The 273,869-nt window shown below is 44.5% G+C and overlaps 48 protein-coding genes and 2 long non-coding RNA genes across 54 annotated transcripts in view; 22 read left to right on the top strand and 28 right to left on the bottom strand.

Annotated features, from left to right (window-relative positions):
• Positions 1 to 399, top strand: part of HEBP1 (heme binding protein 1) — a 5,926-nt gene extending 5,527 nt beyond the window's left edge. The window contains exon 4 of the mRNA XM_065829176.2: positions 1 to 399. This exon is cut by the window's left edge and continues 1,966 nt beyond it. The gene's annotated coding sequence lies outside the window, so the exon portion shown is untranslated.
• Positions 400 to 17,612: 17,213 nt separating this feature from the next.
• Positions 17,613 to 24,463, bottom strand: LOC136107233 (retinoic acid-induced protein 3-like). 2 transcript variants are annotated; one of them, XM_065848135.2, is made up of 4 exons: positions 24,339 to 24,463; positions 20,795 to 21,804; positions 19,757 to 19,809; positions 17,613 to 19,008 (listed from the first exon to the last, which is right to left on the bottom strand). In XM_065848135.2, exons 2-4 carry the CDS (start codon positions 21,756 to 21,758, stop codon positions 18,916 to 18,918), a joined length of 1,110 nt encoding a protein of 369 aa, XP_065704207.1. In that variant the 5' UTR covers positions 21,759 to 21,804; positions 24,339 to 24,463; the 3' UTR covers positions 17,613 to 18,915. The 2 variants fall into 2 exon arrangements, with proteins under 2 accessions (XP_065704207.1, XP_065704216.1); XM_065848144.2 differs by having other exon boundaries at positions 20,795 to 21,783.
• An 18,748-nt stretch (positions 24,464 to 43,211) lies between these two features.
• On the bottom strand, positions 43,212 to 51,490 carry DDX47 (DEAD-box helicase 47). Its single transcript, XM_065862513.2, has 12 exons — positions 51,377 to 51,490; positions 50,552 to 50,645; positions 48,977 to 49,165; positions 48,705 to 48,776; positions 48,073 to 48,191; positions 47,496 to 47,567; positions 47,276 to 47,392; positions 46,988 to 47,134; positions 46,547 to 46,684; positions 45,097 to 45,167; positions 44,430 to 44,559; positions 43,212 to 44,335 (listed from the first exon to the last, which is right to left on the bottom strand). The coding sequence occupies exons 1-12, from the start codon at positions 51,452 to 51,454 to the stop codon at positions 44,216 to 44,218; spliced, it is 1,347 nt and encodes a 448-aa protein (XP_065718585.1). The 5' UTR covers positions 51,455 to 51,490; the 3' UTR covers positions 43,212 to 44,215.
• Positions 51,491 to 55,830: 4,340 nt separating this feature from the next.
• APOLD1 (apolipoprotein L domain containing 1) lies at positions 55,831 to 60,824 on the bottom strand. The gene is made up of 2 exons (XM_065844016.2): positions 60,633 to 60,824; positions 55,831 to 58,428 (listed from the first exon to the last, which is right to left on the bottom strand). The coding sequence occupies exon 2, from the start codon at positions 58,421 to 58,423 to the stop codon at positions 57,683 to 57,685; it is 741 nt and encodes a 246-aa protein (XP_065700088.1). The 5' UTR covers positions 58,424 to 58,428; positions 60,633 to 60,824; the 3' UTR covers positions 55,831 to 57,682.
• Positions 60,825 to 79,005: 18,181 nt separating this feature from the next.
• Positions 79,006 to 79,982, top strand: LOC136106915 (histone H1.11L-like). The gene has a single exon (XM_065847623.2). The coding sequence runs from the start codon at positions 79,012 to 79,014 to the stop codon at positions 79,654 to 79,656; it is 645 nt and encodes a 214-aa protein (XP_065703695.1). The 5' UTR covers positions 79,006 to 79,011; the 3' UTR covers positions 79,657 to 79,982.
• A 234-nt stretch (positions 79,983 to 80,216) lies between these two features.
• On the bottom strand, positions 80,217 to 80,660 carry LOC136112854 (histone H2A-like). The gene has a single exon (XM_065857762.2). It carries the CDS (start codon positions 80,619 to 80,621, stop codon positions 80,232 to 80,234), a length of 390 nt encoding a protein of 129 aa, XP_065713834.1. The 5' UTR covers positions 80,622 to 80,660; the 3' UTR covers positions 80,217 to 80,231.
• On the top strand, positions 80,584 to 81,474 carry LOC136103849 (histone H2B 1/2/3/4/6). The gene has a single exon (XM_065842326.2). It carries the CDS (start codon positions 80,950 to 80,952, stop codon positions 81,328 to 81,330), a length of 381 nt encoding a protein of 126 aa, XP_065698398.1. The 5' UTR covers positions 80,584 to 80,949; the 3' UTR covers positions 81,331 to 81,474.
• A 1,271-nt stretch (positions 81,475 to 82,745) lies between these two features.
• On the top strand, positions 82,746 to 83,460 carry LOC136100775 (histone H3). Its single transcript, XM_065836127.2, has one exon. It carries the CDS (start codon positions 82,780 to 82,782, stop codon positions 83,188 to 83,190), a length of 411 nt encoding a protein of 136 aa, XP_065692199.1. The 5' UTR covers positions 82,746 to 82,779; the 3' UTR covers positions 83,191 to 83,460.
• A 176-nt stretch (positions 83,461 to 83,636) lies between these two features.
• Positions 83,637 to 84,338, bottom strand: LOC136100784 (histone H3). The gene has a single exon (XM_065836138.2). It carries the CDS (start codon positions 84,156 to 84,158, stop codon positions 83,748 to 83,750), a length of 411 nt encoding a protein of 136 aa, XP_065692210.1. The 5' UTR covers positions 84,159 to 84,338; the 3' UTR covers positions 83,637 to 83,747.
• A 945-nt stretch (positions 84,339 to 85,283) lies between these two features.
• On the bottom strand, positions 85,284 to 86,689 carry LOC136100857 (histone H2B 5). The gene has a single exon (XM_065836311.2). It carries the CDS (start codon positions 86,048 to 86,050, stop codon positions 85,670 to 85,672), a length of 381 nt encoding a protein of 126 aa, XP_065692383.1. The 5' UTR covers positions 86,051 to 86,689; the 3' UTR covers positions 85,284 to 85,669.
• LOC136100813 (histone H2A-IV) lies at positions 86,249 to 87,237 on the top strand. The gene has a single exon (XM_065836207.2). It carries the CDS (start codon positions 86,408 to 86,410, stop codon positions 86,795 to 86,797), a length of 390 nt encoding a protein of 129 aa, XP_065692279.1. The 5' UTR covers positions 86,249 to 86,407; the 3' UTR covers positions 86,798 to 87,237.
• An 11-nt stretch (positions 87,238 to 87,248) lies between these two features.
• On the bottom strand, positions 87,249 to 88,258 carry LOC136100742 (histone H1.10). The gene has a single exon (XM_065836063.2). The coding sequence runs from the start codon at positions 88,217 to 88,219 to the stop codon at positions 87,539 to 87,541; it is 681 nt and encodes a 226-aa protein (XP_065692135.1). The 5' UTR covers positions 88,220 to 88,258; the 3' UTR covers positions 87,249 to 87,538.
• Positions 88,259 to 93,841: 5,583 nt separating this feature from the next.
• LOC136100843 (histone H2B 1/2/3/4/6) lies at positions 93,842 to 100,121 on the bottom strand. 2 transcript variants are annotated; one of them, XM_071800901.1, is made up of 2 exons: positions 99,689 to 100,121; positions 93,842 to 97,108 (listed from the first exon to the last, which is right to left on the bottom strand). In XM_071800901.1, exons 1-2 carry the CDS (start codon positions 100,063 to 100,065, stop codon positions 97,072 to 97,074), a joined length of 414 nt encoding a protein of 137 aa, XP_071657002.1. In that variant the 5' UTR covers positions 100,066 to 100,121; the 3' UTR covers positions 93,842 to 97,071. The 2 variants fall into 2 exon arrangements, with proteins under 2 accessions (XP_071657002.1, XP_065692345.1); XM_065836273.2 differs by lacking the exon at positions 93,842 to 97,108 and having other exon boundaries at positions 99,566 to 100,120.
• LOC136100797 (histone H2A-IV) lies at positions 99,640 to 101,127 on the top strand. Its single transcript, XM_065836164.2, has one exon. The coding sequence runs from the start codon at positions 100,415 to 100,417 to the stop codon at positions 100,802 to 100,804; it is 390 nt and encodes a 129-aa protein (XP_065692236.1). The 5' UTR covers positions 99,640 to 100,414; the 3' UTR covers positions 100,805 to 101,127.
• Positions 101,128 to 106,823: 5,696 nt separating this feature from the next.
• Positions 106,824 to 108,096, bottom strand: LOC136100833 (histone H2B 1/2/3/4/6). The gene has a single exon (XM_065836261.2). The coding sequence runs from the start codon at positions 107,754 to 107,756 to the stop codon at positions 107,376 to 107,378; it is 381 nt and encodes a 126-aa protein (XP_065692333.1). The 5' UTR covers positions 107,757 to 108,096; the 3' UTR covers positions 106,824 to 107,375.
• Positions 108,097 to 108,108: 12 nt separating this feature from the next.
• Positions 108,109 to 108,652, top strand: LOC136100801 (histone H2A-like). The gene has a single exon (XM_065836179.2). The coding sequence runs from the start codon at positions 108,109 to 108,111 to the stop codon at positions 108,496 to 108,498; it is 390 nt and encodes a 129-aa protein (XP_065692251.1). The 3' UTR covers positions 108,499 to 108,652.
• A 544-nt stretch (positions 108,653 to 109,196) lies between these two features.
• Positions 109,197 to 110,226, bottom strand: LOC136100756 (histone H1.03). Its single transcript, XM_065836089.2, has one exon. It carries the CDS (start codon positions 110,193 to 110,195, stop codon positions 109,536 to 109,538), a length of 660 nt encoding a protein of 219 aa, XP_065692161.1. The 5' UTR covers positions 110,196 to 110,226; the 3' UTR covers positions 109,197 to 109,535.
• Positions 110,227 to 118,469: 8,243 nt separating this feature from the next.
• On the top strand, positions 118,470 to 119,271 carry LOC136100876 (histone H4). The gene has a single exon (XM_065836368.2). It carries the CDS (start codon positions 118,510 to 118,512, stop codon positions 118,819 to 118,821), a length of 312 nt encoding a protein of 103 aa, XP_065692440.1. The 5' UTR covers positions 118,470 to 118,509; the 3' UTR covers positions 118,822 to 119,271.
• Positions 119,272 to 119,831: 560 nt separating this feature from the next.
• Positions 119,832 to 120,320, bottom strand: LOC136100824 (histone H2A). The gene has a single exon (XM_065836235.2). The coding sequence runs from the start codon at positions 120,282 to 120,284 to the stop codon at positions 119,895 to 119,897; it is 390 nt and encodes a 129-aa protein (XP_065692307.1). The 5' UTR covers positions 120,285 to 120,320; the 3' UTR covers positions 119,832 to 119,894.
• A 404-nt stretch (positions 120,321 to 120,724) lies between these two features.
• On the bottom strand, positions 120,725 to 121,551 carry LOC136100888 (histone H3). Its single transcript, XM_065836396.2, has one exon. The coding sequence runs from the start codon at positions 121,521 to 121,523 to the stop codon at positions 121,113 to 121,115; it is 411 nt and encodes a 136-aa protein (XP_065692468.1). The 5' UTR covers positions 121,524 to 121,551; the 3' UTR covers positions 120,725 to 121,112.
• A 1,181-nt stretch (positions 121,552 to 122,732) lies between these two features.
• LOC136100828 (histone H2A) lies at positions 122,733 to 123,221 on the top strand. The gene has a single exon (XM_065836250.2). It carries the CDS (start codon positions 122,769 to 122,771, stop codon positions 123,156 to 123,158), a length of 390 nt encoding a protein of 129 aa, XP_065692322.1. The 5' UTR covers positions 122,733 to 122,768; the 3' UTR covers positions 123,159 to 123,221.
• Positions 123,222 to 123,781: 560 nt separating this feature from the next.
• Positions 123,782 to 124,603, bottom strand: LOC139825459 (histone H4). The gene has a single exon (XM_071803671.1). The coding sequence runs from the start codon at positions 124,541 to 124,543 to the stop codon at positions 124,232 to 124,234; it is 312 nt and encodes a 103-aa protein (XP_071659772.1). The 5' UTR covers positions 124,544 to 124,603; the 3' UTR covers positions 123,782 to 124,231.
• Positions 124,604 to 131,048: 6,445 nt separating this feature from the next.
• On the top strand, positions 131,049 to 131,838 carry LOC136100736 (histone H1.03-like). The gene has a single exon (XM_065836051.2). It carries the CDS (start codon positions 131,056 to 131,058, stop codon positions 131,755 to 131,757), a length of 702 nt encoding a protein of 233 aa, XP_065692123.1. The 5' UTR covers positions 131,049 to 131,055; the 3' UTR covers positions 131,758 to 131,838.
• A 515-nt stretch (positions 131,839 to 132,353) lies between these two features.
• On the top strand, positions 132,354 to 136,951 carry LOC136100892 (uncharacterized). Of its 2 annotated transcripts, none has more exons than XR_011736140.1 (3): positions 132,354 to 132,607; positions 133,567 to 133,773; positions 134,949 to 136,951. It is a non-coding gene; the product is annotated as an uncharacterized lncRNA (long non-coding RNA). The 2 variants fall into 2 exon arrangements; XR_010651274.2 differs by having other exon boundaries at positions 134,308 to 136,951.
• A 4,951-nt stretch (positions 136,952 to 141,902) lies between these two features.
• Positions 141,903 to 142,720, top strand: LOC136100867 (histone H4). The gene has a single exon (XM_065836341.2). It carries the CDS (start codon positions 141,945 to 141,947, stop codon positions 142,254 to 142,256), a length of 312 nt encoding a protein of 103 aa, XP_065692413.1. The 5' UTR covers positions 141,903 to 141,944; the 3' UTR covers positions 142,257 to 142,720.
• A 1,115-nt stretch (positions 142,721 to 143,835) lies between these two features.
• Positions 143,836 to 145,179, top strand: LOC136100884 (histone H3). Its single transcript, XM_071803670.1, has one exon. The coding sequence runs from the start codon at positions 143,856 to 143,858 to the stop codon at positions 144,264 to 144,266; it is 411 nt and encodes a 136-aa protein (XP_071659771.1). The 5' UTR covers positions 143,836 to 143,855; the 3' UTR covers positions 144,267 to 145,179.
• A 1,964-nt stretch (positions 145,180 to 147,143) lies between these two features.
• Positions 147,144 to 149,177, bottom strand: LOC139827078 (histone H3). Its single transcript, XM_071803668.1, has one exon. It carries the CDS (start codon positions 147,886 to 147,888, stop codon positions 147,478 to 147,480), a length of 411 nt encoding a protein of 136 aa, XP_071659769.1. The 5' UTR covers positions 147,889 to 149,177; the 3' UTR covers positions 147,144 to 147,477.
• A 76-nt stretch (positions 149,178 to 149,253) lies between these two features.
• LOC136100720 (histone H4) lies at positions 149,254 to 149,687 on the bottom strand. Its single transcript, XM_071803669.1, has one exon. The coding sequence runs from the start codon at positions 149,673 to 149,675 to the stop codon at positions 149,364 to 149,366; it is 312 nt and encodes a 103-aa protein (XP_071659770.1). The 5' UTR covers positions 149,676 to 149,687; the 3' UTR covers positions 149,254 to 149,363.
• Positions 149,688 to 162,517: 12,830 nt separating this feature from the next.
• On the top strand, positions 162,518 to 163,458 carry LOC136100748 (histone H1.01). The gene has a single exon (XM_065836076.2). The coding sequence runs from the start codon at positions 162,566 to 162,568 to the stop codon at positions 163,229 to 163,231; it is 666 nt and encodes a 221-aa protein (XP_065692148.1). The 5' UTR covers positions 162,518 to 162,565; the 3' UTR covers positions 163,232 to 163,458.
• Positions 163,459 to 164,549: 1,091 nt separating this feature from the next.
• On the bottom strand, positions 164,550 to 165,133 carry LOC136100848 (histone H2B 1/2/3/4/6). The gene has a single exon (XM_065836286.2). The coding sequence runs from the start codon at positions 165,078 to 165,080 to the stop codon at positions 164,700 to 164,702; it is 381 nt and encodes a 126-aa protein (XP_065692358.1). The 5' UTR covers positions 165,081 to 165,133; the 3' UTR covers positions 164,550 to 164,699.
• LOC136100790 (histone H2A.J) lies at positions 164,783 to 166,130 on the top strand. The gene has a single exon (XM_065836151.2). The coding sequence runs from the start codon at positions 165,412 to 165,414 to the stop codon at positions 165,799 to 165,801; it is 390 nt and encodes a 129-aa protein (XP_065692223.1). The 5' UTR covers positions 164,783 to 165,411; the 3' UTR covers positions 165,802 to 166,130.
• Positions 166,131 to 170,658: 4,528 nt separating this feature from the next.
• Positions 170,659 to 171,184, top strand: LOC136100870 (histone H4). The gene has a single exon (XM_065836356.2). It carries the CDS (start codon positions 170,683 to 170,685, stop codon positions 170,992 to 170,994), a length of 312 nt encoding a protein of 103 aa, XP_065692428.1. The 5' UTR covers positions 170,659 to 170,682; the 3' UTR covers positions 170,995 to 171,184.
• Positions 171,185 to 171,283: 99 nt separating this feature from the next.
• LOC136100863 (histone H2B 7-like) lies at positions 171,284 to 171,948 on the top strand. Its single transcript, XM_065836326.2, has one exon. The coding sequence runs from the start codon at positions 171,509 to 171,511 to the stop codon at positions 171,887 to 171,889; it is 381 nt and encodes a 126-aa protein (XP_065692398.1). The 5' UTR covers positions 171,284 to 171,508; the 3' UTR covers positions 171,890 to 171,948.
• A 110-nt stretch (positions 171,949 to 172,058) lies between these two features.
• LOC136100891 (histone H4) lies at positions 172,059 to 172,911 on the bottom strand. Its single transcript, XM_071800832.1, has one exon. It carries the CDS (start codon positions 172,602 to 172,604, stop codon positions 172,293 to 172,295), a length of 312 nt encoding a protein of 103 aa, XP_071656933.1. The 5' UTR covers positions 172,605 to 172,911; the 3' UTR covers positions 172,059 to 172,292.
• A 9,747-nt stretch (positions 172,912 to 182,658) lies between these two features.
• On the bottom strand, positions 182,659 to 184,206 carry LOC139826025 (histone H3). Its single transcript, XM_071800808.1, has one exon. The coding sequence runs from the start codon at positions 183,127 to 183,129 to the stop codon at positions 182,719 to 182,721; it is 411 nt and encodes a 136-aa protein (XP_071656909.1). The 5' UTR covers positions 183,130 to 184,206; the 3' UTR covers positions 182,659 to 182,718.
• A 111-nt stretch (positions 184,207 to 184,317) lies between these two features.
• On the bottom strand, positions 184,318 to 184,804 carry LOC136100854 (histone H2B 8). The gene has a single exon (XM_065836300.2). The coding sequence runs from the start codon at positions 184,777 to 184,779 to the stop codon at positions 184,399 to 184,401; it is 381 nt and encodes a 126-aa protein (XP_065692372.1). The 5' UTR covers positions 184,780 to 184,804; the 3' UTR covers positions 184,318 to 184,398.
• Positions 184,805 to 185,048: 244 nt separating this feature from the next.
• Positions 185,049 to 185,916, top strand: LOC136100818 (histone H2A-IV). The gene has a single exon (XM_065836221.2). The coding sequence runs from the start codon at positions 185,152 to 185,154 to the stop codon at positions 185,539 to 185,541; it is 390 nt and encodes a 129-aa protein (XP_065692293.1). The 5' UTR covers positions 185,049 to 185,151; the 3' UTR covers positions 185,542 to 185,916.
• Positions 185,917 to 195,747: 9,831 nt separating this feature from the next.
• Positions 195,748 to 196,558, top strand: LOC139826020 (histone H4). Its single transcript, XM_071800786.1, has one exon. The coding sequence runs from the start codon at positions 195,791 to 195,793 to the stop codon at positions 196,100 to 196,102; it is 312 nt and encodes a 103-aa protein (XP_071656887.1). The 5' UTR covers positions 195,748 to 195,790; the 3' UTR covers positions 196,103 to 196,558.
• A 494-nt stretch (positions 196,559 to 197,052) lies between these two features.
• On the bottom strand, positions 197,053 to 197,532 carry LOC136100767 (histone H3). Its single transcript, XM_065836114.2, has one exon. The coding sequence runs from the start codon at positions 197,511 to 197,513 to the stop codon at positions 197,103 to 197,105; it is 411 nt and encodes a 136-aa protein (XP_065692186.1). The 5' UTR covers positions 197,514 to 197,532; the 3' UTR covers positions 197,053 to 197,102.
• A 777-nt stretch (positions 197,533 to 198,309) lies between these two features.
• On the top strand, positions 198,310 to 198,800 carry LOC136099863 (histone H3). Its single transcript, XM_065834529.2, has one exon. It carries the CDS (start codon positions 198,340 to 198,342, stop codon positions 198,748 to 198,750), a length of 411 nt encoding a protein of 136 aa, XP_065690601.2. The 5' UTR covers positions 198,310 to 198,339; the 3' UTR covers positions 198,751 to 198,800.
• An 890-nt stretch (positions 198,801 to 199,690) lies between these two features.
• On the bottom strand, positions 199,691 to 200,105 carry LOC136115825 (histone H4). The gene has a single exon (XM_065862053.2). It carries the CDS (start codon positions 200,060 to 200,062, stop codon positions 199,751 to 199,753), a length of 312 nt encoding a protein of 103 aa, XP_065718125.1. The 5' UTR covers positions 200,063 to 200,105; the 3' UTR covers positions 199,691 to 199,750.
• Positions 200,106 to 203,515: 3,410 nt separating this feature from the next.
• On the top strand, positions 203,516 to 204,008 carry LOC136103842 (histone H2B 1/2/3/4/6). Its single transcript, XM_065842313.2, has one exon. The coding sequence runs from the start codon at positions 203,576 to 203,578 to the stop codon at positions 203,954 to 203,956; it is 381 nt and encodes a 126-aa protein (XP_065698385.1). The 5' UTR covers positions 203,516 to 203,575; the 3' UTR covers positions 203,957 to 204,008.
• Positions 204,009 to 204,861: 853 nt separating this feature from the next.
• On the top strand, positions 204,862 to 212,574 carry LOC139826023 (uncharacterized). The gene is made up of 3 exons (XR_011736132.1): positions 204,862 to 205,048; positions 210,014 to 210,202; positions 212,365 to 212,574. It is a non-coding gene; the product is annotated as an uncharacterized lncRNA (long non-coding RNA).
• On the bottom strand, positions 205,144 to 205,889 carry LOC136100762 (histone H1). The gene has a single exon (XM_065836101.2). The coding sequence runs from the start codon at positions 205,860 to 205,862 to the stop codon at positions 205,206 to 205,208; it is 657 nt and encodes a 218-aa protein (XP_065692173.1). The 5' UTR covers positions 205,863 to 205,889; the 3' UTR covers positions 205,144 to 205,205.
• On the bottom strand, positions 207,345 to 208,312 carry LOC136100805 (histone H2A). Its single transcript, XM_065836193.2, has one exon. It carries the CDS (start codon positions 208,273 to 208,275, stop codon positions 207,886 to 207,888), a length of 390 nt encoding a protein of 129 aa, XP_065692265.1. The 5' UTR covers positions 208,276 to 208,312; the 3' UTR covers positions 207,345 to 207,885.
• Positions 212,575 to 212,922: 348 nt separating the features above from the next.
• WBP11 (WW domain binding protein 11) lies at positions 212,923 to 225,184 on the bottom strand. Its single transcript, XM_065851697.2, has 12 exons — positions 225,057 to 225,184; positions 223,311 to 223,425; positions 222,454 to 222,485; positions 221,660 to 221,753; positions 221,077 to 221,273; positions 220,093 to 220,226; positions 219,230 to 219,423; positions 218,162 to 218,344; positions 217,459 to 217,563; positions 216,231 to 216,551; positions 214,663 to 214,845; positions 212,923 to 214,019 (listed from the first exon to the last, which is right to left on the bottom strand). Exons 2-12 carry the CDS (start codon positions 223,372 to 223,374, stop codon positions 213,586 to 213,588), a joined length of 1,941 nt encoding a protein of 646 aa, XP_065707769.1. The 5' UTR covers positions 223,375 to 223,425; positions 225,057 to 225,184; the 3' UTR covers positions 212,923 to 213,585.
• A 3,511-nt stretch (positions 225,185 to 228,695) lies between these two features.
• SMCO3 (single-pass membrane protein with coiled-coil domains 3) lies at positions 228,696 to 235,756 on the bottom strand. 2 transcript variants are annotated; one of them, XM_065861669.2, is made up of 2 exons: positions 232,704 to 235,756; positions 228,696 to 230,394 (listed from the first exon to the last, which is right to left on the bottom strand). In XM_065861669.2, exon 2 carries the CDS (start codon positions 230,375 to 230,377, stop codon positions 229,700 to 229,702), a length of 678 nt encoding a protein of 225 aa, XP_065717741.1. In that variant the 5' UTR covers positions 230,378 to 230,394; positions 232,704 to 235,756; the 3' UTR covers positions 228,696 to 229,699. The 2 variants fall into 2 exon arrangements, with proteins under 2 accessions (XP_065717741.1, XP_065717750.1); XM_065861678.2 differs by lacking the exon at positions 232,704 to 235,756 and adding an exon at positions 231,578 to 231,642.
• Positions 235,757 to 236,025: 269 nt separating this feature from the next.
• ART4 (ADP-ribosyltransferase 4 (inactive) (Dombrock blood group)) lies at positions 236,026 to 240,852 on the bottom strand. Its single transcript, XM_065857460.2, has 4 exons — positions 240,337 to 240,852; positions 238,317 to 239,043; positions 237,313 to 237,591; positions 236,026 to 237,080 (listed from the first exon to the last, which is right to left on the bottom strand). The coding sequence occupies exons 1-3, from the start codon at positions 240,427 to 240,429 to the stop codon at positions 237,497 to 237,499; spliced, it is 915 nt and encodes a 304-aa protein (XP_065713532.1). The 5' UTR covers positions 240,430 to 240,852; the 3' UTR covers positions 236,026 to 237,080; positions 237,313 to 237,496.
• Positions 240,853 to 243,032: 2,180 nt separating this feature from the next.
• On the bottom strand, positions 243,033 to 249,930 carry LOC136109226 (osteocalcin-like). Its single transcript, XM_065851724.2, has 4 exons — positions 249,792 to 249,930; positions 247,970 to 248,005; positions 245,918 to 245,987; positions 243,033 to 244,381 (listed from the first exon to the last, which is right to left on the bottom strand). The coding sequence occupies exons 1-4, from the start codon at positions 249,856 to 249,858 to the stop codon at positions 244,252 to 244,254; spliced, it is 303 nt and encodes a 100-aa protein (XP_065707796.1). The 5' UTR covers positions 249,859 to 249,930; the 3' UTR covers positions 243,033 to 244,251.
• A 2,769-nt stretch (positions 249,931 to 252,699) lies between these two features.
• MGP (matrix Gla protein) lies at positions 252,700 to 258,764 on the bottom strand. The gene is made up of 5 exons (XM_065848273.2): positions 258,628 to 258,764; positions 256,005 to 256,159; positions 255,172 to 255,207; positions 253,913 to 253,988; positions 252,700 to 253,075 (listed from the first exon to the last, which is right to left on the bottom strand). Exons 2-5 carry the CDS (start codon positions 256,063 to 256,065, stop codon positions 252,937 to 252,939), a joined length of 312 nt encoding a protein of 103 aa, XP_065704345.1. The 5' UTR covers positions 256,066 to 256,159; positions 258,628 to 258,764; the 3' UTR covers positions 252,700 to 252,936.
• Positions 258,765 to 273,869: the final 15,105 nt, after the last annotated feature.

Raw genomic sequence — 273,869 nt, 5'->3', positions numbered from 1 at the left:
TCTGGCTACCAGTGACGAATGTCCTGCAATAATCAAAATCCTGAAATTTCTCAAAATTTCTCTTGTGAAATCTCAGACGTTAGGAATACCAATAATAAACCTGATGTGAACGGAGCTGTACATTTTAGCAGTGTGGTGTTTTTTTTTTTTTTTGGTAACATGCATACACTCTGAACAGAGCACAAGAGGTTCTGAGAATAATCACATCTATAGGCTCTGCCTGTGCAGCCCTGCCATAGGCCTTTTGCATGTTGTAGGCAGGGTACAGTTTCATAAACAGTGTTAACTGATATCAAAATCTTATGCAAACAGTTGCCGTTTCTGTATAAGCAAAGATGCCTGTGTTCTGTCTGCATTTTCTAGAGTTTTTAAATAAAATAAGAAGACTGTGATTTATAATTTTTGTGCTGCTTGTTGACTTTATAAGCTCAGTGGGAATCGCTGATTTGAAAGAATTTAGATTGACAGTGTATGTTTCAGTTTGAGTTACTAATCATGTCGCAGCATCTATCAACAGTCATAATGCTTTTTCCAATAAATTGCCACTTTAGGTATCCTGATGTGGCCCTGCATTATCTGTGTGAGATGGGAGCTGATGGAGTAATCTTCTTCTCCATTGGTTCCAGACACTGAGAGGCTCTGACTGATGCATTTGTGTTAATGTAGAAACTAGGGGGCCTGCTCACCTGAGGAAAATTCTGTGTTCGCTTGTGTCTTCCTATGGCTGGGGTTTATGGATGGTGTTCAGGCAAATATTCATGACTGATTTTCAACATGACCTGCTATCTGGAAATGTTACACATATTGCCACATTGAGGTCCATCTATCTCAGTGCCCTGCTGCCCATGATGGATGGTAGTGGACACCTGAGACAGATTACAGGATCAGTGCCACTGTGGGCTGGTATCTTCTCTAAGTATTCTCTCATCTTTAGCACAGTGTGGCTCAGGGATATTTGTTATTGTGCTTGGTAAACCCTGATAGACTTTATCCCATGCATTTGTCCAGTTGCTTTTTGGACTAAGTAAGCTTATTACCCATGGCATCCTTCTGTCCCAAGGAGTCGCTTGCATGTGGAAGGGCAGAAATACTTTCCAGCAGGTTGTCTCTCTGCTCTGTAGGCAGCTGGGTCAGCCAGCTTTTTGAAAACACCTCTGTCACTGCAAGTGTGTGTTTGGTTGGACAGCCAGAGTCATGAGTGACATTAGAGGGTTTCCAGCAACCTCTTTGTGTTGGGGACTGAAGGATCAGAGGTACGCTCTGGATTTAGACACGAGGCCAGCATGGTCACAGCCGCTTTGTTACACACAATTGACTCCTGAACTAATGTTAAAAAAAAAAAAGCTTCTTCTCTGCCCTCTCCAGTATTTCTTCTCCGAGTAATACTAGTGCAACAGGTGGCCTAGAGACCTCCTTGCTTCTCTTCTGAGCCTGTACAGAGCCTTTGTCTGTCTGAAGCAAATGCTGAAATTGAGACATTTTGGTGCTTTTCTGGTGTTTGACAGGGAGTCATGACATGAACTGTTGTGCATGGATTTAGGAAGACCATGCGGGGGAAACTGGAAGGGGGATGTTTCTTCTTGCTTAGGCACCTTGGTGTTGTCGGCAACTGCCTTGCTGGGTTGTTGGGGTGCAGTGGGTGTGCACAGCAAAGGCTGCATCACTGCCTGGGGCCCCTCTCCCATCACCCCACCCTGGTTTGGGCAGGGAGCCCCTCCACGGCTGCCTGCACTGCCTGCGCTGCCTGCTGGGCTGAGTAGGCTTGGTGGGGTAACAGCCCTGGGAATTATCTCTGCCTTCCAGAGACAGGAGTGGCCTTGCTGCTAATTAGCAGCTGGGCAGGTCCCTCCTGACAAGATGTGAAGCAGCTGTGTGACGGTGAAAGGGCCCACCACAGGAAGGGCCACATGATCTTTAAGGTCCTTTCCAACCCAGGCCATTCTATGATTTAAATGGAGACAAATTCAAAAGCACAATCTTGATGGGAATTATATGCATACCCTGTAGATTTAGGTGTACTGGATATATTGTCTTCCTAAGCTGCCCCACTTGTTAATAACATAATCTGTGAGAGTTTTCCTGCCAGCTTCAACGGCGGCAAACCATAAATATTTATATGTTTTTATATATGCACATGTGTACCTTCATAAACATGGGTATATGTACATATACGGGTATATGTACATGTATGTGTATATGCACATGTATATATATGTATATATGTAGCATATGTGTAGGGGCCTCCAGACCTTCAGCTTTGATCTGTTGGTTGGCTTCTGCTCTCAGTGAATAACTTGCTAATGCGAACACAGCCACAGGGTGAATATTCACAGACTGAGATTTTAAGTCTTCTAGAATAAGCTTTGTTAGCCTCAAAAAGAAATACTTTCTTTTGTAGACACACGTCTAAATATATCTAGCACTGCATTAAGAAGATGACAGCCTTTATAAAAGACCTAATTGGTTAAGTTGTCTTTATAAATCTGGCCAGACTTATAATACTGTAGTCACTTTGAGGGGATGAGTGATTTATGGTGAAAGGGGAACTAACATTGTTATTTCCCCATTTTCATCCATCACTATGGCAAAGGGTGCATGAGCAGATATTGTGCTTGTGGTAGCAAATTTTCAGCTTTGCAAGACTGCCTGAAGGTGATGGGACAGGGGAAGAAGATGGTGGCTTCTAGCTCACGTTGTCCCTCCTGCTGTAATTAGAGTAATACTTCTTTTACAATAGCACTCTGAGTAGTGACTCTCTTTCTTCTATGACAGCATTTCAGACACACTGAGCTAAAAAAGAAATGCATCTCTTTTAACGGGACCATAAGTAGCTTTGGATATATAACACCTCTGTAAAACTGCTTGGCAACATGATTTATTGGGGCAGGATCAGTGGTAAAAGTGACTTCTTTGATGGTGATGGATGAAACACTACCATTGTAGCTACCCTCCGTCTGCTTGGTGCCTATGCCAACAGCAGGCTGGTTTTGTCAGCTCATTCATAATCTCTGTTTCACTCCCAGCAGAATCTGTTGCACAAGATAGGCTTCAGCCATGGCGGATGCTTTTTTTCCTAGTCCTCTGTGGGAGCTGCTGCAGAAGATGGGTCAGTGCAAACGCTGCCTGATTCCTGAAGTGCTGTTTGTGCAATTCCACATCCAGAGCCCATGCCTAGGTGAGAGCTGGGTGCATGCTCATCCCATACCCCTCACTGCTGCCTACCCCTTAGTTTCCATAGGGAGAAACTTGAGTGAATGGGATGGAAGGAGCCGTGCTCTTCTTAGATTGAGTGTGAGGGCTGGCTAATCAGCAACCCAAGGTCCTGGCACAGCCTCAGATGTATGTTCTGTGCAGTCCCAGTGAGAAGACTGTGTTGATGACCCTGAATTTTAGGTGCAGATTTTTCAAAAGTACAAATGGAAGCAAAAAATCCCAGAAACCACATCCTGAAAGATACCACTGGGATTCAAGTGTTTCAATGTCTTGAGGATCTGGATTCTCATGCATACAGATCAACTCGCTGCCGTGTACCAAGCACAGGATCAGGCTGCTGCCTCGTGTTTTATATCCCCTGCAGCCTGGCCTGGAGTGTGGTCTTGCAAGTGCCATGGCCCTTCTCCCTCTCTGTGATCCCATGAGCTGATGCAGCTGAACATAGTGAGCTGTGAGCTTCTCACCAGCCCCGCTTGCTTTGTGGGACCAAGAAGCAGCAGAGATGCGCTGGAGCTACAAGGCCATCAAGAGGCAGCTGGTAAGGAAAAGCAGCTCCTCAGCCATGTGCTGCAGTGCCCTGACTTGTGACTCAGGTGACAGCGTGGTGTTATGTGCAGTGTGACACTGGCAGTGTGACCTGATGCTAGGGCTCCCTGTGGTGGGACAGCAGAGCCCACGTCTGTGGTGGCAGCTGCACTACCCACCCTGCCCATGCCTGGACTTGGAGGCTAAGTGGGTTTGGGTCTAAGTGAAGTGTGTGTTGGAGAAAACAGAGAAGCATTTCCATGGCAACTATTCTCCCTTGAGTATTTTTCCAGAGTTTTCCAGTCTGGGTTTTTTTTTCTTTTTTTTTTTTTTTGTATCCCTAGTATTTAAGGCCTTTCCTAATTGGAGTCCAAAGAAGCAATTGAAGCATCTTCTGCCATTAGACAAAAAGTTCAGTCACCTTCCCACATGACTGATAAAGTACAAGATCAACAGAATTGAATGTTGCTGTGAGTAAGAGAGGAGAGGATCTGAAATTTGGAATGCATCAAACTCAGACAAATAGAAGAAACGAAACTGTTTACCTAAAGCAAAGCATTGGGTAATAAATAAATAAATAATGAATTTAAGATAGTGTGCAGCATGACAATTTTGGGCACACTTTCCTGTTGTCAGATCTTTCTAGTTGTTTAATCATTGATTGCAGAGTTTCTCAATCCTCTGTATGACTCAGCTTTGCAAGGGAACGTCTTTCCAAATCAACATGTGCTGGCTCGTCAAAATCTGTTTCATGAGCTGTAGTATTATTTAGCCACAGTACTTTGAAGGTGTTGGTTAGTGCAGTGGTGTTTATTTTGGGTAATTAAACTCATGTAAAACCATGCCTCTCATTCTCCAATTTCTTGCTTCCACCTGCACACCGGTACCCCTGTGTGGGAAACCCAAGCTGAAGGGGGAAGAAAAGTCCTGTGGAGATGCAGGGGGGTGAAGACTGATGTCCTGGTTGTGCTGTCTAAGGGGAGGGTGGTGTGAGGGTGGGTCAGTTTGCCTTGGGTGCCCCATAACTCATGTGCTGGCCCTTTGCCTTGGCAGATGTTGTTGGGAAAGGGGGGAGAGTTGAACCACTTCTGATAAGGATTTATGCTGTGGTGAGTGCAGTACAGTTAAACATAGAAGAAGAAACAGAGATGCCTCCCAGCTTCTTCAGGCCTGCCTTGAGCCAGATCCCTTCTCCTACCTACACCAGTGTCCAGGGAACAAAGATCTACCTGGAAATCCCAAGCACAACTCTGCTCCTGCTGTGTTGCCATCTGCTTTCTGCAGGACTTTGGTATACATCTTCACAGACAGCAATGCTCTGTCTCTGAGGGCATTCTCAGCACCGCTTCCCAGAAGGGGAAAAATCCTGAGCCATGAGAACAGCTGAGACTGCTCTGAGCACCCCAGGGAAAACAGAAACACTGACTTTACAGGATACTCTGTCTTGGAAACCTGGCCTAAAACACCCTCAGGTTGGAAACCTGCCCAACTGATTTCAAAACAATGAAGGCAGTACTGCGGATTTTGGACTGTTTGCTTGGAATTGATTGGAATGAGGAAACAGGGTCTGGAGCAACTAGAGCTGGAAACAAACAGGTACAGTTCCAGGCACACAAGGTGCCCAGGGGTGGTTTTGTTCCTGACGAGTGTATTTGTTGGTCTGACAATCTGTTGATCCCAGTGTAGCTTCACACCTCCCTTCTTGCACCTCCCTCTGGGTCCTGCAGTGCCTTTTCCTTGCTTTGGTCCTCAGATGCACACTCCAGGCATGATTGCTATCAGCGCAGGAGATCTCTCTGGATCCAGGAATGAAGGCCAGATCTTGAACCGGGGGAGCTGTTTGGCTGGAGACAACTCTCCACAGAGCTGTTTTTTTTAACAGACAGTAGGAGTTAGTCTATTTTACATTGCAATGGTTCTATTTCTGAACAAGAGAGAAAAATCTAAGATTTTATTTTCTGTAGCATATGATTTAGGTTTTGGCTTTTAAAAATTTGTTTATTTTGAATGGAAGCCTAGAATGCACAGAATGTAGCAAAAATGGCATAGATACAGAAAGGGATTTTTGTTTCACCTTTCAAGTTACTTCCCCTCCTGATGCTAAGGCAGTAGCATTTAAAAAGGCTCTGGATGTTTTCCATTTTCCTGGAAATAAATATATGAAAATAACAATCCTGAAGAAACACTGGAGGCAGCTGCTTCCAGATAACTTTACTGAAAACAACAATATATTACCAGGCACATCAGGGAGATGAGGAGACTGTCCTGGGAAGTGCCACCCAACAAGAGAGTTTGCCAGTGACTGCAGCTGCCTGTCCTGGGAGATGCAACAAGGGGATGAATGGGAGCTCCCCAGACAGTCCTGAAGTGAAGATAAACACAATTGTTTTCCAAAATGTTTGATCCCATAATCCATGAATCCATTTCTCATAAACAGCCATTTCACAGCCCACTGTTATGACAAACTCTTCTGGAATGAATCCAGTTCCAGAATTATGACAAGCTAAAAATGATGTCTATTCCCATGGCTATAGACAGCTGCTACTCAGCAACAAATGTACCACCAAATGCCATAAAAATAGCCCCTTTGGAATTATTCAGTGTTTGAGACTTGTCATTTCAGTGGTAAAAATGGATCTGTTTTGTCACAAAATATGCATGATATGTATTCACAGCTTTATAAATAGCATTTATAAAATTATGTGTATAATTTTATCTCAAACTGATGCTGAGCAAACAGACAAAACAATCAACAAGAACTTAGCACACAAGTTTTGTTCTGAGGAAAAATCTTGGTGGCTGATAACAACTTAAATAACTGTTAGACTTTTGCCTTAGAAATGCAGATGTCAAAAGAGACCTTCTTCCCCCATTCCTTTCTTTAAGACATCTTCAGGGAAAAAAGTTGAAATTACTGCTATTATGGCATAATGTGATGACTGTAAGCCAAAGAGCAGCTTGGGCCAGAGTTCTCACCCCACACAAATTAATTCCACAGTTTTAGCTATTCTGTAGGAGAGAGGTTTCCAAATGCAGGATAGTATATTACTTGGGGTCTCAGCTCTTGCAAGTGGAGTCACAAGTGTGATGGAAATTCAGTTGTTGAAATGGGGCTCCGAGCCAGAACTGGGGTCAGTAGCTGGGACGTTACTTGAATTGGCTCTTAGAGGAGCATTTGGTGACAGTGCTCTTTGGCTTCCTCTCACTATTCTGCTTCCTTTCATCTCACTTGCCCTTTCAGCACTGGTGTGGGGACAAATAATTTGTGCTGGTGGGTGAGGAAGACGAAGTCTCATTGGAGGTTCCTGCTGTCTTTCCTTTCCCACTTACTGGCTCTGTCAAAAGGGAACAGATACAAATATGAGGCTTTACTGCTGCCCTGCCCCAGCCCTTACTGTCTGCCCTCTCCCCTCTGGAGCCTGGCTGCAGGCTGAGGGTCCTTCTCATCTCTAAATGTGCTCAGTCCTATCCCTTAGTGGCCAAAGCCCTAGGGAAGAGTAGGAGCTAGAGGTAGGGAAGGAGGTATCCACAGGAAAAATATTGCAACACGGGATTGATAGTGCAGCAGAACACAGTGTGAGGCCTTATAGGAGAGAATGAAGATTTTGTTTGAAAACAGAGCTGGTTTCATTCAGTCACACATACCTGTACTTGTCAGCAGCTGGATGCCAACATCCAAGTGGTAGTTTAATCTGTGTCGGATTGGCACAGCCATCACTGATAGTCATGGGTGAGGACATCTCTCCAGAAGAGTGACCTGTGGCCTGCCAGGAGGTGCGGGGTGAAGAACTACATGTGTGTGCTGGAGGATGCCATCCCCATACAACATCATGCCTCAAAGCTGTGTTTATATGTGTGGAGTCTTCTAATATAGTGCATAAACAGACATGGTTGTCCTGTCCTGACCAGAGGGTGTAAGGCAGTTTAAAAGTGAGATTCAACAACAGAAAGGAGAATAAAATGGGCTTCCTAGAAAAGTGCAACAGCACAAGAAAGCAACCTCACCAAAATTCTGAGGTCATTTAAATTTTAATGCATTTCCTTAAAAATCAGCATTAAAAAAAAATCCTTTTAACAAAATATGACATTTTTTCTTTTTAAAAAGTCTTAGAATAGTACATTTTTAAAGAAGGTTTTCAATTTTTTTATATGATTACTTAAAAGTCAATAAATATTTTCTGGGGAAAATTACATCCCTCTTACCATTTTACTGAAATTATGAAATGGTTTCCAGGAGAACTTTCCAATAGCACTAGGCTTCACATTTCTACTTCTTGAGGGGTCAGGGAGGTCTTGGTCAGAGAAATCAAGGGATAGACAAAAATGTCAGAACTGTGCTTTGATGTTTTCCTACCTCTTGCTAAAGCAAGAAATATTGCCTGTTAATGTGATAAAAAAGAGTGAGGCTAGCAGGGGATTTATGCCCTCCTGGAGACACGGTGTGCTAGCTCTCCTCCAAGTTCTCTCATGCTATTTCCATGGCAACTCCATATAATGGTAACCCCCACTGATTTTCTTCTTTTATCTGTTATTTTGGTCCCAGATAGTGATGGAGCTGAGGCATACATTTCTTTCACGTCATTTGATGCCCATTGACAGCCAAAAGTAAATAATGTCCTCATTCTTCAGACCTTTAGGAAGAACAGTTAGTTCACAGCACTTTTGGGAGTTCTCCTGCAGAGCTGGACAGAGCTGAGATTGGAAGATCAGTGCCACAGAAGCTCAGAAGAAGCCACAAAGGAAGAACGATTACTGTCAGCACAAGGTGACAGGATTACATCCCACTCCTGCCTTTCTCTTCCTCTTGGCTGGGATACTAGCTGGAGTCTAAGTAGGAGGCCACAGTGCAATGGGAGGATGGATTATTTGGGTGAAGGAAACTGCATCTCAGCTGTCCTGCCCATGGAGATGAGAGGTTGCTCTGCCTGACTGAGAGATACTCCCATCCCCTCTGCTGTCTGTTCATGATTGCAGATCTAGTCCAGCTCACGAGACAAGGGACAGTAGCTTCTTCCAGGCAGAGCTGCAGCCATAGAAACCCTTGACCACGTGCCTGTAGCCCATGACTTCCTCCCTCTTACAAAATCTCTGCAGCAAGCTGCTTCTGGCCAATTTTGCATATGAGAAGTGGCAGTCATGCAGCTTGTTCTGGGAAACCTGTGCTTGGTTCATCTAGCTAACAGGACAGGACAAATTGTCAGGGCTGGGTGGGAGTGTCCACAGAGAGCCTTGAGCCCAGCTGCCAGCGTGCGCTGCACCCAGCTTCTGTGCTTGAGCTGCGTTTCAGTCAGTCCCAGGGACGACAGGACAGTCTGAACAGGGAGGCCTGTCCCAATCATACCCTTACTTCATCTGGTGAGAGCATCCAGGTGTTTTGGCTTTCCTCATGTCTTCCTACAAAGATTCCCTTTTAAGCAAATGAACAATGCCAGCTGAAAGGGTATTCTTCTTCAGGAAGGGACCTTGAACCCCATTGGCTTACACTTGATAGTAGTGCCACTTCTGAGTAAGGCTGCTGATCAGAAGAGCTGTTTTGCTCTCTTTAGTCATAGAACTGTAGAATGTCCTGAGTTGGAAGGAACCCACAAGGATCATCGAATCAAACTCCTGTCCCTGCATAGGACAACCCCAAAATTCACACCATGTGTCTGAGGACATTGTCCAAATGCTTCTTGAATATTGTCAGGCTTGGTGCCATGACTACCTGTAAGCCTGCTGTTGGTGAGAGTTTTTCTGGGGCTCAGGCTGTTTTAACAGATGGAGAGGCTAATTATGCTAGAAATTATCCAGTTCTTTGAATGCAGAGAGTTTTACAAGGGTGGGAGTATGTCAAAGATCAGTGCTTCTCTGCTGTGGTAGTGGTCAGAGCAACTGTGTGGAGTGGTGGGGAAGATGGCAGTGCACCTGCAGGGACCATGACCCCAAGTTTGAAGTCACTTGGGATTTGTATTGCCCACTACCCTGGAGGGGTGAGACAAGGGGAGACACATAATCTCCCTGCCTGGCTGGCCACCAATCTGCTGGGTCCCTCTTCCTTCCACCCTTACAAAGAGATCAGGATATTTTCAGGTCTGAGATAATTTGCTGCTTAGCTTCACGTCATTGATGCCCAATGACAGGAGTTAATCCTAAGGAAAATGGAAAAGGAGCCAGAAAATCAGTGCTGTACCTAACCCTTCCTCCGCAGTTAGGCAATGTACTTGCTAGTTGGGACTGGTGTTCGTCACTGCCCAGGTAATGGCTCAGCTGTGAGCCCAACCTGTGTATATGTGAGAGAGTGTTTATTTGCAGGAACTGGTGTTGCTCAGCCTCTAACTGCCCTGCAGTCACCTCTGAGTCAAGCCAGGGGGCTGCAGGCACATGCAATTATCCAGACACTGTCTCCATTAAGGGGGAAAGAAGGAGGACTCAGAAGCGTGAGTCTTTGCCCGGAAGCAGCCCAGGTTTGGACCGCTTCTCTGAGTGACACAGAGCAACTCACCTGGGCGTGAGGGCAAGCAGCCACCTAGACATGGTGGAAATCTGCTCTTGACCTCGTGCTCTGAATGTAGGGAACAGCATTTCCTTGTCATTCTGGCAAGATGGAAGAATAAGCACATGAAAGATTTCCTGTAGAACTCTTTAGGAATTCCACAGACACATCAAAAACACAATAGGAGCGTTATGAAAATGCTGTATCTGAGGTCACCAACACAAATTCAAGCCCAGCACCTTGTCCACATGTGTTATGATGATTCCATCAATCACAAACAATTCCCCATTCCCCAAGGCCAGTACTGGGGTTGAGGCAGTGGTATTAAACACAGCAACAAATCTCTGCTAAGAAGGAGGACACAAAAACTTGTTTCTAAACTTCTGTATAAAATGTAACCAAAGTTAATGTTTTTTGTTTGTTTTTTTGTTTGTTTGTTTGTTTGTTTTTTATTTTTTTAAAATTTCTTAGGATGTTGCTAAGACACATATATACCCATAAAAATATTCTTTACAGACTTAGAGATAAAGATGCCTCTAAAGTGAGAACTAAAGCCAAAGAAACTTTTGTCATTGATCTTACCAGCAAGTATTTAACTTTTTTGTCCCAGATTCTCACTTCAAATGTATCATCATGGTTCTATTAATTTCAATCTGAGCATTGTATGCACAGTTGGAGGCAGAGCATGCTCCAAAAGCTGATTACATTTGAAGAGTGCACTGTGAAAGAGAAATCAGGCAAGACACTATCAAGGGTTTCATCTCTTGTGATCCTGTAAAGAAGCATACAGCTTCTTTCAGCATTTCCCCATTCATCCACTATAGAAATAGTTGCTTCCACTTTTAGAGATTACCACCAGACAATAAAGACAGATGATATTCAAAAAAAGACAACATGCATAATGAAATTTGCAGAGAAAGGACCTTCCCCTCCTCTTATCCCTGTTGTCTCCAGGATTTGGAGAGAATCACTCGCAGCTAGAGTCAGGGCTGTACATATTTGTAAATATGGCTTTAGGACTTCTGCTGGATGAAAAACCTGATGACCACCAAGACACGAAACAACAATCCTGTGTGAACTCACTTGAACACTTCAAGTAGCTTAAAAATGGTTCATGATCTATCTTCGTGCACCCTACTTAACTCAGCAGAAACGTCCACGGTGGATGCAGGTCCCGCAGTGCCCCCACCTGGTTACTGAAGATTATGGAACAAGGGCTCGATGTTAGGGGAAAAACAGTTCAGTATTTCAGGTCCTCACACAGCGCAGGTTTTAGCTCGTCTTTCAGGGAATACGCTAAAGCACAGTGGGTGGCAGAGCAGGTCTCCTAGGAGAAGAGTAGGGCAGCAGCGAGGGTGACACTGAGATGCTGTCAGAGCTGCGGGGGCAGCTCCCAGGTCTTCGGAAGCAGCTGCCCCACAGTCCTTCCAGCAGCTGAGCAGCAGCCCGCGCTGTGGAGAACTAAGCATACCCTGGTCAACCAGACTCCTGTCTCACAACCCAATAGCTTGTCATGCCGACAGAAACTCACAGTTGGGTCTGTTGTGCTGAAAAAAATCTTGTCCATAGACTACCCAGCAGAGCCAGGTAGATAAATCTGTACATTTCCGCTTTGAAATGATGCACACATCCTTGCATCAATGACTACATCTGCTTGTGAGGTGACTTGCACTTAAGAGCTGTGCATTTAATCCTGGCCCTGCGAAGGTCTCATCTCACACAAATCATTTGCCATTTTAAACACAAAAGTCTAGATGTAAAAAGTGGAAAAACAACACAGCTTTGATGTATAGTGATGATGGAGGTAAGGAGAGGAAGAGACACAGAGAGGGCAGATAGATAACATTGTACCTCCTTGCAATGTTATCTACCTGCTACTTCTCTGTGTAACAAAATTGTCCTGCCCACATCATTGCCAGACATCTCTGGCTCTGCCACCAGGCATCTCCTATCCTACTGACTGGCACAGTCCCAACCTAGACAGGCCCAGGAGCTTGGTGGCCTCTATTTGGGAGGCTGGACAGGATGGGATGTAGAGCTGGTGAGCTGTAATCAGGCTGGACAGCCAGGCTGCCAGAAGCATGCCTGCTTACCCTTTTGCTGCCTTACCCAGTGACTGTCCATCTCTTGGAGCCTTGTGGAGCGACAGAAGTCTGTGGCCCAGGCTCTGAGGACTGACTTATGCTCCTTACCCTTGGATGCCTCACCGGAGTTGGTCAGGACACACTCCAGGCAGCCATTTCTCTCCAGCAGCTGAAGTGCAACTGGTCAGGAAGAGGTTAGTTGAAATCAACTCAAACTGTGCCTAAAATAAGCTGAGTTCAGAGACAAGCTTTTTGTGTTGCTGTGTAAAAGAAACTGAATGTCACCATGGAAAAAACATCCTTTTTAGGATGTAAAGTTTTTAGTTTTTGTTTGTTTGTTTTTTCATTGAAACATTTTCATGGGAGCAAAATCGAAAATTTTACCGAAGTTCGATGAAAGACCATGCAATAACTTTTTAAAAAATATTTTTAATGATTTCATTATTAAAGCTTTAATGAGATGGAGGAATGTTTGTTCAGATTTTTTTTAATTACGAGGAGTCCACCGCGTTTTGCTTTCACTCCGGATCCGCGGAGAGGCCTCAGTCAGCGGCAGGAGCGGCTCCCCTGTGCCTCCCCGCGGCTCGGCGGGGACAGGCGCGGAGGCGGCACTGGGCTCCGCGGGGCGACGGCGCCACCCGGCGGCCTCGGGCGGAACGCCAGGAGGACCAGCCCCAGCGGGTTTAAATTCCCCTCCCAGGCAGCGCTGCCGGCTCTTTACCTCGCACCAACTTTCTTGGCGTTGCTTCCACTTCCTTTGCGGAATCAGAAACCTAAAACCAGTCTTCTCCCTGGTTTTGAAGGGGTTGCTTTCAATTCTGTCAAAATTATACAGATTCACAGAATGGTTGGGGTTGGAAGAGATCTCTGGAGATCATCTAGTCCACCTCCCAGATCGCACAGAAATGCATCAAGGTAGGTTTTGAATGTCTCCAGAGGAAGAGATTCCACAATCTCTCTGGGCAGCCTGTTCCAGTGCTCTGGAACCCTCAGAGAAAATAAGTTTTTCCTCATATTTGGGTGGAATCTCCTATGTTTCAGTCTGTGCCTGCTGCCCCTTATCCTATAATTGGGCACCACTGAAAAGAATATGATCCCATCCTCTCGACACTCACCCTTGAGATATTTATAAGCATAAATAAGGTCCCCTCTCAGCCTTCTCTTCTCCAGGCTGAACAGACCCAGCTCTCTCAGCCTTTCCTCATACTAAAGATGCTTCAAATCCCTCATCATCTTTGTAGCCTGCTGCTGGACTCCCTCCAGTAATTCCTTGTCCTTCTTAAACTGGGAAGCCCAGAACTGGACACAGTGGGATGTGGCTTACTGGTCTAGAGAGCACCATGGGTACCAGATGGGTGCTGAAAGCATTGTGGACCCTGTATGTCTCATTGCTTCTTTGGCACTAGTCTCAGGCAGATGGGTTAGGGGCTGCAGGTCACGTCTGGCTCCTTCCAAGCAAACAGGCAGTGAGAGCAGTTCAGCACTGCTAAAGCCAGAGTGCCTGCAGGAACAGCCTGCCTCTTTGATCAGAGGGGTCCTGGGATGATTAAGTGACACTGAGCAACACCGAGGTGCCTAATTTCTGAGATTCAAACAGGTTTGTTCAATCTGGCACAACCAGTAAAGATTTGCAGTAAAATGCCAAGGATGCTGTCCAGGTCCCTTTCCACCCAGGACTATAGATCTCACCCAAAATTTTCAGCATTTCATCAAACTCCTGCTCCACCATTTGAGCCTCACTGCAGACACTTTTTAGGGGGAAATAGGGGACCGTGCTGTATGTTGGAGATATGGTATTCTACTTCAGCTCTTGACTAACTTATTACAGAACAAGATGACTATTTTGTAAGCCACAGCCTTTCCTTTCTCCTCAAATGTACATTGATGGCAGAAACTCCTCAGCCAGGCAGAACTCTGGTTGACTCCAGAGATCGATCCAGATAAGGTCAGCCTGGCCAACCAGGAGAGCAGCTCCTGTTCCACACCTGACACTTCAGAAAGCCTTTTGTAGAAAATGGCACTCATATCTAGCAGAAGGCAAAGCAAACACCTGTTTCCCTAGAAACTGTGGGTGGCAGGGCATGTTGGCGAAGGAGGGAGAGGATCCCATATAGGACAGCTCTGGGTGCAGAAGGATGGGTGTGCTGCAGGTAGGGAGAGGGAACAAGACGAGCCTCAGGCACACAGGGACCAGGGTGATCGGAGCGAGGCAGGAACCCCCAGAGAACACTCCCATGGCCACTGTCCTGCGTTGCTCAGTGCAGCAGGAAAGGCTGCCTTGGGACAGAGTGGGACAAGACCCTGTGCTTGAGTAATCTGGTAAGGACACAGATTAATCGACTGCAGCTGATCACCAACAGGTCACCAACCCCAACCTGTGTGGAGTGATGCAGACCAGCTAGTACCCAAGGGCTAGGCTTGCTGCTGCCAAGGCACACCTCCACTTTAACTTCAGAGCTCCCCAGAAAGCAGGTACATGTTGGCCGGGGCCCTTGGACTTCTTTTCTGAGGGCTCCCTGCTGAGAGAGGCAGCTGCTGCTGTGGTCCTCAGCTTAAAAGCAGCCTTGGGGGCTGTTTCTGGATCCTACCAGAAATGACCCGCCTTAGAGACAGAAACTCAGGATTGTTCAGTCCCTTCTATTTATAGCCACACAAGCTCCTCTGAGGCAAAGGGAGAAACTAGTGCTGGGGAAAGTGAACCTGAAGAAAGCATTGCCCAGAGATGCATGCTCATGGCAATGTACATCAACTACACACCAGGCTGCGTGAGTAAGGTTGAAGTCAGCATAGTGTGGAAAGTGGTTATTCCCCTTTATTTATCACTTGTGGGGCCATATCCGGAATACTGTGTCCAGTTTGAGCCTATCTCATTGCAACAGAGTTTGATCAAGTGGAACTAGTCTGGCAGGGGAGCCACTGAAACATTTGGGGGCTGGTTGGAGCATGTGACCAGGAAGAGAGACTGATCCTTGCTTGGGGAGGGTGGAGCTGGCACTGGCTGGCAAAAGAGGAGCATTTTTATCAATCTGGGGAGCATCCAGAACATGAACCCAGCAAAGTCCTTCCCCATGCCAGGTCCTGGCACTGCTGGCCTGTGGCTGTGCCCCAAGGATTTACCGCACCCTTCATGCCCAGGCCTGGTTGGACACATGGAACCCTACAGACCTGGCAAGCCTGCAGAATGGTGACCCTGAAAGCCCTTAGATCCGAGTTGTGACTCTGCCCTTCCTTGCCCTTTACCCATGATATTCCTGACCTGAAGTTCATCTGAGTTCATCCTGCCTCCTGGTAATCCTGGCTGCTTTCATAATCCAGGTGTGTTCCCTGCCAATCCTTCTCCAGTGTGTGCATTTCTGGTGCTCTGATCTCCTTGATTAGAGAAAGATGAGAAACTGGAGAGTCCTGCAGGCAGTGGATCATGAGCTCCCACCAACAAGGGAGCCCTTTGCAGAGGAAAGGGTGGGCACAAACCTTACAGGGTTTACTAGACTTCTAGTAGGCAGATTTTAGGTAAAACAACAACAAAAACAGAACAAAAATCAAGCAACATTGTGCCTACTCCACTCACCTGTTCCTTTTGATTCTGGTCGGTCTGGCTCCATCAGTTTAGGATTTCCCCAGGACTTGTATACATGTGACAAACAGACAGATACATATACAAAGTGTCTGTCTGGTTTGGTTTAAGTTCAGCTGTGAAAGAGGAAACTGCTGCTTTCCCAAAAGCATCTCCAGATGTGTGAGAAACCTGCGGAGTGGCACCACCCCTTTCCTGCCAGTGCCAAGTTCCAGAGAAATTTGTATTTAATTTGGCATTTAAATCAGCCCTCACCCAAATATTGAGTAAGTGCAAAATAACTCTGGGCAGATTAGTATTTGTGTCATTACAGAGTTTTAAAAAAGTACTCTAAAAGGTGGTGTAAATCCATGGAAGGAGATTTTCACTTCCTGCTGAGCAGCATGCACCATAACAACCAAGTAATCAAGAAAATTGCCATGCCCTGCATTGATGGGAGGGCATACAGTGTCCCTCAGCCCTCCTAGTTCTGCTGCCTCTGGGGACAAGGTGCATTTGGGAGACACTTTCTGGTCTGTGGCCATCAATGAAGGAGTTGGTAAGTGTCTGGGATGTGGAAAACACACATGGTAAGAGCACGCTTTGCTCTTATTTCTCTGTTAGCCTTTCCCTTTGCTCTACCAGACCCCAATAAAGCAGTCGAGTTGGCTTTGTTTTATTTGACATATTTTTGGCTCCTCCTGTGACATTAGCTACTTTTAAGCCATCAGTGGTACCACACTAGCACATAAACCTAATTTCTTGAAATTCTGGTATTGTTTCAAGCACATCCCTCCTACCTTCAGTTTGCAAGTCAACAACTTGCATCATGGCTTCACATAGCCCCTTCCCAATCTGCTCTCAATGTCACATTAGTACCTCTGAGTTTTCTCTCCCATTCTCTGTGTTACACATATGGAAGTGTGTAGGCAGAGGAGAGAGGAAGGTAAGCAGAGTTTCCAGCTTGAATTTACTAGAAAAAGACAGGATGTCCTATGGCACATTTCAAATCAATGCCTAGGAGGGCTCTTTCTCATGCCAAAGGATTCAGAAGACTCAGATATCTCTGTGTTGCCTTTCAGCACTGGCAGGCAGAGTGGAGAAAGCCCAGCCTGGCATATTCTAGTCAATACCGTGCCTGAGGAAGGGGGTTGGCTTGCCAGGAGCACCCATAGATGGTAGCATAACATGTCATGTAAAAACTCAAGAGAGAGGAAACCTCTAAAATTGGAGACCACAGTCTCATTAAAATATATGGTTCTAAAAAAAATCATCATAATTGTTTTCCTTTGATATTTTTTCTGCTTTCAAGTAAAAATTACATTTGTTCAGAATGTCAGAAGGAGATATTTTTACAAGCTGAATTAAATACCTACAAGCTCCTTTGCTGTTCTTGGTTATGCAAGTACCCAGCAAGACACAAGCAAATAAATACCGGAATATAGATGCAGCACACACAGGCAGATGCAGTGATGGAAAGATCACATCCTTCTTCCTGTATTTGCTTGCTGTGGCTTGGGCTTGTATTTCTTCATTTCTTAAGCACTTCTAACATGGAATCATCTTTCTTTATTCAAGAACAGTAGCATGGAGAAGCAACTAACCCTCTTCTGCACCCTTAGGCAGCCGATCTCTGGTCCACAGTGACAGCTTCAAAGAAGCCAGCTCTTTGTCATTTCTCCCCCAGCTGCAGTCTCCAGGTGGCCCACTCTGTTGCTGTCACCCCACCATCACATTCCAAAGGAAGAATATGTGTCTCTCCTAGTCAGACTGTTTGGGTTTTTATTAATTAAATATTCCACACACAAAGTACTAAATAAATACATAGCTGCATCAGACACTGGTGTACCATACACACCCACTTGGAGAGCTCTATGTATTTATATATGAAATATCATGGAAAGCTATTTACTAAATGCAAAGCAGGCTACAGAACGATTCAGCTTTGCAGATTTGTTGCTCATCACCAGGGTGCAGTCCACACCATGCACACACACACTCATGCACACACATGCACTTGCTCACATTTGCTCGCTCCTGGGAACAAGGGTGCCCACCCTCCGTAACCTGGCTGCTTGGGAAATGTTCATATTAATATCACATATACACTTGGGAGGAGGCAGATCTCCAACGTGCATAGGGTTAAATTCTACCAGGCTATTGCAAACAGCTGCATCGAAAAGGTTTTGTCTGCAGGGACCCACAGCCTGGTGTGGCAGGGGTAGGGAGGGAGGTATTTTGGGGTTGAGCTCCCCAGGGAGCTCAGCTGCGGCACATGGTCAAGAGCTGGAGCTCAGAGGGAGGCTGATGCTAGAGTGCAAATCAGAAAATGTGTCAAGGTAAACAGGTGTAGATATTTTTGTGTCTTTAAATTTTTTTTTCCTGCTCTCCACTGTGGTCTCTAGGCAATGAGGAAGGGGTTGGAAGTTAACATGAAGAAGAAAAAAGGAATAATCTTGCTTTCTCTATCTTTCTCTGTCTCATCTCCACTGATCTCTGAGAGAGAGCCAGGCAGGGCTGGGAGTGGGCACAACAGTAACAGTGGATAGATAAGGGCATCCTTGGTCATACCTGAGATGTGTTCACAGGCAGGCAGGAGTGGGGATGTGTAGGGCTGATGCTCTGGCTCCTGCCTTTTCTCCTGTCAGATGTGGGGTGCAGGCAGCCCCACAAGCTGATCAAAGCAAGTCCTGGCTGGGGTAGAGCCAGTCACAGGTCCAGCTGATGATCTTATTGCTGCTCTAGCCCTACAGCATTCCTGCTGAAAATAGGTCAGGACAGGCTCTTCCTAGCACGTTCCTCTGTCAGAAGAGATGAGCTCCATCCCATGGAGTATTGGGTTAGCAGGAACAGGGTGGCCAGGGCAGTGTTTGAAAACTGTGTTGGACAAATGAGAGTGGGTTACAAAGATGCCTGTGCAGGGAAAAGAGGACTCCTCTCCTTATCATCAGCATTGCCATTGTGGGTTTGATTCTGTCTCTTCTGTAGCATCAAGTCACTTGTCACCACATGGCCCATTCCTCACGCCTCTGCTGACAGGGGCTTAATCTCTGCTCCCAGTAGAGCTGCTACATGGGGCCTTTCCCACCAGTGTAGTCATGGTATGGGCTTGTCCGGGCCTTGGGCCGAGGGATGGATAAGTTATTTTCGGGTTCGATGCTCTGAAAAGGAAGCAAGAAAGTTTTTACCTTTCAAAACTGGACAGAAGGAATAGAATATATCTTAAAATTTAAAAAAAAAAAAAAAAAAGAAAAAAAAAGAGAGAGAAAAAAAGAGAGAGAAAAAAAAGAAAAAAAAAAAAAGGAGGAGAGAGAGAAACAGAGCTGAAGGTTTCCTGTGAATGATGTGATCAATGGGCTGTGGAAAAGGATCCTGGCAGAACAAACCAGTCATGGAGACATGTCACCAGTGGACATGTGGGGACATGATGTGAGCTACTAGATCTGGCTAGACTCTGGCATAAAGTAAGACTGGTGAATGGACATAGGGGCACTCAGACTGCCCACCCTGGATCTGCACTGCAACTTTCAGTGGTTGCTGGTGGGAATACATTCAGGGCACGGGCTGGGAAAAGGAGTATGATCTCCTGAAGGAGGGCATAGTCTCTTACAGGAACTGTGCCTAAAGAGACGACTTCTTACATTATATCAAACCCAGAATATTGAAAACCACAACCTCAGACTTTGCTTTGGGTCCCTCTTGCCTCCCCGTGTCCCTGGACATGTCACAGCTCCTCCCAGCCACAGGTACCTCCATGAACATGTGTCATGGTATCACCAAGCTCCATGAGAAGAACCTGTCTGCCTCCACAGAGCCTGCTCTAGGTCCATCTTTGCCCCTTGTCCTTCCCTTCACCATCTGAAAAACAGGCTACATGTGGTGAAATGGGTGATGGGGGGGTGAACTTACCTTCATCTGAAAGTGAGAAGTGTATGGGTTGTAGCTGAGATCTCCTGTGTCTCCTGGGTCACAAGACAAGAGAGGGGAAAAGTTAATAAATTAGTGCTATATTCTAGCTTGGAAATACCATGACAATGAAGACTCAAAGGGCCCGTGGCTACATTAGCATCTGCTTTTAGTCTGATCAAACTCTATGCAATATACAGGCATGAATGGGTTAAAATCCATAGATGGGGACTTATTAAGTATTTCCTTATGAAAGCAGGAATTAATAGTATTGTAAATAACAAGACGTGAGTGGCCTTGGAGTTTGGACACCTCCTTTTGCCTCACGAATACTGTCATCATCACTGGCCAAATCCCCCCCACTTGCATGCACAAGACCCCTCTGGCTTATTCCCTGGGAAAGCACAGCCTTTCTCAGCTATTCTTTTACAAACCTGGAGGTTTGACTCCAGGGGACAAATGTGATCTCAGCAGCAGATCCATGGGGAGTGTGGCCACATCTCCTACCCATAGCTTTGGGAAGCCTTAACTCATTTTTTTTTACTTTGTCCAAGTAGACATGAAACTCATACTGAAACGTAAGACCTCCTTGCCTCCTTTTTGGATGATGAATTTATTTTTCAATGAATAATGAGATCCATATCAGAAATAAAAGAAATGGTCTCCAAGGTATAACCTAGAGAGGTCTGAAGAGCTGAAGCATTGCTAAGAGACAAACAAAAAACTCCTGAATTTCTATACGGACCTTCTAGCCATAACAGAATCATAACAAGTTATGTCTTAACCCTGACACCCAATAGGTCTCCTACTCAGCTGCTCCTCCTACACATCTTTGGCTTTTGCATTGGTTCTAACTCTTTTCCCTCCTGTCTGAAGATTCATTTTAACTTGCATTTCTTCATCAGTCTGAAACTTTTTACTACTTCTAAATTATCCAGTATCTTCAAATCTTTTCTTGTAGCCCTTCTAACCCTTATAGCTCATGAGTGGTGCATGAGCGTCTAGGGCTGGGGGACAGTGGCGTTGTTCACTTCATCATACCTTGCACAATTTCATCTTGGGTGTAGGCACGATTGTCCACTCCAGCTGTCTGCTTTAAGAACTTGGGTTGGCAAAAGTCATTTTCTGGAGGGTAGTCCTCCAGCTTTGGAGGGGCAGTGAGGAAACAAATTTCAGGGATGATATACATTATCAGGAAGATCCATCCATTGGACACCAGAGCAATGGCCACGACTGGATCGTCCCAGCTAGGATTATTTAAAACTGTGTTGCCTTTTGTAAGCATGGTGATCCACACTACCCAAATGGCAATGGAGAACAGGATAGTGACAAAGATGTGTGCCCCATGTCTCTTCCACCTTTTGTATGAGCCACAGAATGTGAACATGGAAACCAAGAAGGTCAGAGCCATCAAGAAGAGCACATAGATCAAAAGCATGACAAAGTCTTTGTTGGTCTCCTCTGGAGTCATATTCAGAAAATCATCTCTCTGGTTTACTAGCATGGTGACTAAGTACTCAATGCTGATCACAACTTGTACCAGGGCAAAAGAAACCATGAGGAGCAGCAATACTAGCCAGGAGAAGGGCTTTTTTCCTCTCACTAGTTTGTTGAGGTTGAAGGCATGGGTGAGGAGGCATGAGAAGCAGAGAGCAAAGATGACTCCAAACAGGAAGAAGCGAGTTGGACGAGTCCTGGAATTGAGTTTAATGATGAAGGCAAAAGTGAGACCAAAAACGCCAAGTGTGCCTAAGAGAAAGAAGAAATAGATGGAGATCATGTGCCGCTTGTTGTTGTCTTGAACTTTACAGATGAGAAAGAAGAGCGAGCAGATGAGGAAAATGGTGACGAGGACACCAGCTGCAGCCAGTGACTCCAGGACAATCCCCCAGGCCTTCTCCACATCACAGAGCAGGTAATAGTCAGCATCGATGTTGCCGCAACCTCGGGGAGGCGACGTAGTTGTCATCGTCGTCATCATCGTCGTCATCATCGTCGTCGTCATCCTCTTGCCTTCTTGAACAACCTCCCTGTGAAATGTTCAACCAAAACTGTAGAAGAAGAAAAGACACAGGCTGTCATATCAACCACTTGGGTGCTGCCAGCAGGGGGGAAAGAAAAGTGGGATAGATGTCCCTCTCCACCTCACTGGGCAAGGACACTACAGTACTGAGGACATGGGGAGGTGGGAGGTGGGAGCAGAGCCATCCTCTTATGTGGCATTGTCTCTCAGTCAAGGGCAAGCCAAGCCCCTCAGCAGGAGGCCATCCACCTTATATGTCCTCTACACCATGCCTGGGGTTGTGCAATGTCGTAGGAGAATGGGGAGCAGGAAGAAGGTGAGGCGCTTTCACAAGCCTTAGCTTGATGCCCTGCAGCACAGAGACCGAGCTGCCTTGTCACTTTTTTGATACAAAAGCAGCTGTTAGTCATAACACAGCTTACACTCTTTTGACAAGTTCAAACAACATCAGTACCTCCTACCAGTGAGCTTCAGAGATGAGCAATACAGAACAGGAAACTCATTACTTTGTTTCTTTTCCCTCTATTACTTTCTCTGAAACACTCTTGGCTTTGGTTTATGGGTATGAATGAAGGGGAACTTCAACTGCCTTTTACTCTGCAGATAACTAAGCTGGACACTTCCAGCATATTTCTTCTCATGCCAAAATAATAGCAAATATAGGCCACCAAACATGACTCCCAAATTCATATTCCTTCTTCTTCATGGCAGCTGGGCAATAAGAACTATCTCAAAGATCATGGTCCCCTTGCCAAGATATTGCCTTGTTCTGGCTGGAGGCCTGACATGTCAGAGCTCATGCTGTTCATTGCACGACAAGTAACCACCAAGTTACTGCTTGAGGATTCCACAAGTCAAGGATGGACAAGGTCTTCAGTGTACCCAGCACATTCCTGCTGTCTTGTCACAAGTTCAGTGCTGTCTAAGCCTGGTTTAAGCCTGTCTCGCCAGGGGATAAAAGGACTGTTTAGGTGAGCTCTGCCTGTCGCCAAGGGGTATAAAGTTGCCTACTTCCTTGAGAGCCTGAAGCATGTGCAGAAACCACTACATGAGCATGTTGAGCACTTTGTGACCCATTATTCAGGCATTGAGAGAGTTTAGATCCCAGGGGTCAGGTACTGCTTTCTAGGCACCAAATTGCTCAGCTAGTCTCAGGTCTCTGAAATCTACCAAACAGGAGTTTAAATACAATATTGACATGAAACATGAGGGAATCTGGCCTTAATGGTAACCCCCACACTGGAAAACCAAATGCTTTTTCTGAGATACAAAGACAAAAGTTCTCTTGCAAAAATCAGTGTTGAGTGCTCATTATGCCATTTGCCTTCACTTTCCCCCTCCAGAACAACACACTGCTGTTATGAGGTTGGTTCTAAAACCCTTCCAATAGATTTTAGGGAGGGGAGATTGAGTCTTCAATAAATGGCAGTTGATCTAATCAAAGGATGAATGAAGGGAGAAAATATCACTGACTCACTCTCAGCCCCACATTTGCCTCAATGTGACCTGCTTATAAATGTTGGAGTATTTTTCCAGCTTGCAACCTCACTGTGTAAAAGGAGATGTGCAGCTCTTCAAAAAGTTGTTTACAATAAAACATGAATTATGCAAATATGCAGGCATTTTGGACTCTCATGGAAAGAATGGAATTGGTGAACAACATGTGGGAGATTTTGCAAATCATCGTTCACAACATTTTAGAGATTTATGATCTCTTGTACAAATAGCTGACAGTTATCTGGACAATTGTGAGTGATAAATAACAAACCTTTCTGAAAATCTGGAGAGAAAATGCTACAATTTCAATCACAGAAATTTACTGTTGATCAGATAAGCTTATCTATTCACAGGTCTGGGAGATACAACCTGCTGTTGAGGCAGGTGAGAAGCCAGCCTGAGACCTCAGGGCAGCACAGAGCACACCCATAGTTTTGGGTGCTTACTGCAAGTGGTACTTGCCACCCAGTCAGCTGCCACGGCCCTTGGAACAAAAAGGGTGGAAAGAACATTGCCACCTTGGAAAACCGCACCACATGTACTGATTTTTAGCCCCTTCACTTTTTTTTTCCGGGGTAGATGGTCTGTGAGGCATGAACAGTCTCTACCTTGTCTCCTGGGTGAGTGTTGCCCCCCAGAAGCTGAGTTTGCTTATTCGACACCCACACAAGGGTCTGGGATTTCCAAGGGGCTCTGCAGTCTGTGCAAGGGAACCTGTGCCACAGTCACTTCACTACTGCTGGGTCCACATCACAGCTCACACTCAAATCATGGTTCTCACTGTAGTGATAAGTCTTCTGTGCCTCCTCTCTCATTAATACCTTGTGCATAAAATATACCCATCCAGGCACAAATTTCAAATTCCCAAAGAAAGTCTGCCGTAACTCCCCCAACTCCAGCTGGGAATTCTATGTTAGGGTCAAGGGTGGGAGGCTGTCTCTGTTTGCTGTGGCACCCCATGCCCCTGCTCTCCCACCCCCCAGAGCCATGGTCCTGAACACCATACCACCCCAGCTGTAGAACACAGGTCCACCCTGGATCATGTAGGACATTGCCTTGAATTACCTTTCTGGGTCTTGCCCGGAGAAGGCAGCAGGGAGGCTCCAGCTAGAAGAGGCAACTTCCCAGTGTGCCAGTAACACAGTCACCTCCGCTCCTGTTAACCTCAGCCAAGCATCAGACCTGCGCTTGGCCTCCTTGCGAGCTTTAACAGCTGGAGGAGAGAGGAGGTGTGGCTGAGCACGCCTATTCCAGTTCCACCGCCTCTCCTCTCCAACAGGACACGGTTATGAAAATACGGACCCTGCGCCAGGAAATGAAGTAAGACCTCCTGACGTCAGCGGGGCACTCACCCCTGCATCGGGGTGGAGATGGAGCCACTGCCTGTCTCAGCTCTGGGATGGGACGGACTGAACGCTGCTCAGCCAAGCACCTGATAAGATGCTCCCCTTGCACTCCTGGCACCTGTGGGTGGGGACGGTGGCTATGAATAGCAGTGTGTCCCCTCCCTGCTCCAAGCCTTTTGTCTCCTTGCATGCTTTCTTGCCAGATGACTGCTTGCTAAGTGGAAGGTTGTGGCATGCAAATGGTTCCACAACACCTGGAGGGAGAGCAGCTGCAAGCCTGGCTCCAGAGACAGTTGCCTCAGGGGTCTTGATGGGTGCTGGGGCTCCTTTCCTGAAAAGGGCAGTTTGTCTTTCCTGGTGTCTCACTCAGCCCAGCCCTGCTCTGTTCTGGCGCAGTTCTGTCTGCTTGTGAGCAATGAGTCACTTTGTCCAAATTGCTGGCCCAAATGGTTAATGAATGAAGGCCATTCCCCCTTGCTCTTTATTGTGCCTCTGGCCTGACACACCTATTGGTGCAATCCCATCCAAAGTCCCTGTACCTCCAATGTGTTCATAACTTCATCTGGTATTTTAAATATTACTCACTGGGGGTATTTTATTATTCTGATGAAGGATTTAACATCAGGGCCTATTCACACAAAGCACTCTGTCCCTACACACAGCCCCTAAGCCTGGGAATCCCTCCCATTCTGTGGAGGTTGTGCTCCTTCCCAAAACTGGGGGAGCAGCTGCACATGCCTGTGCTGAGGTCTGACTACCCATGGTTGTCTTTTCTGCATGCTAATTTTTTTTGTTTACTCGCTTCTTGTTCTGTTTTGGTTTGGTTTTAGGGCTCCTGTAATATTTCTGGGTGCTGATCCCTTTTGAATGTCATATATGCAGACTGCCACAAAACACATGCAAGAAAGTCCTCTCTTGCACAGTCCCTAGAAACACATGAAGGCCTGTTGGGATGAGTGGCTCATTGCAAGGAAACGCTTGGTGCAGTCACTGCAGGGTGGGCCAGGCTGAGCTCTACGACAGTTCCTCATGTCCTTCCTACTTACATTTCAGCATAAAATCCTGAGGCATCTTAGGAAGAGACATGCCAGGTTTCTTTACATTAAATTAATTTTAAATATAAAGTAGGTTCCAGGCTTAATAAGCCAGCCAAGAAAGAGGCAGCTGTGAAAAATGAGAGGAGGAAAGACGGGGTGATGGAGAGGAGTTCAGGACCAGCTCAGTGGGATGCAACTTGTCTAGGAAGACATTCAAAGAAGCTTTCAAAGGTCACTGGTCATTGACAGCCGTTTTGCATCTTATCAGAGCACATTATGGACTGCCAGCTACTTCTCTGCATTTACAGAGACACACAAAACCCCATGGAAGGCAGTGTGTCAAATTATATCAGGTTTGGGGGAGGGGAAAAGAAGAAAAGATAAGAAGAGTAACACTGACACTTTCCAGAATGCCTGAGAAATCCTTGAGAATCAGTCATCAAACACACCCTGTACTTTCAAAAGACTAATACATGGGGTTACATTAAAAAAAAAAAAAAAAATCCTAAGTGACTTAGGAGCTCAGGTGCTGATGACTCATAGTAGGTAGGCTGAGAAATGGCAACCGTGGCCCTCATGCTATGCCAAAGGGTGGAGGAAAACTGCTAGTCTACATGGGTGAGTACAAACAGCATGAAGATCACACCAAAAAGGGGACACAACTGCCATCTCACTTTAGGTATGAGATGAAATTTGCAGATAGAGTCACCTAAATTTAGATGTCTGAATGTGAGATGGTATCTCAGCTCCCAAACAGCCAAAAAGCCAGAAGGACTGTCGCAACCGATTTGATGCAGGTGCCTATTTCTGTGTGCACTGAAGTGCTCCCGGGTGTGGTTGTCTGGATTGCCAGGATCCTCACCTCAGTTGCTTGCACATTGGCATATAGTGATGCCACAGGGTATGCTGCTCAGCTTCCAGGGACCACTCCAGGAGCACATGGGTCTCTCACACCTCCTGTATCAGATCTGGCAGTCCTGTGCAGATGTTTTGGATACCCTTAGGCATCTCAAATCACCCTTGTAAGAGTAAATGGACTGAGTGCTGAATCTCCACCGGATATTTCAGAGCTGAGATGCCCATCTTATATGTAAGTACCTAGATGTAGGTGTCCACCATACAGATTTCATTCTCACAGAATCACAGAATGTTAGGGATTGGAAGGGACTTCAAAAGATCATCTAGTCCAATACCCCTGCAGGAGCAGGAACACCCAGATGAGGTTACACAGGAAGGCAACCAGGCAAGTTTTGAATGTCTCCAGAGTAGGAGACTCCACAACCTCCCTGGGCAGCCTGTTCCAGTGTTCTGTCACCCTTACTGAGAAGTTTCTTCTCAAATTTAAGTGGAACCTCTTGTGTTCCAGTTTATATCCATTGCCCCTTGTCTTATCATTGGTTGTCACCAAGAAGAGCCTGGCTCCATCCTCGTGATACTCACCCTTTATATATTTGTAAACATCACTGAGGTCACCCCTCAGTTTCCTCTTCTCCAAGCTAAAGAGCCCCAGCTCCCTCAGCCTTTCCTCATAAGGGAGATGCTCCACTCCCTTAATCATCTTTGTTGCCCTGCTGCATCAGCATAGACAAATAGTCCATTGAAGGTACTTTAGCTCAGTCATCAGCACACAGATGGTATATAAGATACAAGAACCGTGGGAAACTACCCTTCTGGGACATCAGCTCACACTGAATAACCCAGAGGATCTCAAATGGTCCTAGACACCAGTGTGTGGGCAATTGAATTGACTCCTAGATATTTACCCTGTTTCCCTGAAAATAAGACAGGGTCTTATTTTTGCTCCAAAAGGTGCCTAATTTTTTACATATATAGCTGCTTGGACACTATTTAAATTGACTTTTCTAATGAACTGTAACTAAGACTTATTTTTGGAGAAGAGCTTATATTTCGAGCAACCTCAAAAATCCTGAAAAATCATGCTAGGGCTTATTTTTGGGGAAACAGGGTACAGAGCAGAATTCCTCCATTGGAGGCAGTCATCTGGATTGCCACTATAGCTGGTGGAAAGAGGCACTTCCAGTGGAGTTGCAGTTGACTTGCTTTATGACAAATCAAATCACCCCTGAGAAGTACCTGTTTTTCTCCAACAGAGGTGAAGAGAAACAAGATAATGAATTCAGATACAGACCTTCACACTTGTCAGCCGAATTGCACAGCAAGTTTCCAAAGTAAATTCAACACAGTCCAGTAGCAAAATGCTAATAACATTGGGCGGGAGGCTGTTGGTAGCAAAAGCAGCTTGCTTTGGCCATACCACAGCCCCAGAGAGGCAAGCTGACTGCTGGTGAATGGGAAGGAGCAGTGGCTATGGCTGACAAGGAGAGGCAGGGATGGCAGCAGGGACTAATGTCTTCAGGCAGCGGTTACCCACACTTCCCCTTCCAGTTTTCAGGCAGCAGGATGAGGTGGAGGAGGAGGGCTGGATTCTCCGTTTGTGTCAGCTCTGCTCCTTTTCTTTTCTTGTTACTGGCATTGCCTGGCCCTACTCCCTCCTGTGGGATGCCAATGCCCAGTGCTGCCCACGGTGTCACTGGCCAGCCCTGCAACACTGGAGGCAGTGTTGTAGGGCTGAGCCTCCAGCAAAGGGCAGAGCACTGCAGCCCCTCTCAGCTCAGATGGATCTGCGGGAGAGAGCACATCTGTGAGGTTCAGGGGCTTAGTATTTTTTATTAAGCCAAGTAATAAAGCAAGCAGATGCCTGGGGAGAGACAGTGCTTGGTGCTCTGGGATGTGTCTAAATACCATTTTTATTTTGGTCACTGATATTGGCTATGTCGTGAATATCCTTGTGTCATTCCTTCTGCTTAGCTACCTGTGCAGTACATCGGTAACATGAGAATAGCCTCACTTCCTGAGAAATGCCCCCTGCCAGCACTTATCACAGTCATACTGAGCTAACATTACAGCAGCAGCCTCCACCCTGTCCTGCCCCATCAATTTCCTTCATATGTTAGAGGTATAAACATTATGACACCCTTGGAAACAACATGGCACAGAGGTGACAGGTCCTCAGTCCAGGCAGCCGGCTTGGAGCATCTCTGCCTTAGAGAGGAGCAAACACAAGGGCAGGGGGGGGTCATTTCTGTAAAGGGACAAGTGGCACCTCTGCATAGCACTGGGCTTTTTCCTGGCGGCCCTGTCCCTGAATCCCCTGTGTTGTGGTTCTGAAAGCATGTATCCAAAGATTAGCAAAAACCTCATCTAAGGCTCAAATCCTTTTCCATTGGAAATGAAAGGTGTGGAAACAAAAAGTAAATGTTTTCTAAAAAAAACTGCAAAAAACCCTCTCACACTGGTGTCCTTCAGAGCTGTTAGTTCTCTCTGTGGCCATTAACTCTTCTAACTGCATGCTGTGCTCCCTGCCATTTTCATTTTCAGATACTAAATAAACATTTCCAGTATGTAACAGTGATGCGCTTCTTTGCCAGGGACTGCTGATTGCTGCCTCTGAAGAAAGCTTCCTGCTTCGAATGAGTAGGTTTTGGCCAACCCCTTTCTCTTCCTGGTTCCTAAATGCCCTTCTTTCTGTTACAGAGTGATTATTTACCAGGAGGTGGAGAGATTTGGGCAATAAAAGGGCAAGGAGACTTGTTAAAATATTGAAATCTGTGTTTCCGAGTATGTCCTATAAACAGAGACCTTAAAATCTGTGAATTGTCTGCTGGAGCATCTCTAACTGGTGAGAAGACCCTGCTTCTGGAAATGTAATAGAAATAGGCTCGCTGGTCCTCCACTAGGAGCACAATGTTCTGCTGTGCTGCAAATGGGATCATTTCTGTATACGATCTTAGGTACAGCGAGCCTAGTACCTGGAAAACTAGAGACAGGGTGTGGCTCCTGGAGCACCTGCCAAAACTGTCCTGAGTTCATGCCTAAGACTTGCTCCTATCACACAGGGACAGGTGTCACACTGTCTTTCATACTGCTCAAGTGTGGAAGGTGGAGCAAGAACAGGTAGAAATAAGTGGAGACCAGCTAAGAGCACCTGTGGCCATTGAACACTTTGCCTAAGAAGAGCTTTTCTCATGTAACAAAACTGGAGCTCTTGAAGGCTATGAGCAAGTTAGAAAGAAATAGATTTATCACCTCCTTTAGGGCTTTCAACAGCATGCTGATATGACAACTGAGCAATTCCTCTAGATGTAGTTTCCTGGAGGTATCCTGTGCCTATCCACTTACCAGATCAGCTAAGAAGGTTCCAGTCTTCCTTTATGGCATTAACCTCACCTGCTTTCAGGCTGATGTGTTCCTAAAACAGCAAGTTGCACTGACAGATGAGTGTGCATTGTATGTATACAGACGTTTATGGATAAGTGTATAACTCTCAGGAAACAATGGATCTGAAAACATACCAACTGGTGGAGGTGTTGCTTGATAGCCCCAGAAAGGAAGACATGCCAAGGGAGATCCAGGAGTACCTGTATTTTCTCTCTCCCAGCAAGGCTGGCCCCAAAGCTGCGGAAATGATTTAGGAGAGAGGGGATGTCTGGTGGCATCTTTAGCTGGTGAAACCTGATAGAGAGACTTACAGCAAAACACTCCAGGAGGAGCCAACTTTTGCTTTCCCTGTGTGCCAGTCCTTGCTTTGGTACCCTTGCCCAGCATCTAACTGTGTTCCTTTCGGTATTGCTCGCCCACTGTGCCTGGAGCGGTTTTCCTTTCTCTCTTCTTCCACTCCACACCACAGGGTTGAGAAGAATGGCTGAGATTCTTGTTGAGAGAGGATTAGGCACTCTCTTGCACGGGTGGCTGCTGGCAATAGATGTTCTGAGGCAGCCATCCTGCCCTGGAGTCTGAGGCTGATTTCTCCTGCCAGCAGCGCCTTGGGTAAGAAGTTCTGCAGAGAACTGCTGCTGTGCAAGGAACATTCCTGGGAATCAGGTTGCACACAAAAACTCCCCGCTCAATGATACAGAAAATTCTGCTGTACTTCTCCTGGATCAAACACCACTGCAATGACACAAAGCAAAGCTGAGATCCAACGTAAATCACTCCTCCCTTTCAGACTTCACCAGAAAAAAAAAAAAAAAAAAATGTGTCCATAAATTTTGTTTTTCTTTTTATCAACAAGTTTCATGTTGGTACAGATCTGTGTTACCACACAGCATAAAAGTTGGCATAAACTTGATATTGTCTGTCCTGGCTAAATTATCAAAAATACAATTGTATTTACATATTTAATCTTAATCAGACACACCCTATTGAACAATATGGTTGTACCCAACTCTGCTACTGACTACAGAACTACGGCTTAGCATCAGCCAGCAGTTTTGGTCAATATGTGTTATCCAATGAAGGCTAATCATTAATCAATGCTGTGAGTTTTCTTGAAGGAAATGGGTGGCGGGGGAGAAAAATATAAGGAATAATTGTAAGGTAAGGTCAAGTAATTGAGTTCACAGCCTATTACTCCTGAATATTTTCTTGCTGTTTAGAAGAAGACCCCAAGGCAGGCAGCTCTCAATCTCTGGGTGCCACAAATCCCGGTGTCACCTCTTGGAGTTGGAGAACTGCTGAGGAGCCATGTAGGTCCCTGGTAAACCCAGTCAGGCTTCAAGGAAATGTAACTGAGGAACATGATAACACACATGGCTTTGGTGCTAGCCCTGATAAAAGAATGTCTTACTACATCCCTGAGAGAAGGAACTTTTCTTCCACAGAGTTTCACCTTCTGTGGTGTCAGGTACTTGGTGGCAAAGCTCATGCAGACAGAGGTGGGGGCTTCTAGCCACAGACACAGCCTTTTCCCAGCAGCCACAGGCATTACAGTCTGTGCGTCCCTGTGATTTCAGGAGAGATCATCTGTATTCCTCTGGGCTTGAGTTGGAGACTGCTGGAAGTGCCATGCCAGTGCTGACCTGGCAGAAATGCCAGTGAGTAATAGTTGCCAGGTTATAACTATAAATAGTTTATAAGGCCAACGCCTCAGTTCTGCTTGCTAGTTCACCCTAGATAAAGTTTGTTGCTTGACCATGTTTATATATAACCATAAAAACTCCTCAGATGACTTTCAGGGCAGCCCAAGCCCTCATGTCAGCAACTGTGAGGGGTGTTCCATCTCAGCCCATGCTACCTTCCCCAGCTCAGTGTACATGTGCAAAAAAGGCTGATGCAGCCTTGCAAACATTCAAAGATGCAATGGGAATAAATCAGAATATGCAATTCATCAGGGTAGGGCTAGGGCCATGCTTTCAGTATGCACAAATATCACTCAAATCCTCAAGTCTCTTCTCCCCTTGGCAATCCAGGAGCCATGGGAATTGCTCTGCAAACAGCAGCAGCCTAGAAGCACTTGGTTTCTGGCACAGGTAGATGGTGTGCCCTGGGAGCCTGGAGGTCAGGTGCTCCTCAGATGTGCACAGATGGTAGTGGGTCACACCATGGCAGGGGGAATGCAGGTGGTAGCCTAGGACCCTCAAGCTAGGTGGAGGTTATGGCACTAGCTGGGCAATGTAACTTGATGCCCTTCACGTAAGAGGCCAGCACATTACTGTGTACCTTTCTTTGTCTTAGCACAAGAAAACACATACAGGCCTCCTTCTACCACTTCTTCCATCATGTACATTAAGGTGAATGAGTTGCTCTTTTAATTTCAAGGACAACATGGGCACATAAGTATCCTGATGCTGCCTCACTAGAGGTCCAGGACTGCAGTTAAACTCTTCACTCCTCCCACCAAAATCTTTTCTTAAGTGATTCTCCCAGTGCAATATTTGCCAGCAGCGATCAGTTGTTGCATCAACACGAAGGCCTTTCCAGTTTCTTCCTGTCATACCTGCTCATCACAACTGATGCTTGATGACATCTCAAACTTCCTAATATCACCAGTGACATTAAGCTCCTTAAGGGACATAACAATGTCCATCTGGTGTACGTCTGCTGCACCTGGTAGTTAAGCAGCATAAAAATCTATGACATAACGATACACATTCAAATACCTGTACTTAGGGAAAATGAGGGGGAAAACAGTCCCTTACTCTATCTGCTTGACTAAGGCAGAAATTTAAATGGGCGTGTTTAAGAAGTCTGATAGCATTCCTGCTCCCCCTGCTTGCTTCTGTAAATTCATGCCTCTCTTTGTAGTTTCTGCCTGATCTGGGTGGGCACATAACCACACACAAACACACATACTTGTGTGCAAGCACGCACACACAGCAGCCCGGCCACACCCAGCCATGCACTGCCTGCCATGCTTTTGCTTCTGTTGCAATATCTATTAAAACTAGTTAAAAATGCGGGACTTGCAAGTTCTGAATTGGTGAAAGTGGTAGCCAGCAGGCTGAGGTAGAGAGAGGGTAGTTGCAAGCCAGGAGAACTACTGAAAACGGTTTTCCACAGAAAATTAACTGCAGGATGTTTAGCATGTGCTGCACTGTGACAGGACACCTCTGCTTTCTTTGTGAAACCAGATTTGAAAGATTTGCACTCCTTAAATGCTGTCTAGTTGACTGGGTGCACTTTCTAAAGATGGAGCACTTGAGGCCATAGATTTGAATCCTAGCCAGGGAGATTAAGTGCTTGAGAACTGAAGCTGAGGCCCTAATGTAATCCATTTAATTATTTTATCTTTAATTCTATCACAATAAAGAGTGGAAATCTCAAAGGGAGAGTTGACTGGAAAATGCAGCCTGTGCATAACATTCCTACTGTTATTGTTTTAAGTTTTCTGATTAATGCAAAGAAAAAATAACTCTTCAAATATGCAGTCATAAACACAGTCACATATATACAGATGAACACACTTTTCCTCACTCCTGTAGCCAAAAATTCATTATTCCATTGAAAGTTCAAATGGAAATTTCCACTAATGATTCAGACCAGCTGGTAAGACTCAAAGCGTCTCTTAATCTGCTGCTGGGATAATTTCTCTGTTTCACCTCATGTCTTCGTGTAACTTCCCTCGTGATTTCAAATAGGGACATCTGCGATCTCATTTGATGGCCACTAAAGAGATTGTAAACTTGCCATGTTTGCACAGATCTAAACAAGCAGTGATGCTGGGTTAGAAAAGAGCACTACACTGTCAAATGTGAAGCAGGAACTTCTGTACTCCAGAAACTTCCAGCCTGGATGTTGTGCTGGGAGGAGGTAAGGTCTGAACTATACAGAAAATAAAGCTGATTGCCAGGTCTCTGACATCAATTCTTCCAACCTTCCTGACAAGCTAGGGGGAAGAATGTCAATGTGCAGCCATTGTTAGTAGCCAAATGAAGATGACTTGGTTGGAAGGAAGGAGGTTTACAAAGCTTCTGTCTTGCACTATGGAGAGAAAAAGAGCATGTGTTTCAATTTGGACCAGTAACCTCAACCTAACCCTTTCTGTCCCTGCTGTGTTCCTCTCCTCCCACTTAGCTGGTCCCTGGGTGCGAAGGACTAGCAAGCTCTCCCATGGGAAGGCCCTGCACTCCCTGCTGCTCTCTAGACCCAGCATCCCTGGCTGTTTTGTTTGGTAAACAAAAGTGACACCCTCTAAGTGACAGCCACGCCCCAGGGAAGGGTTTAATTACCAATTAACCTCTTCAGAAATGCAAATGCAGCTTCAGCTAATCATATGAGCAATCCAGGAAAGCTTCAGAGATGAGAGATGACTCTTGGTGTGTGCACGACATGGCAAAGGAAAGCTTCAGCCTCCCCACAGCAGGTTCTTCTCCTCTTGCTGGGTTGTTGCATTGCCTGATAATACCTTCTTTGTTCATTATTAACAAACTGCCATAACAGACTTTCATTTGCAGTAACGAAATACCAACTGGCACATAAGCAGCTCTCCCTAAAAGGCTATAAAATGTTTTTTCCAGGAATTCCTGGCTGCAGATGGAATCTCACCCCAGGGTAAAATGTAGGAACTGCTGGGCACCAGAGAGTGCCGCTACGTTTCAGCAAGCACACAATACCCCATCTCCAGGACCTGCAGGGAGACAGAAAATTCATTGCCTTTGTGCGTACATTTTAAAAGGTAAAAGGAACCACTGCAAATTTGGGTTCTGACTTACTGCTTGGCACACAGCACATCCCATCATGTGTGGGATAAACTAAGGTATATTCTTGAAAAAAAAAAGCGCCCATGCTGTATGTGAATGAAGGGATCTCACATGTGCTATGGATTTGAGCAATGTTATTGTTACCTCCAAGGACTTTATCAAGTTACAGGGCTGTGATATACATAGGGGTTGAAGTTACCATAAGATCTTACATTACATGGGGTTAGCTTTTCCTCAACCAGAACTGAACTGACACAGTAGATCTGAAGCTGTGCTGAAGTGGAACTGAACTAAGGCAACTTCAGTTCTTAACTGACAACTCAAACAAGAACTAAATCCAACCTATAATGATTCACCTGTCTGATCAGCACTGTGGTTTTACTAGTGGTAAAGACAAAGGAAAGTGAAAATTCACGTGCATGATTCTGCCAAATGAAACAGACATTCTAGATGGATTATATGACTGTCTGGCTTCTTGAGCAAACAGAGCATCTGTTGCAGTCCTGTTCCAATTAAAACAATGTCTGCTATTACGTAACAGTTGATAATCCCCAATCTCCGGAGTGGTTAATCTAGATTTACACATGGTTAAAACCTCCACTGGCCAATTGAAATATGACTTTCCTAACTACTCATTTACAACCATCAAGCAGAGAAACGACATTGTTTAGTCTGTTACTGGTTACAATGTATCGTAACCTTCCAGGACAGCACAACATTTTGACAGGCTTGCCCTAGATCTAATAATCCTTCTCTATACTCATCAAAAGGATTTAAGACAAATACAATTGAGTTTAAATAAGTTCTTGAATATAAATGAACTGTCTCTTCCTAACAGGCAATCCTACAATATTAAGCAACGAGAGACTTGCCCATATTGCCTAGCAGAATCTCCATTGCTTTCTATCATTTACCTCATTGCTTTGTAGGACTAGTTACATTTATACAGTCCTAAAATTACTTTTGGCCCTTTGAAGGCAACTGCGAGGCTGATGTGGCCCCCAGAGAAAATGAGTTTGACACCCCTGTTCTAGAACATCTGTGAACGCAGATCCCAGTCAAGTCCCCATGCCTGCAGATGTGCAATGGAGGGATCTCCACCTACACAGGGGCTGTAGTAGCCTCTTCTGGCAAGAGGTTTCAAAGCACAGAGGTGTCTCCTAAGATGCAATCAAGTCTAGGAGAGCCATGGGTGAACTGCTGAGGCAGCTCATACCTCCCCTGCACCCTGAAAAACACAAGGAAGACAGCACTGGAAGCAAGCAGCTTGTGCAGACACCTGTCCATCAGCCAGGAGAAGAGCCTGCAGAACCATATTGCAATGCAGCATGAACAGCAAAGCAAGGAACCAGCCTTTAGCCTGTTTAGGGATCTGGTTGCAGGCTGCTTGATGGGGCAAGGATGGGGAAAGGTGAGCATGGCAGACTGCAGAAGGTGCTTAGAAAAGGGGATGCATGTACGAGACCTACTTGGTGAAGGCTGGGAATCAGACACATAGGAATGGCTAAAGGTTTGGGGAGAAGATGAGGCAACCCAAAACAAGCACTGAATAATGGAAGCTTAATAATGCAACACATCCTGGGGCATGCTAAGCACAAGGAAATCTTGCCTGGGGAGGATCTCAGCAGAAGTCAGCAGGCCTGTGCCAGCTGCAGGAGTTGAGCACAGTGTTGCCAGTTAAGTATATGAAGGGAGGCCTTGGCTGATGCTTTCAAAGGAATAAGTCAGTCCATGCAGAGGCCTAAAGGCAGGGAGGTAAGCTGCAGCCAGGCACTCGTGGGTGGGAGTCCCCTGCACCAGGCCATGCAGGGAGATTCCCTCTCCCTCAGCCACAGGAGAGGTGGCTCCCAGCTACGTGCGCCTGCAGACATCACTGCCACAAGATTTCCGTCACTGAATGCTTCCAAAGGTTAGTGGAGTCCCTCAGTCACCTTTATCTGATCAAATTATGGGAGTGGACTGGGGAATTATGCAATTCTGCAGACAATGCAGAAGAGCAAGAAAGATGCAAACTCTGTCTACCTGGGCAGCAAGATATTGCTGACGCGCTGAGCAGACAGGTTAACCTGCTCTGCTGTACCAGTACAGCCATGTATGTCAGTCAGTCCTGGCTCCTGCTGCGCAGCTCAGCCCATTGCCCAGTTCAGTCACAGAGAAAAGCCTGCCGGCTCATGCAGGACCCGGGCCAGTGCACAAGCTCACAAGCTGTTTCCTTCTACCCAGGACTCATTTTAACTGCACCAGAAGCTGTGCTGAGCCTTAATCTCACTTTAGGCAAAGCAGGCAGAAATTGACATATTTGTCCCACCACTGTGAAGGCCAAGGAGATGATAGTCCAGATCACAGAAGGGACTTTAAGGCAAGGTCACCCAACCATTTTTACTTTAGATCTCTACTTGTCAAAGGTCTTTCCCCACCACATCTTCCTGCAACTCCTCATTCATATGTAGAGAGACTTCCCCCCCATCAGTCCTCCTCTTTATCCCTATATCTTCAGTTGCCAATAACTACTGCAAAGACATCAGCTTATTTTTGGATGTTGAGCCACAAACTCTTTGAGGCAGAAAAGCATCTACCCCTTGTGCATTTTCTGTGCTACCCATGTCAATTGGTAATACACGGTTTTGTAGTTCTCAGGTGATCAGAGAAGCAAAGGGCTGACACGGCTTTCACCAGGAGGCTGTCCTGGCCCCAGCAGGAGTGGCTAAAGAACATGGCAAAGGAGGAGAGCTCTCAAAGTTTTTATCTGTTTGTCTGGCTTGGCACAGGGCAAGTGAACACTGCTGGTTCAGAGGCTCTGCCTTCCTCTCCAAGAAAGAACAGAGCAATTAGTTTTGTTGTCTTTAAAGAAAAACAACAAAACAAACACACACAAAAGACAAAACACACACACACAAAAAACCCCAGAAAAAAATAAGACCTTATTTACTGTGTAAGATACAGAAATAAATATACTTAACAAAGATTTCATTTATACTATGCCCTCCAGCAAGCTGCCTTCCCATTGCACAACAGGTTTATCAAGAGAAGGAGGCTAACAGGGCCCTGCACTAGTCACATCTTCCTCTACATCTCCCGCTTCTACTGAATTCAAGAAACTCGCAACTGTCTGCTATAGGATTTTCAAAGGAACGCAGCAGGCACACACTCACAAACAGTCCATGCAAATACAAGACCAAGACCAGCAACAGCAATTCTCTTTCCACCAGCTTAACACAACCCTGATGGAGAGGAAGATTCCTCACTAATCACAAAGAGCTGTTCATCAGCCAGACTGGGTGACAGCATCTGACCTGTAAAAGCAGTACTGGCATTTTCAAAGATGAGAGGTAGCCTGGCATTTAGAGGATGTATCTTCAAAAAGTCATCCTTTGAACTAGATAGAGGCAGAGTAGCTGGAGTAAAAGAAGTCATATCTGAGTGGGAGTGTTAGAAGAACTAAAGAGACACAAACCACTAGCATGCTTCAGAAGAAATGGCTCTCTAACACACTCAGCTGAGATGAGCCAGCCTGGCTGCAGCCAGCGAGCTGAGCACAAGCAGGGCTATCTTAGAGAGAGAGTAGACAAGCTAATCTGTTTCTGACATTTCTTCCACAGATCTTTTATTAAAAATTGTCATTATGTTACCTATTTTAGAGAGCGTAACCAATACTTTTTCTGCAATTTATCTAAACTTTTCTTGAAAATTGGAAAGGCAATTCCAACATTCCTAGTTAATACTAAAACAATTTTAACAACAGGTGGAGAGAGCCTAAACTATGATACACATACATGACTTCAGTGTATTCAAAGAAAAATAGCCCATAGCTCTACAAAACCTTTAAGAGGCATCTCAAGATCCACAATTGCAGGAATAGAAAGCAGATTCTGCTCAAACTCTGTCAAATGAGTCTGCTAGGCTGTCTGCTTCATATTGTTGACAGTGTTTGGAGACTAGTCCTTAAAAACCAAAGAGAGCCTCTGGCAGGCACCAAGCTAAAGGCTTAAGACACCTGTAAGCATGCACATGGGCAGCAGTAATAGGAAATCACTCACTAATGGCAAATTTATCATTCTGATTACATATTGAAAGAAAAGAAGTATTACTTTCTTCCTGATAATGCATCAAGCACAGAAGCTGGCAAGGACAGATCATGTTGGGTATCTCCTGTTATAAATTCCCTTCAACTAATCTACAATAAAGACAGCAGAAGACTAAGTATATCCAATTACGTGCTTGACTGGGGTACCTTTATTTCTGTTGCTTTAAATAAAATTGAATGAGCCTCCACACATTCTCTCTCAGGCTTGCTCCACAAATCCTGGGCCCCCTTACATTTCTACTGAAGGAAAGAAGGTACTTTTGTGACTCCAACTCTCTTTGTGCAAAAGACTTTTACCTACACCAAAGCCAAGAAATTTCCTTTTTTTAAGTCCTGTTCATGGCGTGGAACAGATGTACATGAAGAACCACACAAAGGAATAATTTTCTTCTGGAAAGCCAGCACAACCCAAGCAATTCAACCTTATAAGGCAACCCTCCTCTACCTCAGACAGACAACTTGCAGAGCAACTTTTGCTATTTGCCCTTCTTTACACAGAGATGTGTTTTGTGGGTGAAAGGCCTGAGGAGGATTAAAGGGGACTTAAATCAGTCCAAATAGGAAACGTGCCAAAAAAAATGCTGCCTTTGATAATATCAAATAGGGAGATGGAAATGATGGACAGATGGAAGAGTCTCTGCGAGAGGCCTCTCAACAGGGTTCTTTTTCTGCCTTTGCTAGGACTTGAATGGAAGACAAAACACTTTCCAGTTTTTGCACAGAAAGCCCACATTGCCTTCCCTTTACTCCAAAACCCTTAGCAACCACCAAGTCCAAGGGAAGGCAGAAACTTTTGACAGATTCCTACCCCCAGACTTTGTTTGAGGGCAAGGCAACACAGTAGCATTTACATCTCTGCAACAGTGAGGATTCTCCAGCAGAGAAGGCAAAGATAAAAATAGTCCTCTTCCCTTTGGGCATGCAAAATTACCCTGTGTTAACCTCTAGTAAACACAGCTTCAGGCTTCTAGATGCTTCCCTGAAAAATCTCTGAACAAGCTCCAAGGGCATCCGCCTTTCCCTGAGGACCTACAATGTCAATAGCTGAAGACTGCAGAGTGCCACTGTCTCCTATTGCACAACTGGGCACGACCTTGGCTCAGTCCAACACACATCCTAACATGAAACTTGACATATACTTACTTGATCATCATGTTCAGGAAGGCATGTCCCTGTGTCCTGGGTAGGCATTGGAAGCTGAGACAAAGTGCTATTATCATCATAAGTTCCCATTCCTGAAGGGTCCTCAGGAAGAGACAGAGCACTGGAGGCATGGCTGTATTTATCCCTGGGCCAGAGAGCAAGCAACCATTCTTATTTCTTAAGTGTGAGAGGAATGAAACTTCCTTAGTTCTCCCTTTTAAATATTGTTATTCAGAAGGAGTTTTCATAGTCAGACCAGGAAATAAAAAAGCCATTTGAAAACTAAGAAAGAGTCTTTTAACCTTTTTTTTTTTTTAAGAGCTCAGGAGTTAACCTGTCAGAAAGTCATATTCTGATTCATGTTTACACAGTGACAGTACTTTTCCTTAAAAACTCTACTGCTAAGTGCATAAGCAAGAGCAGTAAAAATTCAGAATGACTACATGGACTACTTCTGGCACCAAAGTTGGATTTTCACAGTATTTGCTTTGCAAAATTTACAGGAATTAATTGCTCACTTGAATATTTACAGAAGCTCCTCACATGCCATTGCAGGCAAACCACAACTTCACATTTATACAACATCAAAATACTTGGTAAATGCCTGTGTCTTTTTTCACAGGTCATGCTATCAATTCCATTCCTTCTTAAGTATTTCCAAGGGCTTTTAAGTATGTTGGATATTTTCCTATTTCTATGCTTGGCTAAACTAGGAATGTTTACTAATTTCAGTCCTGTTTTGTAAACTAAAGCCCTCCAGATTCCAAATCACTTCTTACTCTGCGAGTTCCCTCTTAAACTGGGCCTCTTCTCAGCGCAAGTTAATGTGTTTCTATAAAGTCATCATACTAAGCTCTCCCTCTTGGCAATCTCTACTTTTTTGGGGCAGAGGGAAGGTGGGCTGCCAACTCCTTAGGACAGGCTGTGTTACTCATGATTATTTTAAGCAGACTTATGTTCAGGCTGCTACCACACACACACAAAAAAAAAAAAACACACCACCAAAAACAGAAACAAAAACAACCCCAAAAAACCTGGATTCACCACCGTGGTTCCCAGTTGTGCTTTCCTGCTCATGTCTTCCCTTGCAGCGCCTGGGTAGCAGGTGCATGGCACTGGGGAACTGAAATGACCAAATCCATTTCAGATAGGGCAACTAAGCCCAGCTTCTGCTCTGGAGCACTGTGTGTTTGCAAAGACTGCTATCCACACTTGAAGTCAATTATTGACACTGACATCAATGTTTAATTTTACTCCTCCAAAGGATTGTCGCACTTCTCCTAGTTCTAGATAATTTAAATGAAAGACACTATATCCCCATTCTTTACTGCCTGAGGTAGTTGCCTATGCAGTATTAAAAAAAAAATCAAGACTACAAAACATTATTTAAAATACATATTACGAGTATATAAACAATCACCTCTCATCATGGACTTGGGAAGTGCAGAATAGTTTCAAAACACAAACATCCCCACTGAACATCTTTCAAAAACACAGCTTTTGTCAAAACTTCACTTGAGTTTCACCCGCAAAAATATGAGAGGTTGTGTTAGCCCAACCTCACCTTACGTCACACTGAAGTTAATCCTCCACTTCAGCTCCCTGCTGTGCAGAGAGGCGTGCTTCAGAACCGTCCCTCAAGAGTCCTCCTGATTGAACAAACACGCTGCCATCAGTTGTTGTACAAAAGTATGCAGCCACACACATACCAGTGCTGGTATTTTCTGAACTTTTATGCACAGAAAGACAGGTCTCACTCCATTCTTTTCCCCTCATGTTTCGTTAGATCAGCTACAGATTTTGCTTTAGCCTGGCTACAAATTCTGTTTCGACCAAATGTATCTTCAGACACTCCCTATTCTACTTCGGTTATACAAACACCCTCTGACCAAGCCCTCATGGCATAGTCACTCTAAGAATCTCTTTCCTGCCCCTCCAATCCATTAAAGTATTTTTAGTTGAAATTGAACACGCATACCTGTGGCAGGTGAGGCACCAGTGAGAATATGTGGGTGTGGTGAAACCTTTGCTTTTCTAGTGCCAAGTGTTTCTACAGTTTGTAATTCCAAATCAAGGGAGGTGGCCAGCTGTCTAGGAGTCGCTCACCTCCAAGGACATTCTGCACCCTTTTACAAGGAGCAACTCTATTTTTCTGTTACTCTCGGAACTGCAGAGAAAGGATAGAGAATCTTTGATCCTGTCAAAGGGCAAGACAGACACCCTTTGCTGTTGCAGCCTTCCACACATGAAAGACTGCAGAAAGATGCCAGTGGCTCTATTAGTCTATTAAAGAAAGCCCCATACTACTTCTGAAAGGAATGATGCTGCCCTACACCTCCAACAATAAAATTGCCCTTCATATCACTTGACAAGACTGGTTCAGGGCTGACTCTGCATGCCACCTGTTACATAGCTGGGAAGAACACTGAGAGGTTTTCCTGAGCCTCAGTAGCTTCAGAGGGTTTTAACCTTCATTTGCTGATGGTGCAACCAACCCTGTCTTGCTTGTAAAGTGTAAGAAATGTTGCTCAAGCATCCAGCAGAACAGATCAGTCAGGAGAGTTCCCATGCTCCACAGGGAACAACCATTTGCATCTCCACCCATACACCCACTCATTTTCTTCCTCTCCTGGTGCATTCTAAGGCTATTTCCTCTTACTTGTGGGAATTCCTGCCAAAGGGCCCCATAGAATTAACACGTTCTCATTATGGGGCTTCCAACCCTGCCTCTCAGCACTAGGACCCAAGGAAGACACACACTCTTCCTGCTTCATAAGAATGCTTTTAGCAGTCAACACACCTAACATCTGTACCCTTACCTATCTACATCTGTTTTAGACTGTTTTAGAGCTATCAGACCTGAAGATGAGTATTTGGGAAACTTAAGTAAATTGCTGAAAAAAAAAAAAAGAAAAAGGACAAAGGAAGTACACTGTCACTCTTCTCACACCAGAGGATGTTTGTTCCTTAAGACAGAGCTGTTTTAAATAAAAACAAACAAAAAAAAAAACCAACACACAAAACCAAAACATGTTTCCCTGTTAAAGATACTGTGTTTTTTGTAATTTTGCAAAATGTGCTTCCCCAAAAGTATAAAAAGAGCATTCTGACCAACATACACACATATATTAGATTTATGCTGACACTATGAAGTAACCATCATGCTCACCTTGACTACTGCAGTAGTCTCTGCTTTCCATTTAGAAAAAGAATTTCCATCTAGAAAAAATATTTTGAGCATTGTTTTTCATGTAGCTGAAAATCTAGTGTATGAGTGGTTCTAAGAGACATTAAAGGTTCTCAGCCTTCTCTGCCCACCAGAAGAAATGTCCAATGTGAAAATTTTTATTGCCAATGGGAACTAGCACTAACCTTCTGGTTTGATATAAAGATAAATACATTTATCTCATTCTTGCAAGAGTCTACTTATATGGCACTGAACTCTGCCTGAGACAGAGAAATAAATAGGGAAGCACAGAAAGAGGCTGTATGAGACCTGCTTTTCTTCACCACACAGCTCATGAGCTGCTTTGCTATGTAAATACCACCCTCTTGTGTTGGTTTGTAAGTAATACAAGAATCAGCCACAACAAAAAATTCCCATAACACAGACCTCTCCTTGATCTTGCCAATCATTACAGATTCTGTATCAAAGTCCAGGTTGTGAACAGCCTATTCCTGCCAAAACAGGTTCTCTCTGTGCTGGGCCACTGTTCAGATGACACATCTAAGGTACTGATGTCACACCTGAATCACTAAGATTGACCTAAGCAGAAAACTTTCTGGCAGAGCCAATATTCAAAATGAGCAGAACAGGTCAGTGGTAAGACAAGGAAAGCCAGGCAGCTTTAAAATCAAGCAAAATATATTTGGAGTTCTTCATATCACATCTCTTCACTAAGGCAGGGGCATCATCCATCTGCTGTGGAAATTCAGTCGGTTCTATTAACTTTTTCCTCTTTCTTCTGACAGACCTAGCTGACGCCAGATGCACTCGTTGAGTTTGGGCAATGAGACAGGCTGCAGCAGTGGGAAAGCTGCACTCGCACTGCACCTCTCTGTGAATGAGCAGGGCCAGACCACAATGGCTTTCAGGTCAATAGGTGATGGTCTGGTATCTCTGAAAGGATGACCAGTCCCTGGTTACCAGAATGGGCCAAGTTTGGTCTGTATCAGTGAAGCAGAAGAGAAGTTGTTTTCCAGGTGGACTGCCAAATTTCTTAAGTAGTTCTCAAAAAAAACCCAAAAAAACATTGAAGATGGCTTGGTAGACTGTTTTTGCCAAGCTCATGTAGCCATAGAGAAAATTTTAAAAGTCTGTCCTAATAATGCACTAGAAGGCTTTCCTCTTCTTCTTTTTCCCACCAGCCACTTTATTCCTGACACCAATAGCTTCTTCTGTGTCATCATCATCATTCCGAGATCGCTTCTTCTCTCCTTGCTCCCGCAGCTCCTGCAATGCAATCAAGAGGTTGACCAAGAGGTTCTAGCACCTGAGGAAATTCAAACTACAACAGCAAGTAAAGGGACAAAAAGCCAGTGCCCACCATTCGAGCAAGTCTCTGGGCCTCGGCCACACGCTCTGTCAGCATCATAACTTCTTCCTCTTGCATGGGGAATGCTGGCAGCTTCTTGCCAATCAGGTGTTCAATGCGCTGGAACAGCTCTACATCGTACCTGAAAAAAAGACATGACACCAGTTTCAGTCAGCCCTCCTGAGAATATTTCGGCTGCCACCACCCACAGACATCACCCCTTATCTCCAGCCCACAGATATTCTTAGCTAATGCTGATGGTCTCACAAGCAAGTTTTAATTTCATCCAAATGATGCCATTGTTCGGGATGGTTTTACTAATTTATTCAGCTCATCTCGGTTCAGAAGTTATTCAGCAAAGACTTTTTTTAGACAAATATTTCAGTATTTATCAAAACCACATATTTAAACTGCATTACATATTATAAAAATGTATGTATATTTTACAATAAAGTTATAAACACCTAGTTCTGCTCATTACGTGCATACTTCTAGAATTTATCCTAGATCTTTCTCCCTCCCCACCCTGGGCCTTGAATTCTCTCCCCTTTAACTAAGCAAATCTAGCTGGCACCTCAAAACAGAAAGTAGTATTTTCTTCTCACCCAGGGTGAGGTCAGATGTTTTCTGCACTCAAATAGAGCTGGAAAGAGTAAGTCTTCCACATTTTAACACTTACTGTGTGACAAAGGTGATAGATTTGCCAGATCTCCCAGCTCGAGCTGTTCTCCCAACACGATGAATGTAATCCTGAAAACAATTTTCTTGATAATCAATAAGATATGTACACCAAACAAAGTTACAGGAAATCAGTCCATATAATTTTTCTTTAGGAAAGAACAAGAAAATGGCGAGAAAATAAAGCCACAATTAAGTACTCAGGACCATGTGCAGCCTTAGGATTTCAGAAGATGCTGGCTTGTGGAGGCACTTCTTTGGTTTTAACATTTGAAGTCTTCTCTTTCTAAAGGAGAAGACCATCTCCACTTATTTAATACTGCAGGACAAAAGTGGTGATACAAGACTTTGCTAATGAGTTATCACTTCCTTGGAAAGCTAATATTTAAAGTGAGCCAATGCCTGCATTTTCAGTTTTGGTATCTAGTGCTCTTACATAGTCTGTCTTCCAGACAAACTCTCCGGCAGGTAGATTTAAATTTGGCAAGCAGACTGAAAGGGAGGATGAATGAGAACAATTTGGAAGCATCTGAACTATTGAGCGTCTTCTGTTTATATGGTTCTAGGCTGCTTTCCAGCTTTTATACTGCATTATGGAAATTACAATATTCAGTTCTCCATGCAGGATCTGTGAAGAAAGGAAGCATCATGAAAAAGGATGCATTTGGTGACACAAACGAGAGGGGCACAAAAACTGTAACATCATTCAAGTTGCTGCTGCCACCATTATTTTTTTTAATTTACATCCTTTAACAATGTCAAAAACAGCATCTTCAAAAGAACCACCATACTTCCCTCTGTTTGCAATGTGCAGTATCTTTGATCATTATAAGGAACAACAGCAGTTCCTGAAATGCACATTAACGGTACGCTTTCTGAAACTAGGCTGGGAAACAAAGTCCCACACCCAAGACAATACTATACTTTTTACAAGGTAGAGAGTTAGTAACTAACTTTTTTTTCAGTTCACTGTACTTTTGTGATAGGAAGATGAAATGTATCAAAGACATCTTTCTTGATGAGCATAATGGATTAATTTTAACTTTTAAAAAAACACAGTTTAAAATGTGAAGGCAGGCCTGGATCACAGGAATAGAGATGACTATGTGAAACTCGTAGTATGTCACAACTGTTTTCAAAGTCTAGAAGCCTTTTAATGTAATATGGTAAAATACATACTCTGAGTAGAAACGTAGGCACAGAACATGCCCTGTTTCCCCTCTTTACTTATGGGATCAGTTCTACAGTTCAGATGAGGTCACCCAACCAAACTAAGATAGCAACTCTCAGTTTCAGAGGCTGAACTATGTCTTTTAATCTACAGAAGTGTAAACTAGGCTTCCAGTCAGCAGAACAGAGAAAAGTTGTCTTTGTCCCTTTGTCCCTTTGTCTAGCTTCACTATGCCTCCTGGTGACCAGAAATTCTCAGCCAGCACACAGACTGAGCTCACCTTAGAATGCGTAGGAATATCAAAGTTTATCACCACATCCACATGCGGGATGTCCAGACCTCTGCTTGCAACATCAGTAGCCAGTAGAATAGAACGTGCCTTTGCCTTGAATTTGTTTAGAGCGCCCAAGCGTTTATTCTGGAAAAGAGGAGGACAAAAAGGGAATGAGAAAATAATGCTCATTCTGATTAATATGCTCTTGTTGAAATGTTGGTACAGAAAAACTGGGGGAGAAACTCAAAAAATCTCACTTCTCTAATTTATTTTTGAACTATTACGTAACCAGTGGCAGCAGCCACAATAGTTATATTTCCAGAAATCAGTCCAGTCCACTAGCTGTGAAATACTCTTTCTTCAAGGTAGCTGTCACTCAGTATGATGCAGCTCACTCCCCAAGCAACACATCTTCTGTCTGCTCCACTCTGTGGAGCATGCCCATACCTGACTCATCTGCCCATGGAGAGGAATGGCAGTGAACCCCAGGTTGCGGAGCAGTAGAGCAGTCCTCTGGGTATTGTTACATGTACTACAGAATATCATGAAAGAGTTTCCAGCTAATTCATTCAAGATATGAACCAGGTAGCTGTCCTGGAAAGAAACAGAGAAGAAAAAAAAAAAAAAAAAATCACATATGCCATACTGAAAGAGTAAGTATAAGCCAGAGAAGATTACAAGATACCTGGTACATGTTGGAACAGCAAGACAAGACACGATCAGAAGTGGCATTACCTTGAATTTGGAGGGGATGAAAATGTAGTACTGCTGTAGTTTTTCAACTGTCTGATATTTCGAAGAAACAGCACATTTAACAGGATTCTTCAGAGCAGCACGCTGGAGTTTTTGAACCTGGGAAGATCAATGTAAGCGATCTTGTCAGAAACTCATCTCATACAGCCTAAACAGTATAGGCTGATGGAAGGACAAATAAAACCGAGTACTCTGCTCTCACCTTCTTGGTCATGGTAGCAGAAAACAGGAATGTCTTCCTGTCTCGAGGAATCACTTTTAATATCTTATCCACCTGTAAAAACAGAAAGAAAACAGAAATGCTGAATACAACAGTAATCACAAGCCACCTCCAAATACAATGATCATCCAAATGAAGAGTAATGCACTTGTGTGACTTAGACTCAGAGCAGGAACAAATTTCCCCTCTTCTAAAGAGAAATCATAGGCTGATAGCTTGTTGACAGTTGGGCAGTGTGAACTCCAGAAGTCTAATAGCAGTGCAATTTTCCTGCAGGAATGTGTGTGTGATCATGTTCCTACAATAACTATGTCAACGTCAGGCACTTCAGAGAAACCAGGAGACTTCAGAGACAAAATGCATCCTACTGTCTTGCTAGTGCTCTGCAGAACTCTGCTAAGTTCTGCTCCTACCATAGACTTCCGTGCAGTTATTAAATTTCAGTTACAGTTTGCTATTCATGTCTACAGAACAGCTCAGTGTTTACTATGTGACTGTAGGAAGCAATTTTAAAGGGACTCATCTGATGTTACAAACTCTTCTTTTAGCAGTTTCCTACCTCTGTCTCAAAATCCATGTTAAGGATCCGGTCAGCCTCATCCATCACTAGGTACTTCAGAGCTCGTAAGTTGAATCCCTTTGTGTTCTCCAGATGATCAACAAGACGTCCAGGGGTTGCTACCAACAAAATCCCGAGAGCAAATTTAGAATGTAAGCAAAGGAAACAATCCAAAGAGGCAAGAGAGTCATCCGTCACAGAAACAGGATTCTTTGCCCAAGAGAAGTATAGGCAGATTGCTTTGTGGGAAGGACTCTTTCACGGAATATTTTCAGAGTATTTTGAAATAAGACTAATGGAGTCAGACTCTCTGAAGAATGCCCTCCTTCCCTCCCTAAAAAAGCCTGACTCTACATGAGCTGTACTGAGAAGGATAAGACCAGCATTTTGAATACTTGAGAAGAATGAAAAGCAAGCCAAAGGCAGTCTAGTAGGAATGTTTTTGAATGAGCTTGTAGCAACAAGGCTACTGGTATATATTTAACAAGCCAGTACTTGGATCTCAGGACAAAAACAAATGAAGGATGTATTCACACTTCTACTTCAAATGCACCAAACCTTTTGGCACTCTTTCTTTGAACAACTGCAGCTTGATAATATTCATACCCCGTACCCCCAGCACATTAACTTACCAATTATAACATGTGGTTTCTTGGCTAAGGCCAGAGATTGAGACATCGCGTCAATTCCACCCACAATAACCGCTGCAGGACAAACAGAACATAGTGAATCTCCGTGTAGCACCAGCCAGACCCTGGCACTGTAGTGCCTCCTCGTACTCTCTGCCACCCACAACAGCTCTGTACAAATGAAAGGCTACTTATCTTTATGAGAATTTGCTTTATTTTAGCACACCTGTCCTTCCCAGGCCTCTTCAGCCATACAATCTCACAAAGCTACTTACTAGTGTGGACACCAATGGAGGATCCAAGAGCTTCAAACTGCTCTGAGATTTGGAAGGCCAGCTCCCTTGTTGGTGTGAGGACAAGAGCAAATAATCGCTGAGGGGTTTCCAGCAGTGCTTGAAGAATTGGCAAAGCAAAGGCTCCTGTTTTTCCAGAGCCAGTTTCTGCCAGTCCAATGATATCTCTGCCTACAAGGAGCAGCAAGGAGTACAAAAACTTATAAATCCAGACCACAGAAAGAAATCTTTAAAGCATTGTGCAATAAAGCACAAGAATTTCCAAAGGAAAGGAAAAACAAAGGAAACACAAAGGGTAAAGAAGCACAAAGGGCCAAAACAAATTATTTCAGAACATCTCTGCAGCACTTCATTTGTTCGATACAGTCTCAATCCTCTCCATTCTCTAGTCAAACTTCTGTCAATATACAGGTTTTCATACAAACTTCAGGTTCAAAAGCAGCTTTATTATTTCTCAGATTTGTCAATTTACAGCCTATTGCTTTTATCTGGGTAAGTATCCTAAACCAACTGTTGTCTGTGTTTGAGACTTAAGTCATACTAACTACAAGACAACAGCACTACCAAACTCACATTACAGAAGCCAGGATCAACTTTGTGCCATTAGGAGTCATCTAAACTGGTTTGTAGCAGGAAGGATTAGGACAGCAAGTTCTTTGCCCAAAACCAGTGCAGGCAACAGTGTAGAATTCATCAGCAGAATCCATTCTGGCCTCCTAAACTTCTATAGCAGAGAAGAACAATCTGACAACAGGACTTAAACTGAAGACAACTTCTCAGGAATACAATCTTTTTTTTTTTTTCTCTCCAATAGAATCTTATATGTGGAGTAAAAGAGTCTAACAACAGTGAAGTACCAGGACAGAGTGACACTGAAAGTTTATTCCCATTCTGTCACATTGTTCTGTTCCTTTTTCAGTGGGTTTGTTTGTTTAAAACAAAATAAACCACCAAATATTCTAGAAGCAGAAATGTTTGTTGAATTCAGTAATTTATTTTCCTGTAATTCCATGATGTTTACAAAAAGGCACTGTGGTTCATTTATTACTCACTCCAGAAATCTAACTTCAAAGAATTGCCGGCTTAGAGCAAGGCAGATTATACAGGGCATGTAATCAGTCATGGCAATCTCCAATCGCAGACACACATTGAAGGTCTCTACCAGAAGAGGCATAGTCCTAAATCTAGCAGAAGTTTTCTGTGCATCCTTGAGCATTTCAGAAGTAAAATGGTCGGTGCAGACTAGCAGCTCAAATGATTGACAACAGCTCTAGTTAATGTGAAGTGTCAGAACTACACAACAGCAGTGAATACTCAAGAACTCACGTATGCACTCAATGGAAAGTTTGCTGTTACGGGCAGTATTACAGGAGAAACTAGCATTCCAAGCTCCCCCTGGGAAGGACACAAGAATGAACATAGAAACTAGTTCTAGACAAAGACCTTCGATGATGAAGCAGCAAAACCTCTCATCCTTGCCACTTCTCACTCAGCAAAATTAATTCAAACAGAGCTTCTGAGGCATTCTCAGATTTGGGATCAGAGCACACTGCTCACCTTGGAGAGCCACTGGAATAGCTTCAACTTGGATCTTTGTTGGGACCTTCCATCCTAACTGGTCACAAGCTTCACACAGGACATCTGTCACTCCCTGAATATTAGTGAAAAGAGAAAAGTGAAACACACATCACCAAGGAGACCTAAATTAAATTATAGGCTTAAGTTAAATACATGCTGCAACAGAGCCATGCTTGTCTCTAGCAGAGACAAACCCCATCAGGCCCTCAGTGCAACTATATGAAAGGGCAGGGTGCTCACAGTGATCCCCACCTCCATCAGTAACTCTACAGATTCATGCAGAACTGTTAGAGGTGACTGTGACCACTAAGAAACTAGTCACCTTTTCCTTAGTTTGCACAAGCAACTTCCCACACACACGCCCAGCTGTCTGTCTTCCTCTCCCGGGGCATCCCATTAGCACGAAAAAGGGAAAACACCTGGGCAAACTCACGCAAGTGAAAACACAGGTAGCCGGCTGAGGAGTATGGACGGGAGCGGAAACGCCACCCGCACCGAAGCAGAGGCCTCAACTCCCCGGACCTCCCGCCCAAACACATCCCCAGGCCCGCGGGCCGGAGCAGCGACCTGCCTGCCTGCCTGCCTGCCTGCCTGCTCCCCGAGCACCGGCGGCTCCGACGGGCCCGGGGTCGCAGCCGAAGGCCGCGCCACGAGGGGACAAGCACGGCGAGGCGGCGCGGAGCACGGCCCGGCACACGGCGCTGTGCGAGGAGCGCCCCGCCTGGTATGAGGATGAGCAGGAGAGTGCTCCTCGGGACGGGGAAGGGATCAGCGAGTGTAGAACCAGCTCCAGCCCGGCCTCACCAGGTCCTTGAAGCTCTGAGGCTCTTCCCCCGCTGGCTCCGGCTCCACCGCCTGCCCGTTCTCTTCTCCAGCCGCCATTCTGGACCGTCCGCCTCTGCGGCAGCGCAGCGCACTCTGGGAGTTGTGGTTCCCCGTTCGGAGGAAAGACCCAATGGGAGCGGGCGCGGCTCCAGGGTTGCCCGTTGGGGCTCTTTCTTCCGTGGCTCCTGTCGGCGGCTGGGAGCGGGCGGCGGTGCCGTCAGGTACCGACTGCCTCATTTTCTTGAGGTCAGAAAGTGTCTTCTGCATCCGGAGTTCTTCAGAGCTCAGACCTCTGGGCAGGGTGTAATGCTTGGGGTGCCAAACGCTGACATTTTTTAATCTCCTGGTGTAGGGGAGCCGATGGCAGTGGAGCTGCCGATGTCAGTGGAGTTGCCGTGTCTGGGGAAGCATCCTGACTCAGCACAAGGGCATTGTTTTTGTAAACGTGTTCAAGGCTTGTTTTCTTTAAACTCATTTGGCTTGTGCTTCTGCACGGCAGAGCATTTTATGTGTTAAAGTAAAAACTCTGGGTAGGTTTTTCACTGAACTCTGGAGAATCACAGAGTCACAGGATGTTAGGGATTGGAAGGGACCTTGAAAGATCATCTAGTCCAATCCCCCTGCCGGAGCAGGAACACCCAGATGAGGTTACACAGGAAGGCATCCAGGCAGGTTTTGAATGTCTCTAGAGAAGGAGACTCCACAACCTCCCTGGGCAGCCTGTTCCAGTGCTCTGGCACCCTCACCGTGAAGAAGTTTCTTCTTATATTTAAGTGGAACCTCCTGTGTTCCAGTTTAGACCCATTGCCCCTTGTGTTATCATTGGTTGTCACTGAGAAGAGCTTGGCTTAATCCTTGTGACACTCACCCTTTATATATTTATAAACATTAATGAGGTCATTTATTTCTCCAGGGAAGCGGGAGTTACGGAACTACAGCCACCTGTACAGGGCTAAGAGCACGCGGCTGTCTGAAAAACCTGCCTGCTTGGTAGTAACTGCAAATGGCTAAACCTCTGGGCTGCCGCTCAGCAGTTATGTTGCTCGGGCAGTGTGCGGGATGTATAATTCTTTCGTACTCATAAATTCTGTTTGTGAAAGAACAAGGGAAAATGGGCTATCTGATCACAAAAATACAAGCATATAAAGAACAAATTAGCTTTTTCAGAAATGCTGGTGTGAAACATTTTGATGTATCAGTGTAGGGGAAAAAAAAAGGTCAAGAAGTGTCCACCTTGTTCTCCGGTCTATGGTAATAGCCACTGCGTAACACTGAAGTGTCAGAAACACATAAAATAAACTGAACTGTGGCAATTCACAGCATGAAATCAGAAAACAGGAGATGGGGTGGATGCAAACACCCCTTACCTGTCTTTGCTGCTGTTGTGACCTGGGCAGGCAGTCTGCAAGTGCACAATAAGAGGTGAAAATGGTGATGGATTTAATGCCATTGAAGTGACAACAGTGTCAAAATATTATGTCATGATGCTAGTTTCTGAGCTCATTGTTTTCCATCTGGTCTTGGTGTGGCCTCTTTAATCTGCAGTCGCAATACTGATTGCAGCAGGGTAACCTGGCAGCTGGGTGAACACCCTCTGTTTTAGTGGAAAGGATGCTAATTCATTGAAGAGCTTGGGCATCAAAAAGACAGCAGAGTTGACTGCAAAATGGAACTTGGGACTGCATTTCTGAGCAGACCTCCCTCTTGCTGGTTGGGGAGCCTGGCTGGGTGTGCTTACAGTGGAAATGCTGACGTACCTGAGCATCTGTCACTGGATTCCAAGCGTGCCATTTCCTCTGCTTCCAGAACAATGAGGAAAGTGAGAAAAAATCCGAGCAAGCTCTCTGCGTGACAGGGAAAGGAGAGGAAACCTGAAACAATTCACTGGGCAGCAGTGGAAATGAAACCACTGCCTCCCACTGTGTCCAGCAGAAATTATTTAAAATAATAAATAAATAGATAAATAAAAACGAGAAACGCCCCATGTAGATGCTAGTTATGACCATATGTCTCAAAAATTACAGCAGTCTGAGCCATGAGCTTGCTATATATTGTTAGGGCTGAAGGTTAAGCCTGGCCAGTACTTAGACATGAACCCTTGTAAGGGCCACTGGGATGCCTCAGGAAATGGAGTCAGGGATGTGACAGGAAGTCACTGCTAGTGATTCTTTGTTGAACTCATTGTCCATATAATATAGTATGTTCTGTATTCACGGGGAGCAGGCTGGAACAATTTATACTGGTGAAAATCCAGTTTGGGTAATTCCCTTTTGTCAGTAGATGTATTTGAACAAAAGTTCCCTCCTGTCCTAAACTGCTGTTGGAAAGCACTCACTTCTAAATGGTGATTCCCTTTTTGTGCTTTTCAGCACAGGACACTGCAGATATACTGGGTTTAGAAAACTTAACTCCCAGGTTTTTAGACTTTGCTTTTGACCAGTTATGTTCCTAACCCTACTGCATGATACAAGCTCAGTCTTCCTTAGAGGGGACAGGGTGGGACCAACCAGCAGACAAATTTTACTGCAGCTAATACCAACTGTTTCATAAAGGATACATAATAAGACAAGATGGACAGTGTGTATAATAGGTCACAGTTAATGAGAAATGGTCCTGTCTACTCACTGGGATGCCCAGAAAGAGGTTACTGGGATATCCTGACTCCCTGACTGTATTCAGATTCCTTTGCCATAAGCATCTTTTATTATGCTTTCAAAACATGCTGGGGGACTTTGTGTTAAAATTATGTTTGTATTCCTGCTTCACCATTGAAACACTCCTCTCTTCAACTGTTTCAATAAAAGGGGAGTAAAAATGGCCTCAGGAGGCCAGGCTTCATATCTGCCAGTCCAGGCTAAACATCAAATCACACATGGACCTTTGCCCCCACTTCGCTGAGCAACCAAAGGAAGGGTTCCACCAACACATTTAATTTGAAGGGAAAATAACATAACTGCTAGGAAAGAAAAAAAAAAAAAAGAAAGAAGAAAGAAAAATAATAAAAAATAAAAAAATATGCTTATCAAAGCACTTCTGCCAAATGTTGCTTGTAATTCTAAGGGAGTCACAATATTGGAACTAAGGCAATACTGGAGTAGGTCCACCCCTGTCCCAGCTTTGTGCAGAAGGACATGACACAGTTGCTTCTGGTGCTTTCTTGGTACTAACCCTGGTGCTTATCTGACCCATCAGTGAGCTGTTTCAGGGAGAAAAAAACAGTAGAAATTGAATCTTCCACCCAAATATGGTAGATCTCTGCCAACACAACTCCCAAACTGTTTCTCCAGGGTGTCCCATGAGACCAGTGCTGGCTGCATGGGTGAAACAGAACAGAATGCCTGGAACTGGAAAGAAGGATCCAACCAGCTCCTACCCTGCCTATTAGGTCCTAGATTAACGAAGTTGAAGTATGAGGGCGCAGACTTGGATTCATAGGACCACCTGCCTTAGAAGATGTCCAAGAGCTTGCAGCTAACTCACACAGCTCCTGTGTCTTGTATAGGGTTACAGATCTTCCAGCCTGCGGGTCCCACTCTCTGCCTGGGCCTCCAGTTGCATTCCTAGCAAACAAACCTGGAGAGGAGAGTAGCTGAGACCTGTCCAGAAAATCGTGGTATATTGGGCTCAGTACACTTGCACAGCAGCACTGCACAACGACCCAAATCCTGACCTTCAGTGAAGAGTTAATCTAGGGAAAAACAGGACTGAAGCAGGAGGTTTTTTGCCTGTGTGGCTGAGAACAGAAGGAAAAGTTTCTGATTTGTTCCAGCTGCTGAAACAGTGACTGTGATTGCAGTGCAGGGCTGTGCTGTGCTGAGCAGAGCAAACAAGCCCTCATGGAGCTCCGGACTACTGAAGTCAGATCCTTCTGCCAGTCAGATCAGTCCATTCAGATCTGTTGCTTTCCCTATGTTGTTCCCTGTGTTTGGGCATGTGGACAAAGCTGCGTTACTAGAAAACTGAAGAGGTGGTAGGAGAACTACGTAAGTTGTATAGCTTTCTCTGTGATGGTAAAACCAGCCATCTCAGAAGTATGATGAAGTCATAACTCATCTGGTAGGGTTAGCTGGGCTATACTGGATTACTAAGATAAATTTAGCATCGTGTCTGCCTTTGCATAGTGTGCAGTTCACATTCCAAAACCACACTTCTGTGCTCACACACGTGCACCTCCATGTTTGCACACTGTACATGGGCTAATGTGCATACCAGGGTATGCACTCACAGAGACATAAACATATACACTCATACCCAAATGCCACCTGTGTGGTACAGAACTAATGACCTCACTTCTCACCCTCCCATTTTGAACACATCCATTTTCTACCATCGAATCCTTGGCTCCAGTGCCTGGAGCATGAAATCAACCAGGGTCAGCCAGAGGGAACAAATGTGATCGTATGCAAATATACAGAGAGACACTGACACAGAAGTGCTTCATATTCATTTAATCGAATCAGCAGTGTACTTGCTCATTTCTGGCAAACAGGCATGGGCATTACAATCATCTGAGTCACATTCTAAGGGACCAAAGCTTTTGTTCTTATGTGCAAAAACAAATGTTGATGTCATGAGGAGAGAAAAAGGACAAGGATTCAAGCTTTGTGAGACAGAGCGTTGCCCTTCCTAAAAGTCGGCTCAGTGTTACAGAATTAGAGTGGGTTTTCTGATCATTTTGATTCATGCATCTGCAGGGAAGTTTCCCTTACCACTGAAGCATACTTGTGGAGGTGGAATTAGCCCGGCATTAACCCCTCTAGTTGTCTCAAGACAGTTTCCGGGGTCTCTTCCTTGTACCACTTTGAGGTACTGACAAGATCCCCATCATCACAGTACTTGAGCATTTGCAATATTTGTTCCAGAAACATCCTTGTGAGGTAGGGAAGTGCTACTATCCCTGTTTTTAGACAGAGGAGAGACACCGAGGGATCAAAAATCACAAAGGACATATTTAGCAGAACAGTCACTTGAAACAGGGTCCCAGTCCTTCCTGTTTTGTAAGTGCTCTGTCACTGAATCATCCTACTCCTCTGCACCCCTCCAGAGTACTAGTACCAGTATATGTTTTGCTAACACAAAGCCTTATCTGGGAAGCATTGCTAGGAGTATGTGTAGGTCTCCATGTATGCTGCCTCCACCCTCACAGACAAAACTCTGTGGGTCTCACAGGCTGCTTAACTGCATGGAGAGCAACATATCCACCAGGTGTGCTCCCGTCACAGCTGGGCTCTAGCTCAGACCAGTAACACCAACATTCGCTTCCATCCCTGCTACCAGAGGTACAACTGCTTTCTTCCACCAGTCACCAAAGGCAGGCTATGGTACTAGAGTCACTGATGTGTCCTTCTCCCTGTTTTGGTTCCTAAGATCTGTCACTGGTTGACCATGTTTAATCTATTTTATATCTACCAGCATTCAGGTCATATTTTCCTTCTCCTACAGGGACTTGCCCTCCCTCACAGCCAAAGAACAGGCAACTTGCTCTCACATGCCACAGACTTGCTTTGCCTCTAAGAATAGCTGCATTCCTCTGGAGTCCTCCTTTTTAAAAGAAAAAAAATATACATCTTTAAATACAATATTAAAAAACGTAAAATAATCCTATGTAAATAAATAGAAAACAAACATCACAGTTCTCAGCCTGGAGAGTTTTCTTCAGAAGGGTTAACAATTTCTGGCCCCACTGTTTCGCCCTGGGATGATGAGCCCTCCATACAGTCTGTCATATCTGGAGCTGCTTTGTTCAACAGCCTTTCCAGATGTACCTTTGTAATGGGGCTGTACTCTACTGGAATTGGCAGCTATTGGCTTTTTGAGAGTACCCCAGTGCTTCTAATATTCATAAGTTGGTAAGTTATTTACAGTCCAAGGTCAGCACCAGGACTGCAGGGATTCAATCAGCCTCCTGACCCACTTCTTTCTGCTGCCTTCGGGAAGCAGAGATGGGGAGATGGCTGGGGAAACATGGGTCTAAGGAACATCCGCATAACCCTGCCTGCAGGTTCTGGGATCTGCTGCTGTGTAGTCAAAAGTCCATGTCTCCATCGTAACCTCCAGCTTGAATCAAGTGGCAGCTGTGAGGTGATGGGGGGTATGTACATGCGTAAGCTTTAGCTTCCTATCGTGAAGGAGTTTGTGTTCAGATATAAATAAGGCATGCGAGAGATGTGCACACCTGTGTGGGTGAGCACCAGTATTACAACAGGAACAGGTAACAGTACTAACAGTGACAATTAATACTGTAAAGTCTCCAAGCCCAGTTTTAATTAAGTGGCAAACACTGTTTCAGCTGGATGCTCTTGGGGTCTCAGCAGCGGTTTTAGCACCCAAGTTGAGCCTCCTTGTCTGTGGGGAAAACTCTGTCCTAGATTCAAGAAGTTCACAGACTTCATCCATTGCCCTGGTGCAGGTCTCAAGGTTGGCAGCCAGCTTCTGGATTTTGGCCTTCAGCACAGCCTGGCTCACTTTTGTGACCTCCTTTGTGTATTCTGGCACAAGGAAGCTGTGGGAGCCGCAGAAGACCATGAAACAGACGGAGTTGTACAAGGAGATGGAGGCTCTCTTCTCTGACTGGCGCAGCGTGGGGTCCCCCGGGCCCTGCCCCCGTCGGAGGAACTCCAGACAGCCGAGGATTTCCCTCATCTGTTTCCGACAAGTCATTGCAATTTCCTGCACCTTCCTCACCTCTCGGGAATTGCAGAGCACTAAGGACAGATCGGAGCTGACGCTGATGGCCCCCCCAGCAGTGGCCAGACCCAGACCCACAGCCGACGCCAGGAGAGAGGCCCCCAGCGTCGCCGGGCTGAGGGACAGCCCCACGATGGCTGTGACTGCTCCTGCAGCAGTCAGGGTGCTCCCACTGATGTTGGCAACCAGAGACCTTTTGCGGAGCTTGTTGAGTTTACGAGCTACTTTGTGAAGGTGAGCAATTTGGCCACGCAGCTTCCGTCTCTGATCCAGTAGCTCTATGTGGAAGTGGTGCGTGGGGTCTAGTGTTTGGGGAAAGGCAGCACCATTTCTCTCCATGGCTTCTGTCCAGAAACAGAATAAAATAGGTTGGAATTTATGTTAAAAAAACCAACAAACATGAAACATACTAGATCTGGACCACCCTTCCAGGGATGGCATCCAGCCAATTTTTTTTTCCTTCACCCAGCTACATGAAAGGTTTGCTCTCTGCACACATGTACACACTCACGTACACACACACACACGTGCACATACACATATGGACATTTAATTACCATTTTCCACTGTAACTTTCAAACAGAGTGACTTTTAAATGTTTTTCTTGTTCCCTGAGAAAACTAAAATATCTTAAGGGCTGGGGTCAGAGGTACTGTTGTTATTACCTCTGTGAAGACACAAAACGTCTCTTCCAACCTTGTGGACAGAAATTCCTTTGAGATTAAATGACTTAGTGCCCAGAGTAGAAATGCTGCCGGAACTAATGTGTTGTCCTCATGATGGCATTCAGAGGATCTGCAATATTCAAGGGCATCTTTCACAAGAAAGACCAGGCTCTGAGGAGGTGAAAGCTACTCAGCCCAAGTTGCTATTTAGGGGTCATTTCCCATTAAAGGAGGACAGAGGGAAGCTGCCGAGGGGAGTCAAGGTCTGGCTATTCCATCTAGGAGGTGAGAAGCTCATTGATGCCTCAGACGGGTATTGTGAACATCCTTCCTTTCTTTATGCCTAAGCAACTCAAGGACCTGCCACATTTTTTTCCTATTGTAACCTGGCGTCAGGATCTGGACAAAGACGGGAATCATTGTTCTGTGGCTCTTAGTCTAACCTCTGGTGATGGATCCCCAGTGACAGGGAGACCTATGGACCTTGTTTAAAAGGTTCATGAAGGGCACACCAGAAAAGTAAGCCCACCTTCAGCGCCTACTCCCTTGAGCATGAGAGAACAGAGGAAATACAGGGGGTGCTGTGAATAGAAAAGGCTTGAAAACTGTTGGCTATGGCAACCTCTCATGGCAAGACAGCAGAAAATGTCTTTCCTTCTAGAGGGTGAATCTACAGGCTTTTGGTGCTAGGTGATCTCTCTTTGCTTTCTCTGCTTTTTGTCACAAGGGTAGAAAGAAATGTTCCAATTTGAAGGTTACTCTAGAGCTGCAAAGTGCATTACAAAGGAAGGCAGCATCCTTAATCCTGCTTACATATAGGGCAACTGAGGCGAAAGAGGCAACAGGAGTGATGTAGCATCACCAGTTGTCTAGTGGGAGCAGAGCTTTTGTGCTCCACAATACTGCACTGTGCACAAGGCTGTGCTGCCTCTGCACCTAACAAGGTCTAGACACAGAGCTAAACAGCTGTTTGCAGTCCATAATGCCCTCATGGCCAACAGAAGGCTCTGTAGCAGACAGACCCTGTCCCAGAGCCAACTAAGCAAAACTATACATTGCTGCAGCCACTTTTTCTAAGTCTTCAGTACTGTGTGAACTGGAGGTGCCCAGTCCCTCTCACAGGCATACTATATAGTTAGGATCCTTGGGGCTTTCATTCTGCAGAATCCCTATGTTTCAGGAGGAAACCTCCTACCAATAAGGGTCTTTCCATTCTAAAGTGTGTATGAAAATAATTCTCACTGTAATTTTTCTCCCTTCTATTTGTCTTAATCCATTTCATGCAGAATCCCTTAGGACGTTCCTCTGTGCCCTTCAGAAAAACAACCCCAGTCTTTCTTGGTATCATCGCACCATTTGTGCCACTTAGTACATTGAGCTTTTAGTAGCTGGAGGCAGTGTCCTCTGATTTTTTAAATTATAGTCAGAGATGAAACTGAAAGCACAAGGACTAACACTAAACTAAATGCATACTGGCATTTAAATGAACAATGAGCATTTCATGAATAACTCAACGACAGATCAATATGATGATCATTAAATATATCGATTCCTGTAGCCTCTTAACAATTTGTTCTGAAGATTTGCTTGCTGAGAACAGTCTCAGCTAATAACAGTGGCCATCTCCCTGCAGTTAGTAGAATATATAGCATAAACCAATATATAGCATAAATCATAAAGTGATGCATGTCTCTTGTATACATTGATTTATGTCACCATAAACAAAAAACAAAACAAAAATAAACAAAAAAACAAACCCCAACAACTCTTGCTCTTAGAGAAAAAATATCCCCGACAATAAAGGTATACATTAGTCCAAAACTTGCAGATGCTTTCCTAATACAGTACTCAGAGAGACTCCAAAAATACCGGTTCAAACTTACCTTTAGTTTCCAGCAGACCTCCCCAAAGACAAGTTTTGATCTGTTTCTGGAGGAGACCAATTTATAGCTCCTGTGGACCAATTGCTGCGATGGGAATGCTTTGCCTCATACTGGGAGTTTGCCATTTCCTGCTCTCCCTTGTGCAGAAGGATGTGACACACTGGAAAATGACCTGCAGGACAGCGAGCACACATCATGTTCAGGAAACGACCCCTGCGAATGAACATTGTGTGTTCGCTTTTCCTGAAGTGTAGGGGGAAAAAAATTGTAAAAAAAAATCTCAGCCTATTCCTGGCACTGAGCTAGTGCAGTCATTCCCCCAAGGGAACCATTGCCTTTCCTTTCCCTGAAATAGCAACTGACTGTACTCTCTGCTGAAGCCGCCAATTGCTTGACGACTGAAGTTTCCCCCCATCACACGTCTCGAGCCAGTGGAGCATCAGCCAGCCAGCTACTTCATTCATGGCTGGTGTACTTTTAAAATCCCAGCTCTTTGGGACAATCGAGTATGTGACTGGCTGGAGCACAGCAGTGCTGTGTGAAAGCTGGAGCTGTGCTCCGCGCCATAAAAGGGAAGCAGCAAGACGATTGCTCTGAATTCCCATCCCTTCTCCTTCTGAGTAGATAAAACTATACAGCGTCCTGCAAAAGGAGTGGTTTTGCTCTGTTTCTTAACCATATGCACCATGATAGTTGAGAAACAATCATGTTGTTTTCCTAAGGTGCCTGCCCAGCAATCAATGATTAGAAAGAAAGAGTCATTGAGATTCTTTTTTGCTGCCTGCTGTTGCCTGGCAGTTGTGTCCACGTACAGATGTGGACAGAGGGAGGAAGTGATGAAGATGTTGGGGAAGAACAGCCTAAGTGACATTCCTGGCTCTGCCTTTCACACTGAGTGAGGGACAGCTTCAATCAAAGATAGATTCTTTGGATGGCTCCAAGAAAAAAAATGATTATTTGGTGACACTGACTGGTGCCGCTCACCTCAGACCAAAGCAGCATGTGTCCTTACTGACTCCAACCTGTGCTGTGAGGGGCATCTGTTCAGAGTAGCTGTGCTTGAAGATGGGTCATCTACTTTCTTGTTCGGTGGATTCTTATTCTCTGGGTCTGTTTGTCGACAGGGAACCTCCGATTGTGCCCTGGTGTACCCCTGGTCTGGCTAGTCTGAAAACTACCTAGCTGTCACTGAGTTCTGAGTCCTCACTATTGAATGTGTGAGATGTATATTCACGCAATTGCTGGAGCTGATCCTAGGAAGGAACAGAGAATACAGGGAGAGGAGAAGGCTGGGATTGTTCATTTCAATGACGGCTCAGGTTTAGATCATCTTAAAATGACTGTGAAACAGTATGTCAACTGTATTGTCAGGGTGGACCTCCATGAGATGGGACATGAACAAATAAATAAATAGCATTAAAGAGGTACTTCAACCTGCCACAGAACTGAAAAGATAGAATATTGTTTTGAAGACGCTTAAATAAGCAATTTTGGTCTGTTACACTTTGTACATATTGCACGTTAACAGGAAGGTGAGTTTTGACACTGAAGGAAATTGCACTTTAGCCCTTCCCTTTGTTTTAGCAAACATGTGCTTGAATTGGAGCCCAACTGCCTTGGCGAAGGTTTGCAGTTGATAGACATAAGAGTTCTTTCACACATCCCCAAATAGAATAGACTTTTTTTATGTAACTGCATCTACATTAGGACTTGTTCCAGCAGAGATGTCCTTGTTAGAACAGTGAGTTTTGGTAAAAATGAAATAACAAAGAAAAGAAAATTAAAAAATGTCTAGAATGAGCCTGAGAAGATTACAGTGTTTTGCTTGTTGTTCTTCCTTTCCCAGTGGTCTTCTTTCAACACATTCAGCTGCAAAAAGTTATCAGAAACCCCTGTGAGGCTCAGTGTGTGGGTGAGGACATGATTTCAGTGCAGAAGAGACAATTCACTTATTTTATAGTATCCCCTCGTGGAGTTTCTTGCCCATTGAGAGACCTGCATTTCACACAAGACATGATATCGGATTTGGGCTAAGGTGATTTTTCACAGAGATCATTCCTGGGCTCCTTCACCATCCAAAGAGAAGGTTTCCCCATAATCTACTCCATTAATGAGATGCATACTGAGAAAATAAGGACATCCCATGAGGAACTACAGATATCAATTTTATTTTTTAAAATAAATGTGTATGAGAACCAGAAACATTATTCCCTAGGAAGCTGCCCTACAGCAGTATGTTGTGATTCATTTTAGCCCCTGTTGACACTCTCAGAAGCATCCTTACGGTGAGAGTTTTGGTATTCTCTTCCACTGATAATTACAACAACCCCCTCCAGCAAAAGTGAGCAGGTGGGAATGGAATCAGGACGGGAGAGTAGCATCTTCTCTGAGCACCTCCCAGGGACTAAAAGCCTTTCAGTGCCTCTAGCACACCCACCCAGATGTGAGTGCATCTGCCAAGTCACCAAGTAGGTCCCAGGGGCCTGTTTAGAGCAAGTCTTAGCTACCAGGGATCTCAGGACTTGTGGGGTAGGTCTGACGTTCACTGGACAGTGTTGCAAACCGGTGGGGACCTCACCATCCTGGCTGCTGCATCTTTTCACCCAATCCCTCTACTGCTGCCATGTCTTCATTCTTGTGGAAGGGGCACAACAGGTGTTTTGCAACTACCCTGGCCAAAAATGGTCCCTCTGCTCCACCCTTTCCTATCTAGCCACATCCTCTTGAAATGGGCAGAAGCCAGACCTATGCAAAATCTGCCCTGAAGGCATTTTGTGGGAGCAGATGACCAGCAAGGGGAAGGAAGGATGTTTCATTGCCTCAGCTCTCTTCCTTCCAGTGGATTTTGGCAGAAAGGATCGGTCTTTCTGTTCCTGTTCTCTCCAGCAGAAGGGGTATATAGCAGAAGTGCTTATTCTGAAGCTGTTTGGAGATACTGCAATGTTACATTTGAATATAAATGTGTAACTTCTGAAGCTGGAGTTTCAAAGACACGCTTCCCTTATTAACATTGTTTTGATAAAACAATTGAGTAAATTTAAGTAAATTTACGTTCAAGTATCTTCTATTTAACAGAGGATTTATGTCATGTTTGGTACTTTCAACCTTAACTGCTGGATCCTGGGGCTAAAAGGTGTCTTTTTTTTTACTACTTCTCTTGTTTTTCCTGTGGCTGATTGAATGGATGACAGATCTTAACTCTTCACAGCAAGCTGGGAGGAGTGGCTGACACACCAGAAGGCTGTGCTGCCATCCAGTGAGACCTGGACAGGCTGGAGAGTTGAGCGGGGAAAAATTTAATGAAATATAACAAGGGAAAGTGTAGAGTCTTGCATCTGGGTAGGAACAACCCCAGTTTTCAGTATAAGTTGGGGAATGACGTATTAGAGAGCAGCACAGGGGAAAGGGACCTGGGGGTCCTGGTGGACAGCAGGATGACCATGAGCCAGCACTGTGCCTGTGTGGCCAGGAAGGCCAATGGCATCTTGGGGTGTATTAGAAGGGGGGTGGTTAGTAGGTTGAGAGAGGTTCTCCTTCCCCTCTACTCTGCTCTGGCGAGACCACATCTGGAATATTGTGTCCGGTTCTGGGCCTCTCAGTTCAAGAAGGACAGGGAACTGCTGGAGAGAGCCCAGCACAGGGCAACAAAGATGATTAAGGGAGTGGAGCATCTCCCTTATGAGGAAAGGCTGAGGGAGCTGGGTCTCTTTAGCTTGAACAATGTGAGACTTAGGGGTGGCCTTATTAATGTTTATAGATATGTAAAGGGTGAATGTCATGAGGATGGAGTCAGGCTCTTCTTGGTGACAACCAGTGATAGGACAAGGGGTAATGGGTTCAAACTGGAATGCAAGAGGTTCCGCTTAAATTTGAGAAGAAACTTCTTCTCAGTAAGGGTATCAGAACACTGGAACAGGCTGCCCAGGGGGCTTGTGGAGTCTCCTTCTCTGGACACATTCAAAACCCACCTGGACACATTCCTGTGTAACCTCATCTAGGTGTTCCTGCTCTGGCAGGGGGATTGGACTACATGATCTTTTGAAGTCCCTTCCAATCCCTAACATCCTGTGACTCTGTGATTCTGTGATTCTGTGGGAACCTGAATAGACCAAAAAGAAAAGAAATAAAGCAAATTAGAACAAAAAGGGCTGCATCAGCTTTTAGTAATCTTACCAGTAGATCCAAATTAATTTTCTGAAAGCATTCCAGAATGAGAGAGACTGCTCTGGGCTCTGGTCACTGGTGTGTGTGTGTGCCTTCAGCTGGGTTTGGAGAAAGCTAAAAAGAGCAGGGCAGAGTGGAACAGGACAGCCTGTGAGATGGAAACATATCTTCTTAGTTCCAGTTAAGTAAGATATTAGCCAAGTGCATTGACAGTGCCTGTTCGTGCCTTGTGAACAAGCATTCATGTAACAAAAATACCATCCTAAATTGCCTTGTTGAAACACTACCAGCAGTGCTTGCAGAGATCAAGTATCTATTTGGAGTGAATTTCTGCAATGGACTTAAACAGCCCAGCTTTATACTGCCATTTGCCATCTTTAGGTGTATGTTTCAGTGCAGGCTGTATGGCATAGGGCTCTCTGACACACAAAAAAACCGCCCAGTTCTCCACTGAGCCCATATGCCTCCAGCCTTGCCTGTGGCACAGCTGACATGACTGTGGCCACATACAGGTTTTGCTGAGACTGCTGCTGCTGGAGGACTTTTCTTTGTTCAGTGTCTCAGCAGTGGCAGCAGAAGACCCACAATGAACACGCCTGGCTACCTGTACCCTCAGGCACTGTAGAGAATAGAGAATCATTACCATATTTCCAGAACTGCAAAGAAACCTAGTAGCTGGGTGAAAAGCAGAAATTCGGTAGCCTGGTTTCTTGTGGCTCTTTTCCTTTGGCCTTCTTGATAACTGAGATCATGTTGCAACATTTCTCTCAGAGGAAACAAGAGTCTGAATTCTTCTCACCTGCAAAATTACTTATTTTCATTAAACTTGCAAGAAGTCAGTGTCTTTGAAACCTTGACTGCTTCATCAAATTCTGGCTGAGATTACCCAGGAAGCTCAAAAGCTACTGGTCAAAAAAATGTCCCAACTGCCCTGTTCCATAACCCTCATCTCTATAGGGAGCCAGGCTAAAACAAATCTCTGTGTCCTGCAACTGAAACACAAGGCACAGATGTTCATGGTTTCTTATTCCCCTTTGCCAGTGTGAATCTTGCAGTGTTTAGCCAATCTTTGGTTTCCTGTACTGCTTTGTGGTCTTCTCCCTGCTAGACTAATGTCCATGTCTTCCAGTGCAGGAGGAGGAGCTGCTGGTGCAGGAGCCTTTGGTGGCATTTCTGTACTGCATGCTGGTGGGTCTGGGCAGCGTCTCCAGTATCACAGCTTGGACTGGAAGGAAAAGCAGCTCAGCTGGGAAGTGTGGAACCAACAACACGTCCTTACCAGGAAAACTAATAGGCTGAAAAGACTCAGGTGTAAATCCCCAAAACTCATCTTGGGAGCCTTGGGATAACAGATTCCTGCATAGACATAGTCTTTATTAGCTAGGAACTGAGTGTCTGTGTTTCCATCAGTCGGCACAGGACAGAGATTTTACCTGGCTCCCCTGTTTGCTTCCTGCCAGTGGCAAACTGCTGTCAGGGTTAATGATCTCTAACAGAGACACTCTCACTACCTCTTGCTTCTCAAGTCTTGCTCTCAATTGCTCTGCTATGGTTGCTGGTGAGGTAACAAGTCTCAGCTTTGAAGGTTCTTAGGAAAACTAAACTCATAGGCTTGGGGACACCAAGCAACAATTCAGTAATTGGTCATGGTGGAGGGAAGGGTTAGGAAAATGTATCTTGGTCGGGAAAATTGGTTTTGGTCTCATCCTGTATTTGTACAATTAAAAGTACTTGATCATTTTTCTGTACTTGCCTCTGGCCAATGCCGGAAGGCTGCAGTGATGGGGTTTGCCCTGTATCCCTGTGTGCTTCCCTACCAGCTACCTGGGCAGTGCGATTTCAAATGTGCTAAAAAAGGCATCTGCTCTGATATCAAACCGAGAATGCAAAAAAATAAAACCAAAAAATCATAAGATGATATGGAGTCTCAGTGCATTGACATTGTCTGACTTAAATTTTTTAAAGAAAATTTAACTTTTTTTTTTTTTTAACAATTTTTATCAACTCTGGTATTTCTTCCTAAATATATGAAAGAAAAAGAGTAAGTTTTTAGAATTTGTTCTTTTTACTTAACCTTAATTCTTCTCTTGCTTCTTCAAATTAACCAACTTTTCTAGTATACATCATTTGCAGTAAGTGAAGAGAGATATTTAATATTCATAATAATATACGAGCATTTAATTGAAAAATAAGCAAATTGTAAGCAAATTTAGGTATTGGAGATAGAGTGATCTGGATAGATGAAGGCTGCATTGCAGGTCTTCTTGCTAATCCCACACAAATTTTATCAATGCTGCTGACTTTTGATAATGTGTGTAGGGAATATTCAGCTCAAAGCCTCTACATTTCATGAACGGGAATTTTACTTGTCCTGGGATGGTCACAGTCATGTGTCACTGTTGCATTCCTTCATATCAAATAAGAAAGTTTATCCACAGTCCATATAGAAACTGGTGCTATATTTGAAGAAGATGATGAACCAAAAATTGAGTGGGTTTGACTGTGGTGGAAGATTAAATCCTGGACTTGTCTAAATTTTTCAGGTCTCCTCTCATTTTTTTAAAACACTGGCAAGACCGTTGTTGTTGTTGTTGTTTTAAAATATATTTATTTTATTTTATTTTATTTTATTTTATTTTATTCTATTCTATTCTATATTTTATTTTATTTTATTCTATTCTATTCTATATTTTATTTTATTTTAGTAATTTCATGCTGTTAAGCTTTTACTACCAGGATAAAGATTCAGCAGGAAACATTCCATATAAAAAATGCACTGTCATGGAAACAAAATCATGAAATTCATTACATTTATTAGCTCTCCCATCTGGCACTGTAGAAACATGACAGAAACACAAGGGCTTAAAAAGTCCAGGAGAAGTTAAAAACTTTTACCTTGAGCTTCAGGTAGGAATGCATCTCACCTAATTTCAGTCCCCTGCAGAGGTAGTCACCCAGCCCGTTTATTCACTCCCTGAAGCTCCCTCTAGAGACAGGAGAAGAAACAGCCATCCCCAAAGGCTGGTTCAGTCGTCTCTTTCAAGGACGCGCTCTATAATACATGACTTACTCTAGACACCGATTCTTTATCCCTCTCCCTTCCCGTTCAATGTCCCCCAGGTTTGTTAGGCTTGTATTCCAATTTCAAATGTCCTGTCCCACAAAGACTTCTTTGGGACAGAGATGGTCCCTGTAACTCAGCGCTCAGTGTCCCACGGTGCCAGTGGGAGATACTGTTTCGGAAGAGTACAGGAACCTGCCTGCTCTCTGCAGTGCCCTGTGTAGCCCACCAGCACCCACAGGCCTGGGCCAGGGGTGGCAGTCGTGCACACCTGCCATCAGCAGCTCTCTCTCGCCCAATTCCTTTTCACATTGCTGACACCAGCTGTTTCGACTGCCTCCTGGGTCAGCAAAGTCCAAAAGTTCCCACTTACTCATGGTATAAATAAGTATTTTCTTTTGCCTGTTTTCAGTTAATGTATTACTTCCAGAGAGTGACCCTTATTCTAGTTCTGTGGGACTTGGGAAATAAAAATTCTGCATTTCCGCTCTCTATGGGTTTGGTGATCTTGCACGGCATGGTGTGAGGCACATGGTCCCCCCTCATGCTTGTGAGTGACAACTTATCAGTCACATTCTTAGGATTAGCAGGGCACATATACAAGCCAGACACATACAGAAGAACACAAGGCTTTGCAGAACTGCACTTCGGAGTGTGGAGAAAGCACATGATTGATAACATCACTGCATCACAGTCCTAATGGTTTGTTCTAGGTCCAAGGGGACTACGATTCAGTTTTAAATAGCCAAATCAAAATGAAAACAAACAAACAAAAAACCCCAAACAAACAAACAACAAAAAAATATCACACCAAAAAAACCCCAAAACAAACAACAACCAAACAAAAAACCACACACAACCCTCCTGCCCATCAGGGTTGGGAACAATAATCAAAACCATTTTGTCCTATTGCCAGTGTGCTTAGAGTGAGGGAGAATGGGAAATGGTTCCTCACTAAAGGCCAGACAGATCTTTTTGTACCCTCGTTAGCATTAAGATTAAAGCATAACCTGGTGCAATGGACTGAGAAATTACTTGTTACACATCCCCCAGACCTGATCAGAAAGAATATCTGTCAGTAGTATAAACCTCTTTGAAGGGAAATTTATGAAGAGGAGGTGGTAGTTTGCTGAAGGACCTGAGGGCATCTTTCAAGAACAGGACCAAATCTGTTAATGGGAGATGTGGCAGGAGCAAGTAATCACTCCCGTGATGACCGCATTTCTGGGAGAGCGGAGGCCGCCCAGCTGCAGGGCCAGGACATGATGGGGATGAGTACTTGGCATTTCTCCCAGGCTCCTGGTTCAGATGCATGCAGTGCCTGAGTGCTCAGCTGCCCAGTGTCCCTGAAGCAATTCCATGAGAGTACAGGGATGGTCACTAGATGCTTTTGGTCTGAGTGGATTCAGTCTGCTTCCTGCACCTTTCTGAACAAATGATCAGGACGTGTGAGGGAGAAAAGGAAACCTGGGAGAGAATGCTCTTCCCTGCATCTGCAGATACGCCCTGCATGATTAGCAGCAGCTGTAACAGCAGGGCACAGCTGAGAGACCCCTTGGTTTGCAAACACATGCAGTTTTAAAAAATACTTTCTAAAATGGCACCATTTTGGGAGGTACAAAGGCTTGGAGGGGTGATAAACCTCTCTGATAGCATCTGGTCAAATGCAGCTCTTGAAAAGATCAGGTATGCTCTTTTTTTTCCTAATACCAGTCCAGTAATATAAAGAAACCCAGCTCACCTCTAAACCAAAGTAACCAAACAAACAAAAATATAATAATAATAATAATAATAATAATAATAATAATAATAATAATAATAATAATAATAATAATAATAATAATAATAATAATAATAATTCCTTAGCTATTCTTTGATTTTGTCTGACCCACCCCAGACACAAACAGTAAAGAGATACTTGGTTTCTGAGCCTAGCTGAGCTGGGCCTAGGACGAGACTTTTAGAGGACAGTAAAGCTGTTTGTGTCATCACAGATTGGATGGAGAGAAAATAAACCCTGCTGTCACTGAGGGCAACCCTGAAGAGGTTCTCACACTTCGCTTCTCACTGTCAGAAGGTGCTCTGCTGGCAGCTGGAAATTGCTGTGGTGAGATGAGATTCTCCTCTGACCCAAAAAAAACCCCACAAAAAAATGAAGGAATATTCTGTAAAAACACATCTTAACAAGAGTATTTCCTTTGTGCTTGATGACATTTGCTGCTCTGGGGAAAGAGAAACCCTAAGCTGCACCAGGGAAGAATTAGATTGCCCAGGACGACTTCTCTTACTCCTGCTTACATCTGGATCATGGTCCATACAACTACTATGCAGAAGAGATGCTTGTATGGAAGGCAAACTCCTCTCTGTTTTCTCACTGGCTACAGCTGGCTACATGTTTAATTTAGCTGTTAAGACAGCTTTTCCCAGGTTATTCATTCGGTAGCCTATATCCTCACCATATGAGCTCTCCCATTCACTCTCCCTATTCTCTTGCTGATTAGAGGACACATCCACATGGCTTGGGAGGACTGGTCTAAAGGACAACCCCAGAGCAAGCTGCCAGACTGAAGTATGCCATTCCCACGTGCACATTGTGTTTTGTGACTCACACTTGCTCCACACCACATATACAGAATCCTCTTCTGCAGCACATGTTCCTTGCAGTATCCCCAACAGGGCTCTTTTAGCACTTGACCCATCCCTGCCTTGTGTACACATTCTAGATCCAGCATCCAGCTTTCCAGTCTAACTCCCTGTTTCGAGACACAGATGAGGAAGAACTAAGACTGGAGGGCTAGAGGAGTTTCTCACTGCTCTGGGGAAGGACTTCAAGATGACAAACTTCACAGGGTACATGGGTGGGTCCTAGTATAAGCCAAAGAGGGGATGCATTGTCATGGTCTACTTGAGTACCTGTGTCATATGGAAAGTAAAGAGAAAAGCTTTGGATGCAATGTGTAAGCTCCTGGGGAAGAAGATGGAAAACAGAATGTTGATGCTCACCTCCTGCTGAAAAGCTCCCAGTATGCTGCTTGGGACCAGAGAGGGATGTGGATGGCAGTTTCACAACCTGGTTGAGAATAGGGTTTCAGCAGGAGCTGGGAAGATTTCTGTACTACAGAGCACTTGCACAGGAGGGGTGAACCTCATCTGGATCAAAAGAGAAATGGGCTTCTGGCTACCAGCATGCAGGAGGTTGTCAGAGACCTTTTAAACTGAGGGGTGGGGGAAAGCCATCCAGTGGTGAGGTTTTTTCAGGACAGAGTTCCCAAGGACAAGACATACCAAATTCTGTATCCTCTATGGAAGGTTACATCAGGACATAGAATAAAGCAAGAGGATTGTCATTCAAAGAGAAGGCCAAGGAACCAAATCAGTGCTGTGATTTTCTCAATGTCAGAGCCTGAAGCCTGGGAAACGAGACAAGAGCATTGGCACATTTTATTGATATGGGAAGCACTTTGCAAACCTTGTTAAAAAGAAACTCGTTAAAAAGAAACTCAAAGGAACACCTGGAAGGATTAAGTCCTCACAGGTGAGTGGGGAAAGCTGAAATGACCATGCTGGGGACACAGTGATAGGGCTACCACCCACCCAGAAAGGCCTGAAAAAAGGAAAGATGCTGGTGCTGATAACAGAAGAAAGGATTGAGAGTAAGAAAGGATCATTCAAAAAGCTGTAGGTGTGTTTGAGTAAAAAGCACAGAAAAAACTCAGAAATTCTGGCACATTAAGCATAAAAATGTACCTGAGCTGTTCAAAAAGGAGTTAGAAGATCAGCTAGTTCAAAAATCAAAACTAGTACTAAATCATCCATCTGTCCCAGCAGCAGCCAAAATTTTGCTCAAGAGCCTGTCAGACCATAGGATTCTTGTTCTGTAAAAAAACTCCTGTCTGTGTCAGACACACTGTTGGCCCAGAAGAGCCTCTTGGATAAACAGAGATTTTTCAATAAAGTCAGCATAGCTTTACCATGTAAAGGAAGCTACTGCCTTACAAACATCTTGTATTTTTTTAACTAGATCAACTAGTATGTGGGAAAGAGTGACCTGGTTGATGTGATCTGACTGAGTTTCCAAAGGCTTTTGACAAAGACTCTCTGAAAAAAAATTAAAGAAAAGTCAACAGAACTATACATGACAGTATCTCTCAGAGTATCCTAGAGCTCCCCTCTAGGCTGGCCATTATTTTATATTTGAAACCTATCAGAGATTGAGTGATTGTACAGATCAGATTTTTTTACTGACTAGTAGAGTGCTAGAAAAAATGTTTTCACACTTTAAGCAGCTCTGTAGACTTGGAGAAATGGAATTGGGCAGAGAGGGTGGATATGGGCTCTTCTCGTCAGTCCTTGCTCGAACACAGTGCAATCGGGGAGCTGGATCAGACAACAAATATGTTGCTCCATTTCGGGCCTCTTCAGAGACTTGTCTGAAGATGAGCTCCCTTTTTCTTTCAGCTCTAGTACAGACCAAACAGTGCACCTGAAACACTTTTTCTTTTTTAGCCATTCTATTGGGAGGTATTCACACAGTGGGTGGTCATGAAGGAGCCTAGCTAAAAGCAATCTCTTTCCCTAAAATCTCCTCCTCAGCAGGAGTTTTTTCCTCCTTAGCACAGTAGTAAGCATTGATAATCAAGCCACCTACTTCTCACCACCTTTTACATTTCAGAAAGCATATGGTAGCTGACTCATTTCCTGATGTACACTCAAAAATCACATCAGTTTGGATACAGGACCTCTGGTTACCAACACGAAGCTACAGACAATTCACACTCGTTTTATTACAGCAATCTCAGTGAACTTTGGAGGTGCTTGCTATCACCTGATGTGCAGGGAAACACAGGCAGGGAGGAAGCTCGTGGTTTGTTCAGTGGGCAGAACCAAATAGTGAATGTAGGTGACCTGCATTTCAGGTGAGTGTTTGCTCCCTGAGGCTGCTCTGTGATGTAGCACAGCTTTTGTAGTACTGATCAGGCCAGGATTTTAAATTCCCTTCCTCTGGGCCTCTTCAAGGCTGGGGAGTGACTTTCCCGTTTTTAAGTATATATCGTACTTCTCATTCTAGAAACCTTGATGTGACAAATACTAATTCAGCCTTCAAGGCCATAGCATTCTTTTATTTATATTTCTTGGAAAAGGCATCAGTAGGCCAACAGGAATATTTCCCTTTTAAGGTCTCCAGGACAATTTTTTTTTCCTTTTTTTTCCTTTTTTTTTTTTTTTTCTTTTTTTTTTTTTTTTTTTCTGAATGTGGAGGGGGTGGGACAGCTATCATAGGAATTTCTCATTTGAATACATGCCAGCAATAAGGAAAAAATATTGCTCCATGCAGGTAATTTTAAAAAACCTCTTAGAAGCTGTTTGTAAGTTCAAAACTACCAGAGGAGTCTAGTGGAAAAGCCACAAGAGACATGGATATATTTGAGGCCCTAAAACTAAGCACTTTACATAATATACCTTACATATGTTCAAAAATAAGGTGGCAAAACAACCCACCAGAAGTGTCCCTCTTCCTCCAGCTCTTCTCTGCTTGCCCAGCTCCACGCAGCTTCTCTGTTTTTACAGGTGCAGTGATGCCAGCAGCTATTTTTGCACTTAGCTCAGGGCAGCGCTCCAGCTGCTGGACATCTGTGCCAAACTGTTCCTTTCCTTTGCAAATTCTGCATCCCAGCGGCCTCTAGGAAAAGTGCAGGAAACATCATCTTCAGTCTCTGCCCTCCAGCAACAGAGGGAGAGAGGCCAAACCCTTCTGTCTCGAAGAGGTGGATGATTGTCCATCAGTGCTGAGCCACTGTGAGCTTGTTTTTGTGAAGTGGCAGCTCATCTCCCTGGCTTCTTGGCAGAAAGTGGGTTGCAGGTTGTATCTGGGCACTGTGGGTCACTAATGGCGGAAGAAGGGAAGTGGGAAGAGTCAAAACTACCGGTTAGTAAAGAAGGAACAAAGCTAGTAATGCAGTATCTTTACATGGAGGCTGCAGAGCTGCCTAAATGCAGTGAATGCTGTTCTGCAAACAGTTTTTTTTTCCAAACTGTAGATCACAGCACTCAAGAGAGATTAAATGTGTCCAAAAGACAGCTCTGAAGTGTCTAGATTAATCAGAAGACAGCTAGTAAACTTAGCTGCTTACAGCAAGTAAAGGCAGTTATCCTCTCCTTGGCTCGCGTGGGCACCAGTGGGGTGCAGGTGAGCCCCAATGGCTAAATGCAAGGCAGAAGTTTGAGACCAGCTGCCTTAGAGGAAGTAAGACTGGCTGAGGCACTCCTGTGACATGAGTGTCATGGTTCAGAGCAGGATGATAAAGGATGAAAGTTCCCACCCGAAGTTAGTAGGAAGATATGTACATTGTCACCCAGACCAAAGCTGTGGGTCAGCATTTTCTCCAGATGGCAGCTAAAAGGTGGAACAAGTGGCTCCTTCTACTAGTCCCTTTCAGTGACAAGAGTGACTGTGCTGGAGGGGATGGAAATGCTGTTATCTAGGACAGTTCTGCAACTGAAGCTGGCTGCTGCTAGTTCAAAACCTCTTGAGATGTTTCCCTATGAGGTTTAATGAAATGAAGGTGGAAGGGTGGTACAGATCCAGCTGACTGTTGTGGGCCCTACACAAGGCCAGCCAAACCATTCTCATATTTTGATGTGTTTGCTAACAAAAGAGTTAGGAATAACTAAACTAAAGTGCAAGAACTGTTGTTCTCAGCTGTCTTGATCTTAAAGCCGGTGACTACATCCAATGTCAGTGACAAGTGTAGGTGGCAGAAGAGTGTTGTTGTAACTGAAGTCCACTTCTCTGTGTACTAGGACTGCAATCAAACATTTGCATGCAACTTGACCAAAATTGCTCTTTATTCTCTGGATCTAGAGGTATGTTGAAACAATAGCTTTCAGAGTCTCTTACAGTCCCTGCTACACCAAGGAGAGGTCCTGTCAGGGCACCACTAGCCCTGATTATCCCTGCCCAGCATTTCCTTGGGCTGTCCCCACCCTACCCAGGTCCAAGGGCCCCATTTCTGCCCCCTCAGGACTGTCAGTCCCTATCACAGCAACGCTGCAAGGATGCTGGTCTCCAGCACCCCCCAGCCCTGCCTGACCAAGGCCCCACCGCACCAGAGGGTGCCCGATGCCCAGGGCTCGCCTGTGTCTCACCCCAGAGCCCCTCACCAGGCCTGATCCTGACCTCACTTGCAGATGGATGCTCTGGCCTGTGTGTGTAAGGGAAAGAGCTGAGGTTTGTGACAAATTGGAAGTTAAAAAAAGCAAACAAATTCATCACATTTTGAGCAGGTTTCGGTTTTACGCCTGTGAAATTAGATGAATCATCTCTGAACTGTTTTTCTCCTGGCAGGAAATGGGGAGAATTAACACACATAGCTGTGCCTCAGCAGGAGGAGGCTGCAAAACCTGAACCAGACAAAAATCAGAGGATCCAAGTAACTGCATTTTTGAGAAATGCAGATTAAGTGACTCTCAGTTCTTGCATCTCCAAAATGGGGATGAGCTTTATGCGTTTGGGAAAGGTGTGGCAATGTGACATGAATAAACTCAGTGCAGTTACATTATCATGTGGAAAAGTCATAAGGAAGGGAGGAAAAGGAACGAACAGTTCAGGAAGAATTATCCTCCGTATGTGTACAAAGAGCTGAACACTGAACCTCTCTAAGGTGCTCTTCCTAGGACTTGTAATGTCATCTGTGGTGGCCACTATGTTTTGTCACGTAGTGTCAAGTTAAGTATCACAAAAGTGACTGCAAGAAATGGAAAATTACCTTAATCTTGTTAAAATTGCTTGTTGTCTTGCAGGCGTTAAGTTTGGTTTGGATTACTGTATATTTTTCAAATTAGTAGGCAAATGTTACTGGTTATAACAATCTGTGTTTTTCATGATGACTGGGAAGAGCTCTAAAGAGGCTTTCAGATCTAGCCCTGCAGTCTCAGCTGGCTCACAGTGACAGCACTGGCAAAAAACTTTGTGCAGGATTTGATGGCAGATCTTTGTTACTCTACCAGATATCTCTGTCCATGCTGACTGAGCTTCTAGAGACCAACAGCATAGAATGCCACTGAGATCCTGTTGTTCTTCATGGTCACCTCTTCTAAGGCAAGGCAGGAAAACTTGCTCTAATTGTGATGGCAAATGCATAAGAAGGAGGGAGAATCTTTCACAGCAAGTGTCCTCCCTACCTGATCCTTTTTTGTGTCTGCATTGAAGGGAAACATAGTACTTCCATATATCCTTATTAAGTTTGATCATGGCTAGACTAATGACCTCTGCTATGTAACGTCAGGCTTTTTGTGCTACCAGTCAAACAAAGAATCGCAGTATTTGGGGAAGGAGGACAAACCATAGTCCTTGTGTATTCATTACAGAATGAGGTGACACTGTATTCAACTCATCTTGTATGCCTTGATTTTTCTCTAGTACTTCTCCATCTCTTCACTAATACACATGGGTTGACTGCTTGTTTGTGAGATGGTGATGAGAATGTATTTTCTTCTCAACAACAAAGGAAGAGAATAATGGAGTACACACATAAGTGGAAAATCAGATAAGGAGAAGCACTCTAAGTAATTACAAAATATAGTCTCGAGTTGCACAATGACCATTTAACATTCAATGGAAATCTATAGCCTCAAAAGTGGAGCAAGACAAGAACTACAATAATGTACTGCATTGTTTCTCTGGCACACATTGAGAGGCTTTTTCTCTGAAGATGGTGTTGTTGTTCTCACTGCTATACAGGATGTAGCTATCTGGCTGTATTCCATCTGATTGTGTGTGTGTAAGGAAAACAGTTTTGAGAATATAGTATTACATATTTCTCCTGGAGAAAAGGAGGCTGAAGGGAGACCTTATCACACTCTACCACCACCTGAAAGGAGGTTGTAGTGAGATGGGTGTTGCTCTCTTCTTCTGATTAGCAAGTGATAGGACAAGAGAAAATGGCCTCAAGTTGTGCCAGGGAAGGTTCAGGTTGGATATTAGGAAAAACTTCTTCCTGGAAAGGCTTGTGAAACACTGGAACAAGCTGCCCAGGTAAGTGGTTGAGTCATCATCCCTGCAGGTGTTTAAAAGATGCATAGATGAGGCTCTTAGGGACATGGTTTAGTGCTAGATTTAGATTATGATTGGAGAACTCGATGATCCTAAGGGTCTCTGCCAAAAGAAATTATTCTATGACTCTATGCTATTGTGCTGCATTGTTTCTCTTGCAAAATAAGAGTTGCAGAGAAGGGAGAAATTATTTTATTGTGAGGTAGAAAGGCTTCTGTTCCAACCCCAGTATTGGCATAGGCAATGTGAGAAGAGTTGCTGAGTATAAAAAGATTCTGCTTACAAGCACTGTAACAAGTTTAGTTTTCAAAGGACACTGGGGCTTTTACCACACCTAAATGGGACAGAGCAAACATACAGTCATGCACCTGACTTCAGGAAACTTTAGTAGATGTTAGTAATTACACTATTCAATCTTGTATGCCCCCTGCTACTACATGAAGTAAATCTTCCTCACAGGTGAGTTCTTTTGTCTTTGTAAAAGTCCTCATGAGTATTGCTCTATAAGGCATCCTGCTTCTAAAACAGCTTGGGTAGCCCAGATCCAGATTCACGGAATTTGCCATTTTATTTGCGCTTCCTGTCTCAGGGATAACTTCTCAGCTATGAGACCTCAATCATGACGAAGAGCTAGAAAGAAAAAGTAAGTGGGAGAGAGGAATGTATTTATTGTATTTTCCTGAAGTTCTTTTTACTGTAAGGATACAAGAAAAGGACAAACTGCCTACTCAAAGTTTTAAAGAATGGGACTTCATTAATTAATTGAAAATGAAGGGCCACTCAAAAGCTTCGAGAGGTTCATTTGTTTTCCCTGTAGTGGAATGATGGAGAGGAGTGAGGTGATATTTTTCCACTCGTAGATTCTGTATTTTGTTGAAATAGTGAAGTTGATCATCTGGTCAGCACCATATGTAAATTGTGCAAGTGAAGTTTGTATACATCAGGTTGAAATCCAGCAATACCATGGTGTTAAACTATGTGACAGCTACTAAAGTTCAAGAGAGACAGAAATACATACAAAGTTTTAGCTGATAAGGAGATGTGCATTTGAATAGTCACTACATTGTGGTCAGACAGCTTTGCATCACTTTGTGATAAAAAAGTTTTATGTAGAAAAGCTGCTGTGACTTAATCTGTAACCTGGCAAAAGTGCAGTAAGCAAAAATGGTGATTTCTGTTCCTAGCTTGGCAGGAAAACATGAATAAAATAGTGCTTTCGGATATCTTGAAGACTTGATCTCTGGCAATTTTTTTTTCCATGTTACTGAATCATACTCACAGATTTTACAGAAATGACACTATGTGCTTTATATAGAGTACAGTCTGTTTCTGTATGCCAAAGACTTCCATGAAGCTCAGTCATTTGACATCAACTTTGGTCTTCATGTCCCAATTTATCCCATTAACATTAGAGAGCTTTTTTCTATGTTAACAACAGCAAATAGTTGCAGAGAAAGTATCCCATTATAAGATTAATAAAGTATATGTTGTCTCTTATTTCACATGTAGCCTCCAGAAACTTTAGCTTTGGAAGTCTAAAAAAAAAAAAATAAAAAAACCCTAATTGAGTGTTTTGCAGTAGCCCGAGGTGTAAACGTCAGTAAGAGCAGAGGCACATCTTGTGGGAGTTTGTGCTACTTCACTCTCTTTGAAACCATTTTATTTTGAAGTATGAGATTCTAACTGCTCACTTTCTTCTCTGATGTGAAAAGACCCTCTGAAGATTAACACTGAGTTTCCTATCTCACGTTAACTTCAAAGCAGAATTCCTAATTACAAAGAAAAACAAAACTTTGGCTCTCTCAAGGTCTGTTCGGTTCCAGGACTCGGGATTTATTGTCCTCTTTCTACCCAAACTCCGCTCTTTTTGCGACAAGACACCCATAGGCGAAAATAGGCACTTCCACGGACTCCCAGAAGCAGAAAAGCGGCAATTTCGTGACAGATAAATTAGGAAAAAACCTTTTAATTGCCCCTAAAGAAACACAAGCCGAGCCGCGGAGCGCCGGGGCGGGGCGGGCGGGCGGCACCAATCAGCGCCCGCCGCGCTGCTATAAAGGGGGCACAACCGCCCTTGCCTCCCACCGCGCTCCGCCGCAGCTATGTCCGAGATAGCTCCTGCTGCAGCACCGGCCGCCGCGCCGGTACCGGCTGCTAAAGTTGCCGCCAAGAAGCCGAAGAAAGCGGCGAGCGGCTCTAAAGCCCGCAAGGCCGCGGGCCCCAGCGTCACCGAGCTGATCACCAACGCCGTGTCCGCCTCCAAGGAGCGCAAGGGGCTCTCGCTCGCCGCGCTCAAGAAGGCGCTGGCCGCCGGCGGCTACGATGTGGAGAAGAATAATAGCCGTGTCAAGGTAGGGTTAAAGAACCTTGTCAGCAAGGGTACTTTGGTGCAGACCAAGGGCATTGGTGCGTCTGGGTCCTTTCGGCTCAGCAAGAAGCCTGGAGAAGTGAAAGAAAAAACCTCCAAGAAACGGGCAGCCGCGGCCAAGCCTAAGAAGGCTGCGGCGAGGAAGCCTGCCAGCGCAGCCAAGAAGGCAGCAACGGTAAAGAAGAGCCCCAAAAAAGTCAAGAAGACGGTGGCCGCTGCAGGCAAGAAAGTGGCTAAAAGTCCTAAGAAAGTGGTGGTTAAGGCTGCCAAGCCCAAAAAGGTGGCAGCAGTGAAGAGCCCGGCCAAGGCAAAGGCAGTGAAGCCTAAGGCAGCCAAGCCCAAAGCGGCTAAGGCGAAGAAGGCAGCGCCCAAGAAGTAAGCCCCTGTGAAAGAAAATGCTTACTCTGCGCTTAAACCAAACGGCTCTTTTAAGAGCCACCCACATGGTCTTAAAGGGGCTCAAACACTGGCTATGACCACTACCGGGGACGCAGGCGATGGGGGTGGTTTCAGGCAGCTTCTGATCTGCTGCTGGCAATGTTTTGCTTCGGTGGGGGAACAGGCGGTTGGAGCGACGTCAGAGGAGATGTAAAATATCCTCTGACTCTGCTCACCGAGGAGAGCAGAACAGCACAGTGGCATATTTAGAAAGTCAGCACAGCGCAGGGATTGGCTGCGGCTTTGTAAGGGTCGGTCTACCGGAGGGACCCTTGTCAGCACGGCCGCAGCTCCGCCCCCACAACCAGGGCAGCACAACAACGCGGGGTGGGGGGGTCGCGAGTATGAGGCCGCTAGTGTTAACTGTTACTGTCAGCCGAGCATTTTAAAACACGGCGCGTTTGCATTACTTGTTATTCAATGAAATCCAAGCCCTTTTTCTAGAATTGTTGGTGGCTCTGAAAAGAGCCTTTGGGTCTTTCTGGGAAAAACTTCCCGGGTGGTGCTCTTCGGTGTTCACTTGGTTTTAGCCTTGTGACTGTCGGTCTTCTTGGGCAGCAGCACGGCCTGGATGTTGGGCAGCACCCCGCCCTGCGCGATGGTCACCTTGCCCAGCAGCTTGTTGAGCTCCTCGTCGTTGCGGATGGCCAGCTGCAGGTGGCGGGGGATGATGCGCGTCTTCTTGTTGTCGCGGGCCGCGTTGCCCGCCAGCTCCAGGATCTCGGCCGTCAGGTACTCCAGCACGGCCGCCAGGTACACCGGGGCGCCGGCGCCCACCCGCTCCGCGTAGTTGCCCTTGCGCAGCAGCCGGTGCACGCGGCCCACGGGGAACTGCAGCCCGGCCCGCGACGAGCGCGACTTGGCCTTGGCCCGCGCCTTCCCGCCCTGCTTCCCGCGGCCGGACATTGCAGTAAATCAGTAGACGGGACAAAGTACTCTACGGAAATAAAAGCAACTTCTGAACTCGCCCTTATATTCCCTTTCAGCGAAAGGCGCGAATTTCGATAGGCTAAGAAGGTGATATGGCGAAAACAGCCAATGAGAACGCGGATTGAATTCTAACCAATGGCGATGAACTACAAAACAAATGACTGCACAAAACTTTCTCAGCCAATAAAAATTAAGTTTAGAGGAACGGTAATTTGCATACGTTCCCTATAAAAAGAGAGCACTCTCAGTCATTCAGTGCGCATCCGTGACCTTCTCGTGGTGTGCGCGTGAGTAATTGATAATAATGCCTGAACCGGCCAAGTCTGCTCCTGCGCCCAAGAAGGGCTCCAAGAAGGCAGTCACCAAGACACAGAAAAAGGGCGACAAGAAGCGCAAGAAGAGCCGCAAAGAGAGCTATTCCATCTACGTGTACAAGGTGCTGAAGCAGGTGCACCCCGACACTGGCATCTCGTCCAAGGCCATGGGCATCATGAACTCGTTCGTCAACGACATCTTCGAGCGCATCGCCGGCGAGGCCTCGCGCCTGGCGCACTACAACAAGCGCTCCACCATCACGTCGCGGGAGATCCAGACGGCCGTGCGGCTCCTGCTGCCCGGCGAGCTGGCCAAGCACGCCGTCTCCGAGGGCACCAAGGCTGTCACCAAGTACACCAGCTCCAAGTAAATCGTGTTTGAAAATCTTTTTAACCCAAAGGCTCTTTTAAGAGCCACCTACTTTTTCAAGAAAAGAGCTGATGCAGTGGCATTATGTTATTAGTTGTTACGGGCTTTTCTCGGAAGAGTAATAAATGTGAAAATATTGCTGGTTGTAAGGAGTCCGACATGTATGTGTTTAACGAGAAACAATGCGTTCTCCCTTTTCCTCAGAGGGGAGAATACTCACAGTACCGTAAAAATACCTCAGGAGGAGTCACTTGCATTTTCGTGGGTGGCTTGAGGTGAGGTTTAACAATGAACGATGTAGGTGTGTAGATGTTCTTAAATACCCGATAAAAAGTGTGTTCTGGAGATCCGGTCGTGTTTGGTTGATTCTTTTTTTTTTTTTTAAACAAAAGCTCCAGGCTGGAGCCCCGCACCGTTAGCATTCTCGCGGGCTACCAGGGGAAGAAAACCGGAGCTCTTACGGCACTCTCATCCTTGAACCGCGCCTCCCCGCCTGTGGGGCTGAGCACAGCCTACCCTCCCAACGCTCTTTCCGACTCTCGCCCACTTCTCGTTTCACCGCCCTGTTCCCCCACGCCCCGTAAATCCCTCAGCCGAGCAGCCGACGGGAGGAGGGAGCGGGCGGCCACGGAAACACGCTGCTACCGGGCTCAGTCCGACTTGAGTGAGAACGGCACGGCGCTCCCCAGCTGCCGGGCCCTATACGGTCGTGATTGTTTGGGGAGGCTTTCGCAGTTCCCACGAGCCACTTCCCCCGAGCGCGCTCCTCCGAAGAGACGGACCTTCCACCGTGGCGGGACAGCAGCAGCCTGGAAACGACCTTACGCGAAAGGTCGACTGCCACACGTTTCTACCTCCCTGCTGGGGACCTGAACCGAGCGCGGTTACCGAACGGGAACATATAGCGAGCTCTCTCGATAAACTGAGGCTGCCAAGCAAAGGGGCTCTAGTCAGCAGTCCCGGTGCCAGGGATGGGGTGGCAGTGAGTGGGACCGGGTGGAGTAGAGATCGAGCCCCAGGCGTGGGCCCCAGGACCTGCTACACCAGTCACCTACGGCGGCTCCCAACACTCCCCCTGCCTCCTAAACGGCTGTTGGTAGGGAAGTCCGCGCAGTCATTTTTATATAGCGAGGGAGCCAGCGCGAAAGCGTTTAGAAGGCTGGAAAAGAGCAAGAGCAGGGTCTGAGCAGACTGCGGCGGGAGTGGCGGGGGGGAGAGTGGGCCGCTTCAGCGGCTCTGGAGCCAAAGTGGGCGGAGCGAGGCGGGGAAAGGGCGGGATCTCCGCCCGCGAGACGCGGGCTTTTCGACTTGCTCGCGTCGCCCAATGGCAGCGGGACTCGTGCGGAGGGCCAATCGCCAGGGCGCTTCGGCTATAAATACCGCCGCCTCGGAGGAGTTGCTGCGGCTTAGTCATTATTGGCGCTTGGTAGTCTAGCGGGAAAGCGAAGCGATGGCGCGTACCAAGCAGACGGCGCGTAAATCGACGGGTGGGAAGGCGCCCCGCAAGCAGCTGGCGACCAAGGCTGCCCGCAAGAGCGCGCCGGCCACCGGCGGCGTGAAGAAGCCGCACCGCTACCGGCCCGGCACGGTGGCGCTGCGCGAGATCCGGCGCTACCAGAAGTCGACGGAGCTGCTGATCCGCAAGCTGCCCTTCCAGCGCCTGGTGCGCGAGATCGCGCAGGACTTCAAGACCGACCTGCGCTTCCAGAGCTCGGCCGTCATGGCGCTGCAGGAGGCCAGCGAGGCCTACCTGGTGGGGCTGTTCGAGGACACCAACCTGTGCGCCATCCACGCCAAGCGTGTCACCATCATGCCCAAGGACATCCAGCTGGCCCGCCGCATCCGCGGTGAGCGTGCTTGAGGATTCTGTCACAGCCCCTCCCCGGTTCTGGCAGACTCCGGGACAAGCCCACACAGACCCAAAGGCTCTTTTAAGAGCCACTACCTGCACAACAAAAAGGGTTGTAATCACTGTTCTTCGAACATTTATGATTCAGAAATAATGACTTTTTAAATGTTTAAGTCTACTTTTTTCCTGTATTTTCCGTTATTGTATTTAACCATTGGTTTTTTAAAACCCAAAAAGAGCTGTCATCCATTGTGTTTCATATGCAGGAATATTTCGTACAGGAAATACTCTTCACTTTATCCAATAAAAATGCAGTGATTAATAATATATAACAGCTGTGAGTAATGCCTGAGGTATGCGTAGGTTTGCTTACTTAGAAAAATGCAATATTGCAATATTTTTTTAACTATTATAACACACCTAACATAGCAAAACATGGGTTCAAGAAACTTCTGAAATCAGATGACAGCTCTTTTATTGTGCAAGTAGTGGCTCTTAAAAGAGCCTTTGGGTCTGTGTGGGCTTATCCCGGAGTCTGCCAGAACCGGGGAGGAGCTGTGACAGAATCCTCAAGCACGCTCACCGCGGATGCGGCGGGCCAGCTGGATGTCCTTGGGCATGATGGTGACACGCTTGGCGTGGATGGCGCACAGGTTGGTGTCCTCGAACAGCCCCACCAGGTAGGCCTCGCTGGCCTCCTGCAGCGCCATGACGGCCGAGCTCTGGAAGCGCAGGTCGGTCTTGAAGTCCTGCGCGATCTCGCGCACCAGGCGCTGGAAGGGCAGCTTGCGGATCAGCAGCTCCGTCGACTTCTGGTAGCGCCGGATCTCGCGCAGCGCCACCGTGCCGGGCCGGTAGCGGTGCGGCTTCTTCACGCCGCCGGTGGCCGGCGCGCTCTTGCGGGCAGCCTTGGTCGCCAGCTGCTTGCGGGGCGCCTTCCCACCCGTCGATTTACGCGCCGTCTGCTTGGTACGCGCCATCGCTCCGCTTTCCCGCTAGACTCCCAAACCCCAACAATGACTAAGCCGCAGCAGCTGCTCCGAGGCGGCGGTATTTATAGCCGAAGCGCCCTGGCGATTGGCCCTCCGCACGAGTCCCGCTGCCATTGGGCGACGCGAGCAAGTCGAAAAGCCCGCGTCTCGCGGGCAGAGATCCCGCCCTTTCCCCGCCTCGCTCCGCCCACTTTGGCTCCAGAGCCGCTGAACCGGCCCACTCTCCCCCCCACCACAGTCTGACCCGCCCGTGTTCTTTCACCTTTCCAGACTTCTAGAATGATTTAGCCTCGGTTCCCTCGCTCTCTAAGGATGACTGCCCAGTCTGTCTTCACGAACAGCGGTTTGGGAGGACGGAGGGAGTGAACCATCGTGAGTGACCGCTGTAGCCGTGCCGATGTAGCCCTGTCGCCCACGCCTGGGGCTCGGTCTCTACTCAAACCCGGTCCCACTCACTGCCTCCCCCCGCCTGGCATCGGGACTGCTGACTAAAGCTCCTTCGCTTGGCAGCCTCCGTCTCTCGAGAGAGCTCGCTGTTTGCTCCCGTTCGGTAACCGTGCTCGGTTCAGGTCTGCGGCAGGGACGTTCTAGGCGTGGATGACAGACGACGTTTCGCGTAAGGAGAACGTTTCCAGGCTACTCTCCCCACCCGGTGTAAGGTCCCACTCTCTTCGGCGTAGCGCGCCCGGGTGAGACGGCGGTACGCTCCGAACCACGAAAGCTTCCGCGACCAATCACTGCGCGCTCGGGAGCTGAGCCGTGTAGGGCCCGGCAGCTGGGGAGCGACGTGCAGTTCTCAGTCAGGTCGGACTGAGTCCGGCAGCTGCGCGTTTCTGGGTCCGCCCGCTCCCTGCTCCCGCCGGCTACGGGATTTACGGGACGTGGGGGAACAGGGCGGTGAAACGAGAAGTGGGCGAGAACCGGGGAAAGCGCTGGGAGAGTAGGCTGTGCTCGGCACCACAGGCGGGGAGGCGCGGTTCAGGGATGAGAGTGCCGTAAGAGCTCCCGTTTTCTTCCCCCGGTAGCCCGCGAGAATGCTAACGGTGCGGGGATCGAGCCTGGAGCTTTTTACTTAAAAGAGCACACAGTCATCTTGAACTGTTTGTGTGTTTGATGTATCACCATTTCGCTAAAACGCCACACGGGAGAGGAAAAAAAAAACCAGCACTGTCTCTCCAGAACACACTTACACCGGGCATTTAAGAACACCTACATCGCTTGTTTATTGTTAAACCTCACCCGAAGCCGGTCGCGAAAGTGGAAGACTTCTGAGGTACTTTCAGAGTACCACGAGCATTCTCCGCTCTAGTGAGGAAAAGGGAGAACTCATTGTTTCTCGTTAAACACATACATCTCGGACTCCTTACAACCAGCAATATTTTCACATTACTCTTCCGAGAAAAGCCCGGAAAAACTAATGTCACTGCATCAGCTCTTTTCTTGAAAAAGTAGGTGGCTCTTAAAAGAGCCTTTGGGTTAGAAAGATTTTCAAACATGATTTACTTGGAGCTGGTGTACTTGGTGACAGCCTTGGTGCCCTCGGAGACGGCGTGCTTGGCCAGCTCGCCGGGCAGCAGGAGCCGCACGGCCGTCTGGATCTCCCGCGACGTGATGGTGGAGCGCTTGTTGTAGTGCGCCAGGCGCGAGGCCTCGCCGGCGATGCGCTCGAAGATGTCGTTGACGAACGAGTTCATGATGCCCATGGCCTTGGACGAGATGCCCGTGTCGGGGTGCACCTGCTTCAGCACCTTGTACACGTAGATGGAGTAGCTCTCCTTGCGGCTCTTGCGCCTTTTCTTGTCGCCCTTTTTCTGTGTTTTGGTGACCGCCTTCTTGGAGCCCTTCTTGGGCGCAGGAGCAGACTTAGCCGGCTCAGGCATCACAGCAGACACACCACTGCCACTAACCGGTCAACCGCACAAAGGAACGCAATAAACAACCTTTCGTCAGCGCGAGTCCTCTTTATAGCAGCGGTGAGCAAGCAACGACTCGACAGCTTCTCATCACCATTGGTTAGGAATTCTATCTCTCATCGTCACGCTGGACAAAGCTTCGCTATTGGACATCTCTCGATTCTCATTTCCATTGGCTGACGGTATAACGCCTCCTTCTCAGCCTATCAGCGAAGGCGCTTCCGCTCCACCCGAGCCGTATATAAGCCAGCGGGCCGGCACGCTGTAGAGTAGCTGTTCTTTCTTGTGGAGCTGTTGCTGCTTTTTGTCTGCTGAGCCGCCACGATGTCCGGCCGCGGGAAGCAGGGCGGGAAGGCGCGGGCCAAGGCCAAGTCACGCTCGTCGCGGGCCGGGCTGCAGTTCCCCGTGGGCCGTGTCCACCGGCTGCTGCGCAAGGGCAACTACGCGGAGCGGGTGGGCGCCGGCGCCCCGGTGTACCTGGCAGCCGTGCTGGAGTACCTGACGGCCGAGATCCTGGAGCTGGCGGGCAACGCGGCCCGCGACAACAAGAAGACGCGCATCATCCCCCGCCACCTGCAGCTGGCCATCCGCAACGACGAGGAGCTCAACAAGCTGCTGGGCAAGGTGACCATCGCGCAGGGCGGGGTGCTGCCCAACATCCAGGCCGTGCTGCTGCCCAAGAAGACTGATAGTCACAAGGCTAAAGCTAAGTGAACACCGAAGGGCAACACCCGGGAGTTTTTTACCAGAAAGACACAAAGGCTCTTTTCAGAGCCACCCACAATATCACTAAAGAGCTAAATTGCTTTAACTTGGTTTGAAAATTCCTATAGAAAAAGCTATTGTGGTGCCTCTTATGACAAAAGAAAATGAAATTAATGAATTCTAGTTTTTGAATGCTATGATTCTTAAATATATGTTTTGTATGTGCAGGTAAGATCAGTTTTTAGAACCTAAGGTGTTTAATGTGGTGAATTGCAGGAAAAATATCTTTCCAATCCTGTCTTACACCTCAAGACAAAAATACAGATGCTAAAACCATCCTCGCCCCTCCCTTCTGCTTCCCTTTCACGTAGTCGCACAGGTTAAATGTGGAGAAGAAAGTGTTAAGTACCAGATAGAAGACTGCTTAAAACCAAAGAAACTACATTTAAGTCTTTAGCTCGAGGCAATTTTCATCCTAAAAGGCACAAACGATCGCCCCAGCGTTGCATCAAAGTACTGATTACAGCAGCATCTAGGCGCTGTTCCTGAGATGATAAAGTTCCTCACAGGCACAGGCCTCACTTTATGAGATTCGATAGGGAGTACAGGCGAAAGATATAAACCCATTTCCATTATCTACCCAAAATATTTTAAAAAATCGTAACTTCAGCTTTTTTTTTGAGAAAATGTGGGTGGCTCTTAAAAGAGCCGTTGGGTTTAAGCGCGGAGCAAGTTTTCTTCCACAGGGGCTTACTTTTTCTTGGCCGCTGCTTTTTTGGCCTTGGCTGTTTTGGGCTTGGCCGCCTTAGGCTTAGCTGCTTTGGGTTTTGCCATCTGTGCTTTGGCCGGGCTCTTCGCTGTCACCGCTTTCTTGGGCTTGGCAGCCTTAGTCACCTTCTTTGGACTTTTGGCCGCTTTCTTGGTTGCAGCAGCCGCGGGCTTCTTGGCTTTTTTAGGGCTCTTCTTCGCTGTCACCACCTTTTTGGGCTTCTTAGCAGTGCTGGCGGGTTTTTTCGCCGCAGGTTTCTTTGGCTTGGCCGCGGCTGCCCGCTTCTTGAGAGGTTTTTCCTTCACTTCTCCAGGCTTCTTGCTAAGGCGGAAAGAGCCAGAAGCGCCGGTGCCCTTGGTCTGCACCAGAGTGCCCTTGCTGACGAGGCTCTTGAGCCCCAGCTTGATGCGACTGTTGTTCTTCTCTACATCGTAGCCACCAGCCGCCAGCGCCTTCTTGAGCGCGGCGAGCGAAAGCCCCTTGCGCTCCTTGGAGGCGGACACGGCCTTAGTGATCAGCTCGGTGACGCTGGGGCCCGCGGGTTTGCGGGCTTTGGAGCCGCTCGCCGCTTTCTTCGGCTTCTTGGCGGCAGCTTTAGCAGTGGGGGCCGGAGCAGCGGCAGGCGCTGCCTCAGCAGCGGGGGCCGGAGCAGTCTCGGACATGTCGCTGCGCGAACACAATCGCAGACACTGCAGCGTTGCTCGCGGTGTCCCCCTTTATATCAGCGTTGAGGGTGCTGATTGGTGGGTTCCTGAGCCCGCCCCGCCCCGTCCGTCGGCGCTCTCCCGTTTGGTTTGTGTTTCTTCCTCCTCAAAAAAGTGCGTTTTTTATTAAAAATCCGTGACCACGACACCCCATTTCTTAGCAGTGTTGCTAGAGACAGAAGATATTATTGACTTTCGGCATTTCTTTTGGCTGAGATTTAAAATTAATCTCACACAAGCCAATAATCCCCGAGTTTAGGGATTGGACACAGCGCTGGATGGTGAGATTTTTATTTTTCCTTTTGAATTAAAATTTTCTTTCTGACAGCTCTGTCACAGTGGCAGCGGGTTGGTGTTCCTGAGAGGGATTTTCATCACAGTAGTTGAAAACGGAGGTAAACTCGATACATTTTCTTGGTGCAAATTAGCTTTGAAAAGACACAAGTAACACAAAGTAACTGCTCAGCTCTGTATCTGGGTTACAAGTTGTTTCACATAATACGGCTTACATCTCTTAAAAATAATGAAACCTTTCGACATAGTACCCTGTTTAGCTCTACTCAGAGCTAATTAAAAGTAAAAGAAAGACTGTTTTCACCGGAAAAGTTAATGTGAAAAACATCTCTCTTAAATCAGCAGGTACTTTCCATGCCTCATGACAACGTATAGAAGTTATTTCAGTGTTTCCTGCAGTTTTCTGCAGCTTTGTATGAATACTTCAGTGAACTATATCCCAATTTCTTCTCCGAAGTACTTCTTTTGATTAAGCACAATAGGTAAACACATTCATTTGTATGTTCTTATTTTAAGAAAGTTGTGGGGTTTTTTGTTGTTTTTTTGGTTGTGTGGGTTTTTTTGTGTGTGTGTGTGTGCTTGCTTTTACACTGTACTTTAGGCATTTTGTCAATCAGAATCAGCAGTTGTGCGGGAAAAAAAAGGTTCATGTTTTCTTTATGGAAAGGCTCCAGGTATTTCTTTAATAAAGTGATATAAATCAAGATAGTTAATCAAACACTTTTGTCCTCAGTAGTGCCAAGATAAACCAGGGCATGGCTTTTTGCAACCAATGAGTTTTGTGATGTGGAATAAATGAACATACATATGATTATTTTTTTCTTGAGATGAGTTAGATAGAATAGTGTCATGTGCAAAAATATGTAGTACAACGTGGCAAAGAATAAGAGACCCCGAGGATTACTTGATGTGATTGACAATGCAGTTCTTCAACTTCTTTCACTTTTAATTTTGACAACGTAATTTCACACACACTGTCTTGTGGAGTTTTGGCAATGGAGGTCCAGTTTTAACAGCTTCTTAGTGGTGTTCATTTACCATGACTAGGGTGCACCTACAGTGCAAGAAACTCCGAAGAGATGTGGTAGCATTTCAGAGGGGGTTTTGTTTAGGGAAGACAAACAGCAGAATAACATCACATATGAGAGTATAAAAACAGAAGATTGTGTGGATTTGGAGCCAATGCCTGTACTGATGCTAAATTTCATGGTGGTTTCACCTGCTGACCCCACTGTGGATTGTGGTTTGTGAACTACATTGTCATAAAATGAATCTGTTGAGAATGACACATACATACCATTGAGGAGAAATTTACGTGGGTTAGTTCTGTAGCATACATATTTCCTCCAAATGCTGTATCTTACGCTCTTCTATTCATTCCTGTCAGAGTCAGACCCCCGGTAGCTTTACCTCTAAAGTATTTTGATCCTCTGCAAATGCATTTTCCTAGGTTTAGGCTAGGCCTCTAACTTTCTTCCAAACACCTGATGTAGCAGCAGAGTCCTAGAACAGTTTATATGCTCTTCTAAAAGCTCTTTTTTCTGGTGCTTCAATATTTTGACCACATATCTGGACTTCTAAATTTTGTTTTTTACAATCATAGATATTTTTAGACTCAGTGAAGAAGAAAATGCGAAGAAATCTTGCAAAAGTTCTCAGATGGAGGAGAGAAAGGAAGAAATATTTTGTCAAGTGTCCTTTAGTTCCTTTAATTTAATGGGAAAGCTTATTAAAAATAAAATCTTATTTCAAACATTACCTTAACCTTTTTTTTTTTTTTTTCTGATATAAAGCTTTGTAAAATGATGTATTCAATAAAAGACAAAATTACTTCCGCTGCCTGTATGTTCCTGGAAAGAATAGCCAAGCAAACAGAACATTTATTAAAATAGTGATTTTTGAAAAGGTAGAAAGTAGTGCTCACAGTCAACGGCAATATTTGGATGTGAAAGAAATTTTTCAGAACTTTAGGCAGAAATACAAGGACCCATTTTTATCCTATACTGGTGTTGGATAAATCTTTCATTAAGGTCCTTTTTTTGAGCCTGAATGATTGTAGAATCATAGAGTGGTTTGGGTTGGAAAAGATATAGTCGAGCCTCCCTGGTTATCTTCCACTAGATCAGGTTGCTGAAAGCCCCATCCAACCTGATCTTGTACACTTCCAGTGATGGTGCATCCACTACTTCTCTGGGCAACTTGGTCCAGTTTTCCATCACCATCATAATAAAAAAAAAAATTCTTCCATATGTCCAAATTAAATCTTTCAGTTTAAACTGTTGCTTCTTATACTGCCACTACAGGCTCTGGTAAAAAATCTCCATCTTTCTCATAAGCCTCCTTTATATGTTGAAAGACCACAATAATTTCTCCCCACACCCTTCTCTTCTCCTGGCTGAACAATCCCAAATCTCTTTGTCTTTCTTCACAGGAGAGGTGTTCCAGTCCTCTGAAGATTTTTGTGGCATCCTCTGGACTCACTCTAATAGGCTCATGTCTTCATTGTGTTTGGGGACCCCAGATATGGCTTCAATACTCCAGGTAGGTCTCATGAGAGCAGAGGGGGAGAATCACGTCCCTCGACCTGCTAACAATACTTCTTTTTCTGCATCCCAGGACAAGACAGGCTTTGTGGGCTGCAAGTGCACATTGCCAGGTCTTATCCAACTTTTCATTCACCAGTATCCCCAAGTCCTTCTCTGCAGGGCTGCTTTAAATTAATCTAGCCTCCAGACTGTACTGCTATTGGGGATAGCCCCAACCCAGGTGTAGGACCTTTCACTTTCTCATGTTGAACTTCATGAGATTCACATGGGCCCATTTCTCAAGCTAGTCAAGGTCCCTCTGGATGGCATCCCTTCCATCCAGTGTATCAACGGCACCACTCAGTTTGGTGTCATCTGCAAACTTGCTGAGGGTGCACTCAATATCACTATCTATGTTATTGGTTAAAATATTAAACAGCATTGATGTCAGAACAGATCCTTGAGGGACACTACTCATTACTGGTTTCCATTTGGACTTCGAGCTGTTTACTGTATGTCTTTGGATGTAGCCATACAGCCAAGTATTTATCCGTCTAACAGTCCATCTGTCAATCCATACCTGCCCTCAGTTACCTCCATGTCTTTCATATGTTTTGCAGCTTCAAGGAGGATCTGTTCCAGGATATTACCAGGCACCAAGGTAAGGCTGACTGGTCAGTGGTTCCCAGGACCTCCCTTTTTATCCTAAAAAAAAAAAAAAATTCCCCTTCAGTCACTGAGGGTTTCACCTGACTGCCATGACTTTTCAAATATGATGGAGAGTGGCTTAGCAACTCTACCAGTTCCCGTGGGACTCCAGGATGCATCTTACTGAGTCCCATGGACTTGTGTGTCTTCAGGTCCCTCAGGTGGTCTCAGATCTGATCTTCTCCAAGGATGCAAGGGACTTTGTTCCCCCAGTGTCTAGCTTGAGGTTCAAGGACTTGAGAGATGTGGGAAAAGAGATTTCCAGTGGAAAGTGAAGCAAAAAAACTGTTGAGTACCTCAACCTTCTTCATGTCAGTTGTCACTAGTTCTCCAGTCTTATTTACTGGAGAGTATATTTACTTTAGTCTTCCTTTTCTCATCAACATACCATCAGAAGCTCTTTTTATTCTTCATATCCCCTGTCAAATTCAGCTCCAGAGGGACCTTAGCTTTCCTGATCCCATGCCTACACACCTGGACAGCATCCCTCTATTCTTCCCAAGATGTTTGTCCCTGCCACCTGTGCTTATGCATTTTCTTCTTGCACTTCATTGCAGCCAGAATGTCCTTGCTCAGCTATGCTCATCTCCTGCCTTCCTTGCCTGATTTCTTACATATAGGAATTGAGAGCACTTGCTCTCTAAGAAAAATGTCCTTAAATAGCTGCCAGCTCTGTTCTATTCCTTGATTCCTGAGGGCAGTTTCCCAGGAGGTCACATCCACTATTTTCTTGATCATCTGAAGGTTTGCTCTGCTAAAAAGGTTTTGCCTTTACTTTTTGCATGGCCCATATCCCTTGGGCACAGGCTGCAGTCCAGACTGCTACCAATCTTGGCCTCTCTAATTAGTTTATGTTGGTGAGCAAAGTACAGTAGCGTTTCTCCTCTGGTTGGACTGTCTTTCACCTGGATTAAAAAAAATATATCCTCAACACACTCCAGGAGTTTCCTGGACTGCTTACAGCTTGCTGCACCACTTTTCCAGCAGATGTCAGGTTGATTGAAATCCCCCAGTGGGATCAGAGCCTAAAAGTGTGATACTGTAGCTGAATCAAAAAGCTTTGTTAACATCCTTCACTTGATGGGGTAGCCTGTAGTACATACCAACCATGGGGTTTCTTTCGTTGGCCTGGCCTCTAATTTTTTACCCGTAATCTCTCAACTGTTTTTCTAGGACAGCTCTGTAAAATAAAACAATTTTTTTTTACATAGAGAGCAACTACCCCCTTGCCTCTCCTTCCTTGCTGGTCCCTTCTGAACTATTTATAGTTATCCATTGCAGCAGTCCAGACTTGTGATTCATCCCACCAAGTGAAATATGACTGTGCTGGAGTTTGTGTTTGCTCAGGAAGATAGATGGAGGCATCCATCTCACAGATGCAGCTGAGGTGGCAGGACTGTGGCACATGTATGCATGTTTTTAACAAAATGATCAAGATCATACATCAAGCCTATAGGTGCAAAGCACCATTAATATGTTTTTCACCTTGAGCTGCCTAAGGCTGCACGGTGTCTTCAATATTTTCTTAAGCAACCAGGCCTTCCTGATACCAGTGCTGCTGAGCATTCATACGTAATATATGTGATCCAGCTAAATTAGTACTGACTTATGGGTGCTCTAGGTACAGGAACAAATAAAAAAAGTCACAGAGTCACTCAAGACAATGCAAATCTGATATAATGGCAGACTTCGCATGATTTGGGGGATACTTTTTGTCCATGATGGATTTCATTTAAAAACTGATTTATCATGATTTTCTAAACCATGACATGTTGTTACATGAGTAAGAAAACCTAATGTCTCAATAGGAACAGGGTTACAAAGGCATACTCTTCAGTCTCCAGCAAAAGACTCTTCCCCATGGTAAAAAATTTTTTGTATTCAGATAGATTTAAAATCCCCAGATAGATCAGTCATCTCTTAAAATTAGAAATCCATGATCAGAGGCATGGTAGGCATTAGGAAGAAAATTTAGTTGTTACAAGTGTATCCATAGATACAGCTTTCTTCATTTTTCTTAACATTATCTCATTGCAAAAAATATTCCGATTATTTTAAAGCTTTATTTTGGTTCAAAGCAAGAGCGAAATAACTCCTGGATCATTCCAGACCACACAGTTTTCAATAACTTCCACACTCAGTTAAGGGATAATTCCAAGAATCCATTCAGATAATCAATCAAGCAGCCATATTATAAAGTTTCTTGTGTAGTATTTAATGCTTCAATGTGATATAAATATAATATATATGAAAATGTTACTGTACCGTATGAATGTATGTGTATATATTAATGGTTTAGTAAAAAGCCTAATTTTGCCAGTAGGGAATGTGAATTCAAGTAGCAAAAAAGTATCCAGTCACCAATCTTCCTTTCTGCCTAAGTCATTCCTTTAGCAAGCTGGGAGGGTCACATGGTACACAAAATATGTTATGTCTGGAAAACATGCACACAAGGTGGAGATCAGAAGTATGTGTTTAATAGTAAGTCTGGGTATCACTAATTTCAATATTTCTAACTGTTCAAGCAAATGTGTGAGATCTTTTGGGGGAAACAGCAATACTTTATTGTGAAATAATGCATTTCAGTGCTACATGGATGTGACATTTCTTTGCTGCTGCGCACTTTGTGCCTGCCATCTGGGGTCTCGCAGTGCCAGCAGGTCTGGACTAATGTTGCCTGCTCTATGTACTGGGGAACAGCAGCTGCTTCCCACCATGGGTTGCTCTGGGGAAGAAGGTGGCAATCTCTTTCCTAGGCCATCCATACCACAAACAGCCTCAGCAAGAATGTTGCATCACATGGCCAAGTTTTCATTTGCATTTCAAGATAGTGAGAACAAAATTTTAGTTTTGACTCCTGCCAGGCCCCTGCAGCAGTGTGAGTCTGGGTTTTGGTGGTTGTGGGTTTTTTTTATGTGTTGTTGTTGGTTTGTTTGCTTGTTTTTTGCCAGGGTGAAATAAGAAGTGACAAACATGTAACAGTAGACCTTGTTGTGGAACTGAACTGTCCTGTACAGTCTCCTACAAGCTGCAGACAGTGCACATGGAAACTGGTTGGTTAGCTGAGCCTCTTCCTAGCTGCCTGGTGTCTTGGCTTAGAAGACCTGTGACTGATGGTAGAAAGAAATTCTACAAAGATGGGAAGAGTGCAATCAGCTAGCTGTAGTACCTCAGGATGTGAAAGACATCTAAGCTACCTTCCTCCTTGTAGGCTGTGATAGATGACCAGTAGATCATTGCAGATGAGTGCTGAGAAGAAATCTGAGATTCCAGAAAGTTGATTTCCATCGGTCCTTCACAGACATTTTGAGGAGCTTGCACTCCTCTCCTGCCAGGTGAAACCCAGGAAGCCATGGTCGTCTTTTTGCTCCTAAGAGCTACTTTGGTTGTTTGCTACTACCAGTAAGTGCTGTTTCCTCTGGACTTCAGCCACCCACCCTGCTTCCAAAAATAATTCCAAAAAAAGTGTTACAGGCCTTGCAGATTATTCCGGAAGCTGCTCTGACAAGACTGCTCTGCATGCAGCCCAGTGTTCATGGAATAACTGAATTTCATTCACAGAATGAGATCAGCAAAATCAGTGGGATGTACCTATGACACCTCTGATTTTTGATGATTCCTTCTCTTCACCTGGCTCATAAGTACCTTGGCTGCCTCACCTGTCAGTAGGAACACTGTAGAGGAAAATGTGGGGCCCCAACCAGAATGCACTTCCCTACAGGATGCTGCCAACTATTCCTAGGACATACAGGCACTTGAGGCAGGTGGTCAATGCAACTCACCTTTGATTCACAGTTTCTCTGGGATGTCTTTCTCTCCTCAGGATATCACGCATTTGTATCACTGTGTCACCTCTGCCACTAGCTCTCTTTTTTATGTCCATGTCTTTAGTGCCTTACTGCACACAAACAGCTGAAACAGGATAGTGAGGGTGGTAATTGTTCTCTGTTCAATTGGATGAAGTCTGTCCCCTTTAGTACTTAAGAACACCCACCACAAGCTTCTGCTGTCCATCTAGGCCAACCATAGCAATGTTCAGCACACTCCTTGTTTGAGTTGCTACAGCTCAAATCCACAATCCAACATCACAAATCCAGAATCAAGACAGGGAAGAGGCAGATGCTACATATTCAATAATGAGAGGCATTGTTTGCATACTGTAAGGAAGAAATGGTTCTTCCCTAGGAGGAAGAGTGGGGATGGGAGAGTTCTCATATGTAGCAACTTACTAGGAACAAGGGTAATGATGGACAGGAGGGAAATTCAGGTGGGTGAGGTGGATAGGAAAAAGGACAGGAGAAGGAAGGAGGAAGAAAAGACAGAACAGGCCGATGGTCACTATTACTGACACCTATGATACTTTTCAGTCAATATTCATAGAAGCAGACGTAATATTGAACTGCCATTCCAAGTCAGCAATAGATCGTCTTTATGCAAACCAAGGGGAGCCTAATATTATCCCAGCACCAGGTATCTGAGAAGGTGATGGCATATTGAGCTATAAAAAGTGATTAGTGCAGCATCAACAGTGAAGGCTGATATCTCAGGAACTGCTTGGAAGTGGTTGAATTTTTACTTCAAACCTTGTATTTGTGCTACTATCACTAACCCATGATATGTATAAATGATGGCTATTGGAAAGGGTGGGAGGTTCTATATTACCTAATTTAACTTCAGTAAATACATTCCTAAATGAACAAACAGGTTCAACAAAGTTAGTGGGAGAGCAGCAGGAAGGGGTGCCCCACAAGGGCAGGTGAGCTGGGAGATGAGTGGGACAGCAGGGCAGCTCTCACCAACAAGAACACAGCCCCGCAGCATCTGCACATGGCGAGAGGGTGAGGGATGGTAGCAGTGACTGGGGACAGCCATAGCCCTGGATCACTGACAAGTCTGTGTGGACAAGACTGGGACAAGGTCGAGCCAGGAAAGTGCAGCCAGTGGAGTCCGAGGTGTACAGGCACAGCATGTAAGGTAAAGCCCAAGCCCAAATATAACCCCAAAGCCAAGAAGTTAAAACCAACGGGTGGAGGGTGAGATCTTCAGAAGTCCTCAAACAAGTCACCTTCAAGTGAAAGGAAGAAAGTAGGTCCCAGCAACAAGGAGGTTGTTTTCGTTGTGGGAACAGAGTCTGATTGGATGCAGAAGTAGAAGCAGAACTGCAATGAAATCTGTCTGTACACAGTTAATATGATGAATAACACATTTTTTGCTCTACATCACCAGCCCAGGGTCCGATTTTATATCACATGGAACCGGTGTCCGGAACTTCCCTTCCACATGTCAGGCTGTGTTGAGGCTATCAGTTCTTCCACGAAATCTGAAAGCACACAAAAAGTTAGGAGAGGTAAACGCTGGCCTAGTATGTCTGTGGGCAGTTCCTGCGGGAAAGACAGTACTTTGCAAGAACAAAAGGGTGCTAAACCCCCCGTTTTCACATGTGCAAATTTTTTCTTTGTCTTACCTATGTTCCTTTTTAACATCGGGTTGACATATCCACTCTGAGCAATGAGTTCAGCTTACTCATTTTCAGCTCTCCATACAATTTAGCTCCTGTCTAGAAAGACACCAGACTAACTTTTGTGGCTCGTTTGTTTTTATATTCTTATGCTTGCGGCTTCCAGGCGAAGTTTGATAAGCAACTCCCAAAGGAAATCTGATTTGTACTGTTTAGGTGGTAATTCTTTTGTTTGTTTTTTAACAAACATGCTAATTCCAGCTGATTTTCACTATCTTTTTCCATAGCACTTAGCTTTCTTTCCCAAACAATCCACAATACACGTCAGTGTCTATTGGGAGGGGAGATTTTAGCAGGCGATAAACGACATGGAGGTGACACGTCTGCAAAAATCCAATGGGCTTTAATTTAGATGCTCCTTATCTCAAAAAATCCTATAAAAATCCTGGAACCATGCGACTTTCTAAAGGGCACAGATCGTATGCAAGCAAAAGTGTGGTTTGGTAAAACATTTGTTTATCTCCGTGATGGCTGCTATTATTTTGAGGAGAGAAGGAACCTCATCCCTCTACTGCAAAGGGGAACTTTATCCCCACCTCATGCCAGGATGCTCTCAGCGTGGTTGTTCCATTCTCAGGGAAACAAACAACAAAAATACCAGACAGCTAAAGGATAGCAGAGGGACAAAAAAAACCAAACCAACCAACCAACCAACCAAACCAAACCAACAAACAAACAAACAAACAACAAACAAAACAAACAAAACCCCAGTGCCTACTGAAGTCTAGCTTTTTACTAGGCGAGGGGTGATTTCCATGGCAAATCTGTGCACATGAGTATGTGCTACTGAAGGAAGGGGACGTAGGGGGTCTGTTCTTCCCGGATAATCTGCCCCTTGTGTAGGGTGGGAGGAGAGTTTGGATTGCTTAAGGGCGTAGTGCCGGGCTGTCGTCGTTGTCTCCCCCCACACACACTTCCCGAAACATATTGCTGTGCCGGGGGACACACATATCGCTCAGCCCCTATGTACGACACAGCCGTCTCTCTGCGTCCCACAAACCACATTACCCTTAAGGCCCGACACAGACAGTGCCCTGCAAGTGCCTAAACACAGGGCATTCCGTGCCTGGCGGCAACAAATCGCGCCGCTACACGCATCGCTCGTCGCTGAAGGAAACACACATCCCTTCGTTCGCTGAAGAGACTCCCATTGCTCTGTATCGATGGATCACACTTGGCTCAGCGTCAAGCAATACTAGCAGCGCGAAACCACCTCCTTTTCCTCCCAGGATACACAGAGGGCCGGGGATATGGCTCTGCGGTGTTGAGAATCGCTTCGCTTATCTTCTCAAAATAGTACAGGTCGCTCCAGAACCCCACAACACTTACCATCGTACCATCGTATTCCTGATAGAAGCGCACACCATCCGGGGCGGACAGCTTATCCGCCTCCGTTTCTTTGACCTGAATCAGCAGCACCTTCGGAGGTGGCGCTTCCTGCAGCGCACTTGTCAGTGTCGCTATAAAAGGGACCCGCGCTGGCTTTGTCACCGGAGTTTTCGGGCAGCTATTTAGCTTGAAATCTAGCTTGCATGATTTCCTTCGGGACCACTTGTTCATCGGTTGTTGCAGTTTTTCCTATGTCTCCGGTTCTGTGCTCTTACTCTGCTGCTGGAAAGCGTGAAGTGACAGAAACTTCAGAAACGCCCACCAGGAGACAGCAGGAGTAAAGAAATCGCAGCAGTTAACGCTCGATTACACCTTATTTATCTGAATGTTAGCCCGTTCTGAAACTATTAACAGTCTTGTGTTAGAAACTTTAGGGGAAAGAAAAAATAGGAAAAAAAGCTTAAATAATCTGCAAGGCATACCTTTCAAATAGATTATTTTTTCCTAAATAGGGAAGACCAATGAAAGAAAGTGCTAAAAAAGTCTCCTTAGTAATTAAATGCTCAAAGACACTTCAAATGTGTTAGCATATGTCTACGACTGAAAATGTAGAAATTCATGGTGCAAAAACATGGGTAAAAAAATTACCGGGGCTGAAATAGGGCTAAATTGTGGAGATCAAACACCATAACTAATTATTCTTCAATTTCAGGTGCCAGAGACTTTGGCCGACCCACAGTACTCAAAAAACAGACAGCACAGAGAAGATGCCCAACGAGCAGCGTGAAGATTCACTAGTAAAGGCTCGGTTCAGCAGACTGGAGAAAGCCATAAAGAAGTATACCGACTACAAGGAGGGAGCAAAAACAGGGCTTGCATTTTTATACTAAAAGAACCCAGGCCTTTTAGATCACTGGGGTAGAACGACCCCAAGATAACTAAAGAATGTGCTATCAGTATAACCAAAATACAGAAATTAAAGCTCTTTTAATGAACAAATAGGTGGCTCTTAAAAGAGCCTTTGGGTTAAAAAGATTTTCAAACACGATTTACTTGGAGCTGGTGTACTTGGTAACAGCCTTGGTGCCCTCGGAGACGGCGTGCTTGGCCAGCTCGCCGGGCAGCAGGAGCCGCACGGCCGTCTGGATCTCCCGCGACGTGATGGTGGAGCGCTTGTTGTAGTGCGCCAGGCGCGAGGCCTCGCCGGCGATGCGCTCGAAGATATCGTTGACAAACGAGTTCATGATGCCCATGGCCTTGGACGAGATGCCCGTGTCGGGGTGCACCTGCTTCAGCACCTTGTACACGTAGATGGAGTAGCTCTCCTTACGACTCTTCTTGCGCTTCTTGTCGCCCTTTTTCTGTGTCTTGGTGACTGCCTTCTTGGAGCCCTTCTTGGGCGCAGGAGCAGATTTAGCCGGCTCAGGCATTGCAGCGAAGTCGCGTTCCACGCTCAACCCGTCACAACGACCCACAGATACCACCGCTCTGCCCCAAGGTCTCTTTTATAGCGGAGCGAGGAAGCAACGCCTGGACAGCGTCGCATCACCATTGGTTGAGTGTTGCAGGTCAAGTCGTCACGCCGCACTAAGCTTTGCTATTGGACATCTCTCGATTCTCATTCCCATTGGCTACCTACACATCCTCTCCGTCTCAGCCTATCAGAGAAGGCGCTTCCGCTCCACCCGAGCCGTATATAAGCCAGCGGGCCGGCACGCTGTAGAGTAGCTGTTCTTTCTTGTGGAGCTGTTGCTGCTTTTTGTCTGCTGAGCCGCCACGATGTCCGGCCGCGGGAAGCAGGGCGGGAAGGCGCGGGCCAAGGCCAAGTCGCGCTCGTCGCGGGCTGGGCTGCAGTTCCCCGTGGGCCGCGTGCACCGGCTGCTGCGCAAGGGCAACTACGCGGAGCGGGTGGGCGCCGGCGCCCCGGTGTACCTGGCAGCCGTGCTGGAGTACCTGACGGCCGAGATCCTGGAGCTGGCGGGCAACGCGGCCCGCGACAACAAGAAGACGCGCATCATCCCCCGCCACCTGCAGCTGGCCATCCGCAACGACGAGGAGCTCAACAAGCTGCTGGGCAAGGTGACCATCGCGCAGGGCGGGGTGCTGCCCAACATCCAGGCTGTGCTGCTGCCTAAGAAGACTGACAGCCACAAGGCTAAAGCTAAGTGAAGTCGTCAAAGACTAATCAAGAGAGAAAACAGACTAAAAAGGCTCTTTTCAGAGCCACCCACATTGGTCATAAAGAGTTGAGTCACTGGTTTTATTTTACTGGGTGCAGGCAGATAATGTGTAAGCCAATTTTGTTCAAGTGTTTGCTTTAGCTGTGCTCTTGTTCGTTCTTGCCTGCCTGAGCTTTTTGGTAAGAGGTTATATTACAAGTATTCGAATCTTCCATGTTAAATTGAGTTTTATCTACGGATGGTTTCCATTTTTATATGTTTATATAGTTTTTTATTTTATTATCAATAAAATATTCTTATGTTTTTTTTAAAGTCTGGACATTTTTAATGTTGTAAGTATGTTTTGTAACATTGGAGTAAACATTTTCCCTCTTAGTAAGCAGACCCTGGCTCCATGCCGTATTTGTTAACGCTATAAACTTCATATCATTCCAACAGATCGTTGTTACACCTCTGTGAAAACAGCTTTCGAGTTTTCTGAGAAAGGGCAGGGAGGGCCGGGACTGATTACTTCAGGGCTTTTTTTTTTTTTCGCTGAAGTAATCATGCCGTGCCAGCAGTGACCCTGTACCAATTATTTCTCAAGGAGGGATGTTCCTACCCTCAGGCCCCTTCATGATCTATATTTTTTGCTTCATTTTCATACTATCATATGATAGTCCCTGGTTTTCTGTATCTGAGTTAACTCTGTAGAACACTAGGGAAAGATTTTAGGCAGGGCAGGGTTACCAGTGTTGTTGGTGAAATGACTGATGTGACAGCCACTGTGTTACACTGGAAAGAGCATTATCAGTTTTAATGTTGGGGTTTTTTTTTGTGCTACTGGATGGATCGCCTCCTCTTCTCCATGAGGTACACGGAGTTTTCTCATCACGTTCCAGGAAATTGCGAGTGGTTCTTGGAAGAGCTGCATCTGTTCAAGGAGGGCATTGTGTTACCACGAAGTCTTTTTTCTTTGTTGGTGTTGCCCTTACTTCCAATTTTCTGTCTTACTTTAGAGAGCCTTCTTTGCTGCTTTTTGAGCCTCATAGTTTCGTGCTGGCTCTTGACCACAGAGACCATCAGCTGCTTGACTTTCCTGGGGCTATTTTTCTGCAGTCTGTGGACGTGGTCTTGGTGATCAGCTCGGTGACACGGAGCAGCAGTAGTGGTTTTCAACATGATCACAGTTTTGCCATCTCTGTTCTCCAGTATAGGGAAAAGAGAGATGTGGACTAACATATTTGTGAACCTGGTATTCACTGAGTTAACCTTTCCTAAGATTGAGTTGGTACTAAGTTCACTCAATGCAGGAAAGGGAAGTATTTACTCTTCTCTGTATCTGTTTTCTTCCATATAATGAAACTGTCATCTTCATATTGGAACCTGGGGATTGTAGCAAAAATTAGAAGGGTCCTGTGAAACCCCTTAGGTACATGTACATCACTTCAACATTTTGTAAGAGGTTTTATAATAAACTCTTGTTTCTTAACTGTAGAAATTTCCAAGAGGACCACCTTTTGGATTTCTTTCTCTTACAAATGAATGCTTTGGTATCAACAGTATAAATGCAGGTGTACTGAAGATACAGTATCTGTTGCTAGCCTTGTAGAGATTCCTCTTATTTCCCTGTTGTAGAATGCGTTTGTGCATTATGTAGTTCTAGTTTCAAATCATAGATCCAGGAAACAAAGCCTTAAAAAAGACAGGGTTATGTGAGGTCTAAACTGAGAAGGGCCACAAGGCCTCAAATGTACATTGTACAGCCAGATACTTTCGTGGAGATTAATAATATATGTGGTTTGTCAAAACTGGGGTAAGTGGGCAGGTTAGTTTGGAATATATTTCTTATCAAGGTGAGTGTGAACACCAGCTCTCTTCTATAAGCTGCACAGACCGATTCCCAGTTATTTCTTTATCATTAACTTGGTTTTGCAACAGCAGAATGGGAGAGGAAGGTGAAAACGCCTGCGATCAAGAGACAAAAAGAAATCTGCCTCCTTGAGCCGGTGTGAACGGCACCACTTCGCAACTCTGAGGAAATGGCACCACGGCGGCCTGGAAAAAAGCAACACATCCCCCGTCCCCACGGTGGGTCCCATTTCCGGACCTCTCCCACACAGGTCGGCTGCTGATGGGGCAGCCGCCCCTACAAATATTTTTTGTTGTTGGTGGTTTCGTTTGTTTATTATTCTTTTAATTCCTTGAGCAAGAGAAGCAGAAAAATAACCAAAACACTCAAATGGCTTTTAATATCTTCCGAGTCCTATTGGCTCTACTCTGTGATTCAGTCTCACGAGTTTATCTTGTGAAGGTTAACGGAGGAGAGTTCACGCGAAAGCCGATTTACCTGCATAAGTGCAGCGGATGATGGATAGCGGAGCTTACAGTCCCCACCAAGACCCCTTGTTTCTCCAGCGACGACGAAATTCTCCGGGTTTGTCGGTCCAACCGTGGCAGGCAGAGATTTTCCTGCTCCCTGCGTCAATGCCAGAGACGGGGATTTAAGGACCGGTGCCTCCGAGGTCGGGGGGAGGGGGCGAAGTCGGGGTCCATTACGGACGAGTCAAGAGGGGGAGTGAGGTTTAATACGCGATGATTCGAGAAGAGAAACAGGGAGGGAGGCCGGGCTGAGCCGAGAAGGACAACGCAGTGGGGATGGGGGCGTGCCGGGGTTTGGAGGTTGAGTGGGCTACCCTCCTCTGCGGTATCCTCCAACCCTCCTGCGCTGCAAGAGGAGCCTGGTAACAGCGGGGAGATGGCAAAGTGTCAGCTCTCACCAGGAAGAACAGAGCAGGGCCCCCACTATGTGAAATCCAGAAGCAAGCCATTTGTTTTTCATCAACGAAAGCATTTTTAACTCGTTCATTGCCAGGAAATGAACCGGTAGGGTAAGCGGGGGAAACCACACTATTCAGTTCAGATAAATGCTATGAATAAACCTTGGTTCTTTTGAAGCTTCCTGATGTCCACTGTTTTTTATAGCCTGTGATATTACCTGTGGAGAAACATAGGATTTCATGCAAATGTTCTCATGTGGAAAATATGGCAAAAATGAAAAAAAGTGTGAAAGACTTGTCTGCCTTTAAGGTGTTTTGAAAAGGGTTAATAGCTCTGATTGTTTTTATCAATGTTTTAGAAACCCTCATTGTATGTTTTTTTTGTCCTGTCAATAAATGCAATATTAGAAGCTATCACTATAAGTCTGAAGTACAATACCCACACCCCATGAGTTTTTGCATCACATATAAATAGCAGGGCTAAAACTCCAGGAGCTAACCATGCCTTTCACCCATGTAACCATTTCAATTCTCCCATGGAATTTTTACCAGCGATTTCAAAAGACAGAGTTTAAAAGCCCCTGCATGTAGTGGGTAGAACTCATTCAGATAAATTATCTGGGCTTCCTGAGTCAGCTCAGCTGAGCACAAGCACCTGGATTTGCCTGTGATGCAATCAGTCCAGTCTACTGGTGGTTGAAGCACAGGAGAAGGAGGTATTCTTATCTAAAGACGTATTTCAGTGTGTAGAAAGACTGGGGATATGTCATTCCTATGGTAATTCTTGTTCCATTTACTAAGTGGGATGACTGAATATGCTAATCTTGCTGTGTCCTAAGAGCACAAGGCAAAAAACTTTACCATGTGGAGTGTTCAGATTGTTTTACATTGCAGTGGCTGCTACTTGTTACAAAAAGAAAAGGAGATGCATACAAGAAATGTATGCATTTCTTCATAGCTCAGATTCTGTGGAAAGGTAGTGTAAGATCCCTTACTCTATCTGAAGTTCAAATTTAGCCATAATTCTTCATGTGTGCCCTCTTCTTATATTAGGAATTATTTATTTCATTTTCCAATATCTCTTTCAATAACAAAATCTACATGTAAGGCAAGTAGGTATACAAGTACCTAAAGGTTGTGGATTCTACTGGGGATGAAAATTCCAAGCTGTCCTAGAAACTCCTTTCAGACACAAACTACTTATTTTCTAGTTATAAAATGCAACTATGTCCAGAATTGCTTTCTGGGGTTTTGTGAGATAAAAAATGAATGGGAGAACCTTTGTATAATTTCCGAGAAGGAATGCTTTTGGAACAAACTCTCCACCAGGACAGACAGTCAAATCAAGTAAGTTAATTATTTTCAGCCACCAAAGAATGCAAAAGTAAAGAAAAAAGAAAAAAGGAAAAAAGAAAACATACACAAAAAACAAACAAAAAACCCTAAAAATAAACAAACAAAACCCCACAAAAAATAAAAACAAACAAAAAGACCACACACCAAACAAAACAAATACCTCACCAAAATTAAAACACTCCCTCCCCCCCAAAAAAACCCCACCACCACCAAAAAAAACCCAAAACAAAACAAAACAAAATAAACTCAAAAAAAGCACAAAACCCACAAAACTTCCCCCCCAAAAAAACCAAACCAAAACATTTTAACCTACATAGGCCTCTATTTCTGTGACCCCAGTCCTTGAGGAAAGAGCTGGCCCTGATCACTGTAATACATCTTCTTTCCTTGTAGGTGAGTTGGGAAGGGAGAAGGGGTTACTTCCAACCCTTTTCTCCAGAGACATTTGAGTCTTTTCTTAAGCTGTGCTGTGCTCTGATACACCACAACCCCAAGACCAGGTTTCTGGAACCCAATGACTCAATTTTTTTCCATTACAATCTGAAACGGGCACATTTTCATTACTGGCCAAAAGCATTAATCAAAGTGTGCATGAGACCAAATATTTTTCCGTAATTGCAGTTAGCTCTTCCTCCCTCTGTGCTAATTGCTCTGAAATATACTATTTTCTATTAAAACTGGAGAAGCTGCAAAATGTTTTATTGAGCTAACAGTGATTTGACAGGTTCAACAAGTTTGATGGCAAGGTTCACCTTATTAATTACTGCATAGACAAAATATACAAGGGAAAATTAGGTTAGCCTTGAGTTAGAATGATTCATGCAGAGACTGAAGATGCAAAGGGTAAGGAATACAAGGGTTATAGTAATTAATATTGAGTGGCTACCTGAACTAGCAATGCTTCATTAGAATCAATTCAGCCTGCAATTGAAATTACCAGGGCAAAATCAAATTTACCATACTATGAGTTGTTAGGAACCTACTGTATCTCAGGAAACATTGCTGACCTGTGCTAGCTGTAGTTTGAACTAGGATTTTCTGTTTTAGGATAATATAACTTTTATATGACAAATTATGAAACCCGCTGACAAATTCTTCTGATGATCATCATCACTATCTAAATATGAACACTTTTAGTATGCAATATTTTCTAGAGTCTTTTTCTGGCAGCCCACACATCCCACTACACAAAATCCTAGAGACTGGAGTACGCCATAGTTTACTCATCTTTTTAGGTACTGGACATACAGAGAGGCCCAGAATATGCAAACTATGCCTCAGGTTGTACTAAGATACTTTAAGAGTAGTTCTCCAAACTATGCTTGAAGCTACTGGAGAGTGGAGTATGAAGGACACCTGTAACCCGTCGGTAACAGAAATAAAATCTGTGAGGTACTTATCAGCCTTTATGCTGACATTGACCGATAAATATGTTGCCAGTTTAAGAGAGAACCAGTGCCTGCTTCCGTACCCCTACTACCAAGCAATTCACAGTCATTAGAGCGGGTGACTTCTGTGATTTTGTGATCCCTGAATAGATTGTGTTAACAAGCCCAAAGAATATGCTTGGAATTCAGTATTATTCATATCTGTTTTGAGAGAAGATGGTAACAGCTTTGATGTGCATCTAATTACATAAGAATGTGATAGAGTGATTCAGGAAGCCTCCAGCTAAAAGAATTTAGGACTGGTTAGTAGCTATGTGATAAACTCTGATAGTTTATTATGTCAACCTACAGCAGTGGGGTTTTTTTTAGTTTTTAATGGTTTAGTACAATTAATGATACAGAGAAAGGTCTCAACTTAACCTAAAGCAGTCACAGAAACTATGCAAGATACCATAGTAGTAATCACATGCACACTATAACTATTAAGCAAATCACTGAAGAAAAATAAGTTTTAAAAAAGTATTTATGTTTTATTAATCACTGGTCTATTAGTAGCAGCTTGTTACAATAAATTTCCCTAGTTACCAGTAACTATAAATATTTTTTTTCCAGTACAGTGCATTGTAAACACCTCTCACTTTTACAAAAAAATAATTAAAAAAAAAAAAAGGATGGAGCACCATCAAGTGGTAGATGTCCGTACAGCATTTACAACAATACATAAAGATGTTTCTATTAGTGAAAATATTCTTTCCAGACTAGAAAACCATAAAGTAATGTAACACAAAAAAACCTGTTGAAACTGTAAGTATAAATTACCTCACCCAGAAAAAGAAAAGTTATGTTGCACAGATAAAATAGATGTTTCCTAGCATATAAAATACGAACTGTTATGTTTTTTTTGTCAAAACCAATTGTAAACGGGAATTAGCAATAAGTATAATTGAAAGAAGAAATTCACAAGTTTTCTTCTCTGTCAGACTGTACAGCCCTTTTAACGAGAAAGTAGGTGGCTCTTAAAAGAGCCTTTGGGTTAAAAAGGTTTTCAAACACGGATTCACTTGGAGCTGGTGTACTTGGTGACAGCCTTGGTGCCCTCGGAGACGGCGTGCTTGGCCAGCTCGCCGGGCAGCAGGAGCCGCACGGCCGTCTGGATCTCCCGCGACGTGATGGTGGAGCGCTTGTTGTAGTGCGCCAGGCGCGAGGCCTCGCCGGCGATGCGCTCGAAGATGTCGTTGACAAACGAGTTCATGATGCCCATGGCCTTGGACGAGATGCCCGTGTCGGGGTGCACCTGCTTCAGCACCTTGTACACGTAGATGGAGTAGCTCTCCTTACGACTCTTCTTGCGCTTCTTGTCGCCCTTTTTCTGTGTTTTGGTGACCGCCTTCTTGGAGCCCTTCTTGGGCGCAGGAGCGGACTTCGCTGGCTCAGGCATCGCAGCAAAAGCGTGTCTCACCAACCCTTGACACAACAAAACCACACAATAAAGCAGCGAACTGAGAGCAATCAGCCGTGTGCCACCAATTTATAGCTACCTTATGCAAATGAAAGAATTACTTTTGCTTACTCTCATTGGTCAACATACAACTTAACAGTCCAACTCCCACATTAGACGTTTTTTATTGGTTAGAATTCAATTCACCTCCTCATTGGCTGTTCTCAGGAGACCTACTTCTCAGCCTATCAGCAAAGGGGCGAGGTTGGAAAGCGAGGCTATAGCTGAGGCGCGGCGGCTGGCTTCTCTGTTGTGATACCGGTTGCTCTTAGAAGCCAGCGAACAAGTAAGGATGTCCGGCCGCGGGAAGCAGGGCGGGAAGGCGCGGGCCAAGGCCAAGTCGCGCTCGTCGCGGGCCGGGCTGCAGTTCCCCGTGGGCCGCGTGCACCGGCTGCTGCGCAAGGGCAACTACGCGGAGCGGGTGGGTGCCGGCGCCCCGGTGTACCTGGCGGCCGTGCTGGAGTACCTGACGGCCGAGATCCTGGAGCTGGCGGGCAACGCGGCCCGCGACAACAAGAAGACCCGCATCATCCCCCGCCACCTGCAGCTGGCCATCCGCAACGACGAGGAGCTCAACAAGCTGCTGGGCAAGGTGACCATCGCGCAGGGCGGGGTGCTGCCCAACATCCAGGCCGTGCTGCTGCCCAAGAAGACCGACAGCCACAAGGCTAAAACCAAGTGAACAAGGGAAAAGTGGCACTTTGTCTCGTCCGAAAAACAATCCAAAGGCTCTTTTCAGAGCCACCCACGATATCATAGGAAGAGCTCAGTCATCCGGACTACAGTTACATAGCTTTATATGAATTACTCAACCCATGCTTTGTCTTTTTTTTTTCTCCATTTTTATTAACAGCATTTTGGTTTGGTAGTGATAGCGACACTTTCTATGTTTTCGTTAAAACAAAGTCGTGCCAAAACGTACTCCCAAGGCAAGTTCTTCCTGGTGTGGGATATCTTCTGTTTAGCTTTTTACGCCAGAGAACATGGGAACAGTAACAGTGTATTTCGGTGATAGCTCACGCCCCTCCCCCTTCTTCCTCGTTTTTCTTCTCTGAGTGGCTGGAACAGTACCAGAGATTCAAGGCGTAATCCTCTTCGGGAAAGGGGGGGTGGGGGGAAGGAGGGGTAGCGGGCCGAGCTCTCTGCTGGCCAATCCTTAGTCAGGGCGGTCTTTTTCAATATTTTAAGATCCTTTTCTTTCCCATGGAGAACAAAAGGAATGGAAGCTCAGGGCTATTTTCGGATCAGTAAAGAAACTCCTCCTCCCCCAAACAGATAAAAGCATTAAATGAGACACGAGAAATAATACAAGAGATTAGACATGGCTCAGTCGTAGCGTGCCTGGTAATTGCATTACTTTTGTAACAAAATATTTTCTTAAAAAAAAAAAAAAAAAAAGCACATCCGTTTTTTTTAACAAATCGTTATTATAAAACATTGCTTCCCGGTAATCAAGCCAATTACTCGGCAGAAGATGTAAGTCTAACACTTCCCCAAAGCCACCGCATTATACTGTGCTCGTTATTTTTTTTTTTTTTCGTTAATCGTAGGGGACAAAAGACACAATTGACCTCTGACGACTTACGAATTACTGGATCCTTGCTGAAAGGTTACTGCCGACCTCGGTGCCTCAGCTCCTTTAGGGAAAGTGTGGGTGGCTCTTAAAAGAGCCGTTGAATAGCAAAATTGGTAGAGAAGGCCTCTTCTTTCTGGTACGAATTACTTCTTCTTGGGCGCCGCCTTCTTCGCCTTGGCTGCTTTGGGCTTGGCCGCCTTGGGCTTGGCTGCTTTGGGCTTCACCGCCTTTGCCTTGGCCGGGCTCTTCGTTGCCTTTTTGGGGCGCCCAGCTTTAGCTGCTTTCTTAGGAGTCTTAGCCGCTTTCTTCGCTGCGGTGGCCGCCGGCTTCTTGGCTTTTTTAGGGCTCTTCTTCACCGCCGCCGCTTTCTTGGGCTTCTTGGCAGCACTGGCAGGCTTCTTAGCTGCAGGCTTCTTCGGTTTGGCAGCAGCTGCCCGCTTCTTGGGTGCTTTTTCCTTCACTTCTCCAGGTTTCTTGTTGAGGCGAAAAGAACCAGAAGCACCGGTGCCCTTGGTCTGAACCAGAGTGCCCTTGCTGACGAGGCTCTTAAGTCCCAGTTTGATGCGACTGTTGTTCTTCTCCACATCGTAGCCGCCGGCGGCCAGCGCCTTCTTGAGCGCGGCAAGCGAGAGCCCCTTGCGCTCCTTTGAGGCGGACACGGCCTTGGTAATCAGCTCGGTGACGCTGGGGCCCGCAGGTTTGCGGGCTTTGGAGCCGCTCGCTGCCTTCTTCGGCTTCTTGGCGGCAGCCTTGGCAGCGGGTGCGGGCGCATCGGGGGCGGCGGCGGGAGCGGTCTCCGACATCGCAGCAACGTCCTCTGCGGAGCAGACGAAGACAATTGGGCTGGCGCGGGTCAGATGCTCGTATTTTTAGAGAGGAGCCGCGCGGTGATTGGTGCGTTGCAGAGCCCGCCCCGCTGCACGGCCGGGGAGCCCTTCGGTGTGCTCGATTTGTGTTTCTTTGGACTAACAAAAGTGTATTTTCCCCGGAATTTCTACCACCAAATCGCCCCATTTCCCCGGTGAGGGAGAAGAAGAGCAGGTACTTGCGTTCGGGAGAGTTTCCAGCCGCAAACACGCGAGCTGAGTTAAAGGAGAAGCGATAAATCCCGTGTGCTGCTGCTTGAGAGACCTCTGAAGAGAGAAACTTTTGTTTTTCCTTGCAAATTAAAAATTTCCTTTTGACATAAATGTTACAGCAACGCCTCACTCTGATTCTTTAGAGGGTTTTCTCGGGGTCGAAGTCGAAATCTGCCGTTTTAAAGCTATTTTGACAGTTTAAATTGATTTTGTAGAGGAGGAAGTAACACAAACTCCTCTTTCAGCTCTGAATATGGATTAAGAACCGGTTCCTTTGACCATGTGTTTTACCTCCTAAAACGCTAAAGTCTAGTGAAATAGTGTCTCGTACAACCTGCTATTGCACCTATTATATAGCCATAAGCAATTTCTTGATATCTGGAGATTTATGAACATACAGTTTTTTTATTTAGTCTTCCTGGAATTTTAGTAGAAGGGAGGCAAACTTCCCCTACTACCATGTGTTTGGTGTTTTCTTTCTTTTGTTTGTTTTCCATATGAATATCTGTACCAATTATTAAGTAAATCAAGCTATTTGCTTTTCATGTTGCATTTCAATTTTAACTAAACATTTATTAGACATCTAACGTTACAATACTGTAGCTTCATTAAAGAAAGGAACATCCTAAACTTCTGTTGGTATTTACTGAAATTATCTTTGTCTCTTTAGTAATGTAAGATGTGTAAGGGCTTGCTAGCAGCTTAATAGTTATACTTTTACTACCCAGAGTGTATTATTTCGTTATGTATTTTCTCTATGGTAGTAGAACTTAAAATCATATTATTGTTTGGTTTTGGTGGGTTTTTTTGTTTGTTTGTTTCATGTCACACAGTATATCTACTCAAAGGTTTATTATCTAAATCAAATTCTGAATCCTCTTCCCACTCTAAATATAACCCACCTAATTCTTCCTTATGCATTTTGCAGCTATTACTGAAATGAGGAAATGCTTTCAGGACAGAAATGAGAGGGCTTTGTGAGAACCTGAGTTTTAACAAGGGGAGGTAGGCCATAAGCCATTCCTGAAGAACCAGGAAGCATTCAATCAATATTGATATCTTCTGGAAGGTGATGTAATATGCTAAACAGAACAGAGCTCTGAAATAAATATCTCATTAATCTGTACCTGCATATAAAGGTATTTTATAATGGTGTTTTATCCATAATCATTTGAAGTTAGTTAAGAATCACAAAGACTACACTTTAGCCCTGCCCTCTGATTTCCTTTGATATAGCCAGATATAACATTTAATATAAACACAGTATTTAAGAAGGTATTAGCAAACAAAATTTCAGATCATATGAATAGGTAGTTTTAGGTAAGTGTAATTCTATTTTCACCTCTTTGCTGTTTTGTAAATACTAAATGTGTATAGAACTTGAAAACATTTTAGTTTGCTGTAAAATTGGGGTTTAGTGAATATGAAACTGTGAATAAATGCAATGGAGGGAAAAAAATTAACCTCCACCCTAGAAAAAAAAAAATCACAAAAAAGATTGCAGAAAAAGTGCACCTGAGCTCTGTAACTCCTCAACAGGAAGACAGCTGAGAGAAGGACTAATCAAATTGGGACTTTCAGGGTCTTATTTGTAGAAGTTATATAACATAAAAGAAGGATAGAGGAATGAAATATATTTTAGTGGAAGTGGGTATTGAAGATACACTTTCACAAGTTACCAAAACTGAGGTAAAATAAATACATATATTTTTTAAGCCTATATCCTATATGTGTTTGTAGATTAATGAATGAGACCTTCCATTGACTTGACTACATAGTAGCAGCATTGAGAGGAGGCGGCATTTCGCAGCTACCGAGACACTTCGTAGCACATAGAGGAAAAGCATAGACCATTAGTGCCATGTCAGCAAAATGAAAATTCATGTTGCCTACTCTTATTGTTTTGAACTCATATATGTTTACTTCAGTAACCTTCACTGGGGGAGATTTAAATACTCCAGCCCTCAGTTGCGGCTTCACAGCATGCTGATTCCTATTTATTTGTGGCTCAAATTGAGGTGGCTAAAATGGTCACCATTCCAGTTGTTTGCCTGGCTTTTCTCCCAGTAGTTGCACCTCTCCCCATTCACAAGAGGGACAGCTAATAATGTGTATAGCAGCTTCTGATCTCCAACAGTTACTATATTAAAATAAACTGAAGCAACTTCAGAAATTTCATGACACAGAAGCTCTGATCTTTCTTTTTTAATGACTTTGCAGCAAAGATGTAACTTTAGTAATGTAGAATTGCTGCTTGGAACACGTGCCTTTTTCTACATGAAAGGAATACATGCAGGAACAAAATCTTGGAAAGTTAAGGTACACTTGGCAATTTTGAGTCAGAGCAGATAGGCTAGGAGGGATGGACAGATGTACTCAGACTAAAAAAATGTAGTGAAAGATTATATAAAGGTCAGGAATAGCAGTTTCATCTTCAGCTGAGCAAATGAGAAAATTAAATAATCCTGTAGACTCTGACATACAGTTTGACTTTCTCAATGAGACTGGAGGGAGGTAGACTTCATCATTCACTAAAAGAGGAGGAGAGTGACACTAGGATCTCCAGAGATACTTTTGGGGAGACCGTCACTGTTATGTCTACTACATCTGAATGACTTCAGTCCTTCTTACCTCATGGGCACCCCAGCAGGCCACACTACATTACAAACTTGCGCAGGATTACAATCTGAACTGTACAAGTCATTTCCCTTCAGTACCCAGGTGTGTCCAACTTTTGAAGTTATCTATTATATTAAGACCTCTTGACACATGCAAGGAGACACATGAACCACGGCCAACAGCTGACACTACATCTGAGAGCTGTCAAACATTTCCATCTCTGGTTTAGTGCTTGCCAGTACTTGTTCCTAAGAAAATGAGCTCTGGGTTATATTTGGGTATGTTTTCAATAATGAGAGGTAGCACAGTAGCTCTCCTTCTCAGGCAATTTTGTTAGAAAGTATTAGCATGAAAACTAGACACACAAATGTGGCTAATAGGCTGCTCTACCTGCTGTAGGTGAGTCCTATATTCAGCCATTGTTAGACAGCTGGAGGAAGTACAGCTGACATGCCTCTGCACCACAGCCCCTCTCCTTCCTTCAAGTGACAATTTCCAGAGAGATTTAGGTGAGGGCCTTTATGTTATGTGCTGCACTGCTGCATACATGTTCTGCAGGTAAGAGGTGTAAATAGTCCCCACAACCATGATTACACCGCTGTTACAGTGTTACACCCATACCTTACTTGCCCTCAGTGACTTCATCCAAGTTATGAACATAATAACTCATGTGATCAAACCAGCCAGCACAGTTTAACAGCTTTTATATCTCAGCCAAGCAATTTTAAAGTGGTACCTACCAAACTACGAACTGGTTGCAGCTCAGCAAACAAGTCTCTGCCTACATGGTACTAATGATGCTGCTGCTGTTGTTAAGACTCCGAAGTGCAACGAGGACACACAAGACTTTTTAAATCCAGTGTACGGCTAAGCATCTATGGTGGACAGGACAAATAGGGTAGGGCAACAGAAGACTGTCCCTGTAGACTCAGCTTTCTGGAATGTTGCACACTCCTCCCTGTACTCTTGGTTAAGGCCTGGGGCACCTGTAGTGGCTTTCCTTCATCATTGCCATGGTATGTGGTATGTCATTTGGGAATTGAAAACCTATAGTCCAAAACCTGAATTCATCCATATCTAGGAGACACTGGGAAAGGTAGCCTTCGTGGGAAAGAAAACAAACAAACAAACAAAACAAAACAAACAAAAAAATCCCATCCAACCAGACAAACAAAAAAATCCCAAACCAAAACCAAAACAAACGAACAAAATAACAAATAAATAAAAAAACCCAACAACCATCAAAACCCAAAACCACAGCCCCCAGCCCCGTGGATTCGGGGGGGAAAGGCAAAAATGCAGGGGACCAAAACCTTTCCCAGAACAACTAATGAGGGGAAAAATTATGCACTTTGTTCTGTACTGTATGGGAGTTTACAAGGTTAACATATTCTCACTTTTCTCATGCACAGGCAAAGAAAATGTGTTCGCTGTCAGTCAGATATCAAATAACAGAATTATCTATGTTGTAAAGTACTTTGGTTTTCTAAAACTAACCTAAGGCACTTCACGAACTGTGTACTGGACCACCCTGGCATGCTTTGAATGCAGTCATCAACCAGCAGTTGAGGACCTCAGGCCCTGAGACAAACTGTCCATGAAAGGTAGACAACATTAACGAAAGGTCTATCAGCCATGGCTCCCCAAAGAAATAATCTTCTACTGAATCAACACTGCCTCTCTTTCACCTGTGTTTAATAGAGAATTCCACTAAGGAGGGGTGCCACCATATTGTCCTTTCAAAGCAACCTCTCTGTCAGCACTGAAGCTTGGCTGCTCAAACCAGTGAGCAACTCACACAGAGCAATGCTGAGCAACTCATTCTTCCTCCTCACAACCCACTGGCACTTCTGCATGCTTTCTGCCCTCCACCCTTCCTATTTGTGTGCCGGCACTCACTGTCAATGCTGGTAAGAGGGAGCAAGCAATGTGACCAATCTATGTGTCTCCTCCCTGTCCAGCCAGAATCGCGTTTGGTACCTATGGAGGGACAAAGTGTTATTTGACACGTAGTACATGCACAGCTGGTCTGCAATCCACCATCTCCCTGGCTGGTGACACCCCAGATGCTGATGTGACAGGATTTCAGGTACATTTGGGTTGACAGGCAACCCATTTTTTTACCACATAGGTAGTTGTCATTCTTTAACCCAAGCTACCAACAAAACCATGATAGCTGCTTGCTCATATCCCCCTCCCGCTCAGGCCCAAGTAGGGGAGAGAATCATAAAAAGAGAAACTTCTGGACTGAGAGAAGAACAGTTTAATTAAAAAAAACCAAACAAACATAAATAATAATAAAAAATACAAATACTACTAATATATAGAAAATGTAAATAGAACATAAAATAAAATACACTTATTGCAATTCCTCATGAAATCCGTCCACACCAAGCAGGCAGTCTGGAAGCAGCACCCTGGTCCTGAACAGCTGATTCCAGAGAGAGAAGGGAGAAAAAGGCAGAAAGGCCCACAGGCTTCTGCAAATGGCAAGATGGCAAAAGGTAAAATTAAAGAAACTCCTGAACAGAACTCTATCAAAACAAAGCAGAAGGAGAACCAGAACAGGTCTCTGTTCTGGTCCATCCCAGCTCCCTCCTGACTCCCACCTAGCCAGGAGATCCTAACTCTCCTTAAATATGAAGCATGACACTAGTGGCATGGAATATTCTTATTGATCAGTCTGGATGTCAGTCAAGGTCAACCCCATCTATGTCACCATTCCTAGCTGCCTCATACCTGTGGGCAGAGAGTTCAGAAAGTCCTTGGCTCCCAGACAGCAACAATTTAAAACTTTGTTTCTGTCACAGTGTTGTCTTCTTGTTCTCAAACTAAATACAAACATTGACCATGACAGTTATGCCAATTAAAGGTTTCTAGCTGCATGAAGGAAAATTAGCTAGTTTTCAGTCAAACCAGCACAACAGTGATGGTGGCACCCAGACACTGTGTTGGCTGGACTTCTGCCATTGCTGAGAGCCAAAGCACTGTGTCACACACCGTGTGAAGGTGCTCTCACTAGGTGATGCTACCTTGCTGGTTATCCTCAGAGGTGTGGGGGTAAAGCAGGTACTGGCCCCAGAAAAGACTGTTTGTGCCATCTTTCTAGAGCAGGAGTATGTCAAGATACCACTTGGGTCCCAGCAATATAAGATGGCTGTCTTCTCATAAAAGGGAGAAAAAAGCTTTTCAAGAGTTTTTTGATGTGTATGAGTGCTGTGCTGTAGCTTATGTTTTTTACAGTACATGCTTTGCAGCTCTGCAGTCCATGGACTGGTGCCAGAGCAGCACTGTCCCAGGTTAGGATGTCATCCAGGCTGCCAGGGGCACTGGAAGGGCTGTCTGGTGCCTGGATTTCCCCACAATATACAGATGAGGCCAGTCACTCAGCACTCCTGCTATCACACAGCTAGGAAGTCAGGAATCTGGCTTCACAGGCTCATGAGATTATGTATATACAGTGTGGGCACATTCAAGAATACGTTTCACCTATTTTACCTGCAACTTGCCTTTTATGATCTGGTCCCAGAAAGGAGGACTGACTTCCATAGTAAGCATAGTAAGTGTATTAAGTCTAAATCTTAGTCCTCGTGACATACTTTTTTTTTTTTTTTCCTGTTTTGGACACAGAATATGGAACCAAATTTTGGCTCATTCATGCGTGGAATAAGGAGTAGAATAACAAGTTCAACTTTTGTGTACTGTTTGAGATAAGTAGTTTGTAATACCCTATGTTTAATTGTATGGTTAACAAAACTAGCCCACATACCAGCACTGAATGGCTAGGAGCTGTGTCCAGCTGTACAGGGATGGTAGGTAGAGAAAACTGATGCAGATTTGGGTTTACCCAAACTCCAATAGGAGATCCATACAAGAAAAGAAACCTTATAGCCCAAATTACCCAAAGCTGTTGAGAAAAGGGCCTGCTGATCAATAACGTAAACATTTGTGTAATACTGGTATTAACTTTGGAGATCTAATCCATGCTTATTTATATAAAAATCCTTCATGGACAAAAAAAAAAAAAAAAAGGAAAAAAGAAAAAAAAAAAAAAAAAAGAAGAACCAAAACCTAAGCGGATGAAAAGGTGCTTATTATCCTAAGAGAGTGAATAGTCTTAGAGATGGGTTGTTTTTTCTTGTTGTTTTTGTTGTTTTGTTCGTGGGGGTTTTTCTGGTTTAGGTTGGTTTGGTTTTTTTGTTGTTTTGGTTTTGTTTGTTTGTTTGTTTTTTAATTATTATTGTTCTTATTTTTTTTACATTCTGTTCTGGTTTTCTTTTTGTCACCTTTTCCCTAGGGCAGCAGGTTCACCTGGTTATGGTCTTTTCGCTGTTGAAAGAGACACCAGTTTTATTGAGACAGAATCAGGGACACAAAACCATAAATCTGGAAGGACAGAGGAAGAATACAGAATGTAGTATCAGAACTTGTTTCTGCCGTTAGGAATATCAGCATGGATCCAGAGTGGGGAGAAATATATGGGCAATATCAGTAGGACAGCCCCGAGATTGTGCTGCTCTTTGAATTGTATTCCAGACAGAGACTTATGACCATAATACTGAAAGAACCAAGTAACTCACAGGAAACTTCCACCTGGGCCAATATCCCATCTGTAAGAGAAACCAGCAAAAAAGAGCGTAAGAACAGTAACTGACGTCTCATCAAAATGATCCCTTAGGTCCCAGTGATTTGTAGGCCAGGGACCCATTGAGTCAGAGGGGATATATTTGAATTGGAAAGCCTTGAATGGCTTTTTCTCCTGCCTCTTTATTGATTGTTTTCCCTGGACATAACATCTATAATTTTTCGTGCTTTAGGGTGGGGCTTTAGCATGACAAATTATAAGAGGTTCGGGCATAGACCTGATTTTCCTGATGCTTCACAGCACAGGCCGAATATGAGCGTGAGGACAAGCAGGTGACCTGTCAGTCCTTTCATTGAGCAGACAGTTCTCAATACGAGCACGGAGTCCTTGCGATGTGAGCTCAGAACTAACAAGACATGGTCAGCACGATCTTCACAGGGGTCCGCAGAGGCCTCAAGGCCGCCGGCTCCCTGCACCGGAGCGAGCTCGGCCCCTCAGAGAAGGAAGGTCTGTGCGCCGCCGCTCCGCCCGGAGGCGAAGATGCCGGGAAACGGCGCTTCAGGGGCACCGGGGCTGGGGGAAGGCGAGCGAGGCGGAGGCCGAGGCGGAGGAGTAGTCTGGCGCGGCGAAACCGGTCGAGGAGTCAGGGAGGAACCCGGGAGCATCGACAAGCGAAGGCCCCGCCTGGCCGCGCCCGCGGAGGGGGCTGGAGGCGCAGGCTCCGCCCTCGCCAGCGGTGCCCGCCCCTGCTTTCAATCAGGTCGGACCTCTCGCCATAAAGATCGCGGCGCGGCGGGCACCGACACACAGTTCTGACCGACAAAAAGCGTAAGCATGTCTGGCAGAGGCAAGGGCGGGAAAGGGCTCGGTAAAGGGGGCGCCAAGCGCCACCGCAAGGTGCTGCGCGATAACATCCAGGGCATCACCAAGCCGGCCATCCGCCGCCTGGCCCGGCGCGGAGGCGTCAAGCGCATCTCGGGGCTCATCTACGAGGAGACTCGCGGAGTGCTGAAGGTGTTCTTGGAGAACGTGATTCGTGATGCTGTCACTTACACCGAGCACGCCAAGAGGAAGACAGTGACAGCCATGGACGTGGTTTATGCCCTCAAGCGCCAGGGCCGCACCCTCTACGGTTTCGGCGGCTAAAGCTTTTTGTCTCTACCACCTAAATCAAAGGCTCTTTTAAGAGCCACCCACTTTTTTCTTTAAAAGAGCTGGGTCATTTTAGTGGATTTGTAGTCTCTGTCCAGATAGTTTTTCCTATAATCTTGTATCTTTTCCCCTTTCCCTTACCACACCCGTTTTTCTTGCTTAGGTGCAGTTGGACTGCCTGGCCTTGCAGTTCAGTTCTGTATGCTTCAGTGCTCTGCTGCCATCTTTTTCTGAGAGCTGGTTTTGGAAGAGCTTGCTGCGGCCTTCTGCCCTGGAAGGCAAGCAGCGTGCCACTCTGACTTCCTGGGGCGCTAAGCGATGCCAAGTAGCAAAGGTGCTGGGACCTGAAGTGTAAACCTAGTTAGCTCTCTTTATCGGCTGTAGGAAAACAAAACAAAAGTCTCTCTGTCCCAATAGAATAAAAAGACGGAAAAATGCCAAAGCCACCTCTGTCTCGCTGAGTTTTCTACCGCAGCGCGGCGGATCCTCCTACCCGCTCATGACTGCAGGAGGAAAGTGCCGCGACCGCGCGGGGGTCGCTTCAGCCGGTGTGGCGTGGAAGGGGCCTGCTCGCCGTTGCGCGGGGAAGGGCTGGCGGCCTCTGCAGGCAGGGCGATCCCCTGTCGGCAAGCGGGTTAAGGCGCCCTCGCTCTTTCAAAAGGGCCGCGATGGTGACGATTGGCTCCGGGCCAGCCCGCGCTCGGCGGAGCCCGCGCTCCGCTCCGCTTGGTGCTCGCACCAGTAACCCCCACCCCACCGCTCGACGGGGAGAGCAGCCCAGTGCTCCGCCCGCCGATGACCGAGGCGGAAGCGTGGGCCGCACAGGGAAAACGCGCATTTCACGGTGTGCACCTGAACTCTCCAGCATAACGGGGCCGGGACAGCCACAGAGAGGAGGGCCCCGCCCTCCAAGGAGCCAACCCTCCCCCTCCCCGGAGAAACGGACACACACTCCTCCCTTGCCACCCGCTCCGTAGCATTTCAAACTCCTTCTCGAGACTGTGGGTGGCTCTGAAAAGAGCCTTTGGGTTTTGATTCTGTGCTCCGGGTGCTTCTCCGGGCCCGTTTTACTTGCTCTTGGCTTTGTGGCTGTCGGTCTTCTTGGGCAGCAGCACGGCCTGGATGTTGGGCAGCACCCCGCCCTGCGCGATGGTCACCTTGCCCAGCAGCTTGTTGAGCTCCTCGTCGTTGCGGATGGCCAGCTGCAGGTGGCGGGGGATGATGCGCGTCTTCTTGTTGTCGCGGGCCGCGTTGCCCGCCAGCTCCAGGATCTCGGCCGTCAGGTATTCCAGCACGGCCGCCAGGTACACCGGGGCGCCGGCGCCCACCCGCTCCGCGTAGTTGCCCTTGCGCAGCAGCCGGTGCACGCGGCCCACGGGGAACTGCAGCCCGGCCCGCGACGAGCGCGACTTGGCCTTGGCCCGCGCCTTCCCGCCCTGCTTCCCGCGGCCGGACATCCTCACTCAGTCGCTCGCTACCGAACTCCCACTGCTACGCTAAAAACAACAGGCGGATTACCCGCGCCCTGAGGCCCCGCTTTTATATCCCTTCCCTTGGCGCGGCCGGCGCCTCCTGATAGGTCGAGGCGCCTGTCGGGGAACGCGAACCCAATGGCGGAGCGAATCTCGTTCTGACCAATAGCGAGGGGGGAAGCTTTGAAAGGCCTCCGCGCGCGCTCTCGAGTCCGCCAATGACGATGTGGGACGGGCGGGTTTCAGCAGCCGCCTCCGCCCGAACGGAACGATCGCTCCCGCCGCCGCACCCCGGACCTGAGGTGGCCGCGCCGCCGCACATTTGTTCCTGTCTTAGTTTTTTATTTCAAGCACCCGGGTCAGCAACGCGCGTCTTGGGAGCGCGAAGCTGAGGAGGTAGAGAGGCGGAGAAGAAAAGAGAGGCAGCGTGCGTGTGTCAGTGAGCGGGAGTAAAAGGGGGGCCGGGGGGGTACCGGCAGACGGGGAAAGGTGATACAGGTCTTCCCATCCTGCTTTCTTAACTTCCAGAATTGTACACCCTTCCTTGCACTGTAAAACCACCAGAGCAAGCACCCGCCTACGCCACTACAAAATCTTCAACCCCTCAATTTAGAGGGGAATGCTATTTGAAAATTGCCTGGATACTCACGGCCTCATTATATCAAAATGATTTTTTAGACTTTATGAATTATTTTAAAAAGTCATTTCTTAATATAGAGTAACAGCCCTTTTTCTTGTTTATGGAGTGGCTCTTAAAAGAGCCTTTTTTGTTAAAATGTTTTCTCAGATTAGATGGCAGTATTTTAAACTGGTTTATGCACGCTCACCGCGTATGCGGCGAGCCAGCTGGATGTCCTTGGGCATGATGGTGACACGCTTGGCGTGGATGGCGCACAGGTTGGTGTCCTCGAACAGCCCCACCAGGTAGGCCTCGCTGGCCTCCTGCAGCGCCATGACGGCCGAGCTCTGGAAGCGCAGGTCGGTCTTAAAGTCCTGCGCGATCTCGCGCACCAGGCGCTGGAAGGGCAGCTTGCGGATCAGCAGCTCCGTCGACTTCTGGTAGCGCCGGATCTCGCGCAGCGCCACCGTGCCGGGCCGGTAGCGGTGCGGCTTCTTCACGCCGCCGGTGGCCGGCGCGCTCTTGCGGGCAGCCTTGGTGGCCAGCTGCTTGCGGGGCGCCTTCCCGCCCGTCGACTTACGCGCCGTCTGCTTGGTACGCGCCATCTCTTAGGATAACAGCTCCTGCAGCAACAGGTACGGAAAAAACTGGCATCCTGCTTATGGTTGAGGAGTATATATAGTACTGGTCGCTTCTCTGATAGGCGGATGAGTAGAAGCTTATTCTCATTGGTGGAATCAAATAATCAAAGTCCCGCCACTGGCTGGCACCACCCATATTTCTCCGCTTTTGTTCTTTCTTTAGTCTGAGTGCAGAGTTAAAAAAAAAGCCATTTATAAGGGTGTTTTTCAGGTTTCCATCAACTGTTTATATACTAGAGATTTTAAAATATTCTAGACTTTTCAGTGAGATAGTCATCAGAGCTTTCTTTCACTGCGGCTTTTTTTTTCTTCATGGATATTTACATACAGAGCTAAAATGTGTCTGGAATACATAGGAATTATTACTACAATATGTTGAAATACACCTGAAACACACCTGATAGTACATAAAATCAGCATGGAAGGGAAAGAAGACGACAGTTGGGAAAAAAATACTGCTTTAGAATCCTTACTGAAAGCTGCAATATATAAATAAGTGAATCCTTATAGCCCGTATTAATAAAATATAAATACAGAAACTGTACTAACGTAGCGAGGTTAGGATTATCAGAATAGGAATCAAAGTCTGTAGCCGAAATTTTGAATGTAATGAGGCCGTGAGTGCAGACTTCCTGTTCAATTAGTGTCCCCGAATATGCATTGGGATAGGGGTGTGTGTGTGAGTGTGACTAAAGAGAGCGGTTTTACAGTATTGAAAGGCCCCCCCCCTCGGCCCCCCTTTTACTCCCGCTCACTGACGCACGCACGCTGCCACTCTTTTCCTCTCCGCCTCTCTACCTCCTCAGCTTCGCGCTCCCAAGACGCGCGTTGCTGACCCGGGTGCTTGAAATAAAAAACTAAGACAGGAACAAATGTGCGGCGGCGCGGCCACCTCAGGTCCGGGGTGCGGCGGCGGGAGCGATCGTTCCGTTCGGGCGGAGGCGGCTGCTGAAACCCGCCCGTCCCACATCGTCATTGGCGGACTCGAGAGCGCGCGCGGAGGCCTTTCAAAGCTTCCCCCCTCGCTATTGGTCAGAACGAGATTCGCTCCGCCATTGGGTTCGCGTTCCCCGACAGGCGCCTCGACCTATCAGGAGGCGCCGGCCGCGCCAAGGGAAGGGATATAAAAGCGGGGCCTCAGGGCGCGGGTAATCCGCCTGTTGTTTTTAGCGTAGCAGTGGGAGTTCGGTAGCGAGCGACTGAGTGAGGATGTCCGGCCGCGGGAAGCAGGGCGGGAAGGCGCGGGCCAAGGCCAAGTCGCGCTCGTCGCGGGCCGGGCTGCAGTTCCCCGTGGGCCGCGTGCACCGGCTGCTGCGCAAGGGCAACTACGCGGAGCGGGTGGGCGCCGGCGCCCCGGTGTACCTGGCGGCCGTGCTGGAATACCTGACGGCCGAGATCCTGGAGCTGGCGGGCAACGCGGCCCGCGACAACAAGAAGACGCGCATCATCCCCCGCCACCTGCAGCTGGCCATCCGCAACGACGAGGAGCTCAACAAGCTGCTGGGCAAGGTGACCATCGCGCAGGGCGGGGTGCTGCCCAACATCCAGGCCGTGCTGCTGCCCAAGAAGACCGACAGCCACAAAGCCAAGAGCAAGTAAAACGGGCCCGGAGAAGCACCCGGAGCACAGAATCAAAACCCAAAGGCTCTTTTCAGAGCCACCCACAGTCTCGAGAAGGAGTTTGAAATGCTACGGAGCGGGTGGCAAGGGAGGAGTGTGTGTCCGTTTCTCCGGGGAGGGGGAGGGTTGGCTCCTTGGAGGGCGGGGCCCTCCTCTCTGTGGCTGTCCCGGCCCCGTTATGCTGGAGAGTTCAGGTGCACACCGTGAAATGCGCGTTTTCCCTGTGCGGCCCACGCTTCCGCCTCGGTCATCGGCGGGCGGAGCACTGGGCTGCTCTCCCCGTCGAGCGGTGGGGTGGGGGTTACTGGTGCGAGCACCAAGCGGAGCGGAGCGCGGGCTCCGCCGAGCGCGGGCTGGCCCGGAGCCAATCGTCACCATCGCGGCCCTTTTGAAAGAGCGAGGGCGCCTTAACCCGCTTGCCGACAGGGGATCGCCCTGCCTGCAGAGGCCGCCAGCCCTTCCCCGCGCAACGGCGAGCAGGCCCCTTCCACGCCACACCGGCTGAAGCGACCCCCGCGCGGTCGCGGCACTTTCCTCCTGCAGTCATGAGCGGGTAGGAGGATCCGCCGCGCTGCGGTAGAAAACTCAGCGAGACAGAGGTGGCTTTGGCATTTTTCCGTCTTTTTATTCTATTGGGACAGAGAGACTTTTGTTTTGTTTTCCTACAGCCGATAAAGAGAGCTAACTAGGTTTACACTTCAGGTCCCAGCACCTTTGCTACTTGGCATCGCTTAGCGCCCCAGGAAGTCAGAGTGGCACGCTGCTTGCCTTCCAGGGCAGAAGGCCGCAGCAAGCTCTTCCAAAACCAGCTCTCAGAAAAAGATGGCAGCAGAGCACTGAAGCATACAGAACTGAACTGCAAGGCCAGGCAGTCCAACTGCACCTAAGCAAGAAAAACGGGTGTGGTAAGGGAAAGGGGAAAAGATACAAGATTATAGGAAAAACTATCTGGACAGAGACTACAAATCCACTAAAATGACCCAGCTCTTTTAAAGAAAAAAGTGGGTGGCTCTTAAAAGAGCCTTTGATTTAGGTGGTAGAGACAAAAAGCTTTAGCCGCCGAAACCGTAGAGGGTGCGGCCCTGGCGCTTGAGGGCATAAACCACGTCCATGGCTGTCACTGTCTTCCTCTTGGCGTGCTCGGTGTAAGTGACAGCATCACGAATCACGTTCTCCAAGAACACCTTCAGCACTCCGCGAGTCTCCTCGTAGATGAGCCCCGAGATGCGCTTGACGCCTCCGCGCCGGGCCAGGCGGCGGATGGCCGGCTTGGTGATGCCCTGGATGTTATCGCGCAGCACCTTGCGGTGGCGCTTGGCGCCCCCTTTACCGAGCCCTTTCCCGCCCTTGCCTCTGCCAGACATGCTTACGCTTTTTGTCGGTCAGAACTGTGTGTCGGTGCCCGCCGCGCCGCGATCTTTATGGCGAGAGGTCCGACCTGATTGAAAGCAGGGGCGGGCACCGCTGGCGAGGGCGGAGCCTGCGCCTCCAGCCCCCTCCGCGGGCGCGGCCAGGCGGGGCCTTCGCTTGTCGATGCTCCCGGGCTCCTCCCTGACTCCTCGACCGGTTTCGCCGCGCCAGACTACTCCTCCGCCTCGGCCTCCGCCTCGCTCGCCTTCCCCCAGCCCCGGTGCCCCTGAAGCGCCGTTTCCCGGCATCTTCGCCTCCGGGCGGAGCGGCGGCGCACAGACCTTCCTTCTCTGAGGGGCCGAGCTCGCTCCGGTGCAGGGAGCCGGCGGCCTTGAGGCCTCTGCGGACCCCTGTGAAGATCGTGCTGACCATGTCTTGTTAGTTCTGAGCTCACATCGCAAGGACTCCGTGCTCGTATTGAGAACTGTCTGCTCAATGAAAGGACTGACAGGTCACCTGCTTGTCCTCACGCTCATATTCGGCCTGTGCTGTGAAGCATCAGGAAAATCAGGTCTATGCCTTTCCCTCATACCAGAAAGAAGTGTGTGTGTTTTCTGGAAGCTGGCTATGCCTGAGTCTCACATTATAGCATCACTGGCGAGTCTGCAGAGACCTTTTTCTGTATAGAAGTGCAGAAGAGCCTTATTTTCTAGCCTGTGTCTGAAGTGGTGCTTCATATTAAGTCCCAGTTGGCATATTCAGAAATAATCATTCTTCCACTTACATAATGTCTTCTAGCAGGATGAAATTTCGTCCTGCATGTCCAAAGCTCAACAAAAATGGCTATGTCAGCTATGTACATGTGTACCTCCATGTCTTCAAATGCCTGATATCATTCTGAGTGGACAGTTACTCTTTTTTTTTTTTTTTCTTTCCTTGTAGTATTGTTTCCTTTCACCAATGTACTATGCCAGTGACAACATTTCTCTCTGTTATTTTTGTACGACTTTGTGACTCTGATAATCAGTCACCACGGCTCTTAAATCTATACCTTGTTTCTGCTGGCTGTCCTTGCAGTTCTGTTTTTTCTAGCTCAGGGCCCACTGGAGCTATGGGATTAGTATAATTCCAGTATGGAGAATTTACCTAATATATAAAATATAATGGTGAGGTAATTCTTTCCCAGCATCTTTCGTGTTGGATATTTTATGTCTCTGTCTGGCCCTCATCCAGGACGACAGTGCTGAGAAGTGCTGGGAACCGCATTCCTTGACTTCACTGGTCTTATTCTCTCCTGCTCTCTGCTGCGCATCATTTCATTCTGTCCATATATTTTCTCATTATTTTCTTGACAAGATGACATGAGTGTTGAGAGCATCTTCTGGCCTTTCAATTGTTGTTACTCTTCACACAGTTATCATTAATATTCTGAATATTACTGTATCACAATACATGCAGCACAACATACTTATCTTTCACATATCAACATAGGTGTATAGATTGTCCTACTACTTGTGAACATTGATTATTTCTAAGGATGGACACAGATCTTATGTTTTGTTTTCTTTTCATCTGTGCATAGCAATAAATCCTTGATCCCAATCTCTATTTCTTTTGATGCTGGCTATTGCATACAAGGAATGAAAATGACAGAACATTATAAAATACCTGAAACAGGTCAAGTTTACAGTGAATACGATCATCAGAAACAGTATGTTTATTTACCTTTCTCCCACTTGTCATCTTTAGATATTGGTTTGGGGGCTACATAGACCTTGGAACTCTCTTATATAACATTCCGTGTGAAATGAAATACATATTACATTGAAGATAATGAATAATTGTTAATATTTTATAAAGCAATAGGACAACTATAGCTAACATGATATTAAGTACCTGTGAAAATTTTGATAGCACTTTTTTTCCCCCCCTTAATTCTTCTCCCTATTCTTTTAGGTTGTCTCTATCTAAATTGTTCTTACCTTCATAAATCATCAGCCTAGAGATCACAGTTTGGGGTTTGGTGTTTTTTGTTTTGGTGGAATTTTGGTGGTGTTGTTGTTTGGGGTTTTGTTTGTGTTTGTTTGGTTTTGTTTTTCAGAAATTGAGCATAAAAATATTTTTATATGTGAATGAAATTCTGTATGTTATCGAAATGAAGTTGACCTCTTTATATTTCATCAGTGAAGATCGGCATTGAAGATGTGAAATGCAAGCATTTCTGCTGTAAATTGAATTTCAAAATAACTCCTAACTGTAGCAAGCCTTGGAAATCACTTTGAAGTGGCTGTCCTGGCCTTTGTTGCTACGTATGTCCCTAAATGCTTTCAAATATTCTTATGTTACTTTTTTTTAATGTTAAAAGTACGGCATTCATTTAATTGGCTTTGAAGCAGACAGACACACATTCCTTTCAATGCAGAAATACCTAGACATTGGAATTAAGCTAACTGGTATCAGTGGAGTTTGAGAGCTCTAGGTACTGGTTTTGCCACACAAAGGAAAAGAAAAAAAAAAGTTGAAGTGCATTAGGAGTTTTGCAAACATCCTTGATGTGTGAACATCCTCACTACTGCACCAACACTTGATCTACTTGTGCCATATCTGGAGTTTCCAAACGACACTGTCGGTTGCTTGTAGGGAGAAAGGCCCCATTCACATCTTAACCCTTGAGTTCTGGAAGGAGCTCTAATATGGTGTTTAGAAAACTACTGTAGGTCACCTCAATCTCCAATCAGCTTTGAGAATCCCTAACCCAGTAAACAATTCTTTCTAGCCCATGCTTATTATTAGATTTATACTGTTGACTGAGCAAAAATTGCTCCTTCTTATCATTCTCATCCTTGTGCCACTGAGTCAGTTCCAGCAGCAGCAACTAGAGCTAATGCTGTATCAGAAACTGCTCTTGCTTCACATGAGAGAAAAAGAAAAAATAAAAGTTCCAGTCCATTGGAGATTCTGCATGCTGAGCAGCATGCAGAATCCATCCTCTCAAGAATGCTAGTGGAGATGGGCTGGAAGATAAAGAAGTAGCATTTGAATGATGTTTCTGTGGTTTAAAAGAAGGTGGTTCAATTTCCTGACAATAAGACATGTTCTGCTGCATGAAAAAACAAAACAAAACAATACATACATATACACAGATACATATATAGAGCGAGCGATGTCTTTCAAATGTGGAATATAAACTCTTCTGAACATTTTGTAGTGCCTGTCTCACCATGAGATGTGGCCTATATGCAAACTTGTCAAAAGAATAAAATGCCTTACAATCAAACCAAGACCCTCACCATAGTGGAAGCCACAATTCACAGTGAAGAAATTTGCTGCTGTGCATTTGTGCATGGTGGTAATGAAAGTCCTGAATCAACTTTTATTATAGAACATTTTTAATTTCCTAGTTATTCAGGAAAATAGACGTTGGTAGACACAGAGGAAAACAATCAAAGCCTATGACTCTTTTAAGCAGAAGGAAGCAGGAATTCTTGATTTACTGAACACCTGTGCTTGGCAATAGCTTTAAAAGAGGGCATTAAAACACAAGGCAACAGTCATCTGATACTACCTACTCTGTTGTTCTTTGTAATGGTAGCAAAGATAGGTGTCCAGCTTCAGTAAGCATTCTGTGTAAAGTTTAATTGATCTAAAACAGGTGTGGGGTTTTGATGCAGAACCTGAACCCATCACACTCTCCTGTTGATGGCTTATTTTTTTTCCTAGGAACATCTTAAAGAAATTCTGGGTAGAAGCTCTCTGTAGACCTGTGCTAATTTATTGGAGTTTATTTCCTAGAAGGAAAGTAACAACATTTTAGAAAAATATTTCAGTATTTTTTTTGACACTTGTCAATTCTAAAAATGAAGGGGAAGTGAATGGAGTGGTGTATGAAGAAATAATGGAATATCAAAGCCTGGAGAAGCCTTCCTGCTGTACCTATGTGACTGCATCAAGTCGCTGTGTTGAGGTCATGCTCTTTGTTTTGACTCATATTGTACAGTGGCTATTAAAAAAAAAAAAAAAGCTTTATCCTATAGTGGCTGGGAAATTAAAATCCACTTACTGGATTATAATCTAAGTGCTTGGTTAGTTAGTTAGTTCTATGCTGTTATGATATTTACACCCCAAAGTAAATTGTAACTGAATAAAAGAACCAGAGGGAGACAAATGCTCATCTTTGATTTGACCTACATTGTAGGGGAGCAGTGTTTTGTTGTTGTTTTTTGGGGGGATTTGGTTTGGTTTGGTTTTTTCTCCTGTAGGAACCCACAGCCTAATACTACCAATTTGTCTTTTATTGGTCACAAATATCTCACATAGTAGATGGGGGTAATTTACGATGTACAGAAATACATCTTATATAGAGCAATGATGGGTTGGACAGATCAGAATCAAACCTCTGAACACTTTCCAGTTTTCAAATAAGTCAAGACACAATCATGACCAAAAATGCAAGAAATGTATGTTCTAGTTCTATTTCCAGGAATCTCAGAGTCTGTTTCCACCTCAAAGAATCTGGGAGAAATAAAAAGATAACTAGGAATATTTCAAAGACTGGTAAGGATGACAACATTCCTTGTTGTATGGGTCCAGAAAATTGATATAAAGCTGTCTTTAAATGTGACTAGCTTGACACAAACAAACCATTATATACAGACTTCAATGGAGTAGAGAGTTGCAAAATGTTATCTGCACTGCCTCTGGGAGGAATTTAAATCTCAATTATTTCTTACCATGGGGTCACTACTACTGGTTTAGAAAAAATCTTTTCCTCAGGGCGTCAGCAGTTCCAATACAGTGTTCAGTTGTGTCATTAAAGACCTTAGTTGTTCCCCATTACAGGAAGTAGCCATCAGATAGAATGGGCATTAAAATTAGTTTCCAGTTTTTTGTGTTTAATCAATACAGAAAGCACAGTTCTGCAGTATCACACTTTGCAATTCAGTCGTGCTCGTTATTGCAGCCAGATCACTCAAAACACTCATTTACCTTTCTTACCGCATTTCACTTCCAAGCAGAGGAAAAAAAACAGCATGTTAAATTCCTAGAGTAGCTCTAGTCCTTGTTTTGATTGTAGTCCTTTAGAATTTTCATTAAACACACACAATTACAAAATAATGTTACATTTCTCGAATGTCATATGGAGACTGAATTCAGCATATTTGTATATTTTCACGGTCTCAGGCAGAGGGAACCCCACATTGTATCATCTTTTATTAACCCCGTTACAACTTATTTTAGCCCTCAATAGATCTGCTCACCCGTTTTAAGCAGCTGTTTGGTATCTAGTAAATGAAACACAGCATTATTGCAGGCAGACTGATAACTGTTTTGTATTAAAAAGAAAGCAACATGCCACTGAAAACGAAGGAAGAAAGTGAGAATTCATCCATTGTTTGGAATATGGAGCTGCCACTGACCCTGAGAGGGAAGCCTCTTAAAAAGGTATAAATTCTTGTCTTACTTTTGGAAGAAGCAAAAGCGGTGAATCAGCAGAAGTCATCAAATAAAAACAGTTAAAGTATTAACCTTCATTCATTAAAACAGAAACATCAGCTTTGCACAATAGTGTCACGATTGAACATACCCTCAAGGAACCGAATTTTCAGGTTTAACCCCCCTGTCCAGTGCAAATTTCGTTTCACCCCAAAAGTCTGTTTCCCAATCACTTTTAACGAACGACAATGCAAAAACAAGTAATTTCACACGTTTTAAGACTAAAACCCCATATATTGCAGTTGCAGCTATTCTGACTCCTGAGCTTAACAAACGAAAGCGACTTTGTTAACATTACGTTTCAAGTGCAATGACAGTAACATCAGCTTTCAGAGCGCAGCTTTTGTTCCACTGAAGCACCTAAGCAGACGGAAAGTAACACCTGCTTTCACATACGCTGCTAAAGCATCATAAATGTGTCTCCAGAAGGCGTTAGCAAAGATACCGTGGCCACTGAAGTAGCATTGAATGGGTTTCTGTGATTTCGGAGGGAATCGGCTTTGTCGTGGGAGCCAGCTGTGCATACGCGTCTGGGACCACGGCGCGCAGCTGTGTTACTTCCTTGGCTTTAATATGAATTTACCCTGAGACCAATGGTTAAAGCCACTCTGATTTTTGCCCTAGTCTGGAGAGGACCTTCTAAAGCACAAGGTTTCATGCCGGCTGTGCCCATTTAGCTGCTGGTATAATTTTAATTTAAAAGATAAAACGAAAGTTTCTCTCTGCCGAGGTCCCTGCGGCTCCACGCCGGGGAGTTTCTGGGGTCGCTTTTCCTTCGTTTCTGCTCATTCCAACGGGAAACTTCGTTAGCTGGTAGGAGAGACGTCCCACTCCCCGCTCGGGAAGAAATGGGGTGCATCGGCAGTAAATTTCACGTGGAAAAAGCCCTTTTTGTATCGGAAAGAAACACAACGGGCGCGGCGGCGAGAGGTGGGGCGGGGCGGGCTGCACCAATCAGTGCGCCCGGCGCTACTATAAAAGGGGACGCGGAATCCGCGTTGCTATTGTTTGCATTGACTCTGCAAAAGTTGATATGGCAGAGACGGCTCCTGTTGCTTCGCCCGATGTGGCTACCGCCGATCCGGCCCCGGCCAAGGCTGGGGCAGCTAAAAAGCCGAAGAAAGCGGCGGGCGCCTCCAAAGCCCGAAAGCCTGCGGGTCCCAGCGTCACCGAGCTGATTACCCAGGCTGTCTCTGCTTCTAAGGAGCGCAAGGGGCTTTCCCTTGCTGCGCTCAAGAAGGTACTGGCCGCCGGCGGCTACGATGTTGAAAAAAGCAATAGCCGTATCAAGCTGGGGCTCAAGAACCTTGTCAGTAAGGGCACTCTGGTGCAGACCAAAGGTACTGGCGCCTCCGGCTCCTTCCGACTCAGCAAGAAACCTGGAGAAGTGAAGGAAAAAGCCCCCAAAAAACGGGCAGCTGCAGCCAAGCCCAAGAAGCCCGCGGCAAAGAAGCCCGCTGGCGCCGCTAAGAAGCCTAAGAAAGCTGTGGCAGTGAAGAAGAGCCCTAAGAAAGCCACGAAGCCGGCAGCTACGGCGGCCAAGAAAGCGGCTAAGAGCCCCAAGAAAGCGGCTAAGAGCCCCAAGCAAGCAGCTAAGGCTTCTAAGTCTAAAAAGGTAGCGTCAGCAGTGAAAAGCCCAGCCAAGGCAAAGGCGGTGAAGCCTAAAGCAGCCAAGCCTAAGGCAGCCAAGCCCAAAGCAGCCAAGGCAAAGAAAGCTGCACCCCAAAAGAAATAATCCTGAAAAATTATTTTGCTTTGTACATATATCCAACGGCTCTTTTAAGAGCCACCCCAAGCTTTCCCGAAGAAGAGCTGAAACGCTTTTTGTGTTGTGTCTCTGTATAATTTTGACTTTTCTATTCTTGCCTAATTGGGTCGATGCGGTAACAGCAGAAATTTCAGCGCAGATGGTGCGTGTCACCGCAGGAGTGTTAACCGCGGTGCAGCTCATTTCAGCACATCCCATTTGTGTAGGGGCAAATAGTTTCCTGTTAGCTGCAAGAAACCGGTGGGAGCCCAAAGTCCCTGTGGAAGTTGGGCAGCGCTCACGGCACGTCAGCTCTAGGGAAGCGGGGCAGGAGTGGGTACGTGGGTGCTGTGGATCCCCCTAGTTTCCCTGCCGGGAGACAAAGAACCGCGCTCAGAAGCGTTCCCGCCTTCTCCCCGGAGCTCTACCGCTTTCGAAAAGCCCGCGCTGCTCATACATTGGTCGCGACTCTCGGCCTTTTCTGGTGCACAGCAGTTTTCGGGTTAAACAGACCCTCCCTCCCCCCTCCTTGTTTTTTTTGTCAGTCAGCGGAAGAGGCTTTTGAACTTCCTGGGTACGTGCCCGCCTTCCGTCCTATGGGCTTTTTCATTTCCAGTCCAGTTCTGGCTCTTGCAAACATGTCAGTTCCCTGGAAATCGTCGGGCGAGTGGGATCCGACAGGCATGGGTGTTTCGAGCTGTATTTTGAGCATCCTTGGTGCTGCCCACTGGTCCTCAGCTTCGATGCTCAACTTCTTGCGCTCTGAAGCTCCCGGGGCTCTGTTCTTAACCGGGTGCCGGGGGTTCATTTCTGCAACTCGAAGGCAGCGTCGGGCGCGGTAGGAACTCGCGGAGCTCGGAGCCTTCCTCTCGTCTTCCCCCGCCCGCCTCCTCCTCGCCCCTAACCCTGCAGCCGCTTTGTTTTCCCTGTGACTCAGCCTTAGCCTCCTTCTCTTGCCTCTACTTTCACTCCAGCGATGCCCTTGGCCCCGCTTATCTCTACCTGGGCGCCAGAGGGGAGAAGCAGCCGAGAAGCGTCGGGGAGAGGCTGTTTCCTCGCTTTAGTCACATTCCTGGTGCGACAGCTTTCCCAGCGGGCAGGAGGACGGGGAATTTCATGGGACTGCCTGCTCAGCTCTCAACAAACGTCTAATTCCATAGCTGTTAACCTCGTATATCTGAAGGGACTACCCGGAAACGGGGTCCCTGAGGTGATATTGGATTTCGCCGGTATTCGTGTTTTTGCAAAGACTGTTCACGTCCTAAATCCCTGAACTAAAAGGGAAAGAAATACAAAACATAGCCTCTCTTTTTAAGCCCTATTCCTGAAACGCCGTTCTTTTCTTCTTGTTCTTACTTTTTCTCTGCATTGGCTTTTAGGGTACATCCGATTTTTCACTCCTTGCTCAGGTTTATGACTTCTTTCTCTATATATAAAATATACACCTGCATACACGTCCTACTTTTTTTTTTTTTTCCCCTTCTGAAATTATCGGGATATATCCCTTCATCCCAACAGCTTAAATTTCTGCCCTCACATGCCTGTGCTTCTGTTTGGGATGGAGATGTGCCTACCAGACTCATAGTTGCCGTAAGTGAAGGGTACTGGGAGTTACACCTGCCAATTCTCAAAAGGTTTCACCCAAGTAGGTGCACTCACCCGAGGAGTGTGTCAGCTATGATTTTTCCAGCCTGTTGCAACTGGTTGAAGTGGAGTAGATTTTGGCTGGATACAGCTGAGCAGCAGGTATGCTACTATAGCAAACATGGCATTCATACTTAATTTATTTCTTTACAGCTGAGCCCAAAATGGCAAAACCCAGTTACAGTAGTATGGACAAAACGCTATCTCACACATCCTCGCTAACTGAATTGAGCTCTACAAGATGGTCCTGAAATAAATGTTTGAGCCTGTAATGACAGCAGCTGACTCTTGTCCTGTTGCAGCTTACCTGCCCTGCTCACCCTGGGGAGGTATCAGGCTTCTTCTTCATCTTTTTTAGAGGTAAGAGGTAAAACTCAAATTATTATACCTGTTTTTTTAAGAAAATTCAGTTGGAGCAGTTACCCACCCCAGATATTGCAGTAATTGAGTTTTAGAAGATCAGAACATCACTGAACACAAGTGGTGATGGAGAACACCAACCAAAGTACAATGCCACCGGTCAAAAATACCTTTACAAGCAAAGAATGTTAAAGAAAAGTTCTTGACCCTAGGTTTCTCATAGCATAGTCTCAGACATTTGTGCTTAAAATACTAACTTAATCAAAAGATAAGATTTAAAAAAAAAAAAAAAGTGAAAGGCACAGCAAAGAAACAGCCTGGATTAGATGCCTCTCAAGAGGAGGGACCCTGTGACAAAGAAGCTTGGGCTTTTAAACCCTCACAATCTATGTGGTGTGGTCTTTATGTATCCTTCCTGCACTGTCCATGCACCTTTTGGTCCAATGGTAATTCTAGGTCTGGGGGCTTCTTTGTGTCTTGTTGCATTCTCTTTCTCCGTCCTTCAGACAGTTTTTATTTGCTGTTCTTATCTAGATGGTTTGCAGTGTCTGCTGACAGTGTTTCCTCTGTGTGTCCTGGTACTGGTCTTCAAGGCCCCCTGTAACGAAGCAACCAGGTCAAGACAGGCTCATGATATGTGAGCCTGGCCACTCATGCCAAGTTTGGCTGCTCATGCTAAAATAGGTTATTCAAACAAAAGAATACAACTAAAAGAATAAACCACAATTTTAAAAGTGAGTTTGATTTAACTTATTCTGCAATGAAGAGTATTATAGCTGCACATTCAGCTGAATAGACTTTATAGGCCTTATTTGGTGGTAGCTGCCAAATAATGTAAAAGAATGTTCCACACTACAGAAAGGAAGTGTATGTATATGCAGGAATTCTGAATGGGCTAGCTATGTAGGCTGCCCTGGGTATACTGTCAAGTACAGGGACAAAATTAACATCACAACAAAAGCATCTGTTCAATTTGTAAAGCTGAAATGGGCAGGGTACCATAGATACCTAGTGGAAATTTTTTCCCGTCTGGAAAAGAGGAGTGCAGTGGCAAGAGCAAGAGTGACCTGGGGAAAACAAGCTTGCAGGGACAAGGGCGACATCATGCCAGTTGCACCACTGGCACATTATTCAGTGCACCTTAATTAATAATTTCTCCTCCTGCTTCCTCTCAGCCTGTGCATTGCCAGCACCGTGGATTCCCGCTCATCTCAGTTACAGGGGTGGATGTGCACAACTCCAGACCAATTCTGCCTCAGAAATAGCTTATGTTAAATCACTGAGTCAGTGCTACAGTGTCTGATCACCATGTGTCTCTGCCAGGCCCCCATATCATCTTCAACAGGTCACTCTTTGGCTACTTAAGCAATTTTGTATTCTGGTTATAAGAAAAGTAGATATCCTAAGAAAAAAATTGGGATTATATTCTGCTGTCATAGTTGAACTTTCTAATTAACCTGCTAAGCTGAGGTTCGAGTGTGTGATTTATGATTGCAGTGGAGAGGAATCACATCTCACTTTGTTGTATGACATCTTTATGGCATATCTGGGCATGATTTTTTTTTTCTGTTATGAAAGTGGTCAAAGAAAGAAAAGAGATGAGCTCTGCTCAGTATCTGCCAAGATGTGCCGTGATGAAACTTTCAGGGCAGCTTGAGAAGACTTGGATGTGTGCACATAATGAAAAGTCAAACTTAATGAAAAGTCAAACCTCGAAACAACTAACAGAGCCTAACGTCATGTTGTTTTGTTTTGTCTTCTTGAAATACTGATGATCAGTTCATGGACCTGGGGTACATTCCTTGCCCATCATGCCCTTATCTCTGTCTCTCTTATAGTTGAGTGTCCTCTTCTAAGAACCAATGAGTAGAAGCTTCCCCAAGTAGTTCTTGTCATATTCAGGGGTTGTATTAATAGCCCCAAATAAGATTCCAACAAGATTTTTATATCACAGAATGTTTCTGTGGCCATGCAGCATCTATTTATTGAACTTTTTGTATACTCTATGTCATGGCCCTAGCCTGCTCCACATTTTCTAAGTGCTCAGACTGACACATGTTCTGACATGAATTTATTAAATTTCTACAATGCCCACACTGGATGGACACATCCCCACGCTATGTACTCTAAGGAATGTGAATACCACTGCCTGGAACACAAGTAGTACAGCAAGCAGAGCTTCAGGATCTCAGGCACCAAACACACTCTTCTGTGAATAGTTCTGACCTGGGAACAGCGTTAGAATCAGAATGATCAGTGATTCTGTGCAACTATTTGACATGGAGAACTGAACTGCTGGTGGCCAAAGAGGAGGTGGCTTAACAGGAGGCAAAAAAGGTTGGTGTTTATTGAGTGGCCATACCGAAGCTGAAAACACAAACATCCACTTTTTTTTTTTTCTTTCCTTAATTTTAATTTTAAATGCTGAGTAAGCTACTCAAAAATAGGAGGAAGGTCAAAAAAAGAGCTTCAGGATTTCAAATTATTACAAGGAAGATTTGCTTTCATTTGTTCTTGCTTCCAGATTTACTCACCAAGTAAATAGTGATATTGCAAGCTTGTGATGTTTCAGCCCTGAAGGTAGAAATGGAGAAAGAAAATAATTGCAAAACAATCTGTGAATTAGATAAAGTTCTCCATATAGCAGCAGAAACCCTCAGCCACCTGGCAAGAATTCTGTTGAAGTTACTACCTCACAGAAAAATGAATCTCTTTGTACTGGTGGACACTTTTGTATTATGGGGTTACAGAATCTTTCATTGGCATTAATCACAACAAAACCAGATAGTCTGTGAGCTTACGACAAAATCAGGTAATTTCTGTACACATTTCTTTATCTCTCTGTTCTCTGTCAGTGTTACAGTATTACTCCCGTGCTTTTTGTGTATCTCTGTGTCTTTTTTTTGTAGTTGTCATGTGAGAGTAAGATTTTGTTCTCCATGGCCTCAGTGTGTCTTTGAAAAGCAATAAAAAGTCTCTCTTAGAGGCTCACTTCTGAAAAAATATCAAAGCTGGAGTTTTATCTCAAGTGAAACTATTCCAATAATAACATAAAATAGTTTCTGCATTTGTTAGAGAAAATTGGAGACTAGTCTTCAATAAAAGGCTGAATGATGTTAGTTCATGCACAAAGGTTTTTAAAATAGGAATATGCTGTTGTCGCACATCCTCAGTAGTAGGGAACACCATAAGCTGGATAAAGCCCTTCATGGTATCCTGGGCTGAACAAATGAAAAGATGTAAATATGTGCATTTCACAGGTTCTCAAAAGTGGGGAGACAGCTTTAGTCTATGGGCAGGAAGGTGGGGACAGCCAGTGTGAAGTCCCAAAAAGTCGGAGTGTGATTGAACATCATTAATACTAGAACTGTTCTCTTCTGCGTACATAGCAGTACAGATTTGAGGCAGCCTAAGTTCAGGTACAGAACCGCTTTTCACCTAGACACCTTTGATTTCTCAAGGTTGCACAACAGAGGCTTTCTGTCACAAGTTTCATTTAAATTCCCTAGACTACAATGCACACAGGCCAGCGCTAGGCACTGGGGGATGCCAACCCTGTTTTTCTGTGAGGATTTGAGATCCCTCTTCTTCAGAAAGTGTTGACAAAGTGAAAAACGTGACTTCCCCTGGAACCCCGATTCATTTTCCATACTCAGTTTTGGACAACTCTTTCTAGATTTGGAGTTCATCTTTCTGGTGGGACATCACTGAAACAACATACTTGGTTTTCCCAAGGACTGCAGGGTTTGCTTTTCAATTATTTCAGGACTGGGCTACCAGGAGCTGTGGAAAAAATTAAACTTAGTAAAATAATAATAGTATTACTGTTCTCATCAGACAGTAAAAACAATAAAAATAAACATAGCATAGGTCAGGACCTGCACTAGCCATAAAGAAAGAAGTTCCTGTTGTTCTTTCAGCAACCAGCATATGCTGGCAGTAGTGAACCAAGACTGTATATATTTGATCTGCATACTGCATATTCAAGCTCAGTTGTATATAACTGCCCTGGTGAAAGTGCCCACTGCCAGCTGTGGTTGCTTGATTCTGACCACTTGCTTCTTAACTCCTTAAATATTTTTCTCCTTCTGTCAGAACACTTTACTAGCACCAGCATCTCTCTCCTGTGAGGACCAGATATGATGAGTTTGTGCACTCCTGGGGCACGAGACTTCTTTCATTAGAAGTGGGTGTGTTTCAGGCATATTTTCTCTTCTCTAGCGTCAAAGAAAAGCTGACTAAATATTCCGTTTGTCAGCTATCCCAAAAATCCTAAGTGAAAAGCAAGCTACAGAAGGAGAGTAAATAATTATTTTTTTTTTATTTTTCTTCTCAGAAAAAAGATGTGTGCCCCCCCACCCCAATAAATAAGATAGGAGAAGTAGTGACAACTGACATGGAAAAGACTTTTTTTGCTTCAGTTTTCACTGGTAATCACTATTCCCACATCTCTCAAGTCCCTGAACCTCAGTGCAGGGCCTGGAGGAACAAATTCCTTCCCATCATAGAAGATCACATCTGAGAACATTTCAAGAGCATGAACATCCACAAGCCTATGGGGCCCAATGAGATGCATCCCAGGGTCCTGAGGGAATTGGCAGATGTAGTTTCTTAGCCACTCTTCATCATATTTGGAAAAGTCATTGCAGTCAGATAAAGTTCCCAGAGACTGGAGAAAAGGGAATTTTACAACTGTTTTTAGAAAAGATAATAAAGAGGACCCTGGGACCTTCAGACCAATCAGCCTCACATAAGTGCCTGGTAAGGTCATGAAACAGATACTCCTGGAAACTAAGTCAAAATATATGGAAGATAGGGAGGTCATCAGAGACAGCAATCATGGCTTCACCAAGGCCTGACTAATCTAGTGGCCTTGTACAGTAGAGTAACTGCACCAGTGGATAAGGGAAGAGCAACTGATGTCATCTACCTGGACTCCCTAAGGCTTTTTAAATGGTCCCACACAGTATTCTTACCTATAAATTGGAGAAGAATGGATTTGATAGCGGGATTATTAAAGGAATAAGGAACTGGCTGGATGGCTGTATCCAAAGAGTGACAGCCACCAGGCCAATGTCTAAACAGAAACCAGTAATGAGTGGTGTCCCTCAGGGGTCCATACTGATACCAATACTGTTTAATATTTTCATCAGTGACATATAACAGAATGGAGTACACCTTCAGCAAGTCTGTGGGTGACACCAAGCCTTGTAGTACAGCTGATTCACTAGAGGGCAGGGATGCCACCCAGAACAACCTTGACAGATTTGAGGAATGTGTCCATGTGAACGCCATGAAGGGTCAGAAAAACAATCAGAGGACTGAAACACCTCTCCCATTAAGACAGGCTAAGAGAGCTGGGTTTTTTCAGACTGGAGAAGAGTAGGCTGCAATGAGACAGTACTGTGGTATAATGAAGGTGGTGAGACACTGGACTACGATGGCCAGAGAAGTTGAGGATGTTTCATCGCTGAAAGTGTCCAAAGTCAGGTTGTGCGAGGGTGAAAACTCATGGACTCCACACAATTCAATATGAATTCAAGCGAAGCCATTTATTACAGAGACAAGCCTCCTTATATATGCAGTTATTTGTTGATCACATGTCCACGTTCCAAACACGCATTGGCTGATCGGATATTGTCTATGTTCAGGTCTTGCTATTATAGGATTACCTCACTCTCATAACAGGTATTGTTTTTCAGCCTTCGTGCCGGCCTTGGAGTTACTTTGTCTAGTTCAGAAATAAATCTCTATCTAACAGAAACCCATCCACACAACAACATTAAGAAAATCCCTCAAATCTCCCACAAGGCTGGATGGGGCTTTCACTTGATCTAGTGAAGGATGTCCCTAGTCATAGCACAGGAATCAGTCTAGATGATCTTTGAACATCCCTTTCAATGAAAATGATTCTATGAATCTCAGCAGCTTTCCAGAAGATTTTACATTTCTATCTCAATTTAAAATTACAGTTTAATTTTAGTAAACAGAAATAGTAGACTAGATGAAATTTTGACGTATAATTTGGAACCACCTGGGAGGTAACAAGAGAGGTAACTCAGCTCCAACCTTGCTTCATTTTATTAGGTGAATTTCTGTCATGAGTTAAAAAAAAAAAAAAAGTGCTAAGAATAAGTATGTAACTACTTATTAAAAAAAATTCCAAATGTGTTCCAACTTTTCACCAAGGAGAGCATGGAGACAAGGAGACAGACAGCAAGAAACAGGAGGCAAATATTAAATATAGTCACAGATTCCTGTGCAGAATCAGCTGATCATGGAGCAGGGTTATAGTATGAAGATTTAACTTAATTTTATCCCATGAAAAAAAGTAGAAACAAAAACTCAGCTTTCCAGAGCTGGACAATTCATTAGGTCTGCATGGAGAGGTGATTTGGGGAAGTCCAGGATTGTTCAGTAATGCCTGCAAACAGTAAAAACTCCCGGGGGGACCATGTGATACAGTCAGACCCTCAAGGACTCAGCAAACTGAAGAAGTGGATTTTCATGACAGAGTGGGTTCAGGGAGCTCTGCAGTGACTAGTGCTGAATTACCCTGCTAGTAACATCTTGGCGTCTTGCCTGTGTACTTGAGACCGATAAAGCATACAGCAAATGTTACATCAAGTGTCTTTCCTTACCAGTGCAGGATACAGCTACATTAATCAAAATCTCCCGGGAATGAAGAGGACCTGACTACAGAGTGCCCAGTTCCTCTCAGTGGCCTGCTGTCCCACAAGAGTCCAGTCATGGTCTCTGAACTTCCGTCCCTGGAAGGAGCAAACTAACCTTAGGAAAAAGTACATCTTCACTGTACTCCTGAATTATCTCCACAGCCCAATCTGCCATACTGCCAAGTTCCTCATGGAACAGGACATTTGTTGAGTCTTTAGGATGTCTTCTTCAGAGTCTTGGTGTTTGTCTTGTCCCATTTGGGTTTCTTTTGGGCCTATGCTGAAAAGTCTGTGCAAAAACAAGATAGAAGACTACATTATTTGAGGGGCTTCTCAAACAGTGATTTATCTGCTAGCAAATGCAACATCTGTTATCTGTGGCCTATGGGCGAATAGAGACGGATAATTGATTAATCTTATGATGTGTCTTTATGAAAGGATACATTATATAACTGCTTGGCTTCTAAGGAAAAAACAAAACACACACACAAGCAAACATTGTCCATGAGAGGGCAGCAACAGCTCAATACCAGAAACGTTTGTCAGCTGTCCTGATAAATTTCAAGTTGAAAGCCAGTTACTCAATGATTTCTGTTAAAAAGATTGTTTCTTATTTTCAACAGTAAAACCTCCGAATATTTTTATTCCCAAAAGAAAGTAAAACCAGATTTCAATACCTTCCTCTGAAGAACAAAACCACCCTTTAAAAAATTTATTTTATTTTTAATATTTCTAAAAAATAACCATACTATTGTCTATGCCATCACAACAATGGAAAATACTGTAAAATATTCATCCAAAATAACTCTTTTACGTTAAAAAAAAAAAAATGGAGCACATAAATGTTGAACTCTCTGTTACTGTATCTTTGCTGCCAAAGTCTCCTAAAAAAAACCGTTCAGAAAGGGCAGAAAAAATTGATAAGAGAAATTCAAGGCGGGGTAGAATTTCTCAGAAACGCGATTGGACAGATTTTGCTGCAAGATGCTGTATTTTAAAAAACATAAAGAGCAGCTTAAAACACTGAAGCCACATGTAAGAATCAATGAAACCAGGTGAAACTGCACTACGTAACAGATATCCATATATTAAAATAACAATTGCAGTGTAAAAAAAAAAAAAAATTTAAGTGATTCAGTAACTAGGATACCTTTCTAAGATCGAGGGTTTTTTTCTAAATGATCGCAAAGTACCAAAGATTTTTAAAAATATGTCAGCTTATACACAGAGACCCAATGTTTTTGCTTTGTGAATAAAAGCGAACGTCCTCAACAAGGGCAGAAACACTGAACCGCGGGAACGGTCACTTGCATGAAACCGTCCTTTTTTATACTAGCGGGGAGCACGATATGGAAAGCGGAGAGATGCTGCGGAGCGAGACCTAAGCCCCGCCCCTCCTCGCTGCAGTCCTCAACCAGGTCGGACTCCAACACATAAAGTGCGCCGACATCGCGCCACTTCCATTACATCGGTTCTGGGAGCTCAAGCAGCAGCAGCATGTCAGGCAGAGGCAAGGGCGGGAAGGGGCTCGGCAAGGGGGGCGCCAAGCGCCACCGCAAGGTGCTGCGCGACAACATCCAGGGCATCACCAAGCCGGCCATCCGCCGCCTGGCCCGGCGCGGCGGCGTCAAGCGCATCTCGGGGCTCATCTACGAGGAGACTCGCGGAGTGCTGAAGGTGTTCCTGGAGAACGTGATCCGCGACGCTGTCACCTACACCGAGCACGCCAAGAGGAAGACGGTGACAGCCATGGACGTGGTTTATGCCCTTAAGCGCCAGGGACGCACCCTCTACGGCTTCGGCGGCTAAAGCTCTTTGCTCCCAAACCATCTCGAGAACCAAAGGCTCTTTTAAGAGCCACCCACTTTCTCCTAAAAAGAGCTGTGACATTGTTTCTTGTTAAGGCGCCTGAAGTAATGATACAATTGCTGGAGCTCATAAAAAATCGTTACTGAGTTCTTCCAGAAAGCTTTGTGTTTAGATATGTGTGATGTAATGTTCTCATTCTGATAAGTTGATTTTTCCTTAGCAAAATCGTTTTTAGCGAACTCCTGAGTTTCCCTTGCAAATGTTACACCTCACTTAATGTTTTTCAAACGCTCTTTGTAATCAAAACTGAATGTGCTCTCTTGTTAAAAATCTCTGATTTGCGTTAATTTCTGGAATAATGTTCAATGTATCGTGCTATAAAATTTTTGTCTAAGAAAAAAATTCTCAATTTGCTTTGAGATCAATGTTTTCTTAATGTTTCAAAATAAATATCGTAATCACTATGACCTGCCCTCAGTTCTTTTTTTTTTTTTTTTTCCTTCTCTTTGAAGAGCTATTTCAGAAGTAAATCTAATGTCTTCTATAGTATGTTGGGGGGCAGGGACCATGAACGAAAATTATGTCCCTGGAAACACATTTCAGGAAAATGCATCAAAATGAGTCTTGTGTGGAAGTTTTTCTCATTCTAGCATACAGAGAACGCTTTTGTCCAGAGAATGCTTCTAAAGTATTGTTGTTCTGTTTTCTTCAACACCGGAGGAAAAAACTGCAACAACAGTTTTCAAGGTTTATACAAAACTGTTAGTAGTCATTTACCAAACACAAACAAGAGCAATCAATAAATATTCGCCGTCACTTCTGGTTTTCTCACAGCCTTAATGAGCAATTAGGTAGTAATTGCATATTCGTCTTCGGATCTTAGTTTCACAAATAAATTAGTTGTGAGTGTTCTCAAAGTCACGAATTTACTTGACCATATGTAAGATCTCTCATGTTGAATTTTCTAGAGAAAATAATAGAAAACAACATGAGAAAAATCGCTTAAAGATACATCTGTATTGTTAAAGCTTGTTTCATCCGTGTTACAGCTACAAACCTGCACTACAGAATTTCTTAAGCATCTTGTCTTTAGTGTTCTGAGCTATTCCGCTATTTTTCCTTTGCGGCTTTGGGGATAACGTGCCTATTGCTGTAAAAGGGATCTCTGAACTTTGTTCTTATTTTGCAATTAGCCCATCAAAAACAAACAAACAAAAAAACCTCACACAATAGCTTGCGTTTTTAAGCACAGCTCCCGAATTTGACCCTACACTCGGCTTTCGATCTGTCAGGAGCCTGGCAGAGAGGGAAAGCCGAAGAAACAGAAGCGATGCGAGTGCTGCGTCCACAATACCCGCTCTCCGAGGCCTTGGGCTGTCACCGAGGGAGCCGCAACCCGCAGAGGAGAGGGGGAGAGTGGGGGAGCGGGCAGCACGAATGCGGCTTTCTTGAGCCCAGGCTGGGATTTTCACATCAACCAATGAGATCGCGTTTCTCCTTATCCAATCAGGGTCAGGGTGGCTCTATAAATACCGACACCGTGCCGCTGGTGGTGCTTACTCCTGATTCTTTCTCAGGAAGTGTGGCTGTAGGGTGCGGATGGCGCGTACCAAGCAGACGGCGCGTAAGTCGACGGGCGGGAAGGCGCCCCGCAAGCAGCTGGCCACCAAGGCTGCCCGCAAGAGCGCGCCGGCCACCGGCGGCGTGAAGAAGCCGCACCGCTACCGGCCCGGCACGGTGGCGCTGCGCGAGATCCGGCGCTACCAGAAGTCGACGGAGCTGCTGATCCGCAAGCTGCCCTTCCAGCGCCTGGTGCGCGAGATCGCGCAGGACTTCAAGACCGACCTGCGCTTCCAGAGCTCGGCCGTCATGGCGCTGCAGGAGGCCAGCGAGGCCTACCTGGTGGGGCTGTTCGAGGACACCAACCTGTGCGCCATCCACGCCAAGCGTGTCACCATCATGCCCAAGGACATCCAGCTGGCCCGCCGCATCCGTGGCGAGCGTGCTTGAGGACTCTGTCACAGCCCCTCCCCGGTTCTGGCAGACTCCGGGACAAGCCCACACAGACCCAAAGGCTCTTTTAAGAGCCACTACCTGCACAACAAAAAGAGTTGTATCACTGTTCTTCAAATATTTATACTTAAGAAATAATGATTTCTTTTATGTTTTGTAAGTGTACTGCGTTGTTTGTTTTTGTTTTTGTTTTTTTTTATTGTATATAACCATTACTACTTTTAAACCCTGCAAGGCTCTAGTTTCCTTGTTCCGCAGTTTAGCAGAGTCCTTTGCAAATGCTGAAGATAACATGCATTTCAAACACTGGGCAGGGAAGAAGAGGTAAAATTGCAGGGAGATGTGTGAGACCAATACATAATTTTAAGGATAGTGAGCAGAGCACCTATCCAAATGGAGTTTTTTATATTGCTATGACTCTACCAGTCTCGAAACAACCTTTGAGAGAGAAAGGCTGGTGGGGGAGATAGCCCTGTCCAGGAAGGGCCTGGACTCAGGAATTCTGCACCTTAAACTGTCTGGGTCTAGGCAAGAGAAGAAACTGCCTGCTGCTGACTGGGATCTTGTTACTGTTGAACCTGGGTAAGACAGTCTGTTTTAAAGGGAGCTGCTGCCTTTTTCCAACTTTTGTTAAGACCAGGAGCAAGAATATGTGTCTCAAAATACTGATTTTGAGGCCAGTCTCAAAATGGTGTTTCTTGGTTTTTATCTCCATAAAGTCCCTCAAAGTCTGTTGATCTTTATGGGCTTGTTTTGAAACCAGGTTGCAATGGAAGTAAAGAGCTGAAATATTACTAGAGTGAGGAGTGGAATGGCTGTGAAGTCCATGGTGGACAGAGGAGCTAGTCTGTTGGGGTTTGGTGGGTTTCTTTGTTGTTGTTTTTACAGGTTGTTGTTGTTTTATTTTAAATGTGTGGGTTTTTTTTTTTAATGCCTTTAAACAGGACTTATAAGTATTTTTAAAGATATCTTTCACCTCTACTTATTTGTATGTGAATTAAAAAAAAAAAAATCTGTATTGTTAGTGAATTAGAAGAAACTCATATGACACAGGGGAAAAAAAAAGGCAGGTTTTGTAACTGAAGTTTTATACTATGGCACAATGAAGATTTTTCTTTGTCTTGAATGGCAGCACGATGTTAGAAGAGACTTGGCACTTACAGCCTTTGGAGTGAAGGAAACCTTCCAACAGGCCATAAATGTTCTGTGTTCTCTTAAATGTCACATGATAAAATATCACCTCAGTCCTTCTTTCTACTGGTTTAGTTGTCCTAGAGCACGTGTAATGTTAATGAGAGGGGCAAAAAAGAAAAACAAACTACACACACACACAAGCCCCAAAACGCCCTCTGTCTTATTTCTAGCAAGTACCACTCTAAGATCCTACCCGGTCTCTTTTTGCAATTTCACTAAAAAGCATTGATAAGAGACCTGGGAAGACAGACAAAATATTAACTACTTATTAGTCACAATGAATAGTTTCATAATTCACTTTTGAGAGCATATTCCACAGCCTGGTATCAGCAAGGGCTCCTTACAGAGCCTGGGTGTGCACTGCAAGCAGGCACTAGTACATTGTTTCAATAAGTTTATTTTTGTTCACACCCTGACCTCACTATTTACAATTGTAACAAGTGTGACCTTTTAGCCCTTGCAACATTTGCTATCCTCGCAGGATTATTCGGTTTGGAAAGGGCTTTAGAGGTCATCTAATTCCAACCCCACCGGCCGCGGGCAGGGACACCTTTCACCAGATCGTGTTGCTCAAAGCCCCATCCAGCCTGACCCTGAGCACCTCAACACCTTGAAGTGGTGCTCAGCTACAAACTTAACTCATCTTAGTTAGTAATACATTGCCAACAGGGAACAACAAATGGAACCTACTGAAGACTTAGAGTGTAGTCAGACATAGAGCAATCTTTAACATTATAATAATATCGTTCCTTTCAAACTACACTTACAGGTGCAGTCACTGTGCTTTTCCAGCAGAAGCACTCCCACTTTTTACTTTATAAAATGGTCACTCCTTACTCTGCAAGTGGCAATGTACAAAGAGATTAATACAACAGAATATTTCTGTTGGAAGTGACCTACAATGATCATCTAGTCCAAATGTGAAGTAGCTTCTTCCATTTTATTTAGCTTAACATATTGTTGGAACCATGAAAAATGAAAACAGATGGATAAAGCTGAGTGGTGCTGGGGTAGAGGGAAGTGGGAAGGAGACAGAGGCAGATGGAAATTGCAAAGAATTAAAATTTTTGAGTCAATGTAAGTGTGTATATATGTATAGAATACGTACATTTGTGTGCCTATATGCATTCATACCTACATGATTATGATATCAGTTGTATCTAGCAGGTTTTCCATCCTGTGTAGTGTTTCTAAAACACACCCTATGACACTTCTTGCAGGGTTCTCCAGATTCCATACTCTAATATCTGAATTTTAGTTTCAGAACAATTCGGCTGGTAACATTTACAGAAGTGTATTGGACAGGTCAGACTCCATTCAAGGGCAAAAGAAAAGATGGTGTGACAACAAAGCAGCAAAGCTTACAGGAAACTGAATGTTTCATTCATGAATTCATAGAAAAGGTGACTTCTCTGAAATTCTAAAATACCTGGAGTTTGCAAATCTTGACACAATCAGCCAAGAAATTGAAACCTGCAGTTCTCCATAAAGTCATTGAAAAATTAAATATTTTACAGTTAGAAGAATTACAGTCTCCCTGTTATTTTTTATTATAGCTTTGGCCACAATTAAAAGCAATTTTCATTACCTTACCTGACACTCCTTAATGTTTTGTGCAGTTATATGTTTATTTCTATGCCTTTTATTATAACAGCATGTAAGCCTGGAAAAAAAAAAAAAAAAAAAAAAAAATCAAGCAGTTTAAGGTCATTTCTTAGGAACTCATACGTTCACTCGAATTCCTGTATCTAATTGCAAAAAACCTCTTGAACACAATGTCCAGACAAATCAGCTGAACACAGAGCTAGGAAAGAGGGGAGTCAAATAAGTTACTGAAAGTACTGGTATTTATAAGAAAGACCTAAAAACTTGCACTCTATGAAGAGGTTAAAGTCTAGTATTAAAGCATAAAAAAAACTGTGTCACAGCTCTTTTGTGCTATGTGGTGGCTCTTAAAAGAGCCTTTAGGGTGCAGGGATAAAGGATCAGAGGCAGAGCCTTGTAGCAGGAGTCCTCAAGCACGCTCGCCACGGATGCGGCGGGCCAGCTGGATGTCCTTGGGCATGATGGTGACGCGCTTGGCGTGGATGGCGCACAGGTTGGTGTCCTCGAACAGCCCCACCAGGTAGGCCTCGCTGGCCTCCTGCAGCGCCATGACGGCCGAGCTCTGGAAGCGCAGGTCGGTCTTGAAGTCCTGCGCGATCTCGCGCACCAGGCGCTGGAAGGGCAGCTTGCGGATCAGCAACTCCGTCGACTTCTGGTAGCGCCGGATCTCGCGCAGCGCCACCGTGCCGGGCCGGTAGCGGTGCGGCTTCTTCACGCCGCCGGTGGCCGGCGCGCTCTTGCGGGCAGCCTTAGTGGCCAGCTGCTTGCGGGGCGCCTTCCCGCCCGTCGACTTACGCGCCGTCTGCTTCGTACGGGCCATTAGTCCGAGACAACTGAGCTACCTCTTTGCAACTAGTGCTATAGAATGATAGTACTGCTCTTCCGTGGCGGCTTTTATAGAATGTTCCCCTCTCTGATTGGCTGGCACCAATGAACCATTATTATTGGATGCTTTCAAATTCGAAAAGCCCGCCTGGAACGCGCGCCTTTTTTTCAACGGCCTGGCCGTGCTCACCCGTTTTTATCTATTTCTAATAGCATTTTTTATGGTGCATCTCGAAAATGAAAACCGTTAGCAATTAATTGTTTAAAAGGGAAATGAGTGATTGTAAGTTACACAGTCCTGAATGCATAGAAGAGTCATTTGTTGCTTTTTAAACTTTTTTTTTTCCTTCTAATTCATTAGACTTCAGCTTTGAAAAGTAAGTGTTGTAGATGCTTTCCTCAATAGGAAACCTTATAAAGGTTTTTTGGGTCTTGGATTGATAGATTTATTGATTTATTTTGGCAGGCGGGTGATGGCTTTGGATTTTCTGTTTTTGTTTCCTTTAACGTAGAATAACTTTACTCTGAAAATAATAGAAAGACAGACTTCAATGGGGATGAATTTCATGTGAAAACACTATAGTTCAGGGGATAGTGTTTTCAACTTCTTTGAATTTCCACATAATGCTGTTACTTGTTTAAATACAAAATTGTAGTCCGTGAGTTTTCATATTTTTTTTTCCCTCTGTATGATTCTGCTGTGTTTTTTCAGCCAGGAGATTTGTCCTCAGAGCCTGAGTGGAGAAGAGTGAGGGGAGGACTGGAATTGACCCTGGATACTGAGAACTGCTCCAGCTTTAGAAGCTCTAATTTGAAAGTCTTCCTAAACTTTAACATACTGGACACATGAAGAATAACGCATAACTCCCTAAAAACTAGTTTCAGAGGACAGACTTGGGATCATTCCAGTATTTAAAGCTTTATGAGAAAGGGCACGGGGGGGAACAGCTGTGACATCTCCCATCCCGCGCCCCTCATTTCCACGTGCCAATCCCCAGTACGGAGCTTAACACAATTTAAATACAAATATGTATGCGCTTCTACTCCTGTTTACTCGGTTAGTGAAAAAACCTAGACCACAGTAACAGCTGTCCACAGGAGATGCGTTTGTACCTGAGTGGGGCCAGCTCACCAGCTCGAGACGGGAGTACTGAGTGTTTAATTTAGATCGATATTTCGCAAAAGCAAAACTCCTTACATTTCAAATAACTCCATTCCCGAGTATCCTGACCTGTTTAACTAGCAGAGTCCTTAACATATTAGCAACACATATAAGTTATTTATCTAGTGCTTAAGAACCATAAAAGATACCTATGTAGTAACTTACAGAAAACACTCATTAACGAAAAAAAAAAAAAGCTTGTTAAAACATTTTTTACCAGATTTGAAGTAACACAGCTCTTTTCCAGCTTAAGTGGGTGGCTCTTAGAAGAGCCTTTGGTTCTCGAGATGGTTTGGGAGCAAAGAGCTTTAGCCGCCGAAGCCGTAGAGGGTGCGTCCCTGGCGTTTAAGGGCATAAACCACGTCCATGGCTGTCACAGTCTTTCTCTTGGCGTGCTCGGTGTAGGTGACAGCGTCGCGGATCACGTTCTCCAGGAACACCTTCAGCACTCCGCGAGTCTCCTCGTAGATGAGCCCCGAGATGCGCTTGACGCCGCCGCGCCGGGCCAGGCGGCGGATGGCCGGCTTGGTGATGCCCTGGATGTTGTCGCGCAGCACCTTGCGGTGGCGCTTGGCGCCCCCCTTGCCGAGCCCCTTCCCGCCCTTGCCTCTGCCAGACATCCTGCTGCTGATATACAAAAAAGCTTCGAGACAAAACAGAGCCGGTGCGGCGGGCTTTATGTGTTGGAGTCCGACCTGGTTGAGGACTGCAGCGAGGAGGGGCGGGGTTCCCGCCATTTTTTTTTCTGGCACCGTCACAGCTCCAGAGGGACGGAATATTGCTTGCTGTTAGCTGTAAAACAGTGCTGTAAAGTCCACAAAAAGTCCATCTCCCCCCAGAAAAATTCTCAACAACGTACATCTTCGTAACAATTGGAAAACTTTTTGCTGCTTCCTTGGATTTGTATTAACCCATTTGCAATACATATGTCTGTATTTTGTTTTATTGCTATGACTGAAGTTTTTTTTAATTACTTTAAATTCTCGTTTTATCTTTGGGTTTTTGTGTTTGGGTTTTGTTTTGTTTTGTTTTTTTGTTGTTGTTGGTGGTGGTGGTGGTGGGGTTTTTTTTGGTACTTAAAGTTCTATGAACATTGCCTCCAAAGTTTTAATGATTTGAAATAACTTACTCGCTTTAGGGAAATTTCCACAGTATCCATACTGTCAGGTTTTCTAATATATTTGGTTTGCGTTTCGCTTTCCACCTCTAATTCCATAAACTGGAAGTTTGATACTCTTTTCTGATTTTGACACAAGTACTTTTGAGTCTGCAAATGTATATTAAGCAGAAGGTGGAATACAATCCTTTTTTAAAAGTATATGGCTACCTTTATGTTAGATTGTGATTTTTACTGATTTTGCTCATTTGGAACTCCTGCCGTGAGGATTTTTTCCTTATTTTTCTCAAAATATCCTTTCATATAACTATAGATTTACATTTCTGCTATTTTATATAAGAAAGAAAAGCATGTTTTTGTTGTTGCATATCAAGGTTTTCAAACGTTAGTTGTTGTTTTATGGCTATAAATCTATAGTGGAATTATGTGAGATTCTGAATTAGTATTTATAAAAGTAAGGAGCAATCCTCTTCTAACAATGTTATAAATGTCACAGTATAGGAACACCTAAAGGTGAAATACCCACTGGAGTAACACATTATACTTTGATTTACTTCTGTCCATTTCTGTAGGAAACACAAGTAGAATTTCTATGTACTATTTGAAACTGTGTCATATTAGAACACATAAGCAGTTTAATAACATGGAATCAAGACAAATTTAATTATGTGAAACAGGGGCAAATTAATAAGCCTCTAGTGTACTGAGAACACTTGCTGTCTCCCCATAACATTTAGGCTCAGTTTCTGGTTTCCATTTCTAAGTTTTCGGCTGCCTTGCTTATAATCTGGTTTTGCTACTAAACTGGGAAGGAGTACCTTATTTCAGTTTGTTTACCACTGGTAGAATTACATTCCATCATAAAACTAAAGGAGTGTTTTGTTCTCTATGCTCATATTAAAAGCTTGAAAGAGGAGCTCATGATCCTGATGTTTCAAATATTGTTTCTAATACTGTCCCTAGATATTTTCACCATCAGTGTCAAATCTATGACTTCTGGGTTGTTGCGTTCTGGGTTTGGTTTTTTGTTTTGTTTTTTTTTGCTTCTCTCTGGTTGTTTGGGGTTTTTTTGATTGGTTTGGTTTTAAGACGATAACAAATATGATTTAGGTGAAAATTTTCTTCTCCCTAGCTAATCTGCATCACTTCAGAAAAGGAGTATATTAAAAATCATAGGAATGATCTTTGCTTTCCCCCTCTATCAGTATGAAGCAACCCTTCCTGAACTCTTCTAATCAGTTACTATTGTTCACCTAATCGAGGCATTCACAGCATTCACTCGTGCTGCAGAGGTGCAGAGGAATGCATAGGTATAATGGAGTGTCTCTATAGACTGGGATACTCCTAGGTACACCTACTTTATCTTCCTGGGAGGAATGAAGAAGTGAGCTGAGTATGATGAGCTTAAAAAATATATTATGCTTGCTACAGTTCTTGTTTATACAGAACTGGCAGATCACAAAACAAACTCAAGCCTTTCCTGCTGTAATTAACCTAAAGAAGGATTCCAGAATACACGGATTCCAGAATAATTTTGAGTTTGGGTTTTGTTTTGGGGTGGTTTTTTTTTTTTAATTGATATTTTTGCGTGTGCGTGTGTATTTTTGGTGATTGGTTGTTTGATTTGTGTTTTTTCTTGGATTTTTGCTGTTTGTTGTTTGGTTTTGGTTGGTTGTTTTTTGGGTGGGTACTTTCCGACTTTCTTTTTTCTTCATTATCACTTTATTTTCTTCACTTGGTAGTTTCTCACTAGCAGCAGAGCACTAGAGCACTTAATTTCAATACCCCTCCCTTTCTGTTCTCCAACTTCTGTCTACACTTAGTAGCAAAAGCCCTTTTTTTTTTTTTTTTCATTTAGCACATGTGTAAACTAAGGACAGATAAAAAACAAGATGGAATCAAGACAGATAAAATTCTGTGAGACACAGGCAAGTTACCAAGCCTCTAGTATACTAAGAACACTTGCTTTTGCATCCTGTAGATAATGAATGTGATGCTTTTTCATTAGTGTTCAAAGTCTAGCATCGTAAGGTAGGCTTCCTGTAGGATATTGTGTTTGTTTCTGTAAGCTCAGGGTGAGTAATTAGAACATACAGGTATCAATTTAATCCCCACTTTAAAAACTTAATTCATGAAATGTTAATAGAACTTCAGGCTTCAAGTTTTAGATCAATATTAGGCAAAACATTTACTGTCAGACATTATATTGTAAGAATATATATGAATAAACTTAGTATCTTTTGAACTAGTAATTCTGAATTTTGTATTAGTATTGGACAAGCTTTTATATTCCTTGCGCTTTCCACTTATTGACAGTTGGTGCTTCATTCCCTATTCAAAATGTTCTCTGTCACTTTTAAAGGAAAAATCAAATTGCAATTCGTCCTTTATAAGTATAATAAGATGGGTTGTACAGACCCCTGCTTTGCACTGTTATCATGTCTTGTGATCTCTCATGCTGAAAACATAGTAGATCTTACATGGGCTATCTGGGGGAGAGAAAGAAATTGTTCCCTTGTACTGAAAACTGGGCACTTTTGACAGACCAGCACACCCCCACAGCAGAGGAGAGCTCCGAAAGGGGAAAAAAAGACAATGAGCTGGAGGAATGATGTGCTGTAAAGAAAGCTGTGCTTATCTCAACACCAGGGAGACTGGAGGGTTGCCATGGTTTTAGATAAGACAGCTGCACCAGTGAATCATCAGGTTCCCTCAGACAACTAACAAAGAAGAATGACTTACCGAGCAAGACAGGTCAGCACAGGGTTGGGGGTGGGGGGTCGCCGGGAAGAGATGCATATGTGGCTCAGGCCAACATAAAGTATAAAAAGTGGACAAAAAAAACAAAACAAACTTTGAAGAGATCGGTGGGCTTGAGATGGTTTCAACCAGCATATTCCTCCCCAGCAAATGGACCCAGCATTCTGATAATGAGAATACAAAGACCAGTAACGAGAATCAGGTTTGCATTGTAATTCAACTGTATGTTGAAAACGCTGTATTATGCTTGTGATGCAATCATGGTACATTACTGCATCACTTTGTTAAGTTAAAATCCCATGTCATACCAAATATGCTCAATAATGAAATTTAAAATTAAACATTAAACTATCTTCATGCATAATATCTAAAAGAGACTGGCTAGAGAGCATTTAACTTTGACGGCGTGGAGATGTGGTCAACTGGGATCTGTCTCTACATGTGGATAAGACTCTAAACTGTTCAAGATCTGACTTCTTTGGCACACTCTGGGTTTCTAAATCTACCACAGTGGTCCTAGTTTTCTGTATCCCCATGCCCACATACCCCTTCTTCAGTTCAGCATTTAAACCGTGCTACAAAGCTATGTTTCCTGAGAAGAGCAGACCACATGATTTTGGTAAGAAATATTTTAAGCACAGATAACTTTTATGTTTAAACTGACCTCCAAGTCAATATTTGCATTGTGTGGAATTGCCATTTGGAAGGAATCTCCTGGCAGTATAATAGTTGCAGAAGTGCTTCCTGTTACTTAAGTAAAACTAGCAAACCATGTCATCTAATATTTAAATGTTACAGCTATTGGCTTCTCAGTGTGTTGATCATATCTATTTGATAGGTATGACAAGAGATGTGGGAAACTGTGTTCACGAATTTAGTCTAATGACTGGTACTTCGGTAACTAATTTCATCTCTCCCCTCCCTCTTTCCCACTTGCTGAGACAGTCAGAGGTGGAGAGCCCCATTCTCATATTTTTATTTAAAGGCTCCTCTCAGCCAGAGATTCAAGCAGTTGGGCTGTTTACACCCTGGTTTGAGCTGTTTACACCCTGTGTTTTGCTGCCAAGTCCAGAAACTACATAGTGATTGATAAATTGAGAACAGACCTCTGTTGTGTCCCAGCAGCCTGGGCTGACCTTTGAGGATGCAGTTTGCAATGCACAGAGAGTGACTGCTTACAGATAAGATGATGATCCATTCAGCAGCAAAATCTTCCAGAAATCATCTCTCTTTCCCTGTGCTATGCCAGCTGTAGGCAAGGGCAAATGAACGTTGTCTGAGTCACTGCTGCGTCGATCTGCAAACCAGCAGGAGCCGGATGCCATTTCCTCATGGAAAACGACACCACAGGACTAGTCTCCACAAGAGTGCATCACACGAAGGGACACTGCACACTCGCTTCTGAAGGAATGTTGTGCCTGGCAGGGACTGACGCGCAAGCACTTGCGTGGGCCTCTCACCACTCACACCTACTCATCACCAGGACATGTGTTTCAGGATTTAATTGAAAAAAAATGCTGTTTGTGCTAGAGTTTAAAAAATACACTTTCTGAGGTGTTTCTTTCACACAACAATGTACCAGCTGTTAGGACAGCTGTTTGTGGCCAGCCTAGCATGACTCCAGAGTCACGAGTGTGATGTATCACAGTATCACAGTATGTTTGGGATTGGAAGGGACCTCAAAAGATCATCTAGTCCAATCCCCCTGCTGGAGCAGGAACGTCTCACTTTACCTTGGAAGGAGATTTGCATGGGCTTAATTTCCACACCAGTTGCAGCCTTCTTAAGATGCATAGGTCTCTCTTCCCCCTCCCTCATCAAAGCATTAGGAAGCATCCACTCACGACTTCTGACTGCAGACTGGCAGTTCCCTCCATCTACTGCCCCTGTCTACTCCCTCAGCATGGGCAAGGTGCTGTCAGGCTCACTGAATAGGTGGTGTAACTGAATAGGTCTTTGAAGAAAGGCTGAAGGAACTCCTACCAGGTTTTAGGTTTCAGGAAGACATTAATGTGCCCAGTTCTTCATGTGAAGATATTTTAGGACATAGAAGAGAAGGGACAGGGCCAATAACCTGTAACTGGGGGCAGGGGTGCCCTCTCTGCCCACATTGTTTTCCTTCCCAGCCTCCAGGATTCTCCAAGGAAGACCACTAAGGATCGAGCTCAGTCATACCTCTCTACCAGGCACTCCAGCTGGTTTCCCAAAACAGAGTGACCCATGGAGCTCAGAGCTCTGTAGCACACCATACAAATCTGCTCTTGCATTCAGGTAAGCGACAGCAAACTCAGCAACTACAGCTGACACCTGACTGTTTCTCTTTAATGCTCACTCTGCTTTCTAAACTGGCATTTGAAGCAGCATAGGTGTCCTAATACATTGTCTATTGATTAAGCTAGAAAGATGTATCATGAAACCAATGTAAACTCTGCACTTCCTGCTAGCTGAGACTGATCAGCTGTTCTCCTTGTCTGGAGTCCTGTAGAGCTGCACTGTGCAGTAAGTTTTGCTGTTCAACTCTGACAGCTCTATAGAGTTGAAAGTACTCAACAACAGCCGCTGAAGTACTGCCCTGTCCAAACAATCTCTCTGGAGCATAGTTTTCTAATAAATGAATCTACTGTGGGCATCTCTGTGAGGACGTATTGAATTTTGTCTTGGGCTCTGTTTTTCTGGAAGAAGCCAAGTCTGGAAAACGGTGACGTGCATTGTGTCAGTGTCTCCAGACACTGCTGCTGTGTTTTGTTGCAGTAATTATTGGCTGGAAAACCAAATATTTTAGTTGGAAATCCCTGCTGCTTACAGGGTTTAATTTACACTTAGACTCCGGACACAGCAGCAGACTTCAAGAATCCAGCAGTTGAGAAAGTCACCACAACCTCCAGGTTCTGTCCATGTCAGACTAGTCATTTCCCAGTCCATGCTGATGCAAGTAGCCATTCTACTTCATGTGCAGAACTTTGCACTTTGCTTTGACAAACTGCAAAAGATTTCTTTTGCCCCATATCTCAAGTTTATTAAAGTCTCTTTTAACGCAATGTCTTGCTTTTAGCACTGTCTACCCTCCCTAATTTGGTATCTATCCACACATACTAAGGATGCAATCCCTCTTATCATTCAGGTCATTACTGAAAACACCAATTAATATCAAGTATTAATTCAGCCCTGGGACATTCTTTTCTTTACTGAGTACCTGCAGTCACTAAGTTGTTAACTACAGCCATTTGGCCCTGTTTTACAGACAAATTTTAAACATCAGCTTGCTGATGCTACCCATATTCCCTCAGTTGCCAAATGAGAATATTGTGTGAGATGGTTCTAAAAACCTTGCTAAATTCCAAGTGTGTTGCATCCTGCACCCCTTCTCTATCTGCAGAGATTACCTTTAACCTATACTTTTGTGATAATTACCAGTATCTAGACATCAGCAATTTTTGTTGCTTTACACCCATCATCAGCAGTCAACTGAACACATTTGATTTCTGATGGCTGTTCCATTTTGCTAATTTTTTGAGATCTCAATATCTTCCCAAGTAACATTCTCCAGTGTGTCACTCTATTCCGTATCAGAAATTATTTCCTTACTGCTAACTTGCTGCAGCAAAGAAATTCAGTTATTTTTTCTTACAATGTACAGAGGAAAAATGACTTATTTCCTCTTTATGCTTTAGATGAGAAGAGACTTCAGGTTTTCAGCCTTCTATTTGAGTCAGAGAACTCCAACACTATGTGCATTTCCATTAGGGAATAGTTCTTTGACCTCTCTGATAATTGCTGTTGTTCTTTTCTACATAGTCTCTTATTGCTTACGTCCCACTACCTGAAGTTCAGTACTTAAAAACTAGGCCTAAAACTCCAAGTAAGACGATACCATCCCTGACTACAGATGAAGATCTTCATCTGTCTTGTAGATGTTGTCATCGTGTTACTTTCCTAATTCCTGGTAACATACTGTTGTCGATTCATTGTTAATTTGTAAGTATAACCTGAAGATCCAGATCTAGTCAAGGACTAGTCAACTACTATTGTCCAATATTTAGAAAATTGACATATTTATTTCTAGGTGATGAATCTTATTCATTTTGAACACGGTGTCTCCAGTTTATCAAGCATCTTTCAAAATATAAACTGTCCTCCATAATCCCAGTATTTATTTGCTTCTTGATATCTACAGCATTTCTATCTATGCCCTGTAGACTATACCTAAAAATTAATTAGTCTGCATAAAAAAGTAGAACACAAGCCTGCTCATAACTGGGACTCCTATGTGTAGTAATACTACTACTACTAACAATAATTCTCACTCCCAGGGATGGGTGGAGAGAAGTAAAATTTGTTTACAAGAGGACATCTGATCCAAAGTATTTCAGGAGCTGGAAGGAATATTTTGTTGCTTTAAGCTGTCATTTTTCGGACAGACAAGGAGATTTTGAGGCTGATTCATTAAAATGCACAACTGTTCTTTTTTTATGGTAACCAAATATTTAGCAGTTATGGGAGGCAGGACAGTCACCTCTCCTCACTTTTTCATCACCCCAGATCATAGGGAATTTTTTCAAATGACAGTTTTGCCGAGACTATGACTAGTCTTAACAAGTCCTACAGTCATGGACATACATGATCACTGAGCCAAATCAGAGCAGCTCAAACTGGGCTTGACATGCCTTGGAACTAAGGCCTGTGTGAGAAGTAACAATGTTTTTTGAAGCTATTTTTGTGTAACTACTAAAATTTTAAAAGTGGCAGGGATGCCCCTCAGGGATCATCTGTACATAGGATTCACAAGTCAATTTGGAGAGAGGTTATTTTCAAAATAGTACTGGCAGAAATTATTGTTTCTATCCAGTCAGTACTGGTGAGACCCATCCAGAGTGCTGTGTCCAGTTCTGGGCTCTCGAGTGCAACAGAGATATGGACATAACTGGAGTGAGACTAGCGAAGGTCCATGAAGATGATCAAGGCACTGGAGCATCTTCTATATGAGGAGGGGCTGGGAGAGCTGGAACTGTTGAACTGTTCATTTGGAAGAGAAAGCTCAGAAGAGTCTTGTCCATGTGTGTTCAGATACTTGGTGGAAAAGAATAAAGGAGACAGAATCAGAGTCTTCACAATACTGACCAGGACAGTAGCCAATGGGCATGAACTGAAACAGAAAATTCTACTTAAACATAAGATTTTGGTTTTGTTTTTTTGTTTATTTTGTTTGTTTGTTTGCTTGTTTTAACTAGATGCCCAGAGAGGCTGTAGTGTCTCCCTGCTCTAGCTGACCCTTCTATGAGCATGGGGGTAGAATTTATTGCATTAAGTGTTAGATTAGAAGGCAAGATATGTTTTTTTTAAGGGGATGTGATTGCCCTAACACTGAAATATCTGTCAGTATAATTTTGTTAGGTTAGTTGAAGTACAGGCTGCTTCAAACAGGTGAAGCAAATTTGAAATCACTACGGTTTTGAAATTGGATCCATCTTTTTGAAACACCCTGTGTATATCTAAAAGGATACAGGCTTCTTTACTACTGACAGCCCTTTGACATCTTGACTCTCCCCTACTATATAAACTTTTGAATTGCTGAATAAGTATTGCCAATATTATAGCAGCACCCCAGAGACTTGACTAATGTTTTTTGATCTTCATGTGGTGCTTTTATTATTAATATTGAGAGTGACTACCTGAGTGACTAAAAAATCATTCTGTCTGAGAAGATGGCATACTTCAATTAGAAGTTCATAATTTGTCTAGGTCTTCACCATGCTAACAATAGTAATTGTAATTAAATCAGTGTAGGCTTTCAGCTAAATTGGGTTAATCAGCTTATCCAGATTGTTCTCCTCCTGCAGTTTGAATGTCTAATCTGCTTCTATATGTCTAATCTGTTTCTAATCCATGTGGAACGTCTGTCTTGATACAAAGAAAAAAAAAAAAGTTATACACTTTTAGGAATAACTTCTGTTATAAGTGAACTATTTTTTTAAAGATCCTTGCATTGCAAAATGTGCTGGCATTTTGTAGGATCTTCTGTAGTCTGCACTAGCACTTATACTGCTAGGCAAGGAAAGCCAAGGTGTGTTGTGTGATGACATCCAGAAATAAGGTTCTGTTTTGGAGAAGTAAGAGTATGCTTTTCAAGGAGGCATAAGAAATTGGCTTGAGGTTGTGAGGGTGAAATAAACAGAGCCTGTGTTTAGACAGGATGCTTTGAAAAGAAAAGCAGCATAGCTTTCAGTCTTTGCTGTTTTATTGAAATTTAGTATAGAAGGAGTCATATTTAAATATTTGTCTATTCATATGGAAGCTGCAAACAATTTTTATTACAAGCTCACTCTCAAAACTTTTTTGTCACGTAATGTTGCCTGGCAATAAAAATATGAAAAACTGTTCCACACTCTACCACTGATTGGCTAAGTTATGCGGTGCAATGCTTGCTTTGCTTTGTCTTTTTCTCTTATCTGTAAAACACCCAAGGAAGTATCAATGCTATTTCTACAGTAAATTATGATTGGCCTCTCTAAAAACTTAGAATTTTTATGTTGGTCCAGTGTTGTTTATAACAGTTATTTTCAGCAGTTGACAAGTTTATTTTATCCAAATAAGAAGAAAATGTCATTGCCTGGACTGGGTGGGATATAATCCAAGAAAACTTCCACTTTTCACACCTCTTCATATATTCCTCATAGCTCTAAAGCCTCTTTCTTTTAAAAAATATCAGGTTTTTTGGAAGTGGCTGATAAGACCAGGAAAATTATGGTCTCTCAGAAGCAGAATGGGAATGCAGAATAAGGCCAGTTTGATGGTTGAGGAATAGGTACAATAAAGGATGCTGATACATAATGCCAGAGTGTCTCAGACTATTAGGGGAAAAGTAAAGAACTTAGAAGTGCAACTCAAAATAGTTGGCACCTGCAGGAAGGAACCGTTTAAAAGACATGCAGATTTACATGGAAGCAACCAGGTCTAAAACTGGAAATACTAAATGCTGCTTCTTGAAATCCTCACATCATGACCTCCTTCATCTGCTTTCTTTTAAAAAAATTGAGATCATCTCATGCCTTTAAAACTTGTCACAGAGTAGGGACAGCAATCCTTATATGCTGTGGATGGAGTCCAAGTAACTGCTGCTACTTAAGGAGCAAGATCTGAGAGCTCTTCTCCCATCTTTCTACCTCCTATCTTTATCTGTAATGTGCAGCCTGTTAATATGGGAGGGGAAAGAAATCTCTCCTCTCCTGATGGACAGAGATCAGGGTTACAAAGAGCAAGCCTGAAAGGAGACTTGTCCAAATAAATGGATGTAAGGGATGGAGCTAGTGAAGAGCACCCACTCCTGGGCCTACAACTGCATTCTTGCACCAGTGATTACTGTCCACTCCTAGTTACCCCCAGCATCCTGACCAGTTTCAGGTGTAATAAACTAGATTTGTAGAGATATATCATGAAGTCATCAAAGTTGCAGAGGTTAAGGCACATTAAGCTTCTTTCAGTCCTTATTCCAAGAAAAATGTGCATTAGATTAAGCAGACCTGGAGAGATGAAAACCCTTCCCGGCTCTGCCTTTGTATCACTTACAGTCTGATTCTGCTTTATGTCCAGTTCCATCCACTTAACCTGGAAAATAAGTATAACAACTTCATCTCACCACAAGCAACTCCCTTTTTACCTCTCAGGAAAATATTCCTGCTGCTCATTTGAGTTACCAGTCTGAGCTTTCAAACTCTATGGCTACTGTGGATTTGGTCGTGTTCCTTATGTGGACAAGATGTCACGTTCACGAGAGAAGCACGGCAAATTTCACAGCCCACTTCATTATGCCTTACAGTCTGATTTTTACTCTGGAGTACTGAAAAGCCTCATTTTTCCCTTTCTATGCTTTTCCCTTCCTGTCCTCTCCTTCAAAGTATTTATTAACTGGCCTGCATGCAGAAATAACACAATAAAAATAGAACTAGAAGATAATACGAAAAAGTGACATTTCATTTTATTCACTTTTGTTACACTAATGTATCTCAATTACCCTTGTCATTTTACAATCTATCTCATTTCAACTAAAAGTACTTACTTTTAAATATAATTTAACGGTGTCTTCCACATTTGAAGTATAAAAATCAATGCCAGGGCCTTTTGCACTATACTACTTTTCCGCTAGAATCTCAAATTCATCTATGCTAGAAGAGATGTTCCTTTGCTGAAGTAGTCAATTGTTTCTTTGCATGGTAAGTTTTTACAAAGTACAATGGGGTAAAAAATTGTATTTGTTCTTTTCAAACAAGAAAAAAAAATCCAAGCTGGTTTTTTTTTTTTTTTTGGTTGTTCTTTTATTACAAGCCAAGCAAGGCTTTTGTCTTCTGATTTAATTTAAAAAAAAAAATCCCAAACAATTCATAGCGGTCCTTAAAAATGTAATTAATATCTGTTGTCACATTATGAGACTTAATAAAGAAGTGGAATCATAACAATTAAAGCTGCTTCTGATTTATGAGCATAGTCTGAAAATTATTTCAATATTCTGAGGATCTGGATGAAAACCTAAATTGGTGGATTCATTGTCCTTTAAATAAGGAAATGGCACGTTTTACAAAAGCCTATTAAAAAGAAAAAAAATCTATGCCCAAATATTTTTAGGTAATATTGAGACTGAAGTATTCTGATCACACAAGACAAATTTCCACATTATTTCATTTCTTTGACAAGAACCAAGGCTTCAGCTTGTTCCATTAATGTTTAAGCACTATGAGATACATTCTAGTGTACCTGTTTGATGCTTTTCCCCGAAAAGTCTGCTTCTGACATCTGTAAGTCTTAAGGAATAATAGTATACTTTACTGTCACTGATAAAGAGTTAAACTAACAGCTTATTCGGAATTCATATGCGTTAATTAGGCATTGAGTGATTAATTTGATAAACAGAAACTATTAAAATAAAATAAAATCTTGCTCTTCACTTACAGAACAGTACAAAAATGCAGAGCCCTGGCAAGTTCCAAACACTTTTCAAGAGTGTATATATTCCTCTGAAGGTCTCATATTTTCCCGAAACACCAAATTCTGTGGAAATACTGTATCCTTAATAGTTAAAGATATGGTTAAGGTAGTCAAATCTTTATCCATATTCAAAGCTCAGCCACGAAATTGTGTTACTTCCTTCTCTTTGAAATCAATTATAGACAAAAATACCGAAGCTGCCCCCTCGTTTTCTATCCTAAAATGGAGAAAAGTCTCTAAAGAATAAGCCTGCATTACGGGAAAGACTTTTTATCTACGGGTTTTGTTTTAATTTAGAAGGAAAAACAAAAGTTTGCCGTTCCCGGGGTCTCTCTGGCATCACAGCGCGGGGTTAAACACATATTTTCTCTCCCATCTGCGGTCCCAACAGCAAGAAACTCCCCCGAATGAAAGTCCACCCTCTTCTCTTCGCTCTCGGAAGAACCTGGGTTCATTTCGTGGCACGAATTTTACAAAAAATATGAATTTATAACTCCGAAGAAACACAGACTCGGAGGACGAAAAGCTCTTCCTGGCTAACAGTTAGGCGGGCTCTGCAAAGCACCAATCACAGATCACCGCTTCGCTATAAATTCAGGCATCGGGGTTACTGTAGCCCAATTACTTTCTTTTGATTAGGAAGAAGTCTCTGCAGCGATGTCGGAGACCGCTCCCGCCGCCGCTCCCGCTGTCGCGGCCCCCGCCGCTAAAGCCGCCGCCAAGAAGCCGAAGAAAGCTGCGAGCGGCTCCAAAGCCCGCAAGCCCGCGGGCCCCAGCGTCACCGAGCTGATCACCAAGGCCGTGTCCGCCTCCAAGGAGCGCAAGGGGCTCTCGCTTGCCGCGCTCAAGAAGGCGCTGGCCGCCGGCGGCTACGATGTGGAGAAGAACAACAGCCGTATCAAACTGGGGCTCAAAAGCCTTGTCAGCAAGGGCACTCTGGTGCAGACCAAGGGCACAGGCGCCTCTGGCTCCTTCCGACTCAGCAAGAAGCCTGGAGAAGTGAAGGAAAAAGCCCCCAAAAAGCGGGCAGCCGCAGCCAAGGCCAAGAAACCAGCGGCAAAGAAGCCTGCCAGCGCAGCCAAGAAGCCCAAGAAGGCAGCGGCAGTGAAGAAGAGCCCCAAGAAAGCCAAGAAGCCGGCGGCTGCGGCAGCCAAGAAAGCAGCTAAGAGCCCCAAGAAGGCGACTAAGGCTGCCAAGCCCAAAAAGGCGGCGGCAACAGCGAAGAGCCCGGCCAAGGCAAAGTCAGTGAAGCCTAAAGCAGCCAAGCCCAAGGCGGCCAAGCCCAAAGCAGCCAAGGCGAAGAAGGCGGCGGCCAAGAAGTGAAGTGTTAAAGTGGAAATACTTAAACCCAACGGCTCTTTTAAGAGCCACCCACTATTGTCCAAGAAAGGGCTGGTAACACTCCGTTTCCGAGCTCCGTGCCTGCAGCAGGGCTAACAACACGCCACTATGCGTGTGGGGTGTTCGACTGTTGAGTGGATGGGACGCCAAACTTCCGGCCGTGGTTACGCTAGAACTTGGGAAAATAAAGTTTACATTCCCTGTGAAAACACTTTCTAAACGCTGACTTTTTTTTGAGTATCGCAAGAGGGTGTATGTGTTAAAGGGGCTGCTGAGGGCGGGGATCGCTCGGAAGTGTGGAGGTTTCTTTTGGTGCTCTTAACTATTGCTATTCCTAACAGCCTGGGCGGGGCTGCCACAGTTCTTAGTGACTGTAGCCGGGAACTGTCAGCACGGCTCCTCCGCTTCCTTGGCAATGACCTTTCCTTTTGCAAATGCTGTCGTGGGGCTGATCTTAATTTCTGCGTGACTTCACCGACGTGCTTTTTGAGGAGGTTGCCGGCACAGGAGGCGGGTAAGAGCTACCAGCGGTCCTCTTCCGCACCCTACCGGCCTGGTGGCGGTGCATCCCCAGCAGCAGGAGCTCTCCGGGCAGCTGTCCTGAGCCGCCGCGGGCAGGTCGCTTTGTTCCCTGTGACTTCTGCGCCTGGTAGGAGCGTCCAGAGTGGCGCGCAGCTCCGAACAGCACCGGGGGCTCCGCGAGCTCTGCCCGCAGCAAGTTGTGATTGGCTGATGGTAGAAACCGCAGCCGCCTATTGGCCGATTAGAAAATTTCGAAAAGCCCGCGCTGCTGCCGCGCCACGGAGCGATGCCCGCGCCGGCTCCGCGCTGGCCGGTGATCCCGCGTCCGCGCGTCGCAGGACAGCGCGTCCTCCCAGATCATCCGCCCGATCTTACGTGTTCTCACTTCTCCTGGGCTTCTTGTCCTTGTCTTCTGGTCGACAAGGTGGATTCTTGCCTTCTCGTACAGGAAAGCACTTTTTAAAGCTCAGACTACACCGGGACAACAATACATAAAAGGCGAACTGATTTTTTATTTATTTTTCCCTCACCCTCATGTTTTTGGGCTTCTTAATGTACTTATTAGAAGCTATGGTAATTTATTCATACTAGGATTTGTATAATGTATCACTCTCCAACTCTCTGTTGAAAAAACCTTAACAATGCTGCTTACATTTATTAAGTATTTTAACGTTAACTCTTATAAAGCAAGAGTTAACAAACACTTGGATTTCCTTGAAGTTGTAAAACATTCATTAAGGATTTCAGCTACAGATCTTTAATCATTGAGAGCTGGTAAATAATGTAAGAGATTTATTTCAAACACCGTTTTACAAGTACAATTTCACACCTAAAAACATTAAGACACTACCGTGTTTAAGCTCTTTCAAGGACAATGTGGGTGGCTCTTAAAAGAGCCTTTGGGTTAAAACTGACAATCCGGGACGCTCTATTTGGAGCTGGTGTACTTGGTGACAGCCTTGGTGCCCTCGGAGACGGCGTGCTTGGCCAGCTCGCCGGGCAGCAGGAGCCGCACGGCCGTCTGGATCTCCCGCGACGTGATGGTGGAGCGCTTGTTGTAGTGCGCCAGGCGCGAGGCCTCGCCAGCGATGCGCTCGAAGATGTCGTTGACGAACGAGTTCATGATGCCCATGGCCTTGGACGAGATGCCCGTGTCGGGGTGCACCTGCTTCAGCACCTTGTACACGTAGATGGAATAGCTCTCCTTACGACTCTTCTTGCGCTTCTTGTCGCCCTTCTTCTGCGTCTTAGTGACAGCCTTCTTGGAGCCCTTCTTAGGCGCGGGGGCAGACTTGGCCGGTTCGGGCATTTTAACAGTGCTTTCTCAGTTGCTCGAAACAAAAAGGAACAGCTAAAATGGCCGCAACTCCCTCTATTTATAGAGCTGTTATGCAAATACTAAACCACTAACTCTTGCAATTCGATTGGAACTTCATTCAAGAAGGGTGTGTCCTTATCCCTGATTGGTTACAACGTGATCCGTCTTCTCATTGGTCCTACAAGCAATGACTGCTTCCAGCCAATCACCAATCGCTAATCCCGCCCAGGGAAGGCATAAAATGGGAAGAACCGTTGCGTCAGTACGATTTTCTCGGTCTTGTTCTGCGAGGTGTGGTTGTAGTTTTTTAAGCTACTGAAGTATGTCAGGCCGCGGGAAGCAGGGAGGTAAAGTCCGAGCCAAGGCCAAGTCGCGCTCGTCGCGGGCCGGGCTGCAGTTCCCCGTGGGTCGTGTCCACCGGCTGCTGCGCAAGGGCAACTATGCAGAGCGGGTTGGGGCTGGAGCACCTGTGTACATGGCGGCCGTGCTGGAGTACCTGACGGCCGAGATCCTGGAGCTGGCGGGCAACGCGGCCCGCGACAACAAGAAGACGCGCATCATCCCCCGCCACCTGCAGCTGGCCATCCGCAACGACGAGGAGCTCAACAAGCTGCTGGGCAAGGTGACCATCGCGCAGGGTGGGGTGCTGCCCAACATCCAGGCCGTGCTGCTGCCCAAGAAGACTGAGAGTCATAAGGCAAAAAGCAAATAAGCTCACTGAGTGAAGCTGCTCAGGTTTTTCACAATGTAACAAAACCCAAAGGCTCTTTTCAGAGCCACCCACACAGTCTGAAAAGAGTTGTGTTGCTTTTTTTGCAAAAGTGTTTCAGTGTGGAATGTTTCTTGCATGTAGCTTCTGTTTGGTAGCTGAAACCATGTTCTGCGGTGATGTCCTAAATCTTTCGGTTTCTATTTTAGTGGAGTGATACATTTTCTTTCTAACTCATACTTTTTAATGAAAGAACACTTTTTTCTTTGTAATTTATTGATTTTGAGTGTTTTTTTGTAACAAGATCAGTAAACTACTTGTTTTTAATCTTGGATTTACTCAACTTCTGTGACTTTACAGGCTACCTATGGTGTGAAATACAGCTTGCGTAGCTGAAAGACTGGGGAGGAGTGGGGAAATGCTTTGTATTATGAAAATAAATAGGAAACCACCCCAAACTCACCTAACTACATCTAAGAATGAAGAAAGGTTTCCATTGTAGGCCTTTGATCTTTGAAAGATGTACAGCTTCCCTGTGACTTAACTTTATTTGGAAATAAAATTAGAAATGCTTTAGGGTAAATGGCTCATCTTGGTCTAGATCTGTAACTAGTCAGACCTGCAACAGCAGCATATTTCCATTCAGAACAAACTCCTTGCAGTAGTGGTATGTTCCCATTTTAAGTGGGATTTTCAAATTGTTAAATTCCCTCATTGCATAGCTGTTCCTCTTGTTACATCAGTCAACAGAGAGCAAACGTTATCTGAATTAGTTTTCTACATTCTTGGCACAAATATCACCCTAGGGTGCAATGTTAAAGCTCTCTAGAGTAGGTCTTACAAATTAACAGAAAGCCTGTTTTATGGATTTCTCTTTCTAGGATATTCCCAGTTCCACCTGATGATCTAGAGCACGCTGCATTGAGGTCATAGTTCCCACTGTTGCAGCACCTCTGTCCTCCCCATCTGCTGGGGCAAAGGAAGGATGCTCTCTAGGCCTGGAGGAAAGGAAATACCACCTGCAGTAATATATTACTGCACTTTGCACCTCTTCTTCCTGCGCAAACCCCAAGCTGTGGCACAGATGCTTTTCGGATAGGACTGTATTATGGTCAAAGTGGGATATCAGGGATCATTTGTAGAGACAAACATAAAGGAAGAGAGTTGTCTGGAGTACCTGGTTATTCTGATACAGTGACAGTATCTGTGTCTAGGGGGCTGATTTTCTACTGGATACATTTAGACCTGTGATGTTTTTCATTATGCTGTTTTATTGATCCTCATTACCTGCAGCTACATGTCTCCTGACACTTAACACTTCTTTAAGAACTGCAATGGTATAAGAGCTGTGTTTTAACACATTTTCCAGAACAAATGCCTATGTGTGTGTGCGTCAGAAGATCACAACATAGAACCATATGAGTTGGAGGGGACTGGTAAAGATCATCTAGTTGCGATCCCCCTGCCATGGACAGGAACACCTTCCACTAGACCAGGTTGCTCAAAGCCCCCCCCAACCTGACTTTGAACACTTCCAGGGATGGGGCATTCACAACTTCTCTGGAGAACATGCTGCTTTTTATGCAGTTCATGATAGGATGGGCTTTCTGGGCCACAAGCATCTATCTATAGATCAAAGCACCATAATTCCAAAGAAAGCCCATGGAAGTGGAGGTATCGGTATCTAGGAGTGGGGGCATCTGTGTCCAGCAAAGTGATTTCTCTGTGAACCAGCTCATTTATGTGGAAATTTGAGTTGGTACCACGAGAGAGAGACCTGCCCTTCTTTAAATGTGGAGGTAAGTCCAGCACGGCTCTTCAAATCCTTCTTGTAATATGACCAGAAATTCATTATTTTCTTCAACATTTCATTCCAAATACCTCTTATTTCACTCACTACTGTACTCACCTTGGTAACTGGAGATTCACCCCCTGTGATATTTAAGTTGACTTCTAGTATTCCTTATTTTTGCTCTTAGTCACTAGTGATTGTACCAGTTGTGAAACTTGTGCTGCCATCACACTGATGAGCCCTCAAATATAAATGTCTTTTTAGTCAAATGGATTATACGATAAGAATCCTGGCAAAGCTACTGGTATTAAAGACTAGTAACTTTCTACTGTATGAAGCAAAGCAAAGCTTTCTCTCATTTCCGTATACAACAAAGGAGGAAATCCACACCATATGGAGTTTTGACTTTATCACTGCATTCTAATACACCTTCACAATCTAAAGAACTTGTGATGCAAAACACCCCAGAACTCCAACCAAGCTCCTGCAAATGTTACGTTTAGGAATAACTCAATAATACGAGCCTACATATAAAAAGTCATAGAATTGCATAGATAAAAGCAGATTAAAGGCTTTTCTATGCCTTTTCACCTTTATTTTGTTTTCAATGTAAGAAACAATGTACTATATTAAAAAGATCTTACACTACTTTAGTTTCCATTATTATTTTTACAGTTGTAGCTGATACTGATATGTATTTAAATTGCAATATAAGCTCTCAAGAAAATTAAAAGCAACTTTCCAGTTGGATGTAATACACTGATATGAGTATTTTGTTACTAATTATATCTTGTGTACTCATGGTGCGATGTTGCCTTACTGCAACAAACAAATGCAATTTCCTCATTACAGTTTAATGAGGAAATAGAGAGTCAGTCCTAATTAAAGCACGCTTGAAAAACTACAGGGATTTTTTGATGGAGCAGAGTTTTGCAAAGGTTTTCTTTCTCATTTTACTCCTGATGCTATGTGTCCATACTCATGAGCAAAACGTGGTTTCTAGAACCTGGGGACTGGATCCTAAACTTTGATCCAATTAATAATCATTGTATCCAATCCACAGTAAAAGCAACTTCATTAGGGATTATACTCAGCAGCAAAATTTTCTTTTCACTTTAATTATTTCTTCTAAGAACACCTTCTGATCCATGAGACAACTGACCATGTCACTAAGAGAAACACTTTAGGTTTCTTTTAATATTCAGAAGGTTGTTTATAGCTGCCTCAGGAAATATATCTAGAAACAGATCTTCAGGTATAAAGTACAAAGTAGACTTTGTGGAGCCAAATGGTAATGTTAGGCACCAGCCTGGGATGTCCTCTAGTTAGTCTATAAACAGTTTTACTTCATTCTGTTCAGTCAAAAAGCGAAGATAATCTAAATTAAAGCTGATTTTACCTGTTCATGTCATATATATTTGAGTGGTAATCGTTTCATTTTAATGCGTTTAAAATAACACTTCAGATGCAAGTGGAATTCACAGTGATAATTATAGTAATACAGAAGATGTGTACTTTTTTAGACACCTACAACTTAATACACAAATATCTCAATCATGTCTTTGCCTGAATTTAGGCAATTAATTCTGCCAAGAAATATTCTGGAGATGTTTCCTAAATTCTGTGGTTTATGTTCAGACATGAAATTACAACAACAACTGTACAGATATAAAAGGATATAAATTATTTTTTAAAGGTAGAAATGTCTGAAGTACATAAAATACTAATAATATCGGCAAGTATCAGAGCCATGCCACTCCTGAGTGTGTAAGTAAAGTTTAAAAAACTTAACACAGTTAACTTAAAAATATAGCCTCATAACTCTTTCACTATTTATTCATTCACTTTACAAATACAGTCCAACATACTGTCAGCAGAATTTATATGAGGTTTGTTAGCAAAGACTGAAATACACAGCAAAGTTTCTGAATTGCTTATTTAAACAAAACAACAAAAATAAAGTTACTGTTCATTTTTGCGACATAATACAGACATTTGTCTGTAATGTGTTTAATATTTTCTCTTGTTTGTTGCATCCAGCTGCACATCATCGAGCAATTCCCTGTTTCAGAGGCCGACTACTCCTGGGAGCGAACCCGGCGCCATGCGGCCAGTGCTGCCCGTGGGAAAGCGCTGGGGGCTGGGGGTGGCTGAAAAGGAGGGTGGACGATCCCTCCTGCGCTCCCAAGCAGCCGCTCCAAGTGGCCTTCCCCGGAGCATCAGATTTATGTATTTACCCCGGAGCCCATCACTGACCATTTTCCATGCCGCTTAGGGCCTCGCTCACTGCTCCCTCTCCCACCGACCTGCAGGTCGCTCGGTGCGAACACAAAAGCGCTGAATGGTCGTGGATCGGCCCCCAGGGCTCCAAGGGCCAACTGTCGGGACTGCAGCATCCGGGTAAACAAAGAAAACACGTAGCAGCTATAGCCGAAGCGAACAAAGACAGCGCTGCCCAGGAAACATTCCTCCGGGGGCTCCCCACGAACGGAAGCGGAGACGAGTAGCGGGGCTGGGCGGTGGCGCCGAGAGTGCCTCCGGATTGGTCGGATTTTGCCGCAGACCCTCAGGCAGTGTAGAGACACGGGCCCGGCCCTGCTCCTGGGGCATCGCTACCCGAAACAGTGGCCAGGGCTCTCCAGCCCCGCTCCTGCCACCGGCGGACACCAAAGCTGCCTCAGAACAATCACCCGCGCAAGGAGGCGGGGGAATGTGGGGGAGGAGGGCAGGAGTAAGGACGGGGCGGACGAGACAGGAAGGAAGCAAAACGACGCGCAGGTTAACAGCGGGCAGGGGCAACGCGCGGGGCGGCAGCTCAGCTCCGCTGGCCAGAGGCAGGAACCGGCGGACGCGTCCCGTGAGCCCGTAGCGGGGAAAGCGCCTCGACCGCTGTCTCGCCGGAAACCCGGGCGGAGCCGCACGGGGGCCGCCCGGGGACCGTGGGCAGGGGAAAGGGCGGAGACCGCGTCCCAGGCCCCGCCTTCCACCGCCCACCTCCTGCCGCAGTCCTCAACCAGGTCGGCTGCCGCGACATATACCGCGGCTCCGCGGCACTAGCAGCGTGTGGTGTGGGGTTACGGAGAAGTGGAGTCATGTCTGGCAGAGGCAAAGGCGGAAAGGGGCTCGGCAAGGGGGGCGCCAAGCGCCACCGCAAGGTGCTGCGTGACAACATCCAGGGCATCACCAAGCCGGCCATCCGCCGCCTGGCTCGGCGCGGCGGCGTCAAGCGCATCTCGGGGCTCATCTACGAGGAGACTCGCGGAGTGCTGAAGGTGTTCCTGGAGAACGTGATCCGCGACGCTGTCACCTACACCGAGCACGCCAAGAGAAAGACTGTGACAGCCATGGACGTGGTTTATGCCCTTAAACGCCAGGGACGCACTCTCTACGGCTTCGGCGGTTAAGCTCAAATCTCAAACATTCTATTGTCCAAACACAAAGGCTCTTTTCAGAGCCACCCACAAAATTCACAACGAGAGCTGTGCATTACTGAATTCTTAAAATCCAAGTATTCATTACCGCATAATATAGCAGTTTCATAGAGTTAATAATTTAAAGGTGCTACATGAAAAAAAGTTGCTGAACGTCCTTAAAGTACTACAAGATGAAATATCAGATGTTTCGTCTGCTTTCATTAGTGAGCATAAGCTGAGTGCAGTTTTAATTATGTATGTTGGCAGCTCTTTCACACTGGTGACAGAACCGGCATCACCGTATCTGCGAAGCACAATTGTGTAGATGCAGCGACGTTTACGGTTACAGGAAGTGCCTCTAATTACGTTATTATCTTTTACTCCAATAGGAACGAAGCGATTACGATCCTCTAATTTGCATAACGCCCTTATAAATTCACAGGAGGAAGGCGTTATCTTCGATGTCGTTGAGGTACCGTTATATATTGGATAGAAACTTTTGAAGATGCCTGAACTGTCAAAGTCTGCTCCAGCCCCCAAAAAGGGCTCCAAGAAGGCAGTCACCAAGACGCAGAAGAAGGGTGACAAGAAGCGCAAGAGAGCGCGGAAGGAGAGCTACTCCATCTACGTGTACAAGGTGCTGAAGCAGGTGCACCCCGACACGGGCATCTCGTCCAAGGCCATGGGCATCATGAACTCGTTCGTCAACGACATCTTCGAGCGCATCGCCGGCGAGGCCTCGCGCCTGGCGCACTACAACAAGCGCTCCACCATCACGTCGCGGGAGATCCAGACGGCCGTGCGGCTCCTGCTGCCCGGCGAACTGGCCAAGCACGCCGTCTCCGAGGGCACCAAGGCTGTCACCAAGTACACCAGCTCCAAGTAAAACGGCTTTTAAGTCTATGCCAAACGGCTCTTTTCAGAGCCACCACCCTTTCCTAGAAAGACCTGCAATTACAAAAAAAAAAAAAAAAAAACCAAACCAGTCCTTACAGATTTATTAATTGAACCTAGCATAGTAAATGTATAAATTGCCAGAAGTACAAAACATTATTTTAAAGTACGAACTTTCAAGTTGTATTTTGTAGTACCTTTTACTAAGGTAATTCTAATATTGTATTATGCTTGAAGTTTTAAATTCTGGACCTGTAACTTGAAAATGCTGTATTATGCAGTAATGAATACTTGGATTTTAAGAATTCAGTAATGCACAGCTCTCGTTGTGAATTTTGTGGGTGGCTCTGAAAAGAGCCTTTGTGTTTGGACAATAGAATGTTTGAGATTTGAGCTTAACCGCCGAAGCCGTAGAGAGTGCGTCCCTGGCGTTTAAGGGCATAAACCACGTCCATGGCTGTCACAGTCTTTCTCTTGGCGTGCTCGGTGTAGGTGACAGCGTCGCGGATCACGTTCTCCAGGAACACCTTCAGCACTCCGCGAGTCTCCTCGTAGATGAGCCCCGAGATGCGCTTGACGCCGCCGCGCCGAGCCAGGCGGCGGATGGCCGGCTTGGTGATGCCCTGGATGTTGTCACGCAGCACCTTGCGGTGGCGCTTGGCGCCCCCCTTGCCGAGCCCCTTTCCGCCTTTGCCTCTGCCAGACATGACTCCACTTCTCCGTAACCCCACACCACACGCTGCTAGTGCCGCGGAGCCGCGGTATATGTCGCGGCAGCCGACCTGGTTGAGGACTGCGGCAGGAGGTGGGCGGCGGAAGGCGGGGCCTGGGACGCGGTCTCCGCCCTTTCCCCTGCCCACGATCCCCGGGCGGTCCCCGCGCGGCTCCGCCCGGGTTTCCGGCGAGACAGCGGTCGAGGCGCTTTCCCCGCTACGGGCTCACGGGACGCGTCCGCCGGTTCCTGCCTCTGGCCAGCGGAGCTGAGCTGCCGCCCCGCGCGTTGCCCCTGCCCGCTGTCAGCCTGCGCGTCGTTTTGCTTCCTTCCTGTCTCGTCCGCCCCGTCCTTACTACTGCCCTCCCCCCCCCACATTCCCCCGCCTCCTTGCGCGGGTGATTGTTCTGAGGCAGCTTTGGTGTCCGCCGGTGGCAGGAGCGGGGCTGGAGAGCCCTGGCCACTGTTTCGGGTAGCGATGCCCCAGGAGCAGGGCCGGGCCCGTGTCTCTACACTGCCTGAGGGTCTGCGGCAAAATCCGACCAATCCGGAGGCACTCTCGGCGCCACCGCCTAGCCCCGCTACTCGTCTCCGCCTCCTGCCCGCCCAGCCCGGCTCCGGTTAGGCCTTGGACGATTCCTATGCTGCTTTTTAATTTTTTATTTATCATTTTTTGCCTGCAGAGAGGCCTTCCTCACCTATATTTAAATAATCCATCCCAGTCTTGTCCTCTTCGACCTATAGCTTCTTTCTGTTACTAAATCCTTCTATGTATTGCTTCAAAGGCTAGGGTGAAGAAATTCTCAAGCTCCATGATAGCAAGAGGGGAAGAGGTTGTCTGTTTTTGTGTTTGGTTGTTTGTTTCTTTTTTTCCTTTTTTAAAATCTGACGTAATTTTTCCTTCGTGTGTATGAAAATTTGTTCTTTTTCGATTTTTTTTCTTTTTTTCTTGTGGTGGCCCATACTCACACACATGCAAACACATTCATATATCTCTCACATCTTCCCTTATCAAGCATGTTTTTAACCATTGCGGGAAAAGTTGAGAGTCTGAAGAATTCTTCTCAGAGAACAGATCATAAGGAAGCAGCACAAGTCGCAAGGTCATGTTCAGGGAATGCTTCCTGCTGGGGAAGCAAAGACCAGTTCTTGCTCAGTACCTTAAGGGAAATGAAAGAATATTCCAATAGTCTCACACTAATCTTGAGTTAACTCTTTGCTAAACATGTGCTAATTCGAATATAAATGTTACATGTATTTTTAAGAGTTCACAACAAAACATAGATGTAGCTACTATTATTACTAACTTTCCTGGCTTAAGGCAGAGTTGCTCTAAGTAATAAACCTTACTCCCTGAAACATATTAATAAACTAATTTATAGTGAGATTAAACATTATTTATTTTAAAAAATAAAAAAAGTGTTTTGGGGTACGTGGTGTTTTCTGGTTTGTTTGGTTTGTTTCTTTTAACAGCATTGATTTTTCACAAATTTCTGAGGTTTATGGCAGTAATAAACGTATTTTTATATTTAATAAAGAAATATTGACATAAACAAAATTAGGTCTTAAACAATTGTGAAAATTAGAATTTACTGTAGTTTTCAGGGACTTTGTTTTGGTATTGCTTCTGGTTTAATTTGCATTTAGTCTTCATATTCCAAGAACTAATGTCATTATAAAATCTCTTCACTCACATAATTTTATTTAATTTCTTTGAAAAATGCGGGGAAAAAAACCAAACAAAACAAAACAAACATAGAAGCTAAAAACAACAAAAAATCCCCACTGTTTCAGTAGCAAACTCTCCACCCCTATGCATCTTTCTTAATTATTAATCATAATGGCTCACACATTTTTAGGGAAAGAAATTTACCTAGCTCTTTCCCTTTACCACCCCTTCCTCGTCCTCTAGAAATTGTACTAAATACATGTGCAAATAGAAAAGAAAAAAAAATGCTGTGTTTTTAGAAGACATATATACACATATGTATGTCTTTATATGTATATATAACTTTTTCCAAACACAAATGGCAGCAAGTTTTTTGTCTTTAAATCTGTGGGGTTTAATCTCTTAGCTCTTTTTCCATTTCCCTCCTCACCAGACACAACATTGTTCAAAATTCTTCAGCATTTTTTCATGAAATTGTGTAAATCCATTGATAGAATCTATTTTATTATTCAGGCAACTGCCTGGTTTGGAATTGTTACTGTAGCATTTAATGAAGTGTCATAGCCTATATGACTATTTTTTTTTCCTTGATATGTTGCCCTCTTGGCTTTTCTGTTTAGTCACCTTCTTATGAACACCACCAGCCAGCTTTTTATTTGATTCCTGCATTTAAACTAGCAAAGTCTCCTACAAGTAAGTGACAGACCCATTAGCATGTGTGTGTCAGTCTGCAGTCAGATAAGCCTCTGGTATTTACAAAGCAAAATACATTAGCAACTCCAAAACCCAAATCAGAATTATAAGTAAAGACATCCATAGGACTGACGGATAAATGAAATAGTTATGGAAAGGTATCTAAAGGAGGGGAAAGAATACAATATCATCCCGTTTGCAATAGCAAACAGTAGAGGAGTCTCATGGAAGGCCTCAGGAAAGCCCTGCTTTGCATTTCTGGGGCACATGAGTGACTGCAGCTGTGCTATATACTATGAGAGTGGAGTTTTGCATCTATACTGGAACACTGTGGTGAATTAGTGGGAACTTTAAACTGTATTTTTAGTTAAACAGTTAATAAATAGTAACTCTTGAATATTATTACTTATGTGTTAAAAAAAAAAAAAAAGACACTCTTGAGGATACTAAGTATCAGTATTTGGAAGGGGTTTAAAAATACAATGTATACAAGTGTTCTTAAAATACAATGTATGTATTTTGAAATGCCTCTAATGTGGTCATAGCACCACTCTATCCAGGACCATCGAAGTGGATACACTTTATAGGGATAAGTGAAGAACTTCCTATTTCGGCCAAGTCTAAGGACTGCAGAAGTTACAAGTATCTGAAAATATATGACTGCATATACGCATGCACACACACATAATAATTGTTATTCAGCCCTCATATCACGTAATCGGTAGTTACTGCTTCACATTCAACTTTCTGTTCATTTTCCTTCTGTGTAGATTACACTTCTGCTGCTGCAAGGTGAACTCAAACTCTGCACACACCTGCTTAAACCAGTGAAGCAACAAGAAGCAGTCTGGCAATGCTGCTGACTCTCTTACAGTTTTCAGGTGCTGGATGCAGAGCCAGGATGACACATTTGATCTGTTGAAACTTCTGTTTTATATTGGCCTAGTCTGAGATTACCAAAGTAGCCTGAGAGTGCCAAATACTGGCATCCTCCGTGTTTTCTTTGTTCTCTTTTATTTCGCTTTATAACTGACTTGAATTGTAGCTAGCATGGTTGTTTGTTTAGAAGTCCTTTAATCTTAATGTGATAGCAATTTTGATAATGAACTGGTTGGCTGCAGCACAGCATATCGAAATTCTCAAGCAGTACTTACCATTGCATTAGTACCGTAGGGATCTTACCTGCTTTTCATGGACTATCTATTGATAATCTGAATTAATTCTGAAGACATGCAGAGATCATATTTTTTTTTCTTTTTTTTTTTTTTTTAATTGGCTTCTGAAACAGAGAAAAAGCTTTGTGCTTGATTTTTGGTGCTCCCAAAAGGCTGTGTACAGAAACCATCTTTCTTCCCTTTTCTATCATGCTTCTTACACCATGCATTAGACTCTGCATCCGCCTGTACATTACAGCATTGCCATACTGTGGTAAAATTCACAGAAACATACTGAACATTTATTGAAAATTGTCTTCTGTGCCCTCTGGGACAGCTTTTTCCTTCTTAATGGCCTCAAAGAGTGAAGCTCTTACAGGCAGCGTTTTTTATACATTTACTAGTCCATCCTGATGGTTCAGAGTGGTGTACTTGAGATAACATACAAAAATGCAAGTGCAGTTGTCCCTAAAACAGGTGTCTTTACTTGGTGTGCATGCAAATTAGCCAAATTCTACAGACAGAGATGAGATACTGAGTTTATTACATAGTTGTATAAGTCTGGATGTTAGACTAAGTTAGCTTACCAGCAATATAAAAGTTTCAATCATTTATACAACATCCTATCAGTATATACATGCCCTCAGGGCAGTCTTGTAGGACTGATTTGTTATGACGTTTGAATACAAATTATATAACTCTATTCTTACTACACATGCTCAGTGAGTAGGGGATCTGCTCCTGGAGGTTGGTACCCTTCAACAAGAAGGTGTGTTTTTGTATTAAAATGCTATTTTAACGAGCAAAGTTTACTTTAGGTTAAGCACATCCACAAAATTTGGCAATAATCACTAGACAATCAACCAACTGTCCATGGCTGATTTTTCAATTCTGGGATAGGTTTTGTTCTACAATTGAAAGTTAATTACTGCTAGACATCTCATCTATTACTAGTCTAATATTAACTTTCTAGCAGGCCTCATGGTCAGGTCTTTTGGCCTATCTAGCAACAGAGAGAGAAGAGGGATGCTTATAACTATCTTAATATTCACCACATGGTATAGGAATGCAGGTAGATATTGGAGGGTCTTCAAAAATGTATAGGGATGGGTCAGGATACAGAAAGCAGCAATAAGGATACACAGGTGATTTCAGTGGCTTTTTGAATATCTTGATTATGTAGACAAGATCCACATGTACATCAGACCAGATGACATAGCACAGCATAGTGAAGTCTTTGCTGATATATAAAGATGGGATGATCAAACCCAGTAATATATTTTCTTCCCCGTCCTGTGCTAGCAACTTGTCACAGTGCTTGGAGGTAAAACAGCATATGAGACAGGGAATCATTTATGGAACTGAAGCCATATACTACCACTGCCAGAACCTTGATAACAATTATTATTTCTCTATGATAAACTATTAACTGATGTTAAGAAAAAAACAAACAAACAAACAGACAAACAAACACAACATCTGCAGCAAAGCTCAATGGAAGAACTTACAAAGAAGGGAAGTCATTTTTATTTTAAAGCAGCAGTCGTTTCACTCACACATTCTATCACACACAACACACCAAGTTTGCAAGTGGGCAGACCACTGCTGCTTGCAGGGACAGGCAGGGCAGGAAATGCTTGCTGTGAGCCCTTAGCATGTCTCCAGGGGGGGGGAGGTGCTGACTACAATGTGCTCGTCCTTGAATGTGCCTCTTGTGCAGTTTAGAAGCCAACAGCAACTCCATTCTTCTGTCTCTCCAGTCTCTAACACTTCTATGACCATCAGAATTTCCTCACCAATTATTGTCTCCAGAGTTGAAGGCCTTATTGATTCAGAACTGATAATCTTTCTCCTATCTTCTCTCCATTGCTTTAGTTTATGCTGTCCCTTGCTTTATGTTGAGCTTTGTTTTCACGATCTGGGTGTTCCAGACAAACTGCAGAGAGATACTCAGGGATCTTTATCACCTACTGTCTAGGTACAATTGACACTTTTCATACTTGCAGTTGTTCTTCTGCTCTTCCTTCTGGTGCTTACATATATTACTAATTTCCAGATTTCTGGTAATATGTGGGTGTTTTTTCACATTTCTGGAAAAGTGTGATTTTTTTTCATATTTCATTATTTCATTTATTAATGTTGTATGAGCATTCACAAGAGTGGCAAAGGCCATCATCACTCTTTTCTGAAAGAGTTTAAGGTTTCAGAGTTCAGCAGTTACAGAATGCTGAAGTGTTCACCAAAAGGCAGGAGGGCTGTCCTTCGTAATGCTGCTGCACACCACAGCTCTGTACTCTTTCCTAGGGCATTGCTACAGCAAGAGGTGAGAGTTTTCACACAGACTGAAACCTGAGTGCTTAGGGACTTTGCCACAGCACTCTCCTGTAAGCCATAGCTGTTCCTGGATAAAGAAGAATAAAGAGTATAAAAATGTCTCATCTCTAGGACTTTCACATTACAAAGTTTATGTACTGGCAAGCAATACCTGCTACAGTTCTTCATGATCTATATTGTGTTACAATTTCCTAATTTTTTTTAAAACAGGGGGAAATGCTTGTTGGACCCAATTTTGGCACTTCCAGGGGAATGCATCTTTTACAATATATGGAACACTGTAACAACACTGTTTTGTAGTGAGAAGAGTTTGCCTCTCAAAGTCAAGGTATCAAATTGAAGTTACAGTTTTCAACTACGAACTGGTCTTAATCAAATTTGGATTGATTTGGTTTATAAGTAAGTTTGCTTTTATTATCAGTCATTTTTATTTCAGTAACAATTTTGCTGAGAAGAGTTTCCCAATTTGAGCATAGCTTCATAGTAGCTGACAATCAGTACTTCCTCAAGTTCACCTATATATGCTACAAAAACTTAGGAAATGTTCATATTGTTGTTACAGTGTGGTTTGTACATCCATAGTCTGAACGATGGTTATACCCAGTTGAAGATATAACATAACTTGGAAGTAGGAGACAAGAGATAAGTAAGTAAGGTAGTACTGCTCGGGCTGGCAGGAGAGCTGAGGCTGGCTGAGCTCAGACTGCACTGTCTGAGATTACCAAAGACTGTAACCAACACATGACTGACTTGTGAGGTAGCCCTAAAGAGGGATTTGCAAATGGAAATAATGTGATAGGATGCTTAGGATTCATCTTCACATACTGGCTTGCACAAGAGCCAACACATCAATTTTAAAAAGTTTTACATTACAACAGATAATTGAAATGAAGACTTCACCTCTTTTTCATATTAATATGTCTGTTTAGAGCTTTTGTCAGAAACTGATAAATGTCAAGTAGAGTTGATTCAAATACCTTTGTTCTAGAAAAATGTTTTCAGACCTTTTACATATTCCTGATGAAAGGAAGTATTTCACGAGAATCTCGGCGATTATGCTGTATCTTACCCCTTAGACTGATAGGAAGTATATCCATCCAAACAGCGATTTGAGCCAGCTCATACCAATACAGTACCAGATCATTCATGGAGGATGGTAAACCAGCCAGAAAGGGTCTTAATCAAATATCTCACTGAGCATCTAAAACCACCTGCAAAAGCACCTTATGAGATTATCAACTGATCTTGCACACAGCTAGGTTCTACCTCATAGTGTTCATGAGCTCAGACTCTCCTGCAAAAAACACAGGAACACTGTTGGACCTTGCTGATATTAGAGGAGCCTGTGCTTCCACTCTTTCTTTGGGTTAGGAAATCTTGTACTAAGTAACCTCTGTGTGTCTTAGACATTTTACACCAAGTAAACTATCTAAATAAATTACCTGTGGCAAATAGTTTTATTTCTCATTCATGTTGTGACTGGGGTTTTTTTGTTTTGTTTTGATAAACACCTTCCAGGATATATTCTGTATCAGAAACAACTGATATTCAGGTTCTCTGAATTTTATAGCAAGTACAAATGTCTATCTATTTCTTAAGTAATTTATCTTTGCTCAAAAAGAAACATTATCAAATATTCTTCATATCAAGCCTTATGAAAGGAATTTTTTCCACCAACCAACATCTGTTTTGGGATTTTTGTTGTTGCTCTTCTATAGTTGAGCAACTCAACACCATATGCAAACTGATAGGGTTCAAGGCAGGATTTATCATTTACATGAGGAAGAGCAAAGCCCACTGTATAAGCTACAGTCATTCCACCACTGTTCTGCGTATCACTGCTACAACAATCTCAACTATCTGCAGCTGTTACAGACTTTGAAATTCACACAGTAAGTTCTTCCTAATTGCTAGCCTGGTCCACTAAGAGAAGCTATGATAGGTTATTTGTACTGTCCTTCTATAATGTATTACACCTGAAAATTACTTTATTTGTAACCAGCATTGTAATTTAGGGTTCATATGCATTCACCCTTCCTGAAAAAAACAAAACAAAACAAAAAAAAACCACACCACCACACCACTCTTGTACTGCTATTTCCCTCTTAGCTAATTTAATGTTAGTGCTTTTATAATTCAAGCATGCAGCTCCCAGAATGAGTCCAAGCAATACTGTATTTATTAAATCAGTCCAAGCTCTTAAAAAGACTATGAGACAATTACAGAGATTAAGAGCAATAAAAACTTTCTCTTTCTTGCTCCTCAAAAGTCATTTATTTATTGAAAATGAAAAACAGCATCATTTTTTACTCAAACTTCTGCTGAAACATGAGTGTTCTGATCCTTGGGTAACAAAAGCTATTAAATACTATGTTGTATATTAAAAGCAGTTATTTTGCATTATTTAATTGATAATAATTTTATCATTAACATATGTAAACAGGTTTAGATAAAGAAATAGATCTCTTGATATCACAGACAGCAACAGGAAATGACTTTGCTTTCACTAAGACTCATTTCTTCGATCACACTAGTAATAATCTACTAAAAATTAAAGAAAAAAAAATCTGTTTGGAAAAACACAAATCCTGTGCCAAGGAACAGAAGCGGGGGGGGGGGAGGGTGACGACACACAGGGAATAAATCACATAGAGTATCTTAATTTCCAAAGTAGTGTTCGCGATACCTTGCCCCGCCCCCCCGCTCCGCTTCACCCCGCTGTGGTTAAGTAACAGAAAATGGCCGAGAGTGAGAAAAACAAGGAAAAGAAAATGGTGTGTCGAGGCACTTGATTGGTCAGATTTTGCTGCAGAGTCCAAGTCCCTGACACAGAGAAAGGAAGATTTCCTGAGAGAAATCATATCAGCAAATTAAACGAAAAACAAGAGCCTTACCGTTTTAGGCTTTACAAAACAAGTATTCCCTCTAAACTATTATCTGTGACTCCTTGCTTCCAAGTTTGAATGAAACCTTTATTCAACTCAATCCAAGCACTTCTTAAAGAAGCAGCTACTCATTTGTAGTACTGAAAAACTAATACTTCGATGGAACAGCAAGCTCCCCAAGTTACATAAAACAACACATACAGTATTAAAAAAAGTCAGAAAGCCGAAGATAATTTTTGAAATCTTGATTTTTCAGACGCTAACTACCTTTCTATTGAGTAAGAGGGCAAAATATTGTACAGCTGTAGTTATAGTCAGTGGGAAATCCTGTTATCGGGATAGGTTCACAAAAAATCACTAAATATGACAGAGAGGAAAGAGTCTTCATTCAGCAATAATTCTGGACTCCGTGTTTTCAGTCACTAATACCCCTCAGGAAACACCTTCTCTGTGCTCAGTTCAGCAAATATTTTTGGGAGGCTAAATACAGATGGAGACAGGATACAGTATCCAGAAGCATCAAGGATACTACAAGTCTATCGTAGGGAGAAAAAAAAAAAAAAAACACAAAAAAAACCCTCTTTTGAAAAGGCGAGTCACAGAAATTACTTTTGCCACAGCCGTATCCCTAGGTTTGTCTGGAAATATATTTATCTCGTGAATAAATTAGAAGTGCTTGAGAAGGACTGAAGATGCCCAGGGGGTGTTCTCCTGACAGAGGCAAACAGACCACGGGCAGAGAAAACTACTGACTGAGTGCCTTTCCTGGAAGGGCAGGAAAAGATTTCTTGTGCCTTCAGGAGAGAGAAGGAAAAAAAAGCCTCGTGTTCCCCACCTCTTCCTTTTGGGAGGGATAATATTTCTGTCGGGACAATAAATCGCAATATTGTTATCGTAACAACAGAAAGTAAATGTAGAATAGCAAGAATACATCTTCTTTGATAATCAAGAAGCAGAGATCTGTAGACATCTTTACAAATACAAGTTTATATGAATGCTTTTAATACACAACCAATCAGAAAAAAAAAACCAAAACCAAAACCAAAAAAAAAAAAAAAAACCACCTTAAAATTGAGAAAAGGGAAGCCTGCAATTGAATGGACATCTGACCTACCACAATCACTTGACAGGAATTCAAACTAGTCTGCACTGTTTTACAATGGTAGGGATCGTTTTTAGCTTCTTTAAAACGTGTAGTATATTTTGTTTGGTACTTACCCAAAATACAAGATATTGATCCCTGTAAAGGCACAGGGAAACACTCCAATCTTCTATGCAAGACTTAAGAGTTTACAGCTCTCTTCAGTGCACATGTGGTGGCTCTTAAAAGAGCCTTTGGGTTTTGATACTCTGAAAGAACCGATCGCTAGAAGCTTAAGCACGTTCACCGCGGATGCGGCGGGCCAGCTGGATGTCCTTGGGCATGATGGTGACACGCTTGGCGTGGATGGCGCACAGGTTGGTGTCCTCGAACAGCCCCACCAGGTAGGCCTCGCTGGCCTCCTGCAGCGCCATGACGGCCGAGCTCTGGAAGCGCAGGTCGGTCTTGAAGTCCTGCGCGATCTCGCGCACCAGGCGCTGGAAGGGCAGCTTGCGGATCAGCAGCTCCGTCGACTTCTGGTAGCGCCGGATCTCGCGCAGCGCCACCGTGCCGGGCCGGTAGCGGTGCGGCTTCTTCACGCCGCCGGTGGCCGGCGCGCTCTTGCGGGCAGCCTTGGTGGCCAGCTGCTTGCGGGGCGCCTTCCCGCCCGTCGACTTACGCGCCGTCTGCTTCGTACGCGCCATCTCCGCAAGAGCAGCCGCCCGCAACTGAAGAACAAATCTCTGTCCAAAAGGCCGCCGCGGGGCCCGCTATTTATAGCCATCACCGCTCTGTGATTGGCTAGGCATAAGACACAAATTCTATTGGACAAAGAGAAGGATTTGAAAAGCCCGCCGGCTGCCGCGGGGGTCGAAGGGGGAGAGCAGCCGGTTCCCGCTCCGCAGTCCCCTCCCCCGCTGAATGCGACGGCGCTTTCTCTTATCCCTCAGCTCTGCCCCGCCGAGAGCTCTGCCACAGTGGCGACCTGCCAGCGGACACGGAGTTTTTACTCCAGCCCCACAGCAGACGGTTTTATTGTAGCTTCTGTCCCGGGCAGCCAGGATTTCACCCCCTTTGCAAAAGGCTTTTTCAAAAAACAGCCCACGCACAGTTCTATAAAGCAGTCTCGTTCAGGTTTGTTTTTTTAATGTCTATTTTTTTAATTTGTATTTTCCTGTTACGTTATCACTTAGGACTGATGAGGAACCTCTATTTTGCCATGCTAATTTTCCATCAGAGACGACCAAAAGAAAAAAAAAAAAAACACTAACAAAAAAACCCTACAGCACTGCTGTATGAAATCTATGGGTCTAAAAAAATTTCACTTTACATAATTTCAGTTCCACTGTGCATGGCGTGACGAATTTAATGAAACATGGTCTTCCAAATGTCATACATAGACAATTCCCTAGGGAGCTCTCTGAGTAAACAAGCCACTCTGGCTTACGGGCAAGTCGTTATAGAGTAAAAGCTAGCGTTTAAAGGGAACTGTGACATTTTAGTACACACGGTATAAGCTACATTGGAATAAGGCGGGTTTTCTAAAAAGAGAGATATTGCTTTATTTCATAACAGAACAGCAGGGGAAAAAAAATAACAAACAAACAAAAAGACCACACACACTACCGTGCATGTTTCTCTGTACTTACTTAAAAACTAGAACAGAGAAAATTACTTTAAAATGAGAAGAAACCCTAACAGCTTTCAGCCTAATTAAGTGCTTAATAGTCTTTTTATAGACCTGCCCGAGTAACGGTTAGGGTAGGGCATATATAAGGCGTCCAAAATCATCCCCGGTACTTTAACGTGACATAATTTCCCTGCTAGGGAATAGTATTCCCTAGTTTGGCAAGCAAACAGCGCTAAATACAAATACCACTCACCGAACCGAATCAGTGTGAACGACTCTTTTAGTGAATACGTGGGTGGCTCTTAAAAGAGCCTTTAGGTTAAAACTGACGATCCGGGACGCTCTACTTGGAGCTGGTGTACTTAGTGACAGCCTTGGTGCCCTCGGAGACGGCGTGCTTGGCCAGCTCCCCGGGCAGCAGGAGCCGCACGGCCGTCTGGATCTCCCGCGACGTGATGGTGGAGCGCTTGTTGTAGTGCGCCAGGCGCGAGGCCTCGCCGGCGATGCGCTCGAAGATGTCGTTGACGAACGAGTTCATGATGCCCATGGCCTTGGACGAGATGCCCGTGTCGGGGTGCACCTGCTTCAGCACTTTGTACACGTAGATGGAGTAGCTCTCCTTCCTAGTCTTTCTACGTTTCTTGTCACCCTTCTTCTGCGTCTTGGTGACGGCTTTCTTGGAGCCCTTCTTCGGAGCAGGAGCAGATTTAGCTGGTTCCGGCATTTTACAAGACTGTCACTACCTGTCTGCTGCAGGAACGACGTAAATACAATAGCGGCGACGCCTCTATTTATAGGGACGGTATGCAAATGAGATGACTCAAGGTTTTTCCTGTCTATTGGACAATAAAGGTTCATGATGTCAAACGATCTAGCACCTCCGATTGGTCACTATTTATTCTGTCTTCCCATTGGTTAATTTTAGAATCCCAGACTCCACCAATCAGAAGTCCCACCGAACCCCAGAAGGAAGGGATAAAAAGGCAGGGTGTCAGATCTTGGCGCACTTTTTCTGATATTTCAGGTTTTTGCGTTTTAACGTAGCTTTTTGTTTTACTTAGTTTTTTTGTTTTTATTTCCGAGGTAGTTTAGAGACATGTCTGGCCGCGGGAAGCAGGGCGGGAAGGCGCGGGCCAAGGCCAAGTCGCGCTCGTCGCGGGCCGGGCTGCAGTTCCCCGTGGGCCGTGTCCACCGGCTGCTGCGCAAGGGCAACTACGCGGAGCGGGTGGGCGCCGGCGCCCCGGTGTACCTGGCGGCCGTGCTGGAGTACCTGACGGCCGAGATCCTGGAGCTGGCGGGCAACGCGGCCCGCGACAACAAGAAGACGCGCATCATCCCCCGCCACCTGCAGCTGGCCATCCGCAACGACGAGGAGCTCAACAAGCTGCTGGGCAAGGTGACCATCGCGCAGGGCGGGGTGCTGCCCAACATCCAGGCCGTGCTGCTGCCCAAGAAGACCGACAGCCACAAGGCTAAAGCCAAGTAAAGCTCCTTCAACAAACAACCCAAAGGCTCTTTTCAGAGCCACCCCCATTTTCCTAGAAAGGGCGGGAACACTTGAGACTCCAGATATTAGGTTATTTATAAACCTTTTTATTTTAATATCTGGGATCATTAGATTTCAAAGAATGTTTCTGGATCATAAATTTTCACCGGGGTTTTTTTGCTCTTTGGTGTAGGTCACTGCATTCTTAAGAAGTCAACATGCTTATGTAAACTTTCTCAGTCTCACTTTTTTGCAAAACTATCAGAAGACAACCGTTACAGCTGACGAGATCAGTCACAGCAGGATGGCCTAAGAAGAGAACGCGGCAAGGGTGGGCTTGCTATCTGGCCCCTCATGTTTTCAGTGGGGTGAAGCACCCCTAATCCCGGCGGAGGTGGGCTGGGGGGGGAGGGGGCAGGGTGTCTGTGCTCACCCGCCTGGAGGGGCAGGGCCGGCGCCAGCCAATCGGGCTGGAGCGCGCGGTTTTCAAATCCGGGGTGGGATGGGGTGCCTTTTCCTCCCGGCGCAGCTGCTGCTTCCCATATTTCGGAATAGAAAAGGAGTCCAAGTGCTTTTTGCATAGTGGCTGCTTTCTTTTTCTGCCTCCTGAGATCTAATTTTTTGCATATTTGTACTTTATCTTCCAGGCAATAATGAGAGAATTAAATATTTCACTGGGATGCTCTCCTATAACTGAGCCAGGACTGTTTCCAAAGGACAGGGTCAGTAAATAATGGGGGTAGGTGGTGGTGGAAATCATAATGGAAGATCACATGGTGAAACATGATAAGCTAAAGAGTGCTTTTCCATAGCATCTGAGTTCCTGGAGAATCACTATGAACCGTCACATATGTGAGGCAGAGGATCATTGTGCGTCAGTCTAGACTTAAATTGATGTTTCTGTCCTTTTTCATTTTAATTACATGAATGGCTTTTAAAAGTGCTGCTTGGTTTATGTACAGAAGTTTAATTTTACAGTAACGACTCCTGGGCTCTGACTTCTTTGACTCAGCAGCACCTTTTGGTGCTGCCTTTTAGGTCCTTTTGGCCATGGCAGCTGCAGGCTTATGGCTTGGCGTTCTCGAGCTTGGGAGCCCCTTGTGCTGCGTGGAGGTGGTCATGGCCTCTGATCACCGCGGGGAGATTGGGACTCTCAGGCTTCGGAGCTGCCTTCTTGGAGGTGGGGGCTGGAGTGGCAGACTGTCTCGGGCATGGTCAGAGACAGCTTTCAAAAAGGCAGGGGGGAAGCGTCAGAGAATCAGAGAGAAACCAGAGGAGCCTCGATGATCCAGCCTGCTGAAAGGTAGTGAAGGCTTCTCTCCCCCTCTGCGTTTGATTTTCTTCCACTGTAAGGGACACTTCATTCCTTCTGTTGTTTGGTACGTATAGGTAAAATAGGATTTTATTTCTTTTTCTGTAGTGTTTTATGCGGAAGAAAACAAAACTGGCCGAAGGAGACCCAGGAATGCACTACCAGGAGCCTCCGAATGCTCCGGCCCGCGGGCCTGGGGAGTGTTTTCTTTGTTCTTTAAAAGTGCCCCTTGAGAAATAAGTCGAGGAAACTGTACTGCTTTTTAGAGTTTCCTCCCCCAGGAAGCAGAGGAGTGAGTCACTGTGGTAATGTGTTAATTGAAAATGTTTTTCAAGCAGAGGGAGTGCCTGGCTGAAGTGTTGCTTGGAAACAAGATGAGAATCGTGGGAATAGTTTTAAACAATATTTGCTTCTTACACAGTTTTCAAGTTCGATTCTTTTTTTGTTTGTTTGTGTATTTGTTTGTTTGGGGGTGTGTGTGTGGTTTTGTTAGAAGACTACTTTTTCTCCCTTTTATCAGCCCTGTTTTGTTGAAAGAAATTGTGTTAGGTATTAATCATCTACCATTCAGAAGCAAATATTTGAAACTGTTAGTGGCAGGACTTTATCAGCAGCTATTCCGAAATTTGAGGTTAGAACTATGTTTAAAATGCTTGAAGATCACTCTATTGTTTAATAATCTCAGTTTCTTGTATTCAGTATATTAAGCAAAATAACCTTCTGTTTGGTGGGTATTTAGAATGGGTAAACAAGACTGCATGGATCTCAAACACTGTACTGATTTGTAGAAGGTTCTGATTGGGCTATTTGAAAATCCCATGTTTTGAAACATAGGCCTCCCGGGTTTCGTTTTTGCCCTCAAAAACAACCTGTGAGGAGGGAATATTTCTCCGTTTTCAAGATAAATGGTCACACTGAAGTGCCTGAGAAGGAAGTATGTCTGGATTAGAGGAGGAGGGGTTTTCCTCACTGATGTATGAAAAGTCACTTGAAAACACAACTATTCTAACATTTTTATTTTCAAACGACAGATTGAAATCTAGTCTAAGGTTTTTTTAATTATCTTTCTCACTAGAATCTAGTTACACTCAGTAATAGTAAACCACAAAGCTCACCATTTCTGTGCCACCAATGGTAATTTCACTTTTTTTTTTACATGTTTTTATTAGTACAAGCAAACTGGTGAGTTCTGTATACAAAATCCTCTTTTTCTTCAGCTATAATATGACTGCAATATTTTACTACAGTTAGTGCATATCCTTGTTTCTTCTGACCATTCTTCACATGTAATGTAGAATGGCAATATGTTCTTCCTTATGTAACTATGCTTGTTATAAACTAACACATCTTCTGTCTGCACACCACAGTTAAAGAAAAGTTCTGTATATATTAAAACAGAAGAGAAAAGTGAATTGTAATACCTATTGACTTATGAGGCAGATTAGACATTAAAATTTTCTTTAAAACCACAAGTATTTTATTCATTTGAGATGCAGAATTTCTAACTAATCTGGACCATTTTCCAAATTTCTTTCCAACTATTCAAACAACCTAAGCTCCCAAACAGATTTCTACATAAAGGAGGAAGGCTTTAGATTTAAGAACAATACATCAAAGATGCTGGTGGTCATGAAAAGACATTTAGTGTCATAGATGACCTAAACTACTCTTGATCTTTAAATCCAAACTTAGGCTCTAAAGTACAAGCTATGACATAGGTAGTACAATCTCTCAGATATCCTGGCATCAAATAATGTTCTTCAACCTGTAGTTACTCCATAGTTTTGCTTTTTCATAAAGCACTAGAAGATAAAATGTGAGGTAATATAAACAAACAAAAACCCAAACAAACAAAAATCCAACAAACCTCATACTTAGCTGCAGAAACATTCCCAAGTATGCAGACAAATAAGTGAAATAGAGTGAAGGATAAAATAATATTGACACTTTGGTTAACTTAATCATTGTGAACAATGGTGTATGGGAAGTGCCCTTAAATGTTCTTTTGTTTCAAAAATACTTGCTCATATTTTTGTTGAAAAGGCTATGCTCTTTCATTCTGTAACAACCTGATAGTGAACAGTGAACAGTCATTGTCCAAAATCCCTTGATATGAAGCAGCCTAACACAGTCTTAGAGGAAGTCTACGTAACTCCTTCCCGCTTTCTGGGGAAAAGTTGCTTTAAGCTACTGTATCTGCCAAAAATGTAGGCAAGTTAGAGCATATGCCCACAAAGGTGAATGGAATTATTTGTCTGCTACTGAGGGTAGATCCACGAAACTGTGGGCTGTTCTTTGTAAAACTTATTTGAACATTTACATGATATAGTCTACACAAAGGTTAAATATTTACAGGTCTATTAATAAACTATGCTAATACCTCTTCATTCAAATATCTATTTCATTTAGTACCTTTCTACAATCCTACATAACAAACTAAAATATTGTCAAGTAGGAATATCTTACAAATGTGGTGTAATATATAGAATTGTTCTGAATAGTACCATCAGCAATTAACTTTTCATACTCCTGTGAAACAGGCCTGCTTAAACAACAAATCAGTTTTTAAAAAAAAGTTTTTTATTGTAAGCAGCCATTGAAGGAGGAATGTTACAACTGTTCTGGCACCAGACCCCAGTGGAGGGAAGGACTGAAAGACATCTGGCTATGAATTTTTAATGCAAAACAAAGTCTTTTCGAACTAATTCTGGAATGTAAACTGATTACTGTATTTGAAAAGTTAAGCTACGGGACAGGGTAGCCGGAGACCCAGGAATCCACACTTATAATCAATAAGGGGGGCGGGTGTTAGAATTAGATTAATGAAATAGGTAAACTGAGGCAGGGATCAGGTAGTCTGTAAACCCTGTAGTACTCGAACTAATGGGTAACAGGGGAGAGGATTTGCGGCTGGGATTAGGGTGATATAAGCAGGAGCTTTTTGCCCTATTCCATGTGCCTACTATTAGGTAGGACACCCAGTTTTGCAAAATCATTAATAAAATATGCTCGGGAGAGATCCTGCCTGAGCTTGTTATACTGGCAAGGCGATCATCTCCTACATTTACGTTGTTTATTTTTTCTCAGGTATACAGTATGGAATCAATTTAGATACTGGTGAACATGAAAGAAACTCACATGTCTCCATTCACACGGTTTCAGAGGCACTGACGTTTTGAAAATCTGAATGACAGGAGTGAAGCTTGAAAGTCGGTTGCATTATATAGCTATAGAAACGCAGCGAAAATCTGCATTTGCAGTTTGCAGGTAACAATAAATGCTCTGAGTGTACATAACATTAACATTTTGCGGACTGCCATAAATCGATGCTAATTCCTTGGACGTCTTTCTCTTTGTATCTTCCGATCGATTGGTTTGGGAGATTTTCCACCCCCCCGCACCGTGAAACAGCTACCGGAGCGCGGCGGGGAGAGGCGGCCACAGGCATCGCCCGCCCAGCGCCGCCGCGTCCCCGCTGCAGCAATTTTTGACCAATCCTGCCCGGGAAGCAACTTCCCTCCCTCCTCCTCCTCTTCCTCGCCCTGCTTCCCTCTCATCTCCCTCCGGTTACCTTCTCCGCCGTCCCTCTCCAAGTCATTCCCATTACGCTAATCCGCAGGCAGGGAAGATGAAGCTACTGAATGGCACCGCGGTGCGGTGATAAGCGCCCCGCCCGCCCGGACTGCCGTTAATACCAGCTCGCGTTTTCAGTACCTCTTGCATCGACTGTTGATTTTAACTGCGTTTTATATTTACAACAACAACGACAACAAAATAGCAGTTGAGAGACCGAGAGACTATCTCTCTTCATAAAGTACTTATATAAGGAGGCCATGATCGTTAGAGCATTTCCCACCTTATTCATTCTGTCCTAGAAAACCTGATGCATGACTGCATGGTACAGAAACAATGCTCCCATACTAACTAGGCTGATCCCCTCCGGATGGCATCTCTATGTGTCACTTCTTTAAGAATTCAGTTGTTTCAGGTCTCTGCACTCTGCATACAAATGATATTGGTCTTGACATATGGGGACGTATTTCAAACAGAAACCAAGCCCTTCCATCTTCCTACAGACACTGCAGCTTTCTTCTGTCATGGAACTTCCACTTTTGTCTCCTCAAGTAGTTCGTGAAAGAACCATGGAAATACCTGCACAAACCAGGATGCTAGTAACTTGGAAGCCTTGAAAAAAAAATCGTTAAACAAATGAATAGGAATTTTTCTTTGGGGAAGTAGTTTTTGTTTGGGGGGTCGGTTGTTTGTTTGGGGTTGCGTATTTTTTTACCCTATGGTAAAACCAAAACTGATCTTCAGGAAGTGTGTGTTGTTAAATGGAAGATGATACCACCAGGGATCAGTTTTGAAGTCTTTTAAGAGATGGGAGCTGTTTGCCACCAGTGTTAGGAAGTGCTTATTAGTTATGCAGCATCTGTGTTCTCCAGAACTGATTTCTAGAGAGGAGAGAAATGGCTCGATCCTCACATTTTCATTCATCGTTTTCAGGTCCTCATTTAGAAAAAGCCTATAGAGATAAGGAGTCAATTTACTTAAAGAAACCACCTTTGATATTTAGGCAGTCTTTCTGGCCTCAATAACATTTTGCCTGGTAAGTAACTTTATAATTAGATCAGTCCTCAGTAAATCTGACAGCTCTAGCCTCTGACCTTACAGTAAATATAAGCAAGACCATCTTCACCCAGCAGTTGTTTCTGTTCTGAAAGTGTCCTAGTATCATTTGTAGAGAAGCTGGTTTAGACCTTAAATCATCTTTATGGCTTTTCTAATAACTTTCTTTTCTAGTTGCACTACATTTTTTTTAAGAGACCAGAAATGTGCACAGTACTCAAGGTGCAACTATTTCACACATTGTTACAATGGTACAAGCATAAAATATCCTGTTTCGCTCCCTATTCATCTTCTGATGATTCTTGACATTCAAATTATTTTAATTGTAGTGTTCCTGAGCACAGAACAAACTTTTGTTTAGTTATTTTTTTATTTTTTTCAGATGCATTAGAGGGTGCAGTGAAGGTGGAAGATGGTGGTGAGATAGTTCTTGAAGACTGAATCAGGGATCAGGGGCAGGAGGTGAATGAAACTGAAAAACAGGGCTAAGCTAATCAGAACTCAGATATTCCAGCAGTAATTTAAGGGCATATTGAGCTGTCAGGTGCAAAATGTGGGATTATATTTTATATTGAAGGGGTAACCACCAGTCCTGTCTTCAGTCTCCTGGCAGTGTAGAGGTGTAAGGTTGATGGCCTAGGCAGAGGCTGACAGCTTGGAGTCTCCATATGAATAGGACGCACGAAGCACGTGCTGTAATTAAAAAAAAAGAAAATGTGATGCGACTTACAACAATAATTTATTTTTTTCTTTTTTACATGTAATTAGACAACTTCTGTAATATTTTCATCCTCTCGATTGTCACTCTAAGACTCTGAGGACAATTACATTTCCCTAGGAATGCAGGGGTTTTTTATGCCTTTCCCTCACAAATGTCTCAACTAAGTAAAGTAGCAAATTTATGAAAAGCTTCTGCTTTAGAAGGTGAAGCAAATCTGTATCTCCAAACTGCAACATTTCTATCCCGTACCTTCAGCTGGTTTGAAAAAAAAAAAAAAAAACCACACCACATTGTAGAGATTTTCTAAATTGATATCAATTCTCCTGATTAACTGAAAATACATATGCTGGCAGATCTGCTGAGAGATCAGCAGCTTCTTCCGATAGCAGCTAAACACTTTTCCTCAAAACCCAAAAGATCATTAAAAACAATTTTTGAAATTCGGAGTTTGCAACAGCCTCCTGAAGGAGGTGGTTGTCATTTGGGACGGTCAGGAGCATTGGATGGAATGGCAGGGTGGGAGATTGAAAGCTGGTGCAAAAGGGGAGTGGTACAATCTTTCGTGACATAACTAGAGTGCGAAGAGGAGCAGAGTCATTTTTCTATCTCCTTCCTGCCCTCAACGAACCTGCTCCTTCACTCCAGTGTGCCCTGACTGCCTTCACACATCATGTGAGAGGCACCTCAAGGCTCTTCCAATTAATGCTGCCTTGTTGGGAAGAGGAAAACAGAGTTTTTCACCCTTCTCATACTGTCTTGATTAATGGGAAAAGCTGAAATGTAAAAAAAAAAAAAAAAATATGTTAATGAGTAGTTCATATAGTGACTTTTTGATTCTGAGTAATAAAATCCATGAAAATGAACCACTCGGACTGAATGATGAACCCTGGCCATAAAATATGAGACCAAGATGTCATATTAGGAAATGTTACTCCAGATTCCAATCAATACAGATTGCTCAGAGTTCCTTCCATCTTTTTGAGAACATTCAAAGATCTGAGCTCCTGTAAACAGGATGTATGCCCTTCCTTTTGGTTTAATTTTGTCTATTTTCTGGACTGTCCCAACATTTAAATGTTATATTAACTGTTATTTTATACCTACTGCTGCCAGTGAAAAGTTAGAAAGATGCCATACACATATATATTATACTTTAAAAAAACCCCAAGAAAATTAAACTGTCTGTTGTTTGGTGGTGAAAATACAGAATTGGGTAAGTATAACTTGGCTTTAGCAATCACAAAATATAGAATATTTCTTCAAATAACCCAAGCACACTGTAATGCAATAATCGGTTCTATCTGCCTGTACTTTGTTATCATATCTACAAAGATTCTGTGTAAAATTGCTCACAATAAAAATTCACACTTTAGACCATCAGTGATTTTCATCCCTTTTGAAGCTAAGCTATTGCTTAGGTCAAGAACAAACCACAGTATTTGTTGTTTCGGTTCCTCAGCTGGGTTGTCACTCTTGAAAAGTAATGGCCCTTAGATGAGGATGAGAAGTTGGTTGTTATTTAAGGAAGTTTAATACTGAGACAATTAAGAAAGTATGATGTAAAACTAAGCAAAGGTTAAATTTCATGGAAGAAAAAACGCCCACAATATAAGTGCCACAAAAAGAGATCTATTGAAATAAAAAGCAATGAGAAATGGATGCTAAAAGGGAGTGCAACTTTTTGACAAAATACCAATTAAAACCAGGCATGGGAGATGAACAGAGCAGTTTGTAATACCTGTTTTCACTGAATCACATAAAGAGAATTGTTTAAGTGGACAATGTACAAGAATATTAACACATACACGGTTTGAAGTCATCAGGTACAATGAAAAAAGATATAGAACAGATGTGCAAAAAGTTATATGATTAAAAACACACATCAGATGAGAAGAGAAAAAATTATTCTCTCACCAGCCCTTAAGAGAACAAGAGGTCATTTGAATCTAGACAAATAGAGAGAAAACACTCAGTAATCACTGCCAAGGAAAATGTGTATAATATCGTATACTGAGATAAGTAATAGGCAAGTGCATCACTGAGCTCTCTGTTGTGTTCTGTTCATGCTATAACCTTTAAAAGGGAAAAAGAGAGGATGCATACTGATTAACTTTTTTCTCAAATAGTGAGTTAATTGAAAACAATGTGCAAAGACACAGTGATTCTAATATAAACTGAAGAGCTTAATCTGTGCCAACAGCATCACGAAGATTGATATGCAAAGATACATGCATTTATACTATTTCTGTAGAAAAAAAAATCAGGTGATATTTATAAAGGCTGATATAAACATTACCAAGCTGGCTGTCTACAAATGAAAATAGACTTATCAACATGGTGCCCAAACAGTCTGAATTAAATAACATGCATAAGTAGAAGGCTAAAGAGAGAGGAAAAAAAAATCCCCAAACCCCCAAAGAAAGAAAAAAGTCTTTCAAGGGATGAAAGAGCATCCAAAAAAAAAAAAAAAAACAAACAAAAAAGGACAGCTTGAAGGAAAACAGGTGCAAAACTAAACAAGTAAAACCTTCCCACAATCCGGATGCATTGTATTAATGGAGATCCGTTAGGAAAAAGGCAAAAAATGGGGAGAATCAAACAAAACCACCTGAGCAACCAAACACAAAAACCTAAACCTATGTATTGCACGCAGATATAATTAACCAAGCAAAAACTCCTGACAAGATGGTAAAGAAAATGTGTGGAAAAGCATTTATTTGATTGACCTCCAAGAACAAAGTAAAAATATCTTCAAATACACATTCGCAGTAAATTTAAGAACTACGACAGAAAACGCAAAAGAGAGTGTGTGCGCACGAAAAGATTGACAGCTTCTGACAGCGGTTCTGCCTCTGGAAGTCGCCGAAGCAGCTCCCACACCATGACCTGGTGGAGCCAACAGGCCCTTCTACAAAAACCAGCATCTTCTCACGAAACGATAAAGCTGCTAACAGAATACACTGGAACCGCTCAATGCTCAACAGATATTCCTAAAACAAAGAGCTATGCCAAGGTGAACGTTATGCACAGGGACCTTCCCCAAGTCGGAAACACTGACTAACCAGAACACCACCACGGCCCCTCCGGGTCCCCCCGCACTGGGCCCTTTGTTGGAGCGCAGCGAAATGGCGGCGGCGGAGCGCGGGCGGGGCGGAGGAGCGCGGGTGGGAAGCGGCGCTCCCGGCCCCGCCGCCCCCATTGGCTGGATTTTGCTGCAGACCCGCGACCGGCGGGGCCCGGCTGCGACACTGGCACCGAGCGACGCAACGACGGGACCGGGAAGCCGGGCCGAGCGCGACGGGAAGGAGGCCCTCCGCCCAGGGCTTTGCTCCCGCGATGCCCAGGGCGAGCCGGCGGGGGAAGACGGGGTGTCCCGGCGCAGTGGTGAGCACGGTGCCGCCCACCGCCGCTGCCTGTCGGAGGCGATGGCGCGAACGTCCCCGGCCGCAGGGGGAAGGGCGCGGAGATGAGCCCGCCCGTGCCCTACCCCGCCGCAGTCCTCAACCAGGTCGGACCACTGGCAATATAGAGAGGTGCTGGCGCATATTTGCGGCAGACGCGGCTTAGGGTCGATTGAGTGTGTAACGATGTCTGGTAGAGGCAAAGGCGGAAAGGGGCTCGGCAAGGGGGGCGCCAAGCGCCACCGCAAGGTGCTGCGCGATAACATCCAGGGCATCACCAAGCCGGCCATCCGCCGCCTGGCCCGGCGCGGCGGCGTCAAGCGCATCTCGGGGCTCATCTACGAGGAGACTCGCGGAGTGCTGAAGGTGTTCCTGGAGAACGTGATCCGCGACGCTGTCACCTACACCGAGCACGCCAAGAGGAAGACGGTGACAGCCATGGACGTGGTTTATGCCCTTAAGCGCCAGGGACGCACTCTCTACGGCTTCGGCGGCTAAACTTAGTTGTTGGGATAGCTTACATTCTTATAACACAAAGGCTCTTTTAAGAGCCACCCACACCTACAAAAAAGAGCCGTAATCGCTGTTCGTTGATGTTGCGATAAAAGGTTGGGGGCTGGAGGCTGGGCTTTACGCTCGTATCTATCGGCTGTAGGAAGTGCTGCCCACGGTCTGTCTTGGTACCCTCCCAGCTTCAAGCAACAGGCGAGTTTGAAAACGGGTGGTGGAGGATGTCTCGATTGCTCTCCGGAAAAAAAATATTCGGGGAACAGCGGTTTTGCTTGACTGTTGGGCTTCCGGGCACGAGGGAGGAAAAAAAAAACAGTAGGGTCTGAAACAAAATGATTTTTGTTTTCATCCATCTTCCTCTTCCCCTCCCCATCCCCTTCGCTCCCTCACTCCGGTCTCTATCGAAACGAGAATGGAAGGGACAAGCAGGCGAAAAAAACACAACAGGATACCGGGGGAAAGTGCTACAGCGAGAGCTGCTGCGCGACCGCCGGCTTTAGAGCAGCGGCCTCACACGCGAAGCTCATGAAATGGCGGCGCTCTCAGCTCTGCCAGTCGGGGAGTGGGGCGGGACGGAGCGGGAAGGCGCACGGAGAAGCACCAGCTTAAGAGCACCCGTAGCACCTCAGGGAGTGAAGAGAGAAAAGACCGCCAGCCCTGTCCGAAAACGCTTTCCTCTTACTCCACTTCTTCCGGCTGAAGGGATGCTGCTTGTCTAAGCACCGCTCCCTACCCCGCGGCAGCTCCAAACGGGGAACCTCAGTCAGAATCGCCAACACACGCGGGTCCAGGAAAGGGGCGTATCCCACGTTCCCTGCGCCCCCAACCTCCCCGTTATCCCAGAATCAGCACTGCCGCCAGCTCGGGAAAGAGCACTCAGCACGGACTACCTATACCTCATCAGAAAAACAGAGACACAGCTCTCTCCGGTGGCCATGTGGTGGCTCTTAAAAGAGCCTTTGGGTTTGGTGCTGGCTGGGCAGGAGCCTCAGGCACGCTCGCCGCGGATGCGGCGGGCCAGCTGGATGTCCTTGGGCATGATGGTGACGCGCTTGGCGTGGATGGCGCACAGGTTGGTGTCCTCGAACAGCCCCACCAGGTAGGCCTCGCTGGCCTCCTGCAGCGCCATGACGGCCGAGCTCTGGAAGCGCAGGTCGGTCTTGAAGTCCTGCGCGATCTCGCGCACCAGGCGCTGGAAGGGCAGCTTGCGGATCAGCAGCTCCGTCGACTTCTGGTAGCGCCGGATCTCGCGCAGCGCCACCGTGCCGGGCCGGTAGCGGTGCGGCTTCTTCACGCCGCCGGTGGCCGGCGCGCTCTTGCGGGCAGCCTTGGTGGCCAGCTGCTTGCGGGGCGCCTTCCCGCCCGTCGACTTACGCGCTGTCTGCTTGGTACGCGCCATATCACCTCAGCGTATTACACTCTCAGTAACACAAACTAGCAGTGCCTGCGACTCTCATTTATAACGGGTCGCGGCCCCGCCTTCCAGACTCTGATTGGTTCGAAAAGCGAAGAATTTAATTGGGTAATTCCAAGCATCTTCTAAGAACTGAGATAACTGAAGGAGCCGCAAGCCCCAGCCTTTTCAAAAGACCAGTCGATCTTTTTTTTTCTTTTCCTGTTATTTTTGGAGGTAGTTTGAAGAGCTCTAAAAGTTTTATTTCTTTATTATTTGCTCTTTATTTTTTCCCTGATTTTTTTTGAGACTCTACATCCTGCTTACCGAGTCCGTGTATATTTTATAATAATGCATATTGGTTTAGCAGTTAAAAAGCTAAAGGAAGCATGTGAGTTTTACTTTTGGATTTCTAGTACAAATATTTTCCTAAATAATTTATAACGACAACATGAGACTGACCGGCCTTTAGTATGCTCGAGTCTTGCTAAGTAAAGGAACACAGTCCATCAGTAGATTGCATAAGAAGAAATAACTTATTGAATACCGAAATTAACAAAGTGGTTTAAAAACAAAAAAAAAAAAAAAAGGAAAAAAGTCGCGTTCGTAGAAATGGAAGATGAAAAAATTAGGCTTGTGATTTAATTATTAAAGAACTCGCTTCAGCACAGAGGAGGTTAACGCGGGATTTTCAAATTGGCGCAATGAGGTGGGCCATGCTCATCAGCCAATGAAAAAGCAGAGCTCGGATATAAAAAGGAGCTAGAGCGTTTACCAGTGCACAGTTCCTGTTTTTTAGACTTTCCAGGCTTAGGGTGAAGCAAGACTAATAATGGCACGTACGAAGCAGACGGCGCGTAAGTCGACGGGCGGGAAGGCGCCCCGCAAGCAGCTGGCCACCAAGGCTGCCCGCAAGAGCGCGCCGGCCACCGGCGGCGTGAAGAAGCCGCACCGCTACCGGCCCGGCACGGTGGCGCTGCGCGAGATCCGGCGCTACCAGAAGTCGACGGAGCTGCTGATCCGCAAGCTGCCCTTCCAGCGCCTGGTGCGCGAGATCGCGCAGGACTTCAAGACCGACCTGCGCTTCCAGAGCTCGGCCGTCATGGCGCTGCAGGAGGCCAGCGAGGCCTACCTGGTGGGGCTGTTCGAGGACACCAACCTGTGCGCCATCCACGCCAAGCGCGTCACCATCATGCCCAAGGACATCCAGCTGGCCCGCCGCATCCGCGGCGAGCGTGCCTGAGGCTCCTGCCCAGCCAGCACCAAACCCAAAGGCTCTTTTAAGAGCCACCACATGGCCACCGGAGAGAGCTGTGTCTCTGTTTTTCTGATGAGGTATAGGTAGTCCGTGCTGAGTGCTCTTTCCCGAGCTGGCGGCAGTGCTGATTCTGGGATAACGGGGAGGTTGGGGGCGCAGGGAACGTGGGATACGCCCCTTTCCTGGACCCGCGTGTGTTGGCGATTCTGACTGAGGTTCCCCGTTTGGAGCTGCCGCGGGGTAGGGAGCGGTGCTTAGACAAGCAGCATCCCTTCAGCCGGAAGAAGTGGAGTAAGAGGAAAGCGTTTTCGGACAGGGCTGGCGGTCTTTTCTCTCTTCACTCCCTGAGGTGCTACGGGTGCTCTTAAGCTGGTGCTTCTCCGTGCGCCTTCCCGCTCCGTCCCGCCCCACTCCCCGACTGGCAGAGCTGAGAGCGCCGCCATTTCATGAGCTTCGCGTGTGAGGCCGCTGCTCTAAAGCCGGCGGTCGCGCAGCAGCTCTCGCTGTAGCACTTTCCCCCGGTATCCTGTTGTGTTTTTTTCGCCTGCTTGTCCCTTCCATTCTCGTTTCGATAGAGACCGGAGTGAGGGAGCGAAGGGGATGGGGAGGGGAAGAGGAAGATGGATGAAAACAAAAATCATTTTGTTTCAGACCCTACTGTTTTTTTTTTCCTCCCTCGTGCCCGGAAGCCCAACAGTCAAGCAAAACCGCTGTTCCCCGAATATTTTTTTTCCGGAGAGCAATCGAGACATCCTCCACCACCCGTTTTCAAACTCGCCTGTTGCTTGAAGCTGGGAGGGTACCAAGACAGACCGTGGGCAGCACTTCCTACAGCCGATAGATACGAGCGTAAAGCCCAGCCTCCAGCCCCCAACCTTTTATCGCAACATCAACGAACAGCGATTACGGCTCTTTTTTGTAGGTGTGGGTGGCTCTTAAAAGAGCCTTTGTGTTATAAGAATGTAAGCTATCCCAACAACTAAGTTTAGCCGCCGAAGCCGTAGAGAGTGCGTCCCTGGCGCTTAAGGGCATAAACCACGTCCATGGCTGTCACCGTCTTCCTCTTGGCGTGCTCGGTGTAGGTGACAGCGTCGCGGATCACGTTCTCCAGGAACACCTTCAGCACTCCGCGAGTCTCCTCGTAGATGAGCCCCGAGATGCGCTTGACGCCGCCGCGCCGGGCCAGGCGGCGGATGGCCGGCTTGGTGATGCCCTGGATGTTATCGCGCAGCACCTTGCGGTGGCGCTTGGCGCCCCCCTTGCCGAGCCCCTTTCCGCCTTTGCCTCTACCAGACATCGTTACACACTCAATCGACCCTAAGCCGCGTCTGCCGCAAATATGCGCCAGCACCTCTCTATATTGCCAGTGGTCCGACCTGGTTGAGGACTGCGGCGGGGTAGGGCACGGGCGGGCTCATCTCCGCGCCCTTCCCCCTGCGGCCGGGGACGTTCGCGCCATCGCCTCCGACAGGCAGCGGCGGTGGGCGGCACCGTGCTCACCACTGCGCCGGGACACCCCGTCTTCCCCCGCCGGCTCGCCCTGGGCATCGCGGGAGCAAAGCCCTGGGCGGAGGGCCTCCTTCCCGTCGCGCTCGGCCCGGCTTCCCGGTCCCGTCGTTGCGTCGCTCGGTGCCAGTGTCGCAGCCGGGCCCCGCCGGTCGCGGGTCTGCAGCAAAATCCAGCCAATGGGGGCGGCGGGGCCGGGAGCGCCCCTTCCCGCCCGCGCTCCGCCACCGCCATTTCGCTGCGCTCCAACAAAGGGCCCGGTGGGGGGGTGAGGGGAGCACGGACGTTCTGGTCTCGGTGCTTGAGTAAACCCACCCTTTTATACCGAGAGATGTGTAACGTTATTAATCTACTTTTTTCTTTTTTTAAATTTTTTTCTTTGGGTGTGATTCTTTTTTTAAAAGAAGGTTGTCCATCTTTTAATACATTCCTGAATAAAATTCAACCTTTTTTGTCTGCTTTAAATCATTTGGTATGTGTCTGTTCATTTTCATGTCTCAATCTTTGTTGATACAAAGTGCCTCAAAGTATTCCTTTTCCTGTTTGTTTTTTTCAACATTGTTTCACTTTTCGAACATGAAACATAGTATTTTTCTGACTTGTAGTTTTACAGCTACATTCACAGGGAAGGGCACATCATTTTATGAGTTGCATAGTCTTAATCAACTTTAGACATCTCAAGTGCAGAAATGTTACTTTGGAAAGCACATGGCAACTTCCTCTGTGAAAGAGCAGCATGCACAATCACACTACACAAGCACCCACTGACCTTCAGTTATTATTCAGCTGTTGTTTTTTAGAGGGTTTTGGTGTTTTGTTTAACTTTTTTTTTTTTTTTAGCTGGAAGGCTTAAACGAAGCAGTAGATGTTCAGTTCACCCTAGCCAACTTTCCCCAATGGAGGCTTTAACTTGGGTGTCTTTCTACTCCATAGCTTATCTTAACAGTTTTTTTGGAACTGAGAATCTCTAGGACCTGGATCAACTATCATTTTTGTTAGAGTTGTTCAATAGATTTAAAAGGATTAACATACAGGAGGGCCTATATGCAGAAGCTGGGTGTTGTGTTTGAGTTTTGGGTTTTTTTAATGTGTCTGTTTTCTGAATCTATGGACTTTACACTTCTGAGCTTGCCCTGTATTATTCTACATTTTCTCTTTCAGATCAGTGCAGCAAAAGTGGCAGTCTTCAATTGCTATTGTAGAGACAGAACTGGAGATCCTATGCCACATTGTCCCTGAGTAGCTTGTCAAGTCATGGACTTTTACAGATGTTCACAAGACAACTCCTGTTACCCAGCAGAGGTTTTCTCAGTGAACTGCTTTTCCAGGTAATGTTTATGCCAAAAGAAAGTCACCGAGTTCACAGTGTATGTGAGGAGTTAAATCTTTAGGGATCGGCCACTTTGGCTTCTCTTCTTGCTTTGCTGAAAAAGAGAGAGCTACCTTTCTTTTCTTGAAAAGGCATGTGCAGCTCCCTCCTGCCTTATCAGGTTTTCTCCAAGATGATCATGCTGCTAAAGGCACTTGTGGGGGAGACAGAGCAAACGTAGATGAATAAGCATCCACCCATCTCTCTTCTTGATAAGAGGGAACAGGGATGTGGGGTGGAGGCACATGAAACTGGAGTTGCAGCATCACAGAGGCAGCATGAAGCTGCTCTCCTCAACACAGGTGGCTGGTTTTGTCTCTCCAGTTTGGGTGTTAAGCACAGCAGAAGCATTTAGGAGCAACTGTCACTCACCAGGAAGGAGAAAGGTCCCACTCTTTCCTCATCTGCCTCCCTTTCTTCAGACAGCACTATTTTGGATGTAGGCTGGAAATCTTGGTGAATCCAGAATTCTTCCCAGCAAAGGTGAAAAAGCAGAAGCAAAACCAGCTTGGTAAGGTGACAGGTCTTTCTATTCCTAGCACCAGTATCTTGAATCTCTGTCACTGTCCTTAGAAATGTACTTGAATAATTAGTTTCTTGTGATTTGAGCAGTCTCACCAACATTAAACTACATTTACATATGCCAGATACATTTCCTGTATAGGCCCATGATATCCTTTTGCTCTGATATCAAGGAAGTCTAGACTCTGAATAGCCCTTAAGAGTTCCAAAAGCAAATAGCATCATTACAGTACTGCCTATATGATACTGCATTATATAGTCCTAGCTTCATTCAACCACAAATTAACTCGATCCCTTTAAAAGTGGATTATAGCATTCCAATTTACTTATGAACAAATACATAATTGTAATTTATGTTGCCACACAGCATTGTGATTTAAAAATAAAATATTACCCTTTTTCTAAACATACAGGCTAGTACTATATTAAACAGCACTTCCTCTATTAAGTAAAATATATTAGCACATCAGAATTCCTAATACTATAAAATCATTTTCGTCTGTTTAAACAATTGTATTTTCCTCTTGCACAATTATATCAGGTTAACAAGAAAACAGCCAGAACTTCTGATTCACAATAAACTCAAAATTCAATTTTAAACCCATTATTTGTTTCATTATCAGGAATATCTTGGTTTTTACTTATGTTAATCCAATATTTCTATTACTTCCCAAAAGACATCCACTTTCTTGCTGCTTATAAATTAAACCAGAACTTCCATCTCATTTAAAGTCCTGAAAAACATACCACATTCTGTGGGCCAGATGAATTTATTTAAAACACAATCAACAAAGTTTAGTATTCCAGAGCCTCAACGTATTTCCTGGTTCTATTTTTTCTCTTCTACATTTAACTTGTGGTTGTTACAAATGTAGGCTATTATATACAATATGCAGGTATGTGTCCTCTTGAAGAAAATAATAGTAATTAAAAAAAAAAATTACCAAAATAGCTTTGGATTTTCTCTGGTTTTTTGTAGGTTCTGTTTGGGGTTTGTTTTGAATTTTGTTTGTTTGTTTGTTTTTCCTGAAGAAGCCGCCCATAACTACTCTTTGTACTTACAGATCCGCCCGAGCAGGCAGCTTCAGGAGCCACCCGAGCCCTGGTGCTCCGGGGTGACCCCGGGGCGGGGCGACGCTAGACAGCAGAGGACGAGCTTCGCCGCCGAACTGTGAGATTGAAACAGCTTGTTGTGATTGGCTTGTAGGATTCGAGTTTTTAACCAATACTAGCGTGGGATTTGAAAAGGTCCAATTACAAAGCCGTCGGTACGATATGTAACGTCACTGGTCCTGTTATCCAATAGAAGCGCTGATAGCTGAGGCCAGAGATTTGCATAAGGCCCCTATAAATAGAGCAGTAATCGCACTGGTGGGCACTCCGGTGCTTTACAGCAACGTGAGAGGTTTCGCCATGCCTGAGCCGGCCAAGTCTGCCCCCGCGCCTAAGAAGGGCTCCAAGAAGGCTGTCACCAAGACGCAGAAGAAGGGCGACAAGAAGCGCAAGAAGAGCCGCAAGGAGAGCTACTCCATCTACGTGTACAAGGTGCTGAAGCAGGTGCACCCCGACACGGGCATCTCGTCCAAGGCCATGGGCATCATGAACTCGTTCGTCAATGACATCTTCGAGCGCATCGCCGGCGAGGCCTCGCGCCTGGCGCACTACAACAAGCGCTCCACCATCACGTCGCGGGAGATCCAGACGGCCGTGCGGCTCCTGCTGCCCGGCGAGCTGGCCAAGCACGCCGTCTCCGAGGGCACCAAGGCTGTTACCAAGTACACCAGCTCCAAGTAGAGCGTCCCGGATCGTCAGTTTTAATCCAAAGGCTCTTTTAAGAGCCACCAAATATTTCAAGTAGAAGGGCTGAGTTATTCTGTGTTGGGAGAGGTATGTAAATAGTCTGTTCTTTTAAACGTGAAAGGTTTTCACTAAATAGCTGGTGCTAGATAGTTAATACTTGGAAGTTTAGAAGTCAAAAACTGGCAAAAAAGGAGCAGCAGCACCTTAGTATTTTACCAGTTCTCCGCTCACAGAATTTTAGTTCTGCAGGTGAAGGTAGGTGTTCTTTTTGTCTACGTTCTGTAATTTTATTTTTCAAGGGTTTTTTAATACCTCGAAGTTTGGTAGAAAATCACAACTGCTAGTAAGAATTATTTTTCTGTGCATTATACATATAAAATAAAAACTTTCAGTAACTAAACACTATGAAAGTTGCTAACGCAAGTTTTCTAAGCGTTGGTGACTTAGTTTTTCCTTTTCCCGTGCGTTCCAGTGTGCCCTCCCCAACCTCCGACACACTTTTCAGTGAAATAGCTGCCTACTAATTAGGACAACAGGGAAACGTTTTCTATACAAAGGGTTTCCCTTTTTAAAACACCCATGTCTAAAGTCTGCGCAAGGATGGGTGTGAAGGTGGGGGCGGCTGGTGATGTGCAAGGTACGCGGGGGCTGGGAGTACTGGAGGGAAGAGCCACATCTCTGCCCTGCCGGGCAGAAGCAGAGCCACGGAATACCCCTTCGCCCCCGCTACGCCAACCCCGGAGCGAGCGGCGCTCCCTCCAGCTACGGGGGACGGCACCAGGAACAGCCGCGGGTGGGGGATGCGGGGTGGGGTCAGCGCTCTGAGGGGCGGGGCCTGGCGGGCAAAACCGGCCAATCCCAACCCAGCGCGGCACTTTTAAACCGCCCCCCCCAGGCACCGCAGCCAAGGGGTATTCGCTGTGCTACGGGACCGGCGCTGCCGCTCTCGGCTGCGCCCGTCAATTAAGAGGGGGCGGGGAAAGCGCCGCTGCTCTCGCAGCGCTTCCCCACGGCACGATAGGAACACGATTCCTCTTTAAAGATTCCGGCATTCCCCTTGCAGACTGAACGCGCACGCTAAAACCGGTAACTTTCTTTCGCATGCGTTACTATCAAACCCCTTTTCAAAAACACTGTGCTGTTGCAGCTACCCCAGTGTTTCAGCTCTTTTTAAGATTAAGTGGGTGGCTCTTAAAAGAGCCTTTGGGTTTATTTAAATGAGCAAACTAGTTTCCCAGTCCTTTTACTTCTTTTTAGGCGCTGCCTTCTTCGCCTTTGCTGCTTTGGGCTTGGCTGCCTTGGGCTTGGCTGCTTTGGGCTTCACCGCCTTTGCTTTGGCTGGGCTCTTCACTGCTTTCTTGGGTCGACCAGCCTTGGCAGCCTTTTTAGGGCTTTTGGCGGCTTTCTTGGCCGCGGTAGCCGCCGGCTTCTTGGCTTTCTTAGGGCTCTTCTTCACTGCCGCCGCCTTCTTGGGCTTCTTGGCCGCGCTGGCAGGCTTCTTTGCCGCTGGCTTCTTGGCCTTGGCTGCCGGCTTCTTTTTTGTTACCTTCTCTTTCGTCTCGCCAGGCTTCTTGTTCAGTTTGAAAGACCCGGAAGCACCGGTGCCCTTGGTCTGCACCAGAGTGCCCTTGCTGACCAGACTCTTGAGCCCCAGCTTGATACGGCTGTTGTTCTTCTCCACATCGTAGCCGCCGGCGGCCAACGCCTTCTTGAGCGCGGCGAGCGAGAGCCCCTTGCGCTCCTTGGAGGCGGACACGGCCTTGGTGATCAGCTCGGTGACGCTGGGGCCCGCGGGCTTGCGGGCTTTAGAGCCGCTCGCCGCTTTCTTCGGCTTCTTGGCGGCGGCCTTGGCGCCGGGAGCAGAGACAGCGGGAGCGGCAACAGGCGCGGTCTCCGACATAGTGTCAGGCGTCGTCCACGAATCAGGGAAAACCACTGGGCCTGGAGCAAGTCAGCGGCCTCGTATTTATAGAGAGGAGCCGCGCGGTGATTGGTGCGTTGCAGCGCCCGCCCCGCTGCACGGCAGAAAGGTCCCTTCTGCCCGTTCATTTTGTGTTTCTTAGGGGTGAAAAAAGCCGTTTTTTATCAGAATTCCTGCCACTAACTCACCCCCAGTTCGCAGCGACGTGGAAAGGAAAGACTGTTGTTCCCCTCGGCAAAGTTTCCCTTCGAAGATGCAAAGGGTGAGTTAAAAAAGAGGCGATAAACCATGAGTCCTGGACCTGGACAGACCTCGGGAGACAGAAACTTTTGTTTTTCCTTCTAAATAAAATCCGCGACGTAGGCAACTAAATCCCAAAAGTAATTAATTATTATTCTTTAAAGGGTCTTCTCTTAATCTGCACTGAAAATCAGGGATTTGAATCGATACTTTAATCGCAAATTGATTTCAAAGAGGAGGAAGTAACACAGGCTCATCTTGAGCACTGAATATGGATTAGAAATTAGCTTCTTTGTCCAAAGTCCTTTACCTCTTTCAAAATAATTAAAATAAATTAAATTAGTGCATTATGCAACAAGGCAAGAAGCAGATTAAAATCCTGTGAAGGGCTGTTTGTGCCCCAGAAGAAGATGACTTTTTACAGGGTAGCACCTTGTACTGTGTTGCTCCCTGTGCACAATACAGACATGGTTCCCTAGTGCTCTGCTACAGAAATATTTATTTTCATAATAAATTAGGTGGCTTAAGAAGTTATCATGGACATTTTTTGTGAACAGTTATAATCGATGCCCTTTTGCTTTGTAAACCAGCCGTGTTTTTATTTTGATACAGTTTGATTGGTGAAAATCTGAGTCATCTGAGGAGACATTGCTGCAGAGGCTTTTCCATACTTGACACAATAAAACTTTCTCAAGTTATCAGTTAGGACTCCCCTTTCACAGCAGAATGTAAAATATTCTTTTTTCTTTTATTTTTTACTCTCCAGCGACTGATTTGAAGTAATATTAAAAATTAAATATCCAGCTGATACATCTATTACTCTAAAATGGCCGGCTGCTAGCAAGGGGGGAAAAGTGTTCATCTGCACTTTGAAAGTGCCACAGTTAAACAAGTTAAAAATAAACACATTTTACTTTTATGAGTACAGAGAGCTAAGATATGTATTCTCTCATATTTTTCACTATTGCCCACAACCTTTTGTTTTACCGACAGCCTGTGAACTGTTACCGCTTGCTATTGTAACTGGCAGTGATAGAGATTTTGTACAATCTTACAATTCAAATACTTTGTTTTCAAATGGATAATTATTAAAATGTGTTTATTGAACTATAACATTTCTTTGTGTGTTTCTACTTCACCTTCTTTACAGTAATTTACAGCACTATATCTAAGGTAAAATCAGAACTGGCAACTGGCCTTTAATTTGCCTCAGTGGGGACCAGTTCCTCTCAAACTAATTCACTTTCAGGCAGAAAATGGGCACAGCAGCTCAAAGCCATGAAAAGAAAATGTATTAAAAATTAATCAACCATTCAGAATGCCTATTGTTATGAAAAAAGAACAAAGTCTGAAGGTCAAATGGTTCAGAGCAGGGAACAGTTGCTTTTAAAGAGATCAGTGAGTTACCTCAGCTTCACACAGAGCTAAGCCAATGCTGGAAGAGGTCTGTGGGGGCTATTCTGACCCCTACCAGAGCAGAATTATTTCCTTCACTTAAACCTGATTTTTATTATCTACTTACCAGCAATTACGCTTATTTTGCAGTGTTTTTTATTTATATTAAATACATAGCCATTACAACAGCAAAGACAATAGTTTTGGATTTGGGGAGTTTCTGTGAATTTTTATTTTATACGTTCTCAGTGTGCTTTGGTCAGTTTTGCTTGTGTTTTCTTATGATCTACAGCTCCTTTTATGATCAAGTGGGTGGCTCTAAAAAGAGCCTTTGGGTTACTTTCTAGAGAAAAATACTCCCCACGTTTTACTTGCTTTTTGCCTTGTGACTATCAGTCTTCTTGGGCAGCAGCACGGCCTGGATGTTGGGCAGCACCCCGCCCTGCGCGATGGTCACCTTGCCCAGCAGCTTGTTGAGCTCCTCGTCGTTGCGGATGGCCAGCTGCAGGTGGCGGGGGATGATGCGCGTCTTCTTGTTGTCGCGGGCCGCGTTGCCCGCCAGCTCCAGGATCTCGGCCGTCAGGTACTCCAGCACGGCCGCCAGGTACACCGGGGCGCCGGCGCCCACCCGCTCCGCGTAGTTGCCCTTGCGCAGCAGCCGGTGCACGCGGCCCACGGGGAACTGCAGCCCGGCCCGCGACGAGCGCGACTTGGCCTTGGCCCGCGCCTTCCCGCCCTGCTTCCCGCGGCCGGACATCACTATGAACGCTCTTCCGTTACCGCCGCTTAAACTGACGTGGACCACGCGTCACCGCGCCCCGCGCCCTGTCCCTTTTATAGCTTCCCCGCGCGCCCCGGTCTGCTTTTTGATTGGTTGTAGCACGCTCTCGCTCGCTCCAGCCAATAGCGCTGCGGATCCAAATCCACCCAATGGGAGAGCAGGCTTCTGGCCCTCCCCGCCCCTCCGCCCCGCCTGCCGGCCGCGGGGGAGGAAAGGGACGGGCTGGGCGCTCCCGGCGCGGGGGCAGCGACCATCTCTGGGCGGGGTCCAACCTCTCCCTTCGGCTCTGGTCCGTGCTCGCTTCGGCCGAGCAACCCCTCCGCCGCTGCCCCCCGGTCCGTGCTCCAGAGGGCATGTGGTAGGGAAACGTGTCCCCGCCTGCCTGAGGGGAGCAGACGCGCGCAGCTGCCTGCCAGGGACAAGGGGGGAACCTCTGCTTGTACCATCGCTGTCGTTTTAGAATCACCCTGCATTTAGAACTTCAAAAACTCTACTACGAGATTACTTTAAAAAATACATTAGAGAGTAGAAACATTAGCTTTGGTAAGAATATCTGCAACCCAATGCGTGTAGAAATCAGACAGGAACGTGTAACATGGGAAATTTTTCTGATTCTGGAGAATAATCACTCAAATGCTACTCGAACTAACATGGTATGATTTGCAAGGCTGTTCTGCAGAGCATTAGAAATCAGCCTTTGGTGCTTCTATTCAAATTAGAGACTTACTGTACTGATAAGCTGATTTGACTTTATTAAGAGTCAGGATGTTTGGAATTATCTGGGTCCATCTTACAGAGAGATTCTTGGTAATTTTTCTTCCTTTGTTCTAATTATCTGTGGTTTCTCTTTATTTCGTGACATCTTTTTCACTTTCTTCTATGCATTTCTAGCAAAGGCAGACACTATTTCTGTTTAAATTATTGAAAGAGCCTGCACCCTGGCATTAGCTACATCCTTCTGCTACCCTCATGTTTTACAGAAGGCTCTTCCTCTATTTTCCCCACAATTCTGACTTTTGCTCTTATTTCCATAAATTCTAGTTCTGCATGATTTTCCCCCATCTTTATTCCTTGATGCTTTGTGCTCTGACTTGTGGCTCTTATGGATGCACCCCAGATCCTATGACAGGGTTATAATAAAATTATAGTGAAGTGAGTAGTGTAGGCACCAGACTCCACTGCTTATCTTGGATACTAACATTGTCGTATTTCAGGAAAAGACAAAGCCATGACTCACGAGGCCATCCATGATAACCTACCAAAACATCCCAAACAAAACAACAAAACACCCCAAAAGAAGACATTTCATCTAAATTCAGAGAACTTCATCCTTCTTTCCAGAGGGTAAACTAGTAGGAATTCTGATCTAAACTGTTCTGAGTATGCCAGTCGTGGCAGAAGGATTACAAACAAGGACAAATTAAAAAAAAATCTCCATAGCACATAGAAAGTACAACCACAACTTGTTCATGTCTGGGCAACCAAGATAAGGTCCCTGTTCTGAAGGTTCAGTAACCTTTAGAAAGTATCTTTCCTTAGTGGTGAGATTCAGTGGATTATCCAAAATTAATCTCTGAATCATTCTGCCTTTCTATGTTTGTGCCATCACTAAATTTCACTGACACATAGGGTAAATCACACTACTTATCTATGCCTCAGTTCTTTCTCAGCCTCTTGCCTCCCCGTGATCATTTCTTCTCCTGTGAACACTCAGCCACAGATGAAAAACAAGACCACAAGATGGAAGTGGTGCTACAGAGAAGAATCCCAAGTATCTGTATGACCACAATATGAGAACAAATGGGCCTGGGTTTATGTTACCGATTGTCCAAACCTGGGAACATCTGGAGTTGTAGAGAAGATGGCATTATAGGACTGTGTTCATGACCAGTGCCATCATAAGGTAAGTACATAATTGTTTCCATGGGCTCTGTTGAAATACTGTTCTTGAATATGCCAGAAGCTATCTATAGTGTTCTTTTCTCCTTTTTAATAAGGCAATTTCTATTTAAATACTAAGCGTTGATACAACTCTCCTTCAATAAATGGTGTGATGTATACACATGTATCTATTTGACACACTTTCTTATTTAATCCCTTTTTGACTGGGTACTGAGACACAGCAGAGGATTTTCCTATTTTATCTTCATAGAAGTTTATGCACAAAACCTTACGTAATTTGATGGGTGTTCAGCCAAAGTAAGTTTTACTGATCTGCTCTTTTTTAAGGATTCCACTCAGAGTCATTACCAGAGGCCGAAGATAAAACATGAATAAACGGAAAAAAAAAATCTAGCTGATGCATGCATTGTCAGTTTAGCAGTCAAATTGCTTTACAATAGTTTCTGATGCTGAGAGATAAATGATGGTCAGCAATCCTCAAAGCTGGATTTGATGTTTCTGCCATGGCTCGTCCTTCATGTAGTTTGTGAAGAACTAGGTGATTAACCAAGTGCATGGGTTGAAGTCAGAGCATCCACAGATCCCATTGCTTTTATCAAAGTGACAGGAAGAACTTACATCCTAGAACTGTGTCAAAGGCAAGGAAGGAAAAATATCACCCATATTAATTTAGCTGAAGACAAACCATAGTTGTACTCAATCAGATGAAATATCAGCCCCAAGCACAGCCAGTTTCTACACATACAGTCCCAGATAGTCATATAGCTCCCAACCTCACGTTTGTCTGAAAACAAAACCACAACAGAATGTGAGAATCCTAGTGTATGAGCCACATGAGAGGAAGCAGGCACCCTGGCCTTGGACTCTTCCCAGAAAAATCACCCTCTTGTGACTCCTGGATGATTTGCATTGTCAAATCCAGCTCTTCCCTGTGCTCTCAGAGTCCAGCTCAGGAAATTCTCTCCCCACCTCAGCCCCACATCTCTTCCTCACCCTCACACCTTTCCCCAAGCCATTTTAGAGGTCTATCAGTTGTAGGATATTATCTACCTCCTTTACAACCCCTCTTACGCCCCAGGAAGGGTGAGGAAGTTCTCTCTCTGTTATTATACACATTCCTTGTGAATGAAACTTACCTTTTTATGTCCATTTGAACACCTAGCAAATTCAAATCCTTTTGCCTCTATCTGAAGACAAATAGATACAGCAACAGGTGAGTGTTTGCTCTGTCCCAAAAAGAAGAAAAGGTGGTCCACCCTGTGTGAGAATACAGCCAAAGAAACACAAAACAAAACTTAAAAAGAAAAAAGTCCAGATTTAAGCGGAGGAACAGAATGAATCAACTGACTCCTGCAGGTTACTAATGTAACCACAGGGCTGCCAGGGAGATTTTCTTGACTTTGAATGACCTTGAATGGGAGAGAGGTCCTGATCCCACACCACAGTTGTTCTCCTCAGGCCACTTCCTGGGAGGGTCAATACTATTACTAAACTGAGGGTCAGAGGTATCAAAATGACCCCCATTCCTCCCAAAAAAATCACTATTCACACATTTCACTTATCAAAGAATAAAAACAAAATGCATTTTTTTTAACGCTGAAATAAAGAATATATTCCATAAATATAACTTAAATATATATGTATTTAAGATGCTACCAACACAACTGCAATCAACTGCTGAACCAGGAAAAGAACTGTTGTACAAGCCTATTTATGCCCAGAATTCATGAAAACAGAATCCCCCTGCTCCGGCAGGCAGATTGGACTAGATGATCTTTTGAGGTTCCTTCCAACCCCTAATATTCTGTAATACTGTGAAAGATTTCAAGTGTAAGTTCCAGTAGCTAATAATTCTGTCTCCTTAAAACAGATTCAACCTCAAAACATTGAGTATTCTGCTAAGTGCAATGCTTATAGCCACCTAACAGGTATTGTTCAAGATATCTACTAGTCTAGCAGCTTAACAAATTTTCTTTATTAAAAAATTAAAAACCCACAAGTCTGGATATATTCACTTAGAAATGGATATATTTTTAGAGGATTCACTCTTAATCACCAAGAAACCAGAAGCTCTTCAACAAGGATAATTAAAGGTTTTCTCAATCTTTCACACTATATTGTACTTAGAACACTAACTCACACTTTCCTCCTTTTTTTTAACAGGATGAAGACACCTACATAAATAGCTAACTACTAGTATTAGGCTCTGTGCTCAAATTCAGCATTCCAGACAAAACTTTGCATTTTTGTAATATTTTTTCTCTCTCTGAAGGAGCAGCTCATTTGGGAGACACATTACCAACACAACTGATCTCACTGGTCTTAAAACTGATTTGTCTACAAGATCCCAGGAGATTTTGTAATCTGTTTCAAATGAGAATAAATATCTTCTTCTTGTATGTGGTAAGGGTTATTGGTATATTTGGCTGTCAGCATAGCAAATGAAGCTAAAGGAATACTTCTGCCCAAATAGAAAAATAAGTATTTTTTAAGATGGAAATGTCAAAGTTTCAAAAGTATTTGCACCTTAAAGGCATTAAGTTATAGAATTTGAAATCAGATTTTTAGCAGAATTTTAGTTTAGAAGAATGTATTATTTATAATGTAGCTATTGCTTCTCTTTTCTGAGGTTCAGAATGCCCGTTTCTTCCCTCAAGGCCAAACAACCTCCCCCCTTGCCATCCACAGGCTAGTTTTAGACAAATCACAAGGAAACCAGTATTTTGATACACTGAACATTTATTGTCTTTCACAAGACAAAATGAAGTTTCCCCTGCCAATGAAAAGCTATTAAGATGACCATAAAGGGGACAGGATGCAAAATTCCAGTGTACAATATACGCAACAAATTACCTCCCTGACTACCCTGGAAGAAAGATGATTGATAATCTCACTGCAACTAAAAATCCAGATTATAAAATATTTACAGAAAAGAACAGTACAGAAAATAACTGGACAACCAAATGTGTATGAAACGCTGCTAACACTTTTCTGGCTCCTTAGAAACCTGTTCCACTACCCTCACCAGAGCATTCCAGATGTGCAAGGATTCAGGCAGAGCACAGTCACCCCCCATTCCCACATCCCCCTCCCCTGAGCACCATTACCTCCCTCCAAGGAAGGGGAAGGACTCCAGGGAAGCAGCGTCACTTTCTCGACTCTAACTTCCTTCCACAAGTGGACATGCTAGCTCTGAAAGGAGCCAAACCTCATCTGCAGTGGTCTCTATTCAGAGCACACTGGCAAGTTAACCTGTGGGTAAGGAACAATTCCCTGTTCTGCGAGCTCTTTCATTGCCTGCAGGAGGACTTTTCCTTCTCTGTCCTCCACGGTGGTCTGACCTGTGTTCAGAGGAGCAGGAAAGCTGACTAGGACTATGACAGGTCACAGGAGACCTTCCATTTCCTTCATGAAAGCTTCATACACGTCATCTTTTGTCTGTACAGAGATAGGGGCAGACGATCCAGCCTTAGGGGTAGCTTTGGTTAATGGGAGAGCAGGCTCATCATCCTGTTTTCTCTGGGAGGCAGCAGAAGCCCCTTTATTCTCCCGGCGCACTCGCAAGGCAGTGGGCACAAAGCGAGTGATCTCTGCCTTGGGGTTAGTGATCTGTGGCTTGGCACTGATCGTGGCCGTAGCTTTCTTCTCAATGGTGGCTGCACTGGTGTCATCCGCCTTGGGGCGCTGAATCAAACTGGGTGGGGCACTCAGTACCCCGGGATTTGGAATAGGAGCTGGTGGGAAGAGGCCAGGTGGGGCAGGTCCTAATGGAGGCACCAGAGGTGGCCGTAACATGCCTGGGCGAGGAGGAGGGATACCTGTGAGAAGAAAAGCAAGCATGAGCTGACTCCACACCTGGGAGCCCTAAAATATTTGATAAAAAAGATGCACAGGCTCAGAAAGCCAAGAAGGAAAAACAAACCCAACAAGATACAGTAGCACTGTCTTTGGAGGAAAAAAAAAATAAGAAGTTTCGAACCTTGCACCAAATTGTGGGTTGAAAATGCTGCTGATCCTCAGACTTTGAAAGCTACATGTGCCTGTGTATTGCTCCCTTCCAAATTTTGAAGTTATAATCTGAAAACAGTTTCTTGATGATCCATCCCATTGGAATTTCAGTCATCAGAAATGTTTGGTCAAGCAGAAAAAACAAATGGCCCTATGTCCAACTCATTAAGTGGAGCACCATTACAGCACCCTGGGGTTATTCAGGAATAGTCCAGCAGGAGTTCATAATCTAAAATTCCCTCTTTGAGGACAAATTTCTTGCTGCCAAACTACACACAGTAGTATGGAATTACTTGTTATTACACAGAAAAAGATACAGCACAATACAGCCACGCTGACAGGAACAAAGACAAGCTAGTAACCGCTTATACTTCCTGTCTTCGTCACCACAAGCAAAAACTGGGAAAATAAAGCAGGGAGAGACTTGACACTGAGGCAACCAGAACACTTTACCTGGTGGGGCAGGAGGGGGCAGGCGAGGAGGAGGCCCACGTGGAGGAGGACCTGGGGGCAGACCTGGTGGGGGGCCTGGGGGAGGGCCAGGTGGTCGCCCAGGTGGAGGGCCTGGTGGCAGAAGTCGAGGTAAAGGCCCACGCAGTCCTGGTAAACCAGGAGGTCTCAGGAACGGAGGAGCTCCTAAAAGCACGTACATAAATGATGAGAAATTTAGTTCACAGTTAAGAAAACCCAAAACTATTCCATCAGCTAAAACTAAAAATCTTCAACAGGAATTTGAAAGCTGTTCTAATGCTAACCAGCCACCGCACTAAACAGGTCTTCTAAAAAATAAGAAATCTCCAAGATAGGCAGGAGTTTTTAGATTCAGAGAAAAGTTTCTTCATAATAGTCAAGTATCTTCTCTCATGTGTAAAAAGGGATCTTCCCCATGTAATTAAACAATAGCAAAGAACAGCCACTGAACTGAGATGGTTAGAATTTAAACAGCTACAAGTGAAAGAATTTTTCACTCTGGCATCTGACTGCCGTTCTCGCCTGAAGGGTGGTTTTGCTCTATTGAAAGTAGCTGTTTCAAGGTTTGAGGTTCCCCCTCTAGGGAGTGAAAATCAGAAATAAAACTGTGGGGAAGACAATGGAAACAACTTAGCTCTCCCCCCACTCCCCATGGAAAAAAAAAAATCACATTGTTAATGTACCCATATAGAATAAAATACATTATAGTATATACCGCTCCTCACTGTAGTCCAACTATTGACCTTCGCAATATTAAGAACCAAAGAGACAGATTTATACACTCTTAAAATTACAAAGCAGCTTGTTACTGTTACCCAGTTCAACTATATGATAACCCTGCTAATTTAGAGAAAATAAATTGCTGTCTTCCTCTAAATAAAAAAAATTCAAGTGTTTGCCCTCAAAAACAACATACACCATAAAAAAAAGTTATTGACTGGCCCCATTGCTAATAGTCTCCATGCAGTCTAATATTGTTGTAAATTCAACTTAGTACTTATTTCATCTGAAGATAGTTTTCTGCCCTAACAAGACTAAAATACATTCGGGTGGTAGAACAGCAGAAGCACTGTAGCTTGTTAAAAAAAAAGCCAAAGCCTGTATCTCAGCAGTGGCTCCCAAACCTCTTTAGCATGTCTTGTTCAGGACAAGGTGTGAAGGGAAGAACGCGAGAAGAAAAAAAAAAAAACACATAAAAAACAACCAATACACAACACGACACACCACGACACATCACCATGCTAAAGAGGCATATGGCACCAGGCCTTCTCAGTCTTTATACTCCAACACTGGCCCCACTGCTGCCGGTCAGTGCCAATGACCAAATGGCCATCAGGCTGACTACAGCTACAGAGCCTGATGCCTCAAAAGTGCAGTGCAGCAACAACAGACTGACCACAGAAGAGATCAGACAGGTCTCAGCAAGTACAACACTAAGCTCCTGCACATCATTTGCAACACATTCTTTAGCTTCACAACTCCCAAACTGATAAACAGTCTGCAGTACCAATAATCGCATCCTTCAAATCTAAGCAAATCTACTTATTCACCTGGTGGAGGGCCAGGAGGAAGGCCGGTGGGTGGGCCTGGGGGTCTCAGTGGAGGGGCCGGAGGTGGTCCTAGGGGAGGTGGCCCAGGCATAGGAGGTGCCTGTATCTGAGTTGAAGGAACTGACTGTGAAGACTGTTGCTGCTGTTGTGTCTGGGAGGTTGCAGTAGACGACCCCGTCTCTGCAAGAGCTTCCTCACTGAGTTGTTGTTGTTGCTGCTGTTGCTGCTGTGATGCCTCTTCAGACTCTGAGTCATCTTCCTCCTCCTCCTCTTCTTCTGAATATTCTTCCACTTCTCTCCCTTCTTCTGGAATTTCCTGACCTGAAAAATGGAGACTTACAAACATCAGTCCACAGGTAATATCTGTGAACATCACAGATAAACCTAAGCATACAAAATGAAAAAGAAAGATAAACTTCAAAGCAAATAAAACTGACCACATTTTGTAATTAAACAGAAAATTAAAAACACAAAAAAGTCACAGTTCTGGATAGCTCTGTTACCAAGAGATATGTGTTCCTGTGGGAACTGAAACTTCTACCCAATCCAAATTGCAGCTACCTGACCTACAGTTTGTGGGAGCTTGAGAGGGGGAAGGGGTGTGCAAAAGCAGAGGGGAAGGAACATGAAATAACTTCCTATGATCATTTGAAGGGTGGGGGGGGAAACTGTTTTTTAATTAAAATCAAACGTATTTTATTTAGACCTAAAATAAACATAATCCCCATCTCCAAGAAATGCTAGCACCTCTAAAAGATGCTGAGGTGTCTTTCTAAAACAAACAAAAAACCCCAAAATATTCAGTCTATGGGTTAACTTGTTTCTGCAAAAGGACATTTTTAGGGAGCATTAGTTCTTACAGGTTACAGGCTGAGCCCAAAGACAATCTCACCTTTTGCTGCACTAAGAGGTTCACATTTCATTTGAGCAATTGCTTAAAAGTTAAGCAAGATAAAATTCAGAAGAAAAAATCCCAGTACATCAAAAAAAACTTGTAAAACGCTACTAAAACTTCAACTCCGCTTTGCGAAACACACACACTACTAGACTGAAAATAACTTTAAAAGGTAAAACGACAAACACCTAACCACAGCTGATACTCCTAGCAGACCTTACATTATGACAGTAAAATATCTACTCCATCAAAGAAAAACTGTGCAAAGTAAGCTCACCAGAGAAACTTCAACTGGAAGCCTAATGGCATACCTGATATATCTGTCTCACTGACCTGCCATTCGTAACATCATGGCCTGGAGTGGAGTCAGCTCTTTCATGTTCTTTTTCTTTTTTCGTGACTTCCCAGCAGGCATGTCTGCAAACCGTACACTATGACCTGGAGAAACCAAAGCATAGGCAAGGGTGGCCAGGAGGTGGGAAGAAAATAATAAAAATCAGTCTGTAAGTCTTCTACCTGCTATGGATAATGTATCATTCAAAGATAATGATGCTCGTTACGTAAGAGTTCACATTGATGTCACTGATTATCTGAAGTTTTGTTAAGCCAGTGTTGTCTATCAATTGGTCTCTGCTGAGCAATCAAGACAGAAAATATTTACCAAAAGCATTAGCAGTATGAAATTCAGTTCTCTTAGAAGTGCTGTTTAAGTCACTGAAGAGTGAGTATATTTTACACTGAGGGTTAATTTTTGTAGGATACCTTGCAATTCAATGTTTCAGGTGAAAAATGGCTTGCAAGCTTATGAAGCTAACTCAGCTGTTAAGAACACAGGTCCATCTGAAGAGATGCTTCACTTTTAGATAGATTCCTTCTGACTCATTTACTTACAGAAATTCTTCTGCTGTTAGTTAGAACAGTTAGCTGGCTAAACAATTTACTTTCCCCCTGCCTCAGCCAGGATAAGACACGAACTGTGTTAAGTAGTGTTTCTCTTTTGAAAAATCAACCCCCAAACTATAACTTCCCATCATACCGGATTTCTTTTCTTCACCACCTTCCCTCTCCTTGTCATTATCACGATGCAGGAAGTCCTCGCCTTCACTGTCTGCATCTGACCTATCGCTGTCACTGTCATCACTACTCTCGTCATGCTTGTCTTGATCCATATCCTCATCTTCACTGGTACTGGACATATCATCATCGTGCCCTCGCTGTCCTGCAGGAAACAAAGTATTAGGAAATGCATAAACTCCAAATATACTAGTGTGAAAGGCAGAATATTTTCTATGACTACAGTTGGAAAGATCCCCCTAGCAACAGCATGGACACGTGGCCAACCCTTTACTGTTTAGCACATATCCTTAAAGAATGTTTTGGAAAGCCTACTCATAAGACTTCCTATTAACCAGCTAGTTAATTTGCACCGCAAACAAGTGAAGGTAAATCCTATCTGCAACTCATTAGTTCACTTCTATTCAGCAATCGCCCACCACTGAAATACATCAGTGCTTTCTGGTATGCAATAAAACTACTAATTCAAAAAGGTTTCTGGGGATGATACAGTAACTGTGTTAAAAAAGAGGACCCAGGTTCTCCTACCAAATCCATACCCAAGCTTGGTTTGGATTTTGGGGGGATTGGAGTTTTTTTGTTTTGTTAGTTTTTGCTGGTTTGTTGAGATTTTTGTTTTGTTTTAAAGGGAAGATTTCTCAGATAAAGGTTTTTTTCCCCTTTTTTTTTTTCTTTTAATTTTGTTTTGTTTTTTTAAGAGATAATATGTAGAGTTTCAGCCTTGTTAAGACTACACGGAAAAATATCCAACCTCTGCAACATTAAAAAAAACCAAAACAACAGGTATCTGAAATTTGCAATTAGAAGTTTCAGCGTTTAAAATACAGCTGATAACAAAATTGCACAGATTACAAAATATACTAGAATAACCTCAGAGGTACAATCACTCAAGAAGAGTCCTTCAGGTTGTATTAACACCCGTATTGCCAGAGAACAACTTGTCTAGGGCACATTATGTTCATGAAAGTACTATCCAGAGCAAAACAGAGAGGTCAAGGAAAACCCGAGACAGTAACAGGAAAGTCCCTACCTGCTTCAGAACCGTAAGAAATCTCCTCTTCTCGTCTTCGAGGAGCCATCTCCAAAGTGAAGCCCACTTTACGGCCATACATCTGTAGGACTTGAGGTGGGGGTGGCCCTGGAGGAGGTCCAGGGGGCTTCCTGCCTGGAGGCAAACGTGGAACACCAAGCCCAGGAGGAGGAAGCATGGACCGAACTGGTGGTCTGGAAATAAGAAAGGAAATGAGAAATGTAGGAGCAAACACAAATGAAAGCAAACATGCACTTCTGTAGCCTTCTCTAACTGATGCTTATACAGTAGCCTTCTAAAAAGAAACACAAACATTTATAAAATATAGATTTGTCCCAAAAAGTTTACAACCTCATACAAAGACATGATTGCTGAAGGTCAGACAAAAGAAAGCTTTTCAGAAGGCAACTGAACACTGAATTCCACCACAGAAGCAGAGTGAGATAATCACAAAGTTGCTAAAAACAGAAATAGTTCATTCTATTCAGAAATAGAATGAACTAGTACTAGAAAAAGAAACTTGACAAACAAGGAAACCAGGAGCTTAAACTGGATATACTAGCAAGACAAAAGAACATATATGGCAATTTTAGGGGAATTTTTGTTCAAAGTGGCAGGGCTTTAAGTTTTACTCATATGCAGAAAGACAAATGCTAGAAGACAGTGTATTACTCAAAGCAATTTAAAGAAAAACCTGTAATATAAAGAAAATATTTAAAAGGGCTTTCATTAAAAGAATGTATAATTCACTCACAGAATCCCCAGTTTCCACTAGACAATATCACCTCTGCTTCTGCCCCTCGTTCCCCACAAGTGAGAGTGCTCCTTTTTTACTTCCCCTCCAAGTTCCTTCTTCCACTTACCCATAGGCTGATGTTTTCTTCAGGATAGAAGGTGGTTGGGCCCCTGGAAGGGGAATGTCCTGTATGAGGATGTTGGAGGGAGCGTGTGGCATATCTGGTAAGGGGATACTTTCCACTTCAACATGCTGAGCATTCTGGGGAAGAAGAAAAAAACAAAGAAAAGAAAAAGAGAGAATGGATTACTCCCACAGAAGCTACTGCACAACCTCATTACCTTTCAAAGTACAGAACACACAGGACCTGCCATCACTTGCCAAAGATGTCTGTTCTTAGGGCATGTTATCTTGCAGCACTTTATGAGAGACATTTGGGAAAAAGTCAACAGTAAAAGCTTTCAACACACAAAGCAAATACAGTGCACCCATGAAAGGCTTTAGCATTTCAGTCAAAACCCAGTCAGGTTTCCATCTCCCTCTAGACCTCCAGTCCCCAAAGCAAAGGGGCTACAGACAAGTATGCCTGTATTTTTTTAAGCATCCAAAAGGCACAAATCACAACCTGGTGCATATTCTAAAGAAAGACATATCTTGCAGATACTTGCACTTGGGCAACATTATGTTCTTCAATATGGTAGAGAAGAATGTCAAACAAAGCTCTTTAAAGGAATGCCAAAGGATTCTCATTATTTCCAGCAACAAATTTAGCAGAAATTCACAGAAATATCACCTGCACACTCACAAGTTTACTCTGACAGTATCAGTATTTGTTTTCTGTTTCAATCTGCAGCATAGATTTCCCTTTCCCCTGTAATTTCTTGTTGAATGAAATCAGTATATTGGAGACAAGTGCAGACTTGACAACCCCCATGCTGTCCTCACTGAAATGCTATAAGTGGAGATACTATGAAAATTAATATAAGTACTTAGTATGGGGCACATAATGGGTGTCTTATAAAGTTCCCTTCCTTCATAATTGTCAAACCTAACACGCAGACAAAGAGTATACACTACTACAGATACAAGCCTGAACTACAGCAAGCATTACCTTGACAGCATCAAAATACTGGCTGAGTTGTGATCTCTTCTGCTCGTACTCCACTTCCAGCTTCCGCAGTTCTTTATAGATGTCAGGATTCTCCTTCTCATAGAGCCGCAAGATGCGCTCAAAAGTTTCACGGAGCTTTTTGCGTTTATCCTTTAGTACTTTTTCATTAAGTTGTGGCTGCTGTACTGGGTTAAATTCTAATCCAAGACAGCAAAAAAACAACCCCAAAATTCTTAAGTTACTCTAGTCCACAACTGTGAGGAATGAAACAACTTCAAAGCAGACAACTTCCAATCCCTATTTCCAGGAAGTCTTCAGCCTTATGACAATCACCTCCTTCAACTCCAAGTCACTATCGCACACACTACTAAGTCTTCATAGCAGTCATCTTCTTGACCAAAAAAAAGAGTACTATTTGATAGCACATCAATCATAATCAACCCCCAATTATTCACAGAATCTCCCCTTCTAATAGGAAAAACAAAAGGTTACTCTATTTTAGTCTCCCAGTCATCCCTTAAAACTGTGTTACGCATCTACATAAACCACTGCCAAAGTCCAATACCTGGTAACTCTCGCTTACCCATCTCATCCAATTTTTCCATGTCCCGGATAATCTGCTTTGGATCTTTCATCTTTAATACAGCTGCTCGTACCATCATTCGTTGCTTTTTGTTCTAAGACAACCAGAGATCAAGGAGGTCAGAAAAGCGTCACAGGAGAAAGAGACAGAACCTTTGTACCAAATACACCCCCTCTCAATATTCTCAGTCTGCAGAAAAAAAACATTCTTCAAAATGCCCCGCAAATATTAACCATGGCACGCAGCAGCAGCAACAGTAATTAAGACTTCTGTGAATTTTAATTCCACTATCTTGCTATTTACAAATGCTTCCATAATTTGTTCACTCCAATTAAAACATAAAATCAACAAGATAAACCAACTGACAAAAGGTATATAGCAAAACATGCTGAAATGTATTTGAGTTTTGGGTCATTTATTTATGGTTTGTTTGGGTTTTTTATTTGCTTGTTTGTTTCGGTTTTGTACTTGCTTGCTTGTTTGTTTTGCAGGGGTGGGTTTTTTTTAATTCCCAAGTACTTAGAATAATGTTTCAAAAAGCTGTAATTGTCACAAGTTAGACAATACCAGATTATGAGATATGGTTGCTAAAAAAAAAAAAAAAAAAAAAAAAAAAAAATAAATCTGTCTGTGTTTTCCTGAACTACTTGTTTGGACAGTTATTTTCCAAAGTGAATCTCAGGATATTAACCAAAACATCTGTAGTCTATTCATTGGCTGTGGCTCATTACAATCACAAACATGATACATAGTGCAGGGAACACCAAGTAAACATTCCTGGTCTCTTTATTTACCTTCTTCAGCTCCCTCTTCCGAGCTTCCTTTCCTAGAGAGGTGAGAGAAAGAGAAAATACCTTGAAAGAGACAGTCAAATTCATGAAGAACCTTTCCTTCATCAAGATTAGTGCTGTTTCTCAGCAGTTCACTGTTTACAAAGACTGTAGCATTTAAACTTGTCTTCCCAGTGAAAGACAGCATGAAATAATTTCTATTTCATGTGTAACATACAGAAAGAAAAGGAGATACAGTAGTATTCATATCTTCAGAGGCAGAGGTGTTTCTATATAGAAAGGAAAAATAGGCAGCAAAAGTCATACTGATGTGTGCAGTCATGGAAGGATTGCTGCACAGAAGCTGAAAAAGATCTAACAACAAACAGTACATTCTAAAAATATGCAGGCTTTGAACACACATCTGAAATAAAGCATATTCACAATGGAAGTCTGGATTTCCCTTATCTGCTTTGCATTGATAACATCTGGCATGTTACCAATAGGAAGAACACAATTAGAAGATTCCCTCATCTAACCAGACCACTTGCAAAATTTGACATGTTCCTCATATTCCAGCCTCAGACAGATTAACAATGTCCCAAGCAGCAGCTTGCAGTCTAGCCAACAGTTAAGTACAAAGACCTTTGAACACTGGTACCTACAGTAAAAAACAAGAGGTAAATACTGAAGAGAAGCAGCAGCATGAAAGCAAGCAGCCTTCTCAGGAAGTTTTTACACCAGCCAAAACTGAGATAATATTTTTCAAGGTGAATCAGAACTGAGTTTCCCCACAAGTGAGGATTTTATCTTCAGCGAATGCCTTTTATCTGCTTCCCTGTAACCCGCATTCCCATCTGCTTAGCTTTACAGATACTTACGGGCCTGATCCGTGGGATTCATGAACTTCCCACTCTTGGTGGATGATGTAGATCTCCGCCCCATTTTGACTTTTTTCCTTCCGCCTCAAAACAAAAATTAAAAAGAGGGAGAGACCTGGAAAACATGACACAGTTTCAGGTCCTATGTATGAGCAGCCTGAGTATGCTTATTCCTCCTCTCTATCTCAGCAACTTGCTTCGTCAAAAACCTCAAATACTTGCATGGTCCTCAGACATCTACATCACCACCCTACTTTAACTAAGTACTACTATTTAAGTGCCTACTTACTATTGCTTTACTATGTACCCACTTTAAACAAATCAACTAGTTCATTATTCACCCCAAGATTCAAAACAAGAAGATTTTGCTTATACTACAGAGGGGCACAGGGGAGGAAGAGACACGCATTCTGTTTTCTGAGCCTACCAGAGTTGTTCTAGCTTTTCACTTACTTTCATAAGTGCTCTTAAATTTTTACCTGTCTATTCCTCTCTATTTCAAATGTTTCCCACAAATCTCCTCCTCTCCTCAAACATCTAAGCTGCCCTTGATCTCTTTCCCCTGCACTCACTGTACCCATAAGCAAGTGTTCTGCACACGCATCTGTGTTGTCTTCTGCTCCCCACAGACCACTGCTATACCCATCCTTAGGCTCTCTACCTCCATCAGTGTTATTTAAGTTCTGTTATGATGACCAGAGAAGAAAAGGTTATTTGGGAAACAATTATTTCCTGTCTTTAGATATATCTTCAACTTACAGACTACCGAAGTGTCCAAACTATAGCCACGGCTACTGCCTCTCTCGTATATCTAATCTCCTTCCACCTCTGCCCCAACTTGCCTGTCAAAACACCATAAGGGGCTGTAGGGAGGGGGAAGAAAAAAAATAAACACACACCACACAATGGATTCCATCCCAGAATCTAAAACACCCTCTGAAACTTGGGAGCTGATGGGGTATAGATTTCTTGTCACCACACTGCATCCAAATAGATTGCAACCAGAATGAAAGGATTCACAAGTTCACTCTGAAGTTCTCTGCAGACTCACGGAAGTCATCGTGTGCATCTTTCTCCCCTAATTACAGAAAATGCCCCTTTCAAACCACTAAATGATATCCCTTCCCCTACCCCTCAAAAAGAAATTTAAGCACAGCATCTCATTTAGTGCTTCAAGGCCTCACAGAAAGGGTTCCAAGCTTCTATGACTGACCACATTCAACGCACTAACTAGTAAAAAACTAGAGAGCTCTGCCCACGGCTCTTGCTACTGGGTTATGCTCACAACTGTCCTGCTGCCTGCAAAAGCATCTCGTGATTTCTGATTATGAATAACATAATATTACACCGATTTATTTTTTACTTTTGCAAGACACCATCATTTCCTTAAGTGGGACGCTCACCAGTCACAGGCAGGAGTTACGTTTGCACCCCGCGTTTCCCAGATTTCTACTATTTTAAGGGGAAAAAAGAGTAAACTCCTGAAACCTCGATTCCAAATCCTTTCAGGACACAAAGCAAAGAGCTTCAATTATACAACCGAAGGAGAAAGGGGGGGGGGGGGGGGTAGGAACTAAAATCTAAATTTATGATATTTTTTGGCCACTGGGGAGCGATGCAAAAAGTCTCCCATGAGGCACCCAAAAGCCTCCCCTCCTCCCTCGGCGGAGGGAAGAAGAACAGGTGGCGCTGCAAACTGCCCTCTCCTTCTCTCCTCCCAGCCCGGTCCCGCCGCGCAGCTCTCACCCTCCGCCCGGCCGGGCCGTCCCGGCTCCTCCCGCCGCAGCGGCCTCTACGAGCCCCGCGCTCCCCGCCGCGGCCCCGCCGCCATCTTGAACCGAGTGGCGCGCTGCCGTAAGGCGCGACTGCCGAACGGCGCTCCGGAAGTGGAGTCTCCAGCGCGCCGGCTCCGACTCTATGATTCCGCCTCCTCTTTTCTCGCCCGCGCGGAGGCTCCTCTATGGTTGGGCCTCTGCTGGCGAGATGCCGCTGTCCGGCAACAAGGGGCGTGTGAGAAGCCTCAGAATCACAGAATGTTAGGGATTAGAAGGGACCTCGAAAGATCATCCAGTCCAATACCCCTGCTGGAGTAGAAACATCTAGATGAGGTTACACAAGAAGGCGTCCAGGCGGGTTTTGAATGCCTCCAGAGTACGAGACTCCACAACCTCCCTGGGCAGCCTGTTCCAGTGCTTTGTCACCTTCACTGTGAAGAAGTTTCTTCTCAAATGTAAATGGAACTTCCTGTGTTCCAGTTTGTACCCACTGCCCCTTGTCCTACCATTGGTGGCCACCGAGAAGAGCCTGGTTCCATCCTTGTGACACTCACCCTTTATATATTTGTAAACATTAATGAGATCGCCCCTCAGTCTCCTCCAAGCTAAAGAGACCCAGCTCCCACAACCTTTCCTCGTAAGGGAGGTGCTCCACTCCCTTAATCATCTTTGTTGCCCTACGCTGGACTCTCTCCAGCAGTTCCCTGTCCTTCTTGAACTGAGGGGCCCAGAACTGGACACAATATTCTAGATGTGGTCTCACCAGGGCAGAGTAGAGGGGAAGGAGAACCTCTCTCGACCTACTAACCACCCCACTTCTAATACACCCCAGGATGCCATTGGCCTTCTTGGCCATAAGGGCACAGTGCTGGCTCATGGTCATCCTGCTGTCCACCAGGACCCCCAGGTCCTTTTCCCCTACACTACTCTCTAACAGGTCGTTCCCCAACTTATACTGGAACCTGAGGTTGTTCCTGCCCAGATGCAGGACTCTACACTTGCCCTTGTTAAATTTCATTAAGTTTTTCCCTGCCCAACTCCCAGCCTGTCCAGGTCTCGCTGGATGGCAGCACAGCCTTCTGGCGTGTCAGCCATTCCTCACAGCTTAGTGTCATCAGCAGACTTGCTGACAGTGCACTCTAGTCCCTCAACCAAGTCATCGATTTATTTTCCGTGGGGAATAAAGGCAAAGTGCCAAGAGAGCGGGAGTTCCTGGTAGACTCGGATGTTATTTGAGTTTATCGTTAGGTGACAGCAGCGCTGCTCCCCTGTGAGGGGGCTGGCAACCCCCTGCCGGTCTTGTGTGCTGGCTGCTGTTCTCCGGGAACTGCTGGAGAAATGAATTATGTTTGTCAGGCAACTACAGCCATACGAAGAGAACAGGAGAGTTAGATGGGACCCAGCAGGGCCCAAGGATCTATGCTGCTATTTGTCATTCCCTACATTGAAGAGAAGCTGCCAAATTAATGTGTACTGTGATTAAGTTATAAAAGACATACCCATCATTAACTAATTGACATGATAAATGCTTTCTGACCACCTGCAAAACGAGGAGATATTTTTCAAGTTTTAGATCCTTCTGCATGACAGGAGGGAGACACAAGATTAAGTGATACATGGTTTAGAAGCAGAGTGCTTAGTTTGTATTTAACTAGTAATTAGTAGATGTGACTAAGAAACTAAACAATTATATCTAACATCATCAATTATTTCTTAGTATAGATGCATTGTATGGCAAAATTTTCAAAAATTGTAATGCATATGTAATAATTGTGTGAATATAAGCAATGCAAGAGCATCCAGTCTTTGAAACATTTATGGAGGATGATCCCCAGTGTTCCCCAACACTGACAAAATAAAGAATGCCACTTAACAGTATAATTGACTCTGCTGTTAAGTTTATTTCTCCGCTTCAACATTTCCCTAAATTTTCCTCGTGCCATGGAAGCCCCTGCAGCAAACTGGTGACCAGCCTTGCAGAGGTTGGTGGACACCTGGTGGAAACTGTTCTGCTTCATTGTCTAAAGTGCCTCTGCCAGCAAAAGTCTGGTTACATGTATGCTGCTCTCACTTCAAGTATACAGGGTGTTTGAAAAAGACTGGCCAAATTTCAAACCAGTGTATTTCGCAATGGCAACATGTTATACAAAAATTTGCAAATGGTTTAGTGAGTTATCAAGTCACATGCTGCACCACAATTACGGATTCAGTCTTCCTGAACTGCAGAACGCGGAACACCTCGTGCTGTGAGGTTGCTATCTTGCAAACAACAGAGGCCAGGGGCTGTTTGTGTGCTTGGAGAGGCATCTAGCAGTGATTATGTGAAACTCCATGTCCCACCCTTTCAAATGGTAAGAATTTTATTCATGTGCAGTTCCTGGTTACAGAGATATCATGACTTTGAATTGGATCCATCTTCTTGAAACACTCTGTATAATTCTCAGTAATGCAAGTAAATTCCGTTGACATTTTACTGCTGGAGTTGGGGGGAAAAGAGTTTGAGAAGATCACAAGCTGATCGGCAGGTTTTTTATCTCAAAAACACCTTGTTAGGGCTGGATGTTCCCATGCCCCTTTATGACGTCATGGGCAGATCTCCCAGCTGGCTGGGGACACTGACCCAGCCTCGGTGACCTCAGAGCCTCCAATCTCATAAGCAGACGGACAGGCTGCCACCTGCCTGCCTCTGCCATCTTCAACATCTTTCAACATCTCATGGGTATGAGGACATCTGCCACACCTGCCGCTGACGGCAAGCCAGCTTTCCTCTAGGCGCACCAGAAACAAGGATGTATGAAAAGGTGAATAGAAATTTTATATCTTTATGTTTATTTTTGCATATCCCCCTTCCCCTGACACTGCTTAGAATTTGCTTTCAAGAAAATGTGAACAAACTGCCTGAAAAATTCAACAGATTTGTTTTTATTTGACTCCACTATTCTCGTACAGCAGCAACTGGTAATCTTGCAAAGGTATGTATCAAGTTGGTAGTTTTTCTTCCTAAATTACAATGTACCTTTGCACACAGAAACTCAAAAGGATTCAGGAGCTCCTGCCCCTCCAACACTCAAATATTGCTGTTCTGCTGACTGACAGTCTCTTAAACGGCTACCTCAAAACCGAGGGCCACTTGCATCAGGAGACATCACATCTTGGAGAAATTGTGCCTTAGGTCACCATGCCACCCACCACAGTACCTCGTGTGAGGCAAGGCAGTGCTTTTTGCCTCCTCTGAATTGTCTCTCCTGACCCATGAAGGGTTATGAAGCCAGTGGAGAGCTTATCTGTTGTAATCTCACCCATCTCTTTTTCACACACACAATCTAGTTACAATCATCTAATACTGAATGTTAATAAACTATGAATTTGGTTATGCTTTTAGTGTGGGGGAATCTGGTACTAAAAAAGGAATCTATACACAATTCTACCAAGTTAGTCTATCATGGATATAAAAAATGATTTATAAATTACATCTATAATGAAGATTTTAAACTTTTTTCATTATTTTTGATTTTTTTTGAAAAAAACAAGCAAACAACACAAGTACAGGAAAGACAGGTCTTATTCAGGTACATTTTTATTAATTCTTGCTTTTTTTTTTTTCCCAAAGATCAAAGCAAAAAAAGCCAACAACAGCAAATCAGAGCAAGAGACTGCAAATCATGTTCTTGCTTCCAGCTTCATTTTTAAAATCTGAAAAATAAGGATATTTTGTAGCATATTTTGAAATGCAGAATCTGAGTATGTTTTTGGCACTCTCACATTGGTGAGACTGGGTAAAGCACGTGAAAATAAATTTAGTGCATTAATAGGGCTGTAATCCTACAGACACTTGTACGTGTGTATAATCCCATTTCAACCAACAGAGAAGCAATATTGCACAGGAATAACAACCTTTGGGTTGGCAAGAGCTGGTCATTACTGCGCAAAAGAGGTTATTCACAGCCAAGTGTGCCTGGAACACTACAGTCCTTTTCTCTCAGTTGTGTGTGTTTTCCTGTAGGCTCATGCTTCTCTTACCTGCTGATCTACTGGGATTAAAGTTTATTTAAAGAAGATCTCTAGCTGGCTCCTTAGGCAGGGATGGGACAGGAAATAGCAGTTAAATATGCTTCAGCTAGTCCTTGTAAGCACTTCCATGAACAAGGAATTTAGCTTGTCAGATTTAGCCCTAATCCACACTCAGAGTTTAGCAACCACAGCCAATCTGACGAGCCCTCCAGATGATTATGTGGACTGGCTTGTTGACACTGTTTTCTCCCACCATGTTGTTGTCTTTGATATAGAAACACAGTAAGAGAAAAATCACACTTTCTCACCACTACTGCTCCAGCAGTGAATATTATTGTCACTAGTATAAATTACACAGTTCATCTACAGTGCATTTCAGAAACAGCTGAAGGAAAGGTGCAAAGTGAAGCATTGTCTCCCAGAAGCACCTATAAACCAGTTCCGTATTAATATATTTCAGTGCCAGTTCCCTGCTCTGTCACATCTCTTGCTCTGCTGCCACTAATAAGAAAAAAAGCCATTTACCAAAATGAATCAAAAAGGTTTCTGCAGGTGTAGCTACTGCAGCTGCTGTCACAGCAGATGAGAGAACTCCAACTTCATTCACTGAACCTGCTTTCTCACCAAAGAAGTCACTTCACGTATGGCACACTGGTACTTTTCTGAGGCTGCTTTAAACTCAGCCAGGTGCTTCTCATAGCTTCTCACAGCTTCCAGAAGCTGATTCCTCTCCACGGCTCCCAGGATGGCATGGAGGATCATTTCAATGCCGAGCCCAAGAATAGTGATGCTGATTCCTCCAAGAACAGATGCCCCAATCTGTGCAAGGAGGCTGACCAGCTTGCTCACAGTGAGAATTATAAGATTGGAGCTGAGTAATTTAATAGCTACCATCCCAGCTGTTGAAGTCGCTTCTCCAAGAACAATGGAAAAAACTTTCTGAGCTATTGCAATTTTCTCCAGCTCGGGCTCTTTGATGTTATACAGTTTCTGGTACAGCACAGGCTCCAGCTTTTCCTTCATGTCACTATCAATCTTCTGTACCTGATGCTGAATCTCACTCATCGCTTGAATGATAATGTCACAGTTTTCCTTGACAGTGCTGCTTTCTCTCATCTGAATGCGGGTAAGGTTACAGCCCAGGTGTTCATTCAGCACTCCAGCCAGCTCATTTGTTGCATGGAAATTCATGGACATACAGCTGAGTAATTCCTGGTGCAGATGGATCAGTTCTTGCCGTCTTTTTGGGTTATCTGGGTAAAGGAGGTCACTCAGCGCCATTCTTCAGAAATAGACTTCTTTAAGAGAGAAAAGAAAACTCTTACGCTACTCAACACCCACAACCCTTGCCCTTAAAGAGCAGTGAAATGTCCTTTGTCTCTATCTCACTGGTTCTCCTTATACTCAGAAAGTCAAATCCCAAAGCATAGCTCATAGATATATAAATCTTAATACTTGTTTGGGATCTTTAGCCAAATGATTGGAAAAGGACTCTATGAGATGTTGAATATATTCAGAGCAACAAAAATAGCTAACAAATATGTAATTAGAAAATTGGTAGAATGAATATGTGTCATTCAATACATTGGAAACTGAAGATGGTAGAAGCTGAACTAGTTCACTAAAAACCAGAACAATCTCATTTAATCAGCAGAATCTAAAATAAGCTGTGAAATGAATGGCCTGTTCTAGACACACTTTTGTATCAGCCTTCTTTTTTCAATTAGTGGCATCTGATTTTTAAACAACTGTGTTGACCGGTGGAGTGGACACAGCCTGTAGCATCGTAAGAGTTTTTTATGCCCATGTAGCATATTTCTACTCACATTCAAGTGAAAATGTTATTGTATAAATAGTCTGTGCTTATACTGATAAACTCACACTTGGGAACTCATAGAGAACAGTAGAATTATCTATAATAAATGCATCCTAACCTATATCGCCCTGTACACGTCTCCCACTGTGTTTTCTTCCCTGATATTTAGCCCCTCCTCCCTCATTGCTTACTCACTTCCCTATTACTGTGATTCCCCATTGGTTTTTTTGTTCATTAAAAATCACACAGCTGCAGACAGCCATGTGATTTTCAGCATGACCTGTGAGCACCGTTAGCTGCACCTACTCCAGCAGCACATCTGTGACAGCAGACTGCCTTGGAGCAGCTTGCAGGGAGAGCTCTGCTTGCGCAGCCACACTCTGTCCATGCCCAGGGAGTCCTGTGTGGGACTAACACCACTGGGTGCTCACCAAGCTCCTAGGACATGACTGGTCAGAATCTGACCCTGAATTATCACTGCACATAGCAGAGGACAAAATTTAACTTATTTAATTCCTACTCCCCACACCAAACACTTGTGTCTAATCGTTAAGGTCACCATTATTCTCGGAGCCATCACTGATTTGGCAGTAAAAAGGCATATTTAATGCATTTTACTTCATCACCTACATATCAATATGCAGAGTCGAAAGTGACTGAGTTACCAGTGATCATGGAGTCACTCCTCATCACTCAGCTTCTGTAATCAACTCTGTGCCACTTCCAGCTGCAAAGTAAAAATGCTTTAGCATGATTTTGACTTACATGCATCTGTCTTACTTTGCAACAGGGGCAGACTTTGAATGAGCAGGATGACTAGCTTATTTGTTGATATTTTTACATTCTTGGCCTTCTTATCACAAATCTGGACCACTTTTATGCAAAGCTTCGCATTTTTCCAAGATAAATCTCTTGTTGCTACTGGTGCCTATATATCACAGTTATAGCTACAAATAGTTTTGTGTAGGAGACTAACTAGATTTTTCTTCTTAAATTATACCTTCATGTCATTTTGGTCCTTTGTAGTTCTTGCGTTATCTGCTAACTGCAAATCATCTGACACTGACCCAGCTGTATTTTACTAAACACACCCTCCCCCACAAGATCACTGTAGAAAAACAGAATTATTTCAACAGTCCTGTAGCCAACTTTTAGTCTCGGTATTGAAATACAAGCCTGTCTGAAGACAATCATTTCCACATTTTGCACAGTACAGTACATTTTTTTCAGCCAGTTACCATGTGGATCTGTCAAGAGAATAAACTCTTTAACAGATCCTTCTCTTTCTTCAAGCTGAAGGGAACAAAGTACATATACAGTAAAGATTTGTGATTGTCAGAAAACATAAAAGCATGTCAAAGCAAAGTATGATCTCATATCAGTCCTGCCTCAGGGATGTTGCTGGCTTGCTCTCTGACTCAGTGTTATATTAGATCCTTTCCATTCCAGTGATGTTGTGTTGAAAGATCATTTGTTTTTTCTGATTTGTAGAAACTGAGAGGACAAAATATTCTGAGAGGAATAGCACTTTGACAAACATTTTACGTAATAGACAGGTGTTAAGTATCTATTCTTTATGCATTATTATTCCAGTTTCCTATAACTGCTCTATTTTTATGTCTCTTAATTCTAAAATTACCTGTTACTCTTCACATTAGCACTTTTACTAGTTTTCACTTCTGCTTTCTAGAGTTAGGCAGGCCACATACATGTCCATATTTCTGACCATTTCTCCAGCTCCAGGGAGATTTTCTCTATAAGCTTTTCTAATCAAACATTTAGACTGCCTACCTGATTTTGTCTGAGTGCTCCTGCAGTCAGTCGAAATGTGTGTGGAACGATGACTACATCTTCTTTCCTGTGTTCCTCTGGTGGTTTCCAGCAGCATGTGATGAGTTAGGGATCCAGAGCTGGGCTTCAGCTGGGTCCTGTTGCCTGCCTGCTTGTCATTAATTCTATTGTATGATGTTTACCCAGATCCATCTTTTTTTTCTTCCTCATTTCCCCTTCCTTCCAATTTTAACAGTTTTCAGTTTATTTCATGCTAGTTCTCACTTGCTAGATCCTCCAAAGGCCTTCTGTTCCTGGAGAGAATAGGTACAGAATGAAGCCCTCTGCCCATGACAAAGGTACCATCACAGGTTCCTACAGCCATGGTTGAAAAGGAATGGTGTTGTTTGCTGGTCTCAGAACATAAAACATGTAGGACAGCACTTTTAATTCATACAGATACAGGATTAGGTTTTGTACTGGGATATATAAATCTCTATTGTTCATAAGTATAAAGAATGAACATTAATGCTTGCAGCTTTTCCTATGAATTGTTGCCATGACTGCTTTTGTACACTTGCGAATTATGGAAGAAAAGCTCAACAGTCCTACACAAATAGAAAAAATACAAGTTATAGATGCCACAATAATAGACACCACAGACAGTAAAAACGAACTTTATCTGTCACAGTAAGACAAACTTGTACTTCTTGCCTTCATCCAAGCTGTACATCTTTCATGCTCTGATCCTTAGAAAGACAGACCTGCTGCTCACTAGTTTCTGGTCATGAATGCTGCCTCCCCAGTAGAGAATGGTTGAGTTCTCAGATGAAAGTTAAAGGTCAAGCATAAAATGAGCACTCTGCAATTGCCGGCTTATTTTCCCCTGAAAGCTGAGCTATTGTGTTCAGCCCAGAACAAGAGTACCAATCTCCTTTTGTTTCCAGAACTGTAGGCATAAGATGAGCTGAGAGAGAAAACTAATGATCTAACTGTTACATTTCTGCAGTTGTCAGTTATGACTCCTGTTATTAACTGAGAATATCATGTAGTCCTGAAATTCCAGTTGCTGAACTGAATTTAATTGATCAGGCTGGCAGCTGCCTCTGTGTCACATTCTATAGACTGGAAGCTGATTTCAGGTTTTCAACGTTTGCAGTGAATGCAAATTTTTCTCTTCTAGAGTGTCTTATCATTTGGAACATGACAGAAAACCATTTAAACAATAAGCAAGCTGTTTTGTTCCTACTTTACCCTGGGTATTTAGGGAAGATTAATAGCGGTTGTTTCAGACCTATTTAGTTTGAGAGAAGGACTTCATGTGGAGTGCCTTTCACCCTTCTTTGCTGCAATTTGCCAGGTCCTTTCCTCTGATACCATGAAAGTGGAAGAAGTGGTGTGGAGCCTCAGAGCTAGCTCTGGCTGAACAGCAGTGAAGGCTAAAATCAGTTTTGTCATTTCACACAATTCACCCTGCTTTCGCTATGTGAAGGGAAAAGAGTAAGAGGCAGAAGGTTGATCTGAGCACTGAGAGAAAAATCTTAAAAAGTATGAAGTGGGATGGGAAGTTGTAACTGCTTGAACACATCTGACTGTACATCTAACCACAGCAATAGCTGATGAAATGTCTGCTGCAACCAGTCTGGCTTTCCAGGGCTCTGGCACAAGCAAAGGCAACATCAGCAGCTGTGTGCCATGCATCCCAGGATTGTGCCTGCAGCTGGCCTCTCAGGTGCAAACAGAAGGACATAACTTCCTTAGTAGTCAATATGGTAGCAAGACAGGAGCCCAAGCAAGGACAATGTATTTTTCTTCCACCTATCAAGGGGTGTTTGCCACATCTAGCTGCTGTATGAACTGATAGATAACAGTCACATCACAGGAAACTGTAACCTGAAAACATTGCATTACTCAGCCTGCAATTGCATTGCCTCTTGAATGTAGATGTCTGATGCATTTGATTTTGCTGTGTGTATTCCCCCCTCCCCAGAATATGAGTTTAATTCTGTGTAGATCCACCAGTACATATAATACAAACTGAAGGATTTTAGTTCTAAGGATGATGTAAAGTAGATTGTTTGCTAGGACTCCCCTAAATTTACCAATAAACTCCAAAAGGCAAGAATAATTGACTTACAGCACCTCTATTGCTTTTCAGATTGCATGGTGCAGGACAAAGTCATACTTCTCGCAGCCATAAGAATAAAGATACTTGCATCGTATTTTGCTGGCCTACTTGGTAAGACCCCTGCAAAGGCTGACAAAGAGCTTTTTCTGTTTATTTCTAACTGTAATGTCTTGGAGGAGGACAGGTCAGGTGGGTTGATAATTTGTAATATTAATTTCAGAAATGTATCATTATAGCTAAAAATACATCCAGTTTTATCCACCTTTGTCTTCTGGATTTCTTCTGTTTTCAGAGTCAGACCCCACTTCAGAAATGTTAGCTCGCCTTGGTTTCCAAAGTGATAAAGAAAGGCTGGCCGCAGCCTGCCAGAATCTGTATGACTTAGTGCACATCTATGTCTCTTCAACCAACACGATATTACAACTCCTCAATACGCATCTTGGCACCAGTTTCCCCACCTTGGCAGTAAAAGAAAACTTCAGCATTAAAGAGAATCTGCAGCTCCTGGTCAATGCTTTGAAAGATATGCAAGCCAGCATGGAAACAAAAGACAAAGATGTAGAGGAAAGCATCAGCCACCGTTTGTATGCTAAGATTGCTGGTCACATCACCTCCCTACAGGACACGGTCACTGCAGTAAAGGAACTTTATGAGAGTTACAAGGGGGTTGTAAACAGCATCAAGTGTGTACTTGTTGCAGTGATGTTGAAACATGATCGTGTCCCTGACACAGTAGAGTCTGCTATCGGTCAGTTGAGTTCACCTGCCCTATCTCTCCGAGTATCAGAACTTCTCATGGACTATGCTGATATTATGAAGATGCTGCAACAAAATGAGACACCAGGTACCACAGATGGCAGCTCCTCCTCAAGTGGAACATCACAACAACTCAAGCTTCGCTCTCTACCCTCCTCCTCTACACTCGCTTTCCTACAGGCTATCCTTCAAGGACACAGATCCATAAAGAAAAGCTTGAGAATAACCGCTGAGTGTTTAGAGGAGGCTTTCAGGGTGCTGAAGCCACCTTGTGACATATTTCAAGCCTTTGTTAAAACACTTCAAGCCTGCATGCTAGAAATAACAGATAAGAAGCAAGAGACATAAATGTGCTGATGTGTCAGAAATCCATCTTGATTCCTGTTATTCTGACGCAGGAAAGAGTTTAAGCATGTTTGAACACACATACAAGAGGTATCTACAGCAGCTGCTTCTAACCTTTTCATTCTTTTTTGAAATAAGGGCTTAGTATCTTTGAGCATCTAGGGGTCAAAATCAAGCTGTGACAACTTATTATTTGAAATAACTGGTAAACCAAGAGCAACAAGAAAGTAACATGAAAACAACCTAATAGTAAAATAGTTGTGTATTAAATCTTTTTTAACTGCCTGGGCAAGCACTTGAATAGCTAACTTCTTGTTTACCATTTCAGACAGGGGATGGTGAATACAGAGCTCCAGCTTCCTTCCAAGATCAGCAGTGACTGAAAGCTGGGGTCATTTGTGAAATATGTCAGTGAGTTTCAGTTCAATTATTTGTTGACTCCACTGAAAAGCTAAATCACCATGACTAGTCTCCTTGGACCAGTGAGATAACCTCTCTGACAGTAGCCTCAGCCCAGAGCTAGCATCAGTGGAGGTGGGAGACCAGGGGTGAACAGCAAGCAAGACACCTTGGAAAGGGGAATTGCAGGCAGAAAATTTTTCTTATCATTTCTACACTGTTATTTTTTGAAGATGGGAGAACTTCAAGCTGTTCTGCCTTGGGTGTCTAAGGCTCCAGAAGTGCTAAATGAACACATAAAAATGAGAGGAGTCTATAGATAAATCAGAAATTCCAGCTCCAGTTTGATGTTGATTCAACCTCCAGCATTAGACATTGCAGACTGGCAAAGTAGAATGGCAGGTAAATGAATTTCAGTCACATCCAGCACCCATGAAGACAGCAGCAGGCTCCACAGGCTGTCCTTCACTTCAGCGTGAACTGACCAGATGGTATTCACCAGCCATTAGAGGACTATTATGAATGCAGGATCTGCCTGGTTTTCCAGAAGAAGTGCTGAAGTCAAACATGAAAGCTGAAGACAGGCCTGACAAGTCTCCTGATCCTCTCCTGCTAAGTTCCATGTCTCAAAGCAGCTTTATGCTTCCATTCCACACGTGTGAGATGCAGAGAGTCAGCTTGAGATGAGAGCTCTGGCTTTGGTGCATGGGGTCAGGCAGCAGGGAAAGGCCACTATGCAACAGCCACAGACTTTTCTGTCCCTTGGGACCCTGCACTCAAAGGAGATATGCAAGGTTGCACAGTTACTCACTCAACTTTACCACCATGATGCCTTTTGCATCCCACAGACAGACTCTTCCTTGCTAAAAATAAAGGTACTAACAGATCTGTAGAGTCCAAAGTCCCTATGTGTCTTTCCTGAATGTCTAAGGAAAAGCTACCTATAGTAAAGGCTGTCACTAAGCTTCTCTTCAGAAAGGCCATAGATAACTACCCTCCTACCTGAACGTGTCCAGCGAATGTCTGTTTTGATGAAGCACACTGAATGTTCCAGTGTCAGCTGGAGAGCTGCAGCTGAAAGCAAAGGCAGAGTTGAACCTTGTGTAACAGCACAAACTCCAGACGCTGATTTCCTGTGAATTCTTGCCTGCTATTGCAGTGTATATATCTGGATGCAGCCAGAGAATCAGTCATTGCGGGCCAAGCACATGAAAACTCCAACTACACTAGGAAGAACCACAGAGGCGAGGGCAGTGGAACCACTGTTCTTGCTTCTTGAAGCTGAAAGAAAGTCAAGAGAGTAGTCATTTAGAGCTGTTTTGGCTGCCTAAAGCTTCCTGCACTCGCTAACACAGCCTTTGCCCAGAAAAGCTATTTTCTCAAGTCTACTTGCTACTTTGGCTTAGGGCCGGGCAAAAAACTCTCATTCCTGAATGATTGTTTTGTACTCAAAGTTTGCATTGATGCACTATTGTCCAAAGACACAAAAACAAGAGTCCCATATTGGTGGTGGACTCACAGAAGGACAGGGGTGTGGAACAGGCCCAGTGATGTCTTCCAGCACAGGGTTATCTCTGTAGCCACGGAACTCACAGTGTGCTTTACCAAAGAAAGCCCTTCCTCCCTTCTGTCACAGGAAACACCACTATCTGAATCTAAGCTGCCAGCAAATCTCATCTGCCCTTGCGAAAGGAATGCTAGGGACACAAAAGCACGTGTCCTAGGACATCCTTGCCATGGCAGATGGGATAAATGGAGGCTGCAAAGAACCCTAAGACCTCCCATGTATCAGGTGGATTCACCTTTATTGAACTGTGGAGTGCTCCCAGGTTTCACAACAAACAGGTAAAAACTGGGTCATGTGGCTCTCATAGGTGAGCACAATGGGCAAGCTACAGATTGGGCCTTGAGCGTGGCCCCATGTAGGTGCAGCTGGTGAGGACTTTTTGGGGCACTTGAGACCAGACTGTCCTGCAACCCCCTGCATTAAGGGCTATGTACAATACCTTCTACAAGCTGGCAGTGGTACTTGCTGTAGTTCCCCACAGAATGCAGATGCAGCCGGTTACCATGCTGTGACCGAAAGAAGCTTTTGACAAGGAATACCTCATATGGGGGAATGAGGACTTCCTTCTCGGATGTGTGGTAAGAAAAGCCTTGCACAGCTGCTCCCAGGCAAGTGGTCACTGTGAACAAAGTCTCATTCCCAAACCTCTGGGCTTCACTCCAGAGGCTGGAGGTGGAGGTGAAACGGCCAAATCGCACCCTGCTGCCTACTGTGGCCTCGATGTATAAGTCTTTTACACCCCTGTGCACTCGGTAGCACTTTGTTTTCTCCATGCTATCCTTGCTGCTCTGCCACTGCTTCATTATCTGGATAGCAGTCGTTAGGTAAAAGTGAAAATATTTGAAACTGAAGTTATGTCTGTAGTTCTCTGGAGAGCTTCCTGCTGTAGATGTAGCCCAGTTGAGCTCAGAGTGCAGGGAAGAGTTCATGGTGTAAGCCATGAGAACTATGGCATGGCTCTCATGCATCTCCCTTAGGAGACCTACAGGGCTTTTTAACAAAGCCTTCTGAGCCTTCTTCCAGAGACTCAAATAGTCCTTGTTAGCAGCTATTTCCTCTTGGAAATAGTCTCCTCCTTCCAGTTCTTCAATCATCTGCTCTCTGCACCCCAGATACTGGTCATCAAAGGAATGCAGAGACATATCCATCATGAGGTGGGACACAGCCTGCAGCATAGAAGCAAATTAAGGTTAGTATCAGAAATGTGAACTTTTTGTGTATCTCTGTGGATGCAAGCCGAATTTTTCCTTACCCTTCTCTTTGTCATGATTAGCAGAGCAAGTACAGCAGGTAGGCATCTTTGACAAGACCTTCCTGAGCAACCTCAGGTTATAATCCAAGCCCCACCTCAGGCACATGCCAGATAGGATGCCAGAGCTCTTATCTGATATGAAACAGTGGCATTAAAAACTTCAAAAGAGTTGGCCTTTCAGAGAGTGATGGTATAGACCCTGCAGGACAGACCCATGGTATATTTATTTCAATATCCTGCTCAGGATTAATAAGCAGTTTTGAAGAGGGAAAGAATAAACAAAATCATGCACTAGGGCCCATGCAGCCTCAACACTCTCAGAGGTCAATTTTTTCTTCCTGTCTTGTCACACATCTCAGACATGTTTTGGCTCCAGGGAATGATGTTCAATAGAGGACAATATAGTAACAATGTGCCAAAACTTTTGTTGATCCAGTTTGTCTCCGTGAGGCCAGTTAGACTTGTCATGTAAATAAACATAAAACACATGAGTAAGGATTTATGCAACTGGATGCTATAACACAAAAATAAACTGTAATATATTCTGCCTATGAAATGACACACTAATGATCTGTTTCTAGCATTCCTAATTAATAAGAACTGGTGTGATAAGAAATTATGTGAATTGTGGCATTTTTGCTTTTTGATCTCCTAGTGCACTAGTGAAGTACTGTAGTCAGTTGGTAGTTGAATTCTACAAGTAGATATTCACTTAATTTCAAATAGTCATTCTAGACACATAACCAAATTGATACTTTTCTTAGCCTCTGAAGCTATACTGATCCATAAACTATACATGGATCCAGTTTATTTTTCCATGATACCATAATTGCTTTGAGGGAAAGCTAAAAAGCAGTCACAAGAAATAGAGCGATGTTGTCACTGTCCCAACCAACAACACATAGATTTTGTGCGAGCCATGGCTGAGACAATCTGGAAAAGGAGAGGAACAAGTCTGAGAGATCTACTCACAAAAACACCCTGGGAAACCATCTGGCTCCAAACGAGAGGAAATTTTCAATCAAGTGGTTAAAAGAAATTAGGACAGGTAAGAAATAGAACAGAACAATTGAAAGCAGAAGAGTTGAAACTGAACCCAAAGGTACTTAAAGAACATGTTTCAAGTGAATAAAAAAAACAAAAATTAAAAAAAGTTTATTCAGTGGGATAAGCAATTTCACCATTTCAAATAAAGAACAATGTTTACCCCTTTTACCAGCATTTGTGAGGACATCAGCAACAGAAGGCTGGCCAGCACCACTGGCATCCTAGAGTCCACCTGAGACACTGTAAAGAACATTTTGCTCAAGTAGAGGTCATTTATATCTGCTTCTTTCCCTTTTTTCTTGAACTGGAAAATTCTGCAGTTTGTAACTTGTACTCAGGTTTTCATGGCGATTCTTCAACGAAAGATCATTCACCAGTTTCTTACAGCAATTCAGAAGTCATTAATCAATCCAGACAATTTACTGGTAGAAGTGTGCCCACGATCCATACGGCAGGGTCTGGTTGCACCAACTCCAGCTGGTGCATGTGACCTTCACCTTGATAATTCTCTTAATTCCAAGGCATCTAGTGTTCTTGTTCTTGCAAAAAGGCTGAAAATCCTGGTTTGGAGAAGTTTAAAGTGCTGTCTCCCAAGGAGTGATGTGTCAGGACGAAGTGGAGAACATTCCTTCGTCAGGAGCTTAAAAAGCACTTTTATAGAAGTGCAGAGCTCTGATAAAGCCAACATACAAGTGCAGGGTAGGTTGGGATCCCATCTGGAAACAGAGATAACGTAACTATATCTCTTCTCAGCTCCCCCTGGTTTCTAATAATGTGCTGCCAGTCCTACCTTTACAGCACTGCAGAGTGGCACTGTGTTGAACTGTTTACATTGGGTACACTCACAATGAGTCTGTCAATACAAATTCTATACTGAGACTAACCTCTCCCTAGTAGCTGCTTTCCATCACCCTTCCCAATAAAGGGCAGCGAGTTACCTGCAAAGCCCCATGGTCTCTGACAACTCTTCTGCATGGAAAAAAGAGCCAAGAGAAGGTGTCACGACCTCGTCCTGACTACAGAGAAGTCCATTTTCCATTGCCTGCTACTGATAGGCTCAGCAAGGGGGCACTTGTAGCCATGGTGTGATTCCCTGGGAAAAGAGGTGTCTGTGCAACTGCTGGATCCTGTGGACAGAGAGCATTTGCCGAATATTGCTGAAATAGGGTGAGAGATGACATGAAGGTCTCATACTGGTTTGCTTTTGACTAGTTGCTATTACTTCTTGGAAAGTCTCTATCATTTTGGGCTGTATTTTGATGGCTAAAAGTGAGTCCAGAGAAGTAGTTGTGAGCTTATTCAGAGACATGTCCTCTTCTGTTCATGCAGAGGTAAAAAAGAGCTGAAAGGCTCCAGTGGGAACTCGACAATCAGCATAAATGGTCCTGTTAGGATGTTGAAATCACTATCAATTCCGCTGTGTACAATCCAGTTGAAGATTATGTCCCTATTTGTCTCTTCTGGTATCTTAGCATATGTTGTAGTATGAAGTGAACGAGAAAGAAAGCCCCCTGTATCTACATTTTGAGATGCTTCAAAAGCAAAACTATAGGCTTTTTATCAGATGGCAATAAATACAATGGCCATAAGAGTGCAGCAGAGGATTTGTAATGGTACTTAAAGTGGCATTGACTAGGTGAGAATCGAGTCCCTCCATTCCTGCAGTAAATTTGTGATCTGAATTGCACATTCAGATCTCTCAAAGGCCGTAATGATTTCAGCCCACACAGACAGGTAGTGACACAACACAGATGATGTGATCAAGGCCTTCATGTGCAACTTCCTGAAAAACATATTTACTGAAAGGGAGAGAAAAGTACAAAATTAACAGAATGGTGCAAATATAGACAGGAAGCATGATTTTCTTTTTTTAGCGAACAAAACCATACAACAACAAACCCCCTAACTTGTTGTGCAGCAGATAGTAGGGCTTCACTAATCTCTCCAGTATTTTTCCTAGCAAAATTTCCACTGCTTTCAATGAGCACTTTGTTCATTTTTACTAGGTGGCATTCAGAGGAAAGTTTTGCTGTGAGCAGTGAAGCCCTATCAGTTTATGCCAATAGAGGAACCATTCCCAGGTGTTTGATCATAATAAGCAAAAGTACTTATTAACTGTTTTCTCCTTGGCCAAGATCAGCATATCCAGTACAAGTCATAGCAGCTTGCCAAACAAGATGCTCACACTTACACTGGCAGTCATCTCTGTGGACTTATGCCGTGTCTTTACTTCAGAGCAGGGTCTTTCAGAGAAATGCTGAATTTGGTAGATGGTCCATCAGGAAAAGCCTGGCCCTCCTTTCCCTCACTGTCATGATGTGCTGGGATTGTGATCTGAATTCTACAGTTATCTGAAAGGAGGTTGTACCATGAGGGGTGTTGGTCTCTTCTCTCAAGTAGCAAGTGATAGGACAAGAGGAAATGGCCTCAAGTTGCACCCAGAAAGGGTTTAGATTTGACATTAGAAATATTTTTTTTTTTTTTTTTTTTTTTTTTTTTTCATAGAAAGGGTTGTCAGGCACTGGAACAGGCTGCCAGGGAAGTGGTTGAGTCACCATCCCTGGAGATGTTTAAAAGATACATACATGTGGTGCCTACGGACATGATTCAATACCAGTGTTGGGTTAACTGTTGAACCTGATGATCTTGAGGGTCTATTCCAGTCAAAATGATTCTATGATTTCAATGTAGCCTGATTCACATTGAGGCACAGGAGGCAAGAAGGAAGCCTTGTGCATGCTCTTCAGCATTCATAGGAGCAGGTTTTATCCTAATCTCAGATGAAGGTTGTACAGAGGAAGAGAGAGAAGCAGCACACCAACCTGCTTTACTTGAGCAGTATTTATTGCAGTCAGCAGCTGGGGATGGCTGCACCAGTTCACATGCAACCAGAGACATTTGGTCTTTCTCAGTCTCCTGAGGGTCAGCAGTGCCTGACCTTGGAGATAAGATCTGCCACCTACCTCTCAGGGAAGGAAAGCCGACAGAGCACATCAGTGGAAGGACAGAATGAAGTCATGCAGAGGGAAGAGGATTTGTATATAAATACACACACTTATTTATTTATTTTTATATATGTATAAGAGAGATACAAGCTGTCTTGAATAAATCAAATGCTGACCCAACTTCAATCTGTCCATTTCTTTTTGTTTATTTCATAAAGTTTATTTCTTTTTTTGTTCGTTTGCTTTTATTTTTGAACTGTTTAGACACTGTTAGTTTCAAGCGTAAATGTTAAAGCATCAGAGAGGAACAGATTATTTTTTTGTTCTGCTTGGGTGTATTCAGTTTCACCAGAAACTAATTGTAAAAAAAAAAACATAAAAAAATAAATAAAAATTTAAAAAATAATAATAACAAGAGATTTCCAAGTTCTTTTTTTACAGACAGTCACTGAATGCAGCATACAAAGCAGCTCAACTACACGTTTGGGGAATTATCTGTTTTTGCTATACAGGCAAGTTTTGTGACAGAATAATCGGAAGAGTGTACCAGAAATTTATTTCTGGCTATGTAACAATACTTCCACACTTCTATCCTTGCAAAATGGAACATATTAAGGGTGGCTTTTCTACCTGAAAATACTGAACTTTCCTGATCATTGTCCCTGGAGGCAGCAATTCCACCTTCTTCCCAGTGATCATCCCAGGATCAGATCCATCACACTTACACATGTTGTGACATTTTCCTTCTGTAATCCTCATGCATTTTACAGAAGGTGACAGATGTCGTGTCTCTAACATACACATTTTCTCAAGAAGAATCACAATTTTTTCACCTATTGAGTCATGGGGATTCAAAGGGAAGTAAGACAGAATCTTTTCACTCATTCCTGGTGAAGCTCAAAATACCAGAAAAGACAACTGAAGAGAAACTTTTTTAATGAAAGGAAGAAAGCTAATGCAAGCTCAACAAATGGGATAATTATTGCCTTGGTGTTCCAGCTGGTTTGGGAGACAACTGAAGAAGTCTCCAGCCTATATGTTTTCCTTCCCTCCTTCCCATCCAGAGCCTTCTTTCTCCTGGGGGATTCGGAGTAATCCCAAGGCAAATGAACGAAGTGACTGTCCCATCCTTAGTATCTCCCAAAGAAACGGTTGTAGGCCATGGCAAATCCTATTTGGTCAGAGAGATAATCACAAGGGGGGTAGTTTTCACATTGCTCATGCATCTGTTCCATTGGACTTTTGTAATACTCAAGGTACCTGGAGTAGACAAAGAGAGAGATGCCATTCTAAAGACACAGTCGATGCAGTTGGAGAGGGTTCACACCCCTGACACTGACATGAGAAGAGTGACTCCCCAGGGTGCCCCAACATGGAACTTCTCATGAGTTAAACATCTACTTATATGGGGACAGACTACTTGATCAGTGCTAGGAAAAACTGAAGCCAACTTAAAGCAATTGCTCCTGAGGTTTTATAAGCAAATGAGACTCCAGAAGCAGTTAGGACTTTTTTTTTTTTGGTCCCCAACCCCATTCCTCCACTACCCAGGGATCTTTTTTTTTCTTGTTGTTGTTATTATTGTTATTTCCTGCTCACACAATTTGCACCTGATTTCTGCTCACTTTTCTGCTAGCCACTATTTTCCTTTAGTTTAAGCAGTTTCTTATCATCCTCACTTATGTTGTAGACAGTAACACTATACCCACTCAGCCTTTGTTTCGCCAGGCTAAGCAAGCCTAAATCTTTTAGTCTCAGCTATATGCTCTGGATGCCATTTTGAACTCCTCTTCTAGGTTTGTTTAATCTTTCCTGAAGACTATACACACTGCTACAGGAGTCCCACCAGTATCTCATGAATTATTACTTTATTTCTGTATTGGAAATACCGTGCTGCACAGTTGAATTCCATTTGTTACATACATATTTCTTGACCATACATCACGTTTAAATAAATTGGGATGTCTGTCTATCTCAGTCCTTCCTGATTAATGCTTATAGCAGAAGCTACTTTTATGATGCCCCATCTATAGTGGGTAGTCAGTACAGACAGTACAGTTGCTACTGAATTTCATTTTGTTTTTAATCACAGTGGGTTTCAGTATCAGCCAGTTCCTCTGCTACAATACTCTGGTCCTTTCCTCTACAGATGGGGCCTCCCAGTCTTCTATTATCTAAAACCACCATTATCCTTTCAATACAAAGATGGAATGAATAAAAATTCTTTTTGCACAGGCCTACATGAGACAGTGGCTTAACAATCTCTTCCAGTAAATATGTGAAGATCATTCTTGCGTTACCTCAAATTTCTCCAAGTGTTTATAGCTACTATTTCTCCAAATCTTTGTGCCTAGGATCTTTGCACAAATAGATGCAGGATCTACAGCTTCAGAAAGAACAGCCAATCTGATCTAGTCTCATGCCTGCAACAGATCTGTGCTTCCTTTGTGGGGAGACAGAGGCAACCACCTGTGATGCTCATTATCCTGGAAATTGGCTCTGATGGACCTTTAGGTTAGAGCAGCTCTTAACTGGTATCCTGCTGTCCCCATGACTACCCCAGACAGCTGGTACTGTCTTCCTGGGAGGAATAACAGAGTCCAGCTATGAGCTCTTAAAGGGATATTTACGAAAAAAAGAACCATTTATCTATCCTACAACATTCTTGCTTCTACACATGAAGGTAATAACATAAATGTGCAACAAATTAATGCCCTGTCATGTCCCACTGCCTTCCCACCCCCTCTTCAGAAGAGGTCCAGAGTTCGGTGTTCAGCCTGACTCCTGAGCTGTTACCGTTCATACAGACTGGATCTCTTCTGCCTCTTCACAAAAGCATTGGCAACTTCCTTTTTAATCTTGATGCCTACCAAGAGAGAGCACAGTGGGTTAGAGATGCAGGGCCAACGTCTCTGCCAAACACAGGCCAGTCTAAGCTTTGAAAATGGATAGTCTACCCTCTTCACAAGCAGATGACTGCCACAGCCCATCTTAATTGCTTGTCCACCCCACTGTCCACTCAAAGCCCAAAAGTTGGGCTCCCTCCTCACTCCAACATGCACATTTGCATGGAGCAAGGGCCTTTTCTATAATAAGCTATATCCCCTTATCACATTGCATGATACAAGTCCATAGCAAATGTACAGAAGGCAAAGTCATGACAGCATAAAATACAAATAAGAAAATTAAGGGAATGGCACCCTCTCTGCCTAGCCTGGGTAACTTCAGAGTCTTGGTTTCCTTTCTATATTTTGACTCAGACTGAAAGTGATGTGGATATCAGCCAACAGGCCTTAAAACGCCTCCAGTGAGCCATAAACAACAGGCAGCACACGGAAATACCAATGCTCACATGTGCAGAGTTCCACAAAAGGTTAAAGGTATAAAATAATGACAGTAAACAACATCCAGGGAGAAATATACCCAGTATGTCCATAGATCCTGGTGTTCAGTCACCTATAGAACATGAGAGATCTTTCTGCCATGACAGCATTGACCTCTGGTCTCCACTAACACACCATGTCAGCACAGTTGCTTGTTTGCTCCCTTGGATTTGAAGTTGTGCAAACACCGTGGTGCTGCGGAGCACCCCACAAACACCAGGTAGAGCCATTCACCCCCCAGACCCAGCCAGGACTCAGCACAGCCTCACTCCACGGGATGGACCCAAACCAGATGCCAAAACACCAGCAACACAGGTAGCTGCACACTAACATGTTTCAGCAGAGAAACTGGAAAATTGTTGCTGTCTCTGGGGAAACACAGTTTCTAAGATCTCTGCCTGTGGGCAAATGGTGGGATTTGTGCCCTTCCCTCATCATTGTGGAGTGTTAGATCGTGTTTATGATTGGCAGGTGAGAGGTGCCCCTTCTTGATCAAGCTGGGGTTTAGTCTGGATCAAAATAACAACTACACAGAAACCACCAGTAAATGGGCTGTCAAAAATCACCACCTTTCCCTCAATGCTCTTTGCAGTTTTTTTCCTCTTTCCCAATCTGTGTTTGTATTGGCTCACTGGAGAAATACGAGCTTTCATCCTCCCCAGCAGCAATGTTATCCTTTAAGGTGTGAGAAAGGAGAGACAGGGAAGAGCAAGAGGGATTTTCCATACAGATTTCTGCCAGGATCAGCTTGCTGCAAAAGCTGTGAAAAACCCAAGATGTGCAAATCCCCGTGTCCTGAGTGACCTGATGAAGGAGGGACTGCAACCTTCAGAAGCAGCCAAGGAAGGTGCTTGCTTTCAAGCTGTCCCAGTTGTGAGATTTGACAGGGATGTGACAGTCTGTTGATGTGTGGCACCAAGCCTTTCTGGTCTGCGATCCTGCACACCAGACTGATTGCTCAGCAAATCCAAAAGACCAGTGCCTGGAGACCCTGAGGCAGGTACTGCTCTCTTAACAGGCTGGTGACACAGCACTTTGGCTGGGTCTTTGAGGCTAGTTCAGAGAAGCAAAGGCACAGATTTATTTCTCCACCCACGTCACCCTGTTTCACAGAGGGCAGGTGCATCCAGCTGCTAACAACCTGCAGGACTCATGTCTTGCCTGGGAGCTGCTCAGAGTTGTGGAAACACAAACTATGGCACTAGCACACCCAGAGTGATGCTGGGCTGCTGGTGCTGGGAGGATGACCTCCCTTGTGTCTCCTGCTCCTACGGATGTGAAAGGCAGCCCCTCTGTTTGCTGCAGGTGCTCCTGCACTTCAGGGACTGAACTGCTGAGGGAGGAAAAAGGGAACAGCTAGGGGGAGTCAGTATGGTTCTTGTTTGCTCCTTGAAACTATGAAAGGGGAGAAAGGAGATAGGTGCATGAAAATGGAGCTGAGCATCAGTCGCAACAATATACTCACTGGCAGCATGGGGAGATCCTGAGACATCTTTGGGATCTGGAAGACAGACAGAAAGGAGTTCGCTTGAGTCCTCCTCCTTTGCTCCAGTCTGTAAATTAATCCCTCTGCCTACTGGCTGGGTCCAGCTCCCCCCACTTTCCCAGAAGGTCTGTTCCTCCCAAAATCAGTTTTATTATCACCTGACATTAGAGACAGACTTTTCTACCACAGAAAAATTCACCCATTATGCCTGGATTTGTTGAATTTCAACTTCCTCTGAGCCAAATTAAATGACACAATAAATATATAACCATTGTGGAAGCAAGAGGGAGACCTTTGTCCTTCTCCCTCCCCACCCTTGCAGGGACAGCTAGAATTAGGGGACCATTTGAGCAAAACCCCACATTTGGACAGAACTTGAAAATAGCTGAGCATCTCCGCTATCTTTCAAAAGAGATATTTCCTTAACTATAGGGAGAAATCACGAGCCATTGATAGGGAAGAGAAAGAGGGCTAAAAATTAGGAACAACTCTGTCCTCACAGCTTTTCAGCTCAGGGCTGAGGTCCTGGCTCAGCAGCCCTCCCAGGAGGAATTTGTACACTGTATTTCTGTCAGTTCTAATCTTAATCCTCAGTGCTTCCTGCAAACAACCAGGGAAAGCGTCCTCTAAGAGAAATGGAAGGTCTCCTAATCCCAGCTCTCCCACACTGCCCTATTTCACAATTTTTTTCTTCCACTATTTCACCATACCTCTTTTCAATAGTGTCAGTTCCATGCAAGTCAACAGGTATTTGGCATAAGTGTATTTATGGGCAGAAAGAGGACCCTAGAGACCAAAATCATAGTATCTGTGCTTACACAAAAAATTAATGTGAAAAGGGTTGTCTGTAGTTCTGTTTTTAAGCAATGTACACATTCCCTGGATTTAAAAGAAAAAATTAGAAGTTACTCCAAGGCCATTAAGCATGACTAAAAAAAACCCTCAGATATATACTCAAGAGTGAAAAAATGAGGAAGAGACTGAGAGAAGGAGAACATTGATCAAACAAAATATATGTGCCAGTACTCAATCATATCTGATACCACAGACTGAACAAAATTTAACCCTAAATGAGACAATACAGGAAAAAGAGCTCTCTCCTGCTCAGCTTCTTTTCCTTCTGTGAACGGAAAACACTTGTTTTTCAATCTCCCCCCCTTCTCTCTCTCTTCATCAACTATAGAGCTGCCACTACATTACTATCTTTTCATCACAAAGTCACCATCACTAAATCACCTTCAAATGTGATGTCCTCTTGTTTCAATGGGACAGCTCCCTTTTTTTTAGCCACCAATAGGAGGCTTTTTTTCCTCCAGAAGTTCTCCACATCCCACATTCCCCTGCAGGTGAAGGCTTCACCCCGTGCCTGTCTCTGTGATCCTACAGCACTCCAGGGCTGGCAGGCAGAAAACCACTCTCCTTGTGGTCAACACAAATCTGCCTGCAGCTCAACCCCCTTACCCAAAAGTGAGCATCCAGCATGCCTTTGCCAGTTCACCTAAATGCTAAACTGGTTTAATGCTTAAAGTGTTTTAATTTTCTGCTGCAATTCAGTGGTGCAATTGAGGGTGGAAGGGCAAGGGGGGCTGACCAGTGGAGGACAGTGCCTAGCAAGAGATGAGGCTATCTCTCCCCAAGCCCTCCCTCCTCCATGACTCTGTCTCTTCAACAGAGATCTGAAGTTGTGCGATGAGCAGGGTTACACCTCCTCCTCCCAAAGCTGTGTGTCCCTCCCAGACCAAAGCGAGGCTGAGGACAAGCTGCAGGGTTGAGCAGCATGCCTGGGAAGACATCCCCTTACCTTCCTCACAACAGCAGAGTGCTGCCAGGGCCAGAGTCACCATCAGCAGTGCCAGCAGACTCCTCATGTCTTATTTGGCTGTGCTAGTATCCCCAAACTCAGAGCTTTTCCTGGAGGTTCTCCGGAGCTTGCTTTCGGGCAGCAGTTTATATCCTGTGATTGCCTGGAGAGATCAGGGCTCTGGCTTCTGTTCCTGTGTTTGAGCTCCAAAACAAAGCCCATACTTTGGGCCAGGAGATGTCAGGTCCTGGCAGCCATTTTGGCATCCATCTCAGGACTTGTGGCATTTCCGGAAGATTTTATCTGAGATTTTTGAATAGGACTGTTGAAGAAAAACAACTGACTAAAAAAATTGATTTTATTATAAACATAAAAATCATTCAGCTTCTTGCTGAAAAGCCAGGGGGAAGACCAGTGTACCCTGAAGCAGATCAGCTCTTTTTGTGTGATGGGGCTCTCTAATGTGGAAAATCAAATGAAACTGAATCCAATGGTGATTCTTTTCCCCCACCCCACCATGACCCATTCCTGTGAAAGTAAAAGAACCCATGAAACAGTTTGCACAGGGCAAACACATAGTAGATTTTTGCTTCAGACAGTTTCACAAAACCACTTCGGAGAGCTGAAATTTTTATACTGTTGGGAACTTTGGAAGCTAGTTTGAAGGAGGCTCTTTCTTTTTCTTCCCAGAAATCTTCACAGTTTGGAGCCTTTAATTCATCTTCTCTTGTTGAAAAATCAAATAAACTTTTAGACTCCAAAAGTGTTTTATTCTTCAAGACTTGGGTGGCTGTGGTTACTTGGTACATCAAGAGCCCTGCATGGGCTCTTTTACAACCTCTCTACCAATAACCCCATACTTCCCAAACCCACCATCCAAGTTCCAAAAGCCATGTCCCAAAAACAGCATATGGTTCACATCTTTCTCTGCCTCATATCCAGTCCTTCTCAGCCCCACATGCAGGGGACATGTCCAAGAGTTACAGAATTAAAGGCTAAAAGGCTCCCAATGGCAGCCGGAGCTATCAGGGATTTTGTCAATCCTTAGGAACACTGTCTTTTAGCTTAGAAAAATGTCAGGATTTAAAAAAAATATATAGAAAAAGGAAAAAAATAGTTTAAATTTTCTGCAGTCCAGGAAAGACTGAATATATATACTAACAAGTTCCAGCAAAAGTATCTTAAAGAGCAACAGTGTAAAAAATAAATATCTAAAAATAATAGGTAGTCTAGGAAAGTTATGTTTCCAAAAGAATATTTGAAAGAATATAAATATAAAATTGTAGCAATCCAAACAGCTTTACTTCCCAACTTTTCCCAAGCTTTCTAGCCAGCATATAGTCTTTTAAACATGTTTGGTTATCACTTACACTAATGAAATCCCACAGAAATCTCTGGTATTATTGATTATTTATACTGGTAAACTGGAGGTTGGAATAGAGAGATATTTCTGGACACAGATCCAGACAGAACTAGCCCTGTGCCTCCTGTTTTGATAGTGTCACAATGTCAAGTCAAACCCAGACACTGAAGACTTCTTGACTTTAGGGTATGAAAGTTTTTCTCTGGTTGGTAATCCTAAGATTCATCTACTTGGGAACATGCACAACAAGTGTGTATGCAAATATACCTAATACATATGGGTTTTTTTCCTTAAACTCATTTATCTCTCACTTTTTCCTTTGGACCAAACTTTAGCAACTGTCAGGGTGGAGTTTCCTATCAGAAGTGTTTTCAATAAATAAATGACATTTCTTTCCAAAAGTTCATCTTCAAAGCAGGCAAAGCTTTGAAGCATATTTTTGGAAAAAGATGCCTGTTTCTAATGTGGCAGGCAGATTTGGCTCTTTGGCTCTAGACTTAATTTCACAGATTGGTCAGCAGTTTGATACTTTATACCGCATAGCCTTTGATAGAATGCCACTAATCTTTCCCACTTCTATAATTTGTGTTTGCCTGTGGAAGTCTGGAGATGGAATATTGAAACCTGCTGAGCTGAGATGGAAGGTGTTGTCTCCTACACACCCAAGACCAAGGAGCACCTGAGCTGCTGCAGCTGCTGACCAGCCCAGAGCAGCATTGAATTCTCGGGCATGTCTGCACTGGTGCCTCTTGGCCTGGGGACAGGCTCTGCGAGGTGCCCTGGTGCTGGTGGTGGTGACAACCCTAGAGCAGTCACACTTGCTTCTCACAGGGTTGGGAGGTGCTCAGCAAACCTGTGCACAGAGTCAGGTCACATCTTGGCTTCAAATGAGTTATGAACAGTAAAACGAACTTGTTCTAGGTGAACAAAGTTGGGCTTGAACCCAAACACAGGGTTTTCTTTGCTTATTTACCACCTGGAGCCTCTCTTCAGCTTTGGTTTCTGCAGCTTGCCAGCACTACCAGGATCATTCCAAGTGGAAGTAAGGGCATGAAAGGGGATTCCAAAAGGAAATATGAGTAAAGTCTGGACCACACACTCCTTTCTACAAGAGTACACTACATTAGGACCTGAGGGTAGCTGGAAAAACAAGATGCAATTTACAGGCATTTTTCTGTCACTAGCTCTCACCCTTTTTTTTTTTTTTTTTAAAGATTAAACAAATGCCTTCTGGATTTTGTTTCCCCAACTGAAGAAAGATATTATAGATTTCATTTTCAAAAAGTGCACCTCATCCTGCCTTATGAACACCACACCAGTTTAAGATGTCTTAAGAATGGGGACTGAAATTTGCCAGTGACCTCTAAAAGAAGCCACTTGTAAACCCTGCAACAGGAACACTGTAGATCCTTTCAAACTCACATGATTGCAAGGTAGTGGCCTTTTTCTGTAATCCACACCAGATTCTATGATAAACAAGCTCAGCTTCTCTGTGAAAAGCTGCACACCACCCCCCCAAAAAAAAAACTCTGACTCATGAGAAGATAGTATCAAACCAGCAATTTATTGTGTAGTAAACACCCACATCCTGAACTCTCTCTGATCTCTGTTACATCAGCTCAGCACTAATTAACACAGTGTAGGAATCCATGGCTACATGAGAGAGAAGCAGCAGGCAGGATAACATACAGAGACAGAAGCAACTGAATATGTTTCAGAGCCATTGCATTTTTGAGGAGTACACCTTGGGCTCCAGGCCCCAAGGTGGGGACAGGTCATGCTTTACTTAGTCCTCCTCCTCCCAAAATAGTGCTTGTAAGCAGCGGCATAGCCATGGCGAAAAGCATACAGTTCACAGGGGTAGTAGTCCTCGCAGATCTCCCTCTGACGTTCATGGGGCGACTTGATACGCTCCCTGAGCCTGCAAAAGTAGGAGAGATGAGGGGTAAATCCTGTAATCTGAAAGATCTGTGTACAGCACTATCCTCCCCCACAACCACCTACAAGGATTGAGGATCCATCACCAGATTCCATTATCCAGATACCAATATCTTAGCACACCAGCTTCTGTGCTCATTGCACCCACGGAAGCAACGTGACTACAGCCCGATTGTTTTGCCTTCTCAGGTAATCTTTTATTTCAGGGATTAATAGGGTGTTGGGAAAAGTGGGAGTGGCTCCTGCCTCAATCTGAGGAAGAGTATTCTGTCCATAGTCCCCCAAGCCTGATGCCTTCAGCTACCCTGCTCTTCCTCAAAGCCACGCATGGAACAAAGACCTTAAACATCCTGCAAAGGGGCCACCTGGTACTGCAGAGAAGGTTTGCCTTGACATCTCGCTAAGAGATTATTTCTGTGCCTTTATTTTCACAGGCCCCACATGAGACATGAAACTCTCTATATGGCCCTCAGATGGTCCTGTGATTTAGAAAAGGTCACGTGAATTCTGCATGAGATCTGAGGACTTGAATGAGATCTCAAACTGAGCTTTCTTTCTGGCCAACACACACTGATTCCCTCTCCTTCCATTGGTGTTTTCTTCAGATAAATTAAGCAGAGCCCTCCCAGCACGTGACACATCCTCAATGTAACATGCCTGTGAGTTCTGGCTTCCCACAGGACTGGGGACTTCACAAGCACATTACATTGACAGAGGGGCTGAGACTTCCCAGAAGTCACCATGGCTGCCACCCACCTGTGGTTGTCAAGAAGAAACCTCTCCCAACTCCCACCCTCAGTGTCCTGACGCTATAACATACCTCTCCTGAGAGATGCCTTCTAGTCTTGTGTCAGCTTGCATGAAGCCATTGGCCCTTCGCCTGTTGATGAAGGGATCTGAGAAGGCAAGGAGTTGTTCAGAGTAGATAGACACTTTTTCAAGGCCACATTTCAACAAAAGCTAGCTTGCACATTTATAACAACCTTCTTATCTGCCCTCTGACACACAGTGAAACCCAGGAGCTTTTGATATTCCCTGCTCTCCATCCCACGGGTCCATGCACAGGCTCTCCCTCTGGCTTGTGCAGCATGTTTGGAAGTACACATGCTGTTCTAGCTCTGCTGTTCCTCAAGCCACATGGGGTAAAGCTACTGTGATTTTGCTGTCACAGCCCTTCTGAGTGAGTGGTGATTGCCCAAGAGGCAGGCATCAAGCTGTGCAGACTGTGGGAGAACTGAGCATGCTCAGTAGAATTAGTAGAATAGTGAGGTTCTAGGTAAAAACAGGAAGGGCCTGAGTAAGTCTATCTGCCTCCAAGGTTAGGTAGTGACTGAGCAGGCTATGTGGAAGTTTTCTATTGAGATGCCTGAAGGTCCCTTCTTTCCTTTTTGAGAAATACCATAGTCCTATTGCAGAGTTCAGGACTCTCTGGATATGTTTGGCATTGGCTCCCACATGTGCCTTTGTACTTGTGACCAGCTATTTTGTGAAGTCCTTCTCCGAAATGGTCTGATTTCTTTTTCATTTCAAACCATCTGTTCTCTACCCTCTCCAGGTTATCTCTTGTTCCATGGTGAGACACTCCCCCCTTTCATGCTTCTCCTGTGACACTAAATCTCTCTTCCAGATCAAGGATCCCTCCTGCCCACACATCCCACCTGCTTCTCCCAAGGTGCTAGGACTAAGGCTCACCCTGTCTTTGGGGAAGTACAAATCTTGTCACTGGCTTCTGCAGCACATCTTTCCATGCTCATCACAGAGCTTTTCTAACAATGTCCTTTTCTAGTGTCACTTAACCTGTTCTAGGTGGATGCAGCAGGGATCTAAGTTCATAATTCTTTGGTTTCCAGTTCTCATTAGATTATCTGCAAAATAAATTGGCATGCACTTGTTCCCAAACGTGAAGTCTTTTTGTCACTCTCTTCCTATTTATCATGTAACTCCATTACCTAGTAAATTCAGCTTCCCTGAACTGAGTGGTTCTGCCTATTTAATCTCCACTGTAAAGTACAAGGAAATGGTCTTGGAGATGCATATAGCATACTTCAAATTAAAAAAAATAGCAAAGCAGTCTCTTACTGAGATACTCGTGGGATTCCATGCTCTCATGGGACTCTGGGGAAAAAAAAAAAAAAAAAAAAAAAGAGTAAAACATGTGGTAAGACACTGTATTATAGGGATTCACAGTCTTTCACACACCACAGATCAATAGAACACGCATACAGAAATCAGAGAAGCCAGGTTTTAAGATACCTGTTTAGAAGGAGAAGAGAGTGATCAGTGTCATGAGCTAGCATTTATATGAGGACTTTAGGGTGATCAGGAGTTCAGAATGGAGCAACTTGTTGTCTTAGACAGGACTTCAAGGCTTGATCTTCCAGTGTGTGATTCTCAAGCACAATTCCTCACCTTCATATTCCACTATAGTGGATATGATACTGCCTTACTTCAAAACCTGCACGTGTGCTTAGGGAATGAATTAGCACAGTAAAATGTGCTTGGCTCTGGCATTAAACAACATCTTAATTCCATCAGCATGGAACTGTATGCCTGACAGAAAAACAGGGCTGATATTAGAAAAGGAGAAAGGGAAATCTCCCCATTCTCAAGGAATAATTAGGAAGAAGAACTCTTATTGCAGTCCAGACAACAGAGAGGCAGAAAGAAGAGGAGCCTGTGAGGTGAGCTGGAACAGAGAGGAAGGGGCTGAAGCATCCTGGACCATAAACCACAACTGAAGCTGACAGCTCTGGAGCAAGGCCAGGAGGGTCTGACAAAAGGACAGAAAAGTAGGCAAGAGATAAAGTTAAGTGGAAAGAAGACACAAAGTTGAATAAAAAAAACATCTGAACAGACCCAAAGATGTCTGCAGGTTTGGAGTTACCACTCTAATCAGCAAAATGGTCACCTACCATAACAAGTAGCAACCACCACCAAGACAGCCAGGAGCGTGAAGATGAGGAGAGTGCGCATTGTGCCAGTACGGGGAGGGAGGAATCTCGCAATTTCTCTCTTTTGCTGTGTCTCACTCTTTTCCCACTGAGGGCAGCTGGAGATCCTGGGCCGCCTGCAAAATTAGCAGTGGAATGTTTATTATGAAAACAGAGCCAGGAGGGGGCCCATGAAAGAGCCTGGGGAAGGTGACAGCTGGTTGGTACACACTCTTTATGGAGCCATTGCAAAACATCCCCTATTAGCAGATTAAATCAGGTTTCGGGAAGGAGGAGGCATGCCCCCTTCTTCTCCCAGTTCACAGCTGGGGGCCATAATTCACAGGTAAGCATGTCACCAGCACTTCAATCTCAGAAAAGCTGGCATTTGCGAGCAGAAGGAATTTCAGAGGCTGCCAGGGGCCCAGTGGAGGAGGTGTGTGCTGATCCCAAAATGTAAATGTTTGCCTTTCTAATTTTTCCTCTGATCTGTCCTCTTCGCCCTCACCATCCTCTGTCTGGATACACCCAGCCCAGACTGTTCTGTGAGCTTTTACATCAGAGACACGAAGAATGAGGCTTCAAACACTCCCTCCCTTCTCAGCCCCTCTCCCTTCAGTGAGACCTCGCTGAGGTTCCAGCCTGACAGTCTTCAGAGGAGGAATCCAATCCTACTGCCCCTTCCCCTCTCCTATTTTACTGCTCTGGGAGTGACAAGCAGCAATCTAGAAGAATCCCTTCTGCATGTTTTTTCCACTGAGATGATAGCAGCACTGGGAACTCCATCTCTGCGGGTCCTCACTGTGGTCCTGCCCCTAGACTGCTCTTTCAGCCCAAGGGACAACATCTCGGTGGAGGCAGAGGTAACCATATCTCTCAAGACTGCTGCCTCTCTAGCAGTTCTTCCCCCACTGGCCACTAAAGTCAGATGTCAATGCAAGGTTTTTCATCTGGGATGAATATTCCAAGAAGCAGTCTCTGGGAGCATTATCGCAGCTTCTAGCACCCTAATTGCTCATCTGGCACCAATGTTATGGACAGTAGTGATGGATAAATGATGAAGTGTTCCCCTCTTCAGCTCTGTGGTACAGTAGGAGGTAGTGAAAGAAGAAAGGAGTTACAGAAATGGCGATTCCTGCTGGGTGAAAAGCAAAGGGGAGTAGTTTGCTAAAGGCAAGACAGGGAGGGAAGGTGTGCAGACTGGGGCGTTCTGCGTGCAGACAATTAGCCCCAAGCCAGTGTGGTGTTGTCACTGTTGTCACCTGCAAAGGCTGGTCTGGGGAGTGCTGCTGCAGGTGACACAGCTGAGAACTACAGGGACAGCTAGCCAGAACCTAACACTTCCCAAGGGGGAGTGAAACTTCAGTGGAACAAGATTACTCTGGGCTTTACAATTTACCCTTTTAGTGTCAAACTCATGGCCCTTGCCTGAAGCCTGGGATCTCTGGGAGAGAAACTGAGCAGTGCCATCAACTTCAGATCAAAGAGAAAGAATTTATTTTCTTCCCCATTATCGCACCCCATGCAGAGAGCCGTTCAGTTCTGCACCATCAATACCCCCCACACCATCCATGTCCTGCCAGTTCAGTGCTCAGCCTGATATGAGTTAAAAAACTACGTTCTGCTGAGGCAAAAGACAGAATTCTGCTGTAGACACAAGGTCAGAGAAGAACTGAGACTTTTCTACTGTCTCTCTGTCTCTTTAAGGAAATTCTCTGCTCTGGGATTGTTTGCATTCCTTAGAGCCCACGCTTTTGGAGTCAGTGTTGAATGTGGATTTTACAGGTTTGTTTAATGTCTTGTACACCCTGGGGAGTTCATGGGAGCTGCTGATAAAGGGAGGCTTGAGGGAGAGGCTGGAGGAGAGAACCCAGTGGGAAAGCAGTGAGGCACAGAGCAGAAGATGCTGGGAGTACTTCTGAATGAAGGTGAAGCTGCACAGTGGGAAACTCTAACATGTTTTCCAGCAAAACCCTCTTTATTTCTCTGTCTTCACTCAGAGCAGAGCACTCTGCTACCTGGAAGACTCTGCTCCCATTTCAGAGGACTCTGACCCTGGAATGCCTGGAGCATCCCCTGCCATCAACCACAGGAGAAGAGCCACAAACACCACTTCAACCCAAATGTTCCATTTTTCACCACAGAGGCAATGCATTTTTCCAAGGGATGAAAGAACATGCCAGCTGCACAGCAAAATATCAACAAACCTCCTTCGGGGAACACTTTCTCTTGCAAAAGTGCATCTCGTTTCTACTTTCCCTGCACTCCAGCACACATCTCCACTCCCCAGCATCAGTGGGTTTTCCCAGAGATAAGACGCTGAGCAGTACAATGAGCCAAATCCCCCTGCTTTCTAGCAGCATTCACCGGCTAGAAATAGAGAAAGAAGAGCTAAGATGAATTGCCTGTAAATGCCAGGGAAATCTCCACAGTCCCACAAATGAAGGGGAGATCAGAAGAGCAGCCATCTCCTGCTGGAGTGGAGAATCCCAATGTTTTGCACACCATAGCAACCACTCCTAACATTTTGCAGCTGTGAAGCACCAGCAAGCTATTAATAACGAGCAGCCATTCAGGAAAAGCAAGGCAATCCCTGCATACTCACTAAGCCGTTGCTTCCCCACCAGCCTGCAGCTCTTGTCTGAGGGGGCAGCTCTCTCAGCGTCCTGGACCCTGGACTGAAGAAGAGGGGCCTTTTATTTATTAGCATTGATCAGTGACTCCTCCCCTCTTCTGTCTCCCACTCTCGATCCACCCCCAGGCTACCACTTTCTCAGTCAAAAACACCTTCTGCCCACAGCCAGGAAACCAACAACCTCAAAGAACTGAGCCAAGAGGGAGAGGAGGAAGCCAGAGCAGACACCAGGGGCTAGGGGGGTCACAGCCACATCCAGGCTGCCTTTCTGTGTCCAGGAACAGTAAGGGGGCAGAGGTCTGAAGACTAGCTCCAGTCTCCCTCTTTGCAGCAAGAGCCCCCCCTCTTCCACCTCTTCCTTCCCTGTCCATGCTCTAACTAGAGCCATGCTTCTGGCCAGGGAACCTATTCTTCAAAGAGAAGCAGGAGATCAGGAGCCTTCTCCTATCTCCTTTCATGCTCCTTTTACAACTGCCTGATCCCCCCTCCCAGTGGCAGGCTAATGCCAGACTGAAATAAGGAGCAGCTAGAGTCATGGTTTGTTCAGCCTGGAGAAGATTGAGGGGAGACCTCATAGCAGTCTAAAGCTTCCTCACAAGGGGGGAAGGAGTGGCAGGCATTGATCTGTCTGGCAACCAATGGCAGGACCCAAGGAAATGGCAGAAAGATGCGCCAGGGAAGGTTTAGGTTGGACATTAGGAAAAGGTTCTTCACCCAGAGTGTATGGAGCACTGGAACAGGCTCCCCAGGGAAGTAATCATGGCACCAAGCCTGGCAATATGCAAGAAGCATTTGGACAATGCCCTCAGACAAATGGTGTGAATTTTGAGGTTGTCCTATGTATGGACAGGAGCTGGACTCTATGATCCTTGTGGGTCCCTTCCAACTCAAAACATTCTATGATTCTATCAAAACTCACATAACAAAAGTGTCTGCTTTTGGAGGCAGCTCTGAAACCTTCAAAAGTGACAGAAGCAAAGAGCTGGCTTACACAAACCTGGCCTCCAAGATGCACCCTCACTGCTCACAGCAGACCCACAACAGTGCTGGACAACATCAGACAACCCAGGGCATGTGCCTGGCCCCACCTGCACCCAAGCCAAGAGCACACATGCACCACGCTGGGAGACTGAACCTGTGTGAGCAGCAACTCACAGCAGTTCTCCCTCACTCTGCAGAGACTCACACCTGGTGCATGCTCAGCATGGGTGCTGGCAGGTCCAGTCCTTAAGCAAGGGTAAGAACAGCTGAGGGACTGAGCTCAGCAGAATTGAGGTGGAGGGGATGACCAGATGCAGAATCAGTCGCTCAGGAGGTTAAGAAAGAAAACCCATCAAATCTATTAACCAACCAAACAGCTGGTGAGTGTGGCCTGTCTGGTCCAGGAAAAAATCAAGAGTGGCCTGACTTCAACCTTTATTGTAAGATAAAGATGATAACTTAACCATGGAGTTAAAGAACCACCAGATGATTGGGACAAAGGTGGGATTTGCTGCTCTTTTATGACATCTTGTCACCTTACAGCTAAGACATGCATGTTACAATTATGAGCCAACAATAATAAAGGTAATCACAGAATACTGATTCTGAGATGTCTACTGAGAATGTGCCATTAGAAATGGGCACTTGTTAGGGATGCTGAAGAAGATACCAGTGAGACCTCAACAAGAGTCCTTTGTGTGACCCAGGTCACTCATGTCCATGGAAGAAGAATTCCTATGGGAAGCAGTGTAGATTAGGACTAACAAGGCAAGGTGATTTGCAGTCACCCTCAAAATGACAGACCTTTCCACCACAGCCTGTGAAGTCACCAAGGCTTTCCTTTCCTGCATTATCCACAAGGCTTTTCCAACAGGACAATGGACTAGCAATTAGGTTTTGTTCCCAGTACTCCTCCAGGGGCTGTTTCAGCACCCATGATTAGGAGAAGTTCTAATTCTAGCCTTGGTGTCTTTAGGGCCATAATCCATATCCATGTGTCCCTCACCAAGTGCCCAGCTCATGCCAGCAGGGCTTCAGCGGAGTTACTGAGTGCAAGGGAATAAACTCTATCAGCTCTGCGACAGAGCAGAGTTTCTAAACTCAGGTTGCCCAGAGTATCAAGTAACTGGTCTTACCGATCTGGACAACCCTTTCCAAGCTTGCTCCTGTTGTTTCGGGATGTGAGTTAGTCAACCGCCACATGGTCTATGGCTTAGGAAGTGATTTCTCAACATGATAAACAAGTGCTTTTTGGAACAGCTCGTTCTACATCACATGAGAAAACAAGACTTTATTTTTACTTTTTCATTTAGTCCTAAGTAATACCTAGGAACTGATCCAAGAAGCAAGTATAATTGAGCCACTAAGTCACAGTGTCAGAGTATCCACAATATAATTAAAGTCAACAACTTCATGGAATAAATCGTGCTGAAAACTAGCATACTGACACTAAGCTTTAGAAAGTGAGACGTTTTTTAAACACAGGAGCTAGTCAAAAGACTATGAAATAAAAATAAACTGAACACATTTCAGACATTTAAAGAGCTTGATATACATATCTGAATGTGTGTTAGCTCTGGCAACGAACTCACTCAACTACCCAAAATTAACCCTAAAACTAGTTCAAAAGCTAGTTCAACCTGGGAAAAATACAGATTTAAACATTTCAAAAACAAGTTTTAGAAAGTTCCAAAGATTAAAAGAAAGTGGAAGCACATAAACAAGATAACTTAAATTATTCATTTCCATTTCAGTGCTGGGGTGGGGAAAAGGAGTAATTTCATAACAAATAAATAGAGGGGTTTTCACAAAGAAAAAAAAAAATCAAACACATCTTTGAAATCTGTTTTCACCTTTCCCCTGAGAAGTATTTTGCCCCCAGCATTACACCTTGGTGCAAAAATTAAAGTTTATCATGAAAAAACACATATTGGTTCTAATTGAAACTTCTAACAAAGTGAATCTATATATAGTCTTAGGAGTATTGTAGAAACCACTGTCTGAAGCCTACAGATGGCATCAGTCTCCTGTGGGGGAGGAAGGTTCCTATGCCAGCTTACAGCTGTTTCCTTTCACGCTTCCTCCAATGTTCCGGGCCTTTCCATCCTACGCAATGACTTCCAATGACTTTCTCCTGCCCATGGTTGTGGAGCACACCTGCACATTCAACCTGAGGAATGTCACTCTGGGCTCTGGGACAAGAGGTCACTCAGTAACACAGTGTCAAGAAGCAGGGCTGAAATTAAACATCATGAAAAGGCCCAGACCCTTCCTCTCTGACCAAATCCAGATGGCGAGAGGACAATTCTTCTTCCACCTGTGATGTCCTACAGAATTTGGGCCTGTCTGCACCTTATCCACGACCATAAGGAGAGCTTTCCAGTTGGTGAGCTCTGGGGTTTATTTGGCTGGTTGGTAAACTGGGGAGTTTTTTAGCCATAGTGTTCTGTTGGTGGTGGCAAATGTTTAATCTATTGAAATTCAGAGATTGGTGGCCAGACACAACCTCACAGCCATGGCCTATGGAGTTGTGATCCTCCACATTACTCCTTGAAATCCATCAGACTTCGAAATGAAGCCCAGTGTCCTGGAAAAATCACAGTCTGGGTATAAACACAGGAGCATTTGGGGTCAGCAGTACAGCTCAGTGGGAACTCACTGCTCTCCATTCCTGCTTGCTAGAAAAAGAGAGCCTGTCTCAAGCCGTTGACTCCAATACTCAGCACTCTCCATGGGATACCACTGAGTTACTTTAAAGACTGACTCTCTGTTTGGCCAGGACTTCCCAGAACAGCTGTGTTTGGCTGAAACAATGAAAAAAAGATTACTGGTAACGGGAAGTTCATGAGCACAGAAGACTAAAATTTCACAGAAGCCAGACCAAGTTTATTCAATTCACTGAAGAAAGCAACCAAAGCTTTCAGGACTAAGAGCTAACTCTCTCGCTTCCTCTGGCTTCACCTCCCTCCACCCACATGTCTATATACACTGATCGGGCTATTTCTCTTGCTGTCTGGGAAGGAAGGAAGAGAGAGGATGTTGTTAATATTATCTGGAAGTCGAAAAATTTGGCAGAGGCTCCTGTGTAGGGATTAAATAATCCATATAAGTGACTTGAATTGCTTGTACTTCAAGTATTCTATGAAAAACTGAGCAAGCAAAAATTTGTACTTTGACTATAAAAACAAAGTGTCCTTCTGTGTTGCACTCTTATGGGAAAGGGCAGCAGAAATCTCTCTTCCACCCTCATTCCTCTTGCTTCACCACAACACAAAAATGTCCTGACCTGATTCATTCTTTGGGATCAGATGAGATTTACCCGCCTTATTCCCTGTCCAGACATGCAGAGTGATAAGAAAGCAGCTGTGGTTTCACGCTGCTCATCCATCTGGTAAATAAAAAATAACAATAATGCCTCTATTTTTCAACAATGAACTTAGACAGCATCTTAGATCTGAAATCTGGCAGTCCTTGTGAAGCCAATATTGGAACGAAATATTTCTGTTCTGTCTTGAAGACAGGAGGCCACTGAAATGTTTACAAGCATCCCTGTCATGTTATATATGTTTCTTTGTTCTATCATGGCTTCAGTATCTATAGTATCATAGATTTTGTCTTCAGTAGCTAAACAATGTTTTCTGTGGCACACCAAGCCTCTGGTCTTGGCCTCTGTTGTCAATATCCAATAGAGTTCAAAGGAAGGCTAGGAGGTGATGGGAAATGCACAATACCCAGCTAACTGTGAAATGCTATTTGTGGAAAGAAGAAAGACATTCTTATTCTTTGAAGCATGAAATCTGATTACTCTTGTTTTCCTGTATATAACTACTAATTATATTAATGTTCCTAACATCATATGCTAGCCATTTGACTTGATGACCTTCCTTAGTAACAAATTTCACACACTAGTTATATGCTCTTTGGATATGAAATTATAGTTTATTTGCATTAAATTTGACTACAGATTATTTTTTATGAGAAATATCTTGTTCTCATAAAGCAGAAAAGAATTTTGAAAGCAGAAGGCAAGATAAATCAGATAAATTTTTATTACTTTTCAGTTAGTTTTTCCTCCTTCTTACAATGGCACTGGACTCCAGAAGTCACCACTTTCCTAAGGATCTCTTTGTCATTAGCACTTATAATTTCCTTTAAATTGTAAATTGTAAAATAAGCTATAAGAGTAGTATAAAGAGATGTCCAGTTGTGAAAACGCTGGGAAGAAAGGTAGAAGAACGTCTACAAGAACAGCACATATTGATCACACCTAAATGAGCAGATCATTAAGACCCCAGCATATTGACACACAGATCCTTTGGACATTCAGACTGGGAAAAACAAAGCATCGTTTAAAACCAGATATGTCCTAAAACAAGAGACAGTGTACGTCTATGGGAAAAAAAAAAAAAAAAGGGACAATCTCGTACCATTAGAGATGATGATGCTAAGATGAAGAACAAGACTGAGCCATAAGATACCTATCTGAGGAGGCAAAAGACAGTGAGACCTAATGATACGCCAAAGTGAGAAAAGGTGGAGAGAAAAACCACCAAAATTACTGGTAGCTCCTGAAGGATGCAAAAGATGTATCTAAAATGAGCATTTGGTGGCCAAACTAAGAGAAAACCAGGAGATACAATGAGGACTTCAGAACCCAGGCCTTGAATATTCTGTGTGATTCCAAGAAACCCCAATAGTGTGAACAAATGCACCTTGGTGCTTGTGAATATGTGGTTATGAGAGCGTTAGTCTAAATATAAGTGATGTGGCTAAAATAGAACTACCTTCCCTTTCTGCAATGTCAAACATTGATCTCTTTTACTCCAATATTGCAACAGTATTTACTACAAAATGAAGTATAAAAAAGTAGCATGAAGACTTTTTATTATGTCCTTGGTACAGAAAAGTCTTAATCTAAAACCATCTCACATCATTCTGCAGCTTTGGCAGTGGTCTGCATGGTAAGAAGCTTCTTTCAGAGTTCTTTCCACTTCGGCTCATGGTCCTCTTAGGTAGACATTGGGATGAAACCCGAGACAGATGTGCAAGAAAAAGACCAAGGCATTGGTGCTGCAAGCATGAGGTGACATTCTTGGATTCAACACACTCCTTTACTTTGCTTGGCCAATGTTGTTTGGGGTCTGCTGTGCTGAAACTATCTGTCCTTTTTTCTCTCCATATATGATAAAGGAAGGTATTTTAAGACTCAATACAGGTGTCAAAATCACGTAAAATCACACATATCACTTATAGCATATATTAATATCAGTACTAGAAGTTGCATAGAGCTTTTTCCGTAGCAGGACCTTTCTTTAACGACTCTTGCTAACAAAGACACTTTTGTCCTTCCTGGGCTTAGCTGATGTTTTTTTCCTCTCTGTTCCAGTAATGGGATCTGTTTACAATACTTCCTGGCTCCAATTGGGCTGTATTATTTAGAATTTCTCTTGTCACTGTCTCCCACCTACAGCCATGCCTGCAATGGAAAATGTTGCTGTGTATTTATCAGCAAAATATACTGCATGAGTCAGATGTTGAGTACACAAGCATTTACAGCCCTGCCGGCTGGCTAAAACCAGAATTAATGAGGACATTGTTTAATAGCACACATTTTCCTAAAGCAGACACTGTACAAGTATCTCTGCCATGCATATATTATTTACCAAACATTTGTACATATCTGTAGAACAAGCCTTCTCCCATGTTACTTGGCCAACCATCTGCTTGTCACTTCAACTCCTTAAGGTAGGCACCTCTCCTTCTCGATGATCATTTCACCTGCTGGAGCACTGAATAAATAAAATACACTCACTAGTTCCTAAAAAGACCCTTGTCTGTTTTGAGACCTGAGCGTACACCTGAAATGAACTGCTAACTCCAATAAGGACTGTCATTAGGACAGGCTTTTCATTAAATTCCCTGGGGACCTCATTAGGAGTAAAGTCCCATTTGTGCCAAGTGCTGTACAAGCCCCAGAAGGGAGAGATGTGTGGTTATGTGCCTGTCCTTGCCCCTCCATGGGAGAATAGGCCTGTCTGGCCAGAGCACTTTCCTCATCCAAAGACCCTCTTATCACTGCCTGGCCTTCCTAAGCCTGGAGCTTGGTGATGACAGATGATACACAGGTGTCCCAGAGGCTTGGACACCAAGTTCCAACCACTTTTTCAGCCTCTGGGTCTCTTCTGCATTATCTGATCTCTCTGGCTCCCTCTGCACTATCACTATAATCATCATCTGTTGCTGACTCACAGCAATTTCTGCAGGCATTGAGCTGCTAAACAGAAATGAACTGTCATTATATCTCAGCTGGGGAGATGTTGAGATAGTAAGAACATAAAATAATCTATCACTTCCAGAGAGAGGCACCATCAGTAGAGGAGCAGCAGGAGTGTTACGAGAAGCTCTGTACAGCCACTGAAGAGAAAGATTTTCAAGGGTGAAGTGACAGATGAGAGCTTGGCTTTATCTCTTTGTTTTCTGCCTTGAAAGCAAGCACCCAAGATTGCTTTGGTCAGGTTTCTGCCTCCTCCATACAACACTTAGCACTGAGGCACAAAGCTGACCTTAAGCTGGTCCTGAGAAAAAGGCTCTTGCTGGCTTGCTGCTAAGGCTGTTTCCTTACCGTCCCTTCCCGCCCAGTTCTGCCCTTCATTCCTGCAGTCTGCTGAATCATGTGAGCTCCCTGAAAAGCTGCAAGGCCCCAGGAATGGTTTCTTCTGCACTGCTATCCTGCAGCTGCTGCTGCGGTGATATGAAACTGCTCCAGCTGATGTCCAGCAGCTGCAGTGGAGAAAAGTGGCTCAGGAGATGAGGGAAAAGGGCACAGGGTCTTTCTTGACAGCCACCAGGCTAAGATGGCCACTGTAAGCTAACTCACAGGTGTGAGTCTGAACTCCATTTCAGCAGTCTTTGATTTTGTTGGGAAATTAAGTTGCTAAATAGGAATGAAGTCATAAAATACCCTGGTGGACCTGAACAGGTAGCAGAAGACATGGATTCCAGTTAACTAGTTAGATCTAAATCTTCATATCAAGGTCTGCAAGGAATCAGAGAGAAAGGAGTTGTGAGCAGGACACTGAGGGCTGCACGTAGCAGCAGGGCCATTCCACAGGCTAAGGCCAGCTCCATTCCCAGGCTAGAAGGAAGAACAACAGACCCAGCAGTGACTTTGTGTTTACAGCAAATGCAAAACAAGGTGAATGTCCAGCTCAGCAACTTTAGGCAAGGGAAGGATGCTAACACCAGTCACAGGGACCAGCTTACCCACTCCAGCCTGCAGAACAGATGGGCCCATGACCTGCCTTTAGCTGTAGGGTGTGAGGGGTCCTGCCCTGCCTGTAACATTGCAGGTCCTCTGCATCCCTCCTCACCACTCACTTGAGCAACTCAGCTTCTCCTGCAATAAGTGCATGTCTATGTGTACTCCTGAGCATGCATTTCTTTTACCTAATCTGCCTCGCCGTCCAGAAACTGAATCAATAGGTGTACTTCCAGCCCTTTTCTGTCTTTGGGGTTGCTGATGATCATGATGAAGTTGAGGTTACAACTGACGCTGGCTTTGGGAGTGAGTTCACAGTGCTGCAGAGAGTTACAGTGTAACACACGAACAGCAGCTCTGGGCAGCAGAGGGGTCAGTCTCCTCACTCCACACCTGCTTATCATGCTCCAGACACAGGGCTGAACAACAGCAGCTATAAAACACAGTCCACAGCCAGCTTCAGCTCCTCCCTTCTCACTTTGCTTCCTCTCCTCTGCATCCTTGCCTCACGTAGCCAGTGAGACACACTATGGCACCAGCCCCATCCCCTTCTCCAGGCTATCTGTCCTCTCCACCACAGATACATCGCTGCCACCTCCCACCTTCTGAAGGCCCTGTTCAGCCATGGGCCAGAGCCTGCAGGAAGGTGCCATGGTCAGGGGAGCATCACGAAGAGGGGTCTCAGCTGCTGGGGAGAGAGTCAAGGGGAAGATGCACAACCAAGCCCAGAGTAAAGCAGTTGCCAGTATCAGCTGCCTAAATAACAAGTAAGCAATCTGAGGTCTTGATACCGTTGGGCCCATCTCAAGACCCTGGTGTCTCCACTCTCCATTTGGGAGCATTTTGGGACACATAGCCTTGCCATTCCTCCTAGCCCCCTACTCCTTACTGTTAGTGGGAGCTTTTGCTGTTTTTGTCAGTGACTTGGGAATTTGCTAAGTGGGTGGTGGGGCTGTGAGAGAAGCAGAGGAGGAGAGTGGTTGTCCAGAAATGGAGCCCCCTCCCACACATGCCACCCATCTGTGGCATGTCTCTCTGTCTGTCGCAGAGAAATTCGCTGAGACAGATTTAACATATTAAACACAACAAACCAGCATCAAACTTTTGGCTGATCATCACAGCTAAAAATAGAAACCAGCCACTTCAGGGGCTTTGGGTTTGCGTGCTCGTTGGATTCCTAGCACAAGGACAGACATTCAGCTAACTCCAGTCCAAATCAAAGTAAACACTCCTGCCTGGATTTTCAAGAAGAGGGCACAGAGGTGAGCTGGAGAACATTGGTGCTATTCAAGGTAACAGGCTAAGAGTAGCGCCCAAGCAGCTCATCCCGGGGAGCAGGGGGTTTGAGGTTGCCAGCAGGGATGTGAGGGCATGTTATAAGCAGTACCAGAGTACCCCTGGCAAAACAAAGCTAATGATGCAGCTTTTGGGACCTTCCTCCTCTGCCCAACTCCTAGTCTCACAAAACCAGGAGCAACATAATACCTTAGAGACCACTGCCCTGTTGCCAGGTGTGTCTGAGTATTTGGAAGTGGGGACATGACAAGGAGTCAAACCACCTCTTTTCCATAGGAACAGCCACAGAAATAATCCTGGCCTATCATGTGAAATTCTGGTAAAGCAGTTTCTCGAATTCTAAATGTTCTGAGTACAATTGTCTTTATTTTATTGTCCTAGGTCACATAGCAGACCTGCCAAGACAGACCTTACTGAAATACCAGTTGCAGAACTCAGAGACCAAACAGAAACCTTCAGGTAAACAGGACCTGTAGGGCAAGGCAGACAATCCATTCCCTTTTGTTTTTATAGTCTTGCTTCATCACCACTTTGATGGAGCATGTCTGGAGGGTTCTCTTTGTCCTCCTTTTCCACGGGATATTTTTTCTTTTTAAAAGGGACTGCCTGGGGCACATGTAATGTGGCAGGAACCTTTCCTTGCGAGCAGCAGGGTGACAGAGCTGCCTCCAGAGCATGGGGTGATCCAAAAGAGAAAAAAAAACAGATCATAGCAAGTGTCAGAGGGTCTGTCACTGGCACAGAGGCAGGAAGAGAGCAGGGTGAAGGAGAGTGCAGTTAGGGCCAGACCTGTCCCGGAGTTTGAGAGGGGCCATGTGGAGTGTTTAGTACCCTTGAAAATCTCCACACTGCTGAGCAGATAGCAAGGCAGAAAGAAGAGATCCTGGTTAGGGATACTGAGGACAAACCTAATGAGATGATTCTTAGGTCCTTCTCCTCCTGATTGCTTCTGTGGAAGGACTGCATCTTTTCAAAGTGCTTTACATCTCTGTGCAACGGTGGTGAGTTATCAGGTCACAGGAGAGACACCAAAGATGTGCTGTTTCCATGCTAGGGAACTGCAAGATGGAAGCAGTTGGAAGACCCATTAACTGCCTCAGCCTCCGGAGTCCTGGGTGACAGAACAGATATTTGAAAATAAGACTGTCGACCATTTCAAGATAGTTGATCCTTTGATACAAACGTTGCTATCTCAGTTACATCATCAGAAATAGCTATAATCTATTTACCTTTTACTTTAATGATCCCTTCCTTTCTGCAATGCTACTGTCTTGCCAAAACTAAAATGTACCAAACAGGGGCTTATTCACATTTTCTTCTAACCTACCATAGACATTTTTTAATATGCAAAGATGACCATTGCAGGATGACCATGAGCCAGCACTGTGCCCTTGTGGCCAGGAAGGCCAATGGCATCCTGGGGTGTATTAGAAGGGTGGTGGTTAGTAGGCCAAGAGAGGTTCTCCTTCCCCTCTACTCTGCCCTGGTGAGACCACATCTGGAATATTGTGTCCAGTTCTGGGCGCCTTAGTTCAAGAAGGACAGGGAACTGCTGGAGAGAGCCCAGCACAGGGCAACAAAGATGATTAAGGGAGTGGAGCATCTCCCTTATGAGGAAAGGCTGAGGGAGCTGGGTCTCTTTAGCTTGGAGAAGAGGAGACTGAGGGGTGACCTCATTAATGTTTACAAATAGATAAAGGGTGAGTGTCACGAGGATGGAGCCAGGCTCTTCTCGGTGACAACCAATGGTAGGACAAGGGGTAATGGGTACAAACTGGAACACAAAAGGTTCCACTTAAATTTGAGAAGAAACTTCTTCTCAGAGAGGGTGGCAGAACACAGGAACAGGCTGCCCAGGGGGGCTGTGGAGTCTCCTACTCTGGAGGCATTCAAGACCTGCCTGGACACCTTCCTGTGTAACCTCATCCAGGTGTTCCTGCTCCAGCAGGGGGATTGGACTAGATGATCTTTTGAGGTCCCTTCCAATCCCTAACATTCTGTGATTCTGTGAAAGATATTTAATATGCAATGATATGTTCTTAATATCTTCTTAATAAAACATTTTCTTTACTGCCAGAATCTCAACGGGGAGAAAACCTGAAAACATTGCTACAACATGGGCTCTGAAATTCAGGATGCCCAGGAATCCAAGAAAGCACTGCCACATGGCAAGAGAGCACATTCCCCACTGGCCTCCACAAGAATAAGGCAGTCACTCCAGGACGAAAGCTCTCACTGGCAAGGAGGGAGAGATGGAGAGAGAAAACAGTGATCCAGAACTGTTCAGCTTCATCTGTGCCAAACTACAGCAACTAAACAAGGCAGCCTTTGATTCATGGCAAAAAATGCCATTTCAACTTGAAAAATAGCTATTGGGACTCACAAGGAGATGGACGGTGAGGAGAAAGTGTGGCCATGTGGCTAAGGCTCAGGAGATCTGGGTGAAGAAGGTATGGTTTCTCTCTCCAGCTCTGCCCACAGGCTTCCTCAACAATCTGGGGTAAGTTACTGTCTGTCTGTTCTGTTTCTCAGCCAAAGAACAGAAATAATTGGCCAAGGAAAATAGTCTTGACTACAATGGGAAGTAAAGAAACAGCCTAGGGTCAACACCCACATTGGTTTCCAAAATACCAAAGAACAGTCAGAGCACAACAGATTTATACTGAAAATGTCACATCTTTATTTTAAAACACAATCTTTTGGGCATACAGTCTTGTATTACTCAGTGGCTAAGAAAAGAGTTGAAGAGTTTTTCTTGGGGCAATTGTTCCATTCATTCCAGCGATTAATAGCAACAGAACAAAATCCAAGAAAACTGCAAGATCCTATCCTACTCCTCTGATGGCTGATTAGCTGACCCAAGCACTTGACATTTCTCTGTAATTGCCCACAGATCAAGGAACCAGAAGTGGACTGCACCAATGCTAAGTATGTCTTCTGGTTCGTGTGGCAGCAATAACATGCTATCTCAGTACTGTCTGAGAAGGTTACAGTTAGCAATACTACCAACACCTTAGCTGCTAGATAAAAGGCAAGAAATAATGCTGATGATGTAAGCATTATACAAGCCACATGACATAGGTGGCACAGAGTCACATAAAGCCCCTAACAAGATGAGGAAATGCAGATTCTGTCCTAGGGAGAGAGAAAGTAGTGAGAGACATGAAGGGTATGTAACATTCATAACACAGGGATAGGGAAAAACATGGAGTGCATTACACACAGCCCATGAGTTTAGTCTGGAAAGTGGATGGGTCTGGTTCTTCACCCTGTGTGTGGACAAGATGTGGGGGACTCTAGGGGGCTGCTGCAGTGCATGGAGGATTCAAAGGCTTGAACACTGGTTGAGCACATGGGAAGGAGGCCACAGAGCTCTTTGCAGCCATGATACAGAAGGCAACTCTGCACAGCTGCCATACGTGGAGGCCTGGTGCAGGCAGGGAGGCAGTTATCTACGTGCCTCTCCTCTAACCTGGAGAAATGTGCTGCTTTGCAGTTCATGGGACTAGCCAGCCTGCCTGGATTTGTAGGTACATTATCAGAGAAGGGAGAAATTCAAAGGGGAGAACAAGTACTTTCTTTTTCAATGTGCATCTTGTGGCTTTGCAGGTTTTTCCACTGAGTATGTTCCCCTGAAGTTTCCTTAGTGACTGAGCCAAAATGGATCAAAGAGGTACTTATTCACAGGCCCAGAAAAAACATTGCTATGTTCTCCTCTCCCTCATTATCAGTTCCCTGTGATACCCACCCAGCACCTTCCCTCACTGACCTTTGCCTGGGCCTGGCCACATCACCTCCTGCATAAGTTCTTTCTTCCTTCCAGACCAGTCTCTGGCACTTCCCTGTCCTCCTCTTTCACGCTTCTGCAAACCACTTCCCCAGTTGCATCCTTCAGACAATATTTCCCCCTTCTGTGTCAACTGTGCCCACCTTTTTGACAGTCCATGGGATGCCATTAGTGGTACTGAGGGGAAGCCATCCCATACAGAGGTGCAGAGTGACTAAGCCCTGTGGTCTGTCCCCCTGCAAGAGAGGATTTGCTTCTGCTATTGCTGCACAGATCTACTGATTCAGCTTCCTTCCAGACAAACTAGGGTGTCAGACAGCCATGACCTTCCTCCTTTTATTATGACAACGCTTCCTACCATATCTTACACTAAATCTTCACTATCTTCTTCCCTACCTGGGAACTCAGGCCCAGTTCAGTGCTGGACTTCTATGTGTGAGATGTGATCCGACTTGAGTACGATACAGTTCATGCTGTGACAGCTATTGTGGTACATAACGGAGAGATTTTAAAAGATTTTATTCAGAGTTGGCAGCACCCTGGTGCTTAGCACAGTGCCTAGAAGAAAGTCAAGAGGTTCAGTCCTGGCTGGGGAGCAGCCTCGTTGCACTGGTGGCTGTCCTGCTCTTCTGCACACATAAGGCACCAGGGCTGGTGAGCCCTGGGAGGTGTCACCTCCCTTCATGCTGCCAGTCAGAGGCCCCTCAGCATCTTGTAGGCACCTCTGAGAGCAGGAGCAATCCTGACCAAACAGTCTCACACACAGAGGTCAAGACCCACTCCTTCAGAGTAGGTGCAAACATCATTAAGGTCCTTCTGCTGGCCAGAATCCCTGTGGCTTGGCCAGACCCAGCACTCCGTGTGCAGGGAGACTGGAACGACAAAGCTGAGGCACAGAGATGTTCACATTGAAAGTACTGGCTCAACCTGCAGCAGATAGGGGCTAGTTCAAAGGTCTAATTCCCTTGCATCCATTCCATCCTTGCATTCAGACTTTGGGTTGGGCCCATACTACACAAAGGGGAGAAAACAAATTCTGTGCTCAAGGACAGAAATAAGCAGAGATGGCAATCCCAACAGTCGATACACCACTTGTGCCATCTTGAACTCCTTCCTCCCCAAACAGCATTGCCCAAGTTGATATTCAGTATAATTTACATGAAGATGGCACTATGTCAGCTGCTGGAAAAAAGGGGAATAAAAGCAACAGAGAGCTGAGCCTTGCCTTGTGGACCTCAGGACCGGGGAGCAGCAATTCTCAGCACCAACACATCCCTCAGGTCTCTTGCTGCCCAGTGGCATCCCTAACCCGGAGTCAGACTTCTCAGGGATGTGCATACCCAGGAGAGGTGCTGATGAAAGTTGAACAATGCATGGGAAAACACCCCACCAAGCAGCAGGAAATGCCAAGAAAACATCTGTAACATAAACCTCTGCATACCCAAGGCACTTGCAAGTACCAAAGGGAAGTGCCCAAGAGATCTGAATGGTGCCACTAGGATGTGACAGCTGTTTTCTGCCAGGGTAGGGTATGTGGGGAGCACCTCTGGGACCCAGCCCTCACCTTTAAGGAACATTTACTTATTTTATGCCACATATAGCAGTTCAGAGGAGGGAACAAAAAAATCTTAGTCTCCTTGCTGAACCTCCAGGTCCTTGTAATATTCTGCTTCTAGAGGCGTTCAAGTCCTTTCTCACCAAGGATGAATGCAAAGTTGCATCTTCCACAGTGCAACACAATTCCCTGTTCCCTGGGATGAAGACAGCAGCCCTCTCACACCTACACAGCCTCACTTTGCTGTCAGGCAGGCTCAGTTGCTATCTAAGATATTTCGAACATCTCTTGAGTTCAAGCGCTGCTGCAAAGCAGGGACTCTCACAACATGATAT

The sequence above is a fragment of the Patagioenas fasciata genome, chromosome 1 (assembly GCF_037038585.1).
Source record: "Patagioenas fasciata isolate bPatFas1 chromosome 1, bPatFas1.hap1, whole genome shotgun sequence".
Lineage (NCBI taxonomy): Eukaryota > Metazoa > Chordata > Aves > Columbiformes > Columbidae > Patagioenas > Patagioenas fasciata.
The sequence above is the reverse complement of the archived record's forward strand: the minus strand, read 5'-3'. Positions and strand labels throughout refer to the sequence as shown.

Coding starts and splice junctions, on each gene's coding strand:
- LOC136107233 (XM_065848135.2), bottom strand. CDS start 21,758: ATGACGACGACGATGATGACGACGATGATGACGACGATGACAACTACG. Junction 19,810..20,794: donor CCAAGATGAAATTGTGCAAG/GTATGATGAAGT, acceptor CTTGTGACCCAG/GAGACACAGGAGATCTCAGC. Junction 19,009..19,756: donor CTTCTCACTTTCAGATGAAG/GTAAGTTCACCC, acceptor CTTCCTTTTCAG/AGCATCGAACCCGAAAATAA.
- DDX47 (XM_065862513.2), bottom strand. CDS start 51,454: ATGGCGGCTGGAGAAGAGAACGGGCAGGCGGTGGAGCCGGAGCCAGCG. Junction 49,166..50,551: donor TATTCCAGTGGCTCTCCAAG/GTGAGCAGTGTG, acceptor TGCTCCTTGTAG/GCAGAGATATCATTGGACTG. Junction 48,192..48,704: donor GAAACCACATGTTATAATTG/GTAAGTTAATGT, acceptor TTTTGTTGGTAG/CAACCCCTGGACGTCTTGTT.
- APOLD1 (XM_065844016.2), bottom strand. CDS start 58,423: ATGGAGAGAAATGGTGCTGCCTTTCCCCAAACACTAGACCCCACGCAC.
- LOC136106915 (XM_065847623.2), top strand. CDS start 79,012: ATGTCCGAGATAGCTCCTGCTGCAGCACCGGCCGCCGCGCCGGTACCG.
- LOC136112854 (XM_065857762.2), bottom strand. CDS start 80,621: ATGTCCGGCCGCGGGAAGCAGGGCGGGAAGGCGCGGGCCAAGGCCAAG.
- LOC136103849 (XM_065842326.2), top strand. CDS start 80,950: ATGCCTGAACCGGCCAAGTCTGCTCCTGCGCCCAAGAAGGGCTCCAAG.
- LOC136100775 (XM_065836127.2), top strand. CDS start 82,780: ATGGCGCGTACCAAGCAGACGGCGCGTAAATCGACGGGTGGGAAGGCG.
- LOC136100784 (XM_065836138.2), bottom strand. CDS start 84,158: ATGGCGCGTACCAAGCAGACGGCGCGTAAATCGACGGGTGGGAAGGCG.
- LOC136100857 (XM_065836311.2), bottom strand. CDS start 86,050: ATGCCTGAGCCGGCTAAGTCTGCTCCTGCGCCCAAGAAGGGCTCCAAG.
- LOC136100813 (XM_065836207.2), top strand. CDS start 86,408: ATGTCCGGCCGCGGGAAGCAGGGCGGGAAGGCGCGGGCCAAGGCCAAG.
- LOC136100742 (XM_065836063.2), bottom strand. CDS start 88,219: ATGTCCGAGACTGCTCCGGCCCCCGCTGCTGAGGCAGCGCCTGCCGCT.
- LOC136100843 (XM_071800901.1), bottom strand. CDS start 100,065: ATGCCTGAGCCGGCTAAATCTGCTCCTGCGCCCAAGAAGGGCTCCAAG. Junction 97,109..99,688: donor ACCAAGTACACCAGCTCCAA/GTAAATCGTGTT, acceptor GTGTGCTTTCAG/ATTTCGTGGAAGAACTGATA.
- LOC136100797 (XM_065836164.2), top strand. CDS start 100,415: ATGTCCGGCCGCGGGAAGCAGGGCGGGAAGGCGCGGGCCAAGGCCAAG.
- LOC136100833 (XM_065836261.2), bottom strand. CDS start 107,756: ATGCCTGAGCCAGCGAAGTCCGCTCCTGCGCCCAAGAAGGGCTCCAAG.
- LOC136100801 (XM_065836179.2), top strand. CDS start 108,109: ATGTCCGGCCGCGGGAAGCAGGGCGGGAAGGCGCGGGCCAAGGCCAAG.
- LOC136100756 (XM_065836089.2), bottom strand. CDS start 110,195: ATGTCGGAGACCGCTCCCGCCGCCGCCCCCGATGCGCCCGCACCCGCT.
- LOC136100876 (XM_065836368.2), top strand. CDS start 118,510: ATGTCTGGCAGAGGCAAGGGCGGGAAAGGGCTCGGTAAAGGGGGCGCC.
- LOC136100824 (XM_065836235.2), bottom strand. CDS start 120,284: ATGTCCGGCCGCGGGAAGCAGGGCGGGAAGGCGCGGGCCAAGGCCAAG.
- LOC136100888 (XM_065836396.2), bottom strand. CDS start 121,523: ATGGCGCGTACCAAGCAGACGGCGCGTAAGTCGACGGGCGGGAAGGCG.
- LOC136100828 (XM_065836250.2), top strand. CDS start 122,769: ATGTCCGGCCGCGGGAAGCAGGGCGGGAAGGCGCGGGCCAAGGCCAAG.
- LOC139825459 (XM_071803671.1), bottom strand. CDS start 124,543: ATGTCTGGCAGAGGCAAGGGCGGGAAAGGGCTCGGTAAAGGGGGCGCC.
- LOC136100736 (XM_065836051.2), top strand. CDS start 131,056: ATGGCAGAGACGGCTCCTGTTGCTTCGCCCGATGTGGCTACCGCCGAT.
- LOC136100867 (XM_065836341.2), top strand. CDS start 141,945: ATGTCAGGCAGAGGCAAGGGCGGGAAGGGGCTCGGCAAGGGGGGCGCC.
- LOC136100884 (XM_071803670.1), top strand. CDS start 143,856: ATGGCGCGTACCAAGCAGACGGCGCGTAAGTCGACGGGCGGGAAGGCG.
- LOC139827078 (XM_071803668.1), bottom strand. CDS start 147,888: ATGGCCCGTACGAAGCAGACGGCGCGTAAGTCGACGGGCGGGAAGGCG.
- LOC136100720 (XM_071803669.1), bottom strand. CDS start 149,675: ATGTCTGGCAGAGGCAAGGGCGGGAAGGGGCTCGGCAAGGGGGGCGCC.
- LOC136100748 (XM_065836076.2), top strand. CDS start 162,566: ATGTCGGAGACCGCTCCCGCCGCCGCTCCCGCTGTCGCGGCCCCCGCC.
- LOC136100848 (XM_065836286.2), bottom strand. CDS start 165,080: ATGCCCGAACCGGCCAAGTCTGCCCCCGCGCCTAAGAAGGGCTCCAAG.
- LOC136100790 (XM_065836151.2), top strand. CDS start 165,412: ATGTCAGGCCGCGGGAAGCAGGGAGGTAAAGTCCGAGCCAAGGCCAAG.
- LOC136100870 (XM_065836356.2), top strand. CDS start 170,683: ATGTCTGGCAGAGGCAAAGGCGGAAAGGGGCTCGGCAAGGGGGGCGCC.
- LOC136100863 (XM_065836326.2), top strand. CDS start 171,509: ATGCCTGAACTGTCAAAGTCTGCTCCAGCCCCCAAAAAGGGCTCCAAG.
- LOC136100891 (XM_071800832.1), bottom strand. CDS start 172,604: ATGTCTGGCAGAGGCAAAGGCGGAAAGGGGCTCGGCAAGGGGGGCGCC.
- LOC139826025 (XM_071800808.1), bottom strand. CDS start 183,129: ATGGCGCGTACGAAGCAGACGGCGCGTAAGTCGACGGGCGGGAAGGCG.
- LOC136100854 (XM_065836300.2), bottom strand. CDS start 184,779: ATGCCGGAACCAGCTAAATCTGCTCCTGCTCCGAAGAAGGGCTCCAAG.
- LOC136100818 (XM_065836221.2), top strand. CDS start 185,152: ATGTCTGGCCGCGGGAAGCAGGGCGGGAAGGCGCGGGCCAAGGCCAAG.
- LOC139826020 (XM_071800786.1), top strand. CDS start 195,791: ATGTCTGGTAGAGGCAAAGGCGGAAAGGGGCTCGGCAAGGGGGGCGCC.
- LOC136100767 (XM_065836114.2), bottom strand. CDS start 197,513: ATGGCGCGTACCAAGCAGACAGCGCGTAAGTCGACGGGCGGGAAGGCG.
- LOC136099863 (XM_065834529.2), top strand. CDS start 198,340: ATGGCACGTACGAAGCAGACGGCGCGTAAGTCGACGGGCGGGAAGGCG.
- LOC136115825 (XM_065862053.2), bottom strand. CDS start 200,062: ATGTCTGGTAGAGGCAAAGGCGGAAAGGGGCTCGGCAAGGGGGGCGCC.
- LOC136103842 (XM_065842313.2), top strand. CDS start 203,576: ATGCCTGAGCCGGCCAAGTCTGCCCCCGCGCCTAAGAAGGGCTCCAAG.
- LOC136100762 (XM_065836101.2), bottom strand. CDS start 205,862: ATGTCGGAGACCGCGCCTGTTGCCGCTCCCGCTGTCTCTGCTCCCGGC.
- LOC136100805 (XM_065836193.2), bottom strand. CDS start 208,275: ATGTCCGGCCGCGGGAAGCAGGGCGGGAAGGCGCGGGCCAAGGCCAAG.
- WBP11 (XM_065851697.2), bottom strand. CDS start 223,374: ATGGGGCGGAGATCTACATCATCCACCAAGAGTGGGAAGTTCATGAAT. Junction 222,486..223,310: donor GAATCCCACGGATCAGGCCC/GTAAGTATCTGT, acceptor TCACCTCTCTAG/GAAAGGAAGCTCGGAAGAGG. Junction 219,424..220,092: donor AAGAAAACATCAGCCTATGG/GTAAGTGGAAGA, acceptor TCTTATTTCCAG/ACCACCAGTTCGGTCCATGC.
- SMCO3 (XM_065861669.2), bottom strand. CDS start 230,377: ATGGCGCTGAGTGACCTCCTTTACCCAGATAACCCAAAAAGACGGCAA.
- ART4 (XM_065857460.2), bottom strand. CDS start 240,429: ATGTTCTTTACAGTGTCTCAGGTGGACTCTAGGATGCCAGTGGTGCTG. Junction 239,044..240,336: donor CACAAATGCTGGTAAAAGGG/GTAAACATTGTT, acceptor TCTATGCTGCAG/GCTGTGTCCCACCTCATGAT. Junction 237,592..238,316: donor CCACTGCCAGCTTGTAGAAG/GTATTGTACATA, acceptor ACTTTCTTTCAG/CTTCAAGAAGCAAGAACAGT.
- LOC136109226 (XM_065851724.2), bottom strand. CDS start 249,858: ATGAGGAGTCTGCTGGCACTGCTGATGGTGACTCTGGCCCTGGCAGCA. Junction 248,006..249,791: donor ACTCTGCTGTTGTGAGGAAG/GTAAGGGGATGT, acceptor TCTGTCTTCCAG/ATCCCAAAGATGTCTCAGGA. Junction 245,988..247,969: donor AGGATCTCCCCATGCTGCCA/GTGAGTATATTG, acceptor CTCTCTTGGTAG/GCATCAAGATTAAAAAGGAA.
- MGP (XM_065848273.2), bottom strand. CDS start 256,065: ATGCGCACTCTCCTCATCTTCACGCTCCTGGCTGTCTTGGTGGTGGTT. Junction 255,208..256,004: donor GGTGGTTGCTACTTGTTATG/GTAGGTGACCAT, acceptor TTTTTTCCCCAG/AGTCCCATGAGAGCATGGAA. Junction 253,989..255,171: donor GGAATCCCACGAGTATCTCA/GTAAGAGACTGC, acceptor TTGCCTTCTCAG/ATCCCTTCATCAACAGGCGA.